General features: G+C 46.3%; 4 protein-coding genes across 6 annotated transcripts; 2 read left to right on the top strand and 2 right to left on the bottom strand.

The window, feature by feature from the left end:
- Nucleotides 1-77,714: 77,714 nt before the first annotated feature.
- Nucleotides 77,715-219,786, bottom strand: ADCK1 (aarF domain containing kinase 1). Of its 3 annotated transcripts, XM_073349309.2 has the most exons (11): nt 219,707-219,786; nt 210,958-211,094; nt 202,576-202,659; nt 159,830-160,033; nt 116,066-116,224; nt 112,075-112,233; nt 108,316-108,432; nt 95,169-95,318; nt 94,621-94,818; nt 89,224-89,417; nt 77,715-87,602 (listed from the first exon to the last, which is right to left on the bottom strand). In XM_073349309.2, exons 1-11 carry the CDS (start codon nt 219,762-219,764, stop codon nt 87,431-87,433), a joined length of 1,632 nt encoding a protein of 543 aa, XP_073205410.1. In that variant the 5' UTR covers nt 219,765-219,786; the 3' UTR covers nt 77,715-87,430. The 3 variants fall into 3 exon arrangements, with proteins under 3 accessions (XP_073205410.1, XP_073205414.1, XP_073205416.1); XM_073349313.2 differs by lacking the exon at nt 94,621-94,818; XM_073349315.2 differs by lacking the exon at nt 210,958-211,094 and having other exon boundaries at nt 219,707-219,710.
- A 13,974-nt stretch (nt 219,787-233,760) lies between these two features.
- Nucleotides 233,761-255,900, top strand: SNW1 (SNW domain containing 1). The gene is made up of 14 exons (XM_073349305.2): nt 233,761-233,865; nt 235,364-235,517; nt 237,609-237,770; nt 246,323-246,418; nt 246,511-246,617; nt 247,430-247,534; nt 247,626-247,695; nt 249,651-249,716; nt 250,965-251,081; nt 251,461-251,602; nt 252,784-252,880; nt 254,195-254,312; nt 255,373-255,536; nt 255,618-255,900. Exons 1-14 carry the CDS (start codon nt 233,852-233,854, stop codon nt 255,814-255,816), a joined length of 1,611 nt encoding a protein of 536 aa, XP_073205406.1. The 5' UTR covers nt 233,761-233,851; the 3' UTR covers nt 255,817-255,900.
- On the bottom strand, nt 248,592-262,217 carry SLIRP (SRA stem-loop interacting RNA binding protein). Its single transcript, XM_073349307.2, has 4 exons — nt 262,103-262,217; nt 261,604-261,662; nt 259,276-259,383; nt 248,592-256,512 (listed from the first exon to the last, which is right to left on the bottom strand). The coding sequence occupies exons 1-4, from the start codon at nt 262,176-262,178 to the stop codon at nt 256,438-256,440; spliced, it is 318 nt and encodes a 105-aa protein (XP_073205408.1). The 5' UTR covers nt 262,179-262,217; the 3' UTR covers nt 248,592-256,437.
- Nucleotides 262,218-262,277: 60 nt separating this feature from the next.
- ALKBH1 (alkB homolog 1, histone H2A dioxygenase) lies at nt 262,278-283,898 on the top strand. The gene is made up of 6 exons (XM_073349306.1): nt 262,278-262,442; nt 272,497-272,605; nt 275,114-275,276; nt 279,467-279,557; nt 281,536-281,729; nt 282,297-283,898. Exons 1-6 carry the CDS (start codon nt 262,299-262,301, stop codon nt 282,718-282,720), a joined length of 1,125 nt encoding a protein of 374 aa, XP_073205407.1. The 5' UTR covers nt 262,278-262,298; the 3' UTR covers nt 282,721-283,898.
- The last annotated feature ends 4,460 nt before the right edge of the window (nt 283,899-288,358 follow it).

The following is a 288,358-nucleotide window of genomic DNA, read 5'->3' as shown; positions in this document are numbered from 1 at the left end:
CATATAAAAAGTAGTAAATCTCTAGCTGTTATGGCTACAAAGCAAACCTTCAAAAGGTGAAGCAAATGCGACCAATACAGACACCTGCCTGAGTTTGCAGAGAACCTGAACACCTGTTCTGAGGGGTAAACTTCTCCACTTGTTTTAATGCACACTAAATAGAGCTGGTAAGGAACTGTTTGACAAAAAAAATTTCATCAAAAAATGCCAACTTTTTGCAGGAAAGGATCGATTTCAACAAATTTCTTGATTTGTAGGGTTTTTTTGCAAAATGTTGGAACTGTTGAAACATGACATTCTGACATTTCCTAAACAACAAAAAAAATCTGGTTTTCTAGATCAAAATGAATTTCCTGTTGACATTTTAAGCAAATTAGAGTAACAATTTCCTTAAAAATTTAAACCTGGTCAAAATGTAAATGAAAAAAGGTCTGAAAATTATTGAAAGAAAAATGTGATTGACCCAAATCAACTGTTTTCCACAGACTTTTGATTCATGAAAATGTTCAAGATTTCAACTTTTCATCTCAATTCAGGACAGGGAAAATTTTCATGAGACAGGACAACCATTTCCCACACCGCTCTTGTGCTCCTCCGGTGCCAGTGAAGTTGCTCTAAAGGTCAGCATGGTCAGATATTTCACCGCTTCTCAAAGCACGCAAGCAAGGAGAGGAAAAATGCTGGGAAGAACTACACCCGCATTTCCCACAGCGTGTGCGCAGTGGGGGAAGATGTGAAAGGCTAGACAGTGTGGGGTACAGCAGATAATTCAGTGAGACATATACTAACAACACACGATGGGACTTTGGGAGGGGTGGGCCATGTATTATTGGTTTCATTTCCCCGAAGGGACGGTTCATCCCTCGAACATTTCGTAAAGTCTGAAATAGTGCCACTGGAAATCCAATGCATGCTTGCGTTGCAGAGCAGTCCTGCACATGCAGATGGTCGGACAGGGATGTAAGAGGGGCACAGAACAGGAAGGATGCCAAAGATCATTGTGAGGAATTTGATTTGATTTAATGGACAGGAGTTCAGTAGCACATCATTAACACCACCAAAAATGCATGCACCATAGAGAGTCCTATTAGCACTGAGGACTAAAGTAAAAGATGCCCTCAGATGATAAAATTGGATTTCATAGAGCAAACTCAGCCATCCCCTGACAGCGGTCAGTTTCCATTTACTCCAGTGGCTGCTGTTACAGCACACACACAGGGCAGGGTGACGTGGGCTGGGTGGTGGGTAACAAAGATAGATTTGAATAGAACTGAAGAGAGTGGGGAAGTTGGGGAGGCCAGAGAGGAGACGGATGCAATTTGCCCTGGGTTTGGGCAATAGGGGAAATAAAAGGAAAACAGAGGCAGTATAGAAGGGTAACCAGAAACTATTTTCTAGGTAGCTTCTAAAGTTGACTGGCCCATGACGGTACTGCCAAGAACTCCCTTTCTGCATCAGCATCCAAGTTGTGCCTTCAAGCTGCGTGTTTATGAATATAGTTTGTTGCAACTTGTGCTCCTGATCTTTCCTTGTTGAACACGTGACCTCCCATACTTACCCCTCACCCTTTGTTTTATTGTCACCCCCCACTATGTTCAGTCTAATTTAGGGCATGGTCCTGCAGGGGCACCCCCCACTCCCACTGACTTTAGGGCACTTCATTATGGACTAGCAGCACTACCTGATATTCCACTCCTGGCTCTCCATGCAGCTTCCCCAAGGCCCCCCAGTCCTGACCTGCATCACCCCCTGCTATTCTAGTCCTGGGTTGCAACATAGCTCTGCTGATACCCTCAATCCTGACCTGCAGCACCCCACATATCAAATACATACTTTTCAGGGGCTCCTGATCAATGGTGCTGTGAATGATTCCTATACCCCACATACAGCTCACTGGCAGAGATGTAGTAAAGGGACATACTTGGAGGCATACTCAGTTACACACCTTGCCTTAACACCAGAACTTAGCTATACCTGTAAAGAACCTCATGGGGTCAAATGATTGGGAAAGGACTCACCAGTGAACAAATGTGCTATGCAAACATGGTGAAGATTCTTCCTGATTCCCAGCAGATATAAAACAAATGAATGAAACAAAACTTCCAGACACACTGATTGCATTTTCTGCTGCAATTTCTGATCGAATTTTCAGATGTCTGAGCATTCCATAGCCCAGTGTATGTCAGCCACACTTCACTGCTGGTTTTATGTTATTAGTATTGACAGCCACTCAATTTAAACGGAGGTTAGGATTGAAATCCTGTCTTGTCGCTTATCTCTGCCTTTTTATCTTGTTTGTTTCCTCTCATTACAGAGAAATCCTCCCTTTCATAAAGCCAGTCTGAAGACCTCAGCAAACATGCAAACAGGATGGTAAATGGATTAGCCAGGGAGGTACTCCAGGCTGAAGCCGCCTGAATAGACACTTATGGATCAATCAGCTTTGCCTTCCAAAGCTAATGGTATGAGTTTCTCTGTCTGATTCTTGCTCAGGTGATCTTGGGGCACTCTCAATAGTGTATCTGATAGAATTATATCCCCTTAGGAAATAGGGATGACAAAAGAGGGCCAGTACGTTGAAGGTGGGGAGAGAGCTAACTATATAGTAATACTATGCTCTTCTGCAGGATTTTAACACTTGGCAAAGGCTAGGGAATGGGTGTGTCATAACTGCTGTTTATTACACCAATTATGATCATGTCACTGTTACCTTGTCCTAACCCCTGTTTGTTGGTTTATCTCACCTGTTGTGTCTCATCATCTGTTTCTGCTGCAAGCTCTTTGGAGCGGGGATTGTCACTTTCTTATGTGTGTACTAGGCTTAGCCATCAGGGACCAGACCAGCCGCTGCTCTGCTCCCTGACTTACTTCTGGGCTAGGTCAACTTGGTGTGCAAGTAACAGAGTCCCCCTCAGTGCACCAGAGGTTGGTCCTAGAAGGAATCACCAGAATCGGACACCTCCTGGACTACGACTGGGAGGGACTGGGTGGATTCCCTTGTGCTTGGTCCGCACCTGGGGCTCTCCATCTCTTATATGCCCCAACGCATAATCCAGGAGGTGTCAGCAGCTTTACTGCCCTACTCTTGGGCCTTTATTGAGAGGGTTCTGCTTGCCACTACAGAAAGGATGTCAACAAATTGGAGGGAGTCTAGAGGAGGGCAACAAAAATTATTAGGGGGTTGGGGCACATGGCTTATGGGGAGAGCCTGAGGGAACTGGGTTTATTTAGTCTGCAGAAGAGAAGAATGAGGGGGGATTTGACAGCAGCCTTCAACTACCTGAAGGGGGATTCCAAAGAGGATGGAGCTCTAGGCTGTTCTCAGTGGTGGCAGATGACAGAACAAGAAGCAATGGTCTCAAGTTGCAATGGGGAAGGACTAGGTTGGATATTAGGAAAAACTATTTCACTAGGAGGGTGGTAAAGCACTGGAATAGGTTACCTAGGGAGGTGGTGGAATCTCCATCCTTAGAGGTTTTTAAGGCCCGGCTTGACAAAACCCTGGCTGGGATGATTTAGTTGAGGTTGGTCCTGCTTTGAGCAGGGGGTTGGACTAGATGATCTCCTGAGGTCTCTTCCAACCCTAATCTTCTATGATTCTATGAGGGTGCTCCCTGCCTGTCCCTCATCCCTGGCCCTTTGAACTTTCTCATTGGGCCCCTGCCCCGTGAGCCCCCACAGCTGCCCACTCTGCACACCCTGAGCCAGCTACATGACTTGCAGCTGGTTCATTTCTGAACGGCGCCCCAGGCACATCTGTACACGCAAGTGCCATGCAATGACAGCAGCAGAGCCATTTGCTAAAATAAAAGCACTTGAGATGTTAAAGCAACAGAGATGAGAGAGAGATTAGCAGTGGTGGCAAGATTTGTATATTTTAACTCCAAGGGGGTGGTATCTTGACCCACAGCTGGAGTCTCCTACTTCAAGCCTTCACAAGCCATGCAAGTGGGACCCAAGTGAGTGGCTGCTGTGGGAGCCATTAGGAAAGACAAGCAGCCTCTCTCTGTACTAGTGATGGGAATGGAAAGGAGGATTTTAGGGAGGTGAGGAAAGAGCAGCAGAGATCAGTGTCCATGGTTTGCTTAGCACCTGGCTGCTAGAAAACACAGATGCTCTTCCCAACTAACCACAAGCTTTCAGCCCAAGCAGGCAGGGGAAGATATCGCAGCTACAAAGGAGTGAACATTTGGCTGAGCTAGTTTCAAAGTCCTGCTATGAAAAGCTGATCACATAGTACCCCCGGAGCCAGATTCTGCTCTGTGATGACAGTGTAAATCTGAAAGAACCAAACTGATGTCCAGCTTTGGATTTATTTCAGGAAAACAACAGAGATCAGAGTCTGGCCCATAGTAATACTAAATATGATGTGAAGTTACCATTAGAGGGAGGGGACTTCGTCCTTCTGTCATCACCACTTTCACTGTCCTCCTCCATCCAAGGAGGGCTGGGTTAAGCCCACAGACCAGGGCCTACGCTCCTGCCAGTGGGAGGCACTGCAGAGTATTGCTAGGTGCTCCCCCTGCACTTAGCAATGTAAGTAACCTCTGCATCATACCCAGGCCTTGCCCACTGAGGGTATTTACTCCAATACACTGCATGGCAAAATAATTAACTAGGGCCAATTGAATTCCGCTTGGAATTATGCCCCATACCTGGTGTCACCATCCTCTACACCTGCACAAAGTGAGCATCAAACACACCAGGATCCAAATGATAGCATTTGACACTCCTTTTGCACTCCTCTTGTGCAGGTGTCAGTGACGACCCAGGGAAAAAGGCAGGTGAGAATCAGGACGGGGGGCAGTGACTGTTGATTTCAATGGCAGCTAGAGGATATCCCTTCCACAACTTCTTTTGGTGTTTTACTTTTAAAATCTCACCCTGACTCCTTCACACCCCCATCCCTTTCTTCATTCTTGAGATTCTCTCTCTTTCTCTCTCATATTGCTAAGGTAAGTTATTGCTGATGAAAGGAGCTGGGCTGGCAGCTCTGGAGAAAGAAGCCCCCTATTTAGCCCCCCAAAAAAGGTACAGCAATGGCAGAGGGGGAACAAGCTGCCCCCCACACTGCCTATTTTACTTAGCTTTAGGGGTGAGAGGCTGAGGCTCCATGATCTACCCACTCTTTGGCCTCCGCCGTGTCTCCTGCAAGGTGGCTAGTTACTGCCAATCATAAGAGGAGCACTGGTGACTTAGACTCTTGTCCGCTAGGAACTGCTCGGAGACCAACCACCACTTTTCACGCAGAAGCTACCAAACAACTGTCATGCGGTAGCTGCTTCTAGTCAGTACTGACCTGGCTGAGATCTGAACCACGCACCAAGAGCTGATAGGCTCAATATCACACAACAGCTCCCCAAGGTGGTGTCTCTCCCCACTTGCCACCATTTTTCAAACCAATATCCTCAGCCATGTGCAGCTGTTGTTCATTTGGCCTTGGAAATGGTTCTAAATGGAGATTACCATGTGCCTGAACCTCCCCGACACTAAAGCATGTGCCGTGCCGAAATGGTGCCAAAGCTTTCCACAAACCCAGAGCTACATCTTGTAGATATCCCAATGGCGGAAGCCTCCCCACACCTAGGACATGACAGGAAAATAGCCTGAGTCCAGAGCACTAAAATACAGCTACACCACGGTTTTGTCTTGAGTCGGCAAAGTGGTTAAGTTTAGCTCAAGCTTAGTCAGCCCATTAGCTAACCCATATCACTCTTCCGAGTCATGCAAGAGCGAGAGCTGAGAATGATGGAATGGGGGAGTCACCAGCTGGATGAAGGAACGTGAGCTCTGACCTACATGTTCACAGCCCACCCTTCCTGCCATCCTACACTACACAGTGACAGCAATGCCACTCCTGTGCCTGGGGCAACAGAAAGGACAAGTTCTTTCTTCTGTGATTACTTAAAAACGTTAGTGAGGGAGGACACATGCAGGAAGCTAAGTGGGACCTGGGTATGAAATTAATAAGTGATATTGCTTCCTTTCCTGGGGCATAGGGTAGATGCCGTGCAGGACTTGTTATCCCGTGTGGAGTGGCATGGCACCATTATCTGTAACCACAGTCTTGCTCCAGCACACAGAGGCTCTGTTTAGCTTTCCTGGCCCAGCTGTGAGCCAGAAGTGGGGTCAGTTGCCACAGGAAGCCTTTATCAGGCTGTCTGTCTTAGGGCTTTACACTGATGCTCATCACCACAGTATCTATGACTTTTCCACAGGCTCATTCGTGTGTGAGACATTTTCTGAGACACTCTTCCATTCCTTCCTCCTCGGGGGCATGGATCAGTGTTCTTGTCGCACACCCCATCAATACCCAGCCTGGGAAGCTAATGATCCAACCAGTGGACCAAATTTGGTGACGAATCCTGGTCACGTGCCCCCTGAGGCACATTGCACATAGGCAAAGAAGAAGATTCCTTCCTCCCTGTAATATTGTTCACAGGTGGGATCCAGGAGCCTCCTTGCTGCCACTACTCTCGACACACTGGCCCCTCAGAAATTCATAGCAACAGCAGTGATGGGGTTTTGGTTTTTGAAGTGGGGCACTTTAACATGTAAACCTAGAGGAGAATCTCCATTAGCCGTTAGTATAGGGTCTATGGCACACATTTGAGCAGTTTGGCTTCTGTCCAACACAGAGCAAACACACTCCCATGCTACAATCTTTAGCACTTAAACAGCACCATCCATCTGAGGGTCTCAGAAGTACACCTGGCCATTCCAGGAGAGAAAGGAATTTGCAGCAGCTCGTTTTACTCCTAATTGAAAAACCAGGAAGCCAGGCAGAATGTGCAAAGCTACAATGGGACTCTGAGGAGACGAAGCATCTCCCAGTCCCAGCGTTTATACCACTGAGAGTCACCACCACCGTGTGTACAAAGAATTTCACCTCCCCCAGCTCCTGGCAAGGTTCTGTCTGGGCCCAGCGGGAGAGAGAAATCACAGAATCCAGAGGTGCTGTTGTTTAAGTTGAAAGCAAAGCTGCTAGTGCTTGGCTGGGACACAGTGGACCAAATTCAGTGATAAATTCTGGTCCTGTGCCACCTCAGGCATGTTGCATATATGCTAAGAAGAAGCTGGAACATTTTCAATAACTAAATGTTGTGGTAAGAATGAATCTCCATTTTGTTAGTTGGGGTGGGAGCTAGTCTCCCTTTGCTGTCCCTGCCACACTCCTCAGCTGCCCACTAACTCTCAGAGACAAATATTGTAGCATTATCCTTCCAGCTGAATAGAACTACTACCATCCATACACCAGCCTTGATCCCCCCCAGCGCAGTGCTGAGCATGTTGCTTCTGAAGCCCCACTGTCCCCTGAAGCTGTCTGTAATAATAACTCTCAGTGGTTTTTAGAAGCAGCCCTTTGGGTAAGCGGACACTCCTGTTTTGACTGATCCATACACTTTCTATCTATTATATGTGTATATTGGTTTGCAGTAGGGAAAGCAATTATTGCTTTTAGCACACTTATGAGTTTAAATAAAAACAAATATATCTATATTGACTGTAGTTATTATGCTTGGTTTCATACAGCATAAGTGCTTCAAATAAAAATAGATTGGTTAGAGGGAATGTGCATCAGTTCCAATAATAACACAGACAGCTTCAAGAAGCCTATGAGTTTCATTTAACGTGCACTGGATTTACAAAGAAGGGGGAAGACACACTGGTTTAGAGGAGCTTTTAGTCTAAATGTTTCTGCCAGGTGAGGTTTACTGGATTTGTCAAACAGCCCTGAATGAGAGTCTCTGTGAAGAGGAGGAGAGAGGGGGAATCCATTAGGGAGGTCTATGGTGATATCACTGGAGGGAAAGTAATAAAAGGAAAATGTAAGAGGTCATAAAATACCTCCTAATTATTATGCATATTAGAGCATAGAATTATCTCCCTTAGGGAAGAGCTGGGAGCCCCAGTCTAGACACTTCATACTAGACTGGGTGAAGTCCAGCAGAACAGAGCAGGTTCTGGTGTCTCTGCTGGTGTAGCTCTAGGTGGCGATGTGAGCCCAGTGGTCTCTCTGTAGATAAACTGATGGGGTAAGGGAAAGGTACCCCCACCTCGAGATGTTGTGTTTGAGTTTCTATGGAGGGTGGCTAGGAAATGGTCTCATAGGAGTGTATGCTTCCATTCCAGGACTGGCTGCTGCTGAGGGTGGCAGCAGTACCATCCTGTGGCCCTGTCCCCAGGATCACAGATTGGAGGAAGGTGGCAGCAAAGCCGGGACTATGCCTAAGGAAGAAATGTGTAGATTTAAAGGGGCCTAGTTTAGCTTCACAAAGACTAATAACAAATCCTTAGGATGCATCTACAAAGCAAAAATAGCTGCGCAATCATGACTCTCAGAACCCAGGTCCATTGATTTGGACTCATGCAATGGGGCTAAAAATAGCAGTGTAGACATACAGATTCTGGCTGAAGCCTGGCTTCAAGATCCTCCCCACAAGTCTCAGAGCCTGGGCTTCAGACCAGGCCCCACCATCTACACTGCTATTTTTAGCCCTGTAATGCGAGCCTAAGTCAGTTGACCAGGGCTCTGAGATTCACTGCCATGGTGCATTGGGGTTGTGTTTTTTTGTTGTTGTTTTTTGCAGCATAGGTGTACCCTTAGATCCCTTAGTTGCTGGCCTTGCATAGCTAGGAACACCTCTGGCCATGAATCACCAGACCCATGGTGTGGATTTGCTGTAACTTTATATTGGATAGATGTGGGGGGAAGATTTGGGTGCAGGGTACCCCTTTTAGGGAACAGGAAGAAAAAGCCCCTATTTCAAGGTCTTCAGATTGCTCCACTCTCCCTTATGTTGCATTTCTGCTGCCATAAAAACCCAGGCAGCTGAAAGGAAGATTGTACTTGTCCATCTGAGCACATTGCTTTGACACTGAAATCCAGGAATACATGCTCACACCTTGTGGCCCTGAAGAGGGGTGTTTCCTGTGGCTAGAAGAGAGTTGTAAAGGGTACCCCTCTTCTGTCTCCACCATGGGATCCTGATGTTCAGGCTGGGGTCTGATCCCCCACCAAAGCCCTTGGAAGCTCCCTACGCATGGGTCATCAGGAGACCAGCTGTTCCCAGCAAGCAGCATTTACAGGAGACGTTTACGGGGACTTGTAGATTGAAGCACAGCAGGAGCGGCGAGAAAGCAATGGGAGGCCGTTCAATGGGGAATTTCTATTTGCAGTGTGTGAAGCATGGACATGGGGTTTTCCCTCACCTATCCATTCCCCACTGGGAAAAGTATTTAAATAGAGGACCCCAAACAGAAAAGCTGCATGACTTGCAGCCATACTGCCTTGAGCTATACTCTTCCTGGAAATCTCAAGCTAAGAGCAGTGGATTCGATCCAGGCATAGACTGAAACAGTAGGATATGCTGCTAGTGTCTCAGTAAGGAGTGTTATTCCCTCCGAGTCAGTATGGACTCCATCATGCTGCTGGCCATTTTGTGTCTCAGATAAGAAATTGTCTTGCACTCTACTGTTCAAACCTTCGGTTCTGATTAGAGCTGTCAATCACAGTTAACTCAAGCGATTAACTCAAAACTAAATAATCTGATTAAAAGTGTGACTAATCACAATTTTAATGGCACTGTTAAATAATAGAATACCAATTTATAAATATTTTTCTACATTTTCAAATATATTGATTTCCATTACAACTCAGAATAAAGTGCTCACTTTATTATTTTTTATTACAAATACTTGCACTGTAAAAAAGATAAGACATAGTATTTTTTAGTTCACCTCATACAAGTACCTTAGCGCAATCTCTTTGTGAAAATTCCACTTACAAATGTAGCTTTGTTTTTGTTACATAACTGCACTCAAAAACAAAGCAATGTAAAACTTTAGTCTACTCAGTCCTACTTCTTGTTCAGCCAATCGCTAAGACAAACAAGTTTGTTTACATTTACCGGAGATAATGCTGCCTGCTTCTTGTTTACAATATCACCTGAAAGTGAAAACAGGTGTTTGCATGACACTTTTGTAGCTGGTGTTGCAAGGTATTTATGTGCCAGATGTGCTAAACATCCGTATGCCCCTTCATGCTTCAGCCACTATTCCAGAGGACATGCTTCCATGCTGATGCTTTTTTTTTTTTTTTAAAACCGAGTGTTAAATTAATTTGTGACTGAACTCCATAGGGGAAAATTGTACGACTCCTGCTCCATGGTGTCACCCACATTCTGCCATATATTGTGTTATGACAGTCTTGAGTGACAACCAAGCACATGTCCAATTTAAGAACACTTTCACAGCAGATTTGACAAAATGCAAAGAAGGTACCAATGTGAGATTTCTAAAGATAGCTACAGCACTCCACCCAAGGTTTAAGAAGCTCTTCCAAAATCTGAGAGGGATGAGGTGTGGAGTATGCTTTCAGAAGTCTAAAGAGCAACACTCTGCTGCAAGAACTACAGAACCCAAACCACCAAAAAAGAAAAATCAGCCTTCTGTTGGTGGCATCTGACACAGATGATGAAAATAAATGTGCATCAGTCCGCACTACTTTGGATAATTATCAAGCAGAACTCATCATCAGCATGGAAGCATGTCCTCTGGAATGGTGGCTACCTGTTTGGCTATGTGAGTGATGCAGTTGTCAAAGCATTGAGGGGGTGCTGATAGTCTCCTCACCGGCCAGACTTCCCATCTATTGGGATATTCCATTTGATGGCAGATGCTACTATCAATGCAAAGCTTTCTGAAGATTGTAAAGAAGTTTTAAAACAAGTTTATGAGCTCTCCTATTGCATATGTAGGACAAAGAAGAAATGGAAATAAAGTGGAATACTCAAACAACCACTCTACATCCCTTGAGGCGTGCTCATTGTGACAAGGCAAGGGACAGAGGTAAAGTTATTTGGGGCAATCTTAACTCTGAATTTCTAGACTTTCCATTGTTGTTTTGTTTTTAACATAATTAATCTTCACTTAGAATTTCCTGGCTTTCCAGCATTTGGGTATTTTTATCTATCGCCTATCTATAATGTGTAGGGGGGAAAGCTGTGTAATCCGGAGGGAGTTCAATTTGAGTGACATATGCTGGAGGCTTCTGCTACTGGTACTCAAACATCCTTGAAATTTCTTAGCATTATAGCTGACAATTTCCTAACAAAGAGTTTTGCATCCAACACCAGGAAATTGTATATTAGCCCTCATCTTGACAGACAGAGGAATTGGTCACAGACATAAAAATTAGTAGTAGTTTAGGTATAAAGAGATTATCACCTGATCACATTTGTAATGTGCAAACTGAATAATGTACTTGGTGCTTTAAAGGGGACCAATTTTACAAAGTTGTGAACAGCTGAAAACATTTATGAACCAAATCAGCTGGGAGGAAAAATGTAAACAGAAAAATGTGAATGATAATAGGGAATTGTTAAAAAACCCTTTACTTGGTGCTCAAAGAGCCACAATCCCAAAAATCCAGGGGAAAGGCTGTATTGTCTTAAACTGATCTGGCTTAGAGGGAAATTGAGGGCAGCTACAGAAAACAAAACAAAACAGAAAAAGGGAAATTGATAATGAATCTAAATCAGAAGCTAGGGATTGTAGTATGTTAATAAAAGAAGCAAAGGGACGCCAGGAGAAATCTATGGCCAGCAGAGTTAAGGACAGTAGGAGGGTTGTGTTTTGTTTCGGTTTGTTTTTTTTTTATAAAAACAAAAAGAATCCTAACAATGGTATTGTTCCATTTCTAGGTGGAAATGGTAGATTCAATATAATGCAGAGAAGGCGAAAGAGTTCAATAAATATTCCTGTTGCTATTTTGGAAGACGTCAGCGGATATAGTCATATAGTATGATGACGACGACAACAACATTTAAATTAGCAGGTCCAGAGAACTTGCATCCAAGAGTGATAGATAGAGCTGGGCAAGGAGCTCACTGGACTGTGAATGCTGAATTTCAGTAAGACTTGGAACACTGGGAATGTTCCAGAAAACTGGAAGAAAACTAATGTTGTGCCAATATTTAAAAAGGGTAAATGGGATGTCCCAGCTAATTATAGGCCTTTCAATCTGACATCAATCCCAAGCCAGACCCCATTAATAAAGAATTAAGGTAGGGTAATATAGTTATGTCAACCAACAGGGGCTTGTAGAAAAAAAAAATAGATCCTATCAAACTAACTCAATTTTTATGAGATTACAATAGCGTTGATGTAATATATTTAGGGCTTGTCTAAATGAACGCTTAATTCACAGCGAGCTGAGGTATAAATCTACCCCACACAAGCCTGCTGCACACTGAGCAGTCACATGGACCCTGCTGCCATGCACTAGAAGTTTACTCCTGTTTCAAAGCAAGGTAGATCAAAGTGCACTATGGAACTTTTAGAGCACTGCAGTAGAGTCTACATGGACACTTAGTATGCAGTACACTAATGTAGGGCAGATTTACACTCCAGCTTGCCACAAACTAATTGTTAATTCAGACAAGACTTTAGACTTCTGTATGGCATTTAACTTGGTATCAGATGACATTTTGGGTAAACAAAACACCCCTCGAACAATACAAAATTAACATGTCAGAAATTAAGTGGATTAAAAACTGGCTAACTGATAATTCTCAAAATGGAATTGTAAATAGGGAATCGTCATGGAGTGGATGTGTTTCTAGTGGGATCCAACAAGAATCAGTTCTTAGCTCTACACTATTTAACATTTTTATCAATGACCTGGTAGAAAACAAAATAGTCACTGATAAAGCGTGAAGATCATGCAAATGTTGGGGGGAAATGGTAAATGTGGAATGAAGAGGACTGGTCACTGATACAGAGGGATATGGATCGATCGGTAAACTGGGCGCAAATAGGGTGGGTTTTATCACACTAAATGCATACATCCAGGACCAAAGAATGTAGGCCAAGCTTACAGGATGGGAGACTATCCTTGGAAGCTGTGACTCTAAAAGAGATGGGTGGGGGGACACGCGGGTCATGATAATCAACTGAACATGAGCTCCCAATGCAGTGCTATGGCCAAAAGTGCTAATGTGATCCTGGGATGCATAAACTAAGGAATCTCAAGCAGGATTAGAGACGTTATTTTGTACCTTTGGATTTGGCATTGATGCGACCACTGCTGGAATACTGGGTCCAGTTCTGGTGACCACAATTCAAGAAGTATGTTGATAAACTGGAGACTGTTCAGAGAAAAGCCACCCACATGATTAAAACATTAGAAAACATGTGTTCTCATGATTGGGCTCCTTGAGTCTATTTAGACTAACAAAGAGAAGGTTAAGGAGTGACTGGATTACAGTCTGCAAGTAGCTACATGGGGAACAAATATTTAACAATGGGCTCTTCAATCTAGCAGAGAAAAAGTACAATGGCTGGATGTTGAAGCTAGACAAATTCAGATGGGGAAGAAGGTGTAAATTTTTTAACATTGGAACAATTGAATCAAGGGTCATTCTCCACTACTAACAATTTTTAAATCAAGACTGGATGTTTAAAATAATTCTCATTTGACGTAGATCTTATTTGGGGGAAGTTCCATGGCCGGTGTTATACAGGAGGTCAGACTAGATGACCACAGTGGTCCCTTCTGGCCTTGGAATCTATTAGAGTATTGTAGTAATAAAGTTTTCAGCAGACTATATTAATATGTCTTTGCCCTAGACTTTACAAGGCTGTGTGCCTTGGAATATCCATAAAATGTGAATACACTTCAGCAGTTAACTAGTATTTACAGAAGAGCCAGATTTTATAAGTGGCAAATGTTCATTGTCTTAGCCAGGTGTTTGATCATGGGATTTCAGGGCAGAAATTGCCTCTGATAAGGAGACAGTGTTCTGTGTCATGATTAGAGCTCGATGAAGATTTTGTCAAAACATTTTTCTGTCATAAAATGGTTTATCTGACAAAGCCAACATTTGTGAAAACAGTGTCCATTTTTGTCCAAATAAAAAAATAAATCAGGTTTGGGGTTTTTCAAATTGCCAAAACAATTTTTTTTGAAGGAAAAAAAATCCACAACACCACCTTTCGTAGGGGAAAAAGGTCCTTTCCGGACCAGTGCCCCCCCATGATATTTGCACTGCAGACTGCGCACACTACGTGTGCTCTATATTTGTATCATACAATATAGATCCATTGTATGTTACAAATATAAAATGCAGGCATAGTGTATGTACGCTCATGTGTCCCTCTACTGGCTAGCCCTGTGACTAAAACAGCCTGCAACTTACAGCTAAGGAAGTTTACAGTTCAAGCAGCAGAGGCTTGTCCCAATTTGGATCCCTGATGAGGATCATGGTGTCTGTATGCATGCAGCCCTCCTCTATTACACAAACTTTCATCTCCCTTGACTTGATTAGGCAGAGCACTTCTATGCCTTTTCAGTAGGAGGCAGAGCTGCATTCTGGTCTGCTTTTCATCAAAGGGGGTTTGCTGTAAGTTGGTGATGGGCCCCAAGCGGTCACCACCAGATTTGGATCAGCATCTAAGCTACCCACAAACTGTTTGCGTCTGGGGTTGGGGCCAGACCCATTTCTACCGTGATGAAAGGCTATAGTGAAGGAGTCCTCAAAGGCCTAGTTAAATGTGTCTCTTGAGAAGTGAGCTACCCTACTGAAATAGGGTAGCCTTGTTCAGGGTCTCAAAGCAAAAGGTATTAGCCCTTTGGAGTCAAGCCCAGTGTCTGCCACCTGGCTTTCTACCACTACCCAACTCCACCCGACCCCAGGGGGATGGGTTCCAGGCCAGAAAGGCTGGAGCAAAATTGGCCTAGAGGAACCCACAGGCACGGCTGGAGGTCAGCTCCTTTGTCGCTGTAGTCACATCATTTGCATAGCGACCCACACTGCTTTGCTTCCACAGTATGATGTGTCAACACTGGTGCGTGTGCAAGTGTGTGCATACATCCCATTTTTATTTGCCACGCCAAGCCTTGGCTGGATTCCTGGTAGCTGACTGCCACAGCGTGGCCCAAAGAACGGCCTGAGCAGCTGTCACAGGCACTCTACGGTGACACCGTGTGGTGAATTAGTGAACGCAGAATGGAAGTGCAGGCGCTGTGTATCTCTTGGAGCAGATATTCTGCTCACGCATCGGAGGGTTTTCTTCTCAGCAGTGATGAAGCATCATGGACCAGTGGAGATGGGCAGCTGTACAGTGCAGAGAGGGGGAGTGGCCATTCTCTCTTTCTTTCCCCATGGCCAGCCAAAACATTGCTCCCTTCATTTGCCACCTTGCACTGCTCGCTGCTTCCCAGCCCAGCTCACAGGATCTGCTTCCCATTTGCACACAGAAAATGAGCAACTCCATAGCTGGCTCTCCATAGCACTCAGCACCACCATCTCAGTGTGCTCTTTAGGCCTGATACATGGAGTGACTGAGCGTGTGACTAAGTCATAAATTTGGCTGATAGCATGTCATGGAGCCAGGCACAGTGGGCAAGTGCTGAGCAAACTACAGATCCACACACCTCAATCAATGCCCCTCAGTCCTGAGCTGCAAGCCTTCCCGCCCCCCCCCCCCCCCACACACACACAGATAGCACTGAGGGTATGTTAATATTGAGTGAGTGCATTTACCTTGCATCATCTCATGGGTCTGGCTGCTTTTGGCACAAGCACAGCAGCTGAGACTTCTGGGAACCCTTCTTTCAGGTGGTCTCATCCATTAGCCTGATTGAAGATGCAAAGCACACTTCTAAGGTCTTTACCCCAGCAAGGGCTGTTAGTATCATTATCCCCATTTTACAGAGGGAGAAACTGAGACCAAAGTCAGAAGTGGATGCTAATTTCAGGGTGCCCGCTTTGAGACAGGTTGGGCTTGATTGACAGAGGTGCTGAATCCCAATCAAGCCAGCCAACTTCAGAGAGAGGGTAACAGGGGCACAACCTGAGTTTTCCTGAGGATGGGGCCAGAACTCTCCCTTCCCTATATCCCACCCCATACTCTCTCCCACATACTCTCCCTCTGCCTCCAGAGCTACACAATCCCTCTGAACCCAGCTCTATGTGCATTCCCCTCCTCCTGCCCCACACCCAGTTCTGAACTCTCCCCTCTGTACCCAGCCCCACGGTCTCCCCACCCCACACCCAGCCCTGAACTCTCACCAGAGAGGCAGTCAGGTGGAAGAGCACCACTCCCACCAGGAGTCAGGCAGTTCTGGGAGCCCCAGGTCCCACTCTCCTGCAACATCTCCACTTCCTGAGAAAGCACCACAAGCCTGGATCCAAATTCTCCCACCCTCCTGGGCACCAGAAGACTTGCCCAGTGCCCATGAGCATCCAAATGACTGCAAAGATGGAGACCCAAGCAGGCACATGCTCCGTGCAAATTTGGCTCAGCCACATTTCCATCATGACAGAGAGGTGTCCAGGCCAAATTTCCAACCCCAGTCAGGGGCTGTCAAGGTTCCTCCCCCACTCTGAACTCTAGGGTACAGATGTGGGGACCTGCATGAAAACCTCCTAAGCTTATCTTTACCAGCTTAGGTCAAAACTTCCCCAAGGTACAAAATATTCCACCCGTTGTCCTTGGACTGGCCGCTACCACCACCAAACTAATACTGGTTACTGGGGAAGAGCTGTTTGGACGCGTCCTTCCCCCCAAAATACTTCCCAAAACCTTGCACCCCACTTCCTGGACAAGGTTTGGTAAAAAGCCTCACCAATTTGCCTAAGTGACTACAGACCCAGACCCTTGGATCTTAAGAACAATGAACAATCCTCCCAACACTTGCACCCCCCCTTTCCTGGGAAATGTTGGATAAAAAGCCTCACCAATTTGCATAGGTGACCACAGACCCAAACCCTTGGATTTGAGAACAATGAAAAAGCATTCAGTTTTTTTACAAGAAGACTTTTAATAAAAAATAGAAGTAAATAGAAATAAAGAAATCCCCCCTGTAAAATCAGGATGGTAGATATCTTACAGGGTAATTAGATTCAAAAACATAGAGAACCCCTCTAGGCAAAACCTTAAGTTACAAAAAAGATACTTAGACAGAAATAGTTATTCTATTCAGCACAATTCTTTTCTCAGCCATTTAAAGAAATCATAATCTAACACATACCTAGCTAGATTAGCTTACTAAAAGTTCTAAGACTCCATTCCTGGTCTATCCCTGGTAAAGACCGGCATATAGACAGACCCAGACCCTTTGTTTCTCTCCCTCCTCCCAGCTTTTGAAAGTATCTTGTCTCCTCATTGGTCATTTTGGTCAGGTGCCAGCGAGGTTACCTTTAGCTTCTTAACCCTTTACAGGTGAGAGGAGCTTTCCCCTGGCCAGGAGGGATTTCAAAGGGGTTTACCCTTCCCTTTATATTTATGACAGGGGCCAAGGGAGGGCCTGGGCCTGCTCACTCCCTCACATACCCCTGGTGTGTAAACAATTGCACTCACCGTCAGAGCATTCCAGATCATCAGGGCATGGCATAACAGGGGACTGCAGCTCTAATGCTGTCCATTGATCACGTCTTCAGCCCCATGTTGGCCTGTCTCTGTCTGGACTTCCATGGCCCAGCCCTCCAGCCAGGTCACCTCTTAAGTTCAATCCCTTTCCAGGGTAAGAAAAGTCCAACTGTAAATCCAAGTAAATGTCCAAACCAAAAATTCTTCTACCCCTCTTGAGCTACATCAGAGGGCTCTGCTCTTTGCCCTTACTCCTGGACCCTACAGAGTTCTTCTGTACTGCTTCATCCTGGCAGGTTACCTCACTGCATCCCTTCCCCAGGGACTCCACCAGCTTCTCTCAGGAATATCCCTCCTTCTTTCAGGGTCCTGCACAGGAGCCTGACCTGCTCCCTGTGGTTCTCTCCAGCCTGACTTCACCCAGCCTTCCCCAAGGTGGGGTCTCCCATTATTTCTGTCTCCTAGGTCTGCTCTATGACTGAGTTCTTGTCCTTCTCTATGTAGTTCTCCCTGACCCTTCCACAGCTGAGATCACTAATTGTAATTGAGTCCTCATGGGGGGATGGAAGGGATCAGTGCTAGGTCATAGGCAAGAATGAGCCTCACTCTCTTAAAGGGCCAGCCAATCTATGACATGATGCGCTGCACCTGAGAGCTCACTAGTGCAGCATCCAAAGTTAGTGGACAATTTTGAAAACTTTAGTCTAAGGGCATGTATACATGCAGGGTAATGCGCCCGACAGGGCAGTGATTTCTAAAGCACACTGATGTGTTGCACTTTAATTGGTCCATGTAGATGCTGTTGGTGCAGGTTAAGTGTTCCCTAGGGCACTTTAACACAGGACTGTTTCAAGCAGCTCTACCTTAAAGCACAGGAGAGACCATTAGACATACATCCACAGGATCCACTTGGACCAATTAACATGCAACATGTTAGCGAGCTTTAGAAATCACACCCCCGTAGCGTGCATCCGTGGCACCTGCAGCCTTATGTACATTATGCTCAGATCAGACCATGGCTGCCCAGAGGAGGTGTGAGGGTCAGTTTGCCCCAGGCCCTGTTTGATCAGACCCCTAACTGCATGGCGCTGCAAACTGGAGCACCAGATTGCAACAGCATTCCCTGAAATTTGACCTGGCGGCCCCCCTGTTACAACCTGAGTGGTGCCACAAAAAAGTAAAGTGAGCGATGCAGCTGTGTGTATTGTACCATGTCAAACATTTCTGGGGGCACCCCAGTGCGCATTATCCCACCCTGTAAATAAGCCCTACATGACATTCCTGAGGACACAATGTGAGTCCCTGGCACAGCTGGGACTAGAACCCAGGAGTCCAGTGTCTGGTCCCCTACTCTAATCACTAGGCACACTCTCTCCCTCTCTCTGACTGGAGACCCAGGGATGTTTTTATTCCCCTTTGGTTCTCTGTCAGTGTAGTTCTGAGCAGATGGGTTTAAAGGACACTTGTCCATACTGCTTTGTATTTTTTAAATTATTCTTTCCTACGTTCCTCCTGTTACATTTTATCTCCAGCACGATCTAAAGCAACAGCTATTGAGCCTGCCTCTAAATCTGATCAAACTCGTGCTCTCCCTGTGGCGATAGGGGAAAATCTTTACTGCCAGTCTCTCTGCTGCCTTACCTCCTGACACAATATTATTTCATCGTAACCTGTCCAGTGAGCAGTTTGCCTCCTTGGCCACAGCACAGTCTCTGTACAAAGCCTGCTCTATTGATTCTGACACTGCGCTGGTGCGCACAGGGCGATTCCAGGAGATGAGGGATCGATGAGAGCATAATTGCTCCCTTGCGGCCAGAACCAGGGAAGGGATGGGGAAAGGGCATGGGCATACGAGCGCGGCTGAGGGAAGCGGATGCTGTTACTGGAGCTTCTCTCCGGCACACAGGGTGCCCTGCTGCAGGACAGGGTGAACACAAGAACTCCTAGGCTCAGCTGCCTTAGGCAGCGATCGTGGGTCATTCCAGCAGCATTGAGTCTGCACGGACTTTGGGACTAGCAAAAAACAGCCAAAAGGGAATGGGAACAGATAGGGGTTTGGTTCCAGGAAAGGAGTACTGAGGGCAGGGATGACTGGGGAGAACTAGACTGCAGAGCAAATATTCCTCCAAAGAGCTGGTGCAAACTAGTGCCTAAATCAGCACCGCTCAAATATTCTTCAGACAGACAACGGGCTGCAGGGACTACTTGCCAGTACTTGCCCTCAGGCTGCACCTAATGCCATACAATGGAGCCAGCTACAGGTGTTCACATCTTTAATATGGAGCCTGCAGTGACTACAGTTCCCAGAATACAATGCTTCAGGGCATGCTAGGACCAGCAGTCTCTGTAGTCTACACCTCTGTATTAATGATAAACATAGGTCTCTTCAGTCCCAATCAGGCCATCCAGCCCAACATCTCATCTCTGAAGACTGCCAATATTCTATGTTTTAGAGGAAGCTGTAAATCCCACATTGTGAACCATTATGTAACAAGCCACCCATGGAAAAATATCCCAAGCATGATTAGCTAATGTTCTATGCTTGTTAAAACTTCTCTATGGTAACTGCCAATATTATTCCTGACCATATAAATGGATAATCCTGTCTGGAATCCTATTAATCTCTACAACAAATCACAGATTGGTAACATATTCTTTCTATTCTCTTTAAACTTGTTTCACTCAATGCTGCCATTGTTCTCGTATTATGACTTTTGGTAAATAAGCAACCCTGATTTCCCTTCTTTCTCCCATCATTATTTTATATAATTCGATCGTGTCCCTCCCCACAAATCTAACAGTCCTTATCTTTTCCATCTCTCTTGATATGCAAGCCTTTCTGGGCTTCTTATCATTTCTATTGCCCTGAAAGACTGCAGGCTACATTGGCCACACTTGGACCTAAACAATTTTTTTCTGTAATGTTTTCATTCTCAGTGCTGCCTGTCGGATTAGAAATCAACTGTATCGTTTAACTTCAAATCTCAGTCACTAAACTTCTCAATTCATCCACACACAGGAATCGATTCCACATGTTCAGATCATATATGGCCTGTCTCTTGTAAGCATCTAACAACGATATAATGGACCCAGCCGCATCAGGCCTTGATGTTATTGGGTTACCCAAGTATTTTTCCCTTTTGTGAGTCCTCTGTGTTGGTTTTATCATATTACTGAGTTTTCTTTCAGAAGAGGGATTCAGCCCCTGCATGGGATTGAAAATGTTAAAGGGGCATTGTCCAGTGGTGTGAGACAAATTCTTGCTCTGACACTGACTCGCTGTGTGGTCTTGGGTAACTCAGTTCCCTGCTCTGTGCCTCAGTTTCTCCACCAGTAAAACAAATCTCATGATATACATATTACCATAGTTAATCATGTTGGGTAAAAAGGAAAGGTCCCTATTCCTTGCAATCTCAATTAAACTGAACGCAGTAGATTTGTCAGGAGGGTTCGGGGAGCAAGACGTCAATACGTACAAGGGAACAACTTCATCCCTGGTGTAACTGAAAGTACACAAGGAAGAACTCTGACTCAGGGACGAGAGAATAGCTGTTGGAGGAGGGTAGCTATTCCTTACACAGCAGATCTTTTGAGCTGATCAGTTCCACATGTTGGCTGGGTTTTATTTGTTCTCATTTAACTTCATATTTATTATTTGAATTTTCTCTCTTGGATTATCGCCCAAGTGATCATACCCACAAGAGATGCTTTATTATGTAAATCTCATTATCCCCATTTGACAGATGGGAAAACATGTGTAAAGAGCGAGAGAGGGAGAGTAACTTGCACAAGATCAGACAGTCAGTCTGTGGCAGAGCCAGGAGCAGAACCCAAGTCTCTAGGGTCCCAAGCATGCCCAGTTCACTGGACTGCACTGCTTCTCTACTTCTTCCAGGGAGGATTATTTGGATGAAGTTTGTACAGTGCTTTGAAGATGAAAAGCACAAAGTATTATTATCTCTTAGTAGCAGTATGGCGCCTAGCTCATAGTCTAGAATATCAGAAGCTCCAGGTAAGGCAGGATCTCAAAAATGCATAAACATGGCATTGCTTGGGCCATTAAAACATCTATTGATCCTTCCAAGAGTGGATGCATCCAAACACCTTGAACTACAGAAAAGTTCAGATCCAGGATAGGCTGGAGTTTCAGTGCAGAAGGAGCTCCTTCCCCAAGGCAGAGAAGAAGAGGCTCAACAGGCAGGTACAGGAATAAACAGAGAGAGTCTATAGCTTTCCATGCTAAGACTCCAGAACATTTTTACTACAGCAATGACTAAAGGAGAATTAATGCCTGACATGGTGCTCTTGTTGTGTCTGTGTTCGTGGGTGATGCTCCATCACTGACACAGCCTGTTTACACTTCCAGCTTTAGAGAGTCATATGGGGAGTAAATCCAAGTGATTTATTGTCTAAACACCTGGTGACAGCTGGGTGCTTTCCTGTGCTCACACAGGTAGGGCTGGAGCATTTAATCTCACCTCCAATCAATCACCAAGAGCCACAAATGCATACTCATGCCAGCAATGCCCTGGCAGGGGAGGTGGTGATAGTCCAGTGGGGTGCAGAGGGCGAGGGGCTGGGATAAATTGGAAAGTGATCGTTTCAGCGTGTTCACTTTGCAGCAGGGAATAATCTGAGCTACAAAGTTTGGATCCAAATACAAACTTCTCCAGAGCTAGTCGCAAAACAGAAACAGATCGAGATTCAGACTTTCCCTGACTGTGTGGGATTTGGAATTGAAGTTCTCACCTAAGACCACCTCTGCTTAGCAGCTTAACTCAATGGACTTTTGCCCCCACCTACCGGGACATTTCCAAGAGCGAGGATGCCTAGCTCAACATCTGCATGGAGTGCTGCTATCGTGGGCTAATTTTCAACCCTTGCTCCAGAGGTGGATGCTGCCTGCAGACCACCTGTGGGCTCAGGTGGAATCTTCCCTGGGACAATGTGGGAACCTGCTTGCTGGAGAAGTATGGACACCTTTGTACGTTAGGCCTACTGGACAAATACATTGTACATCGTCATCTTGTTGCATCACAATGTCAGAAATGACCCTTTGTCCCACTGATGATGCAGAGTCCTGACATCGCCACTAAATGTTTTGATGTGATGACATCCCAGCAGTCCTCACATATTTTCAAGCACTTCCATGTCCTGAAAGCTCAGCTTGCAGGATGCTGGCTGGCCTCCCTTCAAAACCAAGTGCTGACCGACGCCCCAATTGGTGGGCACCCAACCAGCTGTGTACCTGTGGTCACTGGCCTTTTCACTTCCTAGATACCTAGAAGCTAGGCAGCAGTGTACCAAAGTAAGAATTGTGAATGGCCTGTCAGTGCTGCCACTCACTCCACAGATCTCAGGGTCTCTCTGCCAATATCACTATGTAGGGGATGACTGGCTCAGAAAAGTCCCATGAACCTGCCAGACCTTCATCCATCGCTAGAGCCAATCCTCCTTGTAAGTGCTGCTTCTCACTTCCTGGTTCTGACAGTGACAGGAAATGGAGGAACCAAAATTCCATCACCATCTTTCAGAGTAGCAGCCGTGTTAGTCTGTATTCGCAAAAAGAAAAGGAGGACTTGTGGCACCTTAGAGACTAACCAATTTATCTGAGCATAAGCTTTCGTGAGCTACAGCTCACTTCATCGGATGCAGTCAGTGGAAAATACAGTGGGGAGATTTATATACGCAGAGAACATGAAACAATGGTGTTATCATACACACTGTAAGGAGAGTGATCAGGTAAGGCGAGCTAATACCAGCAGGAGAGCGAGGGGGTGGGCAGAGAAAACTTTTTGTAGTGATAATCAGTGGGCCATTTCCAGCAGTTGACAAGAACGTCTGAGGAACAATGGGGGGGGGGAGGGAAATAGTTTTATTTTGTGTAATGACCCATCCACTCCCAGTCTCTATTCAAGCCTAAGTTAATTGTATCCAGTTTGCAAATTAATTCCAGTTCAGCAGTCTCTCCTGGGAGTCTGTTTTTGAAGTCTTTTTGTTGTAATAATGCGACTTTTAGGTCTGTAATCGAGTGACCAAAGAGATTGAAGTGTTCTCCGACTGGTTTATGAATGTTATAATTCTTGACGTCTGATTTGTGTCCATTTATTCTTTTACGTAGAGATTGTCCAGTTTGACCAATGTACATGGCAGAGGGGCACTGCTGGCACATGATGGCATATATCACATTGGTAGATGTGCAGGTGAACGAGCCTCTGATAGTGTGGCTGATGTGAGTAGGCCCTGTGATGGTGTCCCCTGAATAGATATGTGGACACAGTTGGCAACGGGCTTTGTTGCAAGGATAGGTTCCTGGGTTAGTGGTTCTGTTGTGTGGTGTGTGGTTGCTGGTGAGTATTTGCTTCAGGTAGAGGGGCTATCTGTAAGCAAGGACTGGCCTGTTTCCCAAGATCTGTGAGAGTGATGGGTCGTCCTTCTGGATAAGTTGTAGATCCTTGATGATGCGTTGGAGAAGTTTTAGTTGGGGGCTGAAGGTGATGGCTAGTGGCGTTCTGTTATTTTCTTTGTTGGGCCTGTCCTGTAGTAGGGGACTTCTGGGTACTCTTCTGGCTCTGTCAATCTGTTTCTTCACTTCAGCAGATGGGTATTATAGTTGTAACAATGCTTGATAGAGATCTTGTAGGTGTTTGTCTCTGAGACAAAGGAGGTGCTGTCGTCATCACGAATAGGTTGGAATATGAACAAGAGGCTGCTCGGCAGCTCTCCAACACCACTTTCTACAAGCCATTACCCTCTGATCCCACTGAGGGTTACCAAAAGAAACTACAGCATTTGCTCAAGAAACTCCCTGAAAAAGCACAAGAACAAATCCGCACAGACACACCCCTGGAACCCCGACGTGGGGTATTCTATCTGCTACCCAAGATCCACAAACCTGGAAATCCTGGGCGCCCCATCATCTCAGACATTGGCACCCTGACAGCAGGATTGTCTGGCTATGTAGACTTCCTCCTCAGGCCCTATGCTCTCCTGCTGGTATTAGCTCATCTTAAGTGATCACTCTCCTTACAGTGTGTATGGTAACACCCATTGTTTCATGTTCTCTGTGTATATAAATCTCCGCACTGTATTTTCCACTGAATGTATCCGATGAAGTGAGCTGTAGCTCACGAAAGCTTATGCTCAAATAAATGTGTTAGTCTCTAAGGTGCCACAAGTCTTCCTTTTCTTATCACTATCTTTATGGTCCAAGCTGGAAGCACCATGAATCCTGCCAAAGAGAATCTGGTTTGGGGAAATTCCCAGTTTGAGGGAATATAGCAGCTTCCAGCCATTGCTTACAGTGTAGGCTGGGGCCTAGAGATGGATTGCATGTTGGTGGATACTCCCAGAGGCACTTGACCAAAGGCAAGCACACGACCTCCTGTGGCCCTTGCTATCCCATTACATGGGATGCAGCATGCTCTGCCACCTAGCTCCACTGTTGGGTGGAGAGAGGGATATGTCCCCGCCCTTGCTTTGCCCTTCCTACTTTGGGGAACCTGTCACTCTGTCTGCACTAGATCCCCACCCCCCACATATTGGGGGCAGAAGGACATGAATTGTGCCCAGCCCCTACACAAGAGGGCAAATGGCTTCTTCTCCCTATTCACCTCCCTCACTACACTGTGGGTTAGGCTGGCACGATCCAGCCCATGTGTGGAGATAGTTTGGATAAGCAGAGACACCTGACAAAGCAAAATGTTTTACAATTACATTTCCAACTTTTCCAAGCTTCAGGCAAGTCGGGAGAGGACAGGAATTGGGAGACAGTGTCACTTCATGTTCTGGGCGAAGGTCAGGTTTGTTATTATTTTATCCAAGCTCATTCACCCGTCCTGAATTCTTCCCAGAGTCACAGACAGTCTCGCTACACTGCAGTCACGAGGTGTGATTGCAGCGCGTGCAGATGTACCCGAGCTGGCTTTAATGTAGCATGCTCGGGTAGCAGAGCAGTGAAGTCACAGAAGGACAGGCTGCATCACAAGTTACACAAGCTGCCCCCCACTGCCCCATAATGACTAGAATGGCTACCCCATGCTGAAGCCTGAGCTGCCATGTCGTCACTGCTCCGATAACTAAATCAAAGCTAGCTCAGGTATGTCTACGTGAGTTGCAATCAAACCCCGCGATTGCAGTGTGGATGTGCCCCGAGTCACTCTTTCTGATGCTTAAAACATCAAGCCAAAGAATTCCCTCATCAAACCTCTGGGTTGTGAGAAAGCACAGGCAATGGAGTGCTCTGTGAAACTCACAGCATTTTCCATCATACGCTCACCTCCTGCCTCCAGGCTGAGCTCACAGCAAAGAGAAACTGCCATCATCTGTAACTGAGATGCACTATTGCGGACATCATGGAGGGGGAACAAAGGCAAAACGCAATGGTCGTCCACAGAGTCCCTTTTCTGAAGCTCCTGACAATACATAGCACTTATACGGTGCTTTCCATCCTTAGATCTCAAAGCAACTAACTTCGCTGCCAAGCTGAGCTTGGAAAGGACGTTTCCATGTACCTCAGTCCCAGAAAGATATTGACACATCAGAGGGACTTCAGAGAAAAGCAACATAAATGATGAAGAAAGTCTGGATCTGATTTACAAGATAAAATTAAAAGAGTTCAAGTTATATATACAGCATGGCTGGAGTGGGCACCTTAGAAACATACCTGATAGTAACTAATAGTGATTGATAGCAATTATTTAAATCATAATAAAAAGACAAGTGAGTGAGAGACATGGCAGTTGTCTAGAAGCCCTGGAAGGGAGTACACACCAAAGAGAGGGTTGTATAAGGGGGCATAACTGGGAGTAATGGGATGAACATAAAACAGTGAAAATCTAGGCTGGATATCAGAGTGCATATTACATGACTCACCATCCTAAAACAACCCCTCACAGAAAGACCCAGCATTGCACCCGCTCTGCCTCAGTTTCCCCACAACAATCTCCACCCTACTCCCACTGTAAAGGTGATTTGTCAGTGACTCGACCCTTCAGCAAAGTCATGAACAAAAGGGCAGCCTTCCCAGGGAACCCAAGTCTGAAAACAACACCCAAAGACAAGCAACTCTGGCCCCACTAGGCTCAGCTGGCAGTCCCCTTTCTTATAGCAATGGCCTGGCTCAAGTCCCAAAACATCAAAGCACAAAATCTTTGTCCCAGTCCCAAACTGTGCCCCTTCTCTCCTTCCCATGGAGTCTGTCTTCTCTCCTCTAATTCAGGCATTCCTCTGCCCACCCTCTGGGCTCAGCTTCCACCCTGCCTGGGCTCCTTACCATCTCCTCTCAGCCATTCCTGTGCTCTTTCACATCATTCCCTGCTCTTTCCCAAACAGCCAGTCCCAGGCATTCCTGCTTAAGAGTCTTTTACAGACCTCTGCCTGCCTTTTGCACTCATCTAGCTCCTCACAACCTTCCACTCTCCAGCCAGCTCACTACTGCGGGGCTTCCTTCCTCTTAAGTCCAAGTCCAGCACAGGTGCAGCAGGACAGGGCTAACGGAACAGAGCCAATTGTCCCGACGCCTTCTGGCCCTTAAAGGGGCAGGCCTCCCTGGTACAACTTCGTAACAGCAATCTATTAGGAATAGTAGAATTATCTCTTATGGCAGGGATTTGAACTGTAGGAGTAACTTCATTCACTAGCTGTAAGCAGCAAGCTGTTACAGTTCCTCGGGCCAGCTGATAGAGGGAGACAATCACCCACTAACCCAATGTATTACATGGGTATAAACGGGAGCACATGCGGCCCCTGTTAAAAGAGTGGGAGAGCTGCCACTGTATTCCAGACAAACTAGCTATACAGCCTTGTAGGGACTCAGCACTGAGTTCACACTCTTCATTACAGCACGTTAGAGAAATCCAAAAATAGATCTAGATTAATAGATTAGATGGGCAAACAGACTCCAGCTGCAGTGTCACCCTCCTGCTCCAAAGCCTCTTCCAGAATTAGCGGTAGCTTTGTTGCAATTCAGTCCTTCAAGCTTTTCTGAGACCTGGGGTGAGACTGCTGTGGTGGCTGTGAGAATGATTGCGTCCGTGGAGCAGGGAAGTGAGAATCCCTTCTCATGGCTTCCATCACTGTGAGGGGCACATTGTCAGATTGGGTCATGATTTGTTTCTGTGAAGCTGGGTGACCAGAACCACTTGCGTGTGCAATTTGTACACCGTGCACACTCAGGACTCACCCTACCACACCAACTTTAATTCAAGTACTATCAGCCTCAGTGCACACCTAAGGAACTGGAAATCAGACTACAATGCACAACCTTAAACTACCCTTCCCATGCTACATGATTTAATCATTTAATAACAATTATGGTCTGAAAATTACAGTTATACCGTATGGGAGCCAGGAAAAGAATGCAAAGCTGATTATGTACTCCAAATACCTTGGCTAGAGAGAAACACAGACAAGCATCTATTATAGATTGATATTAAGGGCTAGATCTTTAGCTGGTGTAAATGGGCAAAGTGCCATTGAAGTCAATGGAGCCACATTGATTTACGCCAGCTAATGATGGGGCCTTGTGACTTTAAAATAATCTGCTCAACGACAGTATCCATATTCCTTAACAAAACCATATACCAGTGCATGGAGGATGTACATTCAAAGAAGGTTGCATAACAATCTAACAAATTAACAGATTGGAGTTAAGGTTGTGTATTGCACTGTGATGGTCAGTTCTTTGATGTGTGCAGTGAGGATGATAGTATTGTTGATGTGAAAGTAAATGTGTTAGAGAGGGTACTGGTGTGTGGGTATGCTCGCAGATCGATATTGGATGTGAATGCTGCCTTAATTTATTATATCTTTGTTTTTGAGGGGTTGTGTTGTGGGGAAGTATACTCGAGCAGCCTTAATATAAGCTATCAGCATTTGTTGTGGGGGAATATACATGTCTGTATAAAATGGATCATGGCTCTGATTCTTAGGCAGGCTTCAACTCACTCTCCAATACTGCAAGTGCTGCCTTGCACCCATAATTAAATGCAGACACAGCATGCGTACAGCTATTTGTGCCCACAGCTACAGCCATTTACACACCCGTCTGCTTTGAGCATGCAATCAGGTAGCTATGTGCAATTGTGAGTACTGATAATTGTGGGTGCAGTTTTGCATTCACATCTAATTAGAAATGCAAAATTGTGCCCACATCGGAGGCTGTGTTTGAAAATTTAGGCCTAATGAGAAAAAATGTGGCCTATTTCATAACACTCTCAATAGCATGCAATACTTTCCCTTTTTGCCCAGTGCATCTCTGGGAGTGCAGGAGACTAGGTCTCCAGCCTCTGTAGATAATGGGGATGTAAGAGCCCTCCAACCTTGACCCCCTTCCTCTCCCCCCCGTTCCAAGCAGTGCTTTTGTCACACTCAGCTCGTGCATTGTGGTTTCCAGGCAAATTTCCACTTGGTGCTCAGAGAGCTGAAACCTTTAGATTAATCCCAGATCTGTCAGCCGCCATCATTTTCAAGCAGGGCTCCGAGCTCTAGGAGACTCAGTTACTTTCTCCAGCACTGAGCAGCCGTAAGCCTCTCGCTATCTCAGTGAGTGGACACCTCTATTCCTTTCCCACCCTTTCCCAAGATGACCCTGGATTTTTGGCTGTTCTGACTCCACCAGGATTCTCCTGGAACCGAGCTAGCATTCCTCTCCTCTCGCTCCATACATTTCAGCTTGGTCTTTGTGGCTAAGTAAGTCCAGCTATTAGCCAAATGCCTCCATCACCACCTTTTCACTCCCCCGCATGCTGCCACCATCCCCATACAACCCTCATACCTCATTCCTGCAACTGCAGCCCACCTATCTGATGTAGGTGCGAAAATCAGCCCTGGGCCCAATTACCCCAGCTGGGAACTGCTCAGATGTTTCCCTGGTATATGAACACGCCTGGCAGGCTGAACTTGAGGCCTTGTGTAAGGGACTGTTGCCCCCTTATTAACATACAGTGCGGGTGTTTTGGTGGGCTCGCTCCCAGTATTAAAAAGGGGGGTCTACGGGAAATCAGGACCCGGAGACCGATAGTCCCCAGGAACAATGGGGAGAGGCCAATGCTCCAGGTCAGCCTGAATGAGAGGGTGGGCAGGCTAATCAGGGAATCAGGAGGCCAGGGAGGTCCTGTCCTGAATTGGAATTGAGCTGGAATTGCCTGAGTCAGACAGAGTGGGGCCGAGCTAAAGAGAAAGCAGGGGTGCAAGCTGAGCTGGGGAGCAGAGCCGTGCCAGATCCAGAGAGAGCAGACCCTGTCCTGGCAGCAGAGCTGCAGACCCAAAGCCAGAGGCCAGCCCAGAGAGAGCAGACTTGCCCTGGGAGGAGAGCTGCAGCAACCAGAGCCAGAGGGGCCAGAAAAGCCCCCCAGGAAGCAGGTCAGTGCTGGGAGCAGAGTCACAGAAGCAGGCTGCAGAGCAGACCTGTCCTGGGAGCAGAGCAACAGCAACCAGAGGCAGAGGGGCCAAAGAAGCAGCCCAGGGAGCTGGAGGCAGAGCAGCAGTAGCACAGAGACAGAGTGGTGAAGCTGGGGCTGGAGCAGTCCGGAGCTGGGTGCGGTGAGCAGCTGGGGAGACCGAGGGGGACCCTGGGCAGCAGGCCCTGCACAGGGAGACGCCTCAGGCAAGGGGCTCTGCAGGCCAGGCTTGGATCGTAACCCCGACAGGGCGGGGGCGACACTGGGAAGAAGGGTCCTACCACTTAGAGCCTGAGAGCGTGTGGCCACCACCAGAGCAAGTGTCCAGCCCACAGCATCCCTGCAGCACAGCCAGGGCCTGAGAAGGCGGCCTGGGACTTACAAGGAACAGACTGTGAACTGCCCGGACGTTCCAAAGACACTGTTTGTGATGTTCCCTGCCACAGAGCAGGTTGATGTATTTCCTTTAACCTTTCCCATTTTTCCTTATTCTTTTTAAAATTAATTGTTGATTAAATAACTGGCATTTGCTTTAACTTGTATGTAATGGTCAGTGGGTCAGAGAGGTGCCCAATGCAGAGAGAGTACCCCCGAGTGGGGACACCCTAGCCCCTGTCCTAGGTGACCACAGCAAGGCTGGGGGTCAAGCCCCCCAGGAATCCTGGGCCCAGCCTTATTGGGGTTATGAGGACTCTGTCAGACAGGATAGTGGAAAGGGAGTCCTCAAGAGCAGGGAGGCCACTGGGTAAAGGAAGTGGGAGTGAGGACTCAGATTCTTTCGCTAGCCCACATCACCGGGGTAGTGCAGAAGCCAGGAAAGTTCCCCACAATAGCGGGACTATTCCCCCGCTTACACTTGCTCAAATGTGGCTTTGGTTAAACTGCACCTCAGTGACTATTTGTAGGGGACAGCAGCCCAAGAGACCCCACCACACACCAGTTATCTATCCCCTGGCACCAGAATGAGGCTGAATATGTCTCAGCCAGGGAATTCCCATCCCTCCCTACCGCTTTTCTCAGTATTTTTCAGGGGCTGGAGTCGAATCTGTTCTACGCACTGAAGGTTGCTATTTATGTGGGGCCACAGCTTTCTGCAGCTCCCCCATACATGCATGTTCCATGGGGATTTTGAGCACAGCTCTCTGCCAAGCCATATCTGCTGAGGACTCTGTGGAGCTATCCCAATGCCAGTCGGACCATTGTAGGCTGCAGATCTGACCCTCTGGCACAAGCAGAAAGGAAACAGGGCTTGGTTTACTTATCACTCATTAATCACCAGCTCCATGCTGTACAAAGCATAGGGCAAGACACAGTGGCTACTTAAATCACACTCATGACTTGGCACATGGGCCACTCCCTTGACCACAACTTGGTCTGAGTAACTGGTCTACTCCACATGATCCACAGTGGGGATGGTGCGGGAGGAGGATAAATTATCCTCCTTCATGCCAGGCCGCAGAATGGGAGTGGAACTACCCAGCAGGAAGCTGAAGCCCGCAGTACCCGCGGTGACTGGTTCTCTCCCCCTACACAGAGGGAATGGCTGTTGGAGCTACACAGTCATAGCTCCACCAGGCCCACACTCACTCCCCCAAAGAAACAAGCCTACGTGCTGGGTGCAGGTACAAGGACCTGGCATGCAGCACACTGAGTGTGGCACCCCGGCAGGGATCCCCTCTCCACCAGGGAACTTTTGCTGGGTCAGGGCCCTCCACGTCTGTGGCAGGCCTGGGTATAGATCCCATCTGTGTCAGTGGGATATTGCGTAGAGGGAAAATAATGCTGCTGAGAGCGCGTGGGATGGATAAGCAGAAATAAAGTAGAGCCACCTGCGGGAAGGTCTGTTGATCAGCCGAGAATCTTTAGGAGCGGAAAGCAAGCAGGGTAACATGCCCAAAGAGTCCCACACAGCCACTGCCTCGGAGCCCAGGCACTCTTCCAGAGCCCTTCCCTGTGCACATTTGTTCAGAGGACAGGAAAGGAAACCTGGATTAACCCCTTGTGCACAGGGGACAAGGTTGTGCCCCTGTGAACAGCTACAGATGAAATAGTGACTCCAGGGCGAGGGCACTGAGCGTCTGCGTTCAGTATCGACCAGCCCTTTGCATTCTCTCCAAGGAGTCTCCAGTATCCTCTCTCTTTCCCCGCATTTTCTGCCGCGTGCTTTTCACAGGCCAGTGTGTCAGATGTTCTAAGCAGGGCTAGAATAGGCGGGAGTGCGGCAGGTCAGGACGAAAGAAGCATTGGCTGATCTGGGCGAAGGGGGAGGAGAATGCAATAGCTGGGGGAAAGGGAGGGCAGGGCTGAGGTGCATTGGCACAAACCAGCTCATATTCTGCCCTGCTCTCAAAGATTCAGCCTCGTACTTTTGTGATCACCAGATATAAGTGCAGGACTTGAAAACAAAGAAAACCCACTGAAATAGAGTGTAGTTCTCTCAGTGGAGCCCCAGGTAAATGGCGTTGGGGTGTGTGTACGTACTGCAGCTGGGAGTGTCTGTCATTCTTAAGCCGTGTGTATTCACTGGGTGGGTGCTGGCGCTGTTTTCCTGCCCCACACACCCTGCTGTCATGAGGCTGCCCCTCATCTCAGAGCCACATCACAGCTGAATCGGCAGCACCCAGCTAGAACCTGCAGCCTGCCTTGATGTGAGAAGAGCTGCTCCTAAACTAGTGATCAGTAGAGGAAGAGATGAGGCATAGCCATTAATTAGGGAGCGCCACACAGGTCTGCAGGGGGAATGAGGCTGCAGGGAGGGATCTGACACACACATTTTCATCAAGAAACTAAAAAGAAGGGCCTGAGAACAGGAGCCAGAAACTCCCAGAGTCCTTAGCCGTAGCTGTGATACTCCCTTCCTCTGTCACCTCAGGCAAATCCCTGCCCCTCTCTATTCTAGTCTCGTGGGATAACCATGCCTCAGTTTCCCCATCTATAGCATAGGGCTAATGACACTACATTACTGCTGTTGTTGGGGAGGGGAAGGACAAGGAGCAAAGAGGAAGAATTAATTTTCTGTACGGTTGCAAAGTGCTAAGTGTATTGCGTTTTATGAAGCACCCGTGAAGGTGAATCACCACACAGCCTGCAGGGCACAGCGTGACAATGGGCCTCGTGCTCTGAGGCACAGCTGTGGCTGCAGCTCAGCGTCCAAGAACATCCACGCTCCACCAGCCCCAGCCCTTCCGTTCTGTACTCTACATGTTCCCCAGCCCCTCGGAGCTCCTGTTCCTCCCCTCGGAGCTCCTGTTCCTCCCCCCGGAGCGGCTCTGCTGCCAACGTGTGTATACGTGGTACACCCCTGCCTAGGAGCTGCCGGAGTCCCATTTTTCATGTCCCCCCTGCACAGCAACAGGAGAGCTCCTTGAGGTGCCACTTTTCTTTCTCAAACAATTATCCTTTCTATAAATACCTCCTCATCCTGCGTGTGGAAGGAGCACCCAACGCTGCAAAAAGAATTTAACCCTTCAGTGTGCAACCAATAAACCCCATTATCCCAGCTCCCTGACTGGCACTCCCTCCCGCTCACGCACCCTCCATCCCTTCCTAGAGGCAGCTGAATCAATGTTTGAGTTGTACAAACAGCCGCCTGACTGCAATTTGGAAGGGATTCAGGTGGGGATTACAGCGAGGCAGTGGATAAAAATCTATTACATGGCGGTATTTATTCTAGATCCCTGTGGCACTCAGCGTGAACTCCAGCCACATGCTCCAGCCTCATTCACAGGCAATGGGGGCATGGGACCAATTTGGGAGGGGGAGCTGGAGGGCGTGGCAGCAGGGTTTGAATCTAGTTCACATTTCCAAGGCAGAGACGTTAGTGAATTTGGAAGTGGTGAAGGTGCTGTTTTGACAGCTCTGAGACTGAGATCCAGTTTGTGGTCCTGATTATACTGGTGTCAATCCAGAGTAACTCCACTAACTTTGGTGGAGTTACTAACTTCCGTGGAGTCACTTTGGATTGATGCAGGTGTATTTGATATTGGAACCTAGACTTGGCTTTTTGGTTTACCACCGAACAGGTACAACCCAGGAAGCAGCAGTGGAAGCTCCCTTTCCCCACTATGGCTCCACTGTGGCCTGGAGGCCCCCTCCTCTGACAATGCAAGGGGAGGCTCAGTCACCAACACCCAGATGCTTGCTCTCTGTTCTGAGACTTCCTACCAGGGGACCAGTTTGCGCCAGCTGTGGTGATGGTGGCTTCTGAAGTGAGGTCACCTGTCTACTGGAATTGGACTGAGAACCACCAGCTCATTTCACACAGGAAGCACCAAGCAGCCATCAGGTAGGTTGTCATTACAGGCCCAGCCAGGCTGAAGGGGGTGGGAGCATTTTCCATCCTTCCTTGGGGATCTGGCTCAACTCCTGCCCCAGCCGCCTTTTACATTTATACACTGATGGTGAGAGCCATCCCATTTCCCTGGCACTAAGAAATCAGTTATGACTACACCAAACATTTGATTTGGAAGCAGAATCAGTAACCCAGAGCAAACAAACAGCCAACTTGGGGCTACTGAGAGCTAAATCGATCCTGGGACTTACTCCTTAACACCAGTGGTGGATTAATGCACATGCCCATGGGGCCCATGCCCAGGGGGCCTGGCCAATTTGGGAGACCCCGCTGGAGCGCTGGAACCTGTGTAGAAGTGGAGAAGCCACCGGTGCCAGAACTGTTGGTGTTGAGGCTGGGGGGTCCAAAAGCAGTCCCTGACACACGTCCCTGCCCCCTGCGGTGCGCCACGCAGGGCAGGTGGATAGTTCCAGGCTCCCCACAGCAGCCTGGGCTCCCTGGGCAGCTCTTACCACAGCCTGGCTTCAGCTTCTGGCCTGGCCAGGGGATGAGGCCTCAGGGAGGAGAGGAGCAGGGGGTGGGGCCCCATAGCAAATGGGGGCTAAGTCCACCTCAGCCCCACACCAGGAAGACACTAACATCGCTAGCTGGGGCTGCGCATCATGGCAGGGGAGCTGAGCACCTTATCAGCTTCCCCTCAGTGAAGCACAGCCCATGCCACCGCCGCTCCATGCCTGCCCGAGGTTACTACACTAGCGTCGTCAGGCATCCAGGCCTGGTCGAAAAGGGACCATGGCGGCAGCGGTGCTGACCAGAGACTGGACCATTAAAAGTCCGGTTGGTCCCAGGCATGCTGGGGCATGGGAGGGGGTTCAGGTTGTGGTCTCCAGGCGGCCAAGCTAAGACAGGGGGTTGGGGCATGGGAGGGGGTTCAGACTGTGGACGACGTTGATCTCGGGTGACTCCCAGGAAGCAGCAACGTGTGCCTCCACCTCCTAGGCAGAGGCGCAGCCAGGGAGGTTCCGTGCACTGCCACCATCCCGAGCACTGGCTCCACAGCTCCTATTGGCCAGGAACGTGGCCAGTGGCAGTTGTGGGAGCAGCACTTGTGGGCGAGGACAGTGCGCAGAGGCTCTCTGACCCCTTCTGCCTGTGAGCTGGAGGGACATGTCACCGCTTCCTGGAAGCTGCCTGAGGTCAGCGCTGCTTTGAGCCCATACCCCAAACCTCCTCCTGTGCCCCAACCCCCGCCTCAGCTCAGAACCCCCTCCTGCACCCAAACTCCCTCCTGGAGCCCACCCCCCATCCCACACCCCAACCTCCTGCCCCAGCCTGGAGCCCCCTCCTACACACCAAACCCCTCATCCCTGGCCCCACCCCAGAGCCTACACCCCCAGCCCGAGCCCTCACCCCCTCTTGCATCCATACCCCCTGCCCCAGCCCGGAGCTCCCTCCCACACCCCAACCCCCTAGCCAGCCGGAAGAAAACGCATGAATGAGTGAGGATGGGGGAGAGTGAGCGACAGAGGAAGGAAGGATGGAGTGAGTGGGGGCAGGGCCTCAGAGAAGGGGCAGGGCCGGGGTGGGGGCCTCAGAGCTGGGGGTGGGGCAAGGGTGTTCGGTTTTCTACAAAAAGGAAGTTGGCAACCCTATACTACACCCATGTTAAAAAGTGGTCAGGCAGGGTCCTCTCACTTTTAAAAGGGGGGGAGCCATGGCCCCCCTGATTCCCCTAGTTCCAGTGCCGCTGGGCCACTGGGGTGTGGGAGGCCGAAATGGTCTTTGTGCCAAAGCCCCCAATAAATCTTAATCCACCTCTGCTTAACATTGAACATACTAGAATGATTGGCTGGTGTGTGCATCGCTGTCCTCTACTGGAGGGAATCAGAGCTGCTCCACTAATGTTGCCAACCCTCCAGGATTGGCCTGGAGTCTCCTGGAATCAGCATTGCTCTCCTGGTGACTGTTGAAAGCAATCCGAGAGATTTTAATAGGAAATTTTAAGAAAATGATATTATGTCATTTTAGGGGACAAAATCTCCCGGAATTGCTTCAGTCAGAGTTGGCAACCATATACTCTACTATGAGGCATAGACCCTGCAAAGTTAACAGAGATTTTCCTCTAGCTCCAATGGTAGAGGCTTGTGTTTTTTGGAACAGGAAGACCTGAGTTCTATCCTAGCTGCTACCATGAATTCTAAATGGCCATGGTGTGTAGCTTCGTGACAGCTGTGTTGCAGTCGTTATTCAAGGAACCCCAGTCTGTACCTTTCAGTCAGTGCAGAGGGGGAGGGATTTGTGTCACATGAGGACACAAATAAACAAACCGTTTCTCTGGCTGTGAAAGCCACTGCTTCTTCTCTGGCCTGGCGGAGGGTGAGGCAGGAGAGAGCCCCACTTTGTAGCAAACTGTGTTTCCCTGGCTCACCTCACAGACAGAGGGGGCGTGGGGAGTGGCAGGGACATGCTGCGAGACATGGCTGACTTAACATGGTGTGACAGCCCTATCCACCAGTGAAAAGAGTCAGAGAAGCCTCTGCTTTGAGGAAAGGAGTGGGGGTGGGAGAAAATTTACCATCCATGGCCTCACCTTTTTCCTCCTCACAGGACCAGATTTTCATCTACCAAGAGTATGTCAGATGTTAAATGTCATGACATCACTGCTCTGAGTTACCCTTCTGAGGGGTGATAGCTCGGGGAGGGAAATCAGACCACAGCCGCAATGCCTTTCCATTGCCAGCAGGGCAGGTTTTGATGGCCAAGTGCTCTCAGGAAGTATGTGTTGAGGTAAATGATGCAGAGATGGCAGACAAACAAAAGGAGTAAAGAAGGGCTGGAAGGTTCTGACCAGGCCCAAACTTCACCAAAAATCTGGGATGATTGGCCTAAGTCCAGTGCCAAAACCTAGAGTAACCAAGTCCCCAAATGCTTAATGCCCTCACGGTGTGACTTAGCTAGATGAACCTGTGACTCAGCAGGACAGGAGGCGCAATCCCAAGAATGAAAATGGCCCCAAATGCACCTGGATTGGTAAAAGATGGTAGTGTTCCCTAGCCATGGGGTCCAGACGCCTGGGTTCTAGTCTTGGCTCTGCCTCTGTCTTTGAGCAATCACTTCCCCTCTCTAATAGAGGTAACTACTTGGAAGGACAGTATTGTAGTTAATGCACGGGCCTGGGAGACTGGGCTTCTGGGTCCTTTGCTTGGCTCTGCTGTGGGATCTTTGTGTCTTAGTTTCCACATCTATAAAACAAGAATAAGACCGATCTACATAGGGGGTTGAGAAGCTTAGTTAATGAAAAGTTTGTAAAGCACTTTGAGATCATCAGACAGAAGCACCCGGAGAAAGGCAAAGTATTGTTATTTTTCTATTACTATTACATTTCTTACCAAGACCCACAGAGCAATGATGAGCACTATTCTGAGAGGAAACGGGCACCACATCCTGCAAATGTACAGCACCTATTCTCTTCCCTTTCACCTTGGTGTCTGGTCCCAACTCTCCCCCTTTTCACCACAGTCCCTCATGCCCTGACTTTCACCCCATCCCCTGCCCCTGTGAGATTATGTTTTTTTAATGCAGAAGCAGGCAGAGGTCAGAGGTCAGGTTGTTGCTGGACCCTTAACTGAAAATTCCCTGACTTTGTAAGTTTTGCAGTTCTCTGCTGCAATGGTGCACTAAATTTAGTCCTAAACTGGGCTAGGGGATAAAGTCTCAGACTCCACTCTGCCTTGTGTGATGAGCTTGTGGCCACACAGATTTCAGGGTCCTTGGAGGAATGGAGATCAGGAATCTCCAATCAAACAGCCGCCCCCCCCCCACCCCTTTGGGCTACAGGAAAATCTTCATTAGCTGTAATTGTATTTGGTTTTATCTCTCTCCCCTCTAGAGGTCCCCACACTTATCTAAGCAAGTCAGATTCTATCTTGCAGAGGCAGGAGCTCTATGCATGCACACACGCAGATTATATTACAACTAATGAAGTTGCTTTGTTTGTTCTATTGCTTAAAGGAATAAGTTAATGGCTCAGTATGGCCTTTAGCAATATTTGGTTTTATCAAATATTTATTTTGCAAGATAAATCCAAACAACAGGTGTCCACCAACGTTAAGGTTCTGAGGGGAGGGGTGATGCCCCACGGCACTAAATGGGCACAGATCGAGGCCAGGTTCTTCTCCTCCGGGCAGCACCCAGTGTTCATTCAATCCAGGTCGATGGTTTCCACCTCTTTATTCCAAAACAGTTTACCACAATGTTCTGGTGGGACATTCGTCATACCTTTCAAATGCCTAAGGCCGGACTGTCCCCTGCCCTGAACCTTGTGTTGTCATCTACACCTGGGCACAGTGGCTGTAAAATGCCACCAGCTCAGAATTCTCCCCTCACTTGGCACAAGTGTAAACAATGACACAAGATGCAAGGCAGGGGAGACCCAGGCCTTGTGCAATGCACATGGATGGGAGAGAACAGGAATCCTGGGGTGCAGGGTGACATGTGACCCAAATGGCTGTGTCTTGCTCTGACCTCCTATTCTGACAAAGGACCTGCCCTTTAGCAGGTGACAGTCCCTTCACTCTGCTCTTCAGTTTCATGACATAGGGTTTGGTCCAGTGCATATGGTGCATTGCCTTTGTGAAAGAGATCAAGGTTTCTCGCAGGGCTATCCTCTGACACTGCTCCATGTGGCCCATTTGAGCTCTCCCCAAACTCCTCACCATTAGCACCCAGACACCATAGTCAGCAAGAGATTCCTGGGCTATGTTTTCCTCCCAGGAAGCAGCTCTGCCTATCTGAGCCCCCTTTAGTTTGATAGGTTGAAGAGGCTATTTTGGGGAGCTCATAGGATCCTCTCTTCTTCCCCTACCCTTCACTTCCACACCAGCCTCCCTACCTCCGGCCCTGGCTGAGAACAGCTGAACTTCCCCTCAGCTGCCTACCCATGAGGCCTGGGTTTTGTACCCTAGGGATGTGCCATGCCCTGAGGAGCTCAGTACTGAGACTGGGGTCATAGTCCCCTGTGACAGGGTCGTGCCAGATGGCTATAGGAGAGTAATAGAAGGCAGATATATTAGCCCCAGGCTAAGTAGGTCCCTTTTCCCTGAAAAGGTAACAGGGAAGGTTCTAGAACAATCAGGAACCTTCTGGAGACAATTAAGACAGGCTGATTAGAACACCTGCAGCCAATCAAGAAGCTGCTAGAATCAATTAAGGAAGGCTAATCTGGGCACCTGAGTTTTGAAAAGGAGCTCGCTTCAGCTTGTGGTGTGCGTGTGAGGAGCTGGGAGCAAGAGGCATTCGGAGCTGAGAGTGAGAATGTGGACTGTTGGAGGACTGAGGTGTACAAGCATTATCAGACACCAGGAGGAAGGTCCTATGGTGAGGATAAAGAAGGTGTTGGGAGGAGGCCACGGGGAAGTAGCCCAGGGAATTGTAGCTGTCGCACAGCTGTTCCAGGAGGCACTCTAGACAGCTGCATTCCACAGGGCCCTAGGCTGGAACCTGGAGTGGAGGGCGGGCCCGGGTTCCCCCCAAATCCTCCCAACTCTTGGTCAGACACAGGAGGAGTTGACCTGGACTGTGGGTTCAGAAAAACGGCCAAGCTGAGAGCTGCCGTGAAGCTCCAAGACGAGCTAATCCGCCAATAAACGCAAGACCCACCGAGGTAGAGCAGGAACTTTGTCACACCTCATATACAGCAACCTTGAAAAGTCTGTCCTTTCCTGCACAGTATCAGAGTGGATGCCACCCATGAAACAGAGGAGGGCCCACACCAGAGCCCTGGATTGCTGACACCACCAGCTGTGGAAAGTCCAGATCCAGGAAGAGCAGCAAGGCGAGGGAGCAATTGGATGGGAGGGGTGCAGGAGGCAGAAAAGATGATGGAGGTGCAATAAGCAGGCAGTAGGGGCCAAGAAGAGCAGATAGGCAATAAGGTCTTTGAGGCTGGGGCCATCTCTGTTATGTACACCTCTACCCCGATATAACGTGACCCAATATAACACGAATTCGGATAGAACGTGGTAAAGCAGTGCTCTGCGGGGCGGGGCTGTGCACTCCGGCAGATCAGCGCATCAGCGTGTCTGGCTCCGATACACTGCTCTGAGCGGTGTGTTAAGGGTGCTGGGCTGGGGCTGAGGGATTGGATAAGGGGTAGAGGGTCTCAGGGAGTGGTCAGGGGACAGGGAGCGGGGGGGGTTGGATGGTTCAGAGGTTCTGGGGGGGCAGGCGCTCAGGGGATGGGGAACAGGAGTCATTGGATAGGGTGTGGGAGTCCTGGGGAGCCTGTCAGGGGGCAGGGGTGTGGATAGGGGTCAGGGCAGTCAGGGGACAGGGAGCAGGGGGGTTGGGTAGGGGGTGGGGTCCTGGGGGTGCTTAGGGACAGGGGGGTCTCTGGAGGGGGTTGTCAGGGGACAAGGAGCAGGGGGGCTTAGATAGGGGGTGGAGTCTTGGGAGGCAGTCAGGGGGCCGTAAGTGACTATTAATAATGGAAATGCTCAAGGCCAAAGCAAGTTTGATATAACGCGGTTTCACCTATAACACAGTAAGATTTTTTGGCTCCTGAGGACCACGTTATATCAGAGTAGAGGTGTATTTGTGTGCTGCCCAGCACAGAGGGGTCACTGTTCCATGACTGGGGACCCTAGGCACTTCCATAATACAAATGTAATCCTTCTGCAGAGTAGCGTTGACAGCGACAAGGACCAGATTCAATATCTAGGGTTTCCCTTTAACAATACAAAACAGACCCAGCTCAAACCCCCACCCCGTAATCTGGAAACATTAAACACCACCCCTGGGTGCTTCTAAGAGGCAATACTCGCAAGTACTCAGTCTTTGTATAGCAAAAAAAAAAATCTTTTAATAAAAAGGGAAAAGGTACCAAGCATTAATTTGGGAAAACACCACAGCCACGATTCGAAAGCATATGATCATGAGCAACCACCCACCCCAGAGTACATTGGGCAGTGTCCTTTACCTCAGGTTTTCAGCTTGCAGTGTGAAAGTCCAACAAACAAATGTTCCTTTAACACACCACCACCCCTCTCCCTCCACTGCACCCCACTCACAGTTATTGTCCTTCGTCAGTGAAGACTCAGAGTGCAGAGGTGTATTCACGTGAGTTCACCTCCCACCTTACGTGGGTGGGAAGGCATCAAGCAATGCCTCAGCTATGGCAGCCACCTCTGTGAGAGGCTCTCAGTTGCTGCTCTTCACTCTGCCGTTGCTGCCCACTGGTCCTGCTGTTGGCCACTACCACTCTCTGCTGCTGCTAGATGCCATCCCGCTGCCACCACCCCCTCCTCTGATGTCACATCTGAAGTTCCACCACTTAATCTAGCTCTCAGCAGGTAGTGGGGGACCTCACTGCTTATGCCAGTTCTTTCAATGTGATTACAGCTCTAGTGGTCACTGAACAAACCAAGGACATTCAACTGAGTCTATTCAGTCCTATCCTTAAAACGGCAGAGAAGGATCAGTTAGTGCTTAGGACTCCTTAGGCTACTCCTGGGGGAATTCTGCACCACTGCGCATGGATAGAATTTATGTCCCCAGCAAATGTATTTGCTTCCCCACAGAAAAATGACTTTCTGACAGGGAAGCAAAGGGAAGCCACAAGAGGGGTCATGCGACCCTCCCCAGCAGTATGTTTCGGGTGCCCAGGGCAGCCAGCAGAGAGGTAAATCACTATGGGGCAAGGGGTGGGACTGGGGAAGACCCGGCTGGTGGCTCCTACTCCCTGCGCTGGGCTCAGCTGCTAGTCCTGGCAGGGCTTGGGAGGATGCAAGACTTCCTCTTCCCCTGCCCAGCATCCAGGGCTGGGTCACACCCACCCATAGATTTCTCCCCTGGCTGAGGGAAGCTCTACAAATTCCCCCCCTCCCCTGCCGCTTCCTGCACTCATCACTCTTCAGTTGCAAAGGGAGGGATCCCTGTACAGGGAGCTGCTCCCCCATCCATCCAACCCCTGTGCATCCAGACCCCCTCATACCCAGACCCACCACCGAGCCTCGCCGCACTCAGAACCCACCCCCAATGAGCCCCACTCCCATTGCACCTGGACCACCCCGATGAGCCACCTGCATCCGGATCCCCACCCAACCAAGCCCCAACCAGCTGCACGTGGATCCCCATCCCACTGAGCCCCACTCCCCCAGCATCTGGACACCTCACTTAGCCCCCCACACCCAGACCCCTCGTCCCAGCTCTATCTGCCCCCACCCGACCCCCCCGCCGAGCCCCAACCACCTTCACCTGGAGCCCCGCACAGAGTCCCATTACTGTTGCACACAGAACCCCCCCAACAAACCTCTATGCATCCAGATTCCAACACACCTGGATCCCCCACTGAGCCACACACACCCAGATTTCCCCACACAGAATCTTCTCAACCCACACCTGGATCCCCCCCGCACTAAGCCCCTCTACTGCCTTGCTGAGCCTTCCTGCCCACACCTAGTATACCTGGCATGGAGGGGAAGGGCCCTGGGGCATTTGTGAGGCAGGCCCAGTCCTTGCACTGAGTCAGGGTTGGGTGCAGCCTCACCACTGAGTCCATGTCATGCTGGGAGGTGGGGGAGGGGCTGCACAGTGATCTCCCCCCTCTGTGCAGAGCAGTGGCCTGTGCTCCCCAGTGCTATACTGCACCCTCCACATTTATTTGACAAATAAAATTTGCAGAATTTTAAAATGCTATGCACAGAATTTTTAGGCACAGAATGCCTGCAAGAATAATAGGCCAACACCCCCCAAAGATTCCCCACCCTTTCTCTCCTTCGCTGGGTGTTGGCATCCGTACTCCCTGATTAATGAGTTAGGTTCTGTTTTGGGTGACCCCCCTCAATCAGGACAGGCTAAGCACAGTTCTGCTGCTCTTTACTCGCGCAATAAGGATAACAACATTTCCTTACCCCTGCACTTGTAACCCAACACCTGCCAAAACAGATCACTTTGGCAAAACAGGTCCCTCTGCTAAATACCTAGGCAGAGTAGGTGTGTATATGCAAATACTGTCTGGTCCTGAAGCTGCTTCCTCCCAGCTCATCACTAGATGTCAGGGGAAAGCTCATTCAGACCTGGTTTACACAAATAATAATAATAATAATTAATAATAGGATGGGGGAGGTGCAAGAGTGGCAGGGTAGAGCAGGCAGGAAGAGCAGTGGGGAGATAAAACTCCCCTGGTTCTGTGGCCACCCCTGCTGTGCCTTTCTCTGGGCTGCTCATTAACTGAGGTGTAAGCAGCCATACAGAGAAGATCCTGATGAATGGAGCAGGCTGAGCAGTTTCAATTTGCGCTCAAGGCTGAGCATCTCTGTCAAGGTTCCTCCCCCACTCTGAACTCTAGGGTACAGATGTGGGGACCTGCATGAAAAACCTCCTAAGCTTATCTTTACCAGCTTAGGTCAAAACTTCCCCAAGGTACAAAATATTACACCCATTGTCCTTGGACTGGCCGCTACCACCACCAAACTAATACTGGTTACTGGGGAAGAGCTGTTTGGACGCATCCTTCCCCCCAAAATACTTCCCAAAACCTTGCACCCCACTTCCTGGACAAGGTTTGGTAAAAAGCCTCACCAATTTGCCTAGGTGACTACAGACCCAGACCCTTGGATCTTAAGAACAATGAACAATCCTCCCAACACTTGCACCCCCCACTTTCCTGGGAAATGTTGGATAAAAAGCCTCACCAATTTGCATAGGTGACCACATACCCAAACCCTTGGATCTGAGAACAATGAAAAAGCCTTCAGTTTTTTACAAGAAGACTTTTAATAAAAAATAGAAGTAAATAGAAATAAAGAAATCCCCCCTGTAAAATCAGGATGGTAGATATCTTACAGGGTAATTAGATTCAAAACATAGAGAACCCCTCTAGGCAAAACCTTAAGTTACAAAAAAGATACACAGACAGAAATAGTTATTCTATTCAGCACAATTCTTTTCTCAGCCATTTAAAGAAATCATAATCTAACACATACCTAGCTAGATTACTTACTAAAAGTTCTAAGACTCCATTCCTGTTCTGTCCCTGGCAAGAGCAGCATACAGACAGACAGACCCTTTGTTTCTCTCCCTCCTCCCAGCTTTTGAAAGTATCTTGTCTCCTCATTGGTCATTTTGGTCAGGTGCCAGCGAGGTTACCTTTAGCTTCTTAACCCTTTACAGGTGAGAGGAGCTTTCCCCTGGCCAGGAGGGATTTCAAATGGGTTTACCCTTCCCTTTATATTTATGACAATCTCTATCAGTACCAGCACTTTACAGGAGAGTAAAAACCTTCAGATTCCTCCCCACCCTTGGGCCTGGCTTTGCCCAGCATCTGATTGGTTCCTCCCAGCACCAGTCAGTGTAGGACTCAGGAGATTTAAAAGAGACTGAGGTGGCTTGTCCCATGGCAACTGATCCATCCCCAGCTGTCCTGATCACCAAGGAGAGGAATAGTCGCTGGGTGCAGCTAGCTTACCTGGTGTACAAGTTACCCAGCTCCAGCAGGAGAGGGCACGCTCTCATCTCTACCTGCATTCTGTGGTCAGGACCTGGAGCTGGGCTCTTTGCCAGGGGACCCCTTCTGCTCCCACAGAAGGATTGTCCCCCAAAAGCCTGCCTGAGAAATGACTGCTCTGGCAGCCAGGAGCCTTAGCTGTTTTGTCAGCCAGGGTGGAAAACGTTTTCACACAATCTCCCACCCCAGCAGCAAGGGGAGACGGACGGACAGGGGACTTAAATAAATAAATTTAGAATGGAAAGGAGTCCAGGAGAGCTGGCTGTATTTCAAGGAATCCCTGTTGAGGTTACAGGGACAAAACATCCCGATGAGTCGAAAGAATAGTAAATATGGCAGGCGACCAGCTTGGCTTAATGGTGAAATCCTAGCAGATCTTAAACATAAAAAAGAAGCTTACAAGAAGTGGAAGGTTGGACATATGACCAGGGAAGAGTATAAAAATATTGCTCGGGCATGTAGGAATGAAATCAGGAGGGCCAAATCGCACCTGGAGCTACAGCTAGCGAGAGATGTCAAAAGTAACAAGAAGGGTTTCTTCAGGTATGTTGGCAACAAGAAGAAAGCCAAGGAAAGTGTGGGCCCCTTAATGAATGAGGGAGGCAACCTAGTGACAGAGGATGTGGAAAAAGCTAATGTACTCAATGCTTTTTTTGCCTCTGTCTTCACGAACAAGGTCAGCTCCCAGACTGCTGCGCTGGGCATCACAACATGGGGCAGCCCTCTGTGGAGAAAGAGGTGGTTAGGGACTATTTAGAAAAGCTGGACGTGCACAAGTCCATGGGGCCGGAGGAGTTGCATCCGAGGGTGCTAAAGGAATTGGCGGCTGTGATTGCAGAGCCATTGGCCATTATCTTTGAAAACTCGTGGCGAACGGGGTAAGTCCCGGATGACTGGAAAAAGGCTAATGTAATGCCAATCTTTAAAAAAGGGAAGAAGGAGGATCCTGGGAACTACAGGCCAGTCAGCCTCACCTCAGTCCCCGGAAAAATCATGGAGCAGGTCCTCAAAGAATCAATCCTGAAGCACTTACATGAGAGGAAAGTGATCAGGAACAGTCAGCATGGATTCACCAAGGGAAGGTCATGCCTGACTAATCTAATCACCTTCTATGATGAGATCACTGGTTCTGTGGATGAAGGGAAAGCAGTGGATGTATAGTTTCTTGACTTTAGCAAAGATTTGACACGGTCTCCCACAGTATTCTTGTCAGCAAGTTAAAGAAGTATGGGCTGGATGAATGCACTATAAGGTGGGTAGAAAGTTGGCTAGATTGTCGGGCTCAACGGGTAGTGATCAATGGCTCCATGTCTAGTTGGCAGCCGGTGTCAAGTGGAGTGCCCCAGGGGTCGGTCCTGGGGCCGGTTTTGTTCAATATCTTCATAAATGATCTGGAGGATGGTGTGGATTGCACTCTCAACAAATTTGCGGATGATACTAAACTGGGAGGAGTGGTAGATACGCTGGAGGACAGGGATAGGATACAGAGGGATCTAGACAAATTGGAGGATTGGGCCAAAAGAAATCTGATGAGGTTCAATAAGGATAAGTGCAGAGTCCTGCACTTAGGACAGAAGAATCCAATGCACAGCTACAGACTAGGGACCAAATGGCTAGGCAGCAGTTCTGCGGAAAAGGACCTAGGGGTGACAGTGGACGAGAAGCTGGATATGAGTCAGCAGTGTGCCCTTGTTGCCAAGAAGGCCAATGGCATTTTGGGATGTATAAGTAGGGGCATAGCGAGCAGATCGAGGGACGTGATCGTCCCCCTCTATTCGACATTGGTGAGGCCTCATCTGGAGTACTGTGTCCAGTTTTGGGCCCCACACTACAAGAAGGATGTGGATAAATTGGAGAGAGTCCAGTGAAGGGCAACAAAAATGATTAGGGGTCTGGAACACATGACTTATGAGGAGAGGCTGAGGGAACTGGGATTGTATAGTCTGCAGAAGAGAAGAATGAGGGGGGATTTGATAGCTGCTTTCAACTACCTGAGAGGTGGTTCCAGAGAGGATGGTTCTAGACTATTCTCAGTGGTAGAAGAGGACAGGACAAGGAGTCATGGTCTCAAGTTGCAGTGGGGGAGGTTTAGGTTGGATATTAGGAAAAACTTTTTCACTAGGAGGGTGGTGAAACACTGGAATGCGTTACCTAGGGAGGTGGTAGAATCTCCTTCCTTAGAAGTTTTTAAGGTCAGGCTTGACAAAGCCCTGGCTGGGATGATTTAATTGGGGATTGGTGCTGCTTTGAGCAGGGGGTTGGACTAGATGACCTCCTGAGGTCTCTTCCAACCCTGATATTCTATGATTCTATGATTCTATGAAATAAAAACCCCAGTCAACCAATTGGAAAGGGAGCCAAAAAAAAAGGGTTGGGGGGGGAAGGGAGCAGTGCAGTGGGACAGTGCCCCCTGAAACTGGTGCCCAAGGCGACCAGCCTGCTCGCCCACCCCTAGAACCAGCCCTGCTGCTGGCAGCCCAGGGCTGGAGGCAGCTGTATGGGAGGGATATTCATTTCTTTCTGGCATGCCCAGCAGGAGAGCTGAGAGGGAGTGGTGTGGAACCAGCCTCCAACCACCTGCTGGATGAGAATAGGTAGAACATTAGCCAGAGAGCTTTGTAATTTTACTTTGAAAATTCTCCCCTATTGGCACCAGGTTTGAGAGCAGAGGGAGGAGGGAGAGGCTGGCTGCCCATGGGCTCTGACATGAAAGCATAGGACTCTCTGCTTCTCTCTGCAAAGGCTTCTCAGGAGAGGGAAGGAGTGACAGGAGAATGGAGAGAAGGAAAGAGGAACATGTGACTGTGGGAGGGAAGGAGAGAATTGTTATTAGTGCTGCTGCGTGTGTCTGTGTGTTGCACCTACGCTGTTCATGGAGGTCCGGTGTTAGTTGCACCAGCAGAGCATGCTGATTCAGCAGACCTCGATGTTAATCATAAGGACCACAGGCTCAGTTCAGTGGTGAAGGTTTATTGTCAACAAGGCACAGTATCAGTACCCCAGCTCAACCATTACACGTACACTAACCATGGGCAGCGGGTCGCATAGGCTGGGGAAGGCTTTGACACCCCAGGCTTTGACACCCCTCCCCCCGAAACAGCCAGGCGTGATCCAGTGTTTCTGGGAACAATTGTCTCAGTTGTGTCAGGACAATTCCACACCCCACAAACTCTGTGGCTTATAGAATATTTATGGGGCCTGCAATCACTTTCCAAGAGAACCTACAAAACCCTTGCTTGCATTGCAAGCAGACATTTTTGAATGCAATTTGATGCATCACCCCATTGTGTTGCAAACTTACGACATCCCTTATTATGTATGGCCCTACTCCAGAAGTGTTCTAGGCCTTTTACAGGCATCTAGTTAGTCAGATTCCACCCCTGAAAACCTTGCAGCCTGAGGTCCCAGTTCTGTAATCAAGTTTGCCTGGGCTGAAGAATCCATCTCTGGGGATTTGAATGCGCGATTGAGGCTTAAGGAGAAAAAGAACAGCCAAGGGACAGGAGCAGGGTTGCAGAAACAGAATGAAATGACTGAGGTGAAGGTCATCATGTGGTTTGTTGGGGCCACACTTATTGTATGTTTTTCTTTTTGTCCATCCCCTGTTTTCCACCCAACCCTCACCTACTCATAAATGTCATGATATTTATTTATGACAGTCCTATTGGGGGGACACAAAGAAATGGTAAAAACCCTCGATTTAAATAAAAGAGCCTTTTCGGACATCACTTCAGCACCGCCCAGTGTGATGCTGGAATATAGCTGTGAATTAATGAAATCGAACCACTTTTTCTACCAAAAACGTATATATTGCTGTTGAGTTGCTCCATTTCCTTCCCAAATGCGTGGGGCAGAGTTCTTGCAGATGGAATTTAATGTGAAATAAAAAGCCAAACCTGCTATATTTAGCAGCTTCTGCATTTTGTCGAATTTACTTACTAAAAATACCTAAACGCACTTATTGTAGTACAGAAGAGGGGAAAAATCAGCATTTCTGCCTTTTATCATCCTGGTGATGAGAGAGAAAATTGCAATTTGAGATTCCTTGACAGTTGCCTGCAATGTGTAAAGCTCTTAAACTTCTGTCTGCAGAAGAAAGCAGGGAACCCAGTCAACCAGGCTGGATTATATTAATGGGAGGAAGTCTGGTCTAGCATCTAACCCAGGAGATATGAACTCGGACTTCCTGGGTTCTATTCATGGCTCTACTGCTGACTAATAGTAGACAAGCCATTATGCCTGTCTCTGATTTTGTTTGTCCATTGTAAAATGAGAATAGTAGCACTTCCCTACTTCACAGAGAGAAGTTTAATTCACTGATGTGAAGTGCCATGAGACCAGGGTTTAAAATGCTGAGCTGTACCCATCCAGCTGCTCCCTCAGACACAGCCTGAGTCTGAAGTTTGAGCCAGTCCCTTGTGATCAGTGGCGATAAGTCTAAAGAAAAGCTGTGCATATAAGTCTTAGCTCCACACACCCCTCCACATGCCTCCTTCATGCTCTTTCCGCAAACAGTGAGAATTTTGCCACTTTCAAATGTGACAAACGTAAGTGACAGTTCCATTCCTCTATAACACTTCAATTCCTAGACAAAACACACACAGATTCATGGATTCCTAGACTAAAAGGGACCATTGTGAGCATCTAGTCTGACCACCCTATAGCACAGGCCACAGAACTTCCCCCCATATAATTCCAAGAGCATAACTTTTAGAAAAACATCCAATCTTGATTGCTGTCACCTGGGGAACACGAACTAGAGCTGTTGCCTTTCAGCTCCGAAAACAAAGGCCATTACCACTTAAGCTAAACAAGAAACTGCTTGCAGCACTTCTCTTACTCCTGTGGGCAGAGCCACTAGTGCTCAACAGTACATTACACAAGTGCTGTCCTGCAATCCCATCCCCACCCTTCCATTCTCACCCCAATCGCACCTGCTAGGAAAAATACGTGAATGCCAAACCTCGTTGGCCTGTGTAGGCTCAAGAGGGAAGAGAATAATAATTTCAAAAACAAAAATCTTGTCTCTGTGGGAGCCTCGTGAACACTCTTGTACTTTAAATCTAAAGCCTCTGTCTAATAAACTGTAAGCTCAAGCCTTAAAAGATAATAAAAAAACCAGGAGCCAATACCATTCTCAATGATTCAAAGCATTGGATCAATGGCAATTAACGTCCGTAACAGTTTTATTTTAAATCAATCCCCCTCTGGCTCTGTTTAGCAAGCAGAGGACGAGGGAACTCCCTGCACAAATAACTGGGATTGCCAAGCATTGGGTTGAGTGGGTGTGTGCAGGCAGAGAGCATGCTGGGAAAGTCTTACTCCACAGTGTTCTCAGCTGGGGGTTGCTGTGCTTCCAAAGTGCAAGACAGATTAGGTTGGGAGGGAGGCATGAATTTGAGACGTGTAAACTCCAAAGAGGGAGATGTACCCAAGGGGCGTAACTAGGAGAAATGGGAATGATATGTTGAATATGTAGAAACCCTTCCTATTGTTGAGATTAACATGGGGGCAGGGACACGCACTCACCCCAATGTGCCGCTGCCCAGACCTAGAGTGAGCCCCTTTAGGGTGCAAGGACAGTTCATGCTCCGCGGCCCATTCAGTCCACCAATAAGTGGGACAATTAGTGCCTATTCTGCAATTAGCCCGGCCCAGCTGCCAGCAGACAGGCTGTTAACTAGTTTGACAGTAAAAAGGCCTTCACGAGGAGCTGCCTGCTGGGCCCAATTTTCCCAGCTCTGTCCCGCGAGGGTGCTGATGCTCCAGAATTGTCTTCATATTCCTGAACAAAATCCCCACTGTCAGCACATGGCTGTCAACCCCTAGGACCATGATGTGGCTTCCCAGCCCCACCCCCAGGACAAGGGAGGAAAGGCAGTGCGGCTGCTCACTTCTCATGGGGCATTACAGCTGGGGTGGGATTGGGGAAGGGATTGTTTTAGGGTTGATTTAGCTTGGCTTTCCTCTGTCTTGCAGGAATCCAATCCTGCAAAGTGCTCAGCGCCCTCATCTCTTATTGGAGTCATTGGGAGTTGAAGGTGCTCACCACCTCACGGGTTCAGCTCCCCCATGAGGTGGGTGTGGAGAGTTATTTCTAGCTGGAGTTAGACACAAACAAAGCCCTCACAGCCAGGCTGCTGCCTAGCTCCTACTGCGTTTTGCTGCATGCTGTTTGGGAAGAGGTCATTCCTGATAGACCAGGCGATCCCTCCTTCGGAGCCCCCAGCCCAAGACCCATAGTCCTGGGAGCTGTTTCTCAGACTAGGCTCTTTCCTGAGAGAGGCTGCAACGTTGAGGGAGGCTCGTGGTGGCTAGACAAAGTCTACCTTTGTCTGTCGTGGCGTCCTGCGCCATCCCTTGCCCACAGCATCGTGCAGTGATGCACCCAACACTGGCTGTGCCCCTGCTGCTCAAGTTAATTACAGTAATTATACCTGAGCTTCTCCTCTCCAGCTCCTTTTTGTTGCCATTTGCCTGCCCGCTCATTTGCAAATCTAATCATTCAGTGGAGTGTTTTAAAAGAGAGGGGGGAGGGGAAGGCAGGGAAAATGGGAAGAACATGTCGTTTTTGCAGCAGCAACTCAGCAGAAATCCAGGAGCATTTGAATGGCACCAGGTATTTTATCGATCACTCCTGAGAGAGAATCATAGAATATCAGGGTTGGAAGGGACCTCATGAGGTCATCTAGTCCAACCCCCTGCTCAAAGCAGGACCAATCCCCAATTTTTGCCCCAGATAGATCCCTAAATGCCCCCCTCAAGGATTGAACTCACAACCCTGAGTTTAGCAGGCTAATGCTCAAACCACTGAGCTATCCCGAGCAGGTTTGACTCCCCACTCAGAGGGAAGGACCCCTGATCCACCCCAGCCAGCCAGGTCAGGCAGGAAGGGAAGAAAATGTATGATCTGGTCAACTTGGGCATTTGCCAAAGGACTCTGGTGCTGAATCCACACTAGAGCCCGCAAGATGGCCAGTTCTTCAGTGTGCAGGCCAAAGAGCTCGTGCATGAAATGCCCATAGTGCATGAGTCAGGGCAGTGCATGCCCACAGATACATACAGTGAGAAACCACATGCACTTCTCAGTATTTGGGCCTTTATGTTTTTTGTGTGGATTTTCTATTGCATTGACAACCCTGGAGACTGACAGGGTATGTCTACACTGCAATCAGGAAGTGTGACTGCAGCACGTGTGGACATACCCAAGCTAGCTTTGATGTACAGTAAAACCAGAGAGTTACAAAAAACAGAGTTACGAACTGACCAGTCAACCACACCTCACTTGGAATTAGGGTGACCAGATGTCCCAATTTTAAAGGGACAGTCCCAATTTTGAGGGCTTTTTCTTATATAGACACCTATTATACCCCACCCGCTGTCCCGATTTTTTACACTTGCTATCTGGTCACCCTATTTAGAATCAGACGTACACAATCAGGCAGCAGCAGAGACAAAAAAATAGAAAAGAAAGTAAACACAGTACAGTGGTGTGTTAAATGTAAACTACTAAACAATAATGGGAAAGCAGTATTTTTCTTCTGCATAGTAAAGTTTCAAAGCTGTATTAAGTCAATGTCCAGCTGTAAACTTTTGAAAGAACAGCCATAACATTTTGTTCAGAGTTACGAACAACCTCCCTTCCTGAGGTGTTCAGAACTCTGAGGTTCTACTGTAGCTAGATCAAAGCTAGCATGAACTGAAGCTTTGGCTTCATTTCTATTGTTACTCAAGCTAGCTTTGATCTAGCTAAATCAACGCTAGCTCACATATGTCTGTGTTTGCTTCAATCTCCCAGCTGTGAGGGGCCCTCATCTAGAGGTGAGAGAGCAGGTCAGTTTTTCTGTCTCACAAGGATGGATTTGAGTCAATCCTTTGGAGGGGGAGGGAGAGCCTAGAATAAAAAGGGGTAGATGAAATTTCATTAACTCTCTTCAGCCTTAGCCTTTCTGATGCCCCGACCTGAACAAGCCTTGCAAAGGTCCCAGGCCTTTGGAGTGATCTTCAGCTGTAGGAGAAGAGGGCACTGGCTCATCCTGAAATCTCTGGGGTCTTCCCCATGGTCATGGGTTCATCCTGCATCCCACAAGCCCGAATGAAGGACAGATGAAGAGCCCTCAGTTTATTTTGACCTGAAATGTTCCAGGGCAGCAAGTTGAAGCAGTGGGCTTTTGTTGTTACCTCAAGGTACATTTCAGGGCACAGAGAGCTGCAAATGGCAGAAATAAAGTGGTAACAGAATCCTGAGACCTAGAGAGAAGGAGACAGTGTGGCAAGAGATGGTGTCTGTGTGTGGGAAACAGCAGCACCTCCAGATCTGCAGTTATATAAAATCGGAACCTATCTATGATCCCCCGTTTCTGAAACCAGCTCATTTAAGTCGCTCATTTTTGCTGACCCATATAAAACCCATCCACTTGTGCCATGTGCAAGACAAGGGCATCAGCTAAGGGCTAAGCAGAATAATTTCACTCCTACGCTATCAGCCTCCCTGTGACAGATGTGAGTCCTGGGAAGTGTCAGGCGTTTAAAAAACTCTATTGAGATGTGCCAGACAGGCATGGACTTTGGGGACAATAAGTGTTAAGTGGGGGGGATCCCTAGGCAGTAGTTAATGCAAAATCCACAACTCAGCTTATGCACAAACCCAGCCTTTTGAAGCTACGTCCTGAGGAGAGGGTCACTGACTGGTGATTACCTGTTCCCAGAGACGGGAGACCACAGGCCAAGCTGTGTTAATAAACAGCTGAGCTGTCCAATCGGGGTTCTGGTTTCTGATCTAAAAACTGGAATGGACTTGTAACCCAGGGGGGCAAACCTGCTTATGGGCTTTGATAGACAGACACTTATAGAGCCCAGTGTTGGAGTTGGAGGCAGTGTCTGGTAAGCTTTTAGCAGTCGCATAGGTTCTGTTCTGTTTTCTCTGTAATGCTGTTACCCTAAGAATAAATGCCGTTTGCTTTGTGAAGGCTGGCTGGTAACTGCTGTACACTGTTATAGCCCCTGGAGAGAGGTTAACCCCAGGTGCTGGACCCCAGTCAGACATACTGGGGAAACCACAGTGAGGTGCAGAGGGACGGTAAGCCTAAAGGGAGGGAGGGAGTGTGGCGGGAGAGAGGCAGGTCCCTGCCCAATAGAGGTAACAGCTGGAAGCCAGAAACCTTAAGAGTGTCCCCTCAAGGAAGACTGGGAATGGGGTCAAAAGTGCAGTTAACCCTGAAACTGTGACACTCCCAAACCACTGGCTTTTTTCAAGGGCACTTGTACTGGAGAATGGTGCTGCATTACCCCTGAAGGTTGACACCCTCTTTCTGGCCTCAGAACTGGTGTCGTCCAAGCAAGCTCCCCACCAGGATGCCCTGGGTTATGAGGGTACAAGGTTTATTTTAGGCAAAGAATGAGTTATTGGTGCAAACCGAAGTGCAGGAATCAATACACTGACCACAAGGGGCCCTTCAGGGTAGGAGTAATTCCAAACTTCAATGGGTAATACTCAGCCCATCACAAGATACTCTCTACCAGCACTGCAAGCGGGCAACCCTAAAATAAGCCAGTGCAGACGGGATGGAATTGTAAGGGAGAGAGTGTTAGTTACACATTAGCAAGTGGGTATGGGCCTAGCTCTCCCCTGCCTTGTGCCTGCTGGAGGCATTCACACCCGTGCGGACTGGGTGTAAAGTTGGAGTAAGCGAGGGTACAAGTCTGTAAAGATAAGGAGATGTTAGTACCGTTATACAAGGCACTGGTGAGACCTCATCTGGAATATTGTGTGCAGTTCTGGTCTCCCATCTTTAAGAAAGATGAATTCGAACTGGAACAGGTACAGAGAAGGACTACTAGGATGATCCGAGGAATGGAAAACCTGTCTTATGAAAGGAGACTCAAAGAGCTTGGCTTGTTTAGCCTAACCAAAAGAAGGCTGAGGCGAGATATGATTGCTCTCTATAAATATATCAGAAGGATAAATACCACAGAGGGAGAAGAATTATTTAAGCTCAGTACCAATGTGGACACAAGAACAAATGGATATAACCTGGCCATCAGGAAGTGTAGACTTTAAATTAGACGAAGGTTTCTAACCACCAGAGGAGTGAAGTTCTGGAACAGCCTTCCAAGGGAATCAGTGAGGGCAAAAGACGTATCTGGCTTCAAGACTAAGCTTGATAAGTTTATGTAAGGGATGATATGATGGGATAGCCTAATTTTGGCAATTAATTGATCTTTGACTATTAGCAGTAGATATACCCAATGGCCTGTGATGGGATGTTAGATGGGGTGGGATCTGATTTACTACAGAGAATTCTTTCCTGGGTGTCTGGCTGGTGAGTCTTGCCCACCTGCTCAGAGTTTAGCTGATCCCCATATTTGGGGTCGGGAAGGAATTTTCCTCCAGGGCAGATTGGCAGAGGCCCTGGGGGTTTTTCACCTTCCTCTGCAGCATGGGGCACAGATCACTTGCTGGAGGATTCTCTGCACCTCAAAGTCTTTAAACCATGATTTGAGGACTTCAGTAGCTCAGACATAGATTTGTAATTTGTTACAGGAGTGGGTGGGTGAGAGTCTGGCCTGCATTGTGCAGGAGGTCAGACTAGACGATCATAATGGTCCCTTCAGACCTTAAAGTCTATGATTCTATGATTCTAAGTCTGATCTGGTAGCATTTTACACACAGCACAGGTTTGAATGACAACAAAAGGCGGGGAAGGATCAGGCCCTGTGAGCTTATGTGTGACATCCTTTGTGATTCCGGGTGCTACAGAGGGACACAGAAGATATTATCTGTAACTAATACTATTTGTATTGGGGTAGCACCGAGGCACCCCAGTCACAGACCAGGACCTCCTTGTGATAGGTGCTATAGAAACAGAATGAAAAGATGCTTTCAGGAGCAACGTTAGCAGCTCTGTTCATGAGGACAAAGAGTGAGTCTTCAGTGCCTAGTGACTGACATCTCCAGCGGTGTTGGGAGTAGTAGCCGTTGGGTACTGCAGACATGTATATCTAGCTGTCCTCCTAAGCGTTGATTAGGCTAGTAGTCTGGCATATGGCATACCAATATCTTAAAGAAAGCACGAATGGGTTCTCAAACCCAACCCCCCTTCCCTAGGCTTCAGAGCTGGAGCTCCAGCCCAAGCCACAACTTCAAAGCACTGTCTATACAGTTATTGCGAGAGAGCCCGCTCAAGCCCTGCTAACCCAAATCTGTCACCCCAGGCTGGGAGGCATGTTGCTGTGGGCTGTGTAGACACACCCATGGACCTACTGAGAATTCACGCAGGAGTGGGAAGCAGGAAAACAATGCCATGGGAAGTAGGCATTCCCCCAGCTACACCACAATCCCTCCTTTCTACAGACACAGCTACCAAGCCTCCTGTATAAGCTTCTTTCGGGGAGGGGAGAGAACTAGTTTACAATGGCCAGAGACAAAGCACTCTCCACTCTAGTGGCCTCCAGCAGAAATCCCCTGGGTTTTCTTCCTCATCCCTGGAGGCAGATGACAAGAGCCCAAGGGGGATCTTGAATTTAATTCTAATTGTCACTTTCTGGTTGTTTACAAACCCTTCTCGAATATCAGACATCTCCACACCCTGTTTATGCCTTTCCAATCTGGAAATCGTCATGTTAGGTTTTTGGTTGTTCCTTGCGGTTCTATAGGGCTTTGAAATTAACATCAAAAAATGCCATATTCACTTCTTTCTCAGTGAAGCAGCATCTCCAGCCCCAGCAGCACAGCTTGGGAACAGACATAGGTTAGTTAACAGAGGAACAAAAGCACAGCTGAGGGACAAAGATGATGTTTTTGGGTAGACCCTATATAAAGGTCTGGCTATTTTGCAGGTCCTATATGAATCAAAAGAATATTCTGCAAGAGACAGAGGGACAACAGGACACTGTGCTGCCTCCCCAGAATCAAGACACAAGGTGTCACTCTAAGATTGGTTAGGCTTCTGAAGTCGACAGGCAAGGATCCATTGGTGATGGCTCCTATAGGAACTAATGACATTGCAATGTGGGCTAGCTCACAGACCGTAGATAATTTCAGGGAACTTGAAAACATGCTGAAAAAAAGAATGTCCAAGCGATCTTCTCTGGGATACTTCCTGCCCACAAGTGAAAGAAGACAGAAGGCAGAAGATTCTGGAAGTGAACCGCTGGCTAGGTAAGTGGTGTCGGGTGGAAGGTTTTGATTTTATGGAACATTGGTCCACCTTCTGTGGGGAGAGGGGGCAGTATGGTTTGGATGGCTTCCATCTCAGTAGAAGGGGGACCACTCTCCTTGGGGCAGGCTGGCTAAGGTAGTCAGGAGAGGGTTAAACTAAAAGCAAAAGGGGAGGGTAAAAAGAAGGAAGACATGAGCACTGAGCATAAAATCATGGTGTTGGAAATAAAATTAATCAAGAAACCAAAGCACATGAAGAGAATAAATTCTAGAACTGCCTATAAAACAATGCTAGGAGTCTTGGTAACAAACAAGAGGAATTAGAATTGCTCATTTCTGAGCATAAATATGCTCTAGTTGGTATTACTGAAACCTGGTGGGATAATTTGCATGACTGGAATGTTAAAATCAATGGTTATAACCTATTTAGCAAGGATTGAGTGGGCAAAAAGGGGAGGGGGGTGGCATTTTATGTCAAAAATGGCATTACCTGTTTCCAAGTCACTGATAACTTGGAAGAAAATTATCTTGAATGTTTATGGATCAATGTCCTTCCAGATAAAGCACAAAATGAGGTATTAGTTAGCATGTGCCACAGACCACCAAAGCACACTAGGGAACAGGATGACCACCTCCTTAAGTACCTATCTATAATGTGTAGGGAAAAAATTGTGTGATCATAGGGATTTCAATTTGAGTGACATATGCTCCACGTCTCATGCTGCCAGTACTAAAACATCCTTGGAATTTCTAAACATTAGAGATGACAATTTCCTAACTCAAAAAGTCTTACAACCAACATGGTGAAATTCTTTATTTGTAAGAGGAATTGATCACAGAATTAAAAATAATGGTAACTTATGTGCAAACGACCATGACTTGATCACATTTGTAATGTGCAAGCACAATAAAGTCCAGACCAGTCTCAAAATGTAATCGTAAATGGGCAATCATCATCAAGTAAGTGTGTTCCCAGAAGGAGCTCGCAGGGCAAAGTTCTTGACCTTACGCTATTTAACTTTTTTATCAATCATCTGCAAGAAAGTGTAAAATCATCATCAATAAAGTTTGCAGATGACACAAAATTGGCAGAGTGGTAAATAATGAAGAGGACAGGTCACTGATTCACAGTGATCTGGATCATTTGGTAAATGGGCATAAGCAAACAATATTTTGCATTTTAATTTAGCTAAAAGTAAATGTATCTATTTAGGAACAAAGAATGCAGGCCATACTTACAGGATGGGGGACTCTGTCCTGGGAAGCAGCGACTCTGAAAATGATTTGGGGGTCATGGTGGACAATCAGCTGCATGTGAGTGCCCAATATGAGACTATGGCTAGAAGAGCGAATGCGATCCTGGGATGCATAAACAAGCGAATCTTGGGTAGGAGTAGAGAGATTATTTTACCTCGGTATTTGTGACTGTTGTGACTGCTGCTGGAATGTGTGTCCAGTTCCGGTGCCCACAATTCAGGAAGGATGTTGATAAACTGGAGACAGTTCAGAGAAGAGCCACAAGAATGATGAAAGGATTAGAAAACCTGCCTTACAGGGATAGACTCAAAGAACTCAATCTATTTAGATTAACCAAGAGAAGGTTAAGGGGGTGACTTGATTACAGGCTATAAGTACCTACATGGGAAACAAATATTTAGTAATGGGCTCTTCAGTCTAGCAGAGAAAGGAATAACAAGATCCAATGGCTGAAAGCTGAAGCTAGACAAATTCAGACTGGAAATAAGATGTACATTTTTGACAGTGAGGATAATTAACCATTGGAGCAATTTACTGAGGATCATGGTGGATTCTCCATCACTGGCAATTTTTAAATCAAGATTGAATGCTTTCTAAAATGCTATGACCTGGGGGAGTTATTTGGGGGGAATTCTATGGCCTGGGTTATATAGGAGGTCAGACTAGATGATCACAGTGATCCCTTCTGGGCTTGGAATCTATGAATCATAGAAGGGTTATTTAATTTCTTGATGACAAAGTGGGTGGTAAGTTTGGAAAAACGAGTTTATCCAGAGGCTGTTTTGCCACCAAGTGTCGGTCACTTCAGGGTCTGTCTCATCAAAGGCCTTTGCTTCCATCTTGATGGTGACCTTTGCAGCTGACATTGAAGGGAAGACGGCAATTGCCTCTGCAAGCAGATGCTTGTGCAGATCCACAGGAATCTCTGAGAGGTTACTGAGTGGATGACACAGAAGGATTAGCGAGGCCACAGGCTACCTCAGTGACAAATATAGCCTGCCATGGATCTCTTTGTTGAGCATTGCTTCTCTTGGTCAATATCAGCAGCTTATGGCAGGTCAGTACGGCCTGGTACTAATATCAGCACACATGTCCATTCTTGCTTATTGCAACATAGTTTGTGCTAAATAGTGGATTTGGATAATATTTTAAATCTGGCTGGGCCTTTTCTAGTGAGTGTTGTGCCTCATTCTGCCAAGACTCTAGGGAGAGGAAAAGGCTTTTGCGAGGAGAGAGGCAGTGGGGCTGGCGAGTCAGTAGGTGGCACTGTTCTGAGTCAGACTTAGGGTACGTCTACATGTCAAGCTGGGGGTGTAATTCCCAGCTCAAAGAGACATACCCACGCTAGCTCTTATCAAGTTAGTGCACTAAGAACTGAGTGTAGCAACAGCAGCCTGAAGGGCTAGTCACCCCAAGTATGTGCCTAGTGTCTTGGCGGGGGACGGGTATGTACTCAGGGAGACTACTCCCTCCTGCTGCTCACCCCACTATGCTACCCTCTATTTTTAGTGCATTGGCTCAGTCACAGCTAGTGTGGGTATGTCTCCTCCAGCTAGGAATTACACTCCCACTTGAAGTGTAGACGTACCCAGTCCTGGGCTAAAGGGAACTGTGCTGCAGGGAGTGGAGATGGCTCAGCAATTTCTCTCCAAGTCAATATGGCCCCCAAGAGAGAGCTGTGCTTCAGGGATTGTCATGGGTGACTCAGTAGTGGGGGGGTGCATTGGGTACAGTGCTACTAAAGGTGCTGAACAAGATTTAAGGGTGACTAGTGATTTTCATGTCTTAATGTTTGGATGTCCACCCTGAGACACCTTAAAGGGCACTAACTTTCAGGTAGTATTGGGCACCCGCTCTCTGAGAGTCAAAGCCTTTTAGGTGTCCTGAGCAGGGCACCCAAAATCAGAAGTCACTGTTACACTCTTGGCTGTTCTCTTGTGGGTAGATGTATGGTTGCAGCAGCTGCATCCAGCTCCATGGAGCTCACTGGCAACCTCCCTACCGTGCAGGAGAATCAGTTCCCACTGCTCAACTCCTGCCCCTTGGCAGGGCCCCTTCGCTGCTGCAGTCGCCTACTCACTGGTCCTCTGAGAGGTGCTGAAAGTCCTTTGCCTCCCAGCTCCTCCTGAATGGGACCTTTTCTCTAGTCCCCCTCCCATTCTGGGAAAAGACCAAGAACTCCAACTGCTGCTCCCTGTGTCTCCGTCCTAGGGTGACCAGATGTCCCAATTTTATAGGGACAGTCCCTATATTTAGGTCTTTTTCTTATATAGGCTCCTATTGCTCCCCCACCCCCGTCCTGATTTCTCGCATTTGTTGTCTGGTCACCCTACTCCTTCCCCTTCTCTTAAAGGAGCAGTGTTCTGCTCCTCACTTTGGCTGCCACTCCCTCAACCCCACCCCCATCGGTCTGTTGCCTGTCCCTGCCCCTTCCCTCCTGAAAGCAACTATCCGTTCCTAAGCCTATGGATTCCTCACTCCGCCTCAACTCCTGCTGCAACTTCTAGGCCGTGCTGCTCCCTGCTGCCCCCTACTCTCACCTTCCCTGGGTGCTTGACTATTCTCTAGTCCAGCCTCCCTTCTGCTCTGTGGTTTTTCCAACTCAGCTGGAGCAAATCAGAAGAAGAAACCTACAGCCAGAGAGCACTGTAGAACACAGACCACTTGAAAGGGTCCATGCCAAATTGGGTTATTATATTCTGCCATCTTCAGTTCCTGCCCAAAACTGATGTGGGGCTGTTTGACAGCTGCCACGCTCCACCCCAGCATTGTCTACTGCATCCCATTGCCAAGGCTGGATGAAGTGATCCATGCGTAGCCATGTGTCAAGTCTGTGAAAAGCTATGGAGTGAGAGGTGCAGCTCAATGTATCATTATTCCCATTGCTGGCTGGGGCAATGTGTTCCCCCCAATTAGCCCTTTAACTGGCTTTTTTTGAGAGGGGCTGCCTCAATATCCCACTGTGTAAACATTGCAGGGGCCTTAGCTGGGGAAGCTGAGAAATGCCAGTGATGCTGCAGAAGGCACCAAAGGACGCACTCTCCCTGACTTCAAATTGCCTGTTAGCAACACTCACTCCTTCTGGTAGTCTGCCTGCTCCGACCCACCCCTTGATTGTCCCCCTTCCCACCCCCCCCCTTGCCTATTGCTCACATATCGTAACAAACGAGCTACCAAAGGCTCCAGCAAATGCATTTGTTATCTCTAGCAGGAGGAAAAGCAGCCATGACCCAGAGCTGTGACCTCCTTACAGTCTGTAATGAGCTGACGGGAAAATATTTCTGCCTGATTAGAATCCTTAACAAGTTGCTGATTATTATGTGTGTGTGCTAGCCAGCCTCCCATTTTGTCCCATCTGTAATGGCAGGGCAGCTTTTAACATCCCTTGCATCTCCCTCTGCCCAGCTCAAGGGGCACAGGCTCCCTCCCCACACGTCTATCTCACCCCTGACAGCACCACAGAAGGGAAATGCCAAAGGCTAATCATCCCTTGCATTTCTTTGTTCAACTCTCCATTCTTTGCAAGAGGATTTGACTCCTCAGTGAGGTCACTACAGATCAACCAATGGGTTTATCTCTGGGTGTAGGTAGAAGTATCCTGGCGCATCCTACGCTACCAACCACATCCTGGGTAGCAGATGTGGGAACCTCATACATGGTACAGGCTGCTCTGAATATATTGAATAAGGAGATGTAAGAGTCTGTCTTAATTAGTCAGCTTGAAGGAGTTCTTGGCCTTTCAGAATTGCCTCGTTTGTCAGAAGGCATGAGGGCATCTAATAATCTAGCAAGTGAGAGCTGTGTTTTTGTGTAGGTCCTACCCAGGCAGTGGCTCTTATTTTTCTTTTTGATTTAATGGTGGATTTGTAATTAAACTCTGTAAACCAGGCATTAAGAACCTAGAGGATGTTCCCCACTGCATTCTATTCTAGTCAGTTTTTTGAAATCACTCTCAAGCAGTGGGTGCAGTGGTAAAGTTCTCAGTGTGGTAAGAGACAGCATATTTAGAAATAAAGCTCATAATCAGAAATGACGTGTGAAATGGGCTCATGAGTTTTAGTCCAGTTTCTAGTGGGCAGGAGTCCATATCACACACACCATCACTACAGCTGGAACAAATTATCCCTCATGCTGGCAGCCTCGGCAGACTGGACACAGACTGAATGGGACGCAGGAACAGAACGCTCCTTTCATCCCTAGAGGGAAATCCCTCCAGCCTAGGGTTGGGGCACAGAGTAGCCTGCGGAGACCTCGCCCTGCCATTGCCTGGGCTGTCCCTGTTCTGGGAGTAGTCAGAAATGGTCAGTGTCCAGTGCTGCTATGAGAGTATCTTTCACCAGCACAAAATTCATTGTAACAAGGAAGTGAGGGGGTAAGGGTCTGACTTTGGGGGGGGGTATCAGAATGGATGTTGGAACCTCAGAAGTTCCATCACTAGTTAGACAATCAACAACGCTGCATTGTGGTTGAAGGCAGCAAGGGAAGGTGGGGTACAGGTGGAGGAAGAGCATTCACTCAAAGAAAGGGGAGTTGACTTAGTGGACTCGGCATGGGACAAGAAGCTCAGAACTCCTGGTTATATTCCTCCATTTGCCATTAGCTTGCTGTGTGAACTTGTCACAGGTCAAGTAAACACTCTGTGCCTCAGTGTCCCTATCTGTGACGTAGGGATAATCACATTACTCCAAGTCACTGGAGGAAATCTGGAGATAATTGTTGGACTTACTTTGTCAGCTGTGAGTTACAAACCCACAGGAGTTACAAACCCACCAGTAGGTAGCATTGTAGGGAAGCCCAGGGTCTCCCTCCGCTCCAGGCCTGGACCCCGGAACTCTGTACAATGGATCAGTTGCCCACCTTAAGCGCCAAACCACCTCACTTCACGATTCCCAGGACAACTTCCCATCTATCTGCATGTGGGCCTCTCTCTTGGCCTTCTCTAGCCAACCCCCTCACAGCCTCCTTCCCAGATCCCTCTCCATAGCGATCCCTGCCAGCCCTGGCCACAACCCCGTCTCTGGAGAATTACCTCAGCCAGCTGCTGCACTCACCAGGATGTATTTCCCTCGTTGATGGTAGGAAGTGCTTTCTATCCAACTTCCCAACAGGCCTTCCTATATCCAGGAGGAAAACCAGCCACAAATGGGATCTAGAGCTTGAGAACCTCGAAAAGGGCCTGCTCACCCTGTAACAATAATTCAGTATTTGTAAAGCACTATATAAATATGAATAAGAGACTTTCGGTTACATTAGACAGGATTTTTTTTAAAAAAATCAGAAGAGATAAACACCTGTTTCAGGGCTTATGCCAAGCACTGATTAGATAGAGGGGTAGGAATAAATTTCCCTTAAATGCAAGTCCACTATTGAGTTTCTTGTGCCTTCTTCTGAAGCACTGGTGCTGGCCCCTGTTAGAGTGGGGATACTAACCTAGATGGGCTGCTGGTCTGATCCCCTCTGGAAGTTCCTACTTTCAAAAGAGTGTTTTGAAAATTATACTAAGGTTAACTTTGCTCCTTCCAACACCAGTGTCCTTCTCTGGCTCTGGTGTTGCCCCTTGCCTCTGTCTTAGCAGATCTTCAGGGCCCTACAGGCCAGCTTCCCAGTGGAGGAGAAATAGTGATGTGGCATCTGGATTTATTCGGCGTGTAACTTGTTTTATTTACACATATAAACCAGTCCCAGAACAGAGGTGGTCAAATAGCCTGCAGGGTAAACCCTTCTTTCAGGGATCTTCTCAGCCCAATGGCCAGCAATTCCTCCTCAAGAATTAACTCAGATACCAAGGCAAAGAACAAACTCTCCAGCTGCTCACAAAACTCCCTGTCCCACACTGACCACCTCTACACGGAGACTTGCATAACCCAGACTAACACCACACAGCATGTCTTCCCAAAACTGAGCATTTGCTCACATGCTGATGTAAGCAGAGTCAGGATGAGCTCTACCCTGACATCTGGTGGTGAATTGTGACAAGTTGTGGAAAAGAACTTCAGGGGCTGATCTTGTTTGCATAGGCACACCCACCCCGCCTAGCATGAGCCCACAGCAGCCCAAATGGCTGCTGTGGGATCACCAGTTTCTCTATTACTGGGACAGGAAGAATAAAGTGTTATTACCCTGATTATGTGAATCAAGGACAGTGGAATTGTTTTATGATGGAGGGACTCGCCATCAACTAAGTAGCACTTGCTAGACAAAGGACATGGGTTCCAAAACCCAGTAAATTGAGAGAGGTGGCTTGGGTCTGCTTTGGTGGCCTGAAACACCAATTGCATCTTCTTCACTGGAATATTAGAGATAATTTTGATTCTATTAGGAGTCTAGTTACGGACTACTGAGCTGAATTCACTTTAGACCAATGGTGTACTAGCACTGAGGTTCCCCTACTATAAGCTGAAATCACAAAAGAGTTAAAATCACTAAGAGCTATGAAATCACTGAGTGCTGTGTTAAGTAGTGGGGGGCCTGAAGATATATTGCAGAGTGGCTGGTGGAGCAGAGCAGAGCAGTTCATGGGACGGCTAGTGGGGTAGAGTGGCTCACGGGATGGCTGGTGGAGCGGAGCAGCTGGCGGAGTGGCTTGTAGGACGGCTGGTGGAGCGGAGCGACTTGCGGTGAAGGCTGCAGCTGAACCCCATGGAGAGGCGAGGCAGTTGGCCTTGGGCCACATAAGATGCCCCTTAACACCCCCCCCCCAATTTGGTGATTTTTGGGTTGCAGGACTCAAGAACCAAAGGGAAAGGACATGGCCCAATTTGCTGGGGTGGGTCTTTGCTCATGGTTTGGTTTATGAACCCTAGTTGTGGTCTTTTCTCAATTTGATGCTGATGTCGTTTACCTCTCGTTATTAAAGATCTTCTGCTACACCGAGACTCTGTGCTTGCAAGAGGGGAAGTATTGCCTCTCTGAGGTGCCCAGGGGTGTGTGTAAGATTGGGTGGGGGCTCAAGCTGGTTTTGCATTGCGTGGTTGAGAGGGAACTTCTATGTAGTGAACCCAGCCCTTGCTGCTATCAACTCGGCCTGGCAGAAGGGTTACACTAGGAAAAATAACTTGGGAGATTATTTGTCAGAGTGCTGCCTGCTGATGCCTGCCATGACAAGATAAAACAGACATTTTAACTGCCATTGTTGCTTCCCCAGTGGTTATTTATTTTGTATCTCAGGCACTGACACTTAGAAATTTCAATGCTTTTCATCCATAGATCTCAAAGCACTTGTATTACAAGGAGCTATGTGGAAGTGTCCCTCGGGTTAGTGGAAGCCTTAAATTAACATGTTAAGATTCAGTATAAGGTAGAGAACTAACAAGTTTCACTGGATATGGCTGACCAAGCTGAAGATGCATGCAGAATGATAAAACCCTCTGCCCCAGCGCGCAATGGGTCTGATGTAAAACCCAGGTTGAATTTTTTGGAGTAATGAAATGTGTCTACCCAAGAGTTGCTAGCCATCTCTATATATCATACTGTAGTCACTCAGCACGGCCTTTATAAGGCAGGCGAGAGCTCAAATTCTTTTTCAAAAGCAGAGTCCCCTCTACCACTTGAGCTAAAGGAAAATCTCTCTTAGCCAAACGGGGCATGTGACACATGATCAAATAGTTCTGATTCCATCCAGCAGAGGGCAGTAGTGATATATAGACACTAACTGCTACACTGAGCTCTGCACTTGTCCTGGTTCTGAACACAGTGCCCTCTATCTCCTGGCAGAGAGCTTGAAGTGGTCCCTTGGGATGGTGAGTTATGAGTTCCTTGCTGCTGGGATGGAGGGATCCCCTCCTGTCACTCACAGTGGGTCAAGGGTCCTTAACTTTTCTCTGTGTCTGTTTATTTTTGTTCCATTCCCCATCCCCTGTGCCTTCCCCTCCATATGGAGTGTTGTTTCTTAGACTCTTGCCTACTGTCTCCCGCCACAATGGCCGCCCTTGAACAGTGAGATTAACTCTGCCACCTCCTCCTAGTCTGTTCCTCTGAAGATTGTCTCCTCATTTTCTGAATGGATAATCTCATCAAGCAAAAGGCCCATCAACATGCAGGGGACTGACACAATCCTCTGGCACCCGTGCACTGGGAAGTCTCCCTGGCTCCTGCAGTTTGATTGGCCGAAGACACAGTGAGTGAGGGTGGATTTACTTATTTCCACTGTTAAATAGGGTTTTAAAACAACAATCAGACAAAAAAGCAAAAAAAAATCCCATCAGCAGATGGCTGGAAAAAAAGCCCTGCACGTGAACTGCATCATGCATGCTCATACTGTGGGCGGTATGTGAGCAGCAGTAATAGTTACCCCCTAGTGGCTGGGGCAGACAGCATTACTCTTGCTACTGGCTTGATAGTTTAACCGTGGCTAATAGAGCTTCTGCACTTGGACCCCAGGGAACATTCTCATCAAGTATGGGGCTGCTGCAGACTTGACCTGTCCCACAGTGTGTGATAGTTCTCGGCTGTGCCGGCGCTGGAAACCCAGTAATCTTATTTTCAGGAGTGACCTAAAACAGATGATGATCCCCTTCTATACCACAGACACAGCAGCACGTTAACCTTGAATCCCCAGCTGAGGCTAAGAACTAGTACATACCAGACAGGCCCTTATCCTGCCCAGCCACTCTGCTGCCCAATTCAAATGCCACTTTGTCCAGACTGCTGGTGGAAGGAACAGACTCCTCATCCCAACCTACCGTGGTAGGGGATTCATCCAGATCAGCTTCATAAAGTTAGGACAAGAAAGGAGAAAATATTGTCTAGTGGTGAAAGCACAGAACTAAGGAAGAGGGAGACTGAACTTAATTCCCAGCCTTGCTGTAAACACCGTCCTTGGGCAAGTCATTTGTCTGATCCGTGCCTCAGTTTCCCTATATGTACAATGGGGAGAATAATCTTTCCCAACTGCCAGGAATTGGTGAGGCTAAACTAATTTCCTGTTTGCTAAAGGCTTTCGGATCCTTGCACGGAAGGTGCTCGGGAATGGCAGAGCATCATGGAATTATGACATCACTACCCACTGAGCCTGAAGCAGAGTTGGATTGGCTGGCCACATGCAAAGGGGGAGAGGGGAGTCAGCCTGGGAGGGCTGTCCCCATGTGGGAAGAAGAGGGGATCTGGGCTGGGGGAGCAGCTAGAGGCAAGAAGGAGCGGGGCTGAGAAGGTCTATTGCAGATGGGATGAGAGGGAGAGAAACTGGGCTTTGTAAGCTGCCTGTGCATGGGGAGAGCAGACAGGCTGGATGAGGGCAGCCATGGGCTTGGGCTGGGCAGACCAGGCCAGTTGCACTCTGAGCAGGCAGCTGGGCCTTGCTCATTTAAACCATGGATGCTGCACAGGACATAGCCCTTGGAACGTCCAATCCTGTTTTTCTGCTACTTCTTTTTCCCTTGTAGCAGACTGCAGTTTGACACTGTGCACAGCATCAACAGGGAGAGCCACACAGGTGTGACCTTACCATAGCTAGTGACTTGCAGCTGATACTGCACTCACAGCCTTTGTGCAATCAATCTAAGTCCCTGTGCAAGTGGGGCCAAACCCCAACACAGGTAGGCGTACAAAGCCACATCAGCTATGTAAATAGAGCCACAGCTTCAAGCCCAAAGAGACCGCACCCTGTATGCTGCTTATGTCATTCCATATACAGCAACGAGGCCATGCCACTATACCACTCACGGCCCAATCAGCACACAGCTGCGGCCCATGTGACATCCTAAGGGCCATACAGACCGTATATATAGTGTGTGGATGCAGCCCACATAACACAGAGAGCTGCATAAGCAGCCCACCGTGGTAAATAGGTAGAGAACCTTCTAGGCACTGATAGACGAATGGGCCTGTACTCCAAGCAGATTATATTATACCTTCTATGCAAATGAGACCACGCATGCTAACATCCTGGCTCCTCCCTCTGGTTTGGCTGGCACTTGAGTCCCAGTCATCTCCTTTTAGAAGCTGTTAGCTCCTTCCACAATACAGAGTGGGGCTGAATCTTATTTGCATCCTACAGACTTTCTCTCCTCAGTGGGGGAAATCCTGCGTCCCTCCCTGGGAAAAACAAGGGCCGAAAGGAAGAACATTTCCCCTTCCATCAGCTCCACAGCAATGACAGACAGCATGCAGGAAACAGAAGGAGTGTTATGCCTTTGCCTTTATATTTTTAAACATGGCAGAGAGCGTTTTCCAGGACCCAGAGGCAAAGTTAAGGCCACGTCTGGCAATTCAGAGACTGTTGCCAATTAACTTAATGAAATAAAAGTCTCCTCTTCAGTTGTGCCCTATGCATGCAGAAGAGGAGCCTGATTGTTTTCCAGCCCCAGTTCTGGATGGTAATTTTTGCTGCATTCACTCAGAGACATCTGTCTGTTTTCATGCCTGTAGTGTAGGCTGGTGTTGAAGTTGCATCTGTTAAGGAGCCTCTGTGCTTTCTTTCCTGGGGGCTATTTCAGGGCGAAAATATCCATTAACTGCATACGCTGAAGCACCCACTTGACAAAAGCGTGAGCAAAGAACATAATGATGCATAAAGCTCAGCATATAACTCATGTGGAGAGGCTGTGCCCAGGGAGAGGGAGCAAGAACCCATCCAGAACAGGCTAGCTGCTGCTGCTGCTACTAATGCATGGCACATGCCTCCTCTGGCTCTGCTCCTGAGAAGGGAGTATTCTAGCGATCCATGACCACGTACCACGCAGTCACATATGCTGGGGTGCTGTCTGCCAGAGCATGGAGCTCATGATCGGGGGGGATAGCTCAGTGGTTTGAACATTGGCCTGCTAAACCCAGGGTTGTACGTTCAATACTTGAGGGGGCCATTTAGGGATCTGGGGCAAAAATTGGGGATTGGTCCTTTGAGCAGGTGGTTGGACTAGATGACCTCCTGAGGTCCCTTCCAACCCTGATAGTCTATGATCTTTGCTTCTGAGAACAAAGGACTCACTCAGCAGGGCTGACAGAGAAGCTCTTTCAGGAAAGGGAACGTATTAGCCATTTGATTGTGTCTCTGGCAAATGTGCATGGGTTTCTTTCCATGGACTTATGGAACACATGCCCTGAACTAGACTTCAAGGCCACTAACCTACTACTGTGATGCCTATGAAAAATTAGCCAGTTAACAAGAGGCCAACAGAGGGCAAACTGGGAGAGTTGATCATAATTAATAAGTATTTCTGAAGTCCAGTAGGAGGCAGTGGTGTCTATGCATGCAAGCCAGAGAAGGAACAGCTACATTCCCAGACCTGCTCAGGTGTGTGTCTTCAAAGGACAGCAACAGTGGCCATGACTATTCACATGCACATAAGTCAGCATGTCGCAGCCTGTACCTCACACAAAGAACTGTGTTACACTATAGACCGCAGCTATTTCAGCACAAAGCTCCATGTGGCTCCAGGATAGCACGTTGCGATCCTGGAGACTGAGCACCCCATGTGCTGATTAGGCCATGAAAGGGTGGGGAGGGGGAACACTAGAGTTTTCAGACAACAATCTGAGGTGGAGAGAAGTAGAGGTACGTTGGTCCAAGGAAGTCTGCTATGAAGCTGAAACAAGCCTTGAATCTGAGAAATTGAGGGCCGTTTCCAGGACACCATACATGGTGACAGCTCCTGGACCTGACATTTGGCATGCAGTGGGGCACATTCTCTGCAGTTAGCAGCATCAGAAACTGAAGGCACCTCTGAGAAGGACCTCGATATTCCCCATGCAAGCTGCATTCTTGATATGGCCATAGATAACACTTGTAGCCAGGAGAGGTTCTACCATTCCACACCTGAAGTTTCTCAGTTTCTTGTGCTTGGCCAGCCTTGGACGTGGCCAAGATTCTTTCTCTGCTGACAGACTGTGAGACTTGTTCCTGCTCTGGGTTTTGGCAAAGATCAGCCGAGTTGCCCAGCAGGGGCTCTGGGTGAGACACCAGTGCAGGAAGAGGCTCTGATTGGATTTTACTTGGCCCTGGAGGGAGAGTGAAACTCACCCAAATGCACAGGTTGGTCAGATGCATTGGAGGGTCAGAAGGGAAGTCAGTTCTTCCAGAAACCTGCCATCTCCTTGTGACAGGAGAGACCTTACAGGCTATGAATGTTTTTGGGGCACATGAAGTTGAGGGCCCAATAGTGCTGCCTACCATCAATTGTAGAGCAGACAGTAAAGTGAAAGCTCCCTGCACAGCTCTACTGATGCTCCTCATCTCTGACTTGAAACTCCCCCTGCTATTCCAGGTCTGAGCCCCCACACAGCTCTGCCAATACTCCTCAGCCGGGATCTGCAGCACTGCCAGCTTTTCCCATCCTGCGCCTGACAAAGCACAGCCTGCTATTCAGTTGAATTACATGATAATTTGGCAATATGGACAAATGTTCCCTGGGGGCTAGGCTGAGGGAACTAAATTCATTGCACATGTGATCTCAGTGGATTTGACTCCCACTCTCCAGAACTGAGCAGTGACTCTATTAACCCACTAGCCCCCATGGGCCCTTGCAGCAGTTCTGCTCCTGCTTTATAACAGAACAGGAATATCACTAAATACTCTACGGTGTATTTAGATATTTACCAAATGGCACGGGGTGGGGTGGGGGGGGAAGAGAACATGCCTACTGTGAAATATCACAGGCCTGGCTGTTCTCTCTTCGTCTCGAAAGAATGTACTGCACTCTTCCAGTATTGAGATTTGAATGGACCTCCTCTGCTATCACGGGCAGCCATTTCCCAGGTGCTCAGCATCTGTGAGGAGCTGGTCTCAATTTATAGATGCTAAATAAATATTAGCAAATTCCTAAATTCACTCTAAAGGGAAAGGGAGGGAGAGAGGTGCGGGGGAGGGGAGCAGGGCAGCGAATGACCGCTGGAAACAAAAATAAAATCCCTGAAAATTCAGAGCCAACAAGAATAAAAGGTGGGAGAAGCCCAGAAAAACAAGTGTGAAGTGGTGGAGAGAAGGGTCTGTATATTGATATTTGGAATAGGCTCTTTGAAATAGAAGATAATGACACCGAAAAATTTATTCTAAGCTTTACATAGGCATAAATGACCAAACTGCCTCCTGACTCCTGAATTACATTATCCAGAAAGAACTTAATAGCATGTTATTATCGCTTCTCCTCGCTGACAGGATTTCGGCACTGAAAAGACAAACAAGAAGTGCATTCATAATCACAATCGTATTCACCTCTGCAAAGTGCCGACCGCTGCTAATTTCAGGTAAGTGCTTCAGTGTGTGAGAGAGAGCCCAACAGTGCTAATTTAACTTGGCGGCTGGGTAATTGTCTTTGCAGTTCGCTGTCACTGTCTGAAGGGGACAGCTGGGATGGGGGCCAAATGATTGGTGGCACTGGGGGAAGTTTTGTGGAATAAGTTGGAAGTTCTCAGCTGCTGGCTGACCATTCACCTTGTCCAAATGGGGCCAGATCAGTGGGAGTGGATGGTGCTCATTAGTTGTCACCACAGGGCCTTTATACAGTTGTCCATATTTGCTCAACTGATGAGTGGCTAGCAGTCGACATTCTCTGCTGTCCCTCATGGGAGACCGCCACTCAAATCCTGGGCAGGTTGATTTACCATCTTTTCTTGATAAAATGCCCCAGAACCCTTAAATTACCAATTGTTCTCAGAACTTCTTGCCAAAGCTCCAGTCAGGTCTAGAGATGAAGCATTTGCCTCTGCTTTCCTATGACAGTTTATGGCAGTGGAAAGAGGGGAATGTGAGGATTGTCGGGAAATATCCTGGCCCACTTTTTCTGGGCTATTCCCCAAACTTCATCATGCTTTTCATTTTTTGTGAATGTTTCCAGCTGGCGAAGGGTGCCAGATACACAGTCCTGGGGGTGAGCAGACATTGGTCCTCTTTACACACACAGCAAGGACAGGCTGAGTAGCAGCAGTGCAAAATTCAAACACATGCTTGCACTATCCTGCACTAGTGCATGAATTTGGAAGTCAGAAGGCAGCTTGGTTATCTATGCCTTTGAATGACCAATGCTCCTTAGTCCTCCCTGGAAGAACCTTCCTCTAGATATGAGAGGGGAGTTCAGACTCCATAACCTACTCAATACTTGACCTTCCTGCTGAGACAGTCAGAGGGGGACCATTTCACACCAGTGCCACTGATGATTTTTCTGACATGGATGCTCATCCCTCTGGGACTTGGACTAAGATGAGGGTGGTCCTAATTTTGAGGGGACTGTAATGGGTTTCCACTCACCACAAGAGTGCCCCCTCCTGACTGGGTATGGCATAGCTTGTTTCTTCCCATATGGCACCCCCTGCCAATGGTCACTCCTTCGCTGTAGCAGTCACTCTTCTTGTAGTTCACAGTGCCCCCTCTTTGCGACTCATCCCTCCAGCTAGGTCAACATATGGTCTCCCCTTCTGGGGTATCAAAGTCTCACCAGACCAGCTGTCTGCATGGTGCCTCCAACAGTCCTGCACCACTTTCCAGTGATTAGTAGGGAAACCCAGGCCCTTCCTCTACACTGGGTTCCAGACCAGGGACCCTATAACCAGCAGCCACGGTCTGCACAGTCTCCCTCCTTGCTGCTGTTCCCCTGGGCTTCCTCAGACTTTCTTTATTCACATTTCATCTGGGATCGACGCTAGGGCTAGGGCTAGGGCTAGGGCTAGGGCTAGGGCTAGGGCTAGGGCTAGTTCTTCTTCTCTCCCCTCCGCTACTAGCAAGTGACTGCAGATCCTCCCCTTACAGCCCTCTGCTGCTATAAACTTCCTCTGTTTATATTCCTTACCCAGCTTCCCTCCCAGCTGGGCATCAGCAGCAGTTAGTAATTTATACAGCCCTGTGCCTACCTCCAGGTGCAACTATGAAGGTTAATTGGCCTCTTCTGGGCCACCTTAACCCCTTCAGGGGTGGGGTGGCCTGAACACTCCATCACAGGGACCAATAAAGCATTCCTCAAACTTATTTTGGCTTGACACAATGCCATTGCTATAGCACTGAGCAGTGAGTGATGAGACAACATGATGCAGGAGTTTGACCTGGGCTGTCGCTTCAGCAATTCATATGTCACTAAAAAAATATTTATTTTACCAATGTGACAGACCCATGCCAGTCTTCTTCACCTCCCAGGAAGCACCCCTACTTCTCCTTAGACTGCCCCCTAATGGCGGGATATCTGGGCAGCTGTATAAACCAGGGGTGGGAAAACTACGGCCCAAGGGCCAGATCCGGACTGCCAGCCAGTTTAATCTGACCCTCAAGCTCCCATTCGGGAGCAGGGTCTGGGGCTTGCCCAGCTCCAACACTCCAGATGGGGAGCAGGGTCGTGGGCTGTGCCACACAGCTCCCAGAAGCAGCAGCATAGCCCCCACTCCAGCTCCTACGCCATAGGGGCAGCCAGGGGCCTCCACTCTGTCCCCTGCCCCCACCCCAAGCACTGCCCCTGCAGCTCCCATCGGCCAGGAACCAAAGCCAATGGGAACTGCAGGGGTGGTGCCCACAGACGGGGCAGCATGCAGAGCCGCCGGGCCATGCCTCACATAGAAGCCGGAGAAGGGACATGCCACTGCTTCCAGCAGCCACTTGAGATAAGTGCCACTTGGAGCTTGCACCCCTGAGCCTCTCTCCATGCCCCAACCCCCAGCCGTGATCCCCTTCCTGCCCTCTGAACCCCTCAATCCCAGCCCAGAGCCCCCTCCTGCACCCCAATCCCATAATTCCCAGCCCCACCCGAGCCCGCACCCCGAGTCGGAGCCCTCAGCCCCCCAACACACACACACCCCACTCCCCCGCCCGGAGCCCCCTCCCACACCCTAAACTCCTCATTTCTGGTCCCACCCCAGAGCCCACACCCCCAACCAGAGCCCTCCCCCCTCCCGCACCGCAACCCCAATTTTTGTGAGCATTCATGGTCCACCATACAATTTCTATTCCCAGATGTGGCCCTCGGGCCAAAAAGTTTGCCCACCCCTGGTATAGACCATGGAGATTTCAACCATGGAGGCTGTTCTGTTAGAGAGGCAGAGAACCACGTTGGGGTCTCTATGTTCAGAGGCCTCTGCAGCTGCTATACAATTTATTTGTAAGGAACCATCTGGGACATATAACATGACTTAGTGTTGTGAGGTCCTTGGGTAGAAGACCAGCCTTGCTACAGTGCCTACATAATGAGGCTGAGTTAAAACCCGAGTGGCAGCCTTCACTCAGCATGCCAATGCTTGAGTGGGATTTATGTTTCCTGTTTAACAATATTTCATTTGGATGCTTGAGTTTCAGGGTCCGGAGCCTCTTTAACGTTTGAAGAGGGTAAATGCCAACAATAGTATTCAGCAACTGTGATCTTCCATCAGCTTTGCACACATATAATAATGAACTCTCACATCACCCAGGATATGTCACTATGGTAAAAAAATGATTATCCCCTTTTTACAGACAGTGAAGCTGAGGAAGAGAGGTTGAGGGACTCACCCAAGGCCACACTAATTGTTGGGGTAGGTCCAGGATTAGAATTTAGGAATTCCTGGCTCCGTGTCTGATGCCTAGTCGACTTCAACAGAAAAAGAGGAGTTGTGTGGGAGTGGGGGTGGATTTGCCAGGGGCAGGAATGAGAAGACACTGAACAAAACTGACTGTAAGCTGAATACCAGGAATATTATTCCTAACAGCGAGGCAGTGGAATAGTCTCCTCACGAAAGTGATGGAAATCTCTTTGCATGAATCATGTAAACTGGACTGGCCATAGGCCTGGAGAATGCACTGTGGGGAACAAAGCTACAAGGCAGAGGCTTGGAGTAGCTGACCTAAGAACATCTTGCCAGTCTTTATTTCGTATTATTCTATACTTATTAATGCTCATCAACTGAGAACATAATTGAAAAATAGTAAGTTAAGCAACATACCATTTCTTCAGAGTAAAATTCTACGACTGTAATACTGTCAACATCTTGTGCAAAGCTACCAGTGGCAAGATGCTTTCAATGGACTTTCCTCCACTCAAGGCTCAACTGAGACAGGCTACCACCCTATATGGCTGACTGCAGTGTATTTTAGATATGTGGAGACATCAAAATAAATCCCCAGCCCATGTTGCCTTCTTGCTGTCCTACTCAGGGTTCCATTCATTCTGATGAAGGATGATTATTTCCCTGTGGGTGGCTGCACTGGTGGGATCTTTCTGCTTCAGTACTGTTGATTTATCCAACACCCATAGGAGGCAGCAAAGTGAAAAAGTTTCCGGCACAGAATGGATGCGGAAAAGGCAGCTGCATATATGCTGTGACCGACTGCGTTGTAAAATATGCATCTTGTATTGCTAAACGCTGGTTATTTCTTTCAGCCTTATCAGTGTGATGGATAGTTTAGGCACATTGAAGGACAAGATAGTAATAACAATGGCCATGATTACTATTTTTCATATTTCCTTTAAGAGCAATATTATATTACTAGGCTCCCTGCGCGTCACTTTATTTATTAGCCGCCATTTAGCAATCTCTTCCATCTTCGTTTTATTAAAGTTAGAGGCGCTATTAAGGAGTCAGCTGACAGGAGGCTCGCGACTTCCTGGAGCCGAGTGCCTCGCAGCAGTTAGCTCTGCTGGGCAGCCACCCTCCAAATAAACCCATTTCTTTCTTTCTTTAGATTGATGTTGAGCTCAAAACTCCAGACACATAAGTAAGCAACATTTAAAATGTGTTTCCTAAATAAATCTGCCCTGCCACACTGGGCCTGATTCTCTTTTGCCACTTTACCTTCAGTGCCTGTCATGGTGGCAACCCTAGGACCCGCTAGTGGACACCAGTGGTGAGGGGAACTGTCAAGGCGAAGAAGGAGGCCTTCCAAGAAATGCTCGTGAAATGGACTCCTGATACAGCTGAGAGGTACCAGCTGGCAAAGAAGGCTGTGGCTGTCACTGAAGTGAAAACCTGGGCTTAGGAGGAGTTTGGAAAGACCATGGAGAATGACTACCGGACAGCCTCAAACCATTTGTCGCCTTAGGAGGGATCGGCGGGACATTGCCCAAGCTGTTCTCAGCAAGGGTGGTGAAACACTGACCTCGACTGAGGGGATTGTTGAGAGGTAGAAGAAGCACTTTGAAGAACTCCTCAACCCGATGGATACGCCCTCCCTTCAGGAGGCAGTACTGGAAACCTCCGGTGAGATCGGCTCTATTTCTGTTGTTGAGGTCCTTACGGTGGTAAAGTGCCTTTGCAGTGGTAACGCAGCAGGGGTGGATGTGATTCGTCCAGAGACGTTGAAATCACTGGACAATGTTGGGGTGTCGTGGTTAACGTGCCTCTTCAAAGTTGTGTAGAAGGTGGGTGCAGTACCTCTGGCCTGGCAAACCGCGGTGGGGGGGTTGTTCCAATCTTAATGTCTAACTACCTTTGAGGAGCTGGACCACCGCCTCTCTGTGCTTCAGTTTCCCCATTGGCAAATGGTGACAGTGACATTTTGCAGTGGGAAAGTAGTGAGATTTAATTAAATAATATTTGTGCTTGCTTTGAAAGGGCCAAGTATTGTTATTTTCACAGGAAGTTCATGAGATCCCTTTCCCCATGTATCTTCCTGGGTGTTTGAATTAAGGAGAGAGCGGGCTGAATGGTGCCCTGTAGGGGGCGCTGTTAAGAGTTGTCTATTTAAACGGAATGCCTTGTGTGGGATTCTACCTTGGAACTGCACCGCTTGCCTTGGTGAAGTGGAATCCGATGAGATAGGAGCACAGCTCGGAGGAGCCCAACACAAGTTGTGACAAACAGCCATGCAGAGTATGTTGCAAGCCTACTTGTACATCTGCATATGACCCATTTAGTCACCTCCCATTAAAGAGAACAGCTCAAGAGAGGAGCCCAGCACCAACAGCAGACACACTGCACACAAGTGGGTTATCATTATCCTATGCACACCTTAGCCTTCCGCACCCCAGACATATACACGTGCTAAAGAGGAGTGAGTTGGAAAACGGCAGTCTCCTTGACCTTGATTATACATGGCCTGGCAGATGAGCAGTGCATCCCAGCAGCACCAGGATTACCTCAGCCCTGGAAGATTTTCCTCTTTCAGAGGAGCTGGGAAGCCGAGTCAGACATGGTTATTCCTCTCCACTTCTCTAGCTTGTGTAACCAGGTGTCAAGGTTCCTCCCCCACTCTGAACTCTAGGGTACAGATGTGGGGACCTGCATGAAAAACCTCCTAAGCTTATCTTTACCAGCTTAGGTCAAAACTTCCCCAAGGTACAAAATATTACACCTTGGACAGGCCGCTACCACCACCAAACTAATACTGGTTACTGGGGAAGAGCTGTTTGGACGCGTCCTTCCCCCCAAAATACTTCCCAAAACCTTGCACCCCACTTCCTGGACAAGGTTTGGTAAAAAGCCTCACCAATTTGTCTAGGTGACTACAGACCCAGACCCTTGGATCTTAAGAACAATGAACAATCCTCCCAACACTTGCACCCCCCCTTTCCTGGGAAATGTTGGATAAAAAGCCTCACCAATTTGCACAGGTGACCACAAACCCAAACCCTTGGATCTGAGAACAATGAAAAAGCATTCAGTGTTTTACAAGAAGACTTTTAATAAAAAATAGAAGTAAATAGAAATAAAGAAATCCCCCCTGTAAAATCAGGATGGTAGATATCTTACAGGGTAATTAGATTCAAAAACATAGAGAACCCCTCTAGGCAAAACCTTAAGTTACAAAAAAGATACACAGACAGAAATAGTTATTCTATTCAGCACAATTCTTTTCTCAGCCATTTAAAGAAATCATAATCTAACACATACCTAGCTAGATTACTTACTAAAAGTTCTAAGACTCCATTCCTGTTCTGTCCCCGGCCAAGACGACTACAGACAGACACAGACCCTTTGTTTCTCTCCCTCCTCCCAGCTTTTGAAAGTATCTTGTCTCCTCATTGGTCATTTTGGTCAGGTGCCAGCGAGGTTACCTTTAGCTTCTTAACCCTTTACAGGTGAGAGGAGCTTTCCCCTGGCCAGGAGGGATTTCAAAGGGGTTTACCCTTCCCTTTATATTTATGACACCAGGTCACTCTGTAGTTGACAGCTCATCATTCTGGGTAGAGTGGCAGCTGCTGCTGACTGGTTAAAAAAATTGAAAGACCTACGACTACTCACACAGAAGGGGGGATGGGAGAGCAGCCACATGAAAGCTCCAGAAAAAAAAACAGCAAAGAGGCTTTGAAATTCCTGAGCAGCGAAGAGCCTCAGAAAATAACACGCAAAGGCACAACTATGTTCATAAGGCACATTAGCTACAAGGGCAACCCTTTTCATGGTCCCCCCAGCTGTCGTCTTGTCTGATACAAGATCTAGGTTTGCCTCTTTCACAGCCAGACAAAGAGCAGTCAGATAAATCCAGAAGCGGAAACGTTTTAACATGTGTAAATCAATTTAGTGGCATGCTGTTTGGTATTTACTCCTTGGAAGGGCTGTTCTTTTCCAGCGCTGCCCTCCCTCCCCGCCCCCGTGGCCCCTTGTTGGAAAATTAATATCAGCCAAAGCGTAGAGCCTGCAAGTCCTCGTGCTGCTTTTCAAATAGATTTCGCTTCATGTTTGGAATGTCAACAAAGTTATTATTGGTTCGGACAGTATAACACTGCAGCAAATCAGCCAAGGCTAATTCCCCTTGCCACGGACAGGGGCAGAATGGTAATTACCACCTTGAACAGCTAATGCAAAAGGATTAGGGATTAGATGGAGCAAAAAGCATTTGGCCCTTTCAGGTTTACTTCATCTAGCACAATGCAAGACAATTCATGTGGACTGGCTGCAGGACCCTGCATACAAAGGAGTGCAGAAGGCAAGCTGGCTTGTAAAGCATCATCATTGAATTGTTTCCCAGCGGTCACTGGGGAAGCTCAGGGTGTGGCAGCGAGATGACAGAGTCTTTCATCTCTAGGTTGTTGCTTTGAATCCAGACGAGGTCACTGCAGACTGATTTTATCATCTGCTCAATTACTTGTTTGAGGTAAGCGGTAGGTTCTTATAAGAATGGCCATACTGGGTCAGAGCAATGGCCCTCTAGCCCAGTAGCTTGTCTCTGACAGTAACCAGTGCCAGATGCTTCAGAGTGAATCAGCAAAACAAGATAATTTAAAGTGATCCATCCGCTGCCATCCAGTCCCAGCTTCTGGCATTTGGAGGCTTGGGGACATCCAGATCATGGGGTTGCATCCCTGGCCATCTTGGCCAATAGCCATTGATAGACCTAGCCTCCATGGACTTATCTAACTCTTTTTTTAACCAAGTTGTACTTTTGGCCTTCACAACATCCCATGGCAATGAGGTCCACAAGTTGACTGTGCATTGTATGAAGAAATACTTCCTTTTGTTTGTTTTAAACCTGCTGGTTATTAATTTTATTGGGTGACGCCCTGGTTCTTGTGTTATGTGAAGGGGTAAATAACACTTCCCTATTCACTTTTTCCACATCATTCACGATTATATAGACCTCTATCATATGCCCCCTTCGTCATCTCTTTTTCAAGCTGAACAATCCATCTTTTTAATCTTTCCTCATATGGAAGCGGTTCCATATCCCTAATCATTTTCATTGTCCTTCTCTGCACCTTTTCCTATTCTAGTATGTCTTTTATGAGCTTGGGTGACCAAAAGTGCATGCAATACTCAAAATGCAGGCGTACCATGAATTTATATAATGGCTTTATGATATTTTCTGTTTTATCTATCCCTTTCCTAATAGTTCCTAACATTCTGCTAGCTTTCTTGACTGTTGCTGTGCATTGTATGGATGTTTTCAAAGAACATGACTACAAGATCGCTTTCTTGAGTGGTAACAGCTAATTTAGACCCCCATCATTTTGTATGTACAATTGGAATTATGTTCTTCAATGTACATTACTTTGCATTTATCAACATTGAATTTCATCTGTCATTTTGTCACCCAGTCATCCACTATTGTGATATTCCTTTGTATCTTTTCGCAGTCTGCTTTGGACTTCACTATCTTGAGTAATTTTGTATCCCCTGCAAATTTTGCCACCTCACTGTTTACCCCCCTTTTGCAGATCATTTATAAATATGTTGCACAGCATGGGTCCCAGTACACATCCTTGGGGGACCCTGCTATTTACCTCTCTCCATTATGAAAACTGACCATTTATTTCTATCCTTTGTTTTCTATCTTTTAATCAGTTACTGATCCACTAGACCTTCCCTCTTATCCCATGGCCGCTTACCTTGCTTAAGAGCCTTTGGTGTGGGAACTTATCAAAGGCTTTTTGAAAGCCCAAGTACGCTATAGCCACTGAATCAACCTTGTCCACATGCTTGTCAACAGCCTCAAAGAATCCTAATAGATTGGCTAGGCAAAATTTCCCTTTACAAAAGATGTGTTGACTTTTCCCCAATGTGACATGTTCATCTGTGTGTCTGATAATTCTGTTCTTTTACTATATTTTCAACCAATTTGCCTGACACTGAAGTTAGGCCTACCAGCATGTAATTGCCACGATCGCCGCTGAAGCCTTTAAAAAAAAAAAAAAAAAAGTGTTACATTAGCCGTCTGGTTCAGAGGCAGATTTAAGCAGTAGTTTACACACCACAGTCAGTAGCTCTGCAACTTCATATCCGAGTTCCTTCAGAACTCTTGGGTGAATACCATCGGGCATTGGTGACTTATTACTGTTTAAATGATCACTTTGTTCCAAAACCCCCTCTATTGACACCTCAGTCTGGGACAGTTCCTCCAATTTGTCACCTAAAAGCAATATGCGAGGATCTCTCCCCTGTCCTCTGCAGAGAAGACAGATGCAAAGAATTCATTCAGCTTCTCTGCAACGGCCTTGTCTTTCTGGTGTGCTCCTTTAACACCTCGATCATTCAGTGGCCCCATTGCCTGGCAGGTTTCCTGCTTCTGATGTACTTTTAAAAAGTTCTGCTGTCAGTTTTTGTCTCCTAAGCTAGTTACTCTTCAAATTCTGTTTTTGGCCAGCCTAGTTATATTTTTACACTTGACTTGACAGAGGTTATGCTCCTTTCTGTTTTCCGCAGTAGGCTTTGACTTCCAATTTTGAAAGGATGCCTTTTTGTCACTAACCATCTCTTTTATTCTGTTGTTTAGTCATATTGGCATTTTTTTGGTCCTTGTTACTTTTTTTTTTTTATTATTTTGGGGGTATACATTTAGTTTGAGCCTCTATTATGGCTTTTTAAAATAGTCTCCATGCAGTTTCCAGGCATTTCACCCTTGTGACTGTTCCTTTTAATTTCTTAGGCCACGTGACAAGAGGCACCAATTAGCTCTTCTGTTAAACGTGTTAACAGAGAGACTAAAGGCATAGTGGAGGGAAAATGTGGAAGGAGCTTTCCCCATTGCTGCCTGAACTGTTCCTGTCCACCGCAGCACACTTCACCAGAGCCACTTCCATCACCCCACCCATGTTCACTCACACAGAGTATGACAGGGTAGTATGTCCCATAAGGATAGTGACACCTAGGGTTCAGCCCATGCTGGTCATGGGGTGCAGCCCTTTAAGATTTTGAAAGGTCTGATGTTTTCATACAGGGACCTTGGTGATACTGACAGAGAGGAAGTGGTCCTGGGATGGTTAGGGAAGAAATCCCATCACTGATTCTTTAAGGGCTCTGGGCCAGGAGACTTGGGCAGGGCAAGGCTCTTCTCTCACCCAGCCACGTAGAATGAGCTGTAAAGAGGGGGACCTCGTAGCAGGGGAGACACCAGTAGGCGAAGGCTGCCCGCTGAACTCACTGAGCTGGAGAATGAATTGGGGAAAAGGGGCCAGCTGAGGGAGAAGCTGGCTAAGGCCCTACAGCAGGCTAAATTACAACCCAGCTCCATGGAGGGGAGTAATAACTGCCTGAATTACACAGCTCCAGAAGGAGGGCTGGGCACCTACCTTAAGGAGAGAGCAGGTGACTGTTTCGCTGAAGTATTATCTGTTCCAGGATAGCTGAGGACTCCTGTTTTGAGAGGGTGACCATTTGAAGTACAGTCCCAGCTCCAGGAAGGGGACCAGGACAAGAAAGCTGCCTAGGACTCTTATGCGGCCCAAGATGGGGGTGAATGAGATGACTAACAAAGCGAGTTACGTATTACAGACAAGACACACATCAGACACCATGACGAGAGTACCTGTTTTGAACCGGATAAGTTGGAGTAAGGGACTGGAAGAACTGGGGGAGGGAGCGGGGGGTTTCTGGGTGCAATGCACCCACAGGGCTACAAGACGGTGTGCTGGAAGGCAGCACCCCATGACAAGGACCAAATCCCCTTCTGAACTGTACTGAAGCACTAATATCCAGCTCTGACAGAGACGTTGCAGTTTCTTTAAGACACTGGGCTGTCTGATGACGATCTGCAGGATAACGCCGGGCTTGGGATACAATTGCAAGCATTGCCTAGAGGATGCTGAAAGTACATTGCAGAGCTTTCAGAAAGGCAGCATGAGGGATTTTGCAGGACTCCTGGAGAAGCGCCTCTGTGCTCCTAAAGCAATAGTGCCCTGAGGCTAGGCCTGCGGGAGTCAGGGGAGGACCTGGCTCTTTGGGGTGGATCTGAGACCATCAGCACTGCTTTCCTGTTTACGAGATCTAAAGCCAGCCTGTTGCCCATACTCAGAGTCCTGTACTGGCTGCTGGGGGTGTAGCCAGCTCTGCCTGCTCAGATTACGGCCCCTCTGCCTGCTCTTACTTCCCATCACCACTTGATTAGGTCAGGATGCTGCAGGCTCTGGAGTCCCCATTAGACACAGATTTGCCCAGGAGAGTGACTCAGACTTGGTGCCCACTTTGTGGCTCAGAGGGCTGGGTACAGCTTGCAGTTGAGGCAGAACAGTGCTGCCACCGGCGTGGTATGTCCAGCAGGACAAAGTAATCCCCTCAGTACAGCGCATCCTCACCCCCACCCCCACCCCCAGTATACTCACACATTCATGTGCATCGCTGCTGTGCCATTTGCGTGTGTTGTGTCTTTGCCTTTGGACACGGAGACAATTAGCTGGGCTTCCCTCCATCGCCCCATGCAAACATTTACCAGGCCCAGAACTGGTCCTAGGGCTGGGCAGGTGTGATTGCACTTGGTGTCCCTAGTCAGTCCCCGGCTGGTGAGCTGACCCAGGGAAGGCCCCCTTTCATGTTTGCAGCAGCCCTACACAGTCCCTGCTAGCTGGCGGCAGCAAGGAGCTGGAGCAGAGTTGGGGGTGCCCTCCATCCAGGGAGCAAAGGGAGGAGGAGGTGGCTGCCCTGGTGGGAGCTCTGGTCTGAGCCCACCTGGCTCTCACTCTCCCTGGTGCAGCCTCACCATGGAGAATGAGGGGAGCCCAGTCAGTGTGGCTGAGCCTCTCTGCTTTGGCCCAGGTCTGAACCTCTCTCCCATTTACCTCCTGGAGCCCTGCAGCCCTGCCCACTGCCCCTTCCAGGGCTGGCAAAGGCACAGGTGCTGCAGCAGAAGAGCCCTCCCAAGAGACGGGAAGGGAGATGGCAATCATTGATTTGGGGGGGTGATGATGGGGGTGCACTGATATTGCGGGTTCAGCTTGATGTTGGGGGGTTGGTGCTACTCCGGGAGATGGATGGGACTGGGTGGTTCCATTGCTGGGGGTGGCCTGAGGTGGTGATGGTGCTGAGGAAGTTGTGCTACAGGGAGCAGTTGGTTAAAAACCTGGCTAAATTCTCTCTCCGTAAATGTTTTTCTTCCCTCCTGGATTCTCTGTGCTATTTCAGCTGGATATGGGATTCTGTTTCACTTCATGTCCTCTACTCTCAGGCTGTGTGGTGGAGTTGTTAAACAGCTGCCTCGCTCCATCCCAGAGGTGGCTGGATTTGGATGAAATGATTCCTGTCGCTACAGCATGCAGTTTGTAAAGGGCTTTGATAATCACTAGGATGGGAGGTCCTTTAAAATATAGGATGGCATTTAATATTATAAGAGGTGGGACAGACCCATCACAGTTGCGCTGCTCCAGTTTGGCTCCGGATCAAACTTCAGTGCCCCAGTAAGCACGCCCATAAAGTAGCATCAGACTCTGGAGTCCACTTCCAGGCGTAGTTAGTCCCTGTGGCACACAGGACCCTGGCTGGGTGCATACATTGCCTCTGGCCTTGGTTTGTGTTGTGCTGCCATAGAGCCAGCAGAGGGAGCTAGGGCAGAAATAAGGAACTAAGGATCAAAAAGAAATTTCGGTTCCCTTGAAATATAACCCAGGGAGGGAAACTGCATGGAGGCCTGTGAGCGGGCGAGGTGTTTTTTTTTTTGGGGGGGGGGGGGGGGCGGAGAATGAGAGATCATTCCAGACCACAGAAAGGGGAGGCAGAGCTGCCACCATCCAACAGCCACAAACCAAGACAACAAGGACGCCCCTTTGAAAGCCATTGTTTTTAGGTGTGAGAGCTTTAAGCAGAGACATAGACAGCAGAGGAACACCACAGGGCTGGCCCCTGAGCACTCAGTTCACACCCTCCTCTGGCAAAGCTCGCCTTCACTTTGAGGAGAAGGGCTGGATGAAAACCACACTGCTCAAGCCCTGCCCTACAACCCTTGCTAAAAATCAGCTACTCTCCCTGTTCAGTAGGGATGGGTGGCAATAGGCAAAGCTCTGTGAAATAGAACCTGCTCTTTACTCACCACAACCTGTCAGTAACAACACCTGAAAGGGCTGCTGGTTCTCTTTGGCCTGTACAGCAGGGGCTGCTTGGGATTGCCATTAGCAGCTGAGAGGATGGATGCTGGTGTGGTGAAGGCACAGGGTTGGGTATAAGTAGAGCATGGGGTGTGGTCCCATCTTCTGCTACAAACATCAGCTATGCCTTTGGGGAAGTTGCACCATCTCACAGAATCTGCTCACTGTCTGGAAAATGGGGGAATGAAGAGGACCTGCCCCTCACAGGTGGAGCCCAGACACTACTGTGATGGGTGTGTTTAGAATGGTTAGTGTGAAGGAGCTGCAGGAGCTGCGAGAACATGCCCTGTTCAATAGGTGACCATGAGCACAGGATTCACTGGACTTCACTGTGTGATTTTCAGTTCCTTACAAGGGAGTAAGACAGCTATTTCTTCATAACCCAGTTCCTCTAGCCAACAAACTGCAATCACATAAGTAATTGCATGGACCTCAGTGAGACTATTTGCGTGAGCAAGACTCTCTCATGTAAGGGCTGCAGGATCGATCGCCAGGGGCTTCCATAGCTCCTTGCTAACTCAGGCTCCCATCACTAAAATTATCACAGGTCAGTTTGCAGGAGAATTCAAGCAACAGTGAAACCCAGACCTTTCAGAGGTTTGGCCTGGATGCATCTCTGAACTGGGCTAGAATGCTGGGGAAAGGTTTGACAGGGCTTCTTGCTCTAACTGGTTCTCCTTACACACGTAGGGAGACCTCAGCTCCTTGTTCCTGCTCCTCCTGTCAGCTAAGACCCTAGGCAACCTGGTTACCAGCTGACAGGCTAATGAGAACAGGCAGGGGGGTTGGCCTGGATGTGAGGGACGGGTTGAGGTTTAGACTGCAGTTGGTAGGAAACACACACACTTCAGACACTGTGGCTAACACACTTCTTTGTAGTAACCAGCCAGATGCACATGCACACACCTGCTTCAACATATTCAGAGATACTTTCGCATCACGGACACATTCACGTGCACTCACAGGGTATGCTTCCGACCTGCACACATTCTCTCCCCCACTCAGTGACAGATTTCCACACGTCCTGTGTCACAGGTCGACACTCCCCAGCAGTCATACACGCATTCCCTCTCACGTGAACAAACATGCTCCGTGGTTTGGCTTTCAGAATCATGCCAACAAGGAAGCCAGTCTCTTTCACAAGCAGCCCCTCCCCAGGCCTCATTCTCCCGTGCTGACAAGCACCTCACTCAGTCAAACCTGTTGACAGGGCAAGCTGCTCAAACAGCCGCTTTGTGCCCAACAGGGGAGGCGCCCCTTGCAGAGATGGTCCATGCGGCAGCCTGAAAAGCCCCTCCCTTCCCCTGACCCCATGTGCAGTTTGTTTCCCAGCATCCCCTTCTCAGCCGTCCCTGGCAGTGTGGGGAGGACCCCACAAGTCTGACCACACTGAGCCTGTGTCCATCACTTCTGTTTGCAGGACGTTCCAGAGAGAGCGGGCATGTGGGAGGAGAACCTGGTGACACGTGGCAGAAGTGAGGCCTCTGCGCAAGGCATTCTAGGACTTGTGTCCTGGTTGTGGGCTCAGAGCGATGAGGCCCGTACTCCGAGAAGTGGCAGGTTTCCGTCTGAGCCAGGAGCTGCACAACGTCGCAAGCAGTTCTGAGCAGAGCCGCTCCACGCGTAACACTACGGCAGTGCTGGCTCTGGCAGCACGTTCCTGTGGCCGGGGGAGGGTGGTGAGGTAAGGGTGGTGAGTTACCCGGGCAGGCTCCATCACCCCCACAGGAACGCATGCCTGACTCAGCAGCAGCTGACCTTGAGCTGGACCACGTCCATCAGACGGGGGGAGGTGGTGGAGCGAACAGAGCAGCGGTTGATTGGGCTTGTAAGGGACTAACAGCACCAAGTGACAGGTTACGCTCAGGGAAGGGGAAACCTAAAAATGGGGCTGGGGTGAAAGGGGTGGGTAGCCACACACTTCTCCCCTTGCAGGACTCTAACATGACACCCTATTTATTTTCCTGTGCGACAGTACAGTACAATGCACATACATCACCAGCCACAAGATGTGAGTTCTCAGATGAGATTCCATGGCACCTGCTCCCTGAGGAGTTCAGAGGAGAGTTTGTAGCATTACCTCCATGTTACATGTGGGGAAACTGAGGCAAGGAAAGCACTTGCCCAAAATGACACAGTGACTCCATAGCAGAGCTGGGAATAGAATCCAGAAAAATCCTGGCTTCCAGACCCTTGCTCTCACCATTAGTTCCCATTCCCTCTCAGAGTTGGGAATAGTACCTAGGAGTCCTGGCTCACAGTCCCCTGCTCTAACCACTAGATCATTCTCCCCTTAGAGAAAATTCCTGTAGATGTCACAGGCATTAAACCAATAGGATTCGGTACAAACTACTGAAAACGCTATTGGATTCCATAAGGAATTATTTCCTCTCTAGGGGGTTTGAACTATCTTGGAGAATTCTAGGGCAGGGATGCATTTCTCTTAAATGCTATAGGATGGTTTAAAAGGGGAAGGGGCTAGAAAAAGTTCTCCTTTCCTATTCAAGTCTACAGGATGTTTCCATAATGGTACTTCCCAGAGCTGGGAACAGAGAGACTCCCAGGCCCCCTGCCCTGCCCACTATATCATACTCCCACCTCTCTCATTGCTAGAATAGAACCGAGGAGTCCTGACTCCCAGAGCCCCTGCTCTCCCATCCCTCTCTGCTATAGAGAAGCTTATGCTCTGACAGCCACGGCCAGCACCATGCGTTACAAGAAAAGAGTCTCAATAGCCTTTGTGGAGTACGGACAGGAATGGTCAGGAAGGCAAGTGTGCTGCGGAGAATGGAGGCGAGCAATAATTGCCCAGGCTTCTCCCACCAGTTCCTGTCAGTACGGAGAATGGTGCATCCGGCTCAGGAAAGCAATGACCCAGTTACCCAGCCGGGACCCCTTCAGCCGCAGGAAGAGTTCATATAAGTTGATCTGCCACAGGCTCAGAGCTTCTAAGAGAGAGATCTTGGCCTTTCTGTACAGGGAGTGAGACTTGCTCCTCTGATACCTGGGCAAGGGAGAGAAACAGCTGCATTAATCTCCCAGGACACAGCCCAGCAGCAGGATAGATCTTGGATCTTGAACACCAGGAGCACCTTCCCCTACCCCCTTCCCCCGCCCCTGGGTGCCAGTTGTCTGCGAGGATCCCAGCCTTTGAGTAGCCCTACCTCTGTGGGATCCCAATTGGCTGGTAGGTCAGGGTTTCCCGGGTTAAATGTTCCCCAGGAGAGGAACGGTCCCTCCCAGCAAAAATGGGAGAGAGGAGAAAGGCTGCACAAGTGCAAGGAGCTTGAGATCAGGAGTTACGAACTCCTGGGTTCTGTTTCCACAGCTGGTGCTGACTTGTCTTTGCCTTCCCTGTTCTATGCCTCCATCTACCCATCTTTAGTGGGGTGGTGGGGTGATAGCACCTTCCTTCCCCCATCCCAGGGACATTATTCCATTAGTCAAAGTGTTTGACATTGCAGGGGGCTATCCAAGTGCTAACTATCATTATCAATAATAATAGTTAATGATAAGCACTCACCACATGGTTTGTGTTTATGTAATCAGATCCCTGAACAACACAACATTCGACTGGTCCTTATAGAGAACCATCACTGCTAACACTGCTCCAGGACCTCTCGCCTAAGGCTCTCAACAGTGCTGGAAAACATGCACTCTCCTGACTCTTGTAAACACAGTACTGGGCCCCTCTCCAGTAACTCAAGTTAACAGAGCATCACGACACCCTTGTGAGGCAGACACGTAATTGTTATCCCTACTGTGCAGATGAGGAAACTGTGGCACAGAGAAATTAGATCATGTTATCTGGCTGGTGAATCTTGTCCATATGCTCAGGGTTCAGCTGATCGCCATATTTGGGGTCGGGAAGGAATTTCCAATCTGCCCTGGAGGAAAGAGGTCCTGGAGGTTTTTTGCCTTCCTCTGTAGCATGGGGCACGGGTCACTTGCTGGAGGATTCTCTGCTCCTTGAAGTCTTTAAACCATGATTTGAGGACTTCAATAGCTCAGACATAGGTGAGAGGTTTATCGCAGGAGTGGGTGGATGAGATTTTGTGGTCTGCATTGTGCAGGAGGTCAGACTAGATGATCATAATGGTCCCTTCTGACCTTAATATCTAATATCTAGATGACTGACTTACTCTTTGATTGGCAGCCAATGTCAGAATCAGGGATAGAACCCAGGAGCCGCACCCCCTAACCACAAGGCCATGCTGTGAGACAGGCAGCTGTGAAGTTTGGGTTCTTTTTCCATCAGCCATTTCCGGTGGGGACATTAATCAGATCTGGGAGGAATTATGATTCCACAATAAAAAATTTAGTACGAAATCCCCAATATTTCCAGCTTCCCCTGCTTTCCCCCCATTTCTATCTGGCTCCAAGTTCCTGCTGAGAGGTCCTTCCCTATGGAGACCCGGGTGAGGGGTAGGACAGGGGAGAAAGAAGATGAGATTGAGAAAGAAAAAAGGGGGTGGGGCCTTGACAGACATGCTAATGAGGGGAAGGTTCAGGTAAGACAGGGCTGTTTTAGAAGTTCCAGAGCCGCCATCTCTGCAGAATCTAACTAGGGGACAAGAGGCAGGAAGGGCCCAGTGGAAGCCAGAGCTCCTGTCTCAGAGACTCACGTGGAGACGGCTCTAATGCAGCAGCGAGACATATTGAGGAAGGAGCTGGCACTGGCCCGTGTGTGTAGGGCTGACTCAATCCCCCTTAGCAAATCATTGGTCTTTAGCAGCAGCAGCATCTGGCGGGGCACATTGTTGAGGAGCTGGTTGATCTGAGGTAGGTAAGCGGCAGCATTGGTCCGGATCTCCACATCCTGAGCACCGTCACAGCAGAGGGGAATGGGGAAGAAAGAGAGGAGAGAGATGTTAACAAAGCCATCGGAGTCTACTGCTGCTTCTGCAGGGCAGACTGGAAGAAGCGTCTGCTGAGAAGATTGCATCTGTATCCCAGCAGCTAACGGGCTCCAGCCTCCACCTGCTGCCTCTCTGCAGAGGCCTGTCTGCACAGGAGACTGGGGCAGAGCAAACAGAGCAGGTGGAGAGAGCCAACCTCACCCATGAGAGCCTGATTGAGTCTGTCTTGACCGACTTCGCAATTCGCTCCCATTTGCTGCCTTCAAGTGGCTTCCTGGCCTGCAGCTGGCTGCAGCTCCCGGGTCAGCCACAGCGGGTTGCTCAGTGACTCTGTGCCCCAGCAGCTGGGCAAGTTGCCTCTGCAGGGTTCTCAATGCTTTATTCCCCACCCTCACTCTCACCTGCATAGCAAGTCACATCGTGATACGGAGACTTCACCATACGGGGTTAAGAGCCTTTCAGAGTCAAAGGGACTTGCTACCATCAGAAGTGTCTCTCCTCTCGGACCCTAGGTCAGAAGCACCCAGGCCTGTATATAGCTCGTCATGGCCCCTGCTGCCTTCAACCCAAGCTTCACCACACCCGCCCCCAGCCGGAAACACTGCCTGCAGTGGGAGAGTGCTGCAGGCACCAAGCAGGACTTAACTGGGCGTTTAGGGAGGATTCCCCACACCAGCAAAACATATCAGATGGCCGCCCAGCCCAGGCACTTTACCTTTCTGCTCTAGCTAGTAGTTTGTGGTAGCTAAGCAATAGCTAAGCAATAACAGGGTACTGAATTGCGCTGGTCAGGAATTTTTCAGTGGACCTTTTTCTTTTTTTTCCCCACAGGAAAGGGCCAATTTCCACTAACTTGAGTCCAGAAGGGTTCTCACGTGTGGGAGGGACTCTCTGGGCAGAGAGAGAGACAACCCCACCCCAGGACAGCCACATGCCTAGGGCTTAGAGCACTCACCTTGGGGGCAGGAGAGCTGGGTTCCAGTCAGAAAGAGCAGGAACTGGAAGTTGGGTTTCCCACATCCCCAGTGAGGGCCCTAACCACTGGGCAATTGGCTGCTGTTCTCTGCGAGTGCCTTTTTCATGTAAGGGCTCTGTCTCAGTGCGGAACAGGAAGAAGTTTTGAATTCTTTTTGCAGTACAGGAAAACTGAGTCCTGTCCAGCTCTAGTACTGAACAGATTGTGCCCAACGCCTGGCATGTGAGAAGGGCTCCCAGTGTCCCTGACTCCAGCCCCAAACACCCTGCCCAAGAGGCAACTGTCCCTCATGTCGGTCTCCCTGACAACCATACGAGGAACATCCTGGGAAAGAGAAGCCTTGCGATGAATCCTGGTGTTGGCCTACAGCCAAACTCTTTGGGGGGGCTCTGAGCTACCAGAGATGGGCTCTCCCTCCAAAACCAAACCAACCCCGTAACAGGGATCAACCCCATCTCAATATTCCCTCCTTGGCAAAGCGGGGCCTGGACCGAGATAGCAGGGTGAGCCTAGAGGTGCACTAGCAGAGCTGCATGTGTGGGAGCCTAGGACTGGAGTTGCAGGAGGTGCTGCAGATCAGGAATGAGATGCATGGCTGAGCCGTTGTGGGGAAGCTTGTCCATTTCCTGCTTACACACTCCTGGCTCTTGCTAGAGCTGTCAGTCCTACTCAACAAGAATCCCAATGAACCTAGGGCAGTGTAACGGATCTTCACACACATGGGCTTTCCCTGCATCCTCCAGCAGCTGTGGCATGAACCAGAAAATCCAGAAAAAGGTCACTGGAGCATTTGAAGGGTTCAGAACCCAGCACGTCACACGCAGAATGCAGCAGAAATAGATTCTTACATAGAATCAGGGTTATCAGGGCCGTCCCTAGCTATTCTGGAGCCCTATGCAGTGCCCCCGCAAGGTGGGATGTGAGGCCCAAGGTCTCCACGGGGTGCTGGCTTGGGGGGCAGGGAGGAACCGAGCCCCAGCACTCACCAGTGGCACGGCAGGAGCTGGGTTGCTGCACTTCCCGCCACAGGTGAGTGCAGGCCCTGCCCTGCTGCAGTCCTCAGGGGAGTGGGGGCGGGGCTGGGGCAGGGGCCATGGGGAAGAGATGAGGCAGGGGCTGAAGCAGCACGCAGCTGCGCAGGGCACCCTACACAGCTGCATACTTTGCGTATGGGTAGGGACGGCCCTGAGGGTTATGGTTGGAGGGGGAAGGGACAGTTATAAAATAATTTCTCTTCCACAGTGGGTTTGACTGGGGCTGTACTTTTCCCCCATACTGGTTTTGAGACCCTTCTATCATGTACACAAGACTTGCAGAACCATAACAAGTCTCATAAGTCTGGTGCGTACCTCCACCAGGTCAGACCAGTTGTTCACTTCGTCCAGTACCCTATCTGCTGCTGCTTTCTTCAGACAATGATCCATCTCATCTAGTGTCCTGTCTCTGACAGTGACCAATGCCAATTACTTCAGAAGGCAGCTTAATAACTCTCAGTATACCTAAATGTTTAACATTATCCCTTATGGTGAAATTCCTTCCTGACTCCAGCTTATGCCCTGAAACATGAGGATCCTCATCAATTTATCCTAGTGGTTCTCAAACTTTTGTACTGGAGACCCCTTTCACACAGCAAGCCTCTGAGTGCGACCCCCCGCCCCTTATAAATTAAAAACACTTTTTATATATTTAACACCATTATAAATGTCATAGGCAATGCAGGGTTTGGGGTGGAGGCTGACAGCTCACGACCCCCCATGTAATAACCTCGCGCCCCCTGAGGGGTCCCGACCCCCAGTTTGAAAATCCCTGATTTATCCCAACTACCATCACTGCAGAGGATATTCCCTTTTATACAAAATATCTAATCCTTTTTTTGTTGTTGTTATCCGTAACATCTTTATCTCATTAATATCATGTGGCAAGTAGTTCCACAGGTTAACTATACTAAAAAAAAACCCCTTCCTTTTAGGCTAAATGTTACTGGGTAATCTGAAACATATTCAATAAGGGCATGTGCTTATGCCAGTTGACAATCTATAGGACTCAACAACTCATGAGACGGCAGTTCCAGAGAGAGCAGAAATTTAAAGATCAAAAAATTGTGTGTTTGAGATTATCACAGTTGTATTTTTACCCTTTGCTTCCACGAAAATCTGGGAATTTGAGCAAGGGCCTGGATATTCATTGAGTTTCCTAGCAACAAGTTAAAACGGCAAGTGGAATCTTGAACCTCGTAATGGGGTAATGTCAGCCCTTCAGAGCCTGGATAGAAACATGGGTGTTTTGGGGGATGGTGATGAGCAATTCCCATATTTGATTTGGGCACAGGTGCTGTCTTCATGGGTGCTCCAGGGCTGGAGCACCCACGGAAAAAAATTAGTGGGTGCTTAGCACTCACCAGCAGCCAGCTCCCCACTTTTCCCCCAGCGCCTCCCACCTGCCAGTGGCCCCGCCGATCAACTCCTCCCTCTCCCTGCCAGCACCTCCCACGCGCCACGATCAGATGTTCCGTGGTGTGCAAGAGGAGCTGGGGGAGGGGGGGACGGGGCATGCTTGGGGGAGGGGGTGGAACTGGACCAGAAGATGAGGGGTGGGAGCAGAGCAGGGTGGGAAGAGGCGGGACAGGGGTGGGGCCTTCGGGGAAGGGGTGGAGTGTGGTGGGGCCTGGGGCTGAACAGGGGTTGATCACCCCTGGGGAAAGGAAGAAGCTGGCGCTGTGGGCACGGGCACACATTTCACGGGATAAGTACTATTCATTCCCCCTTCCCCCAGCATGCTTACTACATTACCATTCCCCCTGGATGTGGATCCCACACAGATCACAATTAAATAAGTCTGGTACATCTCAGTCTAGTGCTAAATAAGGGTATTTGTCCCCATCACAAAACAACCACATTATGTCATCATAGCTGGTGTTTTCTGAAAAGGACAAAGTCTGGAATAGCAGATGGTACACAAGATAAGGCCTCCGGTGTGCCAGCAGATCTGGAGAAGCAGAGGGTGCTGCAAGACAGCATTTAAGAGCATCATCAGAGCTGTGTGTTACATGGTACCTACCTCCATAATGTCTGGTTCTCGCTGCTGCTATTAACCTCTCTGTTTCACCCCAAAACCGAAAGAAAGGAGCTGCCTTCCCTTTAAACGTAAACTCACCTCCTGGTGTCATAGGGGAGCAGTATGGTATTTGTGACCCACCAGAGCAAACCTTAACTCTGACCACAAAAATCAAGCACGAACCCACAAAGAGCGAGGAATTTCCACCACATAATTTCACAACAGCCAATTTTAACCCTTCTTTATGAATTCTTACCTGCATATTACATCTTCACAGACACCGCTTACCAAGCAATTCAAAGCCAGCTCATTCTGTCCTCTACCCCTGCCCTCCTGCCGAACTTTGCCACTACAATAACGAAAGCTTCTTACACCCAAATTAAAATAAGCCATGGGACACAACATGCTTCCCCCCACAAACACTGGCCCACCTATTACTGCCATACGCCTGCCTGATTTCTTCTACAAACAACATGGTTGCCAATTTGTTCATTAGTGTGATGAAGGTGGGTGCTGTGAGTTGTAGACAGATGTACATAAGTATAGAAGGACTCGTGACACGTGGACAGAAGGAAGAGGAAGAACTTAACTGGTGATTTTCCAGATTTTTCATGATTGGGTTGATGGGATTTGCACTTAAGCAACCTTGACTTACCTTCCGTACCAAACAACCTCTGTCATTTCCAAAGATTTTTGATAAGCATGCATCAGCGCTGACAGTCATTCACATGACTAGCAATTAACACTAATATATATTATGCTCCCGCGCCGAGCCCCGATGTCTCCTCTGCCCCATACCCAGCTTGGTGTGCTCCCTGCACAGCTGCACTCAGGAAAATTTTCAGAGAAGGGCTAATTTACAAAGGTTTCCTCTACCAGAGCTGGTAATTTATTTAATCAAGAAAATCTTATGGGAAATTTAACTGACCTGTGACGAGTGTGTGTGAGAGACTAGGGGACTAAATTCAGCCATTCAAGTGCATAGCAAAGGGATTCCAGGCCACCTTTAGTCCAGCTCTCCATGCAGCCTCTCAATAGGCCTGCTAGGGCAGCCATTAATATTAATGTCAATTAACTAGGTGGTTATAATGGAGAAAGACACCACAGGAACACAGAATGCAACCAGGACTTACCTCATTGGCTGTGACTGGAGACCGGTCAATGCCCCTGTTGACAGAGTCCCAGGACCTGGCGGTGAGCATGCATGCGAAGAGTGGATACAGGTCACCTGCCCCTAGCCGTCGGCTGTACTTCTGCACCCTCTTCATATCAGTCTTGATCAGGGACTGCCAGAGCCGGCAATAGTCCAAGCGGAACTTCTCTGTCAGGACCTGGGGCGGGAGGGCCATGTTCCCCAGTGGAAATCAATCAACAGCACCAGGGCACAGAGGGGAAAACCTATCCCAACTAGTGGGCGCCTTTAATCACCTCCATGTCTGATATTTCAAGCTTCCAGGCATAAAATCCCATTAAAGGGTGGTAGGAGCTATAGGAAAAATCCACAAGGAGGATCGGCACACCTGGGGTGCCTCTTTAATTCACCAGGGCAATGACTGGCTGGGTGACATAGGAGACTCTCAGCTCTATTCTGGCCTGAAGCACACAGGCATGAGTGACAGCTCCCCAAAGACAGTGCATAGCATCAGCCTGCTGGCTCCCAACACTCTCCACGCTCACATACCTGGTAGAGCCCATGGTCCAGCAGTATAATGTGGGCCTTGCCGGTTGCTGGGCACTTCCTCACAAGCACATTGCCCGGGTGCGGGTCACAGTGTATGAATCCGTTCACAAAGATCATTTCACTGTACAGCTTCCCCAGATTGCGAGAGATCTGAAAAGAGACAGTAGGCAGTCACGGCACGGGATGGGGCTGCCAGCTACTCTACGGTCTAACAACTACGGGGAGGGGAGAGTCTGCCTGCAGCATGTATGCCAGGGACTGATGACTACAGGGAGCAGTGAGGAGCCAGCTCCTGGCACATACCCTGGGGTCTGATGGCTTGGGGCATTCAGAAATATGGGGGTATCCATCCATGGGACAAACATGGAGGGGTTTGTGGGGACAAGTGTAAAGTGATTGTCTATGGCATAACTGGAAGGAATTGGCACAAAGGCTGGCTCCATCTGGGTAGAAACAGGGGCACCCATTAGTGGAGAGGAAAGACACAGGGGCAGATGAGGAGGTATATGTTGGAGCAGCCATGGTGGAAGGTGTCTGACTGGGGCATCTGTCAAGGCAGAACTGGGCATCAAGGGACAGACACAGGAGAGGAACATCTGTCTGGGGATGGATGGGGCAGTCTTGTCCCAGGGTGCACATCTGAGACAGACAGGGAGGCATCTTTCTCTCTGGGTGGGGTCTGCCTGGGAGAGACTATGGCTGGTTTCTATAAAGGGAGTGTCTCCCTCCCTACATTGCTCAGTCCTCCTCCCACCCCCTCCTCAGTCCAGTGCTAATCTGATTTATGATGTCTGGGAAGATGAAGCGACAGAAAGAGGCTGTTTAAATCATCCTGTCACGGCCATGTCCCCCCCATACTCTGGCCACCTTATCAGCGGGTGATTTTATCACAGTTAAAAGCCTCCTGGGAGTAAGTAAATAGCCCCTAAGCCCAGTGTCTCGCTGGGGCAGGAGCAGCGCCAGGCCCCCCAGTGCACTCGCGCAACCCCTCAGTAACACATACCCGAGCCCCAACCTCACAGCTGTCCCCCACCCCGAAAGTTCCAAAGAGCCCCCCGCAGGACACCAAACGGGCAATTAAAAGGCAATCACTATAAACGATTCCTACCGCTCCCCATGCTGAATACAGTGTAACCAGCATGCTAAACCCTTCACCGCAGGCAGCCCCCCTGGAAGGAGAAAGGGATCCCAAAAAAAAAAGGGGCAACAGGGATTCAAATGCCAAACACCTGTGCACAAATAAACATCACATAGTGCTTTTCAGGGATCACTTTGCCAGCCACTGAAATGCATCCGCCTCTGGGGTGGGATGAGGCAGCTGTTTGCCAGCCACAGAGCTACAGTGCGCAGTGTCGCATTAGGACAAGAAACGAAGATCCTCATATTTTGTTGACTCTGCAGGATGACTATGGAGGATCAGAATGCCACCCAAACTGGAATTTGGAATTAAGACCCCAATTTCTATGGAAAGTTCCTGAATGACTCCCACTGGTGAGGAATCAACAACATCTTCAGCAGCACAGCTCCCCTATCACCATGCTAACGAAGTGGGGCCAGTACTGACCCCTAACATCACATGGGGGCATTATTACCAGTATTGATTGAAGGGAGAGAGCACCACCTGAATCACCAACACAACCCACTGCAACAACTAGGTGATACTTAGAGTGATCCAAGCACTGACCCCGATCAAACCTGTTTAGTTTATGAAAGCTGGTGGGATCAAAGTACAACATGCTGTGGTGTGTTAAAAGAGCCAGCTAATAACTGCACAAAAATCAGGGAAAGGCAGCACAAAAGGTCCTTCTTAATCTGTTAATTCATTTAGATGATGGGACAGAACCTACGCTGGGTTCACAGACCAGTTGGAATGGATCCGGCTTCACCTCAGATTACAGCATCAGCTTTTCAATTCAGGACAGCTGGGTTCAAATTCTGTCTTGGGTCCAAAGTGAACTAAATTTCGCTGTCTCAGATTAAACTTTGTAGATTTTGGAGGCTTGGAATAGCCAGGGTTACTGCAAGTCAGGATTGATGGGCATCGGCAAAGCTGTGTGTGAGGGCCCAGAGCTGGAATAGTTGGGTAGCCCTTTAAGTCAGGGCCCAGATTCCCACCTAAGTGCTAGTACAATGCAGGGAGTGAGACAGAAAAAGGGTGTAAGTGAGAAGGACAGGAGCCCCAACCCAGTGACTGCTACCCACAAGTGAATTCCTATCCCAAACACCCATGTCCTATACCCTGCCTTCCTCTTCAAGTGCTGTGAGGACCTACAATGTGAGCAGACTAGGATTCCATCAGGAGATCCCCTGCCCGTCCTCCTGTCCCTCTACCTTCTCCCCTCAGTGCAGCCCTGAGCAGCCAATGTGGCACATCGGAGCCTTTCCCTGAGCCTGCTCTAGAGAAGCCTTTGCCCTCACAGAATGTCCAGCTGAAGTGTGAGACCAGCTGAGCTGGCAGCTGCATAGCACATCACCCCTCTTCCTGCCCTACACACTCAGGGAAGCAGGCACCTGGGACTCAGGCCACCCAGCTAGCTGCATGGAGGCCTTGCTGCAGCTAGACCCTAGAACTGGAATCTCCATGGGCTTTAGAGCAAGTGATAGGAGGGTGTATGTAATGTGTCTGTGTGGGTGCACATGTGTGTCACGGGGAGCATGCGCTGCATGTCCGTGTGTGTGTTGTTCAGTAAGCATACGCACGTGACTGTGAGTCTGTGCCTATTAATACAAACTCCTTCCAGTGAATGTGGCTGGAATTTCAAAGGGAATTTGCTGGTTTGGCCACAGTTGCCTCTTTTGTGCTCACTTTCCACCAACATCCCCATGACCAAGCTTTAGTGGCATGATCAATGGTTCACAGAAAGGGAGTCCCAGAGCGTCACAGTCTGTGCCGGGAGTGCTTGAATGCTCATCCACTTAGGGAACACAAATAACAGCATAGGATTTTACCTGACCAATCACCACAATGCAACCCATTTTGATTCTGGAATATTCACGATCAATTCACTGCATATAATTCTTTAAAAATAAAACAAAAAAACACCACTTGGAAAATCAATTGGAGGAAACTGCAATCTACCCCCTCAAGACACTCCAGTGCTGCCGGTCCTGGATAAGGTGTCCCACCCTTATCACTGCTGACCTTATCCCTCCCACACTGACCCAGCAGCAAGGTAAAAAACAGGGAATAAAATGAGATTCAACTTGGAAGAAGGCAGCTAACAGATATAGGAAAATAGCCCCTGAGAACCAGCTACTCACTGGGAGGGAGAAATCTGGCAAATTGCGAGGCTGAGAGAGCCCAACCATAGGGGTGATGGTCGACAACGAATTAGATAGCAGTTTGCAGTGATCTATGGAAGCACAGCCCAGGCATGGCATCATGGCACAGAGAGGTCACAGCATCCAGCACAGTGAGGCCCCAGTCAGCACCAGGGTCTTTAGATGTTGCTGTGATACAATAATACAATAATAAATAATAATAACGTGGGCATGCCTGGAATCCTGCCTTCACTTCTGGGCACCTTATTAACAGAAAGATGTAGACAAACTGGAAGGAGCTCAGAGAACAACACGGTAAATGATTAGGGGGGAGGAGGAATACACTTAGGAGGAAAGATTAACAGAGCTAACGATGTCTAGATTGGCTAAGGGATGAAAGGGAAGGGACACAAGAACAGTCTACAAACATCTGATGGGTGTGAACACTGAGGAGGGAAAAGAGCTACTGAGGCCAGGTCTACCATAGTGAGCTTACAGTGGCACAGCTGTACCGATGCAGCTGCGCTGCTGTAAGATCTCTCGTGTAGCCGCTCTATGCCGACGGGAGAGAGCTCTCCTGTTGACATACTTAAACCACCCCCAACGAGTGGCAGTAGCTATTGTAGTAAGATGAGGCCCTGAAACATAAACCCTTATATCAGAGACCTGGTATGAGGCCTAAGGCCTGAACTAAAGTAATGGTCAAGACTTTGCTAACATAAAGCACAGTTAAGCTGTGAGCCAGAGGCAAGGCAAGGCAGCTGGCAAGGAAAGGACTGATGCAGCAAATATCTGTATATATATATAAGTAAATAAATAAATAAGGTACTGGATGCTAGAGATACCAGAACACTCTGATACTTGCACATTCCACACACTTAACAAGGAACAAGCTGACCTACCCCAAAGACAGGGGCAAAAGGGTAAGATGAAGGATAGAGTTGTTTTGTTCAAACCAACATGTACAAGGTGAGAGGCGGCACCTTACTGTGTAGAGCAGTTGTACCTTGCTACGTAGCGGGGTTGCACCTCAGTACGTCAGGAGTGATGTGTAACTTGTTTGTACCTGTGTATAAGAATACATCCCTGGGGCGGTGTCTTTGTCCGGCCTAGGGAGCAGTGGAGTGTCCCGCCGCTGACTGAGCTGTGTCCATTGTCAGGTAGCACATATGTACTAGCAGAACTGTAGACATCTGATCCGGGGAGCTAGAGACTGTGTTTCATTTGACATTAAACCTGGCCGGGTGCCTTTGTACCTTATCAGAGTCTGTGGTCATTGGGGGTTCTCTCGGGGTCTGCTGTGTCAGCTATCTGCGCAGAGCCGGGGCAGCACACAGAGGAAACACACGCACGCAGCTGACTGTTATCAACACTGGATAGAGCAGAGCATCACACTGGTGGCGTCTGACAACACTGGTGACCCCGACCGCTGATCTGGTGAGTAAGCAAGCTGTAGGAATCACAATCTAACATGACAAAAAACCATGAGCTAGGGAACCCCCTTAACTCCTCCCTGCAAATCCCCACAGAGTTTAAAAAATAGAATGGAGAAGAAACATGTAATTTGTAAGGCTAGGGCAGAGACTGTAGCCTTAAAATGTAAAATATTGCAAACTATAACCATTGCTGTTAAATGGTTAAGACAACATGCCACAAAATTGGCGGGGCAAGTAACAGTAACAAAGAAAGAGTTAAAAGAATCAAAGGACGCTACAAAGCCCTGAACTCATTGCCTGTCACAGAAGAATCCCGGGGGTGCTGGCTGATAGGACAGTGTCCTTTCCTGTCTCTCCTGCATTTGTTCCTGTCTCTTTAGATCAGGAGCAGATACTAGCTGTTTGCCCTAATTCATCTGTAATATTTGCTAATTATTTTAAGAGATGGCGACACTAACTTCTATTGATCTCATTAAAAGTAAAGGTCGTTGTGCAGCTCATTTCTCAGGGCTCAATATTACCTCCTCAGGCCAAAAGAATAGCATCGATTCTGGAACCTTAATCGAAGGTTAATTGGATTTGTGAGTGTGTTGCTTTTTTTGGTCATTTAAAAAAAAAAAATCCTGCCATTGCAGAGACCCAGTTAAACTGGTGTGAAATTAGGAAAGGGCATTGGAGACGTAAAGCCCTGATCTGGAGCTGCTCAGCATCATGGCTCTGAAATGGTCCTCAGTGAGGGTTTGGGATGAGAGACCATACGTCTTGAGCTTTCCTCTCCAACACTGAGTAGTTAAAATCAAGATACAGCATCTTTGTGTAGTACAACCTTATCATTGCACACTGACACAGTGTCACGTTGAGATAACATTTGAGGAAGAAGGATGAAGTTAAGATGTAGATGTATTCAAGACTCCTGGGTTCTATTCCCAGCTCTGCCTCACTCTGTGCTTGTGAGAAAATCATTTCCCCTCTCGGTGCCTCAGTTTCCCCATCAGAATAATGGGGAGAATGATACTAATCACCTCCCTGAGCAGTTGCAAGATTAAACTCATCAGAATTTGCAAAGTGCTATGGAGCGGGGTAGGGAAGGGCATAGAGGTGTTATTTATTTATTGTATACATTTGTGCTTTAACTTTGTGACATCTGAAATGGAGTCAGGGCTCACTTTCCCCTAGCTTTATATGGAGTATAGTTCTTTGAATTTAATGTAAAGTGCATCTCCAAGACTCCTTGGGAACTGATTGATGTTGATGCTTGAGATTGACTTACAGTCTGAACAGCCCTCGTCTCTGTTTTAACCATTTGCTGGGTGTCTTTGTACTGCTCAGGAGCCTGTATTGCCAGTAGCAGCTCTCGCGCTCGCTCTCTCCCCTTTCTAGTGGCTGGCACTTTTTGCACTAAGATTTAGCAGGGGCAAATTAAAATGATTTTTAAGGAAACTGCTCCCCAAACTGAAGGGTGAGGTATAAGCAGCAAAAGCAGCTGACCGCTTCAGCATTCTTTTCTGTGCTCCCTTTCTGCAAACACTCCAGCATTATGAACACACATGCTCAAGAAATGAGAGGGTCCAGCTTTGGTATACACAACGGAGGACTCCACCTCTGTGCAGGGGGCTAGCCAAGTGCACCACGGAAATCCCACTTGCGTATAAGTGACACATAGGTCTTACATTGGTACTGGGTACAGTGAGGAATCCCACCTTAAGAGAACATTTCACATTGTGTATTTTTCAGCACTCAGAAGAGTGCCAGACACTTTACAAAACAAAGAGGAAGAACCGGTCCCACCCCTGAAGAGCTTACTATTTCAGATTATTCAATGTGTGGAGACAGCAAACAGCAAGAAAGAGATGCGGTGTCGAAGAACAAAGATTATAGCAACAGGTGCATGCAGTTACTCAGCTTAGGTTTCTTAGTGGTTTGCTTTTACTTTTGATGAATATAAAATATATCATTGACTGAATGTTATTTGTAACATTCACAATCTACAGGCAGGTGGCTAGCGACAGGAGGCACACGGTACCATTTGTGTTCCCCGACTGGATGGCTTGTGTAACTAATCGTCACAGCACAAACTACAAGTTGTGAATCTCTCAGTGGAATCTACAATTGGACAGTTGAGCTGTGCTAGTTAGTTACACCAGCTACAGCTCAACCCGTGAGCTGTATGTTCATTTACAACACCTGCAACTTGCACAATCTGCTGACCAAGAGCTCTCTGGGTAAGACAGGTAACAGAACCTCCATTGGGATAAACAGGAGAAGCCCAAACAGAAAGGTTCGGATAAGAAGGACTGCAAGTTTTATGGGGACAAGTCTCTTTAAGTGAGTCGATTAACATTTGAGTGCGTGCAGCGTGGGGGCACCTGCTCCATCAGGGAGGGGGTTCTTTAGAAGGACGTATTCTAAACAGCCTCATTCTTCTTTACTTTCCTGCAGCAAACATGCCATAAGTTCCTGGATCCCTGTTTGCTCTCCCCTGTCCTGGCCCACAAATGCTCTGATCTCCTGAAACAGAGACAGTCCATTTCCAAATAGATCCCGGTCTTATCCCCACACACCCTTCCTTGCCTCTTGATTACAGCAAGCTAATTTCTCTGAGACCCATGCTCCCCTCCCACCGTCAATATCCCAGCTGTGTTCTCCTCCTCAGCTGTGCTTGCACATGAATAGGTAACTGTTCCACAGGCAGATATTTCAGTGTTTGCACTTGTCTTTAGAAATCAAAGCCTTCTCTGATTAAATGCCATTACAGTCCAGCGCTTGGACAGCTCCAGAGAGATTAATGTGCTTTTGGGCAGCTTTAATGATAATCCCGCTACAGACAGCATTAAGTAAATGTCAGTAACCTGGTTTGAAGGGAGCTTTCACCTCAGGGATCCTTTCCATTTAGAGGAGAGAGGCTCAGCTTGCTCTTCAAGGCTGCGTTACTGCATGAGAGAAATCCTGCTTGCTAAGGTCTCCTCTCCTCCCCACCCAGTTAAAAACGCTATGGAAGAAGAGTGCCCGAGAGAAAAATTTTACCCGCAGCTCCATACTATTGTTTTGTTGATAATAAAAGAGTTAATTGTTTATTTAAAACTGCACGTGTGTAAGTGAGCAGCTAAGTGGTGTCTACAGGAATCGAGATGGCCTGCGTAAATACTCCGTCCAAGCACAGAGCTGCAGTAACTGCACCGACTGACCAGGCCAACAATAGCCCATGGGTTTTTGCACCCCACAGAGGCAGACCTTTTTTAAAACCAACCACGGGAAACATCACGACAATATCTTTGAGGCTGACACAAAGCCAGCATACTGGGAGGTTTCATCTCAACATGGCACCAACATGCTGAGATGTGGTAATGTGGCCTTCCCAACAGTGTAAATACGGATAGTTGGAATAAGAGCCAGCTCAAATTTCCAACAAGGCTCCAAATAAACCCCTCCCATCCTCCACGCCACCAAAAGCTTTTGTGAATTGGAAAATGTGCAGTTAGCTTAGTCTTTATATTATTCTGTTACATCCGGGCACCAAATTGCCCCAGGGAAAGGCAATGCTTGTGGAGATTCCAGTCTGATCAGGAGCAGGAAACCCTGAAAAGCTGACAAGAATGCCTGCCCCACTTCCCCACCCGGGCTTTCCCAGACAAATTTGCAACCCCAAGCTGTTAGGATAGGAGTCAGATAAGCAGCTGGATTTTAGGAGGCTCAACTTGCACTGACTCTCCAGGTTTCCAGAGCTGAGGTGGACCCACCACCCTAGAACTTGGAGAAGCTCACTTCCAAATGTGGATCCAAATGTTGCTCTGGGACCTATTTCTAATGGGCCAAAACCAAACCCCAGATCCAAACTCCTCAAGACTTGGGGAATGTTACAATCTGGATCAGAATGTTGTGGATCAGACTCATCTCTGCTTCTGACATTCTCCTATCATCAGGCTTTGTGCAAGGACTTTATCTCAGGGTGAAGAGAGCTGCATAAGACACATCTCCCCAAAGGAAGGGAGAAGGCACATCTGAATGGCTGACTAGGCCTTTTCTGGGAGCAGGCCAAAATCAAGCTAGTAGGTGGTCACATCTTTCTAAAGGCTATCCCTACTTATAGCATGACAATCTCCATCTCCAAAATATCAATGGAGCTCCTTGTTGATTTGCTCTTTTGCAGCAGGAGCTCTTCTATGCTGGCCGGACCCTAACAATACAAGATATGGGGGCTCCAGCAGCAAGCAGGGAGGGAGAGGGTTGACCCCAGTCTTTAAGAAAAGTCACCAAGTGGCTGGCTCAGGGGGTTGGGCATGAAATATAGACCCTTGTTCTTCTAGGTTACCAATTCCAGTGCAGCCTCAGGGCAGAAGCAAGGAGCAGGGTGGATCAGAGGGCTCAAGAGATAATGGGATATGGAGCTGTCCGCTCTCTCTCTCTCTCTCTTTGTCTATGGTGTTTTTAAAGTACCTTTCACTATGGATTTTAAGTGCCAGACCTCTAGGTTGCCAGTTCAAGTCAGGCATTGGCACTCTACGTTACCAGCCCCAGCAGTGAGGCCAAACACTGAACAGGTCATGGAACGTGAACTCCCCGCTCCTCCCTAGAAGGAGTTGCTTCAGAGCAGTGGAAGGCAGAGAGGCCTTCAGTCTTCAGGCTGTCAATTTGGCACCACTCACCAGCATCGAGTTCACTCTGAAAGGAGTTTCTCTCACAGAGCAGCTTGAGTGCTGAGGAACAGGCACCCACCACAGAGATCAGTCCAACAGGAAAGGCTGGATCTCAGGGCTAACCATGCTGAGATGTTTCCTAATTATGTTTCCATGACTAGAGCTGGCTGCTCCTGTCTGGAACAAATTGGTGGCCAAGCCTGATTATGTGATTGATCAAAGCAAGGCTGCGAAGTCCCCACTGGGTTAAGGTGAACGGAGGAGGGTGAAGGATCTGCTGGGGACCAGGCTCTTTTAGTCTCCCTTGCTTGCAAAGTCAATGAACCATCAGCGCCTTGTGAGTCACACTGGGACAGCTCTTCACAGACCAGACATTTCACAGCGCTAGTCACAGATGCATTTATCTTGGTAAACACAAGGCAACTTCCCTATAGCAAAGCCTACACAAGGAAGGCAATGTGTGTGCTGTGCACACTGCTGATGAGACACATCCCCAATGCTGTGGGGTTCGGATGCAGACCTCAACCAACCTGTGATGGGGCACGTACCCCACACAGGCCCAGAAGGGGTTACCGTGGGCATGAGAGGCCAATTAACATACCCGGCAGCACCTGCAAGAGAGAGGGACAGAGAAAGCTAGGCTGAACTGATCATGAAGACCAGCTGGGGAGGGGCTGGGTGGTGATTATAAAGCTGGGAAGTTTGTAATAGAAAGGGGCTGCCAGGAGAGAGTCTGCACTCACTCTTGGGGAAACAGAAGAAGTAAGAAGCCATCCAGGGAGGCAGCAAGGAGTAAACCTTGCTGTCAAACTACCGAGTTTCTGGGCAGGAACCAAGAGTAGACAGAATCCCCAAGACAGTAAGGACCACAGAGCCCAGAGACAGAGGGAAGACATGCTGTAAGGTCTTTGGACTATAGCTTGGCTGGACTCTGTTATCCTGGAAGGGGTGGACTAAAGCACTACCTGACTGGAGGGCCAAGCTGCAGGAAGAGAGACCACCACAGCGACGGCACAACCGTTGGCAGTGGGTGCCACTGGGGAGACAGCCGCTACACCATGCCTGGCCACAAGGAGGTGCACCTGCAGTGAGTGAACCCCGTGACACAGCCTAGGGATGCAAACGTGCATGGCAAGGCTAAGGGCCTGAACTGCAGCTCCCAGACGGGAGCCCTGCACTTGGGTGCAAGTGCTATTAGAGAGGTTCCACTGTCTCAGCCAGCTGCATGTGCCATGCAAAGAACGTGTGTGCAAGTGAGTGAGGGACTACGCTGTCAGCTGCCAGGGGGAGCTGGGTGAGGAAGCTCTCTGAATAAAAATGGGGGCCTGACCAGCCATTTTGCAAGGAAAATACAAAGTATTCTGCACTTGCCCTTGTCTTGTCCGACATGACAAGAAGCCTATGGCTGGGAAGGGCGTGCCTCCTCTCAAATTCAGCATCAATGTTTGCCTTGCTTTGTTCCTCACACTTTCCCAACTGAACTCCCCAGCAGACATATTTCAGAAAGCAGCTGCCTCCCTTTATTGGGAAAGGGACAGTTGCCTCTCATTGGCTCACCTCACTACAACATAAAGGAACAGGTGAAATGCAGATCAGCTGGGAAGGGTAGGAAGACACTAGTCCTGGTCCCCACCTGCCCAATGCTGCCCTGACAACTCTGTGTGCCTCGGTAGTCAGGGAGGTGTCTGATGCCTTCTGGGAACAGTTGAGGGGATACAGACAACTTCCTAGCCTAGAAGGGGCTAACACACACATAGTTCCCTTCCCCCAGCTGTTCTGTGGAACATCCTTAATTGACGGTGAGTGAACTCTGCCACGGATAAAAAGGGAGGGGAGGGACGAGGCGTCCAGACTTCAGACGAGCGGAGGGACAGATTAAGTACAATTGATTTTATGCTGTAGCTCTTTGATAGCTAGTCAACCAAGTGGTGCTTTGAGGCTCATCAATAGTGCACAGGGGAAAAGGCTGGCAGCACAGACTCAATCAACACTCACAGATTGGGAAGGGAGGGTTGACACATCATTCAATGGCTCAAAAACCTTCCCCCCGGCCTGTTCTCAGCCCTTTCAGGTGGTAATATCTTGCTTTCCTCCAGTCCCTTTCATGTCAAGGAACCCAAAATGCTTTATCAACTTCCATACATAGAAAACACTTCACCCTTCACTGAAATGCTGCCACCTCTGGGATGAAACATGGCAGCTGTTTAATAGTGTGTAGCAACATTATACAACTGTTTAGGACAGGAAGTGATGAGGAAAACTGTTCTCAGTTTCAACGACAGAGGGGACTAGATTTAGGGAAGGAGATTTAGGGAAGCAGAATATAATGACGCAATTGGAATCTGAGAAGCACACCAAGGTTAACACTGTGACTCTTGCAAACTCTTTAATAACCATGATCTGCTATGACCTCTGTTCTATGGCTCTTTCAAAAGATGCTATCCAAAGCCATGCAGAGACCCCTAAAACTTGTTAGGGACTGTCAAGGTTCCTTCCCCACTCTGAACTCTAGGGTACAGATGTGGGGACCTTCATGAAAATCTCCTAAGCTTACTTTTACCAGCTTAGGTTTAAACTTCCCCAAGGTACAAACTATTTTACCTTTTGCCCTTGGACTTTCGCTGCCACCACCAAATGTCTAACACCGGTTACTGGGAACAAGTCCGTTTGGAAACATCTTTCCCGCCAAAATCCTCCCAAATCTTACACCCCCTTTCCTGGGGAAGATTTGATAAAAATCCTCACCAATTTGCATAGGTGAACACAGACCCAAACCCTTGGATCTTAAGAACAATGAAAAAAACATTCAGTTTCTTAAAAGAAGAATTTTAATAGGAGTAAAAAGAATCACCTTTGTAAAATCAGGATGGTAAATACATCTATCTCAAAACATAGAGAATCCCTCTAGGCAAAACCTTAAGTTACAAAAAGACACAAAAACAGGAATATCCATTCCATTCAGCACAGCTTATTTTCTCAGCCATTTAAAAAAAACAGAATCTAACGCACATCTAGCTAGATTACTTACTAAGTTCTAACACGCCATTCCTGTTCTGTCCCCAGCGAAAGCATCACACAGAGAGAGAGAGAGGCTTTGTTTCTCCCTCCCCCCAGCTTTTGAAAGTATCTTGTCTCCTCATTGGTCATTTTGGTCAGGTGCCAGCGAGGTTATCCTAGCTTCTTAACCCTTTACAGGTGAAAGGGTTTTTCCTCTGGCCAGGAGGGATTTTAAAGGTGTTTACCCTTCCCTTTATATTTATGACAGGGACGTAAGCTAAATTCCAACAATGTTTCAACTTAAAGGCAAAAGTCCCACCAGCACCCCCACTTTAGAGAAGGTTAAAGTCCTGCCAAAATGCAGAAGAGAGAAGAGGAAGGATGCTGTGTTAGAAGGTGACTCTGTTTCCTAGGATAACATGAATTGCCATCATGGAACAAACCAACAGTCCGCCTATTATCTGAGCAAGGTACTCACCCAGTGTCCTGTCTCCTACAACGAACCACAGCACAGACTGCAGAGAAAGATGTGAACTCCCTTTAGTCAATCCATACTACTCTGCAATCCTACAGGGTAGATGGGTTGGGGGGAACCTTTCTGATCCCAGCAAGTGGTCATCTCTTATGCCCTGAAGCACAAGAATTGAGAGTTCTCTCTCAGATGTGCCACCGCAGATGCTGTTCTATTTATGTGCGTGTCATCCCTTTTTGGTTCTTCATGGACGATCAGCCTCAGCGATACCACGTCTAATAACATCACCATTTCCATCTCTATGCAACACCCTCAGCATCTGACCTCAGAGATGGGTGACAATTTACCTCATTGACGTCGATGCTGTTCCTCTCCATATAGGCCCTGTCATTCACCTGCCCACCTTCCACAAACTCCATGAGAAGGACGCGCCTGGTAGACAGCTCCCAGTAGATCCTAGGGACCTGGAATGGGACAATGGAACGTTCGGCCAAATCATGGGACAGCAACAGCAAGGGAATCATGCACCAGTGAGGAAAAGAGGAAGGAAGAAAGGAACTTTATAGTGGAGGTGAAAAGGGACCCATGTTCTCTCCCTACATGCAACAAGGGATGCCAACACATCCACCCACATGGGTGCTTTTCCTTGGTTACTTTAACTGCATTTAATGCTGATGAAAAGCACTGGAGACCACAGGCCTCTCCCCTCAGCACAGTGAGTGTGGGCAGAGACAACGCACCTAGACATAATACCAGGCACTTTAAAACCACAACGGTCTCAGCAACTCCATCTCCTGTCCACATATAAGGCCTGACTCTCCAAGGCACTGAGCACTTGCGACATCCACTGTTGTTCGTCGGTGTTGTTCGACGATCAGCCCTTCTAAGGGTCAGACATTTAACTATTACCTGTTGCATGCGTCTGAATCACACTGTCAGTTCCTCCAGGCAAGAACCCCAGTTCTTATTTGTTGTGCACAGTGCATACTTACACAGCTCTATAAATGATAAGTAATCATCATTAGTATCTCGACGGTGCCCTTTGGAACATCAATGGGCCCAGGCAGACAAGCGCCATGCACTTCAGGCTGTCAGCAATTGAAACGGGAGAAAAATTAAGCCTCACAAATAAGGGGTTTGTCACGGAAACCCTGGGAGACCCGTAGGCATCTCATTGCACATGTGACATTGTCACACAACCGCAAAAAACGCCACAGTGCTTTCTGCTCAAGCTGCAGTAAATCGGGCTGAGTGAAGTAACTGGCCCCAGTGTTACACGGAGACTCGGCATAACTGGAGTCCTAAACCAGCTTGGCTCCTTTTCCATAAGCACCAGCTTGCATCTCCTACCACGTTCTGTGCAGGCTGAGACTCCTGCTGTCGCCGAGCGAGCCAGATTGCCAATGCTCCCACTGGAAAGAGCTTCACCTCACGGCACCCTCCAGTAGCAGGGCTAAGTGGGAGCCACCTTAGCTGAATGGATACTCTACACTACGGAGTGGGCCCACTACCGTCCACAGCAAGGGTCCATGACCCTGAGGCAAGCCTGGGAGAGGGAAGCAGTGCTGCCCACCTAGTATGACTGAGGCCAGGGGAACCAGCCATGCCATTGTAGCTCATCACAACCCCTAAGCTGACTGCATTTGTTTTATAACTTCAGTTCTGAGGGGCAGTGGTTAGTGAAAGTGCCTCCAACCTCATCTGCTGCCCTCTAGAACTCCAGTTCTTGTTCTCCTCACAGGTCCATGAATACTCGTCACTCCTGACCTGCAGCCTTCCCTGCTATTCCAGTCCTATGCCCACCACACCTCAATCCTGTCCCCTAGCAGCCCCTGCTATTCTGTCCCGGGTCCCTTTCAGCCAGCTCTTCCAGGGCCCCTCAGTCCTGCTGTGCAATGCTCCCTACAGCCATCATGTGTTGGCTGCCTGGGATTTGAAGCCATATGTCCAACATGAAAGACAAGGGCACTTACACTCAGTCTCCCCTAGATCCATCCCATCTGGACTTTGATTATTTTGAAACTTGTCAGGAAGTTAAAAGCCCCACAGCCACTGGACACGGACTCCAAAATTAACAGGTTCCCAAGCTCCTGCAGTTACCTGCAGCACTAGCTCCTAAACACACTGATCCCAATGGCCTTAGAGGATTTCAATTCCAAGCTGACACTCATCCCCATCTTGAGATTTACAGTGGAGGGTTATAAGGGTTACTAAGCCCCATACAAGCATTTGGAGATGTGAGACAAACATTTTGGTGATTCTTGAATTACTCACAGATGTTTGGCTATAATGCCAGTGCATGGAAACAATTTATCTCTGGCTTTAAAAGCTCAACTGGGTTCACAGCAAAAATCCACTCCCTAGCTTAGTTGTGTGTTAAGGAAAATTAATGATACAGGAGCCCAAATCTCCTGTTGCCTACGTGTTGATGAACACATCTCAGAATCAGCAGGTCAGATGGGAGAATCCACTATTTAGCCATCTTGCCATCTGTTATTGTTACCTGTATAAATATCCTGACAGTTCTTTAAACCATGAGGACCTGATTGGCCATGTCCATGGGGATTTACTCCATAATATCCTACTTACACAGCGATGGACACAGCTCTCCAAGATGCATCACTTTTGATAAGCATCTCCTCAGCAGAATTGTTGGTCCTTGGTCTCCTGCCACCCCAATGTCCTACTGGGTTGTAACTGTGTCTAGGGAAAAGCAGTCACATGATGCCACTGAGCTCCAAAAGGATCGTCTCATGTCCACAGCCAGGATATGAGGAATGGCAGGACAGGCAGGAGGGACGAGGGAAGCAACACCCTGCAAAATCTGATGAAAACTCACATGGTCTTGGGCATCTGTCACTTCCACCAGGAAGTGAAAGGCAAAGGGAGAGAATTGTGCTGATGCATGCGTGCATATGTGCTTGTGTCATGTGAGTGCATTTGTTCGTACGTGTGTGTGTGTGTGCAAATGCATTTGCATGCCAGTGTCTGAGTGTGCATATGAAAAGGTGTGTTTGTATGCACATGTGGAAGCATGAGGATGGGCGTTGTGCATGCGCATTTCAGTGTGCGTATGTGGGGTGAATTTGTGCACACCCTGAACATTTCAGTGGGGAACCTGTGGGCGTACGCACATACACACATGGCTGTCTATATGGTGATGAGCATGAGAGGACTACGTAAGTGTGCATGTGGGCAGATAAGTGTGGTGGTTTTTGAGGAGACAGATGTGTGTGTTGCTGTAGCTGTGCATCAGTACATAGGGTGGACACAGTGTGTGCATAAGGGAGTTGTGTGTTTGGCTATGGATGTGCACACCTGGAGAGGGGTTCTGTACGTACACTGGGTGATGAGGGTGTCTGTGTGCAGTGGGGGTGGACTCAAGGGGAAGTGTCCTTCCTCCCACTGCAATATGCATGGGCTCTCTCGCTCAGCATACCTGTCCCAACCTGACTTCATTAGTTACAGCCCAGCTCTTCTGTTTGAACTCCATTTCTAGCCCTTGCTTCAGAGGAAACCCAGGAAAGATGCCATCAGATGGCCCAGCAGCTAATGGCAAATTCACAGCGCTCATGACGAGGCGAAGAATTGATGGAATCAATCTCCCTGGCCCAGGAGGTGACAATCTAACCCAGATGTGAGCAGGGCTGGCTGGCTCAGAGACGATGAGTCACAGGGTACAGGGACTTTCATCCCTAAATCCAAAGTTTGAACCAGCCCAGCGTGGTAGTGACAGAAAGCTGTTACCATCTGCCAGGTCTTCAGTGGCCTGCAGTACGAAAACGAGTTGGTGAGTCTCAACTCAGTTCCTAGCTGGTCTCAGCAGAGAAGCCCAGCACCGACTGGGCCATGGGAACTGAACTCCCCTCTCACTCCACCTCATTCCTCCAGGTCACGGATGAGGCACATTGATGGGCCTGATCGGGCCGTCAGTCTCCAGCACTGGTGATCCAGCACTATCACCAGCATTACATTCACTTCAAAACAGAAGATTGTTGCTATACATCATTGTCCTCCCGCAGTGAGCTGATGTGCCATCCCTGACTCCTGCCTGCGCATGCACATAAATTAGCACATACACGTGTGACATGCACGCGCTCTCCTACCTTCAGGAAATCAAAGTCCTTGAGCATGTGGGCCACCTTTTCAGCATTCCTCCCCTCATTGAGGAAATCCAACTCCAGGGGCAAATTCTTCTTAGCTTCATCCACCAGCCACATGAACTCAAAGTCTGGGAAGATCTGCTTCACGGTCAGCAAGAGAATCTGAAATCAAGAAAGTGACGGACCAGCTGCACCACTGCTCCCGAGCTGCTCAGCAGGCAGCATTACAGGACCCGGCAGCAATACACAGCTCCCAGCACCCAGAGCTGCACCTGGCTGCTTTCCTCTCCAGTCAGGAGCCCCTTGCTCTTAACTGAGGCTGAGTACAGCTCCCACCTTCAGTGCTCCGAACCTGGCAAGGGAGAGAACGAGTCACAGGAAGTGCCTGTCCCCTACCTACCCCTGTTGTCACAGGGCAAACCTGCTTTGTCCCACATTGCCTGAGGACCAAAAAACCAAACCGCTCCAAATACCTCTGGGGCTAATGCACTGTCATGGTGCAACAGGGCAATGCAATGGCCTTCTCCTGGAAGACAAGGTCTGGTCTGCTGCACCCGCACTAGCTGTGACCAACATGCCTGCTGAGCTGTTAAATGGTAGGAAAGCCACCCAAGGGAAGCAGTAGGAGCCCCACTGCATGGTGCGTTTAAAACTAGACAAGGCAAAGCCCTGGAGGATAGGCTGTATGGTGTGATCACTCTGGTCCCTGAAGGGGTCAGACTAAGTGACCCATAAGGTCTTTTTTGAATGTCTGATTCCTGTGATTTGATGAATCACTGTTCAGTTTCATTTAATGGCCTTCAGCTAATGTGAAATAGGAACATCTAAAATAAGGCCTGTCACCTTTACGTTACTCCTTACGCTGCTAAGCAAGAACTTCGCGGACACAGGAAAATGCCACTGGGCAGTTCAGAAATGAAGGCCAATTTTCTTTACAGATAGAAGGCTGCAGCCCTTGCAAAAACACTCCCTTCGAGGGTCAGAGCCCACCCTCAGCTGTCCTGGGGTTTTGACTTATTAACCTGTCAGACTGAAATTGGCAATGCTGCCTAAGGGATCTGGATACCCAGTTCCCATTAAAATGAATAGTTACTGGGCAGTCAGACTCCTTAGGCGACTTTGCAAATCTTAACTTAAATGTTTAATGGACATTTCTGTTTACACAAATACTTAATAAAGTACAAGACCAGAAAGAGGAAATCTAGGGGGGCAAGTGATGGACAGTCCTTCCTAGAGGAAATAGAGGATGGCCCAGCAAGATGGTTCTTCAAATACAAGAGACTGCATTTGGTGGCATAATCCTAGTTATAAAATGTTCTAGCAAAAAATTCCTGTGTTCAGTTAAGGGACACAGTCAGCATAAAACTCAAGTAAAGCTGTGTAAATTGCTGCAGCTCTACTGATTTCAGTAGCCAACTGACAGCAGCTGAGGATCTGGACCCATATCTTTAAAAAAAAAAAAATTCAGTTTGTTATTAAAGCCACCTGAGAGTCCTAAAATGAAAAGACTTTATAAAAAGTAATTCACTTTGCATGGTTTATACCATCTGTTTTGTTCTCCACTAAGCCAGGAAAATGAAAATAGACCCGTCTGTGTGTGAATCTAGACTGTTTCACTTCCTGGCTCAACACTGTGAGTTAGGGTTTCCTGCACTGCAGTGGGAATGTTTGCAACACACAGAAAAGCAGATACCATTGAAATGTAAAACAAAAATAAATTAATGAACCATTTCTGCTCCTGTTCAGCTGTGTGAAACCATTTATTCACACCCCCCTCCAACTTCTCTTATCTAAATGTCAGTCCTAAACTCAGTCTACGGTGTCCTTTTAAAAATGTAATCACTGGGTTTCAGATCTTATTGAATGATTTTCTCCCATTATGTCTGGGGGCATAAATTCTCTCAAAGTTATGTCACCCAAATGAAATGTAACCAGTGATCTCCGTGTACATCTGCACAAAAACTTTCCAGGGCTGCAGGATTACTGCACTAATGCTTGTGAGCCGAACATTTACACGCTGTTTTCTGCTTTTTAAAATAATGATTCAAGTCGATTTAATGACTTTAAAATTAACAAGGACATACTTAATAACAATTTGTCTGGCCCTTTTCAAGAGCTGTCTAGAATACAGTCCTGGAATAAGGTGGATGTAGGGAGAGTTGAGTGGGATCTCCCTCTGGATTTATCAGGTGCTGTCCTGATTTTTAAAGAGTCAGCAATGATGCTATGGAACCCGCAAATAAAGGCAGTGAAATTGTAAATTTTCCATCCAGCTTTTCTGATTCTCTCTCATCACTCTCTGTAGGAGACTGTATCAATCAGTATTTAAATGGTCCTAAATGCGACCTCCTATCTAGTTGCAAAGTATGTGTAATTCTTAAAGGGCCAGATCCTCAGATGATGTAAATCAGCATGAATCTAAACAGAGTCTGAAAAAACCCATGGCAAAGGCCAGGCACAGGCACACAACCCTACAATAACAGCAAGCCAACGTGTGCAGCTCAGCACTTACAAGAAACCTTTCAAAAACAAGACAATATATGCCGGGAGCATTCATGAGCAACTGTACAGTAACAAGCACTAGCATTCACAACAACCTAGCACTCACAAGTGACCCTACAGTAATGTGAGTGCATACGTAACAGACGCTTGCTGGCATCCCTACTGGGACAAACCAGAGTATGTGAACAGGAAGGAGAATAATACATTTCAGGAAGGAAATAGATTTTTTTAGTTTCAAGCTTTCCAAAACAGAGAAGAAAGAGTCGTAAATGTATTTATTTAAATGTCTCCTAATAGTCCAACTGGCAAAAAGAAATCCAATCCAGCACGTCACAGCTACACACTGGGGAATGTGCTGGTAACTGCCTATGTTAATGGAGAGAATGTGCCGCTGGGTATATCTACACAGCCCGCTGGCCCAGACTTCACAGCCCGAGCCGCAACTTCAAAGCACTGTCTACACAGCTATTTTTAGGGCCCTAGCGTGAGCCCCACTAATCCAAGTCTGTCCACCCAAGCTGGGAGGCTCACTCCCATGGGCTGTGTAGACCTACTTGAGGGTCTGGACCCTGGATCCTTCACACACAATTTCCTCTTGTCCCGATCTCACACTTTGTCATCTTTCTTGTTCTTCCTCCTGCCCTGACTCTACTCAGCCTCTTCCATGTGGTCCTGGACTTAAGCGAAGCATGCCATGGTCATCCTGGTAGCCTCTATGTAACTCACACGCAAAGTGCAGAAGAGATCTCGTCAGAGTGACTGATGCAATCAGAAATATCAGTCAAAGGGAATAATTTTTTCATTGTAACTCTTACAGCCCTGACTGCAAGGAAACCTGCAGGCTGAGCAGGTCTGACCATGCCAGGGGCACATTCCTCCTCCTCTTCGCTATTGCAACTCTCTGCTCCTCAGCCTGCCCAGGTCCTGCTCTCTGGACCCCTGAATGTGCAGGATGCCACTGCCCACTTTCTCACAAGCACAGGAGAACACAACCTCTTCATCCCCATGATCAGACAACTCTAGTTACTCCCCATGCATTTCAGAATCCAGTCAGAAAATGCCCTCTTTGGGCCAGATCCCAAAGTTAACTGGAGTTGGGCCAGTGTAAGGATTTCAGGACTTGGCCTCTTGTTTCTGAAACCTCCATGGACTTACTCAGGTCTTTCTCACAGACCTTTTCGCTCTCTTCTTTTTCCCCTCCCCCCAGCTCCCTTTCTCCCCATCTGCTCATCCAGCACTAGACTCCAATCCCTCCATCCACACAATCTCATCCCTGACAGTGCAGCCCTCACTGATTTTGTGTTTTATTTTTGTAAGGCTCTAACCATATAATTTATCTTTGTAGAGCGTTTTGGGATACAGGGCGCAGGTCATTATGCTCATACCCCAATAGAGATCAGTGGTATCTACCATCTGGGTGAATCTGGCCCATCAAGGGCCACCTAGAGTGAATTTGGCCCAGCATGTTTGCACGGAAGGTGCTCTGGCTTACCTCCATCAACAAAATGTCCTTGGCGCTTTGAGCCTGAACTTTCGGGTGCTGGACTTTCACTGCCACTGTCCTCCCATCCTGCAGCACCGCCTTGTGGACCTGGGCCAGGGATGCTGCTCCCAGGGGAGTGTCCTCAAAACTCACAAAGAGCTCTTTGATCTGCCAGGAGAAGAGGAAGAGAAGTGAGCACACTTGCAAGGATTAACAGAGCCAGTCCCACAGGGAAACCTCCTAGAGACTGAAACCCTACATCCACAGACCAGGTACAGCATGGGTCGTGGCTCTGCCGCTTATCCCTTCCATTCCACCCCTGTTCCTCATCCCTGACCTGATGGGGCCCCTCTAGAGCCTAGTCAGTACTTGACACCATTGTGGTGACTGCCAACAAGAAAGTGGGGGCTCCGACTGTGATGCTGCCAATTGTGAGCAGAACACCTGTGTCACTAGGCACTGGACAGAGACCCAGCAGTTCCTTCACACAAGATATTTAACAGCCAGCAGGTGGCAACGACTTTCAGTCACTGCTGATGCTAACCCCAAGCTGTTTGTGTGCAGAATGGGGTGATTACAGTGGGCACCGGGCAGGAGTTGCCTATGCTGGGTGAGGGGCCAAACTGTCTGTCCCTTTACACAGAATTCCATATTTTTATTTAACATTACACTACATGGCACATCATAAGATCCTGAATACCTTGGTGGCACTTACATTGTAGAAGGGATATCAGAAGACTATCATGTGCTTTGTTAACGCCAGCTATGTCACCATGCATTATTAATTTGTGGCTGGCGGCTAGCTTGGCTGTTGGGTTACTGAACTATTGTTTGCCCTTCCATAGATCTGGGTTTCAAATATTTTTAGGCCACAGGTAGCTCTCCAAGGGGCATTTTCTCAGTCCCAAAATTCAGATGATTGACAGTCTCAGGAAAGGCCCAGGACAGGATAGCAAGGCATGTGGTGGGGCAGACGAGATGTGTCTCAGCAGCACTATGCGTGAGAGGCCCAGCATTGGAATAGCCAGGTGGGTTGTGGGTCAGGAGTAAGCCTGATCAAGTCTGTGGGTATAGGGAACCCAGGTTTGGAGCAGTTCTGGGATGGTGTCTCAGTTCAGGACAGAGATGCATCAGCAGAGCTGGGTGGGGGGTGCTTGCCCAACCTCTTTTTCCACTGTGCTTGGCTCGCACTAATGTGAACAGTGGAGAAGCACATAATTTATGGGGAGTGAGGGGGGAAACTGAGTGCCCCTGCATTTTTATCCCCTGCTGTCATAAATATAAAGGGAAAGGTAAACCCCTTTAAAATCCCTCCTGGCCAGAGGAAAAATCCTCTCACCTGTAAAGGGTTAAGAAGCTAAAGGTAACCTCGCTGGCACCTGACCAAAATGACCAATGAGGAGACAAGATACTTTCAAAAGCTGGGAGGAGGGAGAAAAACAAAGGGTCTGTGTCTATCGGTATGCTGCTTTTGCCGGGGACAGAACAGGAATGGAGTCTTAGAACTTTTAGTAAGTAATCTAGTTAGGTATGTGTTAGATTACGGTTTCTTTAAATGGCTGAGAAAAGAGTTGTGCTGAATAGAATGACTATTCCTGTCTGTGTGTCTTTTTTGTAACTTAAGGTTTTGCCTAGAGGGATTCTCTATGTTTTGAATCTAATTACCCTGTAAGGTATCTACCATCCTGATTTTACAGAGGTGATTCCTTTACTTCTATTAAAAGTCTTCTTGTAAGAAAACTGAATGTTTTTTCATTGTTCTAAGATCCAAGGGTTTGGGTCTGTGGTCACCTATGCAAATTGGTGAGGATTTTTACTAAACCTTCCCCAGGAAGTGGGGTGCAAGGGTTGGGAGGATTTTGGGGGGAAAGATGTGTCCAAACTACGTTTCCCAATAAACCCAGATAAAAGTTTGGTGGTGGCAGTAGAAATCCCAGGGCAAAGGGTAAAATTCATTTGTACCTTGGGGAAGTTTTAACCTAAGCTGGTAAAAGTTAGGAGGTTTTCATGCAGGTCCCCACATCTGTACCCTAGAGTTCAGAGTGGCGAAGGAACCTTGACATGGTGGCAGAGTGGTGGGATTAACCTGAAATCCTTTTGAGATCAATTTGAGATTTTTTGAACCAGAAAAACAGATTTTAAAAAGGACATATTTTTTTTTCCTTTGGAGCTGCTGGAAAGGAGGTCCAACTGAAAGCAGCCAGTTTTTTCTCTGCTTTGGGGCCAGAGCAGAGAGAAAAGGGGATTATCTTCATGAATTGCAGGTTTTCTTTGCCTGGAGGCAGAGTAGTTAACCTCCTGCAGGGAAATTCACAGTCTTCGCAAACCAGAGGTTTTTTTTGTTTTTCCCTAAAAGTAAATAGGGGGGTGTTCTACCCATTTGCCTGGAGACAAAAGTGGCAGGGTTTGGGGTTTTTTTACGATTTTGGGGTTTTTTTTACAAGGAGCACAGGTTTGAAAAGGATTTTTTTTTCCTTTGGGCTGCTGGTAAGCAGGTTTCCAAGTAGTTGGAGGTTTTTTGCTTTGATTTGGGGCCAGAGCAGAGACAAAGGGAATTGTCTTTTTCTGTAGGCTGACAATCACTATCAGAGAATAGGTATCCTATTCCAGCACAGCAAAATTTTACAGCCAAGTTTTGTTTGTTTATTTCTAAACCTCGGGTGTAAAGTTAGTTAAAAACAGAGAGGTTAGGATGACAGAATCCACGGCTCAACAAAAGCTGGAATTAGCCAGATTTCAGGCTGAAGAAAAACAAATGGAACATGAAAGACAGATAGAACTCATGCGGCTGGAGAAGGAGGTACAGGAGGCTGCCCACAGGAGGGAAATGGAGGCAAGGAAGCATGTGTAGGAGAAGAAGGAAAAAGAGAGGAAGCATGTGGAGGAGAAGGAAAAAGAGAGGAAGCATGAACTGGAGATGGAGAAGGTAAAGGCTCAGCAGAATATACCAACAAACCCTAGCAATCCTTCTCCAGGTACCACTTCCCATCCCAGAAAGTTCCCCACCTACAAGGCAGGCGATGATACGATGAGGCAGGCGATGATACTTAGAAAACTTCGAAAGGGCCTGCCTTGGGTACAGCATCTCTACTGACCAACACATGGTAGAGCAGTGGACCCTTAGCTGAGGTGGCGGCTGAAATGCCTAAAGAACACATGAACAAGTATGAACTGTTTAAATACAAGGCAAGAGTCAGAATGGGAATAACACCCGAGCATTCTCGTCGGAAGTTCAGAGCCCTAAGGTGGAAACCAGACGTGTCATTTACCCGACATGCCTACCACATTATGAAACATTGGGATGCCTGGATATCAGGAGCAAGTGTTGAATTTCCAGTAAATTTGCCCTTCCTAATGCAAATAAAACAATTCTTAGAGGGTGTTCCTGAGGAAATAGAAAGATACATCCTAGATGGGAAGCCCAAAACTGTAATCGAAGCAGGAGAGATTGGAGCCAGATGGGTGGAGGTGGCCGAGAAGAAGAAAACTGGTCGCAGTTGGAGCGGAGACCAGAAGGGACAACCCCAGACCACACCCTATTACCAGGGGCCGCCCAAGGCCCCACCTACCTCCCAAAGAACCCTCCAGACACCTTATCATCCCACCACCCCGTTCTCCAGCAAACCACCTCGCCCCAGTGACCCGTCAGCTGGACGATGTTTTAAATGTAACGAGCCGGGGCATGTAAAGGCCAATTGCCCCAAGAACCCCAACAGATTACAGTTCATTGCACCGGAATCACACGAAAGATCCGCAGGCCCAGATACCTCCCAGATACCCTTGGAGCGGAGGGAAACTGTGAGTGTGGGCAGGAAGAAGGTCACCGCGTGGAGGGACACCAGAGCACAAGTGTCAGCTATCCATGCTTCCTTAGTGGATCCCAATTTAATCAACCCAGAGATCCAAGTGACGATTCGACCCTTCAAGTTCAACTCTTTCAATTTGCCTACAGCCAAGTTGCCTGTCCAATACCAGGGCTGGTCAGGAACGTGGACTTTTGCAGTCTATGATGATTATCCCATCCCCATGCTGTTGGAGGAAGACTTGGCCAATCATGTGAAGCTAGTCAAGAGGGTGGGAATGGTCAGCCGCAGCAAGGCTAAACAAGCCGTGAGGCCTAGCTCTGTTCCGGAAACTTCTATCAGGACCCGGTCAGAGGTGATGGACCCGGACGCCAGGCCAATGTCTGCAATAGCAGTAGTAGATCCAGTCCCAGAGACCCAGACGAAACCAGTCCCAGAACCGGAACCAGCGGAACAACCAGCACCAGACCCATTGCCAGCACTGAATCCAGTATTTGCAACCTCAACACCAGAGGGCCACACCGAACCTGAACCAGCAGCAGCCCATAACCCTACACAAGAGGCTCAGCCAGAGCCTGAACCCCAACATAGTGTCCCAGTGGAGAGCGTTTCACAGTCAACGAAAACAGCCCCATCCCCTACATCGCTTCCAGAGGGACCAAGCATAGGTCCACAATCCAATGAGGAACTGATGTCTCCAGCATCAAGGGAACAGTTCCAGACCGAACAGGAAGCAGATGAAAGCCTCCAGAGAGCTTGGACGGCGGCACGGAGCAACCCACCGCCTCTCAGCTCTTCTAATCGATCCAGGTTTGTTGTAGAAAGAGGACTTTTATACAAGGAAACTCTTTCTGGTGGACACCAGGAAGACTGGCATCCTCAGAGACAGTTGGTAGTTCCAACTAAACACCGGGCCAAGCTCTTGAGCTTAGCTCACGATCACCCTAGTGGCCATGCTGGGGTGAACAGGACCAAAGATCGTTTGGGGGGGGGTCATTCCACTGGGAGGGAATGGGCAAGGATGTTTCTACCTATGTCCGGTCTTGTGAAGTATGCCAAAGAGTGGGAAAACCCCAAGACCAGGTCAAAGCCCCTCTCCAGCCACTCCCCATCATTGAAGTTCCATTTCAGTGAGTAGCTGTGGATATTCTGGGTCCTTTTCCGAAAAAGACACCCAGAGGGAAGCAGTACATACTGACTTTTGTGGATTTTGCCACCCGGTGGCCGGAAGCAGTAGCTCTAAGCAACACCAGGGCTAAAAGTGTGTGCCAGGCACGAGCAGACATTTTTGCCAGGGTAGGTTGGCCCTCCGACATCCTCACAGATGCAGGGACTAATTTCCTGGCAGGAACTATGGAAAACCTCTGGGAAGCTCATGGGGTAAATCACTTGGTTGCCACTCCTTACCACCATCAAACAAATGGCATGGTGGAGTAGTTTAATGGAACTCTGGGGGCCATGATACGTAAATTCGTAAATGAGCACTCCAATGATTGGGACCTAGTGTTGCAGCAGTTGCTCTTTGCCTACAGAGCGGTACCACATCCCAGTTTAGGGTTTTCCCCATTTGAACTTGTATATGGCCGTGAGGTTAAGGGGCCATTATAGTTGGTGAAGCAGCAATGGGAGGAATTTACACCTTCTGCAGGAACTAACATTCTGGACTTTGTAACCAACCTACAAAACACCCTCCGAACCTCTTTAGCCCTTGCTAGAGAAAACTTACAGGATGCTCAAAAAGAGCAAAAAGCCTGGTATGATAAACATGCCAGAGAGCGTTCCTTCAAAGTAGGGGACCAGGTCATGGTCTTAAAGGCGCTCCAGGCCAATAAAATGGAAGCATCATGGGAAGGGCCATTCACGGTCCAGGAGCGCCTGGGAGCTGTTAATTATCTCATAGCATTCCCCACCTCCAACCGAAAGCCTAAGGGGTACCATATTAATTCTCTAAAGCCCTTTTATTCCAGAGAATTAAAGGTTTGTCAGTTTACAGCACAGGGAGGAGACGACGCTGAGTGGCCTGAAGGTGTCTACTACGAAGGGAAAAGTGCTGGTGGTGTGGAAGAGGTGAACCTCTCCATGACCCTTGGGCGTATGCAGCGACAGCAGATCAAGGAGCTGTGCACTAGCTACGCGCCAACGTTCTCAGCCACCCCAGGACTGACTGAACGGGCATACCACTCCATTGACACAGGTAATGCTCAGCCAATTAAAGTCCAACCTTACCGGTTGTCTCCTCAAGCTAAAACTGCTATAGACCGGGAGATCCAGGATATGTTACAGATGGGTGTAATCTGCCCCTCTGGAAGTGCATGGGCATCTCCAGTGGTTCTAGTTCCCAAACCAGATGGGGAGATACGTTTTTGCGTGGACTACTGTAAGCTAAATGCTGTAACTCGCCCAGACAACTATCCAATGCCACGCACAGATGAACTATTAGAGAAACTGGGATGAGCCCAGTTCATCTCTACCTTGGATTTAACCAAGGGGTACTGGCAGGTACCGCTAGATGAATCCGCCAAGGAAAGGTCAGCCTTCATCACACATCTCGGGCTGTATAAATTTAATATCCTCCCTTTCGGGCTGCGAAATGCACCCGCCACCTTCCAAAGACTTGTAGATGGTCTCCTAGCGGGATTAGGAGAATATGCAGTCGCCTACCTTGACGATGTGGCCATATTTTCGGATCCTGGGCAGAACACCTAGAACATCTACAAAAAGTCCTTGAGTGCATAAGGGAGGCAGGACTAACTGTTAAGGCTAAGAAGTGTCAAATAGGCCTAAACAGAGTGATTTACCTTGGACACCAGGTGGGTCAAGGAACTATCAGCCCCCTACAGGCCAAAGGCCTTTAACCACCTTAAAGCGACACTCATGTCTGACCCTGTACTAAGGGCCCCAGACTTTGACAAACCGTTCCTAGTAACCACAGATGTGTCCGAGCGTGGTGTGGGAGCAGTTTTAATGCAGAAAGGACCTGATCAAGAATTCCACCCTGTAGTGTTTCTCAGCAAAAAACTGTCTGAGAGGGAAAACAACTGGTCAGTCAGTGAAAAAGAATGTTACGCCATTGTCTATGCCCTGGAAAAGCTACGCCCATATGTTTGGGGACGGCGTTTCCACCTGCAAACCGACCATGATGTGCTACAGTGGCTTCATACTGCCATGGGAAATAACAAAAAACTTATTCGGTGGAGTTTAGCTCTCCAAGATTTTGATTTCGACATCCAACACATCTCAGGAGCTTCTAACAAAGTGGCTGATGCACTCTCCCGTGAAAGTTTCCCAGAATCAACTGGTTAAAATCGTCCTTGAGATGTGGAAAATATTGTTAGTCTTTATAGTACTTTATAGTATAGTATAGGACTTGGTACTATATTTAGAGATGCATGTGTCTTATTAACTCTGTATTTCCTAGAGCTCCAGGAAGAAATCCCAGCCAGCGTTTCACCCTAGCTGAGATTTGGGGGGCGTATCATAAATATAAAGGGAAGGGTAAACCCCTTTAAAATCCCTCCTGGCCAGAGGAAAAATCCTCTCACCTGTAAAGGGTTAAGAAGCTAAAGGTAACCTCGCTGGCACCTGACCAAAATGACCAATGAGGAGACAAGATACTTTCAAAAGCTGGGAGGAGGGAGAGAAACAAAGGGTCTGTGTCTGTCGGTATGCTGCTTTTGCCGGGGACAGAACAGGAATGGAGTCTTAGAACTTTTAGTAAGTAATCTAGTTAGGTATGTGTTAGATTACGATTTCTTTAAATGGCTGAGAAAAGAGCTGTGCTGAATAGAATGACTATTCCTGTCTGTGTGTCTTTTTTGCAACTTAAGGTTTTGCCTAGAGGGATTCTCTATGTTTTGAATCTAATTACCCTGTAAGGTATCTACCACCCTGATTTTACACAGGTGATTCCTTTACTTCTATTAAAAGTCTTCTTGTAAGAAAACTGAATGCTTTTCATTGTTGTAAGATCCAAGGGTTTGGGTCTGTGGTCACCTATGCAAATTGGTGAGGATTTTTACTAAACCTTCCCCAGGAAGTGGGGTGCAAGGGTTGGGAGGTGGCAGTGGAAATCCAAGGGGAAAGGTAAAATTCATTTGTACCTTGGGGAAGTTTTAACCTAAGCTGGTAAAAGTAAGCTTAGGAGGTTTTCATGCAGGTCCCCACATCTGTACCCTAGAGTTCAGAGTGGGGAAGGAACCTTGACACCTGCTTTTTAAAAGGTAATGAAAAATGGGAACTGCCGCAAGATGGCAATTAAATATGAATAAAGCCCTTCTAAACGGGCCTTCATGCAATGCGTTAAACAGAAATTCTTTATGCTGATGGAGAATGGGGGAAACCACTGTCCCAGGAGCAGCTTGTTCCCTGATGCAGCTGCTGAGAACAGCAACCTCCCTTCCACTCCCTGCGGCATCTTCCACTAAAACTACTGGTTTCAATTGTATTCAAAGGGAGCTTCAGCCGCCTCACTGGGAAGGCACCTTTTTTTAATGTATTTTATTCCTTTTGGTCCTGGCGGCAAAACCAATTAAGTAAAACAACTGCATTTAAAAATAAGTAGTTATGTATTTTTTAATTCCAGTGGGTCCACAATTCAAACTTATCAAAATTCCTCTCTCCAGATGAAAAAAATCAGGGTTCTTTCTTTCTTTTCCTTTCTTCCTTCCCAATAATTCACTGGATTTGGAGTTTCTGACTTCAGATTATTTTAGAAAACTAAGCCCTTGTGAGGGGGACTGGATGGCTCTGGGGAGCTCGGTGGTCCAGTATCATACTTCCAGCCACACCGGACAATATCACTGGTCCATCTATTATTGAAACAACATCGTCTAGTGGTTAAAACACAGGAGTGCGGGTCAAGTGGCCTGAATGTGGTGTTGAGGCACATTTGGGGGGACAGTATGTGGTATAAATTTGTATTGACCCTGCCCAGATGGTGCCTGCCCTGTGGTTTTAGAGGCCTTTAGTCCCCTGGGCTGTCAGCCCAGCCACTTTTGCCAGCATCGAATACACTCTGAAAATAAAAATACCAACATAGGCTCCTCCCAGCACTAATGGCTGGTGTGAGGCATATATCCCCTGCTGAGCCGGTGGTTTCCCACTAAATACGGTGCACAGACAGCTGCTCCCATGGAATCTCTCAGACAGAAGGGTCTCTTTTTATAAATAGCCTGAATTGCTATGACCACCCAGCACAGGGAGATCCAGGCTAGCCACAGTGGCCAGCTGAGCTTGTTCAGGCAGAAAACCACAGACATACACACACACATGCATGCGTGCACTCTCCATGCTAGGGCAGCACAGGGAAGAGCTCAGACGTAGCAAGAGAATTGATGGCCTCTCCAGGAGCTGCGGAGAGGGGAGATGTATTGGCAGCAGGGGCTTCACGTGAGCAGGTGTTAGGATGAGATAAAGTGGCAGCACAATTAGCTCTGGGCCACAGGCCCCCTGCTCAACAAACTTCCCTCATTCATCATGAAAACGTCCTTTCCCAGTCCAGTCCTTTCACAGAGGGCAGCCGCTCTTGTCTCTGCTGCAGGCCACTCAGCTGCTGTATGCCCCAGAAGGTCCCAGGCAAGTGGGAGAGTGTGTGACCAGGTGCTGGCATTTCCTCTGACATCTCCCTCCCACTGCAGCCAATGAGAGTCCATAGCGTTTGGCTGGCTCAGAGACAAAGCGAGTCATGCTCCCAGCACTGGCAGGTGGGGAAGAGGAGGCCAGTCCCTACTTCCTCTCTCCCTCCGGCACAGGGTCTCAGCCACTCCACAAAGGCAAAAGGCTGTGGCTGTAGCTGTGGAGGCAGCATGCTCAGTAATATCCTCAGGGGATGGCAGGAGGGAGCACCTATGTCATACCTAAAGGGTTCCCAGGTCTACCTCAGACACACCAGGTCTCATGAAGACAAGACAAACTGGCTGATGCCATTTGTGACCCTGGCAGCAGGTGTGGAAACTGTGTAGAACGAGGTGGGAAAACAGTTTCCAAGCAGGTTTAACCTGAGAAGGGGAACTTCAGGGCCACATCTTCAAACAAGTCAGGTGCCCAACTGCATGCATAGTTACTTGCAGCCAGACAGGTGACCAGGATACCTGCACGTGCCGGGGTCTCTAATTAGCCAGCTGCATGTGCAGCTCCCCATTCAGCACATGCTCTCCTGGCAACTGCACGTGCCATTGCACTTAACTAGCTTGAAAATGTGGCACGGAATGTTTAATCCTTAAAAACTAGGCTTGTTTAATTTTAAACATGCAAGATCTTTTCATGATTAGTATTCAAGCTGCAGGGAGTTGCTTTAAAGGCTCTTCCACTATTATCTAGGTACTGATTAATTACAATTAGTATAGCTATTTATTATTATTATTTGTATTGTGGTAATGTCTAGAGGTCCCAAATAAGACTGGAGCCCCATTGTACTAGGTGCTGTACAAACACGTAGAAAAAAACAGTCCTGGTCCCAAAGAACTTATAATCAAAATAGACAGACAAGAAGTATCATTATCCCCATTTTACAGATGTGGAATAGAGGCAGAGAGAGATTAAAGGGAATGTTTTCAAAAGTGTATCAGTGATTTACGAGCCTAAGTCCCCTTTCCAAAAGTGACCAAAGCACTTAGGCATCTAACTCTCATTGAAATGAAAACAATTTCAAAGCCTCAATTTCCCAGTGCAGAGGGCCTTTGAACCTCCTGCCCCCAAGGATTTCTATGCACTCTTCTCCCTCGCAGTTCATTAACTCAGCCTCACAACCCCTTTAGAAGTGGGGATTGGATATAAAGGATCACTTCACCAAACACTGGCCTAGGTCACAGCAGCTGCTTGGTAGGACCCGAAATAACGAATCCTGTCTTCACCTGAGAATGCAGAGGACACTGCATGAAACCACAGAGCTGGGACTTCGCCAGAGCACAAGCATGAGTAACTGAGTCATGCAACCAGGGCGACTGGAGCTTTATTGATCACTCATGGCTGGGATCAAAGGGTCGCTTTTGTTTTAAAAAAATGTGTAAATGCTTGAAAATAGGGGTTTGGAATGAAGGGGGAACTAGTGGGAGGCTCTGAGTGCCTAACATGGGACCTGGGGAACATTTCACTCCCTTGCCAGGCTTCAGGGAGCAGCAACGACTGAGAAGCAACAGCACATAGGGGCATGAGAGCTGTGCCATTTACTAACACTCTGCACGTTCCAGAGTCTCATGCCCTCACAGGAGCTCAAAACTTTAATAAAGGGGAAGTGAGGGTTCAGTGTTATTCCCATTTTACAGATCGCAAACCGACACGCACAGAGAAGTGACTCACGCAGAGCCCTACAGCGAGACAGCGGCAGGGCCAGGAATAAAACCCTGGAGTCTCTCAGACTTTAAAGGCCAGAAGGCACCATCATGATCATCTAGTCTGACCTCCTGCACATCGCAGGCCATGGAACCTCAACCACCCGCTCCTGTAATAGACCCATAACCTCTGGCTGAGTTACTGAAGTCCTCAAATCATGATTTAAAGACTTCAAGCTACAGAAATTCCACCATTTACACTACTTAGTTTAAAGCTGCAAGTAACCCATGCCCCATGCTGCAGAGGAAGGTGAAAACCCCCCACCGTCTCTGCCAATCTGACCCAGGGGAAAATTCCTCCCCAACCCCAAATATGGTGACCAGTTGGACCCTGAGCATTTCGGCAAGACCCAAACAGCCAGACACCTTGGAAAGAATTCTCTGTAGTAACTTAGAGCTCTTCCCATCTAGTTTCCCATCACCAGCAATTGGAGACATTTGCTACTGGCAGTCGCAGATCAGCTATGTGCCATTATAGGCAGTCGCATCATTATAGGCAGTCGCATCCACTTCTGTCATCTGGTACCACTGAGAACAGTCTAGATCTATCCTCTTTGGAACCCCCTTTCAGGTAGTTAAAAGCAGCTACCAAATCCCCCCTCATTCTTCTCTTCTGCAGACTAAATAATCCCAGTCCCCTCAGCCTCTCCTCATAAATCATGTGCTCCAGCCCCATAATCATTTTTTAAAAAAGAAAAGGAGTACTTGTGGCACCTCAGAGACTAACAAATTTAATCGTTTTGTTGCCCTCCGCTGGACTCTTTCCAATTTTTCCACATCCTTCTTGTAATGTGGGGCCCAAAACTGGACACAGTATTCCAGAGGAGGCCTCACCAATGCTGAATAGAAGGAAATGATCACGTCCCTCGATCTGCTGGCAATGCTCCTACTTACACAGCCCAAAATGCTGTTAGCCTTCTTGGCAACAAGGGCACACTGTTGACTCATACCCAGCTTCTCATCCACTGTAACCCCTAGGTCCTTTTCTGCAGAACTACTGCCTAGCTGCTCGGTCCCTAGTCTGTAGCAATGCATGGGATTCTTCCGTCCTAAGTGCAGGCCTCTGCACTTGTGTCCTTGTTGAACCTCATCAGATTTCTTTTGGCCCAATCCTCTAATTTGTCTAGGTCCCTCTGAATCCTATCCCTACCTTCCAGCATATCTACCACTCCTCCCAGTTTAGTGTCATCTGCAAACTTGCTGAGGGTGCAATCCACACCATCCTCCAGATCATTAATGAAGATATTGAACAAAACTGCCCCAGGACTGACCCTTGGGGTACTCCGCTTGATACCAGCTGCCAATTTAGGTTACTAGACATGGAGCCATTGATCACTACACATTGAGCCCGATGATCTCGCCAGCTTTCTATCCACCTTATAGTCCAAGATATGTCCCCAACTTATAGCAAAAATTCCTGTTGTAAGTCCCTAAGTGCATAACCTTACACTTTGCACTATTAAATGTCATCCCATTTCTATTACTCCAGTTTTCAAGGTCATCCAGATTTTCTTGTATGATATTCTGGTTCTCCTCCACATTGGAAGTACCTCCCAACTTTGTGACATCCACAAATTTTATTAGCGCACACCCACTTTTTGTGCCAAGATCATTAATGAAAATGTTAAATAAAATTGGTCCCAAGACCGATCCCTGAGGAACTCCATTCGTAACTTCCCTCCAGCCTGACAGCTCACATTTCAGTATGACCCATTGTAGTCTCTCCTTTAACCAGTTCTTTACCCACCTTTCAGTTCTCATATCAATCCCCATCTTCTCCAATTTAATTAATAATTTCCCATGTGGAACTATATCAAATGCCTTATTGGAATCCAGGTAGATTAGATCTACAGCATTTCCTTTGATTAAAAAAATCAGTTATCTGCTCAAAGAAGGAGATCAGGTTGGTCTAGCACGATCTACCTTTTGTACAACCATGTTGTAGTTTATCCCAATTACTATTTACCTCTATGTCCTTAACTACTTTCTCTTTCAAAATTTGTTCTAAGACCCTGCATACAATTGAGGTCAAACTAACAGGCCCGTAGTTTCCCAGATCACTTCCTTTTCTTAAAAATAGGTACTATATTACCAATTCTCCAGTCATAGTGTTGACGCCTGAGTTTACAGATTCATTAAAAATTCTTGCTCCTGACTCCTGGATATTGCAGCTCTTGATTCATGCATTTCTGAAAATTGTAACCTGTGAAATGGCCTGGAATTCAAGATGAGGCTGGCTGGGGAGCCTAGCATTCACTGGGAGCCTCGTGTCTCGGCACAGTCATCACAGATGATGATGCATGGGATGACCAGTGGCTGCTAGCTGTCTCATTTTGGTCCCAGACAATAGCATAGCCAAATGAGTCTGGGAAAGCTTGGGCAAAGTCATTCAAGAAGTGGGGGATCATGCAGTGAGGGGGATGAGACAACTAGCGATCATGCATTGACAATGATGAGACCATGGAGGATCATACAGTGAGAAAGTGATGGGGATTTAACCTTGTGTTTGTATGAAAGCTATCTCCTGTGGCTTGTTCCCCAGCACCAGCAGTTACCTTGACACCGTGGTTGTGCTGACACAGTGGCTGTGCTAATATTTCACTCCTGAAACAGAGAGCACTAACATTCCCACCTCAATCACAGCTCTGGGTGTGGCTATCTGGAAAGAGCAGGTGCCAAACACCACTGTGCATCCATAATTGGGGACAGGATCTAAGGCAGTTTACTAGCTGGTTGTACACCCAGCCCGGCCTTCATCCTCACTATAGCTGGGACCCGCACCCCTCTGGCCCCAGTCAGAATTCTGTTTTCACCAAAATCCACTGGAAAATCCTGATTTCCACTAAAATCAGGCATTTCTGGTTTTCCGATTTTCACCATAATCAATAGGGTTCTCATCAGGAGGTAAGGAAGGGGCCGGGGTGAGGGGGAGCTGGTCAGAGCTGGGTTCAGGGCCCACTAACTCTAACCCAACCCAAACCCTATACCCAAACCCTGAGATTACTGCCTCACTCCTGTATCCAGACTCTGCTCTCCTCCCACTGGCCTCTATGCAGTCACCACGTCAGCCCTGTATACTGAGGGACGAACTGGGGATTTTAGTGGAAATCAGGCTTTGCCAGTTTTCCAATTTCCACAAAAATCAACAGCATTCTGTCAATCGCTGTCAAGAACATTCCCTGAAATTTGGGGAAGGATTGGATGCAATTTTCACAAGTTATCGTGCTACATCCAGCCAGACAGAAATCAAACTGAATGTAGGGCTTCCCTTTGCTCAGCAGATCTAAGGTGGATTAAAAGCAGGACATAGTTCTTGTGCCTGCAGAGGAACATGGATTCTATAAGTGCTTTAGACACATGCTATTCATCTAAATACTAAGAGAGGTGAAGGTAAACACCAGGTATTAAATAAGGATATTGATATAATAGGCATCACAGAAACTTGGTGGAACAATGATAATCAATGGGACACAGTAATACCAGGGTACAAATATATAAGAATGATAGAGTTTTTTGTGCTGGTGGGGGAGAGACACTGGTATGTGAAAGAAAGCATAGCCAACTATAGTAAAAATCTTAAATGACTCAAACTATACCACAGAATTTCTATGGCTAGAAATTCCATGCTTGAATAATAAGGGTATAGCAGTAGGAATACACTGCTGACCACCTGACCAAGATGGTGAAATGCTCAGGGACAGTAGAGAGTTTACAAAAACAGAAAACGCAATGATCGGAGATTACACCTATCCCTATATTGACTAGGAACGTGTCACCTCAGGACAGGATGAAGAGATAAAATTTCTAGACACCATTAATGACTGCTTCTTGGAGCAGGTAGTCCTAGAATTCAAGGGGAGAGGAACCTAGCAGGACTGGGCACTCAACAGACCCAGAAACACTGTGGGGGATGAAAATGACATTCTACAGTTTTTTAGACCCAAAATATGGGAGTTTCTTTTTAAACAGAGATTTACAAACTGTAGAGAGCCAGATCCTGCTCATGCTAAGGCAAATTCCCACTGAAGTCAACAAGAGTTTTGCCTGAACAAAGATTGAGTGAGGTTTATTAATATTAATAGCCCTCCACAATTTTTAACATTTTTATTTGACAATAGGATTGTTGGTTGTTCCCATTTAAACTTTCCCTTTGAAATATCACAAGCCCAGACTCAATAGCACCAACCAGTGACTAAGAAACACAATGTGCAAATGATCAGGTAGTTCCCTATTTCAAGCAGAGCAAAATGCAAAAAAGAACATAGCTTCAAGAGTACACAAGTAAAATGGTTTTTAAAGGGCAGTTGAGGTCAGTGAGCTCATGTTGCAGGACCCCTCCAGGAGTAAAGGGAGTTCATAGCTTGGTCAGTTCTTGGTCTCTCAGATGAGACAGCCACTGAGGGACCCAATCAGTAACAAAAGTGAGAGACGATTTTGTGAAGTGGATGCCTGCTCACTTGGAAACAGACTGAGAGTGTTAGGGAGAAAGGGTCTCCCTCCCGTCTAGGGTTGGGAGGGTAGCCTTCCCTGGACTTCTGTATTAGCCAAACAAACACAGAGTCAGGACTCTTAGATAAAATGAGGCACTTTAATGCTAGCAAGTACAACAGCTGAAGGGCTCACCAATTCCTAGAAGAGCCACCAACTCATCTCATTCTGCGGACTGCGAGGGTCTGCTACCGTATTTCTAAAGCCTCTTGGAGACAGGCACTTTTGGAGTTTTCACTTCTGAGGCTAGCATCTTCTCTGAACTCAAAACCTGATGTTCCCTTGCTGGAGTAGGTCCAGGATATGTCAACACTCATTCTGTTCCTGTCACCTTTTCACCAATACTTGGCCATCTGTGGCATGGCACTATGGACTACTTGCTCCCCGCAAGTCTACAGGACCAAGGCTGATGGGGCAAGAACATGTCATGCCAGGGCAGAGACCCCCACTTCCCAGACTCCAAACCATTACCTTTATCTGTCATGTCTGCTCTCTTTCATCCCAGCTACTTGTGTTCCCCACCCAGAAACAAAATGTCTCAGTGTTACTTGAGGAGTTATTAAGACACCAAAAATTGAAAGATTAGATTTATCACAGCAGACAGTGGATTATGAAGAATAATTCATCAAATGTCAGAGCAAACAGACCACAATTTACAGAAGGCCTGGTTGAGTCAGTGAAATCTGACTATACTTCTCCCCCACTAATGAATACCAAGCCTAATTGATGGGACCCAAACTCAGCTGTCGACAGTGTGTATTTATTAACTCAATTTTTTTATAATATCTTATATATCTACTGTAGAGTGGCTTTCATCCCAACTGATCCTGAAGCACTTATATACACTTAATTCCCCTTGGATGTATTCATTATGACAGTCTTTAATGACATAATCACACAGAGTTTGTTCTCCAGGACTTCTGTCTCAGTAACTGCACTCAGTAACTCAGGATGACCAGTGAATGAGGCAGATTTCAAGAGGAGAAAGAATGATCTCTTGTGTTTAAGGCACTAGACTGGGATTCAAGAAAGAAGAATTCTAATCTTGATTCTACTGTAGACTTCCCATGTGACATTAGGCAAGTCTGTATCATAATTGCATACCCACAAGGAAGCGGAATTAAGATTGCCCAGGCAGCCATAAATATAACATTTCCTAAATGTTGAGTGGTTGACTTTGTATATACATAACATACAAAATACTATGCTAAAAGAGTATTAAGACTGCAAACATTCATACACATGCATGTAATTTCACCCAGTACTGAAATGCATCTACCTCTTGGGTGTAACATGGCAACTGTTTAATAACGCGCAGCAACATTACATAAAGGAAGTCAAGAAGGATAGTGTATCAGTTCAAATTACAGGGAGGCAGAATCTGTCCACTTTGCTGGGACCAACACCCCAACTCTTGCACAAGATGCAAAGAGAGCTTTAATTATATAAAGAGTCACAGCCTCCATTTTACAGTCTCGTCTGAAATATGGCACCTCCAGTACCACAGCATCCCTTAGCAACGTGCTGGAGGGTTGGGTAGTGACTCAAATAGAATAGCATTGAATCAGTAGCAGCATTTCCTGTAACACCTTAGTGCTCCAGAGAGTTCTCCTGGGCAAGGGACATGGACAACTTCATAGAATCATAGGACTGGAAGGGACCTCGAGAGGTCATCTAGTCCAGTCCCCTGCACTCATGGCAGGACTAAGTATTATTCATGGCAGGACTAAGTATTATTTGCACTTCAATTTGCACTAGTGAGAATCTGCTACTAAATACTTACCAGAACCAACCCTGCTTAGTGTACGTGATTTGAGGCAATCACAGCACAAGATGAAATGGCTGCTGGTGCATGGCTGACCCAGGATGGCTTCTTAGCTTCCTTATCACCACACTTGTTCACCACTCTAAAGATGTTCCTCCGCTACCTATGCTACAGCCATGTTCTGGATTTACCACCTTCTACTGTACATACATGTCCCAGTCCTATCTGCTTCTGGACACCCACAGGTGTAATTTCCACATCCTGTAAATCGCTCCCAGATCCTTCTCCTTAGCTAAGATGGGGAACATCCTGTTTTCTCTCACCATCTCAGGAAATACAGGTGAACGCCTTTTCCTTTTCCCAGCTCTTTCCACTGGACACAAACTGTTGCTCATCTAGATGGCTAGAAGTCTCATCTGTGTCCTCAGGCTCACATCTGTGCTACAGTGCCAATTCCCCATCCCTGACATATTACAAAAGGCATCACCACCTTCAACAGGTGGCATGACTTGTTCTTCACCTCTTCCTCAGTGTCACCTATTGAAGCCAAGGTTACCATGAAGATACAAGGTTTGATTCACCCAGAGAAGCTAGTGCAGACCCTGTCACAGGCTCCCAGGCAGCAAGATGTCCTCCCACTTGAGGATCACCATGGTGCTAGATGCTCATAACATTCCCATTCCATCGTGGGACCCATAACCAGCTGATGCATTCCCAGAAGTGGGTGGTGATAACCAGAAGAGGGTGTGACCAGGGCACCTAGGAAATGTCAATTCAGCATATCGGGGTAGCAGATCCAGCCACAAGATAAGGCCACCTCACAATGGAAACCCTGGGGAGTGCAACAGTGTAAATGCCATGCATCCTACTCTGGGGGGAATCCTTACCTGCCTGCCCAGGGTTTGAGCAATGTGGACCCCTCGCACCAATCAGTATGAACCAAGCCAATGGCTTCTTCTTTTCTCTCCTGTGACCCTGCTGTAGCTCTGCACCCCATTCCCTTGTACTTCTCTACACACTTGGTGCTCTGCACAGCTGAAGAAGACCGTCTCGAATTCCATCAACGATGCTTCCTGATCAGAAAGTCATTGTCACGAGAGAAGGAACAAACTGTACAAGGAGATGCCCTCTATTCCACCTCCTGGAGACCAACACAGGACTGTTCCCCTGGAGTCCATTGTCCAGGATTCTGTCTAGTCTCTGTTCAACTGCCCTTTCCTCTCCTGCACCCTTTTCTTCTGGTCTCACTCTGCCAGAGAGAGCCTGGTGGGAAAGCCTGTGTGCAGCAAGTCCCCCTGCCCCTTCTCAGTCTGCAGTTTGCTGAGCCATACGGCAATCAGCATCAGTTATTATCCTGAGTCAGTATTTTCTAATTTCTACAGACCAATGCTTTGGGGGAAAGTACCTTTTATTCCATTCCCGTTTACTGCTGCTTAACATCTGTGCTCAGGCAAACACATGGCACCTTCATTTATTTCCCTGATTAAAGTCAGATTTTTAAGACAAGACAACACTACCTGAGAAAATTACTAATCCTGGATTAAAAACCAATATCCACATGTGACATTTGCAAGGGCAAGAGGTGGGACAGCAATGAGAAGACAGCACCAGTGCATATTGCATATAGACCACCCCCTCACTCCCCAAGAGGCTGACCTGAGCCCCCGGCTGGGATGCCATTCAAACCAGACAATCCCACCCTACCCTGCATGCCTAGCTAGAATCTATCTAGGTTCTTATGCTGGTGCCCATTCCCTTGATATCAATGAAACTCAAGATTAAGAAAAATGATGTAGAACTGAGGTTAAAAAAATTTAGATACGTTTGTGGAGGATAGGCCCAAGGATGTTAGCCAAGATGGGCACGGCCACAACTCCATGCTCCAGATGTCCCTAAACCTCTGACTGCCAGAAGCTGGGACTGGACAACAGGGGATGGATCACTTGTTAATTGTCCTGATCTGTTCATTCCCTTTGAAGCATCTGTCAGTGGCCACTGTTGGAAGACAGGACACTGGGCTAGATGGACCATTGTTTTGACCCAGTATGGCCATTCTTATGACCTCTCTCTTTTTCTTCCCTGATGGGAAATGGCAGGTTGAGGGTTGTACTGTCCCTTTATATTACTGTTGTTAAAGAATAATAGAGCATGAGAGTGCTGGGGAGAGTAAATGCACTATGGCCATAAAGCCTGGGCAGAGAGGTGGGCTTTGCACGTAGCTCTAAGAGGTTAGTGATCATTCATCAGCAAGGAGTTCCATGATCTAGGCCGAGTTCCAATGAAGGTTCCGTCTCTCACAGTCATGAGCACTTCTCCCCGTGTTGGTCAACAGTTCCTCCGCTCCTATGGAAGGGAGCAGTCTTGGGAAGTCCCTAGGGTAGCAAGGACTAATTCCATGCTGGGGATGGAAATTAGGACAGCAATCTTAAACTGAACTGTGCTCAATGGGAAACCAATGCAGAGTGGCAAATTGGGCTGGTGAGATCCCAGCAACATGTGTTGCTGAGCAGGTGGGCTGCTGCATTCTGAATTAGCTGGCGCTTTCACAGAGCATGGAGTTTTATTCCTAGATTATATGAGAGTGTGGATTGCCATAGCCAGATCTAAGTCTGAGAGGACCAGGCGTCTTCTGGACACTGCAGATGGAAGTGGGTGTCCTTTGCCACTGTGGCTATTTGGGTGTCCAAGTGCAGTACAGAGTTGAAGACCTCTAAGTCTACAGACCAGTTTAGCTATCTTAAGGGCAGGTGCTTTCAATGGATGGGATCAGTTATGGAGGAGACTTCATTAAAACACATCCCTCTTCCCGCTAGCATCACCTTGATCTGGTCCAGCTTCAGCCAGCTGCTCTTCAACCAGGTGCTGATCTCCACAAGGCATCACAAAAGCTGGGCAGCAGTACAGTGAACCTTTGACATAAAGCAGATGTGCAGCTGGGCAGTGGGACATGAAAGGGTCCAGAAATTACTTTAAGTCCAGCACAACACATCCTGTAGCACAAAAATTTAAAGTAGGCGAGGGACAGGGAACAGTTGATCTGTGATGTTTCAGAACCAACCTCTGAACTAGACCCACAATTTTGTGCATGCAAAATCTCCACACTTGTGCTCACAAAGTCAGCTATATCAGTGCCCACTCTGCACATACAAATGGGGAGGCCTAGAGAGGAAATATGGTCATCAGTCCAGATCAAACCAGTACCACTTAAAACATTATAGATGGTTTTCTTCAATGCAAGCACCCCAAGTTCAGGATCAGATTCAGAACTCCAGCTGGGCTCTTTCTGCCTCATATGGAGGCACCAGTAAGAAAGATTGTGTTGCTGAAACTTAGCTGATTGTTTTGCTGATGATACATAAGCAGGAAAAGAATCCAAGTGACTCTTCCATAGCTGTGCTGGCTCTGCAGAGCTGGCAGAAGGGAAAACTTTGGGTCAATGGAGTCAGTGGATATATCCTACCTAATGCTGCAGCATAACAGACCAATGGTTCATCTGACCCGGTATCCCACAATCTACCACACTAGATCAGGCCAATGGTTTCATTACGGTAGTTCTCCTACTTCCTGCCATACCATATCACATCAACGATCCACCTAGTTCAGGATCTCACTTCTTGCCACAGCAGAACAGATTTTTGGTCCCACCTGCTTCTGCATTGGATCAAGCCAATGATCCATCCTGTAACCCATCTCCGACAACGGTCATTATTATATGCTCCTGAACAGTGCTAGTCCCCATTATAATCCTACAATAATTAAGAAATGGCTTGTGGGGGAGAAAAAAATTCCTTTCTGACCACAGCTGGTAGTCAGCATATGCCTTGAAGCCTGAAGATCAATACCCCTTATAAGGCATATTCAGCGCTATTTTGAGTTCTATAAGCTTTTTGCCCTGTACAACATTCACGCAGGTCTAAAAACAAAATAAAAAAGGAGCATCTTTATGCAACACCAGCAGGGGTGACCATATCCCCATCACACCCCTACCAAAGGGCCAGTGATTTGTGAAGTGCCCTGTTCCTTCTAACACTGCCCTCCCCAGCAGGCACAGACACTCTCTCACGCTCCCCAAACACACTTACCTTTTTTCTAATTTGCTCTTTTATCTTGAGCTGTCTCTCACTTGAATTGAACGATGCTCATTAAATCTGCTGCCTTCTCTTTCTTTTTGAAGAAATATTACCTTGCCTGCTTCTCCCTATCTCCACCTGTCAGGACAGAGCTGTGTCTGTCAATCTCAGAGATGGATCGGAATTGTGGCCCTTTGAGAGAGCACAACTTCCCCAACTTCAGCCAATTCTTTTAATTTTTAATTTGAAGGACTCTCCCTGCTTCTAAATGCAGATCCCCATCCTCGTGTCTCCGGGAGCAAGCTGGACAAGGATCGCACTCTCCCTCTGCTTCCTTCTGCCAACAGCCTCTTCCACCTCTAGCACAACCTGCATCTGCCCAGCTCTGCACTGGGATTGCCCTGTTCCAGAGCCCATGGGAGGGAGAAGACCGCACAGTCCACATGGAGATTCTACTGGTCTGGAGCTCCAGCAGGCTCCTTGCATCACCACAGCTCCCATGCCCCACGGCTGAAGGCACAAGCATACCAGGAATGTCCCTGCAGTCTATCAGAAAGAGAGGACCTCCTACGAACTAGCTTATAATCCCTCAGGGTCACGCAGGGGCAACTGAGGGGAGGCACCACCCTAAGCAACAGCAGAAGCCCTAGCTAGAAGCAGAAGGAGAGGAAGCCAGAAAGCCCAGCTGGCTCCTCCAGTGGCTCCCTCCAGGTGTGAGGATCAGAGCACTAGGAAGAGTCCTAGGCACCACTCAGACACTTCCCAGCTACAGAGTAATCTGACAAGCGCCCAGCCCAGCAATGTTCTAGACAAAGGCCAGGCTGATCAGGTCCCCAGGACCCACACAGGGAGTGAAAGACACACACACACACAGAGTGCGTGAGCAGTGAGGGAACAAGAGACGGAGACAGTCAAAGGGTCCCTGGTGGAAAATTAGGAGAGCTTGAGATTCTGCCTTGCTGATGGGGAATAAGGAGAAACCTTACGTTCCAGCAATGTAGGGGCCATGTCTGAGGAGCCTGAATAGCACTGGGCCTGTCACTGCCACCTTTTAGCAGGCCAGACTCAAATCTCTCCACAGTTGTGATGTAAAAAGCTGACAAAATGCAATATGAACTTGCCCCTCCCCTCAGTTCACCTCCGCTCTCCTCCCCTCCTTCACCCCTGTCACAGATACAGAGGTTTCTCCTCTGCTCTCCTCCTCTAACCCCTCCACTTGTCCCAGCAACCTCATCCCATCTCCTGACTTCCCTTGCACCCACTCTCATCCCCTTCTTTACTCTTCTCCTTAACCTCTCACACTTCTCTGGCTCTTTCCCCTCATGATTTCAACATGCTTTCGTCTCTTCCATCATAAAAACCTCCACCCTTTACCCCACTTGCCTCTCCAACTACTCCCCCATCTCTCTTTCATCTTCCAACTCACTGAGCCCACAGTTTACAATCACTATCTGGAGTTAATCTCCTCCAATTCCATTCTAGGCCCTCTCCAACCTGGCTTCTGCTCTTTGCACTCAACTGAAACTGCTCTTGCCATAGTCTCTAACGGCCTCTTCTTAGCCAAATCTCAGAACCAGTCCTCCATCCTCATCCTCCTGACCTGTCAGCCACCTTTGGCAATGTTGACCATGCTCCTCTTCTTAAAATGTTGTCCTCCCTTGACTTCCATGACTCTGTCCTTTCCTAGGGGTCCTCCTACCTCTCTAACTACTCCTTCAGTGCATCCTCTAGAGGATGCTCCTCATCCCCATTCCAAATTTCTATGATGGTTCCATTGGATTCTGTCCTTGGTCCCCTTCTCTTGTCCCTCTACACCTTACCTCTGGGTAATCTCATCCACACAAATACAAATTCAACTAACTTCTCTATGCTGTTGATTCATAGATCTACCTCTCTACTCCAAACTAGTCTCCTTCTGTCCAAAATCTCAGCCTGTCTCTCTGATATCTCCACATGGATGTCTAGCTGTCCACTCAAACTCAACATGACTCTCCTACTCTTCCCCACCAAGCCATCCCTCCTACCTCTTTTCTCGAACACTGTGGACAACACCTCTATCTTGACTCACTCAGGCCCGTAACCTGGATGTCATCACTGACTCAGACAGCTCTCTCAGTTCTCAAACCCAGGCTCGCCCTAAGTCTTGTAGATTCTTTCTGCATAACCTCTCTACGATAAGGCCTTTCCTACCCATCCACATAGCTAAAAGTCATCCATATCTCACATCTTGATTACTGCACCTCCTATTCTCTGGCCTTGACAAATGCAATCTTGCCTTGCTCATAGCCATTCAGAATGCTGCTGCTGCAAAGATAATTTCCTAGCCTGTCTCTTTTAAGTCATCCCTGCACGAGCTCCCTCTTCTCTATCACATCAATCATCAGTTACTTGTCTTCACTTTCAAAGCTATTGTAGCAAGGGGGTGGGGCCTCCCTCCCTGATGGGCAGGGAGACATCTGCGAGCATCTGCTGGCAGGCAGAGCCGTGACACCCGCGACCGCCCCACCGGAAGCAGAGGGGCAGAGCAGGACCCGGAAGTATAAAAGGCGGGCCCTCCAGCTCAGTTGGAGGAGTGCTGCCAGGGGAGCAGGACGTCTCCCATCTGCTGCTGGAGCTCGGACCCGACTGAGGCTGCTACAGTGCCAGAGACCCGGAGAGACTGTCAGAGCTGCCAGACATTGGAGATGCTGAGGAGCTGTTGGGGCTGCTACTAGCCGTTTACCCCAGCGAGACGAACATTGACCCCATGTAGGAAGACGCCCGTGCCGAATAGGTGTTGGCTGCATTACGGACTTCCAGCCAGTCAGCGTGTTGCGGCCAGATTCCTTGCTGATTCGGTGGCAGAACATTCCACCACTGTTATGGCCCTGGGCTGGGGTGCACTGAAGTCGGGTGGGCCTGTGTCCTGCTGCCACCCTGGCCCTGGGGGTCTGGCAGCCTCCCCACCATTAAGTCAAGAGGCCTGTGTTGATCTGTCATCCACCCAAGCTAGGATGCCAGATGGTTTTGCTGTCTGCCCCGCAAGAGAACTCACCCCTCTAGACGAGGGGTTCTAGCCACAACAACTGATTTTCTGCATATAAAATCCAGAATCACCTTTAGTGGGTAGTAAGCAGTGCAATTGCTCAGGGCCCCATGACACAGGGGGCATCACAAAGCTAAGTTGCTCAGGCTTCGACTTTAGCCCGGGGTGGTGGGACTTGGGGCGCCGGGTTGCAATCCTGCGCAGCGGGGCTTTGGCTTTCTGCCCTGGGTCCTACCAAGTCTAATACTGGTCATGCATGGCGGGCCCCCTGAAACCTGTTTGCAGCCCCTGAAAGGACCCCAGGTCTCTGGCTGAGAACCACTGCCCTAGGCTGCTATGTTGCTCTGCCCTGACCAAAGGCCAGAGCCCCTTAGCTGTTGGTGTCCCACCCTCCTTGAGGGCCTGGGCTCCCTAGACTCACTACTGCTCTGCCGACAGCAAGCAGGGCCATTAACTGTTTGCCGCCGCACCCAGAGTGAGGGCCCCAGGCCTATAGACTCACTTGGGCTCTGCCAGACTGCAGGCCAACAGAGCCCTTAATTGTTTGCCGCCCCGCCCTGACTGAGGACCCTGGGCGTATAGATATGCTGCTGCTCCTCTGCTGGACGGCAGGGCAGAGCCCTTAACTGCTTGCTGCCCCCCCACCCTCACTTGGTGGAGGGCCAGGACCTCCAGACTCAATTATTGCTCTGCCTGACTGCAGGCCACCGCCCTTGGCTGTTGGCTGCTCTGCCCTGTATGGGGCCTGGGGCTTACAGACTCAATTGCTGCCTGGCCTGGACTTCAGATTTAGGCCTAACAACAATTCCCCTCTGAACTGAGTCGGTCCAGAGGCATGGTAGCAAACGGGTGTGGCCACCCTCCCTGATGGATAGGGAGACATGGGGGACAGGTGCAACCCCCTTACAGCCATGCATGATGACCTTTCCCCACTCTACCCATCATCTCTCCTTCGCTAGAGATGTTGACTCAACTCCCATGATACTAGCCTCCATCATCCACTTGTTAAATTTTCAAACAAGCACCTTTGTGCTTTCTCCCGTGCTGTCCCTCATGCTTGGGAGGAGCTCCCTGTAAACATCCACAAGGGTACCTCATTATCCATCTTCAAGTCCCTCCTTAAAACTCTCCTTTGCTGTGATGCCTACAAAACACTTGACAATGGTTAAGTCTCTGGTGTGCTAAGACTACTGCATATCATACTGACCAATATTGTCCCATTCTTTCCTTGTACTCCCTCATCTGTGTGTCTGCATCCATCTCTGTGTGTCTGCATCCATCCCTAGTCTCTTGTTTTATACTTAGAGTGTAAGCTCCTTGGGGTGGAGGCCATTTTGTGTTCTGCCTGTACAGTGCCCAGCACAATGGGATCCTGGTCCATGAATAGGGCTCCTAGGTGCTACAATAATAATCACCCCCCCACCACAAACAGGGGGGCCCATTTCTGTTCAGCCACACGCAGTGGGCACCTGAGGATCTCACAGGTACCCACAATCCTTTGAGCCAATTACTATGGAACACCTTTTGATGTATCGCCACAAAAGATTCTGCTTGTGCACTGCAAAGAGATTGAAGAACCTTTGTGAGAAGGAAGTGACACAGACAGGGGGCTAGATGGGGCATTGAACAGGTAGGTGAGGACTAGAGGAAAAAGGGAGCCAGGAGCAATTGGGTACCTAACCCCATCTCCCCGTGGGCACTATGCCCCATCTTGCAGGTGATTCCACAAACTCTGGAAGCCAGGAAAGGCTGACAGACAGAGGGGTATGGGTTGACACAGAGTTAGTCTCAGGTAGGGAGACAAAGGCTCTGTATCTGTCTGTAGAGCTGCCCGAGAGTCCCGTCAGCAGTATGCTTCACCAGCATCAACAGATGCTGCCCTGTGAGAAAGAACCAGCTGCCAGTGCCTGAGGATATAGGTACCATAGGGAACAGAAATCACCTGAAATCCTCTGAAATTCTGCTTCAACTTCTAAAGATCGGGGGCTTTGGGAAGTATAAGAGGGGGTGGGGTAGTGTCTTGGAGTAGGTTTATGTGGCATGGGGCAGTAGTCATGGATATCTGCGGGTTGGAATGGATGTACCCATTTGGTGGGTAAGAAGGGGTGGGTGAAATGGTACTGTATGCATTTGGGTTGCACAGGAGAATTAGGGGAGTGTAATGGGCGTGTACAGATCAGGGGGTGCATCCGTGTGTGGAACACATAGATGAATGCTGAGTGAGGTTTATTGTGCTTGGGTGGGATGTACTGTCTAGCGGGACAGCACTAGATGAGTTTGGAAGCACACGGAGAGGAGCGGTGTGTGGGGTGGGATGTATTCGTGGCTGGCGGAATGGCGCTGTAGGTGTTTGGGAGTGCGGGGGGAGGAGCGGTGTGTGGGGTGGGATGTATTAATGGTTGATGGGATGGCAACATACGCATTTGGGAACACACAGGAAGGAGCAGTGTGAGCAGTGAGATTTATATATGTCTAGTAGGATGGTGCAGTAGATGTTTGATAGTTCACAGAGACTGAGACATAGAGACACCTTTTAGTGTCCAATATACAAGGGATTGTGTGAGAAAGATATTTCTTCAAGTGATCAGGAATGTTTACAGGCCTCTCATCAGAAAGCAATGAGTCAAAAACATGCCTGACCCCGGGTTAAAAAGTAGAGGAACAGTAGAGATGGCATCACACTATGCAGCAGCCTGCCACTGGATCGGGAATAGACATTTCTGACAGACAGAAACCCAAAACAGAGTGTGAAGCCCTATCCCAAACAGACTGCACCCACCTCTGTTCCTTCCTTACACTTTCACAATAATTATATAGATTGTCAGTGTAATAAAGTCTTCCTGAATTGAATTGCTTGGATTGTAGGAGTATGGGTGTGGAGGTTCGTGGTGTATATGGAGATGTACTGGGTTGTGTGGGTCATCTATGGCTGTGGAGTGCATGCGTGGGGATGTGGGTGTGATAGGGCTATTACCAAAGACCTGTGACTTCATAGCTAATTCAGATTTTCTAAGCTAGTTACCAAAGTTGAGTAGTTTTCAGAGTAGCAGCCGTATTAGTCTGTATTAGTAATGTAAAGTTGAGTAGGCATCGATAGGATCTTGAAACCTCTGTTTATGGATGTGCCAGAGCAAGCAATAGATGCACAGCTGCACAGTACGCGACACAACAGTTCAGAACAGAAGTGAAGAAGAATCAAATGGAATTGAGGGAGGAAAAATGGAATGTCTCACAATGGAATCTGGCCAAGACAGTTGGGTTAATAATCCTTGTGACCACTGTTCCCTTTAAGCTGTGCATGTGACAGATCCTAAACCCCGGGCACACGGCAAAACACTGTGCACACAAAAAATGAAATACTACATCAGAGCCAGGCTGAAATATCATTTATAGGCGACTTTTGACATTGTTCGCCCACCGTCTATCAACACAGCTAGATTCTACTAGCTGGCAAGGGGGGGGAAGGGAAAGGACAGCATGGATCGTACCCCTCCCCATCAGCATTTCAAACGTGGAACGTTGATCACGTCAGGATGGTAAGGACCCACACATCTCCTTGTAGTCTGTTCATTTGGCTGTGTACAAACTCAAGTACGGGTGAATAAATCAAAATGCCTGGCCATAGTTGCTAAGGAACTGCAAAGATTTCCCAGAAATGAACAAAGGTAAGTGTTGTTTTCGTGATTGAAATCTTTCAAAGGCATTGGACTTCATACATTTACTCGTGATGTTTTACCATTTTCCCGAGTTTTTTTGCCACAGATGCATGGACATGATTGGAGCTATGCACAAACTTCCGGTATCCTGATCTGAATGATCTCCTGATTGCCCTTTTGTCGAGTCACGCTGTTAAGTGCATTGAAATAGCAGCCATATAATAAAAGTATTAATTTTAAATAAACCAATCTGGTAAAAAATCAATCCCAAAATGTCACTGTGTAGACATCTAAAGCATAAAAGAACAGCGACTTCATTTAAATCTGGATGGCTGGATGAGATTATAGAGACGATTACACCGAAGTCACATAGTGTAATGCTTGTTAAACTTCGTTAAATATTCACATACGATGAGGACAACGGAGTGGTTTGTGTATATTGTCGAGATGCCAGAGCTTCGGGAGAATTTTCAACAGGAAAAATGTGGAACAACGTATGGAAGTTGGATTTGTTAAAGTGTCATCTGTCAAGTAAGTCTCATACAGATGGTGTAACAAGACTTGGAAACAAAAACCTTTCCTTACGGAGAAGATTACTTACCATGATTCTTGAAAGTCCAGCTGAAAAGCAGAGGAGGAAAATTAATCTTGAATGCAAGCGCTCAAACCCAGAAGAAATCAAGGTACTTATTGACAGTGTGTTGTTGGCTATTAAAATGAACAGCTAAATGCTTTCTGTTCAGGATATTAATGACCATATGGAAAAGTATGTGTGCATACCAGCGAGCTGGAGAAGTAAAAATTATGCTTTCGAATTTCCTGAAATTATCAACTGCATTGTCCAAAATGACCTCATGCATGAAATAGCATCGGCAATGTTTCATACTCTAGCTGTTGATGAAAGCACTGATATATCCATTAACAGATACTTCATACTCTACTTTAAATATAGATCCATAAATTCTGCAGACTATAAAATTTCGTTTGGTGGACTATTATGATTGCAAGAATGTGATGCTGTTTCAATAGTGTCTGCAATGAAAGAGTTTTATAAAAAACACCAACTTGATCTAATGAAAATGGTGATGTTCACATCTGATGGTGCCTCTGTGATGTTGGGCAAACTCAATGGCGTGGCGGCTCAGCTGAAATGTGATATTCCACACTTAGTCCAGCAACATTGTATTGCACACTGGGAAGACTTGGGGATTTCCGATGCATGGAAAGAGGTCAAGCTGATAAGAGACATCGCAACCTTAATGAGAACTGTCTACATGGTGTTCTGTCGGTCATCCACAAAAATGCAAATTGCAGGAAATAATGGATGCTTCTGAATGTGAGTCAGTGGCTTTCAGGCCACTCAATGAAGTGCGCTGGTTATCTAGGCACTTTGAGCAATTATTCGCAACTATAATCCTCTTCTGGAATATTTTGAGCAAGACAAAGATACTGATCAAGTTTCTAAATACTGGCACAAAAAGCTGAATACCATGGAATACCGAATAACATTAGAAATTTTGAATGATGTTTTGTTGGAGCTGGCTTCACTATTCACGCTGCTCCAAAAATGGGGCCTTACACCTCTTGAAGCATTTTACCTTGCCCAAGGTAAACTGAACAAGATCAGTAGACAGTACCTTGTAGATTCAGTCTTATGGAGTGACAAAGTTAAGGCTCTCTTAGATATGAGCTCTCAAGAAAATAATGAAATTTATACCAGTTCCATAATAACTTTCATAAACATCTTGTGTGCAAATTTGGAAGACAGGTTTCCAGAGGATGAAGTCCAGGAGTGGTCTGCTTTTGATTGTGCAGCAATAGTTAAGTGTGACTTCAATTTTGGAATTCATCAGGTCAAATCCCTATGTTCAAAATACAAAGACTTTCTTGCTGAAGAGATTGTTATAGTCAGTCAATGCAATGACTTCAAGTTTGCAGTAGCCGAAAGAATCAAAAGCCAATTGGTTTTAAGTTTCCTGGATATGGTGACATTTGCTCACCAGAACGAACAGTTTCTGGATCTTGCAAAGTTGATGGATATTGGAGGAACATTCCTAGCATCAAGTGCAGACTGTGAGCGTGGCGTTAGCTTAACTAACACTCTAAAAAACAAACTACGGAATCATTTACAAGTTGATCATTTGGACATGCTGATGTGTATTAAGAGTTACCAGCTGGACGGAGGACTGATAGATCGGGACAGAGTTTATATTGAATGGGCAAATTAAAAAGATCACAGGGAAAAACAGTAGGTTAGTTTAGCAGTCTTGGACATTTCAACCAATAAGGAAGTTACAATGCATCTGTAATTACATATCTTATTCTTGGCTGATAATCATTTATTGATATTTTTTAGGAAAATTTTAAATTTAACACACGCACTCTTGTTTTTCTTTTTTTACTTATGATGTCTCTATCTGAAAACCCATATAAATTGACATAATGGCATACTTATTAAATTGTCTTTATTATATGTTTATCAAAATCTTTTCGGACATGTGTATAGAATGAAAGGTGAAAGTGGACCCCAATGAGTAGAAGCCTATGGACTGATAATGATCATGATTAATATGTGCTTGATATATGCTCATGATTGCCTATAAAAAAGATCATAAAGCATAATGCTTAAAACTAACTTCTGCTTCATGAAGAATGGTTAAATTTCCTTTTTCTAAGTATTTAAAAATGACATTTATAAAATAACATGGTGTAAAACTATTATCACAAATTGCAAATTAAAACTTTTTAAATGTATAAGCATTTTACTCACTTGGGCGCATTTGCCGCATAGCACACAAATTTGAACTCTGCTTCAAAGATTTGCACAGAACAAATTTTTTGGGCACACAGCCTGTCAAAAATTAGAAGGAAAATTGCTTGTGACCTACTCATATGAAAAATGCTCTGAGATCTATAAAAATTACAGAAGGGAAAGCTCCCTCTACTGAATCACTCACCCCACTCCCTATAACATAGCCTCCCTTCGCACCACTCTGGGGAATGGGGTCAGTACTGTACTGGCTCCCTACTAAGCCAACAACACTACTCCCAGAAGCACAGTACCCTCTAGCAGCATGCTGTGGCTAATACTGACTCAGAAGAGAAAGTCCTCCGTTGAGTCAGCCACTCCACTCCCTGCAGCACCCTTTCAAGAACTGAGCTAACCTTCCCTTTGCTCCCCCTCTCCCATATCTTCCTCCTTTTTCTGTCTCTATTCCCTTCTCTCCCTCCACTGCTCTCTCGATTTCTCCTCCTTCCTTCCATTCTTTCCCTTCCCCCCTTCCTCCCTGTCTCCTGGTTGAGCTGCCAGGGGTCTGGTTCAGTGGCGAAACTCAGCTGATTTACTTGCCTTAAAGCAGTGTCTGCTTGCATGTAAATCACCCTCTGAGCCCGGCCTGTAAAATGGGCTTGTTCACTAAACTCTATGAATAGGAAAGTAGGCACAGCTGGCCTATTCATAATCAACATAAAAAATAGATTAGCACTTTACAGATTAAACATTATCGTTTCAACAGTTAACATAAATCAACTGCACTTATGGGCCCAGCACTGCTGCCACGGTGGCAGGGCGACATACTCTGCAAGGGAAGGGCTCCCGGCCTGGGGGTCCAGTAGGGAATAGTGCATTTCTCTTACCCCTCAGACATGGGTTTCCCCTTGCAAGGTGTGCTGCTGGAATCCATTTCAAGGAGGAAAGCTGAGCTAAGAAGAAGGAGGTGGGAGATTAATCTCTAGCTGTCTACCTACATTTCTATTGCACCCGGCACCATCGTATCTAAAGACCAATATCCAATCCTCCTATTCCCACCTGGCTGATACAGCTGAAAAATATTTGCTGGGGGGAGAAACCTGCAGGCCACTGGCTGCAATCCAACCTAGGTCAGTACTGACCAGTCATTACCATCGCGGGATGACATGAACAGAGATGGTTGTGTCTCTGTCCAGTTCTTAGCAGGACAGGTATCTGCATCTCAAAAACTGCTTCACAACTGAACAATGCACCCTTGCAAGGTGTCTCAGCAGAGCGGCCAAGCACTGTAAGCGACCCAGAGACTGAGCTCCCCTTGGAGCTCCCTCCTTGTCAAAGGCACTAGGGGCCAGATAGAGTGAAGGAAGCTTGTGCTGCTGCTCATGCTACCACTGTTCTTTAGTCAGGTAAGGGACATCAAGTCACCCAGGCTGTGAACCCAGCATCTTTCACCAGCACTACGCTCACACAGGAGATGTAAAGGAGAACCTTTGCTGACAGAATCAGCCCAAGCCAAATGTGCTCCCTCCCTCCTCGGCTGAGCTATTTGGAATCACGCATTAGTTAGCCTGTTCCCCTGAGGCAGTCACCTCATCCGAACGAGAGTCACCCCCCAGATTACAGACAATGGCAAAGGGCCTTTGATCCAGGATCCATCTACAGCAGGCCAGGCCTCTTTCAAACTCAGAAACCAAAAGATGGACAGCAGGAAACCAGGCCATGCCTCCCGCACACAGTGACAGGCTGGGCTTCCAGAGGCCGCTTGGAAGACACCAGCCATTCGGAGGCTTGGATATGGAGCTTCACGCTCTAGCAGGGACAAAGTCAAAGACACTTGGCAGCTCACAAGGGAAGGGGACTGAGGGAAGCACAACAGTTATCTACAGTGGGATTTACCCTTGTCAGTTCATCTCCATAAAAGGGCCCCAGGAATTTTAATCACTCTAGCCCTCTTATAATGGGAAGAGCATTTAATAGACATCGGCCAGTAAGTCGCATCCATTACTGTCTCTGAAAAGTGCAGCTTCTTTTCCTGCTCATGGCTGATATTTCCTCAAAAATTATTCACTACCTGAAATTGTCCAGTTCATTATTTGGAAAATTTTTTGCTAATTATTTTAACCTTAGAGGGGAGGATGGTGAACAGCCCTTGGCAAGAATTCACTATTCGAGCACAGCTGGCTGGTTGCGATTGGTAAAATAAATCATGTGGTATTGTGTCGGTTCCCTGATTGGAGGCACATGCACACGCTCCCTCTGTGAACAGCAGCATGTGTGAATTTATAATTCCACTTGCTCCAAATCCTCAGGTGTGACTCTGAAAAGTGTGTCTGGTGAACCTTCCTGCCGGAAAAACCAGATGACTCCAATGTTCACAAGACATGAATACAAAATCCACATAATTAGCTTAAAAACAGTACCGAATATTGATGGACAATGTTGAGCACTCTTCCTCCCTCTCTAATTCTGACCTACATCCAGGGGGTTGGAAGGCTTCAATCACTGTCTGGAAAGTGCTTTGAGATCTTTGGGTAGCTCCTTACAACTCTCAACCACAAAAGTTCATGTTCTCAGCTTTAGCTTTCATCTGAACATTGCACCCGGCCAACGGCTTCTATCATTCCTACCCAGAGCAGCTTGTGAGCAGTGAGGAGCAGCTGCTGGCAAGCTTGACGTACTTTATATGGTTCAGCATTCTCCCTTGGAACTAGGATCTGCCTCTCAGGATGGGCCATTCAGCAGCACTAATTAGACTACTGATTCACTTTATAAACTAACAAAAAAAACCTTGCTTTGGCTTCATAAGGAGACCCGGACATGCCAGGGTTGGAGCCCACGATTCCCTTATTTCATCTTAATGACACAAGCATCCTTCTGTGGTAAGTCCTATCAGAAGATGCACACACTCTGCAGATGGGTCAATGAATCCAACCGGGAGAGCTAGGTACACAGGTGGAGACTGCCATCTTGAAGGGAAGAATCCATGGGGGGCAAATGGGAGATCTTAGTATACAGGCAGGAGGAAATCAAGAGAACTGGGTCTAGCCAATCTCCAAGTTGGAGGACCACATGAGAATCCTTTCAGAGTGTGTCTGCCGCATGCCTGGAAACAGTACCCAGATCTCAGCATGGCAGTCTAGAGTGCTGTTGTCCCTGTCCTGATCACAAACTCAGTCCCTTTGTGTATTAAACAGATATCCAGGTTCCTGGACAGGTGAAATATACCCTTGTGAGCCTGATCGGATGAGAGTATCATGGTGCCACCACATGAGGAATGTTAGCCCCAGCTGAACACAGCTACTTCCTGTTAACATTGGGGACAGAAAGGATTATCCATGTGCTGAGGCAGGTTTTACAATTGCCCTGTTAAAGATCCAGGCTTAGCCATTCATCTACAGAACACGCCCTCTAATCAAAGCCTGATCTGTCATTCCAGAACCCCAAGGGACATGGATACCATGAGAAGAGATTTAGCATGACTGTAATGCACATCAGCAGACAAGATGTGGCACAATGATGACACGTCATCAAGATCTTGAGCAATCACAAGTTAAGGAGACCTCTTTGGAAAACCCATCCCCCACACCTGACACCTCATGAGGGGACGTAGCTGTCAAAATCCAACAAGATTATTATATGCTACAATGTGGACACCTAATAAAATTGTAAATTAGAGAAGGAAAGGCCGAGTGCATCCCCCAAGAAGCAAGGGCAGGATTATTCCCTATAGTATGTTCCCCAGGACTTTTTCTCATCTGATTCCAAATGTGCCAAGAGATGGGGCTTTCACCCTTGCCCTTGGGAGATAAGAAGGCCAAACTCAGAAAAGCAACTGACCGCTTAATCCATTACATCCCAAGCATTAAGCCATAGACAGGCAGGTGGAAGAAAACCAAAGAAGATTATCCCCCAGACAGTTCACCAAAGCCATCCTTAACTTGGGTGATGGGAATGGAGTCTCCAGCAAGTGACTGATGTTAGCTGCATGCAGTAAGATCCTCTTACAGTAGCCAAGAACCAAAAGAATGAGTCTCTCCAGGCCATGCAGCCAGAGCTTGTAATTAGGATGCTCTTGTTCCAAGGGTAACAATGACAACTGGGGTTGCATGGCATGAGCAGTGATTGTGGGGGTGTCAAGTACCATGTTGGAGGGAATGTCAGTAACAGTGGCTGCTACAAAGTGACAGAGAGGACATAAAGGGAAAAATGTGTGGGTCTAACAAGAGCCAAAGTCCTGGCAGGCAGCATGGCCGTCCTCATATGCTCAGTGCCCTGTGGCAAAACACATTCCATACCTCTGTGCCACCAGAGAGGTTACTCATCTCCGTGAGGGCCCAGCCATGGCTGCAGGTGGATTCTTTGAGGATTGCCAGCAACAGGCATCACTTTCCTGACAGGCGAGCAAACAGGCCGGTGAGAGCAGAGGTAGCAGCAACACCAGCACAACCAGTCTCCACTGCCTTTCAGTTGACTAATGCAAGCCCATTTGTTCTGGGTGACATTAATGCTTCTTGCCATCTATCTCAGACTCTTTAAATTACTGTTTTATGGCCAAAAATTTTTTCATAATTGATAAAAATCTTTTTATATGCCGGGTTATTGAAAAAAGTGAGCTTTTTTATTCCTCATTATAGTTTTCATATAAATGTGGTTTTTATCGATAGCTGCTTGGAAGGCAGGGGGGGTCGCTGGAATGGGCACAACCTCCCCTCTCGTTTCGCCATCATCCTCATCTTCATCACCTCCAGCCATCAGGGCAATAGCCCTGAGATCCCATCTTCAAGGCAGATGAGTGATGGAGTCAGACTGTCATCCACAATGAGGAGGAAGAGAAGACAAAATGCAAAGAGAACTCAGACTCATCAACCTTATTACAACTCCCAGTGCCAGTGAATAACGTGCACGGGGGGAACAGCAGCAGCTTTCTGGGTTCAACTCCAGCCCAGCATTTCCCTGCTGCGAGGGTCACCCAGTATTAAGATGATGTTGATAGAGGGCCAGCAGAGCACTCAAGTTCTGAAACAGAACTGAAAAGAAGCTGAGCTTTTGGCCTGGAGGTATTATGGTAGTTGTAGCACAGAACACACAGCACAATCCCCAGGATCACACAGCGATGCAGGGCATGCAACGATGCACCTCCTAGAATCGTGAGAGTGACCAGGTATTCCCTCAGGCCAAATGACAGTACTGCAGGGTATGAGACCCACTGCCACAGGACTGTGCAATAGCTGTGGCAAATCCCCTGGGATCACAGATGGGCCCCACTGCAGAATCAGCCATACTCCCCCAGGACTGTGCAACACTGCCAGACATGCAATGCACTCCTGGGGCCCACCACAGAATTTGCAGCAGCCTACTCTAGGGACCATGTGACCCAGCAGGGCATGTGGCTCCCTCTCTAAGGGTAGCATTACAGGGCCAGCTGCAGAATGTGGAGCATATACCCTCGGGGACAACATGACATTATATAGGACATGCACTGTAGTCCCATCAGGCCATCTGAAGGCTCAATTGCTCTCCCAGGGAGATGTACAGTGCTTCAGCAGCTCTGTAGCTCAGGAGAAAGAAAAACCCTTCCAAAGCTCGAGACTCTGCTGATGGGTTTCAGAGGGAAGAGAGCCCTTCCTCCTGTTTTTCTCAGCCACAGCAAAGGCTGCCATGATGTGCAGCACAGAATGTGGTTTGTGGGAAAGGAAGGAAAGAAGAGAAGAGCTGAATAGGAGTCCAGAAAATCTATGTAATTTCTTTTCTGCTCCAGACTGCATCAATTTGTGAGACGCACTCACCCATGAGGCTGTCTGACCCTTTCTGTAAACTGATTCTGCAAGAGTCATGCAAAGCCAGAGGAGACACAAAAACAAGGCCCTGATCATGTAGGGTTATTAGAGATCTCATGTCATCCCAGATCATGGGTACATGTGGACATTAAAGGTCACATGGCAAATGTCAGGGTGTTAGTCCCATTGTCCTGGCCCCATTCCAACTCTCCCTAGCCTCTGCCCCATCTCCCGGCAGCTTCAAATAGCTGTGTGATTCTTTGCCACTTCCTATCAAATGGCTCTGTGCAGTGTTCAACAGCAACTATGTTCCATCAGAGATATGGATGCATTTCAGTGCTGAGTGAATGATCCTGGTACATATGATCTGGAAAGCACCTTGGGGTCCTTAGGAGCAAAAGAAGCTATACGAATGTAGTTCCCTGTCCTCCCAGGTCACATCTCCGCCAGTAGGGAAGACAATCTATCTGGTGAAGAGTATTTCACTTCACATCACAGCCTCGGGGCCATGACAGGTACAAAAGCAAGGCATATGACAAGAGCAGGGCCCTTGCCCAGAGCATGGGGACCCCTGAACTAAAGCTGTCTCTACAAAGCAAGCCCACCTGAGCTACAGCACAAGATGTGCTTCTGTCATACCCACCCATTGACAAAGAGGGGGGCCTGGCACCCTTCCCCATGACCTGCTCTGCTCAGCACATGAGCTGGCTCATTTCACAGCAAAGCAGGCCATAGGCAGCAAGGAGAAACTGCAAGTAATTGTAGGTGAAAATGATGGGCTCCCTGACAGCACTCACACATCAGGTAGCGAGACAGCTGTGTTCCACCACCTACTCCCACAAGGTGGGACTGGGTGGAGGCCCCTTACAAAGCTGGGCCCTTAAGCTATCAAGCCGCCTATGGTTTGGGTCTGGCTTCACGAGAGAAAAGCCTTACTCCTCATGCACTTCCCCATCAGCTGAGATCGGACACAGCACCTGAGGTAATAGTCCCCAGGTTTGAGCATCAGAGGCGGGAGTGTTCTCAGGGAAGGGGGGGGGACGGACACACATACACCAGAGTTGTGTAAATCAACCCAGATGTGCGTGTGCACATGGAGCGGTGCAGAGGCTGAGGCGTGTCATTTTCACTGGGGTCCCATGTTCAGTGAAGACAGAGTGACCAGACATCTCAATATTGTCAGGAATCATCCCAATATTAGGGGCTTTGTCTTACATATGCAACTATATCATTCCCCCTTCCCCTCAAAAAAGTGTCCTGATTTTTCACATTTGCTCTCTGGTCACCCTAAGCAAAGAGCACTGATCAGAAATCACCTCAGCCCTGGCTGTCACATTCAACCCTGGCACCAATAAGAGTGTAAAATTCAATAGGAGCTTTACCTATTATTAGTATGGGGCTGGGGCTAGAGAAATGTATGATGAGACTTCAGTGGAGGAGGAAGTGCCAGAATCCCTCTTCACACACCCCAGTGCCTGACAAGGAGTTCCGCCCAAGTCCCTGCAAGGCCTTCAGCTGTCTCTTCTATAACAAGGCACTCTCCAGCAGGCCAGGGCTGGTCTGCCATCTACTGGGCATTAGGAGCAGAACTCTTTGAACAGCTGGGCAGGAGCAGGCCTGGTACCTCAGAGAGGCAGCCCCCTCAGTCTGCACTTGGGTGGATGGCAGGGCTTGGAAAGTCTCCAGCTTTGATTTCTAATAGGCCTGTTTGGTGGTTCTGTTTGGAGGATAAGTTAAACTCCATCCTGGCTCAGAAGCCATCTTTATTAGAGGTCCCCGGACAGGCTCCAGGAGCAGGGAATCAGAGGTCTGGGCTCACTGGAACCTACCAAAGGAGATTGAGAGGAGCTGACAGAAACTTCTGCAGGGATCAGGAAAGTCCAGAAAGACCTGGTTTGAAAACCAGGGGACATGATCTACATGAGGAAGCTGGGAGTAGAGAGGGCATTTGGGCACAATGACTCTCCACAAAGGGGAAAAAAATCTGGAATAAGTAAAGTGATCAGGGGAGGGGTCAGAGCTGTGAATATAAGTGAGCTGGACAAACGCCTAGATTTATGTCAGTCAGAGGAGGGGACTGAGGGGTCTGCGGGAAAGGCTGAAAGGTGAGACTCAAACAGATTAAAAAGGGCCTGTATGTGAGGATGGGCTGGAGAGTTGACCAGAACTGAGCTGTGTGAGCATTTCAATCTGGGCAGGATGGGGACCATTGTGGGGCTGGATGGGAGGGGACAAGCTCAGGCCTGTTGGGGTGTGCAGGAGGGCCAGATATGTGGTTGCACTGAGAGGTGCATTGGAACCAGAGGTAAGACAATGAGTCGGGACATGCTGTGTGGCTGGAAGGGAGAGATGTCAAGGAGTCTAAGCCACTTGGCAGTGCACTGGAAACCAGAGGATCAGTCCTGAAGTGTAGCCTATAGGTATACGTATTTGCTAGGAAAGGCATAGGTATAAGTTGAGGCAGTAATGCAACAAGCCTACAAGCCTCAAGGCCTGTAAAACTATAGATTAGCTAAACTAATCCAGGCATAAGGCCCCAAAAGCCTTAGCATAAGCAGCTAACCAGGAGTAACCGTCGATCATACAGGATAAAACGCTGTAATAAACAAGTATGACTAAACTGTTGACAGGTAACCCAAGATGTTAATTTATACCAGCTCTAGATATTTTAAGTTAGGAATATTAGCAGCTGTCCAACCACAAGAATGCCATGGTAACTAATTGACGTGTTTGTTAATGAGCTTGAGGTAAAAGGCCTAGTAAGCTATGGGGGTAGGGCATCCCAACATTAAAAGGGTGAGGAAATACAGATAAGGAAAAGGGTCAGAAATCGCTCCCGTACCGAACATGCATGAGGCACAGCGGGCGTCAGCATAACACAATATAAAAATTCTATCGCAGCCTGCGCGCCTCAGGAGATGCCAGGGTGACGACACAGTTGCTGCTGCTGAGGATGATGACTAACACTTCCGGTTTTTGTAAAAGAGTGTGAATATACTGATGCTCAGACACGGGGCGTTTTGGCCATCTTGTATTATCTATTTTGCTGGGTTAGAATGTTTGTGATTTTGCTAACCATGCTAATAAAAATAATTACTGACTTGTCTTGTTGGTGCATACCGGGGTTCTTGTAATAACTATGATATTTCTGGGTCTGGTCATGAGAACCCTGCCAAACCACAGAATGCTAACTGGGAATTACTATATAATCAACACATCAGGCAATAGAGAGTCATATTTGGGGGTGGGATGGACAGCATTGGAGCCAGACACATGGAGGAAAGGAGTTGTTGCACAGGCTGCTGAATTGGTCCCCATCCAGGAGGGAGACCAGGATACTATGGTGAAAGATGCTCTGGAAATACATAGATTAGAAAAACTAATGGACCCCCTCTGAGGATGACTGGGGAGAGCAATCTCAATGGTCCAGTCACTCTTTGGCCCATTAGTGCCAATGCCGAGGGAGGGTTATATGACAGAGGCACCTGCCCATTAAGATCTGCATGCAGACCCACCAACTCCTTTCTCCCACACCACTGAACAGCTATCAAAGGGAATGACCTGAGCTGAACCTAAACAGGTGCTCTATGCTCCAGGATCCCACACCCCCAACCAGACTGAACAAGTGTTCTAGAGAGGAAAGGCCTGTATCCCACTCCCCAGTTCCCGAGCCAGCCAGTTCCTCCTCCCTCCCCCCATTTCTGAAGTACATTGTTAATTTTTTTTTTTTTACGATCTAGTTTTAAAGTTTACTGATTTGGTACTACCGGAAAAGATTCACTTTTTAGAGCTCCTCATAAATCTTTCAACCTTTTGTCTGGTCTCAGGTTCCACTGAAAGTAGTTTGGCTACATTCCGAAAGTATATGTAAAGAGGGGTGGAGGAGAAGAAAACTTTGGGGATGGGGCACATGCCTTGTCAAGTTACATTAAAAGAACGGATAAAAATCAGAGTTCAATAAACTTTCCCTCCCTCTGACGCTGTCTAACAGTTCCCACCTGTGTTCCCTATAAGCTGCATGGTTGGGTGGCCACCCAGGAGAGATTCAAGTGCCGCGCAGTTGATTAGCAGAGCCACGCACATCCAGCAGGCAGTGTGTGTTCAGGTGCCCCTCCCCCAGGCTGCTTTGCAGCCACGTGGCTTCTGCAGCTGTTCCCAGGACCCTCCTTCTGGCTGTGCAGGGAAGGAGGGGAGGAAGGTCCCTCCCCCAGCCCCTGTACCCCATCTCCACAGAGCAAGGTAGAGGGGAGGGGACAGGGCTCAGGACTCACAGCAGCTCTGAGGTCTGAACAAGCCTTCGGGTGAGTGAGTGCCTTAAAGAGACACTGCATGGTCTCTCAGAGACTTCCCCAACAGCCAGCACACACAATCTCTGTCTGTCTGTCTCTCCCCCTCCTCCCTGCCCATGTACCCCAACTCCACAGAGTGGGGATGCATAGTTCAAGAGGAAGAGAGCTTTCAGCAAGTGCCTTGAAGAAACAGCAGACAGGCATCTCTAAGAAATTTCCCCAGCAGCCAGAACGCACACAGTCTGTGTGTGTGTGTGTCTCTCTCTCTCTCTGACACTGACACACACACACACACTCTCACACACACGGTCTCTGTGTCTCACTCTCACACACACACACAGTCTGTGTCACACACCTCCCAACACTGTTGTTGTTCTTGGCACTTCCTGCAATGCACATATATTCTCTATAATTTTATTCTTTCAAAGTGTTGTTATTTCAGTCTTTTGACTGGTCTATGCATTTCATAATTTTAATTTCTCTCTTACATTTAAATTTAATTCTTTGGGTAGTGAGTTCTCAAATGTCTAACTTGTCCTGGCTGGAGTAATTAACCCTACTGGTCACTTTTTAAGAAACTATTCTAGGTGGGGTCACGTTAAGGCCACCTAGAGAAGGTGCTGCTGCATATTCAAGTCAGTATTATTGGTTTTTTTCCCCCTCCCTACCACATCCCATTGCAAACTCCTGCTAATTTAGCTGCAGGTTTCCAGGCATCATGCTGTTGACTCTGGGTTCCTGACCCACCAAGGGAATATTTCAATATTCCATCTCTCACTCCCACCCTCTTACCCAAATCCCAATTTTCAATTCAACATTTTGTTTTTAAATTGTGGTGAGCATATTTCTACGCACGGACTAACTTCATCCGCGGTGTTATCCCACGACTTTCTACAGGCTCCAGCAAGGAGGCCTTCAGCAGATTAGGCTTCTCAAAGCCCTTTTTGTTTTTAACTACCTTGACTCAGTTGCCTATAACTAATGGACTCAAGCAACTACCTCTGACCTCCCTTACCAGTGCCTTTCTTTTTCTCCATTTTTCTTCCCTTATGTCTGTCTGATTCTTTCTTCTCTGTCTCTTTTAATACCCTTTTCTCTATTTCTTTAGCATTCCTATTTGCTTCCTCTGTCTCTTTAAAATTAAAGATCACCCCAACACTGCCCATGTGAGTGAAATGAATGCTAAGAGGAAAGGCTGCTGCTGAGAGGGGGATTCGAGCTGCCTCGCTGGGAATCAATGAGGCATGGAAAGCTCATCTAACTCCTGAAACGCTGAAAGAAACCAGGGCGGATCAGTGGCAGCTGAAAATGCATTTGAGAGAGAAGAAAAGGCCCTGTCACTGAGCGCCCCATTCAGCTACAGAGAGAAGCAGCACAGAGGCGGCTGCTTTTGTGTTTTAATACTGTCTAATCCCAGCCCAGCTTCCCTCTCCACCCACCACAGGGGAAGGCTGGCTGAACCTCTACTCTACAGAGCAGCTAGAGGATGGGTACTGCAGGAAGTGGTTACCCTGGCCTGTTTCTCTCCCTCCATCTATTTGCTGTGCTACAAATCCAGCTGGTACTAACCATGTGATGAAGCTGGGTGGGGGCTGGTCTCACACAGACAATATGAAGGCCGATCAGAAGCTGACATTAACTCTTTGCAGTTGAACTATGGGGAAATGCTCACTGTCATTCATGAATATCCAACCCCCTTATCCAATCCCTCATGTCATTGACGAATAGCCACCCCTACAACTTACACAGAGCCAGACCCACCCCAACCCCCTACATATCCGCCAGGAACACCTCCCTACAGACTCCCAGGTACACACACCTAGCCATACTACCCACACAGCCAGGCACACTCTCCCCAACACGTTCCCACACACGTAGCCATAACAAAGTACCTGACACGCACTCCTTGCTCCCACACTACCCAACTCTCCCCCAGCACTCTGACCCATTTACCCCCACATACATTCTCTACCATTACCAAGGCATAAAGCTGCCCCTTCTCCCCACATACACTCCCATCCCCACTGCTCTGCTCCACACCCACATTCCCTATGGCCTACTCCCTACATCCAAGGCACTCCTCAGCCTGGGGGTAGAGCTGTCACCATGAGGGAGGAGTTGAAAAGCCGCAGGATATCACAGTTACTTCACTCCCAGGCCCCAAGAGTTAATGGCACAGCTTCCTTTGCTACTCTGTTGCCTTAGTGTCAGCAGCAAAAGTGATTTATGCTGTTATTAAAGGAAATTATTTATTTTTTTCATCTGGGGTTAATTAGGGGCTTGTGAAAGTAAAGGGCTGTCAGTGCCAGCTAGACATGGTAGAGAACAGCCAGAGGCAGTGCTATCTGCCCACACACAGATCTGCCAATGCATCTTGCTTCTCAACTGCAACACCCCCGGTTCCAATCCTGGGGAACCCCATAGCTCTACTCATGGCCCTCAATCCTGACCTCCAACACCCCTGCTATTCTTGTCCTGGACCCTTGCACGTACAGTTCTGCTGATGTCCCTCATTCCTGCCTGGCAACCCTCTCCCCACTTCCCTGTAATTCTCACTAGACTTTGCCAGCCATACCCAGCAATGTGTGGGAAATACCAGACTTGCCCCAGAGCTAGGATAAGATGACTCCCACAGCAGTCTCTCTTCATCTAAGTCTTCCAAAGCACAAGGCCGGTGTCCTGAACTCCCTTGTCATGTTTCCATCTATGAAGGAAAATCACCAAGCAGCTCATTGCTCCTGTTTCCCTCTGGCCAGTGGCCCAGCGTTGCCATGCTGCAGCTGGCTGGCCTGGCAGGCCAGTGAGGGCTTCAGTGCCTCATACCTCTTTGCCCAGGTCCTCACGGATCACTTGTTCAATTTCCTGCATGCTGCTCTGTGGGGCCTGGCTGTGTAGTATCTTGAGGGTGCGAGTGTATTCCTCAGGCAGAAGGTAGTCGAGTGCCCCCAGATGCTGTCCCACTTTGATGAAGGTGCCTCTGTTGGCACAGCACAGGTCCCGGAGGCGTTCCGCAGAGCGCAGATGTACCTGCATAGAGATCAAAACATCAGCCAGCCCCTTTCTCCAACTCTTTGCTCCTTATTCCTCCCTCCATCTTTGCTCCCTCCCTCCCCCCTGCACACACTTACACACACACTTTTACTCCCCTAGGTTTCAAATGCAGCTGCCTTTTGTTTGTTTGTTTCCTTGGTGATGCACCTGCATCACCTATTGTCAGCTAAATTCTGGGAACAGGGTTTGCTGATGAACAGGAACTGACATAGAGCCAATGGGAGGCGTGCCACAGCGTAAGGCAAAAGTCAGGACCATTTCTCCCATTTAAAGCACACACGTGTGGCTCTGTTCTCAGTGTGAGTGCAGTGGAGTAAAGCGGGGGGAAGACAGATGCCATCCTGAGGGTGTCAGCACAGAAACTTCCTCAGAGGAAGACATTCTATTTAAAGACACAGCAAAACAAAAACACAAAGTATTTTCTGTCAATTTAGCGGGGTAAATGGTGCTGATGGGCAGCTCCTTGGCAACCGGATCTTATTTAGCAGCAGAATAGCTACAACCTGTTCAGTGGCAAAGCCAGCTTAGCGCTCGTGCTGTTCCACCAACCCACTGTGACCTTCCCCATGCACTGGGGTAGGGTGCTCTCCAGGGCCTGTTCGTCCTTGCCTCTCTGCTCAGACAGCCACCAGGGAACTATTCATGCCAATTACAGTGTGGTTTCAGTGAAGTGGACACTAGGAATTAGGAGACCTCTCAAATTCAAACTAGATGGCTACAACAACACCGCAAACAAGTGTAAAAGTCCACTGGCCAGGTCTTGATTTCAACCAATGACCTTGACTCTGTATCACAGAAGTGTACCAGTCACCTGACCCTTTAATAGCCATGATTTATTCTGCCTTACACTATTACTATGAAAGCTCCGTGTCTGGGGCACAGGCACACTCAACATTCAGGAAGGTAATAAACTGTGACTGACTTTATCCTGCTACATTATTAGAATTCCAGCAAATTTACAAGTAAAAAGACCCATGCAAATCTATGCTTTTCTGCTATCTGCATGAAAGTGGCTAATACCTCACAGCATCAGTCAGTCAAAATTCCAAACAGAAAAGCAATTCTGAAGTGAGCTCCCTTTTTCAGTGACATTGCCACAAACGTCAGCTCCTAGCAGTTCACACCCAGTTACTGAGATATTCACAATACCCGGAGAAATGACCAGCAAAAAAATAGCATTAGCGTAACTTTCAAAAGTTTAAAACAAAAAACAAAAACAAGCACTAAAAAGGTAGGAAATACAGAGCTCAGATTGCAAGCTCAGCCTTTACTCTGCTCACTAACCCACTGCTTATGTTTTAACATATAGGCTATGTCTGCATTTCAGCTGGGAAGTATAATTCCCAGCTTGTGTAGACTTACACATGCTAGCTGTGATCGAGCTCATGTGCTAAAAATAGCAGTGTGGCCACAGTGGCAAAGGCAGTAGTTCAGACTTGTACCTAGGATCTCAGACAGGATTGCACTCGGGCAGCTACCCCAAGCCACTGCCCTTACCACCAGAGCCACTCTGCTATTGTTAGCCCGCTAGCTAGATCAGAGCTAATATGTGTATATCTACCCGAGCTGGGAATTACACCTCCCAGCTGCAGTGCAGACATACCCTATATATTAAAACATAAGCAATGGAGTAATGGGCAGAGTTAAGGCTGAGCTTTCAACCTAAACTCTGCATTTCCTAACTTTTAAGTGCTTGGCTTGAATACTCTTCTTATAGCATTATGAATTATTGATCAATGAATACAACAATGTGGGATTTTACATCCAGTCTCACATCCAGTAAGCTGCAATACAGGACATTCAGTCCTCAGACTTGGCTCTCAGTCTTCAACAGTTTTCAAGTACATAAAAGCTTTTTACAAGGAAGAGGGAGAAAAATTGTTCTCTTTAATCTCTGAGGATAGGACAAGAAGTAATGGCCTTAAATTGCAGCAAGGGCAGTTTAGGTTGGACATTAGGAAAAACTTTCTAATTATCAGGATGGTTAAGTACTGGAAAAAATTGCCTAGGGAGGTTGCAGAGTCTCTGTCATTGGAGATTTTTAAGAGCAAGTTAGACAAACACCTATTAGGGATGGTCTAGATCAGCCATGGCCAATAGAAATTCGATGCTAGCCACACTTGTAGTTTTGAATTTTTCTTATTAGCTACATTATAAAAAAGCCACATGCATTAGCCACAATTCAATAGCCTATTAGCCACATGTGGCTAGTGGTGAACGTATTGGACACCACTGGTCTAGATAATCCTTAGACCTGCCATGAGTGCAAGGGACTGGACTAGAAGACCTCTCGAGGTCCCTTTCAGTCATACGATTCTATGATTCAAGGTGCTCCATGGCCCAGGCCCAGCATATGTAAAAGATCACATAAAGCTCCAGAATGAAGACCATTGCTCAACAACTCTGCTTCTCTGGCACAGTGAAATTCTTGACCATAAAGCTTGTCTGTGCTGGAGATGGAGTTTTCTCAGGGGCTGCTCAGAGGTTGTGGAACTACAGACCGTCACAAGCCTCACCATCTTCTGCTTCAAGTGCAAGACATATTTCTTTGACCAGCCTTCTCCTGTATAAACATAGAGCAGTGACTACTTTAAAAAAAACAACCCCCAAACCCTATATTGCACACACAATTCTCCTCTTGTAAGGCTGAGAGAGAATGAACCATACATGACAGAGATTAACCGGGTTGCTTAGCGCTACTGGAAAGCGCTCCGATGCTATAGTAATTATCATGGTATAAGAACCTGCGTAGAACAGAATAGTGGAACAGGGAGACCTCCCTGTGATACCAAGAGCCCCTCAATGCCAACTCCAGACAAGTCAAGCTTGAAAACTGAATCCAGTATCTCACTCGGGGAGTACAAATTTGGACCCTAAACTCCTTGGTATCCTGGCAGAGCACTAGGGTCCCTTTAGACAGAGCAGGGCACATCCTCCAGCCCCTTGCCAGCAGGTGAGGGGACTCTGAAACAAGAATGCCTGGAGGGGGCTCAAGAAGTTAAACATCCTTGGGGGAGGTTGAGGTAGAGGACATCAACCATTTAACACCCCAGGACAGATCAGTGCAGGCAGCATTTTGCAAAATGAGTTTCCACTCTCTGAAAATAACTAGCATGTGCTCACACAGAGACACTCTCAATGGGATGGACTGCTGTAAATGCTTTGTCCCTGAGCTCCAATCCCTCCACTGGCGTCCAGTCCACTTCCATACCAGTTCAACACCTGGTCCTGATCTTCCCAGCCCTCACGCAGCTACGTCAGTAATAGCATCTCTCCTTTGGGACAATGCACCTCACCAAGGCCAGAGAAAGCATGCAGGAGTCAGAGACAAATCTCTCTCAATCAAGGGGATTCAGCTGTGAAACGAGCTGCTAGAGAAGGTCAAACCAATCCAGAGTCTGACTCCTTTCAGGGCACCCTGCAAAACCCTCTTCTACGACAAAGCATTTCTCACTATAAACAACAATAACTTAACAGAAGGGGAATGGAGCAGAGCAGAAGACTCAGGAGGTACATGAGGGGTACTGTATGTAGACCTCATAGACCTATGAATCACATAGATACTATGGCGTTGGGCACTCCAGAAAACCCGAAATAGATCAGACGGGTAGACAGATGTGTCAACACACACACATAAGCTTACATGTGCGTGCACACACACACACACACACCTTTGCGAGTGTAACCCAACTACAAAAGTGCACACACCTGCCACAGCAAAAAAGTGCCCTGAGACTTACATACACAAAACGCTCAGGTTGCCGGGGCTGCAGTCACAGGTAAGAGTGTGCTACATTTTATTGGACTCCTTTGATTCTTTTGTTGTGGCAACTAGGTTCTTGACCTGGCTGTTCCCCTGCCTCTGCCTTGTGTGTATGTGTATGGGGAGAGACGAGGGAGACAGGCAGAGAAAGGGAGTGAGGAACAGAAGGAATGAAAGAGAAAGAAACAGCAAAAGAGGCAGAGACGGAGTAATAAGGATGAGAGAGACCAGGAGGGAGCCAGAGCAGCTGGACAGTTTGTCACAGTACAAGGAGTTCAGCCCATTATAGGAAAACAGCTTTTATGCAGCTTGGATAATTGTCCTCGACACACGGTCTCCAGCAGAGGAGAAAAAATCCAGCAGCCAGTGAAGGCAGTGGGAGGCAATTGCTGTCTACAGCTCCCCAGAGTTCGCCTATATTCTAGGGGAGAGGAAGGGCAGGCTGGGGGCAGCCGGTTTGAATTAAACCCGTCCAGCCCCACTTGTGTTCTAGGATCTCCAATGTGGGAAGAAGGTCAGGTCAGAGCCCTGTGAGCTCACAGAGACAAAATGGGAACCAGGAATATGCTGCCCCCACACGACTTGTAGCCCCTGCCAGGCAAGAGAGCCAAACCAAAGCTTCCTGCATGGCTTTCTGCAGAGCACTAAGCATCGGGAGGATGCAGGGACTGACACAAGACACTGGGCATCAAACCCAGTCTCCTGCATGGCACTGCAGAGCCTCATGTATCAGGCTGGCCTAGAAAGGGAGAGACTGGAGCTAGGGACTGAACCCCAGTCTCTTGTATAGCAGGGCAGGGCTCTAGTCTCTTCACCATCACTAAGCACTAGGCAGGCCAGGGGGGTGAGGGATTGGTGCTGGGAATAGAATCCAAGTCTTCTGTGTAGCAGGACAGGACACTAGCACCAGGCTGGCACAGGAAGCACGGGACTGAGGCTGGGAGTCATTTACTCACAGAAATGTCCACCCATCCTAGAGGCAAAAGAACGGGAGAATCAGTGAGGCACACCTGTTCCCATCTGATATTTTAGCCTCGAAGCCCCCTCTCTTGCCCCATTGCCCACACAGATCACCAAGGTTATTGGGCAACCCGAGACAAAAAACAGTAGGAAGAAAAAACTTGAGAGAAAATGCAGCCCAACCCAGATCCAAGGAATGTCTGCACATGTGTGCCCCTGCTGTGGAGGAGGTAAAGATAGCCCCCCTCTCCTCTGCCCCAGAGACAGCAAAGGCATGCCCTGCAGAATTTTGCCACCCCTTAGGAAACTCCAACTAACTCCAGCACACACCACCTTGCACTGTGAGAAGTTATCATCCTACTGCTCAGAGAAAGGCACCCACATCTGAGAGGGGCTCTCAAGACACCAGGAGCAGCAGCAGAAAATCAAAACAATACTCTCCTCCTTCCACAGATTTAGCCCTGTTATGCTGGAAGTACTGATGGAAGCACTATTGGCTCCCAGGGCCACCGTCTGGTTCTCTGGCCCTGCCTTTCCTGGGTGGTGAAAGAAAGTACAGTATATCTGGGACCCCCACTAACAGACAGACTGATGATGAGGGGAATCTACCATTAGCCATAAAACATATGGCAATAGTCCAATCAGTGCTAACGGGACCAGTTTGATGTAGAGACCTCACGAACCCACCATCCACTATCTAAACTTCCCTTTTCTTAGCGACCGAATGAAAAAGCTGGCAAAAAATGGTCTCCAGTATCCACTGTTAGCTGCCAGGATCCTGGATAGCTGCCAGTCAGGCTTCAAACCAGAGTATGGGACATAGAAGGCACTTGTTCCTCTGGTGGATGATCTCCTCCTGACTATAGACAAGGGAAGAGCACCACACACATCCTGCTAGACCCCTCTGCAGCATTCGATACCACTGATCACCAGACACTTCTGCTCCACCTCTAAGAAACTGCAAGATTTAAATAGAAATGCCCTGAAATGGCACAGGTAGTTCCTCCAAGACCCAACTTAGAGGGTTGTCATGGGCAACTGCCCCTCCAAAGCCCTCACCTGCAGAGTCCCCGTGGCTCAGTTCTCTCTCTTTCTAATATTAGTGAATATCTAACTGTAGCCTTTAGGACAGCTGGTGAGACATGGGCTGAAATGCCAGCAGAACAAAGACAACACTCAGCTCCACCCCTCCTTTACATCAAACACAAGCAGCAGCATCCACCAGCTCTCAGTGCCTGCCCAAACCAGCACCCAATTGAAGCCGACGAAAGCTGATCCTTGGTAAGAATGAGATGTTGTTGGCAGGAATAGGGAAACACTGCTAAGAATCTGCTTCCTCTACAACATCCCCACTAGCAAGGGCATTTTTGGACTCCTCAATGCTATTGTATGTTCAAATAACCAAAGTGGCATAAAATGCCCATGTATATCTGCCAGCAGCCAGAAGTTTATTTCTGATCCTATCAGACACAGACCTGGTCAACTTGACCCATGTGTTCAACACCTCAGGCCCACTCAGAAACACAGGTTGCCACAAACATTAAAATAACCTGGGGTTTCTGCACTGGCACCCAATTACACCCCTGCTCCTGCAACACAAAAGTTGGTGGGAGCTTTTCCATTGACTTCAGGCCCTAAATGCAGAGTCCAGTTCAAAGTCTCTGTCCAATACTCAGAGACATCCATGGGACTGGCCCTCACTACCTGAGAATTCTTCCGTCCCTCTGCAACCATCATCTCCTACAACAGCAACGTTGCACTAGAACAGTGATGCTTTCAACCAGTGGGGTAGGCTCGTGACTGCAGGAGACAGAACTTTCCCAGGAGCTGGGCCCAGACTATGGGACTCACTACCATAAGACATAAAAAGGAGTACCATCCTCACCATGTTCAGAACTGAATGCAGAGCTCCTCACCTTGGCCTGGCTTCCCATCAGTAAGCCAACGCACAACTTAGCTTGTGAGAGAAGGTGATTTGAGAGATAACCCTTTTAGAGCAACAGGTGGCTAAAGTCCTCCAGAGGGGTCACCAAACCCATCAGAAACAGGACATTGGTGCCAGTCCTGCCTCTGAACCTATGCTCAGTGCTCTGGGTGGGTTTGACAAAGCAGAAAGCATTCTGCTGGCTGTAAGGGAGGAGGTGGTTGTGATGTGCTCTGCAGAGGATAGAGCTGGCCTAATACAGAAGGGCTTCCCAGTTGGCTTGGCAGGAGGGAGAAGATTTGGGAAAGGGGCAGGTGGCTAGACAGGGGCGTGTGCAGTCATACAAAACATACTGTAGGCGGTTAGCAGGGAAATTATGCATTTCAAATGCTGAGAATCACCAAGATTAAACCGCATTTGGACAGTGCTTCAGCACAAATGTCTCCCCGCATGTGTGTGTGTTCTTCTCTCTCTGCACTCTCATCTCCGAGTCTCTCTTTTTCTCTCCCTCCCTCAGATTCAGCAGGATGAGTTTTCCGTGTGCCCCATAGTGCCCGCATCAGACACACATGGATTGGCCCCAATGCAGGGTAAAGTGAACTGACTTGGATTTTCAAAGTGATTTTGATATGGCCCTTCATAAAAGGCGGAAAGAAAAGAAATAACACCCAAGTGTTGAGTGGAAGCTCCTCATGGCTTAAGCACTAGACTCAGCAAGCAAAGAGAGAAGGTAACATTTTCAGAAGTATTTACATGACCCACTGAGTTTCAGGGAGACTTATGCTCTTAAATCACTTAAGCTCTTTTGAAAAAATTTACCCAGAGAGTCGTAGTGAACAGCAGCTCCTCAGATCACACAAAATCTAACAGTGAGATGTCTGAAATGGGATCAGTGCTAGTTAACTTTTAAAGGCAAGAAATTGAGTTAGAAAGAACCTAAAAGGTCACGTCAGAAAATTAAAATACTTCAACACAAACTTGATTTCATGGTGTTTCTGGCCAGGAGGGACCATTAGATTATCTAGGCAGAATCCCAGGTCTGCATTCCTCCAAACACAAAAGAAAGCAAGGGAAGACAATAAAAAGCAGCAGGGTTAAATGGCAAGTTTCAGGGACATTCCTCATATAAAACAAGGATCCTTTTAAAAGGGTAATCCAGCCCAAATAAAAACCATAGGAAGATGCATAAACCATAGCAGGTGCCTAAGCTATAGCTGGCAAAATGAGTGATGGAATTAGGAGAGCTAGGAGGGAATCTGAAGGAGCCAAATAGCCAAAGATAAATACAAGTCACCACAAATTCCTGATCCTGACTGGCACCTCTAGGCACTAGTATAGATATTAATGTTTAAATAACAGTATCAGAAACTGGAAGCCTGTGAGCAAATTGGTGGGTCCACTGGGCAACCAAAAGTGGAGGGAGGATGTTGGGGAGAGAACTACCCCAGAACGATTCTTTTCGGGTAATACAGATAAGGCACTTGCACACAGTGAGGTGCCAAAAGAGGAAGTTGATGGAACAACTGCAGCATTTCCATTGTGTAAGGCACCAAGAATTGTGACGGAATTTTAAAAGTGGATGAGCTGCTAACAATATACACCAGCTCTCATTAAAATCAGCTCTTTTACTCGACAACTGGAGGGTAACCTGTCTTTAAAAAAGGATCCAAGAGTGATCCTGGAACTTATAGCCCAGTTAACCTTACTTCTATACCAGGTAAATTAGTTAAAACAATAGTTATAGAGTGAGCTATATAAATCACCTAGCTGAATGTGATATGACTGAGACAAACAGGCATGGATTTGGGGAAGGAAAAAAATCATTCCTCTCTAATCTCCACATACTAGAATTCCCTGAGCCTGTTAACACAGGAATAAATAAAGAAGAAAGGGAAGATATCTATTTGAACTTTCAAATAGCCTTCAATGAAGTCCCTCACAAACAGCTATTATGAAAAGTAAGTTGTTACTAGTAAGAAACAAACAAACAAACAAAAAAGGTAATGGATCAGAAACTGGCTATTGCCTTGTCTGCGTTAATCTATTCCCCATCCCCTCAAAAATTCTCAGCTTTGCTATACCCCAATTCAACTCTACCAATGGTTACAAAGGTGGGATCTCTAGTTGCAACAAGGTTCCCGCAGCCATTGGTGTTTTTACCACTACCTCATTTTAAACCTGCTCTGAGCAGAGTCAGACAACGTGGCAATGTAAATGCTAGTGACCACAGGAGCCCTGTCTACACTAGCACTTCCACTGTTGCTGCCCCACTGAAGCTGAATCAGTGGTAGCAACACTGGAAGATTTGGAGAGGAGAAACTAGCGTAGACACAGCTAACTGTACGTCTATATTGCAAAAAAAGCGTTAGCACTAGCTAACCAGGGTTAAAATGGCAGTGAAGACACAGCAACTTGGCTCGTAACTCAGATTAACAACACGAGTTCAACACCAGACTGGCCTAAAGGCTTATACACAACCTGCTAACCCAAGTTGCTGTATATTCACTGCTATTTTAATCCAAAGTAGCGAATGCTAACACCTCTCCTTTTTCCAGTGTAGACATACCTAAGAGACAGAAAACAAAGCGTAGAAATAAAATGGTAAATGTACAGCATTGCCAAAGGTTAACAGTGGAGTACCTACCCCACTAAGTACACACTAATGCTGGTGTTCATTCTATTTGCCAATGAACTGGCAAAGGGATGAACAGTGTGGTGGCAACATTTCCGGCTGATACGACATTACTGGGGTTATTCAAGAACAGAAAAAACTGTCAGGAATTCCAGAAGTACCTAACAAAGCCAGGTGAATAAGCAACATGGTGACAGATGAAATTCAGTGTAGACAAGCCCAAGGTTATGCACATTGGAAGGAACAATTTGTACTACTCATACGCATTGATGGGTTCTAAATTAAAGTAACCACTAAAGACCTGTGTGCATCATTGTGGAGAGCTCAATGAAAATACCTGCTCAATGAGCAATGGCACTCAAAAAAGCAAACGAGCTGTTAGGTTGTATTAAAAAAGGGATAGAGAACAATACTAAAAATATCATAATGCCATTAGATAGATCCTCACCTTGACTAATGTTTTCCCTGCTGGTCATCCCATCTCAAAAAGGATAGAGCAGAAACAGAAAAAGGTCCAGAGAAGGGCAGCAAAAATTATTAAAGGCCTAAGAAAAACTTCTATACAAAAACAGTTTAGTTTAGAGAGGAGACGCAAAAGAGTGGACAGGAAGGAGTTATATAAAATAATGATTGGTATAGAGAAGGTACATCCATCGCTTCTATTTATCCTCTCATGATACAACCAACAAAGGGGCATTCCATCAAATAAAAAGGCAAAAAATTTAAAGCTTTTTTAAGAAAAAAAAACCAACCACAATACATACTTAAACTATAGAACTCCCTGCCACAGGCTACCAAGGCCAAGAGTTTAGCAAGATTAAGAAGACTTTATATATTTATTCAATCTGAAAATAATAATAATACCTAGGTCTTATATAGTGTTTTTCATCTGCAGATCTCAAAGCACTTTACAAAGGCAGTCCATATCATTAGCCCCATAGTCACAAGAACATCTGCACTTATGTTAGACAGAATAAAAATGAATAAATTTGCTTTAATCTTTATTTATCAGGGGATAAGCCAACTTCTAACTGAATGGGATCAAGAAAACTTCCCCCCTATTGGCACATTATTGCATAATTATCCACGAGGGGGCTTTACAGCTTTCTCTGAAACATCTGGTACTGGCCATGGTTGTTGACAGGACAGCAGACTAGGTTGTGGCCTTATCCACTCTGGCAGCTCCTGTGTTCCATTTCATGTGTTTCTAAATTATTTGGAAGAGGAGAATTAGGAGGAGGAGGAGGGAAAGTTTTATGGCTAAGACACTGAAGTGGGATTCAAGAGATCTCAGTTCTGTTCCTGCCTCTGCTACGGACTTACTGCGCGACCTTGGGTAAATGACTTATTGATCTCTCTAGGCCTCAGTTTGTGTGTGTATAAAATGGGGATAATGCTGCTTACCTACTTCACAGGGAGGTTGTGAAGCTTATTATTTTTTGTGAATGCTCTATAGTAATGGAGGCCACGAATTAGATACAGAACTTTGGCACCCAGTTGGTGAAGTCTGATGATAATGCCAAGAACCAGATCCCAGCAGCTAATATGCAGGGATGGACAGGAGGAGATAGCCTAGAAACCCCTCCCACCTTTGCGGGGGGCAGACAGACTCCCAGGGTCATGAGCTCTAGGTGTGGGTGAGTCAGTGACACTAGCAGCACTAGCCATTCCAGAGGTGGTGTGGAAGTGGTCTGGCCCTGGTCCCTTTCTCTTCCTCACCTCTTAGAGTCAGGAAGCTGGTGACGGGGCTACACAATGCATATGGGTGGTAAAGCCACAGAACAGTCCTGTGTAGTTTGGGTGAATACAAATTACAGAAGGTTGTGAGGAAGTTCAGGTGGATTCAAACACACTGGGAGATCAGGCAGTGCAGTGGCAGGTGGAATTCAGATCAGTAAAGTTGTTTGCTTAGGATACAGCTGCAGTTAGAGCAAATAAGGTGTTTGGGTGCATTAAAAACAAGGGATAGAAAACACAGAACGTATTACAATGACACAACACTGAGAACATTTGGTGCTCTGTGTCCAGTTAGGGCTGTATTAACTTAAAGAAGCCCTTAAAAAACAATGAGGAGTCCGGTGGCACCTTAAAGACTAACAGATTTATTTGGGCATAAGCTTTTGTGGGTAAAAAACCCACTTCTTGTGGATACAGACTAACGTGGCTACCCCTCTAATACTTAAAGAAGCCCTAGCAGAGATTAAAAAGATTCAGAGAATGGATGCTCACAAATCTGTTCAATTTATATACATGACAGGAGTCAATTAAACCAGACTGACCTGTGAATTTAGGGCAAATTAAAGGATCTATTTGCTTCAGACAGCACATAATCACCCTGTGGAATTTACTGCCAAACAGTTAAAAACTGGTGCCGGGGCTGGATCATTTTATCACCAATACAATACATAGCCCACATGCAGCTGAAACAAAGGCAAGCAATAATCTACTTTGAAAAGATTTTTCCCATGTAGGCCCAAAGTCAAGGGTGCACACAGACGCCCAAACTCACACACGTACAAATGCACGTCGACACTCAAGCTCACACGCACACAAACCGAGCCCTGAACTCACATGAACATGCAGACACTGGAACTGACACCTCTGGTACAGGCACTCAGCCTCACACCACGCTGACACCCAGATTCACACCACCCCTGAAACTCGCAAACCTGTAACAACCAACCGCACTGACTAGAGAGGGGCCTGACCTAACCCCCCCGTTCTGAATGACATTGGATTCCGGAGACATTTGTACTGGTCCTGGGAATCCTAACTTTGCGGCTCAGGCCCACCTCTCCAGCTAATCAAATCCTCTGCAGAACCAGGAGAGGTGGGGGGAAGTGGCACTTGATGGTAACTGCAGCAAAGCTCTCACATAACCACCAGCCACCTTGCTGGACTCCATCCCTTCCTTGCAGTTCGGTGCATGTACAGCTGGTACTGATTCCCTGGCTCATGCTCCATCTTCATTTTGCTCCAAGCTTGCTCATTTGCGCTCTGATAATCTCTCATTACCAATGACCTTGCTGTAATGAGTTTTCATCTGCCTCATATTAATTAGAAACATTTTCATTAGCCAGCTCAATTTTGGGTAAATAGCTAATACAAGCGGCTGCATTGCTATTAGTTATCAATTGGGCTGTTAAGAGGGAGGATCAAAGTGAGGGGAGAAGCTGTTTCCCCTTTAACCACCTATAAAATGCAACGGACTCTTCTGTTCAGGCCTCCTCGGAAAGGCTGGATACCAAAGCACAGTGAGGCAGTGGATTCCATATTTATTTTCTCCTGATAACGATTCCAGATCAAACTGGCTCTGTTTCCAAATCAAAGAAGAGCTTTTCAAATTCAAGCACCACAAATTGAATCTGGGATCTGAGAGTCAAGCTGGGTCCTTTCTGCATCACATCATCATCCCCAATAATGAGGATTCTGCAGCAGAAACTCATGGCCCAAATGAAACGAGTTTGATGCTACAAACAGACACAACTACTAGATAATTCACACATCCCCTGCGGGATCTGAGACTAGAACCAAGTTTGGTCATTTCCAGAAACTTAGGCCTCTACCACAAGAAGTAAAAGAAGAAGAACTTCTTTAAGCCAGCACTAGCAGAGGGTCCCTTATACGCTGCACGGCCCAGCTACTAGCAGGCTACATTAATCACTCACTCCTACACACATACCCAGTATATTACACAGCCCTGTGAGACATGAGCTTATGTTCAGTAGGTAGCTGAGGGCACTCAGCAGGATTGGCACATTAGCTGCCTAAGTAGCTGACAACACATACGGCAGAACAGTAACCAGCTCACTAGCCCACAGCCACATTGGTTCCTACTAGGCTGACAGGAGTAAAAATTCTGATCAATAGAGTCAGCAGATCTGACTCAGACACATACAGGGAAGCAATATGGGGAGGAAGAAGAATAGAAGATGCTAAACCTTCTGCCCACACAGACTCAAGCTTAAGGAAATCTTTAAATGAATGTTCATTCAACGTATAGGAAGCCACAAGGTGAATCACAGAATATCAGGGTTGGAAGGGACCTCAGGAGTTCAACTAGTCCAACCCCCTGCTCAAAGCAGGACCAATCCCCAACTAAATCATCCCAGACAGGGCTTTGTCAAGCCTGACCTTAAAAACCTCTAAGGAAAGAGGTTCCACCATGTCCCTAGGTAACCCATTCCAGTGCTTCACCACCCTCTAGTGAAAAAGTTTTTCCTAATATCCAACCTAAATCTCCCCCACTGCAACTTGAGACCATTACTCCTTGTTCGGTCATCTGCTACCACTGAGAACAGTCTAGATCCAGTCTAGTCTGGAACCCCCTTTCAGGTAGATGAAAGCAGCTATCAAATCCCTCCTCATTCTTCTCTTCTGCTGACTAATTAATCCCAGTCCCCTCAGCCTCTCCTCATAAGTCATGTGCTCCAGCCCCCTAATCATTTTTGTTGCCCTCCACTGGACTCTTTCCAATTTTTTCACATCCTTCTTGTAGTGTGGGGCCCAAAACTGGACACAGTACTCCAGAGGAGGCCTCACCAATGTCCAATAGAGGGGAATGATCACAACCCTCGATCTGCTGGCAATGCTCCTACTTATACAGCCCAAAATGCCGTTAGCCTTCTTGGCAACAAGGGCACACTGTTGACTCATATCCAGCTTCTCGTCCACTGTAACCCCTAGGTCCTTTTCTGCAGAACTGCTGCCTCGCTGCTCGGTCCCTAGTCTGTAGCAGTGCATCTCTTATCAACTGAAACTGCAGCACAGCAAACAATCAAAGGCTGATGACCTCTCCTCCAAGTGTGGAGAGACCCCCTGGCTGCTATAGTCTATCAGTCTGTGGAGGAGACTTCCAAGGGAAGCAGTGCAAGCCCCATCATTTGGGATACTTAGCAATAAAAATACTTAGCACTTCTATAGCACGTTTCATCTGTAGATCTCAAAGCACTGTACAAAGGGGGGTCCTTTCTCCTATTTTACTGAGAGGGAAACTAGAGTACAGAGGAGGGAAGGGACTTGCACAAGGTCACACATGGTGAGTTAATGGCAGAACTGGGACTAGAACTCAAATCCTCTATTCCCTAGTCTGGTGCTTTATCTTCTAAATCCCCACCGTCTCACTCTCACCTCACTCGGCTCAACAAAAGACCAGGAATTGTACAATAAAGGACCATCCTGCACCAGCCAGAATCATCTCATAGGAGATTTCTGTTTCTAACTTTTATGATTCTATGGTTAAAATGACCCTTGTTTTATATTCCACCACACGATTTATTGTCAATAATATAGCTTGACCCACCACAGCCTACATTAATTGAAGAAACTATAGATTTGGTTAAAGAGAGAAAAATTTACAAAACAGCATTGTGTTATTAAAATGTAAAGCTTCTCTTGCAGCCTGGGGAACCCACACCCAACAGCCATGAGTCTAGGAACCTAGAAGGGAACTTGAGGAGGAAAACAAAGTGAAACTGACCACGACAGCTTCCATGCCCCAAGCGGAGACAGATGCAAAAAGTAAAAGCAAATGAGATTTTTTTACATTTCATTTAGTTTTTGTAACTCAAGGGCTTATTTTAACACCGGGAAATAAACTGCCAAATTCTGCTCTCCTGTCAGTGTAACTCATCAAAGTCGTTGGGAACAGAGTGATAGGAGAGCCCAGTTCTGCAAGCTGTTGGGTGCCTTCATCTCCCAGGAAATGGAACACCTTGCCCAACAGGCCTCAAGTGAGGGCAGAATTTGGCTCATCATCATCATCACTTCTTCCAGCTTCTTTTTCAGTTAGAAGGAAGAGGACAGTACAGGCACACAGGTGAAAGGACCAATCTGTTCCAATAACTGTCTTTTAAAGGCACAGACACCAAGTTACTGCCTTTGCTCCCTAAAGCTGATTTCAGCCTCAAGGGGAGTCCTCTCAGAAAGAATGAGGGAGCAGGACATTTGACCACTTCAGTTCCTATGATTGTGCGCTGGGGTCCTGTGCATAAATGATTCAATTCTGCAAGCCAAGATATGAATATTGGCTAATGATCCAATCCTGCAAGGTGCTGAGCGCCCCCACCTACCACTGAAGATACATCAGAATCTCACAGGATTCTACAAGGGCCATATCCATGTGCATGGATAGCAATGGGATTTCCACATTAGGATGAGCTCAAACTAGACCAGCAGATGACAGTGCCAGGCCTATTGGTACAAGCATATGCACGTCTAGAGGCCTGGTGTAGCACAGCCATTTGCGACACCGGTGTGCTTCCAATTGTGCCTCTAGTGCCCTTTAGTCATAGTGGGACTGGGGTGCCTGGAGATCTGTTTCATGATTCACTGTGGAGTATCCCTATAAGAAGTAACACAACAGCATGACTGTAGAGGACACAGGGGCATTCACGGAAGCTGCAATGAAATCAGACACGTGTTTCGATCCATTGATCTCAGCGCCTGCGGCTCCTGTTCCAAGGCAGGTGAAATGAAAATGAATTTGACACAGCATCTCTCAAAATCTTCCGAGCAAAATTAATTCAACTTGGCTTGGATAAGAGCAGGAGGATGGGAATGGAAACAGGCAGAAAGACTGTAAACAAAGGGGCACAGGAAACAGCCTTGTATTGAGCGGAGGTCAGATATCTGGAGGGGTGCCCCAGAGATCAGTGTTATCATTATCATTTGCCATCTTTAATGATAATATGGGAGAAAGGGGCTAATCAAAAAGTTAATTAAATTCACAGATGCTCCTAAATTGGGAGGTGCTGCCAGTGCCTGCAGAAATAACAGTGGGACCTGGAAAGGTCAGAAAACAACAAGATAACGTGGAACTAAAAAACTGGACACATGTAGCAAATGGATCTGAGGGGAAATTGCCCCAAACATAGATATTTAAGGGTGGGGAGACATGGGGAAAGCAGAGCTAGTGTTCGGTCATTACTGGGGGGAGCAGATTAGACATGAGGTACAGTGGAAGACAGCTGCCAAACCAGCCTTTAGTTTGTGGCTGCATACATGGAGGCATCACGTCATGGGGTAGAAAGGCATTAGGGACACACTTTCTACTGGAAAGAGCCCCTCAGGACCAGGGAGATGTACACAAGCTGGAGAGAACTGAGACAACAAAAAGAATGAAGGAGCTGGAGTGACAGACAGGACAAAGAGTAAAAGCACGAGCAGGCAGATCAGAAGCCGGGGGTGTACTGTCTGAGCCAGGATGGATTAAAAACTGAGGAAGGGCTTCTGGATTTACACTAAATATATGACACCTGACCCATCTGAAGATTAGAGGGGGACTTAACAGCCTCTAGATGCCTGAAAAGTCTAGACACCAAGGAGTGAGAGGGATTGTATAGGCTGGTACAGAGATCTAGGAAGGAGGGGAGGGGTGAAATTAAAGTACAGGAAACTTTAGGTTAAATATTAAGAAAATCTTCTCAATACTGAAGATTCCTGTCCCTGGGAGCAACGTGAAGGAGGGTGAGAGTGGAATCCAAGATGTGGGGTATGGAGTTTCTTCACCAAGAAGGAAGGTTTCACTCTGAGAAGAAGCCTACAACAGCTGGAGGTCCTCATGTAACTGAGAGCTAGAAGATTCCAGATAGGCAGATGGGTCAGAGTTCAGAGGGCTCACAGAACAAGTGGAAGAAGATGCAAATCCAGGCATCGCATGCACAGAAGGGAAGACCCAGGCTGAAGCTAGTAATGAGACAGCAACAGAATATAAAATAAGACTTTCCATAGGGAAGAGAGCCAACAGCTCACAAGCCACCAATGATCTGGAGACAGATATTTCTTTACTCAATACTTTCATAGAATCGAAGAACTTAAGAGATGGAAAAATTCCTATCAAATCCCATCTAGTCCAGCTCCCAAAGACCAAGGTAGGATTGCTCCCTCCAATCTATTCTTCAAGGCTTTGGATGAATAACATCACGCAAGTGATGAGGTTTCCACCACTTGCCTTAGGAGACAATTCCACAGCCTGATCAATCCACACTGAGATATTCCGCTTGCATTTCCCCTTTCTCACTTTCATCCCATTGTTCCTAGCTACCATCCTACATAATTCTTCTTTCCTTGGTGTATACATCCTTTAAAGTTGTATCAAAGTGACCTCACCCGGAGGTCTGTTATCTTCACACATTAAGTTAGGTTATGAGTTAATTTAGGCTCAATCTCCAAAATCCTCACTCTGACAATATTCCCACTGAAGTCAATGGGAGAAAGGACTGAGTAAAAGCTGAATAAAGAGCTCAAGATTAAGCCCTTTGACTGTAAGCTCTTCAGGGAAGAATCATTGTATTCATGCTAAGCACCATGCACATTTATGGCGATGTGTAAATAAATCATCATGTTCCCCACTTAATCACTGCTCAGCTGAGTTACACACAGTTTTTTTAATCCTCCTTGTAAATCAGTCCCTCCAGCATTCTGATCAATTGGTTGCTCTTCTCTGAAATCCCTCCAATTTGTCAGTATTTTTAAGTATCTTTTGATGGCATTGAATATGCTAATAAAGAAAGTGGTTGGAATGGGATGGATTACAGTTGACAACTGGCTTCTTCTGGGCCTCTGTAGGACTGCAATGCTGCCACCTTGGAAGTTAAAGGACTCAGAACATTTCTTTGCTGATATGCAACTTTGTTCCTGATCAACATGAGCTCAGCTGATATGATGAAAGTATGAGCACCTCTTTACAGATGCTCAAAACTGTATCCATAGTCACACCCAGATGCCCAGACTGGCAACTCTATGAAAACTATGCTCAAATGGACTGAGCTAAACCTGCTGTAAGCAGGTGGACAGATATTTAGTAGCAACCACTGTGTCTATTTAGCATTTACCACACTTAATTTGATTTCATGGTATTTTCTATTCTCAAAATCAAGGCAACCTCACTAGTGCAGCAAATGTTGAGCACTTGCAATGATGTCTGACGCTGCCCTCCGACAGCACCTGTAACTGACTGTAGGTAACATCTTCAAGAGTCCCTAATGACTTAGAACCTTATGTCCCATTTTCAGAAGTGACTTGGACACTTAGGAGCCCAGGTCCCATTGACTTTCCCCCTGATCCAGCTAGCCAGTAATCTAGATTGAGTCCTTCCTTTGTCTACATCGAACATGCATGCTGCTGAGGTGGGAGAGAACACAGTGGAGCTTTATACAATGCTTTTCATACTCCAGATGTCCCAAATCGCTTATCCTCTACACTCTTTTCTTTTTGAGAGAGAGAGAGAGAGAGGTATTGTGGGGGATGCTTAATTTCCACTTGGACAACCATACCCCAGAGATTCAGAGAAAAGACTAGTAAGTTTAACATCTCCTCTGCAGGATGGCACCTTCCCTAGCATTGCAAAGCAGTCAGCATCTGGGTTGGGTACAGGCTCTGGCGTGGGAGACAAACCCATGACTTTCTAGTGTGTAGGAAAAAATCTTACTACACAGGCAGCCATACTAACATGGGGCAGTAAGAATACACCAACTGTGAGCATTACAGTCTTGCTCCTGTTATCAATGAAGTCAATGGAAGTTTTGCCTTTAACTGGGAGGATCCCCAACCCACCACTGCACTAGGATTAGGTGAAAACCTTTCACCAAACACTTCTCCAGTGTCCTATTTCTCTGCAGCCTTAAAAACACCAAGGAAAAGGGTGGCAGGCACTGCTGAAATATACATGCTCAAGGACGCTACAGCTTGATGCACCAGTGTGAAGTCAGGACCTTTTTCCCAACATCCTCTAGAGGAGGGGACAACAATGCATATTTGCTTGTGAGAAGGGGAGGATCTAAAGGTTCTTGTGATGTGATGGGAGCAAGATCTGGACCAAAGGTGGCCAGTGCTCTGTACCCATTAGCATGTAAGCATGGTGATCAGGAAAACTGCCTACTCAGGTGCTGCTGCTGGAGGGAAGGAACTGTCACATCAATTTCACCTGCACAGAAGAATCCAGGCTGACATCATCACCTTTCTTACCTTCCCATCAGTCTAATCCCACCCTACCAGCTGTCTGTCATAAGAACGGCCATACTAGGTCAGACCAATGGTCCATCTAGCCCAGTATTCTGTCTTCCGACAGTGGCCAGTGCCAGGTGCTTCAGAGGGAGTGAACAGAAAAGGGCAATTTATCAAGTGATCCATTCCCTGTCATCCAGTTCCAACTTCTAGCAGTCAGAGGTTTAGGGACACCCAGAGCACAGGGTTGCGTCCCTGATTGTCTCAGCTAGCAGCCACTAATAGACCTAGCCTCTAGGAATTTATCTCATTCTGTCTTGAATCTACTTGTACTTCTGGCCTCCACAACAATGCCAGCAACAAGGTCCACAGGTTAACTGTGCCTTGTGTGAAGTATTTCCTTATGTTTGTTTTAAACCTGCTGCCTGTTTATTTCATTGGGCAATTCCTGTTACGTGAAGGGGTAAATAACATTTCTTTATTAACTTTCTCCACACCCGTCATGATTTTATAGGCCTCAACCATATCCCCCCTCAGTCATCTCTTTTCCAAACTGAACAGTCCCAATCTTTTTAATCTCTGCTCACACGGAAGATGTTCCATAGCCTTAATCATTTTTGTTGCCCTTCTCTGCACCTTTTCCAATTCCAGTGGATCTTTTTTTGAGTTGGGGAGACCAGAACATCACAAGTATTCACACAGTATTCATGGGCGTACCATGGATTTATATAGTGGCATTAAGATATTTTCTGTTTTAGTATCTATCCCTTTCCTAATGGTTCCTAACATTCTGTTCGCTTTTTGAATTGCTGCTGCACATCAAGCAGATGTTTTCAGAGAACTATTCATGATGACTCCAACATCTCTTTCTTGAGTGGTAATGGCTAATTTAGACCCCATCATTTTGTATGTATAGTTGGGATTATGTATTCCAATGTACATTACTTTGCATTTATCAACACTGAATTTCATCTGTCATTTTCTTACCCAGTTTTGTAAGATTTCTTTGTAACTCTTCACAGTCTGCTTTGGACTTAGCTATCCTGAGTCAATTTCGTATCATCTGTAACCTTTGTCACCGCACTGTTTATCCCCCTTTTCCAGATCATTTATGAATAAGCTGAAGAGCATAAGTCCCAGTACAGATCCTTGGGGAATCCCACTATTTACCTCTCCCCACTGTGAAAACAACAATTCATTCGTACCGTTTGTTTCCGATCTTTTATCCAGTTACTAAGTTATAGGAGAACCTTCCCTCATGACTGACCTCAAATAAATCAGTCAATGTCAGACAATTAGGCCTTCAAAGGCAGCGCTCTCTTTTTTGTAACATCCCCTCTCCCAGCAAGTAACTCCATCAGTGAGGCTAATGCAGCAAACAGGCTCCAACAGCTCCAGCCGCCCAGTCATGCCGATGGCATTCAGCACACCTGCCACTGCCTCAGCAGCTGAAAGCCAGAAGGCCAACCTAAGGCTTCCAGAGTGGTCATGCTGGAGCTCTCAATGTCCCAATGAAATGCTCATTTACCAAACTGGAGGGGGGAACAAATTCCTTTCCCCTATTATTGTCTCCTCCTTAGGGGAAGCTCTGAGCTTTCGGAAATGTTTCAGAAATAGCATCCTGTTCCCCATCTTCTGCTTTCAATACATTCGTTACCAGGGTGCCCAGATACTACAGACATGAGTATGTTAGAAATGCCACAGTCAGATTACATTAGATTAAGTAGGGGGCCAGGAGAGACAACAATGGGATCAGACTGCCATTTTACAAAATTGTAGCTATAGTTATAGCATTGTGTCTTAGTGGTAAGTGGCACTGGTGCCAGTGGCAGTAAGAAAGTTGTGACCACTAAGGTACAATCCTACTTTTAAAAGCAACTATGTTTAAAAAAAAAAAAAAAAAAAGGCTCCTTCTTCCACAGCAGAGCTGTTCCTTGCCCAGCATCAGAGTTGCTGACATCAATGACAAAAGTAAGTAAGTTTCCCCAGCTTCTTGCTTCTGCTAGCTCTGCAGAGCCAGCCCAGCAAAGGGAAAGGAAGCTGGAGTCTATTAGCCCTGCAGAAGCCGCACAGCTATGGGAGATGGAGCGATCTCTATTCTTAGACCCATAGAGATGAGACAGTTCCTGGAGAGTTAGCTGATATCTATTCTGACTCACACATCATCTGCAGAATCATTACATTGCAATTACAAGATCAGATTCCGCCCTCAGTTGCACCCTTGCATTCCCACTGAAGACATGAAGGTTGCACAGGTGTAAATGAAAGCAGAATCTGGAGACAGCAGAGTTACCCAGTGTCACTAAGGGCAGCATTTGCCACACACAATCTTTATCAGTGATGGTGATGCAGAAGCCAGAGAGAACCCAGCATGATTTCAGATCTCAAGTTGAGTCCATGAGATAGCAGCTACCTATAAATCATTTTACTTCTAAGAACATTTGACCTGGATGATTGAAGTAGCATCCTGGGCAGAGGTAGGGGGAGTGCTCCATGTTTAACAGTCACTGTGCACAGTAGACCACGTTGCTTCCACTGTGGTGCTGATGTGTTTTCACCTCCCCCACCCAGCACCACATAGAAACGATCCCCACAGCTATACTGTGATCCCACTGTCCTATCACTGCTGTGACCACAATGAAACAGATCAAGCCTACTTTCGCAGCGCTTTGACTTGGATCAGCTGAACCATGAAGGGGATAGAATTTATATTCTCCCTGTATATCTTTATGGATTAACCATTTTCCCCTTTCAATTGCCAAGTGTTGACTTTTCTCACCCACACCATGTTCGAGGTGAGTGAACCTCCAAGATCTAGGCCTGCTGCATTTGTAAATGCCAAACACACTATAGGAGCCTCAAATTCACTAGCCATTAAAGCTATCATATGTCTTGTCCAATTCTGACCTCAAGAAGATTTGGTGTCTCTATACATGGCAGACCCATCGTCATTACTTGTTCTGTTTCTGAGGCAGAGGGCTGTCTCCTGAAAAAACACCAATGTTTGGGGAACTGTGCAAGCTCACACGATTAGTAAGGGGATATAAAGCCTTCACCTTTAGATCGCCAATCAAGCCCTGGACAAAATGGGCCAAAAGTTGTTGCTATCTAATGGCTGCTCAGTAGCCTAGGAAATGATCTGGTGGGTTTCGACCTAATCTATAGTGGCGAGATGCCTCCATCGCAAAAACACCACCATAATTGACCTTCTGGGGCATCTCAGAGCAAAGGCCAGGACTGAAGACCACAGAGATGGAACTTTCTTCTCACTACCAGAGATGACTATCACTAGAGAGGGAAGAGCGGAGGCATCTTGATGGGGCAAGTTAGGAGATGCTTGCCCTACTTCTTCCCATGTTGTAATTGTTTATCCACTGAACAGAGGTTTTCAAAGCTGCAATCCAGCAACATTCACCACAGTTTACTACAACATCCATTAATCCAGAGATTTTCATCAGAGTCTCACGTGGAGCAAAAGTCAAGACTCATCATACCATCATCAAGAGTGACAGAGAAAGGCCTGGCAGGTCTCTTGGACAAGAACCGGTACTTCGAAACATCAGAGAAGAGAGAATATCACCAATAGATTCTGGAGTATAGAGATCAGCCATGAGACAATCAACAAACTGGACCAGAGACAACCAAACTCTACACTGGTCAAGACATTAAAAAAAGCCTGAGTTTTGCAGAGCCTTGAGAGTATAAGCACATGGTGATACTGTTCAAGATGTAACCAACCATCATAAACACACACAGGCCAGGAGGCAACCATCTCCAACTGCTGGAAAGATAATCCTAACAACTATCACAAAGACACTCCAAAGAGACAGCTCAACACAATAAGCCCTCGTTGGCAAAACGTAACCACTGTGAACTTCCACAAAGAAGAAATCTTCATTCCACAAAGAATCTCAGAGAATTTGCACTAAACAAGAGAAGTACCATGAAGCAGAATAGATGAAGAGAAGTCTGTCAGGAGTTAGTAGTCTCGAGGTAACGCTATACTGTACCACATAGGAGACACTAGTTGAAGTCTCAGATTCATCCTCTTGTCCTATACATTGACTGGTACAACATGCATGAATTCCATAGAGAAACCACTAAGATGGATGAAGTCACAGTGACAACATTGTCCACTATAGTGAGGGAGAATGGAAAAGGAGTAAACATTGGACTCTCCTTGGGTTTTATCATTGGCAAACATTGCAGCCTCCCTGCTCTGGTCAAAGTGCACTGCATGAAAGGCTGCACCATAATTAGCACAGAGGGCTTGATTCTGCCCATGGCAGGTGCACAGTGTTGCATGTATAAGCACAAGGAGATGCAGATCTTGCATCAAGGAGAGCTCTGCTACTGCCAAGTTACTCCTACCTGGTAGCTGGAGTGAGGCTAGAGACAAGGGTGCAGAGCTAAGAACCTCATCAGTTTGATGAGGATCGTACTTAAGATTACATCTTCTCCTTAAATACCTACAGTATGCCCATTCTCCGCTTTGTTACACTATGCTCAAGTATATGTATGCATATGCAGATGACTTGACATTTATTAGCACTAGGCAGGAAGGACCACATGCACACACACTAATGAGGTGCACGTCTAACTAACTGGTCCTTTGAAAGCACAATGACTCAATTCTTGTGCACAATCACGGTAACAGTGTGCACAAGTTAGGTGAGCAGTTAAACGCAAGCACATTCATGAGTAGAGCAGATATCTCAAAGACACATTCTTTCAAACTTTTATTAAACACAACAGCGACATGGAGACAGAATCACATATTATTATGTGTGTGTGTGTATATATTACATACACTCAGAGAGAAATCACTTCCACAAGAGGAATGCAGTCACCTCTGGGGTAGTATGCAACAGCTGCTTAGCAGAACACACTAACAATAGTTTGGCCCAGCAAGTGAAAAATTGTATCCAGTTTTGAAACTTCAGGAGGAATGTAAGGAGACAGCATATAATTAGCCCAAATTAAAAATCTGACCAAGACACAAGATCCAACACACCTAATTAATCTTACATGGAACCTGTACGGTCATAAAGTAGTCAGGACTGCACTTTACATCTCATGCAAAGAAACAGCAACTCCAGAAGCACAGCACTCCCTTACACCACTCTGGGGCCTACGGTCAGTAATGACTCAGAAAACACTGAACCATCTCTATGGCTTACTGCAGACCCTGGGATTTCTTTGGGCACTGACCACCCATATGACATGACCAGACCTGAGCCTGCTTAGCATACAAGATCTGAGAAGAACACAGCACAAAAAAGAAAAAGAAAAAAAAATCCAAACAAAGAACTAATCAGTAAAAACAACCCTGGAAACCCATTATATTTGCTGTCCTTATTTTTGTAAATCCCCATCTGCAACAACATTTTGTTGGCTCATACAGACAACACATGCTATTAACGGCTATCTGGGAGCTGTTAGATTTTAGTATCCAGTTGCCCAAAAGAAGAAGGAAAGGAAAGAAATCTCCTCCACAGACCTATTAATCTGCCATAACGAGAGTCTTCATAATTAATTTGTCCCTAACAGGTGCTTTGTAATGGTAGAGAGAGAATATATCAGGAATAGCAATTACCTCTGGTGTCAAAATGATGAGGAAAATAAATGTTCAATCATCAACAAAATACCAGCGCCTTCCCCACCCCTCCCGATGGTGGGTGACAGCACTGCACATTGGAATTACAGTGCAGTTAATTACTCGGCATGTTGTGACTGAGAATTCATTTTCTAACTTCAGATGAAATTTGTTGAGCAATGCGGGTGAGGAAAGGGTGGTGGTGGGCACCTGTCATAAGGGTGGCGGTTGTGCGGGGAGTGGCCAAGTCTGTGCACTGGTTCTTCTTTAATTATCTGCACATATGTCCCACAATTATAAGCAGTCAACAGTGTATTTATATATTTAAGGAACTTTCTTTCATTAACTGCACATATGTCTGTCCCACAATTATATTTTTTTAAAGTAAATGAAAAAGTCTCACCACAAAAGGAGCGTGTGCTGTGGTTTTTTTAAATAATTTTCTGCAAAAAAGCACTTGCTTGCATTAGACTTAAATAATAATAATAGGAAATATAATGGGCTTCCAGGGTGGTTTAAAAAAAAATCAGTTTTTTGAGCCATGGCTTCATCAGATTTCACCATGCTAAGCAAGCTGAAGTCTGACATTTCTCAGATGAGAGACCCTCAGGAGAACCCAGGATGCTGCAGAGAGTGGTGCTGGTGATCCAGTAGGTGGCACTCTTCCCTTAGGGTTAGTACGGATACAGGCAATGCTCGGAATTCTGCTCAAGAAAAGGAGCTTTGATCTGTCAGCTTGGACACGTGTGCTGTGAGCGTAATAACCTGTAGCCTGGGAGACTCACACTCGGTGAGGGAGAGGAGGAGGGCAGCTCCAGATGAACAGGTGCCGAATTTTCCTTTCACCTCAGGAAACACGGGCTCTGATCCCAAGTGAAAATAAAGAATTTGGTGGGTCGTAGCCTAGTTCCTAATGACCGCATTAGGAAAAACCACTATACAATTGGCCATCTGCGCTGGGAATACTGTACCTGCAAGGTGTGCTGCAGGTCCAGACTCAGGTGCAGAGTTGAGGGACAAGGCTGGAATAGGATGGGGGTCCACAGGGCATGTCAGGATTGAGGGACATTAGCAGAGCTTGGGTCAGGGCTAAAATGGAAGGGGTGCAGGTCAGAATTCAGAGGCAGCAGCACTGAAATAGGATGGGGAGATGTATCAGCACGGCTGGGAAGCAGGCTGGGCTGGAATTGGAGGAGTGCAGGTCAATTGAGGGGCACCAACAGAGCTGCGTGCAGGAAGCTTGCACAGTGTTTGGCTCTAGCCAGCGTTGGCAGCTTCTTACTTTCCTACACACCAAACTGAAAAACAAAAAAAACAAAAAACCACCTCCCCGCTCCTCCTGGTCCAGACTAGTCCCCACCCAGAGACGTCACTAAAGAACAAAGAAAGCCATGGATGAATCTGATTGACACTGACCTCAGACAGTACATCTACACAGCAATTCATCAATTACAGCTGACTCAGGCTGTAAAACGGCTGCGTAGACATTCGAACTCGGGCTGGAGCCCGAGCTATGGGAACCTGTGAGGCAGGAGGGTCCCAGAGCCCAGGCTTCCACCCAAGCCCGGACATCTATACAGCAATTTTACAGCCCTGAAGCCCGAGCCCAAGTCAGCTGACCCAGACCAGCTGCGGCCGTGCCATGGGTCTTTTATTTTGGTGTAGACATACCAAGAGGCAGGCTGCTGGTTTTGCTCTGGGGAACAGGAGGAGTGTTCAGCCAGGAAGCCCCTGGAATTTGTCAGGCTGCAGAAACCTCTCCTCTCTGAGCACGTAGGCTGTTATAGCACTGCAAAGAGGGGCACGGGGCTCACTGTGATGAGGGGTCCTCTATGGAGGAGACAGTTATAGCTGACACCAGCCCTGCAGTGTGTGAGGAGACAGCTCAGACCCCTTTCTCAGTTCCCCCAGTTCCAAAGCCAGGTTTCATTAGTGTTGTCCCTTGGTCAGGGATCACTGCTTCCTGCACTGACAGCAAATAACTCTCGAAGCAGACTTTGCCAAGCCGAAGCCAACGCCAATGCAAGAACCAGGAGTGAGGAGGCTGCACTGAACATGGGGAGGAGAAGGGAGACAGAGGAATAAGGAGGGTGATGGGCAGTGGGCATGCAAGTCACCTCTTGTTGGGCTGTGGAAATCCCTATTACCTTGCAGCGGGCACAGTGGACATATCCCAGCAGTGAAAGCACAGCTTCCAAAAATCTCCTCTCAGAGCAACCCACAATCACAAACCAGTTTGCAAAGCCCAGTGCAACCCTACAATAAACATCCAGCCTGCAGAGCACAGAGCTCAATGATAATAACAGTGGGTACATGCAGGCAAACCTACAATAGAAGCTGTGTGTGGAGCCCAGCACCCGACAATAAACAAACCAGCCTGTGGGGCTTGATGCCCTTGAGCATACAACAAACCAGCACGTACAGCTATTCCTGTGCAACCCCACAACAATAAATCAATTTTCAAATTCAAGCCCCGGGGCCAGTAATTATAAAGAAAAGTTACTTTACCATTATTTTTTAAGATATCTTTGTCAGTGACCCCTTTCAATGCACTTTGAAATTCAGCAAAGCTGGCAAGACAGTAAATAGATCTGAGGTAAGGGGGATAACTCAGGAAGCTCTCTGGGTGTGCAAGTCGATCATTAAAATGCGGCTATGACCAGCGCAGAGCCTCTGTAGAGATGACCCTTGTTGCTGTGTTTCTCTGCTCCCCGGGGGTCACTTCCAAGTCACATCAGCTCAGCGTACTGACAAAAACAAGTTGTTTCTGGTGTCAGCCCTGTCTGGGCGATACAGCTGTGGAGGAGGGAGCCGGTGCAGCAGGCAGAGCAGCTTCCATCAGCAGAATTTGCAGCCACAGAGACAGGGCTGTCAAAGGGCTGCAGCAACATGGGCCCAAAGACAGGTTTTCCCAGGGTTCCAAGGAAGCTGGCTGCCATCTTGGATTCACTCCTACTGGGAAAGGGTCGCCCCATGGCTGGTTTGGCAGCTGGGATTCTGATTGTAAATGGCTATTTCAACAGGAACATACAGACCCACATATTAACACACACTAGAGCCCACAGACACATGTACAAAGGCACACAAACATTTGTCCGGATGCTCACATGCACACATTTACTTACACCAAAACCCTTCTAGACTGGTCACCCAAACAATTCCCTTATTCATTAAAAGGGGCCACCACAGCTGGTCGTGAACTCTCCATTTTGTTTTGTCCCTGAACTAAGTCAGCAGCTGCTGTAGCTCAGAGCAGCACAGACTCCTTCATCCCAGCCCCTGGACTCTCACTCTGCCTGGTGCAGACAAAATCCCTCCCCACCCGTGGTGCTCAATGGATGGAAACGAAGGAGACTTCCCTCAGGACAGGCCTTTCACTCCAGTGTGCAAACAACGTGGCTCCCACATTAGCCCCCAGCGCCTGCCTAGGACCCACTAAGACACCTTCAACATACATGCCAACCTAGAGAAGTGTCTGTAAGTCACTGCCCATTACAGCTATTCCCTGGGCACTGACATAACAGGCTAAATGAAGACACTGGTTTGACAGGTAAGATAATTGTGTGTTACCCTCCAGCACATTCCTTTATCATACGCACTTTGGGGAGAATCTGATAAGGTCACTGGTTTAGCATAGCAAGTCTACAGCATTTATCCCTGATATCCGATGCTAGCCTGGCCCCTGGTACTCAGAATATCCCAACATCCAATGCCAGCCTTGTCTCCAGCATTTATACATCCCCATTATCCAGGGGACATCATCTCAGTGCCAAATCCTGAGCACAGAGCGGTTTGACTTCTTGTGCAACGTCAGTCCCACAGAGGTCTGGCCTTCCTTCAATCACGCATTATATTCAAAGGTAGCACTGCATGTTTGTAAGCCTCGTCCCCAGGATAGACAAAACCACCTCAGCACACCATGCTCTCAAACTCTCCATGGACACACAAAGGGGTACACACCCTGACCTTTCCTTGCACCACCCAAGGGCTGTCCTAGAGATTCCTGGATTTGCAGGATTGAGCCAGATCTGGAAACTTCACTGCATGGTGCCTGCCACGTCACCATCAACCACAGTCATGCTGGCTGACACCACAGCCCTCAGTAGATTATGTGCATTTGATGATAATCATTATCAAAAGCCTCTGACATCCAGCATAACGTACATCTCCTCCTTGTTTTTCTGGCCACTCCCACCTTCTTAGTGGCACTTGGGTAGTCAGTGCTTTTTCCTGGGAGCCCAATGTGCGCACAAACAACTTAACTGAACCTTTCCAATGTGCACAACCTGTCTCTTATCTACAGTGATTTTAATCTGGCATCAGGTTGATCAATTCCTTCATTGTCTTTAAGTCTTCACAGGCCTCCCTAGTCTTGACTAAGGTAAATCATTTTGTCACTTTGCCTCCTTTTCCAGATGGTTAATAAATATATTGAACAGTGGCACAAATTGAAAAGGAAAATCGGAAGGAATTAGGGTTGTTGGTTCCCCTTTAACTCTTTCAAAGATGCTCACCTCTGGAGGAGATGCTGGGGGTAGGTAGAAGGGATATCTCACCTCGTGGCTGAGAAGGCTCACCCACCCTTGTGAATAAGTCACACAACCATAGGAGATTTTTTGCATCCTCCGCTGATTCAGGACATCCAGTGACCAGCAGGGCTTTCCTTCATCCCCAGCTGACAAGAAGACTGACTTTTGCTTTGCAGCTCAAGGTGCTGGAAGTAGCCTACGGAGTCTTTTACGGTTTGGGTCCTGCACAGCCAAGAGACCCGCCTCTCTCTTTGTGCTTCAGGTCAGCTGGAACATTCAAGGCGACAGTCTCTCAGTTTCAATGTCAGGAGCACGTGGGTGCTCTCAATTCAGGACCCTTGAATCTGTAAGTTGTTTCCCCTATCACTCTGACAAATCTCAACCTTGCTGACCATCAGGTCACGTTCCAAGGCCTATCTGTTTTCCCAAGCTTTTCCTTGGGTGGTGGAGTGTTGGAAGTGGGGTCTGTAGATATTAGTGGGGAGTTATTATTGCAAGCTGACATTGGTAGCTTTTGGAGCATACACTGAGTTCAGGGCAGGTACATTTTTATGAACTCAAGATAAAACAAAAAACAAATAAATACAGCCTTGAGAAGCATGACTTACCCTTACCAGCACTGATTTGCCCCAGCTATCTTTATGATTCTCTTAGCTATTGTTCCCAGCCTGAAATCATGGAATCATAGAATATCAAGGTTGGAAGGGACCTCAGGAGGTCATCTAGTCCAACCCCCTGCTCAAAGCAGGACCAATCCCCAGTTTTTGCCCCAGATCCCTAAAACTCTTGGGTTTACAATTCTCAAGCCAACTTTGGTTTCTAGTTTTAAGATGGTGTAAATGGGCCCTCACCTCCTGAGCACCTCTGAGCAACGGCATGCAGTACCAGAGTCCTTTTCTCCCCCCTAGTGCTCCTGCAGGTTGCCAACTGTCTTTGGTGGGTCTTCAGTGGCTTGGCCCTCAGGCCAAGCCACAGAGGTCAAGTGAACCCCTTCCAGGGTTCTAAAGAGTCCAATAGACAAACAGTCCCTTTGCCCTTGGTAGGGTCTTCAGCCTCAGCTCTGGGCCCTTTAAATTCAGCCCTTTGTTTGGGCTCCGAAATAAGCTCTGCCCCCTTTTCCAGTTTATGCCACTTTTCCTGTGGTGGTAGGGGAACCCAAACCCACTCACGACTCCAGGTTCCAATCCAGGGACCCAATCAACAGCAGCCACGTGCTACTCACCTCAATCCTTTACTGACAACTCACTGGGCCTCTTCCTGCTGGGCCCATTTGTCTCCATCCCCTCCACTGGCCAACATCCTCAGGCCCTTCTCCCTTTGCAATATCAGTGTAAGTTCAGCTAGCCATAAACTCTGGCTACCTGCCAGGCTCCTTTGGCCCGAGAGCACCACCCTCTGCTCCGAGCCAGGAACTGACTTGCTAAGGCCAGGCAACTCTTGTTGATTGACTGTTGCTAATGCCTTTAGCCCTTGGAGGACCAGGTCTCTGTTTTCCAAAATGGCTGCTCTGGAAAGTCCACTCTAGGTTTGCTTGGAGGACCCATATTTGCTGCTCTTTTCCTCAGAGCAGGATGTCATAGGACAGTGAGGGCCCCACCAGGGACTGCAAAGGCCGAATACACCCACAGATGGATACACCACTGGCCACCCTCTGGGTCTTTTGTTTTAATAGCTGATTTTAAATAAGCCACACGCTGCCAGGAGTTCAGCCATTTGGGCCCTCAGTTCCTTCAGACAGATGCCATCTGTTCCTGGGGCCTGATCCAAAGCCCACTGATGTCAGTGGAACAGGCCCATAGTCACGGACTGTAATTTAATTTCTCAGGTAGTTGCATCATCTGTCTTGTTTTTGATGCCCCTATCTTGGACAGTCACTCCTTGAATAAACCAGAAAATATATTTGCACCCTCCTACTCTGGGGTGAAAACCAAGGTAAAGAAATGAAGCTCAACAGCGGTCTTTTTCAGGGCAGGAACAATCTCCCAAAGTATGTACATCACTTAGTACAATGGGATCCTTATCTCAGATGGGGTCTCTAGGTGCTGTCAAAATACAAAAACAACAATAGTAATAAACACCTTTTTCTTCACTCTGATTGCTCCCTTTACATGCAGGAGTTACAAAAGGATCCATGGATTCACGCACAGGCTTTCTGCAGCTTGTCCTTCAAGAATGTCTTAGTGCTTCCATTCCTACATTTGGCTAGATGTTCCTCAAATTTCCTCTGGCTATTATTTACCTTTAAGAAGCTGTAAGGAAACAAAGCTACCAACAGTCTGTGATCCAACAGTGAAGGAACAGCCCCACCTGGAGGCGAGAAGCAAGAACGCGTGTGAGACACAGCCCCATGAGGGTATGGGGAAAAAGAAAGAGAAAATCACAAACGAGCCTGCAGATAATCAACAAATCAGACAGTTTCAGATGGCTGAATGATCCAGTGTGTGAGTGACATGTTCACAACCTGCTCCTAGATTCCTACTGCTGGAATGATGTCCAATGACCAGTTCAGACATGAGGGTGCAGGACTAGGAAGCCAGGTGCAGACTAAATGAGGTGCTATTTACTGCCTCTCACCTTCCTCCTCTCCTCCCAGGAAGTGTCAATGGAACAGACCTTTTCTCTGAACAAAACACCTTGAAGTGCATAAGAATGTTCAGCTAAGCCCACAACCTGACTGGATTGATATCTCTAGCACTTAAGAGTTCAAGACCAAAGTAACAATCACATAATGGGTAAGTCCATTGATGAGACTGAAAGGGGGGAGGAGTATCTTATTATAGGATTTATTTTAGCATCTGTTACATTTTCAGTGTAAAGTTCTAATATTTCCCACGTTGGCAGGTGGTTCACTAGACTGTAGCACTCACACCCACACAGAGTCCTCAAACCACCAGCTGGCCATTCTACATTGGAGCTGGCCATGCGACAGCACTCACTGATGATGAAGAGAAGACATAATGGGGATGGGATATAATGCTTTTTGCCCTCTCTGTCACTGCTTCCAAGCCAGTTCACCATCCAAAGGCAGTTTGGTCTCACGGAAAATTAATTTGAGGTTCGCAGATCAGTTCACCACAAACAGGTTTTTTCTGTAATGTTCTCACATGACCACACCAACTCCCTCCTCAGCAGCTGACATGGGCCACGGAGACTCAACTCAACTCACCTCACACCGTAGAGAGGGTACCTTCAGCTAATAGAGGAGATACACTGGCAGGGGATATCTGTGGAAGGATCATATGCTCATGAAGCTGCAAGGGGATGGTGCATCATGGATTCCTTAACAGAGCTGTTCTGGAGCAGCACCATGGAGAGCTCCTTGGAACGTCCCTTAGCAGGTGCAGGTAAAGCTTCAGTCTTTAAACTTCCAACTGTTACAGAATCACGAAAACTTATCATAGACATGGGCTCCTTCTCCAGCCTGAACCATCTGCAAGTCTTAAGCCATCTTTACACACATTTCCCTCTTCCTTCCAGAGACAGGAGGCTCCGGAAATCTGGCCACTACACCAAATTGCCAATGTCCTCTTTATAAATGCCTCCCTCATTCAAGAGGCAAACACTACAGATTCCAGAAATAGCCTCCCAGGAGCAAGAGCTCTGTATTTCATATAGTGACAGCAGAAGGTGGAAGCTTCCAACTAATTGCCCAGGTCCAATAACCAGCAGCTTGACTGAGGACAACATCCCAATTCTGCTCTCAAAGGTAATTAACCTCCCCAAATGATTTTTCCCTGACAAAGCAATTCTGAAGCCAACACAGTTAATTCATGGACAGATTCTAAATATGTCCAGAGACTTCCTAAGTGCAGATCCCGTCCCTCCTCATCTTCCACTGCCCCCCCCATTAACATATGACGACATCCATGTCCTCAGCACCCACATTTTACTAAACTCATGGATCATGGGATATTTGTCCTATTCAAGCCTGTCGACTGTGATGGGTTCCCGCTGGGGTGCCACCTGGAACTGGAGTACCACTGAGCTCTCTGACCCACCAGCCCGGGCTTCCTCTCACACTAAGAACATAAGAATGGCCATGCTGGGTCAGACCAAAGGTCCATCCAGCCCAGCATCCTGTCCACCGACAGTGGCCAATGCCAGGTGCCCCAGAGGGAGTGAACCTAACAGGTAATGATCTAGTGATCTCTCTCCTGCCATCCATCTCCACCTCTGACAAACAGAGGCTAGACACACCATTCCTTACCCATCCTGGCTAATAGCCATTAATGGACTTAACCTCCATGAATGTATCCAGTTCTCTTTTAAACCCTGTTATAGTCCTAGCCTTCACAACCTCCTCAGGCAAGGAGTTCCACAGGTTGACTGTGCCCTGAGTGAAGAAGAACTTCCTTTTATTTGTTTTAAACCTGCTGCCCATTAATTTCATTTGGTGGCCCCTAGTTCTTATATTATGGGAACAAGTAAATAACTTTTCCTTATTCACTTTCTCCACACTACTCATGATTTTATATACCTCTATCATATCCCCCCTTAGTCTCCTCTTTTCCAAGCTGAAAAGTCCTAGCTTCTTTAATCTCTCCTCATACGGGACCCGTTCCAAACCCCTCATTTTAGTTGCCCTTTTCTGAACCTTTTCTAATGCCAGTATATCTTTTTTGAGACAAGGGGACCACATCTGTATGCAGTATTCAAGATATGGGCATACCATGGATTTATATAAGGGCAATAAGATATTCTCCATCTTATTCTCTCTCCCTTTTTTAATGATTCCTAACATCCCGTTTGCTTTTTTGACTGCCACTGCACACTGCGTGGATGTCTTCAGAGAACTATCCACAACGATCCAAGATCTTTCCCGATTAGTTGTAGCTAAATTAGCTCCCATCATATTGTATGTATGGTTGGGGTTATTTTTTCCAATGTGCATTACTTTACATTTATCCACACTAAATTTCATTTGTCATTTTGTTGCCCAATCACTTAGTTTTGTGAGATCTTTTTGAATTTCTTCACAGCCTGCTTTGGTCTTAACTATCTTGAGCAGTTTAGTATCATCTGCAAACTTTGCCACCTCACTGTTTACCCCTTTCTCCAGATCATTTATGAATAAGTTGAATAGGATTTGTCCTAGGACTGACCTTTGGGAAACACCACTAGTTATCCCTCTCCATTCTGAAAATTTACCATTTATTCCTACCCTTTGTTCCCCATCTTTTAACCAGTTCTCAATCCATGAAAGGATCTTCCCTCTTATCCCATGACAACTTAATTTACGTAAGAGCCTTTGGTGAGGGACCTTGTCAAAGGCTTTCTAGAAATCTAAGTACACTATGTCCACTGGATCCCCCTTGTCCACATGTTTGTTGACCCCCCTCAAAGAACTCTAATAGATTAGTAACACCTGATCTCCCTTTACAGAAACTATGTTGACTTTTGCGCAACAATTTATGTTCGTCTATGTGTCTGACAATTTTATTCTTTACTATTGTTTCAACTAATTTGCCCGGTACTGACGTTAGACTTACCAGTCTGTAATTGCCAGGATCTCCTCTAGAGCCTTTCTTAAATATTGGCGTTACATTAACTATCTTCCAGTCATTGGGTTCAGTAGCTGATTTAAAGGACAGGTTACAAACCATAGTTAATTGTTCCACAATTTCACATTTGAGTTCTTTCAGAACTCTTGGGTGAATGCCATCTGATCCTGGTGACATGTTACTGTTCAGTTTCTCAGTTAATTCCAAAACCTCCTCTAGTGACACTTCAATCTGTGACAGTTCCTCAGATTTGTCACCTACAAAAGATGACTCAGGTTTGGGAATCTCCCTAACATCCTCAGCCGTGAAGACCGAAGCAAAGAATTCATTTAGTTTCTCTGCGATGACTTTATAGTCTTTAAATGCTCCTTTTGTATCTCGATCGCCCAGGGGCCCCATTGGTTGTTTAGCAGGCTTCCTGCTTCTGATGTACTTAAACATTTTGTTATTACCTTTTGAGTTTTTGGCTAGCTGTTCTTCAAACTCCTTTTTGGCTTTTCTTATTACACTTTTACATTTAATTTGGCAGTGTTTATGCTCCTTTCTATTTACCTCATTAGGATTTGACTTCCACTTTTTAAAAGATGCCTTTTTATCTCTCACTGCTTCTTTTACATGGTTGTTAAGCCACGGTGGCTCTTTTTTAGTTCTTTTACTGTGGTTTTTAATTTGGGGTATACATTTAAGTTGAGCCTCTATTATGGTGTCTGTCAAGGTTCCTTCCCCACTCTGAACTCTAGGGTACAGATATGGGGACCTGCATGAAAACCTCCTAATCTTACTTCTACCAGCTTAGGTTGAAACTTCCCCAAGGTACAAACTATTTTACCTTTTGCCCTTGGACTTTCGCTGCCACCACCAAACGTTTAACCAGTTACTGGGAAAGAGTTGTTTGGGAAAGTCTTTTCCCCCAAAATCCTCACCAAAACCTTGCAGCCCCCTTCCTGGGGAAGGCTAGATAAAAATCCTCACCAATTTGCATAGGTGACCACAGACCCAAACCCTTGGATCTTAAGAACAATGAAAAAAGCATTCCATTTCTTACAAGAAGAATTTTAATATAAGAAAAGGTAAAAAGAATCACCTCTGTAAAATCAGGATGGTAAATACCTTACAGGGTAATTAGGTTCAAAACATAGAGAATCCCTCTAGGCAAAACCTTAAGTTACAAAAAGACACAAAGACAGGAATATCCATTCCATTCAGCACAGCTTATTTTCTCAGCCATTTAAAGAAATCATAATCTAACACATATCTAGCTAGATTACTTACTAAGTTCTAACACGCCATTCCTGTTCTGTCCCTGGCAAAAGCATCACACAGACAGAGAGAGAGGCTTTGTTTCTCCCTCCCCCCAGCTTTTGAAAGTATCTTATCTCCTCATTGGTCATTTTGGTCAGGTGCCAGCGAGGTTATCCTAGCTTCTTAACCCTTTACAGGTGAAAGGATTTTTCCTCTGGCCAGGAGGGATTTTAAAGGTGTTTACCTTCCCTTTATATTTATGACAGTGTCTTTGAAAAGTGTCCATGCAGCTTGCAGGGATTTCACTCTACTCACTGTACCTTTTAATTTCTGTTTAACTAACCTCCTCATTTTTGCATAGTTCCCCTCTCTGAAATTAAATGCCACAGTGTTGGGCTGTTGAGGTGTTCTTCCCACCACAGGAATGTTAAATGTTATTATATTATGGTCACTATTTTCAAGCAGTCCTGTTATGGTTACCTCTTGGACCAGATCCTATGCTCCACTCAGGACTAGATCGAGAGTTGCCCCTCCCCTTGTGGGTTCCTGTACCAGCTGCTCCAAGAAGCAGTCATTTAAAATATCGAGAAATTTTGTCTCTGCATTTTGTCCTGAAGTGACATGTACCCAGTCAATATGGGGATAATTGAAATCCCCCACTATTATTGAGTTCTTTATTTTGATAGCCTCTCTAATCTCCCTTAGCATTTCATCGTCACTATCACTGTCCTGGTCAAGTGGTTGATAAATAGATCCCTACTGTTATATTCTTATTAGAGCATGGAATTACTATCCATGGAGATTCTATGGAACATGTGGATTCATTTAAGATTTTTATTTCATTTGATTCTACATTTTCTTTCACATATAGTGCCACTCCCTCCGCCTCCCACCCCCACCCGGCATGACCTGTTCTCTCCTTCCGATGTATTTTCCAACATAATCACACCCCAGAATGACTGTGTCCCATTGATTGTCCTCACTCCAGCAGGTTTCTGTGATGCCTATTATATCAACATCCTCCTTTAACACAAGGCACTCTTGTGAACAAGCACTTTAAAAACTTGTCGCTATTTGTCTGCCTTTTTCTGTTGTGTCAGCACTGTGCTGCTGTGACAAGCTGCAAAGCCCTCCAAGCTTGCACTTTCACCAGCATTCACACAGGTAGGGACACACCCAGCTGCAATTACATGCAGGTTCTCCAACCACTAGCCTCCCAGCCTGGGACCCAGAGCACTACTGTCCTGCCTGGTCAAATCTGGCCTGTATATGGGTTTAATACCCAGTCCACCTCTCCCTCAATGTGAAGAGGACATGCACACTTGTGATAACCAAGCTGAGATATTCCCCAGACACCTTAGTCAAACGCACATGTTTAATAAAACATAAAATAAGTTTATTAACTACAAAAAGATAGATTTTAAGTGATTATAGGTGATAGCAAACAGATCTAAAGCAAATTACCTAGAAAATAAACTAACAACACAAACTGATCTTAACATACTAGATAGGTAAGATATGAATTAGCAAATTCTCACCCTGAGTGATAAGCAGGCTGGCAGATTCTTAAGGCACAAGCTGCCTTTGCTTTGCAGCTGGGGTTTCCCAGGTTTTCATACATAGGCTAGAAATCCCTTTAGCCTGGGATCATTACTTCCCCCTGTTCAGTCTTTGTTCCTCAGGTGTTTCCAGGTGTGTTGTTGTAGGGAGAGTGAGGTACCATCATGATGTCATTTCCCCCTTTTATATCTTCTTCCCACTTGCTGGAAAGCTCTTTTGCTGTGACCTGGGTCAAATAGTTCCCATTGTGTAGTGCTATCTCTGAGAGGTTTCTACTGTACACAGTTCCTAGGGTAATCCTTGTGCTTGTGTGCATTTCCTCAATAAGCCATTAACATTGTTTTGCCTTTTTACTGTTGTACCTGAAAGGCTTCTTGTGGGTGTTTTCAACCTCACAATATGTTTCAGTAACACATACACAGCCAAACTTCATAACTTCACATACGACAATAGTACATACATGCCAATGAGATATTAATATCTAGCAGCTCAAGACTTTTAGAATGATATCTCACAAGGCACACTTTGTACAAAACATATCCTAATTACATGACAGTGGTGAATAAGGAGGTGCCAGGGTGTCACATCGGCCATGCAGCATTTCTGTACCAATGGGCAAGATGGCACACATCTAATTGCTACTACCACCACGCTTTGATGCCAGCCCTGAAACAAACTTTGTGTTTTGTGACACCTTCAGATCTGAAGGGGGGGATCTGCAGAAAGACAACAACATCCATTTATGAAGTATCAACAGTGGCACCCAGATACTATTGTGATGAGCTTGTTCGAAATGCCCCAAGGTAGGTAAAAGAGAGATTAGAGAGACAGCGACATTACGGAGAGGCTGTGTTTTCCCAGAAGGAGAGGGAACGTGAAGAAATATCACAATCCAGAGAAGGAAGAAAGACATCAGGTAAGAATTCACCAACCTGACAAAGGTGGCTGAACCAACATCCCTCATCTCCCTTGTGATCTGAATTACACGAGAGGATGAGCAGAAGACAATGCCCACTTTAGCATGTGTCCCACCAACAACAAGTTAAGCGAACCAGCAGGAATGATCAGGACCATATCATAAACGTGTGAAAGTACTGATCTCCCGGGGTGCTCCTGACACTAGACACACACATATACATTTTACTGAGCACCCAGTGTCTCCAGAGCTAAACATGGCCACAGATGACCGCAACATCACTGGATCAGTACTTACTGGCATTAGCAGCAACTGAAGGGAAGTGCCAGGAGTGCCATGAGATTCCTCCCTGCAGACTGAAGATTAGGGTTACCCTGCTTGCCAAGCCACCAAGGTTGATTGGAAGGGTTGCTCTGGCAGGTGTGAAACTTACATGGCTCATGCCAGTTTCACTCCTGATACTGACAGCTATAAGTATTGGCAGAAGGAGTGGCAAGGACAGGGCTCTCATCTCACTTGGTTGCTGGGAAAGGGCATGGGGTACTAGCAGAGAAGTAGCTCCCCACACCTCTTGGCTGGAGCAAGGGAGAGGCAAAGAGAAGTGAGAGCATCAAGATGAGGTTAACAGATCTCAGAGAGACATGGCTACATCCCAGTTCACACTGTTGTCTCACAGAAAGTAGTAAATACTCCCCCAATTTGCAGATCATCAAGAGGTGCTGAGAACTGCCTAGCTGAGAACATTAGCATCAAAAGTGGCCCATGAGGGACAGAAAAAGAGAGTGAGATTGAAGAGGTTTCCTTGGAGCTAAGTGGGAACCTGGCTATGAGTCCCCAGGGAACCTGTTTCTTTCTTAATCTGCTTTGTATTTAATTGTTTCCTAATTACTATGTACCTGTTTGGCCCCAACAGGCTCAGGAACTAGTGCTGCCACTGAGGTTTCCTATCTCTCGACTGAAACAGTGGGTTATTCAGAGTCTCCTGTTTAGCTGCTGAACAGAAATTATTATTACAGAACGAGCATCGTGTTCTTTATATTCCAGCAGCACCCACAATGTTCTGCGTACTGTCTACACTCACAGGCAGACACAGTCCCTGCCCCATGGAGTTGGCAGGCTAAGTGAGTGAGCAGCATACAAAGGGCAGAAGACATGGGAGGAAACAGCCAGTCAGAATATATATACAATATTTTAAAATAAATACCAGCTATCCCCAAGTCATTCTCTATTGGGCCATTGTCAGTCGGCTAGTTTCTTGTAGCTTTGTTAACTGATGTGGGCCTTGACGAGGGATGTGAGAGAGAAGGTGGTAACGGCCGTTTGGATCGGTCCAGGCCTGGACGATGAAACAAAAAATAGTCGTGGGAGCAGCACATAAACAGGGGGTTGAGGCTGGCATCACTGCCGGAGTAAAGGGTGGGGGTGGGGAGGCTGACAAGATAGGAGATGTCAGTGCCAGATTGAGAGCCCTGAAGACTGATGGCCTCTGTTTATCTACAGAACAGATGCAGCATGGGCAACCCCCGGGGCTGGTGTCCCTCACAAACACTTACTGCCACCTGCCAGTGCACCATGCCCCTGGAGGGACTCACCCTCAGGCTGAGAAGGCAATGCAGTCTCTCTTGGCCACTACTGATGGCCAACAAGAGGCCAATTAGTGCCAGGTCTGATGGTGGATTTTCTGATGACTCATCCATGAGGCACCAGACTGAGACCCAACAAACACAGTCCACAGAGACCACTGAATAGCTGTCAGGTAGTAAAGGCTTTCAGTTACTACTCATCTGGGGCTGGATTGGGACCAGTGCACTATAAACAAAGGACTCTGTATGCCGTTCCCCAGTCGCACTGCAGGGTCATTGTCTTCTGCATATCTGACACTTTGCTAGCTCAGCCATCCCAAGTCTGGTGCTAGAAGGCCACGTTCCTAGTTATTGTCAGCTAAAATGCTCCTCCCCATTATACTCCCCCAACAGCAAGACAAGCCAGGATACTACGCTCACTGAAGGAGTTTCAGCTGCTCATGCTATGCCTGAATTTGCTTCACAGCCTCCATATCCCTGGCTTTCCCCTCTCAGCAGCCCAAGACTTGAAGAAAATGCAGGCCATGGCACTAAGCCCTCTTGCATTGCATTGACTCATCCTGCCAAGGCACAAGTGCTGACACAGCGAGTCTTGGCTGCCAAGTGGGGAGAGTACAGCACAGCTCCAATGAACAGGACCCTTTTCTGCTGCCCAGAGCACATATCGGCAAACCATCAGATGCAGCATGACAGAGGTTAATGAGGCCATGGAGACACATGGCAAAAGGTTGGAGTTTTGCAAGGGCTGCTGGGAACAGCTGTCAAACTACAAGCAGTCTGTAGCACCGGCAACTCCACCACCTCAGCTTCTCTCCGAGCAGCTACAATGCAGCCCTTCTGCAGACCCAAGTTTCAAAGGTACAGTCTTTTTAAAACACTTCTAGTGCTGGGGAAGGTGCCAGATTGACAAGCCTGGGATCTGGAGGCTTCTGAGCCAACAGCTACAACTTAGGCAGCGGCAGAGCAAGCTTTCTCCCATCACACTGCTCACAGGCCTGATCAACTCTAGGAGAGTTCAGTCTCCCACTCAGTCCTTGGCCACTACGCTAAAGTTGCCAACACAGGTGTCAGTTGATTATGAGGGCAGGTCGTGTGCTGTGCACGCCTGTCCACTAGGAACTGAACTGAGAACCCACCACCTCTATTTGCATAGACTAATGGACAGCTGCCAGAAAGTCGTGATTTTCACTCACTACCAACCAGTGCTGGATTGGACCCAGCATCCAAGAGTGCAAGCCATAGTCCTCAGGGCTACTGGAGAGTTATGGAGATGGCAGAGACATGGGCAAACACAGAGAGAAAGCTCCAGACTCCCAAATTTGTCAATCTGGCATCTACTACCAGTTCCTTAAAGTGCATCAGTGACACTCATCTGTGATCAGAAGAGCTACAATAAACATTATTTCTTTAGTTGAAGGAGAAGGTGAGAGCAACCACAGGTTGCTCTGCAAGACACTCTTAAGCACTTTGCATTAGTTAAACCAAAATATATGTTACTAAATACTAAGAGGAGTTGTGTGGGGCATTGGTGGTGGTAGTAAGGGGATGGATGGCCCAATCCACTAGCTCTTCACCTCAGGACACAGGAGTCTAACTCCTACATGTGTTAGGTGAAAAATTAAATAGGCTTGGTAGTCCTACTGCAAAATTACTGCCTAATTTGGCATAGATCAGCACAATCCATATTCTCTACTCTGAAGAGTCCCCAGCTCTAGTTCGGCAGAGGGGCTGCAGGGCAGGGACAGGACTGAAACACAAGGATCTGTGGGTCAGGATTGAAGGGCACTGGCAGTGCAGGTGGGGAGGGCCCAGAACTGAGAAACAAGAGATCTGCTGGACAAGTTTGAGAGGCCTTTGCGGAGAGGTTGTATTTTATATCTTCATTCCTGTCACTACAGATGCTATTTTTATTCATATTAATTAGTTACATCAGAACACAGTGACAGAAAGCCTGGCAGCGAAGAGTCCCTTAGATTGCCCAATTACTTCTCAGTTTCTTCAGGGATGCTCTGCAGCCCTGACTGATCCCAGAGGATTCACCACTCGTCCACCATATCTGCCCCATGTTAATTCACTCAAACCTTGTGTTACAGCCCGCACCTACTAACTGGCCAAGCAGGACAGAGACAAGACTCTCTTGCTGTTGCTAAGCAACACAAGGCCACCTGTCTTCCCACTCCCCCAGCAGCTCAGTGCACTACATCAGTAGCGCTCCACTTCAGTCTAAGCAGCAAGGAGCCTGAAGTGGGAATCATCCCAGTGGCTGACTGACTAAGCCAGTAGCTCGGTGGATTGCATTGCCTTTGGTAGAACTCTCTTTGCTTGCCAAGCCTCTGGGGACAGAGCCCTGTGCTGTGGTCACCTTACCTGTGATTTGAGGTAGGCATACTCCTGTGATCCATATGGGACACTCCGAAGAGAAGTGAGGTAGTCATAGGTGATAACAGCTGTCTGAAAACCAAGCCAGAAACAGTATGAAGACTCTGCAATAATCTCTGATCAAGCAACAAACTTTTATTAAAGGGACTCTTTCTATTTAGCTTTAGGCCCTAAATTTAAGTTTAGTTTAAAATAAAAGGGTCACAAGGAACAAAAAGTAATACAAATAAAAACATTCATGTCAATGAAAATCAGTGGTTTACACTTATGGAAAAATTCCCTGCAGGGCAGGAAACTCAGTAACATGGAACTATTAAAAACAAGTAATACTCTGTACTTCTAGAGCACCTTCTATTCCAGGCCATCAAAGCACTTTCCAGGCATTAATGAATTAAACATCCCAGCCCCCCTGGGAGATAGGTCAGGAAAATGTCCAAGTGGGGAAAATCGAAGGACAGAGCAGGGAAGTGACTTGGCCAGTGTCACTCAGTGAGTCAATTGCAGAGCCGGGAACAGAACTGAAAGAAGCCTGGATACCCAATCATGTGTCTTAGCCACAAGCCAGGCCCCACAATGTACATGACAAGCAGGATGTGAAACTAACCAGAAACAGCCTGAGGCTTGCATGTGAACGGGAGTCTTTCCCTTTTCCTCCTACCCAATCCCTGAAGGCAAATCCAAGATAGGTAATGTCAGAACAGCTGCCATGGTGTCAATTGTGATGTCTAAGCCATTACTGAAGGGATGGGTACAGGAGAGGTCAGACTACCACCCATCCGTACCACAGCTACTCCTGTGGTTTGGTAACTGATTAGCATTACAGTCACCTTCATTGGTTACAAATAGCACAATTCAGTTTGTATCCACGTAGCAGCTTTTCAGCTGTTGTACTCACACCTACTACACTACCTGGCTGTATTCATACCAGTGAGTGCTGGGAAAACCTGGGCAGCTAGCCCTTCCTCCTGGCCTCAGCCGGGGAGAGAGTGGCCAAAAGATATGCAAGCAGAGCAGCGGAAGGGGCAATGCTTTCTGGGATGTCCAATGCACAGAGAGAACCAGTCAACCTGGTTACAAAGATATAATATGGGGATCCAACTACATGCAAAAGAACAATGCTATGACCTGGTTAAGGAAGACAACCATGTAGCGAAGCTACCAGCAAGGGTGAAACACTCTTAGCTACCCTAGTTATTAACCCTGTTAACAATGTGACTGGGTGGACACAAACCATGTTTGGAGTTGACCAGGCAACTGGTCATAAACTAGGTTAAAAGTTGTAATGTAGACAAGGTAACCCTTTTCAAGTGCCTAAGTGACCGATGGGCCTAAATCCTATTTCCACAAGAGACTCAGGCACTGAGGAGTGTAAGTTTCATTAAAATTAATGAGGAGTTAGGCTCTGAAGATCCTAGATCACGTTTGGAAATGGGACGTAGATGCTTTTGAAAATGTTATCCTAGGCCTAAAGTTCCTCTCTCTCTCCACAGTCAGGAAGGGCAGGAATGGAGTTGGAAATATTCAGAGCATTTTCTCTAAGTTCTAGCAGCATTGGGCATGGAACACTTGTTGTTATGAACCACTTAATAGCAGATTCTCTGTAATGGAAGTCTTTTAATCAGGATTTGAGGATTTCAGTTACTCAGCCAGAGGTTGTGGGTCTATTACAGGAGTCGGTGCATGAGGTTCTGTGGCCTGCGATGTGCAGATCAGACTAGATGATCACAACAGTCCCTTCTGTTCTTAAAGTCTACGAGTCTAATTGTAGCACGTGCAATAAGAATTCCCATCTGGATTTCAATCTCCACTACCACCTCGGGGCTCAGTCCCTTTGTAATGACAAGGGCCATCTGCAACAAACAGATCTGGGGGGAGGGATAGCTCAGTGCGGGGGAGAGATAGCTCAGTGGTTTGAGCATTGGCCTGCTAAACCCAGGGTTGTGAGTTCAATCCTTGAGGGGGCCATCTGGGACAAAAATTGGGGATTGGTCCTGCTTTGAGCAGGGGGTTGGACTAGATGACCTTCTGAGGTCCCTTCCAACCCTGATATTCTATGATTTCCAAAATCTCAAAACTTACGGGCATTTGATTCTGTGGTGGGATGAATGCCCAGCACCACTATAAACCTTGATGGGCCCCCTTACACAAAGTACAGCTAATATGTTCACAAGCCCAGCTCTCTGGAGACAAAGGAGACAATGTCATTTCTGCATTAAAAAGAGAATCACTAGACATGAGCAATGGACAAACTGTGGAAGTCTCAGACAAGCCTCAACCCAAAGCTCTGTGCTCTGGGGTGAGGTTGGGAATCAGATACAAACAGGGTTTTGCGCCTCCCTTTTTGAATGGAGGTTTCTGATATTTCCTGGTTTTGAAGTTGGAAACCTGTTAGGAGAAGCCTTTTCTTGTGATTTTTCAGCCCTTCCTGTCTCTGCTGAAGCCAGGAGCTGCAGAGGTACGTGAAGAAGTATTTGGAGAAAGACTTTACCAAGCATTTTCCAACATCAAAAAATAGCTTTGGAACAGGGGGACCTTTGGATCAGCTTTGGGTGAAGGTTTGGGCTGGTTCTTATGTTGTCTCTTGTCCATGAAGGTAATTATCACTTCCAACTTGAAAAGAACCAGCTACAGTATGCCCTGCATTACAGAGGAAGAGGGAATTTAATTAAGCAGTTACTAATTACATCGTAATCTTGAACAACAAATTAGTATTATGATGATTCTGATAGGCAACTCTGACATTGCTAAATCCCCAAAAGTGTCTCAGATGCACTTCAGCTAAGGCATAGGATGTTAACTTGATGCTTTCTGAAAAGGCAGATTCAGTGTTAGACCCTGGAAGAAGCAGAGGGCAAACAAAGCAGCTTTGTCAGATTTCTAATGCTATCCAGAATGCAGAGGTTTTCTTTGACTTGCTGCTATCCAGGCCTCGAAGAGCACCTCACTTTCATCAAAGATTAGTTCTTTGCACTCTGTGCTCCAGAGGAACTGATCTTCATAAGATATAAGAACACCTATGAGATCATCCAGTCCCTCTTGATGGCAATGCAGGATTAGTGCCCAATAGTGCATTTTCCAGCCTTTAGTCGAGTCTAGTTTTAAAATTCTCAGAGGATGGAGCTTCCACTTTGAGTTATCCAGTTGCTGGCTTCCCACTCCCCTCAAGTTATCAGCTGATCTCCCCATCTCCTGGGAGGAGGTCCCCACTCAATGTCCCTGCCTTTCAGTGTTTTCTCTCTGCTGGTCCCTCAAAGACTGACCAGACATGAGCAAAACCCGATTCCCCAAACCTGAGCTCAGGCAAGAGTTTTCCCCCAAGCCACATAAGCAAGGAAGTTTAACAAGGACAGATGAATAAGCATGGATAAATTGAGAACTGATGCAAACCTTCTAGCAAAACTCAAACTCGCCAGAGGTCTGAGGATATAGTGGCAGGTCAGATTTGTTGTCTTCCCTCTCCACGTTTTTTTTTCATGTTTACAACTGTTGCTGCTGAATTTGGCCTGCACACGTCCCTGGAGACAGTGCCCCTAGCTGCAGCCTGGCTTTGCCCCAAGAGGTTGAGTTAAGCATCCACACTTTTGGGTACTTCTCTGAATATAAGTTTTGAACATTTTGAAGTTCACCTACCATGATTGAAGCCCTCCCTCCCCCCCAGAAAATCACAAACAATTATGGGAGCTTACCGACTAAGTAGGGGTCTGCCCAGGCTGGATTAAAGGACAGGCATTATAGGCCCACATCAAGGTCCCGAGCTCCCAGAGTCACATGTTTGCAATAGAATCTAAGCCCTCATTTTAAAGAAGTCTCCATCCCTTATAGTTAGGGAGAAACACTTGAAAATTAAGGAGTTAACACCCTCTGACCCTCATAAAGAGCAGATCCCTAGGGCTGGGAAGGCAGAGTCATTAGTGCAGCAGCATAGCAGAAATTCACACTGGAGCAACCTGACCATACAGGGCCTTGTGTATGTTAGAAGAAATAAACCATTTTAAAAAGAATTCTACACATTTTTTAAAAAAAATAGAGTATTCCAGTACTTACAGGGGCTAGAGACCACCAGCAGATTTTATTGTGGGATATTCTGTTTGCGGCTGCTGCTGTAAAACCCTGTAATATGTGGAGGCAACATGGTCTAGTAGTGGATTGAGCCTGGGAGCAATGAACTGCTGACTTCTAACAGCTCTGCCACCGACACCCTCTGTGGCCATGGGCAAGTCACTGCACCTCTCTATACCTCAGTTTCCCCTGGGGTGTATGGGTGATCAGTGGTTTTTGTACAGTGAACATAAGAACGGCCATATGGGGTCAGACCAATGGTCCATCTAGCCCAGTATCTGGTTGTGACGTTGCACTCCATATGTTTTTATGAAAATATGCTAATAAGTGTGACTATCATGCAACTGGAATATGCTTCATGCAAAAGGTCTCTTGTAAGGTATCATTACAAAGCTTAGAATCTACTGAGTGTGGTCATCCTATTTGTATGAATGTATCATTCTTGTATCTGAAACTAGGAATATAAAATATAACTCTGAGGTCTTACTGTAGTTATGCAAAGTGCGAGCCATTAATGATGGTTTAAAATCTTGATGGCTCCCATCAACAAAGACAATTGACTGTAGAAGGCTCGGTTTACTTGCAAGCCTTCCTGTGAGTCAGGCCTGGAAGAACGAAGGCTTCGGGTCTCAGAGACCACGTGACCATGTCACCTGGTACTGGAATCGATCTTAAACCTGGTGCTTTTCTATTTAGAAGGAGGGGTGGGGACCCAAAGAGACAAAAGATTCCCGCCTTGTGCCAAAGATGTATAAGGGGGTGGAACAGAACAAAGGGGGCTGCAATCATGAGAAATCCCCTAGCTACCACCTGAGCTGGAACAAGGACTGTACCAGGGAAGGGATTGGGCCCAGACTAGAAAGGAGTCTAGTCTGTGAAAGAAGCTTATTGGAACATCTCTGAGCGTGAGATTTACTTGCATTTAGTTTCTTACTGTAGTAGGCTTAGACTTGCGTGCTTTTGTTTTAATTTGCTTGGTAATTTACTTAGTTCTATCTGTTATTACTCGGAACCACTTAAATCCTACTTTTTATACTTAATAAAATTAATTCCTGGGGGAGCAAACAGCTGTGCATATCCCTTTATCAGTGTTATAGAGGGCGAACAATTTATGAGTTTACCCTGCATAAGCTTTATACAGAGTAAAACGGATTTATTTGTGGTTTGGACCCCATTGAGAACTGGGTATCTGGGTGCTAGAGATAGGAGGACTTCTTAAGCTGTATTCAGTTAAGTCTGCAGCTTCTGGGGGACATGGTTCAGACCTGAGTCTGTATTTGCAGCAGGGTAGCGTGTCTGGCTCAACAAGGCAGGGTACTGGAGTCCCAAGCTGGCAGGGAAAATGGGCTCAGAGGTAGTCTCAGACCATCAGGTGACAGTCCCAAGGGGGTCTCTGTGACCGAACCCGTCACACCGGTATTTCCACAGTGGTCAATGACAGGTGCTTTGAAGTGAATGAACAAAACAGGCAATCATTGAGTGATCCACTCCCAGCTTCCGGCAATCAGAGGCTACAGACACCAAGCACATGGGGTTGCATCCCTGAGCATCTTAGCTAATAGCCATTGATATACCTAGCCTTCATTAACTAATTCTTTTTTTTAACCCAGTTATACTTTTGACCTTCACAACATCCCCTGGCAACAAGCTCCATAAGTTAACTGTGCGTTGTGTGAAGAAGTACTTCCTTTTGTTTGTTTTAAATCTGCTGCCTATTAATTTCCATTGAGTGACCCCTAGTTCTTGTGTTATGTGAAGGAGTAACAACACTTCCACATTCACTTTCTCCGCACCATTCATGATTTTATGGACCTCTGTCATATCCCCCCTTAGCCATCTCTTTTCCAAGCTGAATAGTCCCAGTCTTTTTAATCTCTCTTTACAAAGAAGCTGTTCCGTACCCTTAATCATTTTTGTTAACCTTCTCTGTACCTTTTCCATTTCTAATATACCTTTTTTGAGATGAGGTGTCCGGAACTGCACACACTATTCAAGGTGTGGGCATACCATAGATTTATATAGTGTCATTATGATATTTTCTGTCTTATTATCTATCCTTTTCCTAATGGTTCCTAACATCCTGTTATTTTTTTGACTACCGCTGCACACTGAGCAGATGTTTTCAGAGAATGACTCCAAGATCACTTTCTTGAATGGTAACAGCTAATTTAGACTCCATCATTTTGTATGTGTAACTGGGATTATATTTTCTAATGCACATTACTCTGCATTTATCAACATTGAATTTCATCTGCCATTTTCTTGCCCAGTCATCTAATTTTGTGAGATCCCAGCTCTTCACAGTCTGCTTTGGACTTAACTATCATGAGTCATTTTGTATCATCTGCAAATTTGGCCACCTCACTTTTTTCCAGGTCATTTATGAATAAGTTGAACAGCACTGGTGCCAGTACATATCCCTGGGAGACACCACATTTACCTCTCTACAATCTGAAAACTGACCATTATATTCCTACCCTTGGTTTCCTGTCTTTTAACCAATTACTGATCCATGAGAGGACCTCCCCTCTTATCCCATGACTGCTTACTTTGCTTAAGAGCCTTTGGTGACGGACCTTGTCAAAGGCTTTCTAAAGTCCAAGTGCACTGTATCCACAGGATCACCCTTGTCCATATACAGTATTGTTGACCCCCTCAAATAATTCTAATAGATTGGTGAGGCATGATTTATCTTTATAAAAGCCATGTTGACTCTTCCCTAACAAATCATGTTCATCTATATGTCTGCTAACTATAGTAAAGAACAGAATTTCAACCAATTTGCCTGATACTGAAGTTAGGCTTATCGGCCTGTAATTGCCAGATCACCTCTGGAGTCTTTTTTAAAAATCAGCATCACATTAGCTATTCTCCAGTCATCTGGTACAGAAGCTGATTTAAGTGATAGGTTACATACCACCTTTAGTAGTTCTGCAATTTCATACTGGAGTTCCTTTAGAACTCTTGGGTGAATACCATCTGGGCCTGGTTACTTATCACTATTTAACTTATCAGTTTGTTCCAAAACCTCCTCTACTGACTCCTTAGTCTGGGACACTGAAATGATAAAGTGCTAAGTACCATACTTTGCATTATTTTTAATAAGGTGGTGGGAGTTGATGTTTCTGCCATACACTTCCAAAACAAACATCTTCTTAGGTCCCAGACATTCCTCACATCACTTTCTGCTCTGGCCTACACATCTTTCCAGCCTGCATGTATACACGGTAATGGATTCTGAGATCAGCTACAGAACCTACTTCTTGCAGTCCTGCTCTCAGGAGGCACTCCTTGTAATTCTCACTAATGAAGCGTTTTTAAAAAGTGCAGACGATGCAGGCTGACAGCTGCTTAGCACCAGGGGCTTGTAAGTGATGGAATTCCTGGCCTGAAGCGACAAACGTATGGCACAACAGAGGTGCAGGGCAGACTGATCTCCTACACAGTTACTGATCTTCCTTGTTTCTGGCTGCTAATGGATTCTCCAGAGAGGGCTCTCATGGAGAGGGTCACAACCTGTCTGGCTGTCAGCTGCCATGCTCATGTTTTTGGATGCTGCGATCAACATCTGTGGTGAAATGAAGGTAACACGCATCCAGGACTAGTGGGGCTCTTCGGCATTTATTTTAGAAACAGTGTGTGTGCTGCCCCCACATGCGTCTCCTGCCTTACCTCTCCCATTTTACCCTTTCCCTGACAATAATCCCCCACAAAACACATTCAGACACCTTCCCCTCCCCAAATTCCTCCCACTAAGGACCCCTAGAGACAAAGATTACAGGCAGGGTCCCAACACAGTATTCATTCAGCAACATGGTCCTTTCAATGAGCTGTTATTGCAGGGGAAAGAGGAGCCACCATCAAGGATGTGGTAAGCAGCTTCAAAGCAAAATGACTGGAAAAAGCAGTGGGGTGATGCAAAGGACTGAGTTCTGGATAAGAAGTGGATGAAGGGGATGTGGGGTAAAGAGCCATAGCAAAGTGGGTGTAGGCCCCACAGGGCTGTCCAGATTGAGTCCTCAATAAGGTATGTGTTCACTCATTGTCACAGCGTCTCTCTTCCTCTTCACTGTAAATTACCGGCTAGCCCTTCTACGTGTTTAACCTCTTTTCCCCACACAAATAATAAAACAGAGAAAAACCCAAATTCCTGGAGCTCAGAGCCAACTATGCTCTTGAAATATATCAATACAGTAAACTAAGCACCAGGACTGAGCTCCTGTGAACTACATTTCCCTCTTGAGGATCCTTCTAACCCAGCCAGTAAATCTCTCACCCTACCCTCACACAACCTGCCAGGGTGCAACTTACTGTGGCAATGGCTCTGCCCACCCGAACAGCTCCAAAATCATTGGGATCCAGGTACTTGCTGCTGTACAGGTAGAAACCAGAGCTGGCTGCTGCCAGAGAGACAAGTTTCAAGGCCCTTCTGGCCATCCTGGCGACCACTGCAGAGACACAAAACAGGAACCTTCACCACTTGAGCGGAAGAAGGGAGTACATGAGGAACAATTCAGGCCAACCTTGGCCAAAAATTCAAAGTCATCCAAATGCTTCCTTCCAGAACTCATTTTTCAGGTTGATCAGCTGTCAAGTGAGCATATGAAGGCCTGTTAGGGCAGAGGACCCTATTAGTGCAGGCCTCATGGTTTCTATCTCTGGCTATGAGAGGAGAGTGTGGTCTAGTGCTTAAAGCAGGGGCCCTGGGAAACAAGTCTTCCAAGTTTTCGTAATCCCTGCTCTGCCACTGACTGGAGAGCTGCCTGGCCATGCCTCTGTGTGGGAGCTGGGGAGGGGACATGCTGCTACTTCTGGGAGCTGCTTGAGGTAAGCACCATCCAGAGCCTGCACTCCTGAGCCTCTCCCTGCGCCCCAACCTCCTGTCCCAGCCCTGATCCCCCTCCCACCCTCCGAACCCCTTGGTCCCACCCTGGAGCACCCTCCTACACCCCAAACTCCTCATCCCCAGCCACACACCCCAGCCACACCCCCAGTCGGAGCCCTCACCCCCCCCGCCACCCCAGCCCGGAGCCCCCTCTTGCACCCTGAACTCCTCATTTCTGGCCCCAACCAGAACCCTCACCCCTTCCAGTACCCAACCCAATTTTGTGAGCATTCATGGCCCGCCACACAATTTCTATTCCCAGATGTGGCCCTCGGGCAAAAAAGTTTGCCCATGCCTGGTATAGATCATAATAAGACCACAAGCCCAGGGAGAGAAGGATATTTTCAGGAGTTTAGGGAAGGAAGGAGAGTCCTAATCAAGGGGGACGAGTGTGAAAGGGGCTTGCTTGGTCCTGGGAAGGAAACCAGGTGATTTGGGGAGATCCAAAATGGGGAGTGAATAAAATGAAGGTGGATGATTGGACTTAGGTGAAATAAGATGGAGAGTGGGGATACCTGATGCTGGTGAGGGTAACCCTGAGAGTTGTAGGTTGATGAGGGTCTGAGAAGAAAGTTTGTGGGGTAGGGAGGTGATGAGAAGGAGCTGAGCGGTTCAAAAGATGGTTTGCAGACTTGATGTATGAAGAGAGGGAAATTGTGACATGTTGGAGGTGCTTGGAGGAGTAGGACTGACTTGGAGGGGGCCTAGCAGGTACAGGGGTGCTGGAATCATGGTTCTGCACCCAAAATGAATAGCACTTGTAGTCTTATACCTATACCAACCCCCCGCCTCAGTGCTACAATACTTACAAAGTGGGATCTGAGTTACTACAGAGAATTCTTTCCTGGGTATCTGACTGGTGAATCTTTCCCTATGCTCAGGGTTCAGCTGATCGCCATATTTGGGGTCAGGAAGGAATTTTCCTCCAGGGCAGATTGGAAGAGGCCCTGGAGGTTTTTCTCCTTCCTCTATAGCATGAAGCACAGATCACTCGCTGGAGGATTCTCTTCTCCTTGGAGTCTTTAAACCATGATTTGAGGACTTCAATAGCTCAGACATAGGTGAGAGGTTTATTGCAGGAGTGGGTGGGCAAGATTCTGTGGCCTGCATTGTGCAGGAGGTCAGACTAGATGATCATAATGGTCCCTTCTGACCTTAATGTCTATGAATCTATACTTCTCTGTGCCTTAGTTTCATAGTGATCAGTAGGCAGGTGCACAAGGAGCTCCGTTCTAAGCTTGTTATTATACTGCAATAGTTGTCTACTACCTAGAGGCCACAAATAAAAGATCAGGACTCCACTGTGCTAGATACTGTACATACATAAAACGAAAAGATGGTCCCTAGCCCTAAAGGGTTTACAATCTAAGTATAAAACAAGAGACAACAGGAGCATAAAACAAACAGCAGGAGCACAAGGCAACAGTGAGTCAGTTATGATTAGTGTAATAAGCAGTAGTCACAGCACACCAGCTGCCTAACCATTATCATGAGTTTTGTAGGTTTTAGTAGGTTTTAAAAGGGGATTTAAAAGAGGACAGTTACAGATTTTTACAGGGAGCTCCTCCCATCGTGGGAAACACAAAGGTGCCTGTTGAAAAATGTTCCAAATGGACAGGCAAGGCTGTCATTATTGATTGAGTGGAGGGGTGAGGGGCAATGTCTCAATAGATGATAGGGTAGAGATATTCCATGAAGTGCCTTAAAAGTAAAAACAAGTAGTTTCTGCTTGACGCAGTGGAAAAGGGGAGCCAGTAGAAGGAGGCAAAGAAGGGGGTGACCTAGCCAAAGTGACAAGCCAAGAAGATACCTGCCTTCTCATCATCATAGGGGAAGAGGCAAAAAATGAATAATCATTTATGATCCTGCCTGAGGCAGTATGGTCCAATAGTTAGAATATGAGACTGGTAATCATGAGACCAGCGTTCTAGTCCGGGTTTTGCCTTTAGCTCAACGTATGATCTTGAGCAAACCTCTTAACTTCTCACTCTCGGTTTCCCTATCAAGTGGGGAAAACAATAATATACCTGTTTCCCTTCTTTAAAGGGCTGTATTAACTACTTATGTTTGTAAAGTGCTTTGAACATGAATTTTATAAGTTCTATTATTATTAATTGAGGCATTTTAGGGTTCGGCAGTTTTGTTTTAATGTTAGGCTCTAACTAGATTTCCCCCCTCCCCAAAGGATTTCATGATGTGTCAAAAGCTCTTTAACATTCTCTCTTACCTCTAACATTGTCCTTCCCTGCTTTATTAAATGACACTTTTGATTATTCAAACCTGGAAAGTGTTTACAAATCCACTGTACTTTTTTCCCCTCATTCCATTGATGCAGTTTTTCCTTTTATATTTCATTTATCTTTGGCAATGGAATTAGGAGGGTCAGTTTCATTTTCCGTTTCTAATCAATTTCACTCCAGTTAAGAAAGCCTAAGGCTTCTGGTTTAGATACCCAGCAATTAAAGGAAAAAAATTATCCACATTTCTTTTTTACTTCTATCACAGATCACTACAATCACTTGTGAGTACGCTCTCCCTAATGGCAGGCCTTGGGGCTCTACTTCACTCCAAGGGGAGTCCTATGACTCTACCACTCTTAGACTAGATCCCAGACTTCAGCATCCCTGTTCCACAGAGGGGCTCCTTCAGAACAGTCAGTTTGGTCTGGTTCCCACAGGAATCGGGAACTTGGAAACTTTGGCCTGGATCCAAAAAGCAATCTAGGAGTCGCAATGTTGAACATCACAGAGCCTAACTTTCAGGTACCTAGAAAAAAGTCACAGAACAACACTGCAACCCACAAAGCCCGAGTTAGGCACGCAGGCTTCCTATATAATGAATGGGGAGAGTTAGGTGCCTTAGAATGAAGTTCATAAAAGCAAGCATGCTAGGCGGGGAGCCATCTAAACTAGCCAATGGGAGATGCTGACAACAGGTGTGTGTGCTAAGCCCTGTCCCTCTCACACCATTAGGAACCTATCTCTGTGATCCATGATCCTGGAGACAGGTGGCTTAGACACCTAAATTGTTTCTTGAGGGAGGAGTTAGGCACCTTCCTTGCTCCACACAAAACAGCCAGAGGAGGTGGCAGGGGAAGAGAGAGAGAGACAGAGGGGGAAAATCAATCTTGGGTCTCCCACATCCCAGCTGAGTGCTTGGTAAATTGTTCCATCGGTTAATTACTCTCACTGTTAAAGATTTATGCCAAACTGTTAAAGATTTATCTCCAAACTGAAATTTTCCTAGCTTCAACTTCCAGCCATTGGATCATGGGACACTTTTCTCCGCTCATTATTAAATATTTCTTCCCCACGCAGGAACTTACAGACTGTAATCAAGTTATCCCCTTAACCTTCTCTTTGTTCCACTAAACAGACTGAGCTCTTTGAGTCAATCACTCTAAGGCATGTTTTCTAATCCCTTCATCATTCTGGTGGTTCATCCCTGAACCATCTCCAATTTATCAACATCCTTCATAAATTGTGCACACCAGAACTGGACACAGTATTCCAGCAGCGGCCACACCAACACTACATACAGGGGTAAAACAATCTCTCCACTTGTACTCCAGCTTCCCCTGTCTATGCATCCAAGGATTGCATCAGCCCTTTTGGCCACAGCATAGCGCTAGGACCTCATGTTCAGCTGATTATCCACCACCACTCCTAAATCTTTTTCAGAGTCACTGCTTCTCAGGATAGAGTCCCCTATCCTGTAAGTATGGCCTACATTCTTTCTTCCTACGAGTGTGTGTGTATATATACACACACACACACACACACTTAGCTATATTAAAATGCATATTGTTTGTTTGCATTCAGCTTACCAAGCAATCCAAATCACTCTGTATTAGTGACTTGTCCTCACCAAACACCTGTATACAACTGTGGTCTCCAGGCACAAACAATGGAGCACACCATATCTAAAAAGAAAAGGAGTACTTGTGGCACCTTAGAGACTAACCAATTTATTTGAGCATAAGCTTTCGTGAGCTACATGATGAAGTGAGCTGTAGCTCACGAAAGCTCATGCTCAAATAAATTGGTTAGTCTCTAAGGTGCCACAAGTACTCCTTTTCTTTTTGCGAATACAGACTAACACGGCTGTTACTCTGAAACCCACCATATCTAAGTGTCCCCTTCGTCCTTTCACAGGGGCCTGAAGGACATTCACCAGGACAATGTGATGGCTATCAAATCTAGATATAAATTTGTAGTTGTTGCTACCTACCCAAGCCATACAAAAAAAGACGACCACCTGTCCTCTTCATTATTTACCATTCTCTCAATTTTTGCGTCATCTGCAACCTTTACCAGTGATGATTTTATGCTTTCTTCCAGGTAAAAATGTTAAATAGCACAACGCCAAGACCAAATCTCTGCAGGACCACCCACTCAATGATGGTTCCCCATTTACAATTACATTTTGAGACATATCAGCTAGCCAGTTTTTAATCCATTTAATGTGTGTCATGTCAATTTTACATTGTTCTAGTTTTTTAATCAAAATGCTGCATGGTACCATATCAAACACCTTTCGGAAGTCTTAGTGTTGATGTAATATACTATTATCTTTATCAATCAAATTTATAACACCCTCATAAAAAAAAATCAAGTTAGTTTAACAGGATCTATATTCCATAAATGCATGTTGCTTGACATTCACTATACTATCCTCCTTTAATTCTTTATTAATCGAGTTCCATAGCAGCCAATCCATTATCTTGCCCAGGACCTTCATCAAGGGCCAGATTTTGCATGGGACCAGATCATGCCTCCTAGATCAAGCCCCGCACAGGAGTTAGGCATTCATCCGCCTATCTTCCCCCAGTTTGTGGATCATTCTGGGGCTTAGGCAGGAGATACGCATCAGGCTGCCTAGAGGGAGGCAGCAATGTACATGCTCAGAGGCAGAAACTTAGGTGCCTAGGAAACTTTCACCCTGAAAACTTAGGTACCAACACCTACAGCATTTCACAGGAGTTTCATGGATTGCAGTGGAGCCTAAACTGGGATTTAAACACCTAAATGTGGGGTTTAGGTGCCTAAATCCCTTTGTATATTGGGGGTCTTTGTAACTAGCAAGGAACAGTTCATCCTTTCAATACAAGGCATTATCGGTGAACAGAAATGCGTTAAAACAATAAAGGTCTACACGGCATGAATCTTACTTAACCTTTATTCCTTCTTTGCAAGTTTTAGGTAACTGCCACCCAACCTAATACCCTAGCAGACAGCCCCTCACATTCTCTTAGCATCTCCTTGTCAAAGCCTATCCCCCCTTCCTCTCTACAAAGGTGTCTTTAAGGGTTTAGCGTCCCTTTGATCCTAGGTTCAGGCCAGGGAAAAATAAACTTGCAAGCCTGGTTGGAGCCAAGCAGGTGGGCATTTCCCAATTAATGACTCCCCCAGGGTTCCCTTAAGGACCGTTGGTATTCTCTCTAGAAGCATCTCATCTCTGACATTATTTCATCACTTGTTTGCTTCTCCCCAACAATCTCCTTTGATTTAACTCATTGCAATCAAGCAGAATAATATCAAACAGGTAAACTGAGCCACATATACTTTTCATAGAAATATTACAGACATGCCCCAGGCTCTCCACAATCTCCAAAATATTTTATGGAATAGTTTGAATTAATAACATTTCTAGTCCTATTTTTTGATAAATTTGAGGCCTAAACTACTTGGTAGTGTCTCCTTTTAACAAAGAAAAAAACATGTGTGTCTCTTTTGTTTGTTTTCTTCCCTTCTTTATTATTAAGAACATTTGTCTGAAAACAGGATATAGGTCCATCCGTTCCCACATCTTATTCCCACCTGAAGCCACATTCTGCAGTTTGTGACATCACAGCTATTTCCACTAATTGGAACATCACAAGCAGAGGCTGACAACTTTAGGTGGGAAATAATCAGCAGGAGCAGCTGAGCTCTTAAGCAAGAAAGATCCTGTTTTCATGCTAATATCTCTTAGTAATAAAAAGGGGGGGGGGCAAAAATAACTCCAATATAAGAGATAGAAATAGACTTGGCAGAACCAATTGTATCTCAAGGTTTTCCGTAAGGTGTCAGTGAGTCTTTACCATGTAAATGAGCTATTGCGAAATCCCTAGGGGTATCTTAAAGACACTGTCAGCTGTGAAATATGCCTCTCAACCTAACTGCCTTTCATTATTAAGATCTTTGCTAATGAATCACCTGCTGCTCTTCCTCTATAGACAAACTGGCTTGTTTGACTTTCACTTGCCTTAGTCCATGATGCAGCTTAAGTACCATGTGTGTCACTTACAACCAAACTGACCTGAGCTCCCACATTCAATCATTTGACTTGTGTAACTATAGATCCTGCATTGTATGTGTGGAACAACTATGAGCCTGCCTGCAATAATTAATTAAATAAATAAATGATAATAAAATATTTAGCATCTTCACATTTTGTTTTGTGTTTGTTTTCTTTTCATTGACTTTCATACTAGTGAAAGTTGCTGGATTGACTTGGAGTCTCCAATTAGTCAGCACACAGATACTGCACAGGCAGCAAAGGCATGTTTATTCACCAAAGTGTCTGAGCCTTGCCCCGGAGAGACATCCCTTCTACACATGAAGGAGGAATTAAGTCTCTGACCTCTGCAATCCTTGGTCTCTCATCTGAGATAGACAGCAAAGAAAACCAATGATGCCTGTATAACTTTTCATATAGGCCATTAAACAACCACCAGATAACGACGATCGTCAGTCACTACGGACCTCAACAAGATGCAGACTGGGGACCCTAGCGCTATTCACACCATTTCAATGTTTGCAATAATATGAGCGAAAGGACTAAATGTTAAACTTATATATGATTTAAGCTATTTATTTGTGACTGGACTTTCAAGAGGTCCTGAGCACCTGCAGCTGCCTAAAGCCAATGGGCCTTGAGGTGCCGAACACTTCTGAAAATCAGGCCATTGATTTTTCTCAACTCAATTAAACTTTGTGGGAGGGTGCAGCTTTCAGATAAGGCAACATGCAGAGGATAGAAATTAAAACCAGAGGATGGCACTTCATGAGGAACCCTAGATCTTCAGCCACAATCACAGATGCAGCAGTTACCCTCATGGCAGTGAAAAGAAAGCGTCCAGAGTATTCTAAACTTCTCTGGTGCCCTACATTACCGGCGAAGGAGAACTCAGGCAACGCGGCAGTAATTACAATGGTAAGCACTGTGCTGTGAGGTAACCCCCACTACCAGTCTGCTTCAGGGGTCAGAGTCTCTGTGCCAACTGCGCTCCTCGTCTTACTTTTAGCAGGAGGGCCGAAGACGAGATTTTACCAGCGAGTAACACTGTGGGTGTCCCAGTGAACACGAGACAGAAACACTGAATGCATCCGATGAAGTGAGCTGTAGCTCACGAAAGCTCATGCTCAAATAAATTGGTTAGTCCCTAAATTGCCACTAGTCCTCCTTTTCTTTTTGCGAATACAGACGAACACGGCCGCTACTCAGAAACAATGAGGAGTCCTTGTGGCACCTTAGAGACTAACACATTTATTTGGGCATAAGCTTTCGTGGGCTAGAACCCGCTTCATCAGATGCAGGGAGTGAAAAATACAATAAGCAGTACATAGAGTACAGCAGAGGAAGACAGAGGCTCTGAGACCGACCCCACGCTGAGGGCGCCCCCTTCCAAACGAGCGCCAGGGAGGAGGCGCTACCGGAGCCGACCAGGCGGGGCCTGGGGGAGAGCAGGGGCTGGTAGCTGCGGGGACGCAGCGTGCTTGGGCTGCGGGCGGCGAGAAGAGGAGGGCGGCACAGGGGGCGCTGCTTAGGGAAGCTGGCCGCGCCGAGAAGGACACGCGGCGCGGGGCGGCTGCGAGTGGAGGCCAGAAGCGGAGACGACCGGGAGAACGAGGCTGGGGTAGGGGTGGAGGCTGTCCGGCGGCAGGGCCAGGGGCACGGAGAAGCGGGGATTGGCGGCAGGGCCGGACCCGCGCCGCCCGGCGAGCGCGCGGTCGCGGGGGGGTGTTCGCCCCAGCCCGCCACCTCCGAACCGGCCGGCTCCCGATTAGTTACACAACGTTCTAAATTCCACGCGGCGCAGCCCCTCCCCCCGTGACAGTGGGGGCCTCCCTCCTCTCTCTCCAGGGACCACCCTCCCCGCAGCAGGTCGAGGGGGCCGCTCCATGTACTTACCGGCTTCCCGGCACCTCGATGCTTTTACCTGGAGAAAACGGAGACTTCCTCCCTGCATATGGTACGGCCTCGCCCCCGCACGGCATGCTGGACCTTGTAGTCCTATGCTGGTCCCAACCCCGTAGGCCCCAGGATGGGGAGGGCCCTCGAGAACTACAGGCGTTTGGCCCTAGGCGAGTTCACTGAAGAGATTAGGAGGGGGGTGTTTTGTCACGTGGGCACTGCTGGTGAGTGAGGCCGGCTCCACCACCACCTGCTCGTCAGCCTGGATTCTGTATGGACCAGATCCTGAATGTGTTCTGGAGCAATAAACTATGAGCAGTAAAGGTTCTTTGGCAGGAGCAAGATAATCCATCTTCTGCAATTGCTGCCAGTTTATCTCAAACAAAGCAATAAAACTGCTGTCCAATCAGTCTTTCCCAATCAAGAGTAACAGCCCTGTTAGTCTGTCTTTGCAAAAAGAAAAGGAGTACTTGTGGCACCTTAGAGACTAACCAATTTATTTGAGCGTAAGCTTTCGTGAGCTACAGCTCACTGATGAAGTGAGCTGTAGCTCACGAAAGCGTATGCTCAAATAAATTGGTTAGTCTCTAAGGTGCCACAAGTACTCCTTTTCTTTTTCCCAATCAAGTGTCCAATGAAATACAGGTACCTGGAGTTGGAGTTTTGTTGCCTTAAACAAGATCATGAACTTTCTGATGATTTGTTAGATTTATCAAATCATTAAAAGCCCTGAAACAAGTAAACAGCATGAAAATATAATGGAAGCTACTGGAGTAACCAGGGGACAGGGATCTTGGAAATACCACAGATGGATGGGAATGATCCTCAGTCTCAGTGCTAGTATCTATCTGAAATGTATATGTGCATCATTTACTCCTTGGGGAATTCTGCGCCAAAAAAATAAAAATTCTGTGCACAATATTTTAAAATTCTGCATATTTTATCTGTCAAAATAGCACAATATAATCATGTCAATTGCAATTATTTTGGTAATTTATTTTAAAATGCCAGTCAGCAAGTAATGTCTGTAACAATACACACACACAAAAGATTCAGGAAATGTTTGTGGTGGGACTGTTTTTGTTTTGTTTAAATGGATTCCTTACTAGGCATATTAATACAGAACTATGAGTAATTCATTTAAACTACAATACAGAAACATATTTCCCCATCCCCTCAGAAGCAGTCCAAAGCCTTAGGGGAGTCAAGGGTAACGGAGGAGCTGAGGGAGAGGGAAGGAGCCTGTGAGTGAACCTAGAGGGTTGTTAAGTGTGGGTGGGAGAAGTATGGAACAAGGTTGTGGCGGGGATTGTTAGGGAGTTGGGGAGCCTGCCTCATGCAGACCCTGGCTGACACCTAGCTTCTCCCATTTAGTCAGGCACATCTACCCCTGTCCCCACGCGGCCCTGCAGCTCCACTCCCATTCAGCCCCAGCTCAATGGTGTCACCCCACTAGCACCTGAGACCGTGCCCAAGTCTGTGCTACCCACTAGCCCTTCTGAACCCTACTCTATGACCCCCCAGCAGCCCTGTGTGCCCCGCTCTCTCCATCCCATGCCTCCTCACCTGGCCCCACTGTGAGGAGCGCAGTCTCTTCCCCCTCCCTCTCTGCCAGCTGGCTGCCTTCTCTTCTGATGCCACAGCAACCCCTCGTGGACGAAAGGTGTAATTGTAGTGCCTCTCCACCAGAGCCTATATTCTGCAGACAGAAAAAATATGTTGGGGACATGAATTCTGCCAAGAGAAAACTGTGCGCATCAGTAACAATAAAACTGTTAACAACAAGGGAAAGATTTTCAGGAGTGATGGGAAAAGCTTTCTCTGCAGCTGGCCTTCAGCTAGCAATTTCCTTATTGTGAGAAATAAGAATGATGACAAATCTTACCATATTGAAGAGTAAATGTAAAACTAAGCTCTTCACCAAAGCCTTCCCAGAATGATGATGATGATGATAAACAGAAAAACAAAAAAGCCTAAATACATGCTTGGGAACAGAGGACCAAAGAAGAGAATGTTAAAATCTTGATGAGTTAGCATAATTACTGTGAGGCATTCAGATTCTATGGTATAAATACCTTGTTAGATAACCACCCACTGAAACATTTAATAGATATCATTCTCTGATAAAATATTTTTTCATTGGAAAACAGTGACAATCAATTCCATTTTCCAACCAGCATCCCTGTAATGAAGATAAGATGGACTTCAATAGCAGCTGTGTAATCCGTAGTGGGAAATAAAAGAATTCAAGATAAAATTGAGGAGACAGAATTTAGAACTGATCCTACCAAAAACAAAGGGGGTGGGGGTGACAAATCAATGATAGCTAAGCAAGGATGTAAAAAAGCAGAATGAGACAAAAGAGAATAATACAGTCCACATCTCTCAGAGATATTGTTTCAGGCTGTGTGCAGATTCAGGCAAACATCACTACATTGGCTGCACTCTGTTCATATTTTCAAGGTTTCTTTTGCAGCTAAAAGAAGTAGAAACTTTTTCTTACGTGAAATCTTGGATTCTGAAGTACAAAGTCTCAGCCTCCCAAAAAACCACACTGAAGCAAACTAGCCCAATTCAACTCCTGTACCAAAGTAAGATTCCTGCTGGCCATCTTCTTTCCTAGATATATTATTCTCAAGATGAATGTCATTTTCTCTAAGCTTCTGTGAGCAACTGTCAAGCAGGTGACCCAGAAAACCTTCCTCTTGGGATCCCTGGTGGACAACAGACAATATATTGTTAATTTTCCTTAATGTTCAAAATATGATCAAAACTATATCTTGGACTTCTGCTACACTCAGTCCCAATCTCTTTCTCACTGTCCATGTCTGACTCGCCTACCCTCCACACACACATACATACACTCTCAAATAAAGACAAGAGTGCAGTGAGGATTAATGGTGGAACATTGCCCGCTGAGAAATTAAACATCACAGTCGGGAATGGCAAAGTTAAGGTTGATTGCTCTGGTTGGTGTAAGTACAGAGGGCAGTTTCTGAGCTGAAAGGGGAGTGAGTGAAGCATCCCAGCATATTGTGAGCCTCTCCATTATACTTATAACAATGTTGACAAAGGTGAGCCCCACAAGTGGTGTTAATATGGGACACAGAGCAAACAATGAGAAGAGAGATTTGGATCATGTAGGTAACTGTGAAAATAGGAGGGAAATTAGTGCAGACCAAATGTAAAATAATTAGTCAGGGTCACAGTAGGAGACAATCTAGCCAATACGAGCTAAAGGTCTGCTCCTGCTGCTTTTAGAGTCACTGAGAGTTTTGCAAGAGTCACACTGGTTTTAGTACAAGCAAGATCATGACCTCAACTGAGCTCATTCCGGATCATTGATCAGGAACAGATTTTGGGAGTGACAACTGGAAAATCATTGATGCTATCAGCCTAGTGCTCAGCTAGAAGGCAACTCCCTACCCTCAGTCACCCTCCAGTCACAACTCCCTGCTGCTAAACAAGATGCTAAACAGTAGCAGCCCTGACTACCAATCTTTAGCTCTAATCATTAGATCAGTAGCCTTGGCACTGTTCCCATCAAAAGGGGTTGCGCATGTCAGCATCTGATTTCTATTGGTCTTCCCTGCAGAAACTAGGTGATATTGCTTCAAAATAATCCTATTCTTACAGCACTCAGTTAAACAGCCTGAAGCTGGGGTTGTGGGGGAGAAAGAACAAGACTTTTGTAGCATAATGTCATGTGCCCAAGTGCGCTAGGCAATTATGTAACCAAAGCTAAACCATTCTATATTTAGAATAAGCACCTAGTTAGAGTGGTCAGAGCTCTTTTGTGTGAGCCTACGCTGGGGTACACAAGAAAGAGCTTGGCACAGAATAAAGATGCTATCTTTGATTCCATTTTCCTTTCAACTAGTGAATAAAATAAATCTCAGAGTATCCCAAATGGCCAAGAAATAGGAAAAAACATTTCCTTTGATTTTTGGTAAATATGCATCCCTTATGTGAATAAAGCAACAAGTCTGAGACATTGAAACACACCCACAGTGCTCACAGCCTTGCTGCCCCAGAGCCATCGTGGGAAGAGTTCAGTCAGATTGTTTGAAGAGAAGATGGTAGGGCATTTTGGCCTTCCCTGCAATGAATCAGCCTCATCCACTTTTCTCTCTCTCTCATAAATTCCTTTTGATTAAAGAGATATCTAAAGAAATCTGAAAAGTCTCTCTGGTACCAGCCCTCTCTGGAGTACAGGGAGAGGAGAGATCAAAAGGAACTCACAGAACACGTGATCCTGTGACCTTGGGGTCCTAGTGGAATAGTCTGAGCCCTAACCAGAGAGCATTCTGGGGTAGATGATGGCTTTGCAAATAGCGCAGTGGGAAGGATTGGATGATCCAGTCGGCCCTTCCTAATGTCTGTGATCTGTCATGATCTGCTGTGGGTGGCTAGTGAGGTAAATATTGAGCCAGATCCTCTGCTGGTATAAATGTTTGTAGCTCTGTTGAAGTCAGTGGAGCTATGCCAATTGACACCAGCTAACAATCTGGCCCCTCGAACCCAGGGTTACTAGAAACCTGTTTCAGAAATATTTTCAGTCTCTATTAATTCAGGTCACCAGATGAAATTATATTACAACATCTATAATATTATAGCATTGCATGGCTGTAGGACTGATGAATGGGCACACCAAGATGGGTAACACGGAACAACACCATCTGGATATTGTTCCGTATTACAGGTTAACATGCCTTCAGAGGGCTTTCACTGGGTCAAACTCATGCAAATTGTGGGGCAAAGACACAAAAGGAGACATTAGGTTCATCAGGTCCAACTTTAAATAAAGGACTCAAATGTGTCATCTTTACACAGCTAATGGAAAGCACATAGCTGTCTGTGTAATGGCAGCCATCCCATCTCCACTGGGATCTTGTCACTACTAGGGCTAGACTACATCAGTACTGGAGGGGGTACCTCCAAAGAAAACCTACCTGCTGCATTTGGTAATTCAGTCGGAGCTGATCTTCCCATTGAGTTAGTAGTGACCCAATACCTGAGTGTGGCCTTAGAGCTGCTGTGTTCCTTGAGTTGCTATGTTTTCAATGAGATGTAAAACCAATCTTGTGGTCTTTGAATAGCCTCTGGCACTTTTCATAACAGTCAAAGAGTTTGACCCTGTGTCCTGGATAAATTCCAGCTTGGGTAATTATGTTCCACCTCCATAAATTCCTGACAGTTTCAATTGGTTACGGGATTCTCCTTCACTTCCTGTTCGAGGCTGTTCCATGCTGTTGCTAAGCCATCGTGTTTCACTTTTGAGGAGGCTTCATATCAGCAGTGGACGAAATACTACCAGCATCTACTTTGCAAACCACTCTGGAGTCCTGGAAGGCACTATAGAAATGCATGAGATTATTATTGTTTTCCTGAATTATTTCACTTTCCTCCAAAGTGTAACAAATTACAGAAATTAAACCAGCATCCCTTTCAATGATCCCAGATAATACACATGCAGCTCAAAGAATTAGAGACTTTGACAAAAGCACTAATGGGCCCTGTGACCCTATTTTTCCCCAGATGTAATTATTTCTTTTGAATGCTGCCTGTAACCTTTGGAAAAATGTAAAGCACAAGGGTTGCCAATGTGGCTGAACCTTTCTGCCTGAGATAAGACTTTTCTTTTTAATTTTTCTGTTTGGCAGTTTATCCATGAAATAATTTATCCGCTGACCTGAGAATTGTAATTTATTTTGATCATTTTTATGCTACTTAGCAGAGCTACTGCTAAGAATACAGATATCTGATATCAGCAATAACTTATTACATTGCATTATGTGGTAATCTTCATTTGTTACAAGATATTTAATGAAACACTCACATTCTGCATTTGCCAGATGTGAAGAGTACTGAAGTACAGACCAAGGGTATCTGTAATTTAACAGCTCTGATCTACCCCAAAGGACTCCATACAACTATTTTGTGAGTCAGAAAGTTGTCTACCAAGGAATAGGTGTATAGCAATCCTGTTCTGGTGTCTGTACCACAGAAACCACCAGAATAATTGGTACTGATTGTCCTTTTTTGGCAGCCATGACAAAGCAGCCAGGGACAGTCTACAGAAATCGAACAGCCTAGAGAGGGTCACTTTGGGGTATAGGTGAAGCTTGTGGTGCTGCTATTCCATTATGTAAAAAAAATCAGGTCATGGGCAAGGTGACACTGTGGATTCCACCTTTTATCTAGATGGAGGTAGGTTTACATATGTTTCAATTTGCAAGGGAAAACTTATAACTCATGTCTGACTAAAGCATACCTTCCAGCACAGCATCCAGTCTGATTTGAAAACATCACGAGATGCGGAAACTACTACTTCTGTTTGTGGTCTGTTCCAATGATTAGCCACCCTCACAGTTAAAATCGTGTGCCTAATTTCTAATTTGAATTTGTCTGTCTTCAGCTTCCAGCTGTTAGTTAATATTATGCATTTAACTGGTAGATTAAAGAGCCCTTTAGAACCTGCTATTTTCTCCCGTTGAAGGTTACTTATATACTGTAGTAAAGTCACCTCTCAATCTTCCTTCTGGTAAACTGAACAGATTGAGCTCTTTAAGTCCCTCACTGTGAGGTGTTTTTTCCAGCCCTCAAATGATTTTTTGGCTCTTTTTTGCACCCTCTTCAATTTTTTAATATCCTTTTAAAAATGTGGTCACCAGAACAATACACAGTATTTCAGGATCGGTCTCACCAATGCCATATACAGAGGTAAAATCACCCCCTTCCTACTCACTGTTCCCGCTTATACATCCAAGAACCACATTATTCCTTTTTACCACACCTTTGGACGGGAGCTCATGTTGAGCTGCTTGTCCGCTATGACACCCTACATTATTTTCAGAGTTGCTGCTTTCCCCCATTCTGTAGGTATAGCCTGTATTCCTTGTTCCTAGATATATAACTTTGCATCTGGCTGTAGTAAAGTCTCTTTTGTTTAAATGGGTCCAGTTTACCATGTGAGCTAGATCATTCTGTATCACTGCCCTGTCCTCCTCAGTATTTACCACTCTAACAATCTTTCTGTCATCTAAAAATTTTATCAGCAGTGATTTTACATTTACTTCCAGATAATTGATTAAAATGTTGAATTGCATCAGGCATAGAACTGATCCCTGCGGGACCCCAGTAAAAATACCCACATTTGATGAAGGCTGCTCTTTAACAACTGCTATCTGAAATCTTTCAGTTAGTCAGTTCTTAATCCATCTCATGTTTACTTTATTGATATTGTGCTGATTTTAAAAATCAGAATGTCATGGGGAGCTCAGGACCGAAATAACAGCAAAGGCAGCAGGTCTGGCTTGAACTATGTAGTAGGACTTGGTGTGGGGAGAAGCCCCAATTAAGTGATTAATCACACTGTTAAACAATAGAATACCAATAGAAATGTATTAAATATTTTGGATGTTTTTCTACATTTTCAAATATATTGATTTCTATTACAACACAGAATATAAAGTGTACTGTGCTCACTTTAAATTATTATTTTTATTACAAATATTTGCACTGTAAAATAGTAAAAAGAAATAGTATTTCTCAATTCACCTCAGACAAGTACTGTAGTGCAATCTCTTTATTGTGAAAGTGTAATTTACAAATGTAGATTTTTTTTGTTACATAACTTAACTCAAAAACAAAACAATGTAAAACTTTACAGCCTACAAATCCACTCAGTCCTACTTCTTGTTCAGCCAATCGCTAAGAAAAACAAGTTTGTTTACATTTACGGGCCATACTTCTGCCTGCTTCTTATTTACAATGTCACCTGAAAGTGAGAACAGGTGTTTGCATGGTACTTTTGTAGCCAGCACGGCAAGGTATTTAAGTGCCAGATATACTAAACATTCATATGCCCCTTCATGCTTCAGCCACCATTCCAGAGGACATGCTTCCATGCTGATAATCTCAGTGGTAGCAGATGACAGAACAAGGAGCAATGGTCTTAAGTTGCAGTGGGGGAGGTCTAGGTTGGATATTAGGAAAAACTATTTCACTAGGAGAGTGGTGAAGCACTGGAATGGGTTACCTAGGGAGGTGGTGAAATCTCCATCCTTAGATGTTTTTAAGGCCTGGCTTGACAAAGCCCTGGCTGGGATGATTTAGATGGGGATTGGTTCTGCTTTGAGCAGGGGGTTGGACTAGATGATCTCTCTTCCAACCCTAATCTTCTATGATTCTATGATACTCGTTAAAAAAATAATGTGTTAATTAAATTTGTGACTGAACTCCTTGGGGGAGAATTGTATGTCCTCCTGTTCTGTTTTACCTTCATTACACCACATATTTCATGTTATAGCAGTCTCGGATGATGACCCAGCACATGTTTGTTTTAAGAACACTTTCACAGCAGATTTGAAAAAATGCAAAGAAGGTACCAATGTGAGATTTCTAAAAACAGAACAGCGCTCGACCCAGGATTTAAGAAACTGAAGTGCCGTCCAAACTCTGAGAGTGATGAGGTGTGGAGCATGCTTTCAGGAGTCTTAAAAGAGCAACACTCTGATGCAGAAACTACAGAACCCGAACCATCAAAAAAGAAAATCAACCTTCTGCTGGTGGCATCTGACTCCAATGATGAAAATGAACATGCGTCAGTCCACTCTGCTTGGATCATTTTCGAACAGAACCCATCATCAGCATGGATGCATGTCCTCTGGAATGGTGGTTGAAGCATGAAGGGATATGTGAATCTTTAGCACATCTGGCACATAAATATCTTGCAACACAGGCTACAACAGTGCCATATAAACGCCTGTTCTCACTTTCAGGTGACATTGTAAACAAGAAATGGGCAGCAGCATCTCCCACAAATTGTAACCAAACTTGTTTGTGTGAGTGATTGGCTGAAGCATGGACTTGTAGGCTCTAAAGTTTACATTGTTTTATTTTTGAATGCAGTTATTTTTTGTACATAATTCTACATTTGTAAGTTCAACTTTCATGATAAAGAGTTTGGACTACAGTACTTGTATTGGGTGAATTGAAAAACACTATTTCTTTTGTTTTTTACAGTGCAAATATTTGTAATAAAATATAAAGTGAGCACTGTACACTTTGTATTCTGTGTTGTAACTGAAATCAATATATTTGAAAATGTAGAAAAACATCCAAAAATATTTAAATAATTGGTATTCTATTATTAACAGCACAATTAATCGTGATTAATTTTTTTAATCACTTGACAGCCTGAATAGAAATATGGTATAAACAAGACTGGGTAATTGGTAAGGGGTGCCTATGATTTAATTACATTCTATGATTGATAAGAGGTACTTATTATTGCAGAAGTTTTCTGTAATGGGTGAAATAAGGATCTATTGAAAGATGTTTTTAACTCAGTAAAAACTGCCAGTTGCCACAGCTGTCAATCATAATGACCGAATTAGAATTCCTTTTAGCTTATCAATCATGTAACCTAAAGATTCCAAGAAATTCCATAAGTAATTAGGAAAAACTAAAATGTCAAATCAGACCACATAGTGAAATTAATCATGGGAAAACAATTTTCCCTCCAAAAAGGAGTTTCCTTTGTCTCACCCCCTATAAAAGGAAAAGGGTTGGAAAGTTAGGCCGGGAATGAACACTTTCAGCATTCCACCAGGTACTAAGGAAGGGACCAAACTGCCTTCTCTTCACTACCTACAAGAGGTGATAAAGTATGCTTTCTTTCTGTATAGTGCTCTGCTAATCTCTGATTGTTAGTCTTTCATTAAATAATTCCATTTGAGCCTGTTATTTGAGAATCTTGTATCGTTATTGACTTCAAGCATGCAACACCAGTGTAAATAACCATTTAGTTTCACAAACACTAAATTAGCCAAACTCACACCTCACAATTAAACTGCAACGAGATGCAAGTTCGGGGAGAAAGCAAAAAAGGATTCAAATGAACTGGGTCGCTGCTTATACCCAGAAAGCTATAATAAACACCTACTAACAAAAGTGGGTTATTGTCTGCAAAGAGGAAAGATTGATCAGGGCTTCTCTAAACTTGAAATGCTACTGCACCTTTGTAGTGTGTCAATGTAGACACTACCTACACTGACAGGAGTGTTTCTCCTGTTGGCAGAGGATGGTAATTCACCTCCCCGAAAGTTGGTAGTTAGGTCAACAGAAAAATTCTTCCATTGACCTAACACTGTCTACACTGAGGGTTAGGTTGGCTTAACTATGTCACTCGGGGTGTTGACCTAATTTTTTAGTGTAGCCCAGGCCTTAGCTGCAAAAGGAATAAGCAGGGAGAGCAAGGAAACCAGTGGAGCATGTATTCAAGTTGAGGCAGATTGCTCAGGTACAATTTTACACAACAATTTTTAGCAACAGCTTTCATAAAAACTGTATCTCAAAGCACTTGACAAAGTTGCATAATCTACCTACCATACATCATTAAATAATATATCAAAGCAGAGGGAGAGAATGAGATCCAGAAGCAAGGGAGAAAAAGTAGTTTTTTCAGCTGAGTTGTGTAAGAGGGTTTGGAGAGGCAGAGAGACACAAGAAGCTGCCTGTTTCAAATGGCGGGAGCTACAGAGGAGAAGGTTCTTGAACCTGCAGTGGCAATATTATATGAACGGACAAAGATATGCTTGTTGCTAGAGGACTAAAGGAAGCAGGGAGGGGAGAAGAGACAGATGAGGACTGAGAAGATGATTTCCTGTTAACTCTTGATAAACTATATGTGTAAAAGTTTTGTGTTTTTGGCTGAAGTGCCCGTGATGGAGAAGGAGAGAAGAATACCTGTCATATACATGGTTTCAGAGTAACAGCCGTTAGTCTGTATTCGCAAAAAGAAAAGGAGTACTTGTGGCACCTTAGAGACTAACCAATTTATTTGAGCGTAAGCTTTCGTGAGCTACAGCTCACTTCATCAGATGCATGCAGTAGAAAATACAGTGGGGAGATTTTATATAACACCCATTGTTTCATGTTCTCTGTGTATACAAAATCTCCCCGCTGTATTTTCCGCTGAATGCATCCGACGAAGTGTGCCAGAAAATCCATGGCAAGAAAACACACACCTGAAGGTGAGACCCTCTACCCACTCTCTTTACAATGTGTATGATAATCAAGGTGGGCCATTTCCAGCACAAATCCAGGTTTTCTCCCCCCCCCACTTTTTTTTTTTCCCCAAAAACCATACACACAAACTCACTCTCCTGCTGGTAATAGCTTATCCAAAGTGACCACTCTCCTTACAATGTGTATGAAAATCAAGGTGGGCCATTTCCAGCACAAATCCAGGTTTTCTCACACACACACACACACACCCCGCCCACACACACAAACTCACACTCCTGCTGGTAATAGCTCATCCAAACTGACCACTCTCCTTACAATGTGTAAGGAGAGTGGTCAGTTTGGATGAGCTATTACCAGCAGGAGAGTGAGTTTGTGGCGGAGGGTGAGAAAACCTGGATTTGTGCTGGAAATGGCCCAACTTGATTATCATACACATTGTAAGGAGAGTGGTCACTTTAGATAAGCTATTACCAGCAGGAGAGTGGGGTGGGAAGAGGTGTTGTTTCATGGTCTCTGTGTATATGATGTCTTCTGCAGTTTCCACGGTGTGCATCCGATGGAGTGAGCTGCGGCTCGCGAGGACTTGTGCTCAGATGGATTGGTTGGTCTCTGGGGTGCCGCGGGTACTCCTTTTCTTTTTGCGAGTGCAGACTGGCACGGCTGTTACTCTGAAACCTTTAAATAGAGACTGTTCTGCAGCTGCTCGGCATGTTAGACCTCATCCTGCTGGAGATGGATTAGTGGGCAGGTGTGTGTTTTCTTGCCATGGATTTTCTGGCACACAGATACAGAGTGTTGTATCTGTGACCCTCTCCCCTCTCTTCCCCCAACCCCCTGCTCACGTCTGTGGCTGCCAAGCCCCTCGAGGCCAGAATTGTCTCTGTGTCTGTGCAGCGCTTGGCACCAGGGGGCCCCGTTCCCCACTGGGACCTTCGGCCTCTTCAGCAACAGTAATAATGACAAGTTTCAGAGTGGCAGCCGTGTTGGTCTGTGTCCGCGGAAGGAGGGGGAGGGCTTGTGGCACCTTGGAGACTAGCGAATTTGTTGGAGCGTGGGCTTTCGTGGGCTGCGGCTCACTTCGTCGGATGCATTCAGCGGAAAATACAGCGGGGAGATTTTGTATACACAGAGAACATGAAACAATGGGTGTTGTATAAAATCTCCCCACTGTATTTTCTACTGCATGCATCCGATGAAGTGAGCTGTAGCTCACGAAAGCTTATGCTCAAATAAATTGGTTAGTCTCTAAGGTGCCACAAGTACTCCTTTTCTTTTTGTCATATACATGTATCTGGTGAATTGTAATTCTGCTAAGAGAGCTCGAGCCTGAGGCAAAGGTCCCACTGAAGCCAACAGAATTTTGCCAGAGTAGGGACTTCAGGACTGCCCTTCCTTCCCCTCACCCCACAAATGCACCATCCAGTGAAAGTTTAGAAGCTAAATTTGGGTTGCAGTTCTCTTATCTGTTTTCCTAATCCATTTGTCTATCTATTCAGAAGCTGCAAACCACTTGTCACAGGAGCATTGGGAAGAACCCTATGTTTGTTAATTTCTGATAATTTCTATCCCTTTCCCCTACTCTGTATTTGTTTTGTCTGCTATATTGTAAACTCTTCAGGGCAGGACTGCCTACTACTCTGTGTTTGTACAATTCTCTGTTGATCTCTAAACACTAGCATAATAGCAATTAATACATTCAATTTCTTATTTTTATTTTATATAAGGTCAGAGTCTGCTACCCCTACTCACATTACATAATGCCCCAGTCCATGATGAGTTCCAGTTAGTCCAGTCCACATTTCACAGGCTAGCAGAACTCACTGGAGAATTTTTTTCCCAATATCATTTTCTTTGGCTTCTTTTTTTCTTTAATTTAAAAAACCTACTTTGGTGGTATTTGAACACATGCCCACCACACAAATTCAGCCCAGTAGCTCACACTTAATGTAATATATGAGTTACTTTCTTTAAATCTAGTTAAGGACATTTTACCTGTGAGAGTTTCATAATAATGCTTATAATATTTACCACTTTATAGCACTTTTCATCATCATCTTAATCAAGCTACCTACCTATTTCTAATGCAACCTATGGTTCCTAGGTACTATATACCAGAATTAGTAGAAGTTTGATTGCAGTCACACTTGTATTATATTTTTCTGTCTCTCCCTAGAACAATTTATCCCGCTGATAGATAATTAGAGGGTTAACTTGCTGGGCTCAGCAGCCATCTTTGTGGAAGGCATGTCTGAGAAAAGATGCAAATATTTTATTGAGCTCCCTTCCTTCAGAATTGCCACCTTAAGCAATTTTCCTGGGATTATCCAGATTTTATTGGATTTGTGACATTCTCCTGGCAGCAGCGGTTTGGAAATGCCAGAAATATCCAAGGGTGGGTCCGGGAACTGTTGTTTTTCTTCATCATACTGACTCTTTTTGATGTTGTAATGGTTAGCTGCAATTTAACAATATTGCATCATGACACCAGTGGTGTGTCATCAGAGTACAACACAATGCACCACATCCTGACTCAAGATCACCATGTGGTGACTGAGTATGGACATGCAGCTTCACCCCCAGGCATGGAAGAAAAGTCTGGTGTTTGTCCAGTAGGGTCAGACATCCCAAGTTAAAACCCCACAACTGTGCTAGGTAAGTGTGTTTGCACAGGGTCTGCAAGCATGAAAAGGCAGCAATTCCCATCGCAGCTTCAGCAGCTATGAGCATCAGCATAAAAGGGGAGAGGTCAGTTCCCTAATCACTGACCAGACTCCTTTCGAACAGACACCTCCCCGCCCCGCAAGGCAAGATGGCCTGGAGAAGAGGGAGACTACAACTCCCACCGTCGTTCAACATGCGCGTGTGCATTAGAAACATGTATTGCGTCATCTAGTCTAGAGGCAGGCTTGTGAGGAAGACTATAACTCCCATGAGACATTTCGGTCATACGCCTGCGTAGTGTAGCATGTGACCTTCCCGCTGAGAAAAGATGAGAGAGAGACTACAACTCCCAGATACTTTTGATGTCCGCGCTTGCGCACTTGCGATCTCCCTTCGTGCGGCTGCTGGCCAGGGCCCCTGAGGCCCGATCCGAGCGAGAAGAGGAAGATGGCGCTCACCAGGTTGGTGGGGCTGGTCTCCGCTTGGGGTCGGATTCCTTCCGCCCTGCTCACGGTCCAGTGCCCTTACACGCCCGCAGGGTCCGGGTCCTGGAGGGCCCTCTCCCGGGTGCGAGGTGGCTCCCGTCCCCGCCGAGGGACAAACTGCGCTGGCGGCGCGTAGGCCGCACCGAGCCGGGGCCTTTCCCGAACGCCGAGCCGCGGGCCCTGCCGCCACGGGGACAGGGCCGGAGAGACGGGTCGGGGCGTGGGGACCGGACACCGCCCACCGGCCTGCCTCCCGGTTCGGCCCTCGGCTGAGCGCTGGGGCTGGGCCAGGGTCGGAGGCGCTGCGGGAGGCAGCGTGCACCCCGGGGGGGGGGGAGGTCGCCGGCCACCCTTCGGGGCTGTACAACTGGGGGCCCGTACAGGGAGTCGGGGACGGGAACGTTTCTCCAGGGTGTGCAGCGAGCTCTCTGGAGCTGAAAGGGTTAATTTCCCCTCCTCACCCCCCCCCCGTGTGGGAACAGCGGATCCCTCGAGTGCGATGCCTTCTTCAGGGGGGTACACAGCCACTCTTGCGTGGAGACCGGGGCACAGGGAGTCTGGGGTCTGATGCAGCGGCGTCCGGGACATCCCTGTGCACTGGGGTTGCATATAACGCTCGGGATATGAGCTGGGATGATAGATCCCATCGTGTGCACAGCTCCATCTAGGTCCTAAGGCAGTCTACTCAGAGAAGTTGAAAGATCAGTGTCATTTCTCTGTCTCGCTTAAGGCATATCTCTTTTTGTGTTTACTCTGACATATAAACCTTTTGGCAGCCAGACGTTTCCTTAAGGACATGTAAAGACGGGCAGCGTGGTACTTAGATGGGGGTGCAGGATGAGCTGAAATGTGGGAAGATAAAAGTTCGGAGTTTTAGCTGAGTCCTTTGTTCTTAGCCAATGGGAACAAGAGGTGCTCTGGAGAAAGTGTCCACATCCCTGGAGAAAGGAAACGTCTTGTATAGCTTGGGTACTTTGTCCAGATCTTAGTGAGAATGAGGTATATCGTGTCTATTTGTGGCCATTTACATAAGGGAGTCATTAAGAATTGGAGGATCTTTTCTTATTCACTTCGACAGAATGGTCGAAAACATACTTACATGGAAAGATCTGTGTTATGTTCTGTAAGATTTCTACTACTCTGTTGCTAAAGAAAAGGCAGACATGGCTCCTGCCCTGCTTTGGTTCAAACAGGGGTTGGAAATATGTATTAATTAATTATGTCAAGTCTAGAGAGGTGGAGAAAGAGTGCCACCTTCAATATTTCAACTCTGTAGTAGCTGTGGCCCAGTTGAAAAGTCCTGCACTCAACTGTTAAATGTTATAAATTATTTCAGATCCAACACAGATCAGTGGCAAAGATTAACAGTCCCTTGGAATACTCTCACAACAGAGTCAAATATTGCATTTGATCTCAGTTGTGTTGAGTGGGTGAGGCTGTCAAAGTTAACATCGTTCTCTTTTTGTTTGTGCAGTTTTTTACCAGCCCCAACTCAGCTGTCTCAGGACCAGCTAGAATTAGAAGAAAGGGCAAGATCTCAGAGGTCAAGACAGACTGCACTGGTGTCATCACGCAGGGAACCTCCCCCATACGGTTATCGGAAAGGATGGATACCACGAATGCTAGAAGTAAATATTTGAATTCATGCTCTGGTGATAGCTCTCATTTTCTTTTATATATATTTTTTATTTTAAAAAGGGTAGATTAAATCTGAGCACTTGAATATAGCACAGAAAATTGTGTAGCACCCCACCATATGAGAAATTGACTGGTTATGTCCACCAATCCCAGTGGAAATATTCTGGGTTTGTTTTTGTTTTACAGTATTACTACTTACCACAGAAACTTTCTAGCTATATTGTACATTACTTTCCCTGTGGATAATATTGTAAAGTGAAAGCAAGCAGCCCTTGAGATCATGGCCTTCTGAACACATGCCTATTTTCATTTTCCTGATTTGTTAAACACACAGTTCAGATTAAAGTTCTCCATGCATGATTACAGTTAGACAGCTAAAAAGAGTTGCATTGGAGAACAAACTCATGGTTACAATGTTTTCATAAGTAACAGATTATCTTACTCTCCTGTAAAGCATTGGCATTTGTCAAACATTCAGTGTTAAATATATAACTGCCAAAAACAACCTGAGATAATGATGCATGTTCTTTGTCTTGACCCTGAACTTGGTTAATCTCATTTCAACTGCAAATGCTGACAAGTTGGGAGTGTGAACAGGGGTTTTTGAGAAATTGCACCAAGACACTTTGTATTTTGACCCAGAAATTCCTTTCAGTGATTTAAAATGACATTTGGCATGAGGTCTGAGACTTGGTGTGGTTAGTCCTAAGCCAGTGTTAACAACAACAACACTTCTGGGACAAGGGACCAGTGACTCTACTGAAGTGTTAATACCTTGCAAAACATCAGGACTAGAAAAGGATATCTTATACAGCAATTGCCGCTTTCCACAAATATACAACATTCTTTTTTAGTTTTAATGTCTGATGAGATATCAGATCTTAAAATTTCCACATTTTCATTCATTCTTCTGCATTTTAATTAGCAAAATTAATATTTTAGTAGTCACTGCCTCAAACTGCTAAAGCTAGAAATCAGTACGTAATGTTTTTTTAAAATTGGGGGTCATGGCTTTCAAATAGCATCCAGCCTCACTTCCAAACACCAGCTGTACATGAATTGATAAGTATGTGGGAAGGACTGTTACAAGTATCTGTCCAGTTGATAGATCAGTACAAATGTCTTTAACAGCAGTAAACTGTTCCAAGCATGATCTTGGTCCAGAGAATAAAAACGAAGTTTAAAAATCAGTCTCTAACATACCAAGAGTACTATGAAAAGGAATCTCATTTGGGTTTACTGACCAGTGACTATCTTTTGGTCTGGTTAGGGTATGAAGATTATTTAATTCTGTAACTGGGGTCTTGGAATGTGACACTTGAAAGAACCTTGGTAAATCATCTCAGATTGTTCTTAGAATGCATGGAGCACTAATCCTAGATGTAGCTCAACTGTTATAGATTCAGAATGGCCTGGTTTGAGAGGCCTATCTCCTTCAGCTCATTAAATACTGAGTGAAAGGGCAGGTAAGCACTCTTGAAGCACAGGGGCCTGGAATTCCTACCAAAGTGCCAGTGTGTTGGAGTCTAGCATACCTACCATTTTGAATGTGTGAGCTACAGGTTTTGTGAAAAGAATGTTTCATCATTAAAGCAACAAAATTAGCTGCTAGTCCACTGCTAATTGTGCTGTGGAAAGTGACAAATACCAAATATAGCTTAGCAGCATAAAACTGTCACTCTTGTAACATTAGTAGTTTGCAGTTGCTTTATTGTAATAGTAAAATACTTAAAGTTCAACCGCCTTGATTCATGTATGAATCTAATTCTGTGATTATTATCGGCATTGCAGTAGTGCCTGACATATTCCAGTCTGGGATAGGAGCCCTTGTTTGGTGCAGCAAATAATTCTGGACATTGCCCGAAGGAAAATGAATGCATCTCTCTTCTATTTTAAGAATTCTGAATTCTGCTGCCCACTGAAAGAATATACTGTGGTACAGTCTGTGGGAACAAGGCCATTGTGCTGGAACCAAAGCACTCCCTGCTCCCATTCCTTGCTGAAAAATACTGGCAAATCTCGTGCTTTGTTTCATGCCACATGTTTCATTTATTGCTCACTTCTCTTTCCTTTCTGTGCAGGATTTTGGAGATGGAGGTGCTTTCCCAGAAATCCATGTGGCCCAGTACCCTTTGGATATGGGCCGAAAGAAGAAAATGTCCAATGCTTTGGCCGTTCAAGTGGATGCAGAAGGAAAAATAAAATACGACGCTATCGCTCGACAGGGACAGTCAAAGGACAAGGTAATACATTCTTACAATAGGAGTGCATGTGTTTGGCAGCCTTAAACAAATTGGGTTAAACATGTTTGTTCTAACCAACTGTCACCATTTTGACATTAGAAATCTAGATGGTCGCTTTTAAGCATTGACATGTGTCAAGGTTCCTCCCTCACTCTGAACTCTAGGGTACAGATGTGGGGATCTGCATGAAAAACCTCCTAAGCTTATCTTTACCAGCTTAGGTCAAAACTTCCCCAAGGTACAAAATATTCCACCCGTTGTCCTTGGACTGGCCACTACCACCACCAAACTAATACTGGTTACTGGGGAAGAGCTGTTTGGACGCGTCCTTCCCCCCAAAATACTTCCCAAAACCTTGCACCCCACTTCCTGGACAAGGTTTGGTTAAAAAGCCTCACCAATTTGCCTAGGTGACTACAGACCCAGACCCTTGGATCTTAAGAACAATGAACAATCCTTCCAACACTTGCACTCCCCCTTTGCTGGGAAATGTTGGATAAAAAGCCTCACCAATTTGCATAGGTGACCACCGACCCAAACCCTTGGATCTGAGAACAATGAAAAAGCATTCAGTTTTCTTACAAGAAGACTTTTAATAAAAATAGAAGTAAATAGAAATAAAGAAATCCCCCCTGTAAAATCAGGATGGTAGGTATCTTACAGGGTAATTAGATTCAAAACATAGAGAACCCCTCTAGGCAAAACCTTAAGTTACAAAAAAGATACACAGACAGAAATAGTTATACTATTCAGCACAATTCTTTTCTCAGCCATTTAAAGAAATCATAATCTAACACATACCTAGCTAGATTACTTACTAAAAGTTCTAAGACTCCATTCCTGGTCTATCCCGGGTGAAGACCAGCATATAGACAGACACACAGACCCTTTGTTTCTCTCCCTCCTCCCAGCTTTCGAAAGTATCTTGTCTCCTCATTGGTCATTTTGGTCAGGTGCCAGCGAGGTTACCTTTAGCTTCTTAACCCTTTACAGGTGAGAGGAGCTTTCCCCTGGCCAGGAGGGATTTCAAAGGGGTTTACCCTTCCCTTTATATTTATGACAACATGTTTTGTTAAAAGTTTAGGAGGTGAGGTAATATCAGTCAGCTGTGAGTGGCACGATTGGGAGGATATGGTGGCCCAGAGCTACTTGAGTCTTTCTATTTTGTAACTGTGATAATAACTTTGTGATCTTACAGAGGTTAGATAATGTGGGTGAAAGTGCCTACTCAAATGTTGTCTATTGATGGCTAGTATTCTACTGGAGTTTGGTGGCCATCATGGGGCGTTCTAAAGAACATGCGGGTCGGCTTGTCAGAGGCAGCCTTCAGTCAGACTTCTGTAATTCAGGATCAAATTAGGGGTTTTCTTTCTGGCTATGAAAGGCAGGCAGTAAAATAGCACAAACACAACTTCCAGAAAAATGGACCCTTGTGCTTTTATTGTAACTGTCATGCTATCTGGAATGACTTGTGACCATGAGTACCTACCTCAGGCCAGATTGTCAAAAATAGGACAGACACCCCAAACTGGTGGAATGTTCTGTAATTAGATTTCACCAGCCCAGTAACAAATGTGAACTCCTGCAACACTATATAGTCTTTCTGTGAGTCACAGACAGTCTCCTCAGGCTCTCCAGTCTATTTTGCTACCCAGGCAAGCTGGAGTTAGTGATAAATGGTCACTTACATCAAAATCACAAAATATTCAGGTTGAGACCAGTCACTTACCCCAGATCAGTTTGTATTCTATATCTCTCACCAACGACAATGCCTGTAGCCAATTCTGTAATAAACTAACTAAAGGTTTATTAACTTGGAAAAAGAAGTAAGAGTTATTTACAGGTTAAAGCAAGCAAGCATATAACACAAATGAGTTGCAATCTAAATCCTAAGAGTGACAGAGTTGTAGTGATCTTTCAATTCAAAATATCTTTCAAGGAAAACCCAGGGATAACCCTAGTGGATCTCTTGCTTCATTTTGGAGTCTCTGGCCCTGTGAGAGTTCAAACCGCAAAGAGATGATCATTTTTCCTTGTGAGGCATTTTTATATATTCTTCCCTTAGAAATCAAGCTGATAGCCAGAGTTCCCACAGAAGTCCCTTCGTCATGAGGGGAGGGGGGAAGAGGAGGAGGAATGCACTTAACAGAGTCTTTGATCCTTGATATTATACAATAGCTCATTTGCCTTTAATGAACAGGATTTAACATCTTGTTAGAGACCATCAACACGTACAACAAATGTATTGCACAAGTCTTTTTCCTGGTTTGTTGAGTTACATAGAGGTTTACAATGCAAATGCTTGGTATCACTTTATAACATGGGGTATAGCTGCTTGAGAACAATACATGCAGCATGCTTCAAGCATTTTATAAAATACTAAACACAACTTAACATCTAATATTTATTTTGCTAATGCACAAGTAACCAAGAGTGGTTTCCAGCTATGCATTTGTAAATGTTCAGTGAGGCTTGGGGCCTTGGCATGAATTGGCATCTGGTAATCCAGTGTCACAGTAACATTGACTTTTTTTTTTACTAGTCTTCATGTTTTAACCCTTTTGCATTGGAGTTTTATTTTGTTATTGCAACTTCCATTGCATTGCAATATGGGGTTGGCAGTGTTGCTGACTTAAAATTGCCATACTGTAAGACTCTCTGGGCCCAGACCTGCTCCCACTGAAGTCAGTGACAAAACTACCATTGACTTCAATGGGGGACAGATTTGGCTCCTGTATCTGTAGTAGTGATTCCTAAAAGGAAATGGCTAAATTGGGTATTGTGGTATCCCAATTGACATTTAGAAGACCATTTATGCAAACTCCCAAGCTCATTGTCAGGAGCCCATATTTCAGAGAGGGTGGATTGGATCATAGACTACATCAAAACTTTTATTTTCCTTAAACAGGTGTGGGAATAGGAGAATTAGTGAGGTTTGACTAGACCAGATGTTTGACCATTTCCTTGCCATGGTAACTATTACTCATTCCTCTCTAGAGTAACCTAAAGGAAATCTGAAAAGAAAGAACTGAACACAGGGGGCTTTTTAATTTAGAATCCTTGAGATGTTGATCTGGATAATTGTTCAGGAACTCAAGATTCTTCCTGGATTGATGGAGCTTTTTATGAAAATTTGAGCACTAGGAGGAGCACTTACTTTTTACAGGGATGAGTGCTGTTCAAAACCCCAAGGTAGATGGGAAAGAGGTGTAGCTTTCTAAAAGTATCAAGTGCCCAATAAATGTGACAGTGACTCAGTCTTTCAGGGGTGAAAATTTCCTTAATCAGAACACTAGGAAGGTTAAAAATCATTAACTTTTTAAAAACTCAAATTAGATTTTTTTGATTTTTTTTTTACTCTTACACTTATCTGAAGTTTATTATGCAACTCAAAGTATGATGCCTCAGACAAACTGTTACAATCATTTAAATTGAAAACCCAATCAATTATGTATGTTGAATAAATGCCATGTATTGTGTATCTTCATGACATCACCCTACTACAGCATATTTGAAACATGGGCTAAAATCAGTTTTGCTCTGAACTCTCATGTGGACTGAAAGTAATTCGAAGGAATAAAAGTACATCATGGCAATGGCAGTATGCTGAGTTGTGAACAAGACTTCCACTGGGATGCCACAAGAATTGGAATGTAGCTACTAATAGGGCTAGAGATTTATAATACAACAGTGTGTAGCATGGCTAAGCAGTGACTAGTGGGGGCAAGGGGAAAATACTAAACACTTTAAATCTTCAAAGATTTGTGCCAGCTTTAACTTTATCCACATAGCCTCCAACGAGGAAGGTAAGTGTTCTTCCTAGCTAAAAAGTGAGTATATGGAGCTAGAGATTGGGTAAGTAACTTGCCTGAGGCTAGGCAGTGTGTTAGTGGCCGAGCCAGGATTAGAATGCAGAAATTCCTGGATCCCAGTCCTGTGCTCTGAATCCTGGACCATGCTGACTCCACCTACAGATATTTGAATGTAAACACTTAGGGAAGAGAGGAATTATTTATGGTGGTATAGTGGAACATAACTAGGACTAAGAGGTGAAATAAAGAAAAGGAAAACTTAGATTCTGTCTCAGGAAAATGAACATCATGGAATAGTCTACTATGGAAGTGACAAGCCTCATTGCTAGATGTTTTAAAGGAGATGAGAGAGCATTAGCAAGTATGGTATGTGGAATGATTCTTCATTGGCCTGCTGTGAATTGGGTGACCTCAAGTGGATTTTACAGATCTAACTTTTGTGATTATACACTGTGAATGAGATTGACTATAGAATCTTTAATAGCCTGGACTATACATATAATTCAGATATTCTTCAGATCTCAGTACCTATGGCTGAAGAAGAACAGATATTTATAAATTGGCCCACCAGGTGTTCTGGATCTAACTGGGATCGCTTCATGAGCTCCTTATTGTCTGGGCTAGGAACATAGGTTATTTTGCTTTCTCTACAGCCTATGAATTGTCTCAAATTTGAATTAAATAGTTGGCCTTTCTGTAAAGAAGACTGCTGCCGCCAAACAGGTTTATCACTACAACCCTTGTATCTAGGTGGCTTACCAGCAACTTCCATCACTTCCGCTATTTGCCTCTTATGTTTCCTTTCCATATAAAAAATACCGAGTATAAGGAACTTTCATGGAAAAAAACTGGGCTTGTGGGTACTTGAAGATCTGATACATCACCTCTGCTTCTTGAGGATGGCAGAAGCAGCCTGATAAATCGATACTAGCCAGGCATCTACAGATAAATCCAGACCTGACTTTGTGGATCCTAAACCAGATATCCATAATAGCACACCTGGCTCCTGTATTGCCAGAGCTTATTCCAATACCAACTCTGCCCGTGTGGTTTGTGATGGAATTCAGATGGCACACAGCATAAATTAATGCTTCTTGGAACATCACTGATTTACGTGTCTTGTTGAGGCTAATGTTATGCTTCCATATTAGGAGAACTTGCATTATAGGGCAGCTGTCCCCAAAGTCCACCCTTACAATGGCAGAATTAGCCTCTTTCTAGTAGAGTGGCTCTGCGTGGAGGAGCTGGTGATAGTATGTGGAGTTGGAGGTGATACTACTTAGCTGCCTTTCACTGACATTGCTTCTCAAAGGCTATTTTTATAGAACTTGCATGCTTCTCTTCTGCGTGCCTTGTAGCAAGGGAGCAAATGAGATGGCTCTGTCTATCCGTCACAACATATAACCACACCGCTATTGCTAAGGAGGGGGGGAGGGATAGCTCAGTGGTTTGAGCATTAGCCTGCTAAACCCAGGGTTGTGAGTTCAATCCTTGAGGGGGCCATTTAGGGATCTGGGGTAAAAACTGCGGATTGGTCCTGCTTTGAGCAGGGGGTTGGACTACATGACCTCCTGAGGTCTCTTCCAACCCTGATATTCTATGATTCTAAGTTAGCCCAGTGCTTGACAAAAATCAGCTCATAGATGAAGAACAGTTAGTTGAAGTTCTACCTCAAAAAAGAAGGTCATGCTGATATAGAGAAGAAAGCATTTTGAGAAGTTTGCAACCATGCTGCAGTCTCCCTTAGCGGACCTGAACTGGTCAAATTCTGAAGCTCGAGAGTGTTCCTGCATACCTCTCTGATGCTAAATTCCCACACCGCAGCATCTGTGAGTAACTCCTCTGCTTTCTTCAGCTGGCTAGGAGACTGTCTTGGCAGATGATGACATAGCCTGGATTTTATTTCCTGATTAATGCCCAAGTAGATTGCACTATTGTAGCTCAAACTGTCAGACCTCAAGAAACTACCACTAGTATAAAATGCAGTGATGCGTCTCCTCAACATTGGCGACTATGAGCATAGCAAGCCCATCTTCTACTTACTAAACTGGCTCCCTAGAATATTGCATCACATTCAAGGTCTTGGTCTTTTTCTTTACGACACTTAACGATCAGGGCCTAGGATACTTAAAACTCCAAGACAAGGACCGCATTTGGCAACTGCACTCCTCGGACCCAGGGGAACTGTCTACTGCAAGGATAAAGTTAGTCTGCAGGAGATGGAGCTTTCTTGAGGGCTGGGCCAACACTGGAACAAACTCCCATATGATGTAAGAACAACTGCAAACCTCACCATCTTCCATTTGAAGTAGAAGACGCTCTTCTTAATTCTTGCTTTCACTAATGGAAACACATAACACAACATACATTTAAAATAAAGCCACGTATAGTTGTCTCCTGAGGGAGTGGGGGTGGGGGTGGAGGAGAGAGAGAACCACTTGTCAGCAATGCTAGTCATGTTGATAAAAGAACTCAGATATCGCAGTGATGGCTATGGTGTGAAAACATGAATAGAATAGAATAGACCTAATAATTTGTGAAATAGTTCATTACTCATATCAGAGTAGTATCCACCTCTTTTGATAGAGCTTTTCTTGAGAAGTAGGGTGAATCCTGGGTCTTTGTGGAGTGACCTGAATACCAATTTGGATAAATAGATGGTGCCTTCTCCAGTTGAGGTACAGGGAAGATTTTTGAAGTTAGTCACTTATGTCACAGAACAAAATGGAAAAATCTGTTTTGTAGTGTTGGGGTTACCACATTCCATCCTGTAGATGGCTGCATTTCAGTGGCAGGCAAGTGATCCTTACTTTACATATGTAGTTGGTAAAGCTCTGTATAGAGCCACTTTGAATATACAGAATCAAACATATTGTTGAAAAAATATTTAAACAGTTGCAATGTGACAAGTTTCAGGCAAGAAAGTTCTCCATATAAGCCTGGTCTTATGGGATTCTAAGGGCATGGCTACACTCGAAACTTCAAAGCGCTGTCGTGGGAACGCTCCCGCGACAGGGCTTTGAAGTGCGAGTGTGGTTGGGCATGAGTGCTGGGAGAGAGCTCTCCCAGTGCTCCTGGTAATCCACCTCTATGAGGGGATTAGCTCAGAGCCTGTCTACACTAGCGCTTTAAAGCGCTCAGACTTGCTCCGTTCCGGGGGGGTGATTTTTCACACCCTGAGCCAGCAAGTTAGAGTGCTATAAAATGTAAGTGTAGACAAGCCCTAAGCATGTGTGATCAGATTCTACTGCTAGGTGAAGTGTTTTCAGATATAGGAAGAGCAGAGAGCAGTCTCTTCCAATAGCACCATAGCACATAAACATTTAGTCTCTGCCTGTTAAGACTGCCCCAACCTGCAGAAGGAATCTTTCAGTGGGACCAATAAGTTGATTTCTGACTGATCACTCCACATTGGAGTAATTTCAAAATGGAAATGCTAAAACCCAATAGCAGTGAATCTCTTACTTGACTTTCCTTCATCCTCATAATCAAAAAAGTGGTCCAATTAAAATTTATAAGATACTTGTACTTTTTTTTGTTTTTGAAGGAGGTGGGAATATTGTTTATCGCCACTAATGTCAGACTGATCTCCCCGTTGCATCCACTTTGCTGTCACTTTGCACACAAGTACAATGTCTGTTTAGTGAGTAATGAGTTGTGGATTTAGTTCACAAAGCTCATTTGTGCTCCAATCACCTGACAGAGGTATATTGTAATTTTGAGATAACTCCTGTAGCCTTCTCTTGTCTCTGAGAATATTCTGAGCTCCTTCGATGTGCTTGGTTCTTCATGCAGTGAGGCTCTTGGGTTTTATGGTTAATTACCAAAGAGGAATACTGTTCTTCAGATGTCCTTCACTTGGCTTTGTGAGATGCTGGAATAGTATTGCTCATTTAAGGGATTATTAATTTTGGAGATGTGGATAAGTAGCACACACGAGCCATTTACTGCTTATTTAGCACTGAGGCTACAGGTCAGTTTTATAGTTAGGCATACGCTATTAGGAGCAGTTTATTCCATCTTTCTACTTGCAAGAATAGCTATTGAGAGATTTTAACCCTTTGAGCCAGGATTTTCTGATATTTCTTATTGAGGCAGATGTAAAATCCTAATTCTAGGTGCAATGTTTTTTTGTTTGTTTTTTTTTCCCTGTATGAACCTTTCAGTAACACTCCTTCCCTATATTATTCTTACTGGGGCTTAAGATTTAATAATTGTGTGTGGGAGGACTGAATTATTCATGCTGGGAAAAACATGAAATCTGTCAAATATTTAACAATTTCAAGGAGGTAGGGAAGATGATGGTGTAAGGTATAAAAGCAGGATAGCCGTTTGAGTTAAGTTTCCCTTCTTCGTGAAAATTTATGTATAAATCAGGGTTTTCTAGCTTTGCTGAGGGATCCGAAAAAAAAGGAAACTGATGGTCAGAGCATGGGACTGGGAGCCATGAATTCATTAATTCTAATCCCAGCTCTAATGGCAGTTTGCTATGTGACTTAGGGCAAGTCACTTCTTTGCCTCAAGTTTTTCCATCTGTAAAATGGGGGTGATACTACTTCCCTATTTTATTTGTTTTTTGAGAAATCCTGATTACTATGGTGCACCTGGAAGCTGAATGATTGCTATATAAATGCTAAATACTATCAAAGGATAATCTATCTTCTGAAATATCTCCTTGAGGAATGGTGCATTTCTATCTATTCCTGTTTCACAGCACTGATCAATTATAATGTGTTTCAGGTAATTTACAGCAAATATACAGATCTGGTACCTAAAGAGGTTATGAATGTGGATGACCCCGACCTGCAAAGACCTGATGAGGAAGCAGTGAAAGAGGTACTGTATGCATTGATGCATATAGCTATTAGAGCTGCATTCTATTTTTTGCATCTTTGTTATGGCACTCAACATTATTTTCCTGATTACAGCTAACTGAAAAAACAAGAGCAGCCCTGGAGAAATCGGTCTCCCAGAAAGTTGCAGCAGCCATGCCAGTCCGAGCAGCCGACAAACTAGCTCCAGCTCAGTACATCCGGTATGGACTGAGTTAGAGTATATAACCCTTTTGTGTAGAATTGATTAGTGAGAGCATGCCTTGATTTTTAGGAGGAGGCTCCTCTTTTTTTTAAGCTTACTCCTTTGCAGGAGGCTGCAGTATGAAACTAATTCAAGAAATGTAGACTTCGTTATTAATGACGAGTTATTTTGAACCATGTTAATTGTCTTCACACCAGAAGTTAAAACATTTTAAGAGGTTATTGCTTTTTAATGGAATGTAATATTAGTCGCATTACAGAGGGCACAGTGTGCTAGGGAAACTGACCATGATGTGTGTGTTTCCATTCAAAATAAGGTCTTTATAACCAGGCTCTCTCTTTACATAGTGTGACCAACTCTAAAGCAATTCTGAACTAGAAGAATAGTCTTTATTTAGAAGGAATCTCAGCTGCAGCCACAAGAAACTTCCAAACCAGGGTTTGGGTCACTTCAGAGCATACTTCTGCAAGTATATTAAGGACTTTTTTGGGTCATAGCCAGTGAGTAGTCCAACAATGTCTATGAGCATGTACTATGGCATCTGACTAGATAAGACTCTTCTCATCCTTCTAGTTTGTAACTTAAATGTTACACTCTGTCCTGTTGCAGAAACAGGACACTATACCACTATAGCCTGAAAAGGGGCAGTTCAAATGCTAAATGAATATCTAGTTACATCTGTGCATTCTGGTGTTGAAGAGCATTTTAAAAAATTGGTGTGAACAAAACTGAAATGCAGAGCAGTTAAATGAGGAAGGATGAGGCTGGCAGTGTATAGAGAACTGAATGTATCTCAACTGCTTTCTTCAGATACACACCATCTCAGCAGGGTGTGGCCTTCAACTCTGGAGCAAAACAGAGGGTTATTCGAATGGTGGAGATGCAGAAGGACCCCATGGAACCTCCAAGATTCAAGTGAGTACCTGGAATTTTTCATAGCAAGTAGAGGATTTTGATAAGCACATTTCCTGACTGCCTACTGATCACATTATCCTTTATCCTTCAGGATTAACAAGAAAATTCCTCGTGGGCCACCTTCTCCTCCTGCTCCTGTAATGCACTCCCCCAGCAGAAAGGTATTGAATGTAGCTGCTATTTTCTGGTCTGGCTTCTAGCATGTGTTCTCAAACCCCACTCTGTTGATATCTAACTGCTACCTTTGGTGCTTTTTCTCCTTTCCTCTGCCTTAAGGTGTGTTGCTAGGTGAGTAATTTAGTGTGAAATGTAAAATTCTGTGTCTGGGCAGTGTTGAAGGTGTATTTTCCTATATACCTTCACAGAGGTTGATTTAAATTCCCCACTTGTTTTACAAAGGCTCACATTGCTGTGACTCTCTGCAGCTTGGAGGGTTGGGTGAGGCTCTAGATTTAGCATATCCATACTCCTCTTTGACCAGCCTGTGTTTGTTTCTTGCAGTGTGTAGGAATAACAGGGCATTATTTTAAGTAATTAAAATAAATATGGGCTCAGGAATGATTAATGATATTACCTTTTTCATATGCAGGTTACTTAATCTACGCTGAAGTTTTGAGAAATAAACCAGTTCAATTCATCTCTTATAAATTTATTAAAAGATTAAGCAAGCAGTAACAAATAAGTTCAAATGAAATGTCACCAGCTAACTTATAGTTTATATAAAGGTATAATACAATGGTCAAATTGAGGGTACAAGTTAATGGTTCAATTTATCTGGCTAGTCAATTACTACATTTAGTAATTTAATTATGAGCAAGTTATGGAAAACAGTCGTCTTAAATTTTTACAGGAAGGTTAAGGGGAGACATTCCTTATCATAGAATATCACGGTTGGAAGGGACCTCAGGAGGTTATATAGTCCAACCCCCTGCTCAAAGCAGGACCAATCCCCAGTTTTTGCCCCAGATCCCTAAATGGCCCCCTCAAGGATTGAACTCACAACCCTGGCTTTAGCAGGCCAATGCACAAACCACTAAGCTATTCTCCCCCCCCCCCCCCCCCCAAAAAAATAAATAAAAAATCTTGACTCAGCCCTCCAGCCAGGTCACCCGGAGTTCCCCCTTTGCAAGGTATCATGCATTTTGACTTGAACAGTTTAATTCAGTGTCTGCTAAGAGGCAAAGGCTATTGCCTGTCTCGGTTTTAGGGAAATATAGCTCTTAAAATAATTTCCCATAGCATCCTTTTTGGCTTTTTCTCCCATTAACCATCACTGTTTGAAAATTTTTCTGAAGCTTGGTTTGTTTAATATATTCCCCTCCCCACTTTAACACAATGCCTGCATCTTTCTGGCAGTCTGGCACAGGCACAGAATGATTTATAAAATCCCAGACTTATAAGAGCTTTAGAACAATACTGGTTTAACCCAGATATCTTTTACTGTTTCAGTAACTCACTTAGAGGTTTAGCGTCCACTTTGCAGAACAGTTTGTAATTCATAAAGAGAGACACGCATACATCCACACGCAAACTAGTGAGCATTGGAACGATTTGAGCATCCTCAAATTGCTTTAGAGAAGGATTTTCACACCTTCCAAAAACCTTTAGCTCACATGATTTGGTCTTAGTTTGGATCTAAACTGATATTAACTGGTGTCTTTGACGATGATGACATGTAATTTGAGCACATTCGCATGTGAGGAAGAGGGTTGGTCTCTTCTCTCTTAGTTGTAGCATGGTTGGCTCAACTGGTGTAGTCTTTTACCACCCTTCCTTTAGATGGCCAGTCCAGAGAGGAAGAGAGCAGGATACAACTTTGGGTGTTGTGTTGATGGTTGCCATCTTTTGTAGGGCTCAGTGACTTCTCTGTTCCTTCCCAAGGGACACTCTTGTCCAATCATGGATTCCAGGATGTTGGCTATAGCTCATCATGGAACAGTGACTTGGCATCTTGCTATTTGTTTACAAAGGACCTTTGCTTTCTGAATTGTCCCAATACTTCCCTAGCTGTCTTTTTGAGAGAGAAGTGGAGAATTTTCCTTACTGGTATAAATCTAAAAAAAGTCTTTTCTCTTATCCCCCCAACCCCCATCCCTTGTCCATTCTCTCAATTCAGATGACTGTGAAAGAGCAACAAGAGTGGAAAATTCCTCCATGCATTTCAAACTGGAAAAATGCAAAGGTAATTAAGTTGTCATAAACTCAGCCTTTAATATTGCATCCTGCTGGGAGACTTCTGTGAATGATCTGGAGCCTGAATAATACTGACTTTAAACCTCTAGAGCTCTGTAAACTGGCTGCTTTCAGAATGGAGAACAGTTGTAGAGTTCGGTTTTTCTCTTTCCTATTTATTAGGAGTGTCAAGATGACAGGAGCACAGAGTTGATGGGGAATGTATTACTTCATAGAAGAGATTATATGTGTTGAGAGAAGAAATGGTATTTAATAAAATCCCCATAATATTGCAGTATGGAATTTGAAACCAAACCTCTGGGTTCTCTGTGAAAGTCAATTAAACTGATAAAAGGGGAAACTGGCATCAGAGGACAGAGTGTATTTCTTTACACTCACTCAGACTCTCCAGATAGTTCTCAATTATGCCTTCCAAAACTAGTGAATTTTCCATCTCCAATTTGACTAAATTATTCCCCGGCAGGGGATGTATGTGTTGTACCACTCAGCAGGAACTATAGAGGGTCCCACTACTTCTGTCAGGAGATCAGTGTTTGCAGGAGATACTAATAAAATTTCAGTGACAATTCTGACCATTCTCTCAAAGTTGCTGCTGTGCAGAAATTCCAAATGAAGGAGGCAGGAAAAGCAACATGCCGTGATACTTTTTCCTACCCAAATGCAACTGTTTAACTGTGCTTGACAGTGATTTAGAGGCTCCAGTTTTAGGTTAAAACTGCTTAAACCCCAGTTAAGCAAAAATTTCATAGAAGCCTGTCTTAAATATCTCCCAAAATACCTGCAATATTCATAGACTTGCATTTTTGAGGTGGAGGCAGACCCTATCTATCTCCCAGCCTCACTGGGAGCCTTGTCTCCTGGGGACACAGAGTCCTGGTGACTAATGTTTTATATGTATTAAAAACAATTCCGAGAAATCAGCTTTTAAACACAGATTTTAAAACTGGCTACCACCAGAAACAGTGTGTCCCAAGTTTTTAACACAAAGTCAAGAGCTGAAATGTATCAATTGCGGATGATCACTCTCATCCCAGTAAAGATGCTAGTTGAAAAAATAGATGATCCTTGTGGAAAAAAGGAGACTGGAGACGAGGCTTGTATTCTCCAGCATAATTGTGCAAATGCATGAAATGCAAGTCCACTGAAGCATATTAACAACGGGTAAAGATTTTGATTTCCTTGTTCAGTATTCCACGTTTCTTTCTGGTGATGAAGTGTCTGTCTGTTTTCACTCGAGGGTTACACCATTCCATTAGACAAGCGTCTGGCTGCAGATGGCAGAGGACTGCAGACTGTTCATATTAATGAAAACTTTGCCAAGCTGGCTGAGGCTCTCTACATTGCTGACAGAAAGGTCAGGCTGTTGTTTAATCTCAGTGTTGTTATGGTTGGTTTAATTATTTTCTTCTGTGTATTTTTATTTCCTTGGGAAAAATCAACTGAGTGAAGTTGTAGCTTTCTACTCCATCTTCCTCTTGGGCTGACATGAGACATATAAGTTGTATCATCAAGATATTTGAATCAACAGGTCAGCATGGACTGGTCTCCAGGGAGCTTGTGGCTCTTTTGTTAGTCTTAGATGCTAGGCTATATGGCTACCTGGTTTTGTTTCATGTTTACAATCTGATTCGTATTGGAAAAAAAGGCTGTTTAGTGGGCAGCTTCGTAGCTGTTGCTCTCATTGCATCCCGTGTCCCACCAGTGTATTAACAAGTGTTTTTAATCTCATGCAGGCTCGTGAGGCTGTGGAGATGCGTGCCCAGGTGGAGAGAAAGATGGCACAGAAAGAAAAGGAAAAGCATGAGGAAAAGCTCAGAGAAATGGCCCAGAAAGCCCGAGAGAGGCGAGCTGGGATCAAAACCCATGCTGAGAAAGGTACATCCCTCCTCTCCTTCCCCGCAAGAAATCTTGTCAGAATATTAAAGTTGCTTTCATGTTAGTTCGAACCCTTTAAACTAGTTGAAAGAATGAGAGCCTATGTTAACTAAACCCAAACTGTAATTGCTAAGCACACTAAATGTTTCTCGTGTCTTGAGTGACCTTGAGTCAACTCAGCTAGTTAGTGGGAGTGCAGTTTGATTTTGAGCCCCAAGCTCCCATGTCAGTGAATGTTGCAGAGAAGGTTCTTCAGAAAGGTAGAGATGCACTCTGACCACAACAAGGAGCAGCTTTTATGGGTTTGTAGAGGGAACCCTTGACTTAAAGGAGGGGATGGGGCAGTGAGAGATTGGGGCGGTGGAAAAAACAAACTAATTCACTTCTATTGTCAAGAGTGTGCCAAGATTTCCATTCTGAGTCTTTTCACAGGACTATAACTGAGTTACATATTTATGCCAACCCAGGACAAGACAGTAAATCATAAATGAGCTTTTTTAAGTCTTAGAGGATGTCAGACAGGTTTTTGGGTTTTTTTGCAGTCCTGTAACTGGGCTTATTTTAAACAAAACTCTGCAGGCTTTAGTTCACACTGCACACTAGACCTTTTAGTTACTAAACTGAATCCCAAGTACTGGAACAGCTGTATGCTCTAGATTGAAATGTTATGTCAAAGATCCAGGTACCAGCTACAAAGAGCAGACATACTGTCTGGTGATAAATCCACTCAGTTGTTGGATACTCTTCCCTACAGCTGGAAGTGCATGCATAACAGGATTTGTTCTTTGATTCTAAAACCTAATTTTAGTAACACTTCAAAGCATAACTCTTCTGTAGCACATTGGGGACCCTTTAACTTCCATGGGATTTGCCAAGTGTTAATCCCCAGGCATTGCAGAGAGAAAAGAATCCCTGAAAGCCAAGAAAACGTGGTTCAGACAGACTGCATCCTCTATCTTATCAAGCCCAGGTGTTAGAGAAATGTTTTCAGTGTCATTAGAAAGGGATCTTTTTAAATCTGCTTTTTCACTTTCTGTTAAACATCTGATTTAAAAAGTTGTAGAGCCCTTCATTTTCTGTAACTCAACACTGACTTCAGTTACTTCAGTGATCACTGGTTTAACTCTATCAAATAACAAGTAGCTGTCTTGTTATCAACAATCTTAAATGTGTCTGTACAGAGGATGGAGAAGCTAGAGAGAGGGACGAAATCAGACATGACCGGCGCAAAGAGAGACAGCATGACAGGAATCTTTCCAGAGCAGCCCCTGACAAAAGGTGAGTCACGAAGAGCAGCTTATCTAATTGCTGTATTCATGCAACTCCCTTCCTAGGCAGTGGAAATAACAGTAAAGAAGTTTCTACCCATGAGACAAGTTTGGGTGACCTGTATTTGTGTGAGGTCTTCACTGGGATTCTTCCCTCACTTTGTTACAGGATTTTAAAAGCTTTATCAGTATTGCCAGTAGTGTGTGTAAGTTCCTGGAGTAGATGTTTAGATAACACAAGTTAAGTCCCACAAAATGTCTGCAAAGCTTGTAATTTCATAGAAACTCAGTTCCTTAAGATCAACGTGCACATCCTGGAAACTAACACTAAAAACCCGCATTTGGCCCGTACCAGCTGATTTGGGCTCAGGGGCTATTTAATTGCAGTGTTGACATCTAGTCTTGAGCTGGTGCCCGGGCTCTAGGACCCTGAGATGTGGGAGGATCCAAGTGCTCAGGCTGCAGCCCTGGGAGCCTGAGTCAGCTGGGATGGACCAGCTGTGGGCTTTCAGTTGTAGTGTAGACATACTTGTGAGTAGTGAAAGATTTGTAGTAGTTAGTATGGCACTTAACCTCTGGAATCTAGTTTTCTTGATCAGAAGCTATTTAACTCAGAGAGCTCTCAAACTTATGTATATACCCTGACCCAGAACCATTTTTCTGAAGGCATTTATAAATTCTGCATGCATGCTGAGGAATTTAGTTGTGAAGCAAAGTTTTAGTGATATAGAGCCTGGGAATCATGTAAAGTGTCAGTTGGGATGAAATTCTGACCCAAGGTCAATTGGAAACTTGCTGTTGACTTCAGTAGGGCCAGAATTTCACTCCTGGTATGTGGTTCCAGTTAACTGAACCATTTTGCTTGAATTTAATAAGTTTAAACTCTCTTCAGGCTAAGCCTGTGTGTTTGCCCAGACCAACTTTTAAACTCTCAAAGACTTCACAGAGCTTGCACTTTGAAATTTTTGTAGTGATTAGCTCTGAAATTAACCACCCAAGATTGTCTTCTATATCTGTTTTCAATCAGAACCAGTACAGAGGTTTCTAAACCCCAACCAGTTTGATGTGATGTTAAACAGTGGAAAAGCAAACTCAAAGGCCTTCCCCCAACTAAAACATGACTTCCCCAAAATGTCTCCTGTGCCAAGAGACCACAAGTTAATCTTCAGCCTAAAAAGGGAAGTTTTGGGGTTAAAATCCAGCTTCTGATGGACACTGTCTTAGTCATTGCTCCAGCAGCAGGTCATGGTTTGTAATCTTAACTTTAATAATTTTGATTATCTTCCAAATGAACAGTGTTAAATTTGTTACATTTTTAACTCAGGTCAAAGCTGCAGAGAAATGAGAACAGAGATATCAGCGAAGTTATTGCCCTGGGTGTTCCCAACCCTCGTACATCCAATGAGGTCCAGTATGACCAGAGGCTTTTCAACCAGAGCAAGGTAAAGAAATGAGACCCCTTCACACGCGTGTTTGATTTCTAAAAGGTGAATGCTGGGCCAACTCATCCCTTTGTAGGGACAGTCCAGTGTAGATAATTAGTGACCCCTTTCTGCTGGATGTACAGAGGAAAGCTCTGAAGGCAGACAGAGACATGTTGCAAGACAGAGCAGGAGCCACTTCAGCCAGCTGTTCTGATTCCCTTTCATTTAGTGCTGAGATATTAAAGTGATTGGATACTCTCTAAATACTTAAATGGATGATGGCCCTCTGTCAGGGGAATGAAGGAACTTCATTTTCACTGAATGCATAAAGAAATAAGGGAAATGTGCTACTGAGACAAGGAGGCATATGGTAAAGACAGATTCAGAACAGGAAGTTGATAGTAACTTGAAATTGGCAGACTGCAACTCCATGTTTTACTGCTCATATTGAAAATACTTCTCAAATGATTGTTACTTGCAGTGAGTTTTATTTAACCGCGTCCCAACTGGACTTTGAAATCAACACTATCAGTGAAGTCTAGTTAATTGAAAGAATTCCATGTGCCCCTTTGTCCTCCTGCCAAGTGACTTTACAATCATTTTTTCTATTCTCACTTCTTGTGAAAGACCCATAGGAAGAAGAAAAATTGACTCTGTAGGAAAAGGAACATGCAAAAAGCTGAAAAAGCAGGCTTTTCCTCTTTACTTCAGTTCTAGGACTCCCTGGGTATTTTATTTTTTTAAGCTTGCTATTACTTTTATTACAACATTAAAAGCATTTTCACTTGCTTTAGTCCCAGTTTAAAACTGGTGTGGTATGTTAAACAGCTTCTCTGCAGGGCAGGTTGAAATAATCCCTGTATATTAAAATGCAGGTGCTCTTTCCTGTTTCTTGAGGATAGAAATGTCCTTTGCACAACAGATGTTCGTAGCACTGAGAGTTCATGATCACTAGACATTATATATTGTACCTCCCTGTAATTCATCAGCTTAATGTTTCCTCACTGAGCTTTTGACAACTCACGTGTCCTACTTGGATTAGTACCTCATGCATTATCCATTCTCTTCTCCTTTTCAGGGTATGGATAGTGGCTTTGCTGGAGGAGAGGATGAAATTTACAATGTCTACGACCAGCCTTGGAGAAGCGGTAAAGACATGGCCCAGAACATCTACAGACCTAGTAAAAATGTGGACAAAGACATGTATGGTGATGACTTAGAGGCTCGAATAAAGACTAACAGGTAAGAAAACAGGAGAAACTCAATCTCTTCCTATGCCATTTAGAACAATCTGGACTGAACATCATCTTTCTTCTGCTGCAGGTTTGTTCCTGATAAGGAATTTTCTGGCTCAGACCGAAGACAGAGGGGCAGAGAGGGACCCGTTCAGTTTGAGGAAGATCCCTTTGGTCTGGACAAGTTCTTGGAGGAAGCCAAACAGCACGGTGGTTCTAAGAGGCCCTCGGATAGTAGCCGCCCTAAAGAACATGAGCATGAGGGCAAGAAAAGGAGGAAGGAGTGAATGGACAGGCCTAATTCAGTACCAAGAATGGACTATAAACTGGGACTCCATGCTCATAACATTTTTAATCTATCAGCAGGAGTGTACAGTGGATGGTCATATATGAAGCAATTTAGCAGTTCTGTGCAGTGTAAACAGATGTGCATAATGGTTCTTCTAAGTTCTAGCCAGGACAACCACCCATGGAGAACAGGGGAGGGGGAAGATTGTTTTGGACCATTCGGGGCATATTATCTTTATGCAGGGCTTTAGCTATGCTATTCCCCTGTGCCCTATCAGCACTCACAAGAACTCTGTCCCAACATCTCAGGGTAAGATACCCTTGCCTGGAGCTTTAGTTTTTTGTTTTTAAACTAGCAAGGCTTTTACTTAATATGATAGTTCTCCTTGTGTATATAGCTAACCCCCTGCTTATGCTGTAATAAATGGAATTTGGGGGAGCTTGTAGGATAGAGTTCTTACGATTTACTGATCCCCTCTCAGCTCAAATATAAACAATACAGCCGCAGCAGAGGGAAACAGCTGGATTCTGTTTTAAAGTCAAAGACACTCACACTGCCCTCAGTAATGTTTATTTTAGACTTTCTTTACATGTTAGTGAAATAAAGTCTCCTGCTGCTGCTAACTCATGTCAGCTACTCCTTCATTTGCATATTGACTTCGAATACTTCTGGGTTTCTGCCGTCGAACCTGGAGCTGAAATAATGAAAGCAGCTATTTAAACCAAAATTGAAACTTCTGTTCAACTTCAACAGGAGACAACTGACTTAATATCCTCCATCCACACTGATCTCCCCACACTGATCTCACTCTGGGACAGATGCTCTCAAAAGGTATTTTTTTATTCCACCACACTTGTACTTTCAGGAGCCATAAGTATAGATACTAGACTCCCAACAAGAAAGTTAAAAATAGCTGCTGCCCTGCAGGAGAAAAATCTTAATAGCTTCCCCAGAACTACACATAAAACTAGTGGAAAGTAACTGTCTAGGATTAAATGGGATAAATTGCTTCTACAGGGAGGAAAAAGCTTGACATCTCTTCATAACTAGCTTTTACATGAGACAACTCAGCATTTCCGACAGATTAACCTTTTGAACTACTTAGCAATATCAGTGAAGGGAAAAGCAAACTCCCTTTTACCAAGTTTATTATCCTGTTGTCTAGAGTCGTCTTGTTCTGCAAAGATTTGAACCCAGTAAATCCCTGACGTCCTCTCCCCACAACTACGTGTAATTACTCCTCCAAGTCTACATTCTTCTGCCACTTCCCTTTATCCTTAATTTTTTGCAATATTCTAAAAATCATGTTTGTCAACTAAAATTGTCACTAAAGGGAAACCAACTTGAAATTCAGTGAGTTAAAACGAGGTAGTACAGGTTAATGTTTTTAACTCTGTTACTGAAACCAACTGTGGGAAACAATGAAAATACTGTCAAATGCATATTTAATTTATAAGAACTCCTATCTTTTAATCAGTTGTAAAAACAGGTAAAAAGTTCAGACTAAAATAATTTGCATTGACTGGTTCCTTAGATCTAGGCTGCTTATTGTTCTAGCCTCTAGATATTTTATTAGTTCTATTATTTTAGTAAGGGTAGTTATTACAGGTGAAAGCAGTCAGGATCAGCTGAAGCTTGGTGGGGGGTTTTAGACTTTCCAAGCTATGCATTTAAGATCTCATCTTTAAACACAACACCTCTCATTGGGATTTTTTAAAAAATAAATTACCCAACCATCCATGGTCATATTAGGGAAAGAGTCCAGACAATACTGACAGAAGGTCCATTTCTGTAATGAAATGAGTCCCCATGAAAGGATGGAGTAGTTTGGGGCAATTACTGACTGAAGGGGCCAGTGTCTTGTTAGTCCTGTGACTGAGGCCACTAGAGGAGACAGCAAGTGGTTGGGCTCTACTGCCATCACTTTTCTGACACTTTGCTCTCAAGTTGTTGCATCAAACCTGGACAACTCAGTTGTCTGACTCTAGCATTTATCCACACAAGTTTTGGGGCACTGAGCCAATACATTCAATGTGGACATAAGAGGTGATATACTGAATTGCACAAGAAATGAACAATTCAGGTAAGGGAGTATGTCTACCCTTTGATACAAAACCTAAGGTTTCTTCTGAATCCTCATGTGGTGCTGGATTTCCAGCTAGCCTTAGTGGCCCAAACCACCACCTTCTAGCCCTTCTGTACTTGGCCAGAAAATCCTTGATTGATGTGGAGTGTCATCTAGATCTTTGACCTTCAGTATGAATGCATGCAATATACTTTACATGAGACTACTTCAGTTATGTCTACACTGCAATTAAACACCTGCAGCTGGCCTATGCCAACTGACCTGGGGTCTGGCTACACAGCTGTTTAACTGCAAACGCTTGTACCGGAGCTTGGGTTCTAGGACCCTGCCAGGGAAAACTATCCCAGAGCCTGAACTCCAATCCAAACATCTACACAGCTGTTAAACAGTTATGTAGCCCAACCCCTGCATGCCCAAAGTCAGCTGGCATAGGGCAGCTGCAGGTGTTTAATTACAGTGTGTAATAGCTTGGAAATGCAGAATGCAGCTGCCTTTTTAGTTGTGGTTATATGAATGACACCTGTGCTCTACAGCCTACACTGACTCCCATGTTATCTCCACTGCAATTTAAGGTGTTGGTTGTAAGTTTAAATTCCTTTACAGTTCAGCTCTTGCATATATTCACTTCTGTTCCTATTTACCTCATTACTTGACTCCAAGTGATATGTTCATACAGACCAAAGGTCCCCAAACTGAGGAACATTAGACAGAGACAGGGCTCCCAGCCGAATGCCTGACCCCAGCCCAGCCCTGTTCCCAGCCCAGGCCTGAGGCTGGAGTGAAGCCAGGAGCAGAGCCACGCCTGGCCACAGGCCCAGCTGCCAGCTCCCACTGCAGCCTGGCTGTAGCTCAACTCCTCCCAGATCCACCCCCACCTATGGCCCCAGTCTCCGCCCCTCTTCCCCCACCTCCACTGAGGTGCAGCCCGGTTCCCAACCAGGCACAGACAGAGTAAGGGGGCCGCAACCCTCAAAAGTCTGGGGCCACTGATATAGACTGTCCTTAAGTTTATATAGCTGTGGGTTGAATTCAAGGCTGTCTTGGACAGCCCTCTACTCTTGTATTTGTTTTCTTCCTTTTAGTCCAATATGAGGGAAATTTGACTTTCAAGAGACACTGCAGAGTCTACTTAGTCACACTATCTGGAAAAGAGGTTTGGGATAACTTCAGAGAAAGTTCTCAATTATAGGTTGGGGAGTGTTACAGCTGTCAATTTTACATTACTTCTATTGTAGTGTTCAGATGGTTCATCCAACTTGTGTTGGGAGAGGCACACAGAATGCTCCTCAGCACCCCTGGCCTACTCAAAAGGAGGTAAAAGAGTTCAGTTTCTTTTATAAAATAAAGCGTTCATTTAAAACAAGCTGTTACCTTGACTCCTTCTAGGATGTGGGATTCCTTCTGTAATGCATTGTGAAGGCCTTCTTCTGAAGAGAATCCAACCCAGCAAAAGCCTTTATGAAATCCTGTTTCTTTATCCTAGCCACCAAATACAAAATAAAATGTAGCTCAATAGACTGACAAAGTACTACACTGACATTGTTACAGCACCCTCTTACAAAGTTTTTCATGATAAAGATCCTTAGTTCACTAGAGAAAATTAAATACTTTCTTTCAGGAGCCCATCATACCCTTTCCAGAACACTTGAGCCCAACTGCCTTGTGAACTTGAATTTAACTGGACGCTGCTCCCCTCCCCTCCCACAGCTTGAGTCCGCAGCCAACATTGTCTTTTTAACATCAGTTTGAAAGGCTGGATAGCACAGTATGGTTATTTGTTCAAGACTGAAGGCATTACCTATTGTCTACCACAAGTGGCAGCATTTAAATGGGGGTTGATCTAAATCACAAGCCTGAGCCTTGGAAAATGAGGGAACAAGATTATAGCAGTAGTCTAAGATACTAGAAAAGCTGATTGCAATAGTAAGACAAGCAAGATGCATAGGAAAAAAAATCCATGACTTCCTAAATTCCTTTTAATGGGCTTTCCACTTTTAAGAATGCATTGCTATCCACGAAGAGGAAAGCTAGCTACAATAGCCAAATCTGCTAAAGTACCTCAGGCCTGAGCTACAGCTAGTTCTGCCACTGATTTCAATCATGACCAGCAGCACTACTTCCAACTTATGCTGAATCAGCCTTGTCACAGTGTGACATTTGTAGTGTCCCGTAAAGAGTGGTGATAAAGACATCAATTTTATTTTCAGAAATAAGATGATTCCCTGCATTCCCAAATAATTTCACCCACATCCCAAGTGGTCTCCACTTCTTATTGAATCTAGTCTTAGGTAAAATGATCAGTTCACAACTAGAAATTTAGGGGGATTGCTTGTTTTGTTTTCCAGCTGTAGCTTACTAACATTGGGGTTATCAGTGAGGGGAAAAGATACTTTTATCATGTCAAAATATTCATTTTTGAACAACTGGACTGGAAATCAGTGTCCTACCAGTTAAGACAGCTTTAGAGAAATATTTTAAACTCCTGGAGAATTAGAGGAATGGCAAAGATGCATCTGCTATATCTTCAGAATGGAATTTATTCACCACCATTTGGTCAGAATATTTTGACATAAGACAATTGACAGAAGTGAGGAAGCAGAAGCATTGTTTATATGAACTACCATGCACCATGAACTACCAAGTTGCAGTGGGGGAGGTTTAGATTGGATATTAGGAAAAACTTTTTCACTAAGAGGGTGGTGAAACACTGGAATGCATTACCTAGGGAGGTGGTAGAATCTCCTTCCTTAGAGGTTTTTAAGGTCAGGTTTGACAAAGCCCTGGCTGGGATGATTTAACTGGGAATTGGTCCTGCTTCGAGCAGGGGGTTGGACTAGATGACCTTCTGGGATCCCTTCCAACCCTGATATTCTATGATTCTATGATCAGCCAGCTGCCATTTTTCCTAAAAATGGGTGTCTTCCCATATTTCTGAAGCATCCACAACCATCTTCCCAGTTAAAGTGGAATAAAGGACTTTCTTTTTTTTTTTACAGCCACCCCATTTGGCTCCTTCATTGCCTACCAAGGGGCTATTGTGAAGCAGCAAAAAATCACTTTTCAGCTTATTTAACACAAAAAGTCAAATACCGTATGTCCAGTTAAGCAACACCAACTAAGGCACCTAATAACTTTGCATTTGTATAACATCTTGCAACATAGGAGTTCAATGAATATAGGACATTATAATGCCCACTTTGCAGATGGGTAGTAAGGCTCCAAAAGGTTATGTGGCCAAGCTCACTAAGTACTTCAGTAGGCACACATAATAGTAACCAAAAGTCCAGACTCCCACTTCTAACATTCTGAAGTGTTGTCCAAATATTAGCTATAACTGTTTATAACAATCTGAAAGCAGGAACCACCAAAAGGTATATGAGTTATTTAGGGTGGCCCAAGGAAATATAATGAGATGGAATTAAGGAAAATTTGATCAGAATACAAGAAAAGGCTTCTTAACAGTGATATCAACAAAGCCATGGAAAAAAATCTCAAGAGGAATAGTGGAAGTTTCACTGGGGACTAAACTAACTAAGCATTTGTTCATAGGGAACAACCCCAAGTTAGTGGGGAAAGTTGGACAATATGAACTAATAGGTACTTTCCAGCTCCTGTTGATTATATGATAAATAACATGAATAGCAGTGTTAATTTGCTTTGGATAAAGGGGCAATTAGCTAAAGAAAGGCAGATACTCACAAATGGCAACATGCATTTTCTTACAGTCCCAAACTGAGCAAAATAGTTTCTGAGTTCCCCTGTGGGAGAAAAACGTACAGTCACAACGAAGTCCACGACATCCAACAACCCCGATAAGATTTTTTTGTAAACAATGGGCCTGTGCCTAAGGCCCTACCGTGAGACGTGCCCATCCCTCCTTCACACACACGCCCCTCAAGGGCAGCGCAAGCTGCCCCGCGATACACGTCCCGCTCTACCCACGAGCTTGGCCTCTCTGCTGGAGCAGACAATGGCGGGGCGGGGGAGCTCTGCAATGAAGCCGTCCGCCCCGCTGGAGTCCCGGACAGGAGCCAGCTGCTGCCGGGCGGGGACTGGCTCCTGCTCCCCTCTGCGGGGCGGACAGGGGGCTCCGCGGCCCGATCGGGCCCGCTCCTCACACCGCCCGGTGACTGGAGACCTGGACCCGTCCGGGGAGCTCGGCACGGGGGAGGGGGGGCGCCCCACTACCCGGACTCACTCGTGGCCAGAGTCCAGGGGACTTGGGATACGAAGAGCTCGAACACTCGCCGGGGATAAGCGCGCGTCGCCGCCATCTTGGAAGGAGAAGAGCGAATTCTGACCTCTGACCTCTTCCCGCTCAGCCAATCAGATGCGAGCCGTCCGTCGGCTTGTGCTCCCGCGGGCGTGGGGTGTGAGAGGTTGTCAGTGCCAAGATGGCGGTGGCCGCGGCTGCGGCCCTGGCGCGGGAGGGTAGGGAAGACGCCTTCCGCCGGCTCTTCCGTTTCTACCGGCGGCGGGATCTGCGGGGCGGGCCCGACTTGCGGGCTGTAATTGATTTCTCCGCCCCGGGGGACCAGGTAACTGCGGGGAGTTGGGGGGGATCCCGGCGTCCGCTCCCGGGCGCCGGCCGCCGCTCTCGCCCTCAAGTCCCCCGTTCATCAGACCGACTGGCGCCGCAAGCCTCCTACGCGGGCACTAAGTGCCCTGGGAGGAACAGGAGCGTCAACTCGGCCCTGGGCTATTCACTGCGCTGCCCACCCCCAGCTTTAAGGAAATCGTCAGTTTGGTTCCCCTCAAATCATGAGATGGGCTCAAAACCGTGAGGTGCTAAAAACGCTGGGGCTTTGTCTTGGTTTCCTGGTTTGTGAGCCTTCATCGCTTTGTCAGGCTTTTCCCTGCTGCACGCACGCGAGCTAGAAACGTGTGTGCTCGAGGAAGGTGGAAATTCTCGTGTGAGGGCCTGACTCCAGGAGCTGGGGAAAGCGTAGGGTGCCATGTGACTTGCACTACATTCTGAGAATTGGCATCTCTAGAGGTTGCATGAAAACCTTTTAGAAGAGCCCATCAGATTTGTTTACAGCGTACTCCGAAGGGCTAAACTTTCCTCCTTTCCTTTTTATGTGTATGTTAATATTTCTATTCGCCTTGCTGGAAATACTTGTCTTGACTATTTACAGTACAAACAATGGTACTGTTAAAGCGGCTGCCCCAATGCAAACAAGCCAACACTGGCTCCTCAGGTTCATACAATCTTTTACCAACAGTAGTTGATCACAGTATCTGTGACTAGCATTTTTCCCATCTGCAACAGCAGATTTATGGATGTGTGTTCTTCACATGGGAGTTGTTTTCAGTGTGGTGGGCTGGAACCTCATGGAAAACTTTGAAATGCACCCAGCTAGAAATCCTTTTCCATTACCTATTAATCTCTCTGCATTTCTAAAGCACCATACTAGGTATACATAATCTCTTAATATGATCATATTCCTCTTGGGTTTTTTTTAATTGTGTATTATTAAGACTATTTGAGAAAGGAAGCTGTTTCCTTAAGAGCCAATCTATCTGCTGCTTATTTCCTCCCTAAATCCAGCATCTTCTATCTGTGGTAGCACAATTAGCTGATGTAGAGAAACACGTTAAGAATAGAGGATGACAACTTCAGGGGAGTAATAAACAGAAGAGGCAAATAAGCACTCTCTCTAAAATAACATAGTCCTTTTCAACTATGTAAGAGAAACATGCTGCATATGACCCAGGATCAACAATTTTTGTCTACAAACCTGGACAAGTTTAGTGGTCCTCCCATAACATTGTGAAGAGCACATCCTGATCGTAGGAAGAGCTAGTAATGACCTCCAGATTTAGGTTGCCTAACGCTTTCTACTATAAAAGATTTTTGCAACCCTTTTTTTAGAAGCTCTAACACCTCTATCTCTAACACCTGCTTTGGAGGATAGAGTTAAAATTCAAAATGATCTGCACAAACTGGAGAAGTGATCTGAAGTAAATAGGATGGAATTCAAGAAGGACAAATGCAAAGTACACTGCTTAGGAAGGAACCATCAGTTTCACACATACAAAATGGGAAATGACTGCCTAAGAAGGAGTACTGTGGAAAGGGATCTGGGGGTCATAGTGGATCACAAGCTAAATATGAGTCGACAGTGTAACGTTGTTGCAAAAAAGGCAAACATTCTGGGATGTATTAGCAGGAGTATTGTAAGCAAGACACAAGAAGTAATTCTTCCGCTCTACTCCATGCTGATTAGGCCACAACTGGGGTACTGTGTCCAGTTATGGGCGCCACATTTCAGGAAAGATGTGGACAAATTGGAGAGAGTCCAGAGAAGAGCAACAAAAATGATTAAAGGTCTAGAAAACAAGAGCTATGAGGGAAGATTGAAAAAATTGGGTTTGTTCAGTCTGGAGAAGAGAAGACTGAGAGGGGACATGGTAACAGTTTTCAAGTATATAGAAGGTAGTTATACAGAGGAGGGAGAAAAATTGTTCTTAACTTCTGAGACTAGGACAAACAGCAATGGGCTTAAATTGCAGAAAGGGTAGTTTAGGTTGGACATTAGGAAAAACTTCCAAATGGTCAGAGTGGTTAAGACTGGAATAAATTGCCTAGGGAGTTTGTGGAATCTCCATCATTGAGGATTTTTAACAGCAGGTTGGACAAACGCCTGTCAGGGGTGGTTTAGATTAGTGGTTCTCAAACTTTTGTACTGGTGACCCCAACTGGTGACCCCTTTCAGATAGCAAGCCTCTGAGTGCAACCCCACCCTCACTTGTAAATTAAAAACACTTTTAAATATATTTAACCCCATTATAAATGCAGGAGGGAAAGCAGGGTTTGAGGTGGACACTGACAGCTCGTGACCCCCCCCCCCCCATGTAATAACCTTGCGATCCCCTGAGGGGTCCTGACCCCCAGTTTGAGAACCCCTGGTCTAGATAATACTTAGTCCTGCCTTGAGTGCGGGGGACTGAACTAAATGACCTCTCAAGGTCTCTTCCAGTTCTATGATTGTTGTCATCCAGGAATAGTTAATAGGCAGACCATGGGCCAAATCCAGACTGCCAGCCACTTTTGAACGGACCCTGAAAGCTATTTTTTTATTATCATCATTTGTTTTTTTTATTACTTTCTCTGGAGTCTGGACCTTGACTATACCTTGACCAAGAAATTTGGACCTTGACAAAAAATAATTAACTACCCCTGCTGTAGTCCTTTGAAATTCAGCAGGAATGAAACCCTCAGGCTACAGAAGTGACTTTTCTTTTCTCCATGGAATACTGTTGAAGTTTCAGATATAAACTGTTAAAAAAACACTATTTAATCACTGTGACTTTCACTGCACAGGAGAATGTTGGCAGAATGCCAAAACAGCTGAACATGAATATTTTTAAGGCCAGGCTCACACATTGGCTAAAGCAACAGCATACATTTTTCTGGGAACAGGAGCTGCTGGAGTAGCTTTCAGGGGTCAAAAAGCCCGGCCTCACGCTCTACCTCCCACAATGCCCCTCCTGAGAGGAGACACATTACCCCAGCAACTTATCCCCTTTCTGGTGGCGGTTCTGCTTCCCCCAACTTCCTGGGTGGGAAGGAGAAGGAAGTCCCACAATGACACCCCCTGACTGTTCTTCAGACCTACCACAAAGCCCCAGCTATCCCTGCCTTGCTTTGTGGACATAACATGGGGAACAAAATCTATCTGTCTCTGCAGGGACCAAGAGAGAAAGCCAGATTGGGCTGTCAGACCCAGCATGTGGCACCAGCAGCCCATCTACCCTTCTTGGATAGCAGTCTTCTGCTGCCAACTAATGTAATTAGTTCTGTTTAAGTCAGGGGTTCTCAAACGGTGTCAGCACTCCTCAGGGGGTCACGAGGTTATTACATCGGGGTCGTGAGCTATCAGCCTCCACCCCACACCCTGTTTTGCCTCCAGCATTTATAATGGTGTTAAATATACAAAAAAAGTGTTTTTTTAGTTTATAAGGGGAATCGCACTCAGAGGCTTGCTATGTGAAAGGGGTCACCAGTACAAAAGTTTGAGAACCACTGGTTTAAGTGTTAGAAGTATGTGTTGAAGCTTCAAGGTTCAAGCTCTACTAATGAGTCGTGATGTGGGGATTGTTGCAGTTTTACTTATTTTATATTTTATCTTTTTCCTAAAACAAACAAACAAAAAAAAACCTAGAAAATTACACTTTAAAAAGACTACATAAAAAATGTTATTTAGGTTGCATAGTCAAGCAATTTAAGTTAGAAAATGCCAGATTTAAAATTGTCTGGGCCATCCATCATACCAGGAGAAGGAAGCTCGATGCGGAGGGGGAGGTTACTCCACAACTGCAGGGCCTATTTCTGTTCCTCATCCAGTCATGTCTCTAGGCACAGTTCCTCTGGACAGTGTCCACTGACTTCGTAGACGCCTTTGTGAAGCAGTGGGCTCTGTTGGAAGTTCCCCTCAGGATCCCTGCTTCTTTACCTCTGACCTGACCCTTGCTCCTGTTTTTTTCATTTGTTATGCCCTATAATCAAGTGATGCTCAAATCCAGTGGTTCCTCCCTATTCATTGAGGGGGAGGGCCTTTAGTTTTGGGCAGGCCTACAGCCACCAATCCCCAGTACTTCAGATATTGCACTCCTTCCAATTCCTGCAATAAATGAGGTTGGGGCACTGCAGACAACAGCCTCTTCTACTTGCACTACCCTGATTCACCCCTAGAAGAGGTCTGTACTGTGCACTGAATGAGGCGGGGTCCTGTGGAAAAAATAGTGTGAGATTAGGTAATTAAAGACAGTTTTGTAATGCATTTACACCAAAGGACCAAATTAAGGTTGCACAGGCAACCTTCATTCTGGCATCTCCTAACTTTTGAGAGCTTGCTTATGCAACCTTAATAATACTCTTAATATGGTTTGTGTTTGTGTGTAATGTCTATATAGAAGTCCTTTCAAAGTGTTTCTATACCTAGTAGGCTGTAAGACAAATGGTCATAAAATCACATAATTTTTATTGCTCTCTTCCCCCAACATAATTTCCAATATGAAGTTCTAAGATTGCATGACCTGCTAGTTAGAGATTAATAAGAACATAAGGATGGCCATACTGGGTCAGACCAAAGGTCCATCAAGCCCAGTATCCTGTCATCTGACAGTGGCCAATGGCAGGTGCCCCAAAGGGAATGAACGGACAGGTTATCATCAAGTGATCCATGCCGTGTCACCCAGTCCCATCTTCTGGCAAACAGAGGCTAGGGACACCATTCCTGCCCATCCTGGCTAATAGCCATTGATGAACCTATCTAGCTCCCTTTTGAACCCTAATACTTCATACCATTTGAAAACTCTGATTCCAGTCTGTCACGTACTATAAAACATTGTGGTTTCTAGCTCTAGTAGTTCTTGTAGCGTGGCCATTACATCTTAATTACTGTATTATTGTATGGACAAAACCAAGCTATTAGTTAGAATGATGTGATTTTTTTTTAAGGTCCATTATCTTACAAGCTGCCGTCTGTAGAAACAAATGTGTCCAAAAGCACTGCTAGACCAAGGCAGCCCTGGTGGTTTTAATGTGTGATATCTCAAAATCCATCAGGGCTAGAAACAAATGCACTATGCCTTTAAAAGAAACTGAGATTCCACATACATCATATGCTCATAAGCCTGGGATTTTTCAAAATAGCAGACTTTAAAAACATAAGTGGTTTTCAGCCTAGCAGTTCTTTTTAGGCAATGGTCCAGTGCTTTCTCCTGAGGGCATTCTGCACCAAAAAATTAAAAATTCTGCGCACAATATTTTAAAATTCTGCAAATTTTATTTGTCAAATAAATGTGGAGGCTCCAGCATGGCATTGGGGAGCACAGCTACTGGCTGCACGGTGGTGGGAGATCACTGTGCAGCTCCCCACCCCGGGGCATGGACTCAGTAGTGAGGCTGCACCCAACCCTGACACAGCGCAAGGACCGAGCCTGCCCCAGAAACACCCCAGTGCCTTGTTCCTCCATGTCAGGTGCACCAGGTGTAGGCAGGCAGGATCCAAGTGTGGAGGGATTTAGTGTGTGGGGGATCTAGGTGTGGGTTGAGAGAGTTCTCTGTGGGGCAGTCTGGGTGCAGGTGGCTCGGGGGGCATCTGGATGCATAGGAGCTTTTGGGGGGCTTCTGGGTGCATCGGTAACGAGACCCTGCAGGGGGACCAGGTGAAGGGGCTCAGGTGTAGGGAGGAGATGGTTGGGGCTCAGTGTCGGGGGGGATAGAGCTTGGCAAGGGAGTCTGGGTGTCGGGGGCTCGGTGGGGTTCCAAATGCTGGGGGAGTGGAGCCCAGTGGCGTGGGGATCTGGGTTCAGGTGACTCGTCGGGGTATTCCAGATGTGTGAGGGGTGAGGCTCGGCAGGAGGGTCTGGGTATGAGGGGTTCTGGATGCATGGGTTTTGGGTGGATGGGGGAGCAGCTCCCTGTATAGGGATCCCTCCCACTGCAGCTGAGGACTGATGGGTGCAGGAAGTGAGGTGGAGGGGAGAGTTTGCAGAGCTTCCTGCAGCCTTGGGAGAAATCTGGGGGTGGGTCTGACCCAGCCCCAGATGCTGTGCAGGGGAGGAGGAAGTCCTGTCTTCCCCAGCCCAGCCAGGACTAGCAGCTGAGCCCAGCACAGGGAGGAGACACCAGCCGGGTGCTCCCCAGTCTTGCTTCCTGCCCCAGAGTGATTTACCTCTCTGCTGGCTGCCCTGGGCACCCAAAACATACTGCTGGGGAGGGTTCCATGACTGCTCTTGTGGCTTCCCTTTGCTTTCCTGTCAGAAAGTCATTTTTCTGTGGGGAAGCAAAGAAATCTGCGGGGGACATGAATTCTGCACATGCGCAGTGGCTCAGAATTCCCTCAGGAGTAAAAGAGATTTGGGTTCTTGCTCTAATCCCTTTTCTCAGGTTTCATTTCCGCCCCCATACTCCATCCCTACCGTATTCTCTTTCCTATTTCTCTCTTTGCCTGCTATCTAACAGCGAATCTTGCTTAGCTGCCAAGACAACTCTATGCCTTGCAGCAGCGCCGTGAGCCTATGACCAGAACAGCATCTAAAAGCAATGCCTTCAACAACCCACTCCTGATACAAGTTTGACAGATCTTGATTGGGTGATAAGATCATGTGCTGAGCCTGTGTTTTTCCTGCAGTGAGGCTGTAAGTCACACCACCGACAGAATCTGCATTTTCTGTTTGTGGTATTCTTTTCCCTTTCCTCCCCTCAAAAATGACAGATAATACCATCTAAAACAGTGGTTTTCAAACTGCAGGTTGCGACCCAGTACTGGGTCACAGAATGTAAGGCACTGGATCACAGTGGCTCTGGTCAGCACCGCTGACCGGGCCATTAAAAGTCCCGTTGGCGATGCTGCCTGGGTAAGGCAGGCTAATCCCTACCTGTTCTGACACCGTGCTGCATCCTGGAAGCAGCCAGCAGCAGGTCCGGCTCCTAGGCAGGGGGCCACAGGGCTGCCCAAAGTGGGAACCAGCCACTGGGAGATGGGGGATGGGGGGGCAGTGTCTGCAGGTGAGAGCCACATGGAGCTGCTTGCGTGCCTCCGCCTAGGAGCCAGGCCTGCTGCTGGCTGCTTCCAGGGTGCAGCGCGGTCCACAGTGCCAGGACAGGAAGGAAGCATGTCTTAGCACCCCCGCTGACCGGGAGCTGCCCAAGATAAGCCCACGCCCCAATCCCCTATCCCACCACTGAGCACCCCCCAAATCTGGAGCCCTGTCCTGTACCCCAAACCCTCATCCCCAGCCCCACCCCTAGCCCTCACCCCTGCACTCCAACCCTCTACCCCAGCCCTGAGCCCGTCCCACACCCCAAACCCTTCATCCCCAGCTCCGTTGGGTCATGGGCATCAACAATTTTCTTAAACTGGGTCGCCAGAAAAAAAAGTTTGAAAACCACTGATCTAAAAGACTATTGTTAAAAGGGGGTTTTCCCTATAGAAAATGATACAACTAAAAGAACTAAGGGATATTATTAACGTGAAAACCTTACATTTCTTCTGCTTTGGCTGGTTTTCATTTTTCTGTGTCATTAATTTTAAAAGATTTGTAATGATGGTTGTTGCAACAGGAGTAAGCTACTGATAACTTGACACAGAACCCTGGAACACACTTAACTGTTTAATGTTGAACAATGAACAAGGGTTTCATTAACATCTTCTCCTTTTGTGGGGCGGCACGCGCTGAGACTCCCACTTATCAACACAATATGTGTTCTCCAGGACTTCAGTGTTCCCTCTAATTTTTTACCTCCATATGCGGAATGAATTTGTTATGTGCACCAATATGGAGGTTTGGAGTGTGGGAGCGGGCTCAGGGCTGAGGCAGAGGGTTGGGGTGTGGGCTCTGGGGTGAGGCTGGGGATGAGGGATCGGGGGTGAATGAGGGAGCTCAGGGCTGGGGCAGAGAGTTGGGGCACAGGGATGAGGGGTTTGGGGTGCAGGCTGCCCCGGGGCTGCGGCAGGGAGAGAGAACTCCCCCCAGCCCTCTCTTGCAGCAGCAGTTCGGGGCTGGGGGAGAGGCACCTCTCTCCGGAAGCTCTCGGGGGGGATGGTGTGGGGGGTTGTGCACCTCTCCCCGCTGCGGCAGGTCCACGCTGGGGCTGGTGAGGAGGGGCGCCTCTTCCTGCCGCAGCCCTGAGCCCCTCTGCGAGGCTTAATAGGCAGAAGCACAGCTTAGAGGGAACTTTGCTGCTGTCCCTTTGGGAAATTTTAAGCACTTCTAAGTACTGAAAGCATCAGCGGTGTCTGATCCATTTCTGTGTCTCTGTTCTGTCCCTACCACCATCGCAGGTTATTTGATATTTGGCAATGGATGTATTTTTTTTTTCCCCCATGGGCTAAAAATGTGTTGGATCTTCTCTTCAGTGAGGAGTGAGTGTAAGGCCAGACAGACTGGGCCAGATATTATACCTTTTGTTCTCCAATAAACTTCTTCAAGCAGCTGAGTTCTCTGATGATGTGAAATGTCTCCAAGCTGTCTTGCTCTGAGGTTTATTTATCTAATTCAATGCATGTAGATCTTTGGGCACAGGAGCAATTTCTATTATTCTGAAGAAAGGGCTGCAGCTGGTGTATTAGCAGCTTTTAGAGGCAGGAGCTGGGAAGTTTGTGGTGACATCCCTGGCTGAGGAAAGAACCTTCTCAGGCACATTCCACGGACAGGAGTCTCTGAGCTAATGACTGTTCATGGTTTGCAGTAATAAAGTTCCTTTTTATTGAGAGATGAGCAAACCAGTAAAAATGGTTAGGTTCAGGAAACTCCTAAATACCAAGGATTTAGTGTCCCCTGACACATTTCACTCAGATCTAGCTGTTTTCTATAGAATTTAAGATGTCACTAAAACAAAATGTTTACCTATCTGTAGGTATTTGTCTTTTGATTCAGAAGACTGTAAACTGAGGCCCTGTAAGCTTTGAGTGTGCAGTGAGACTGAAGCTCTGCCTAGGCATTTATACCGCATTCCTTGTGGAGTCTGAGTTGTTGAACTAAGGCTATGTCTACGCTACCGCTGTAAGTCGACCTAAGCTACACAACTCCAGCTCCATGAATAACGTAGTTGGAGTCGATGTAGCTTAGGTCGACTTACTGCAGGGTCCACACTACACTGGGTCAATGGGAGACATTCTCCTGTCGACTTACCTTGCTCTTCTCATTCAGGGTAGAGTACGTGGGTTGACTGGAGAGCGATCTGCAGTCGATTTGGCAGGTCTTCACTAGACCCACTAAATCAACCCCAGTGCATCGATCCGCAGAACGTTGATGGGGTGCTGGGGTAGTGTAGACCTAGGCTGAGAGAGAACATGATCAGTGAAACAATCCAAATTAGGTGCAAAGAATAACACTTAACCCTGTATCTGCTGATTCTGATACAAGAAAAAGAGAAATGTGTGGTCTGAGCACAGGATAGGGAACAATTCTACTACCGGTTCTAGCTCTGACTCACTGTGTAGCTTTGGCCAAGACATTTCATATATCTTAGTTTCCCTTTCTGATAATACTTGCCTACCTCCAAAGGGATTGTGATGAGTGACAAATGTTTGGAAAGTGCTCCGAAGGTGGAAAGTGCTCTGAAGGTGGGAAGTGTTATATAAGTGCTACGCATTACTATCGAGTGCATCTTGATGAATGTGTCACCACCAGCATGAGGTTGCAACCTGTGAATAGGTGAATACAGTAGCATTCTTTCTGGCCACATGTAATTTTTCCCTGCTGCCCCTACTTCTTTAAGAATGAGGGGTTTCCTTTCTGACCTATGATGTATGATAGAGGCTCTAGCTTCTGTTTGATTTGTCATATACTCATGCTAGTTTAACAATTTGATTGTGCTCCTGCAAGTTCACTAAGGGAATAGTTCTCTGGGAGCATTCCTATCACTAGAGTCCCTGAGACACTAATACACTACAGCATAGCCCCACATAGTGCAGTAGAACTCCTTCCTGACTTACATACATAGCAGGAAAGACTCCCATGCTCCTATTTTAACTTAGTTGAATATAAATCAGATAAACTCCATCTGTCTATATTTGAAGGGGTGTCAAATCTTTGCCCTGTTCACTTGCCTGACTTTTGCTTCTCTCCTGCCAGGTGGTCAGCTCTGACCTAAGCATTTCTTCAGTCAGGGATCAAGATGCTTACAGAGCAGGATTGCGGCCAGTTAGCCAGTGGAAAGCCTATGGCCTGGATGGCTACCCAGGTAAGTGCATCTGACTTCAAGACAAAACATGGCCTTGCCACCTCTGATTTAGTTGTCTCCCTCTCTTGTTCTCCCCACACTGTACTCTGTGGCCTTACTGCCCTGGCTGAAGAATTGATATAGGTCTGTCTGTGTATGATAGAAGTTGTAGCCCAAGTGCAGGAGGAAGAGGAACTGATTTAGAGCTTTGAAGTTTGGTATGCATGAAGAGGGAAACAGAAGAATAAACTGAGTTTTTTGAGCTGTACCAACTCCACCTTCCATCTTGAGACTGGAAATCCGTTGACGTACCCTGTGACGATAATCTTGCATTTCCATAGTACCTTCCATCTCAAATTTCAAATGCTACAGGAATAATTTCACCCATCACTGAAATGCAGTCACCTCTGGGATGAAATGTCACTAATGTTCAACCATGCACAGCAACAGTGCAGAACAGCTGAGCAGAGTAAGAGAAAGGGAATCCCATCTCCAGTTGAAGCTGTCAGTGGAATTTCAGGAGACAGACTTTTCCAGGAGTTAAATGGAGACTAAGAGACTGCAGATCCCAGTAACTAAAGGCTTCTTCTCGTACTTCTGTTGGGTGTATGTCACCTGTGACATACATTCAAAGTGGCTTATAGAGCATAACTACAGTTACTGTTCTTGAAAACTAGAATTCCAGGCTTACTGATTTCTCTGCTCTGGAGCTAGCCCACCATTTTTGAAACTGAGATTGCCCCAGGAACCAAATGACAAATGAACTAAATGAACAGGAGGGTCAAAGCTGTAAAATCAGGGAACCAAAAGGGGACACCGAACAGGGACCTTCCCCCCCCCCCGCCCTTCCCCCCAACAGCGACTACTGTTCTTCAAAGGTGTCTAAGGGGTTAGTGTACACTTCCCATAGGAATTCTGCTCAGGGCTGCGATTTAACAAGGGACTGGAAATAGGCCTCACAGTTGCAGAGCATGCTCCTCCACCCTTCCTCCCCCATATGTAGCTTCCTTCTCCTAGTTTGATGGTGGCCATCTTAGCCAGCACCATACGGATGTTGATGAGGAGGTCTTGTGACTTTGTAGAGCTATGGATGGGGTGTGAGGAGATGTGGGAAAAAGTGCAGCCAGAACCTCAGTAAGAGGTTTTGGAGGAGCCAGAAGAGGGGCTGCAACTTGACACAGTCTATGTAGATGTGCACCAGGCTCTCACTTCAGAAGGGACAGGCGTTGGCAGATTCCTTGAACTGCACCAAATACATGCGTAGGTTCATGGCTCCATGGAGATACCACCAACTAATGCCGTCAGCAGGCCATGAAACTAGAGTGAAATACAGACTGGCCCTTCAGGTTCCTTGCCCTCTGCAGGTGGCAACTGGTCCTGCTCATTCTCTAGCCATGCCTGTCACAGGTAGACTAGTCTCTGACTCCCCTGAAAGGACCAGCCCCCATGACATGTGGATTCTATTCCAAGTTTTGCTGTGTGACCTAGGATAATCCCCATCTAATGAAGTGTAATTCATGTATGTTGTAGAGCGCTTTGAGAACACCTGGTATAAATCTATCAAAGGGCAAAGCAGTATTATTATTATTCTGTTCCATACAGACGCCAGCAGAATAAAATTAATACTTCTGGTGAGGGAATGTCTTGTAACCAAAGCTGTCAGAAGGCAGCCCCATGATCTGGAGGGTGTGGGGGATTGAGTGGAATGAGAAATAGTATACTAATAACTTGAGAGCACTTTTTCTAAGATAGTTAATTTACTGTTGAAAGGCCTATAAGATGTGCTGGTAGGAGGTTTTTTCTGTGCCTTTACTACCTCTTTCATAAAGCTTCAATGTAAGTTTGTATCCCACTGAGACTTTCAGCCTTGCTGCTTGTCTTCATCTGTTTCTGATTTTGTCTCTGTTTAACCTTATATGTCGTTAGAGTTCAAAAGAACCCAGCTGAACAAATCCTGTAAACTTCTTTTGCTTTCTTTACCATATTGATAGTCCTGGAGAGATTCTAGATCCACATGACAGATATAACGTGGACTGGTGGCAGGGAAAGCGTCCCCTGTGCACCTTGCACCCACCAGTTTGCCTCAACCCTGACATGGCAAGGACCCCTTCTCTGGTTTCAGGGCTGAATTATTAGGGAACATTCCAAGAACTAAATCTTATTCAGCCCAGAGAAAAGGAGGCTGTGAGGAATATTTACCTGCCCACTCCAGCCACCTGTAATTAGTGGTTAGACTGGAACACTGTTTCTTCTCCTGTCATTGCTTTTTCCTCACACCAAAGCTCCACTGTCTCCACTGCCAGCAGCCTTAGTGCCTACAGTCCTTTACTTTGGGCAGAATAAACCCACTGGCTATGGGATTAGTTTGTCTCTTTTTGGTACTTTGGTAACAGACTTCATCCACCCATGCATAGAGTCAGTGCTGGAGCACATAAGAGAGTTTCTCAGTGTCCCTCCAACGCTAAGGGTTTAGAAAAATGGATGGACACCTAACTGTATTCTTTTTTTTCTTTTCTACTGTATGGACAGGGTTTATTTTCATCTCAAACCCCTTTCTTCCGGGCTGCCAGCGGCACTGGGTGAAGCAGTGTCTCAAGTTGTACCCCCAAAAACCCAATGTGCGCAATCTGGACATGCACATGGCTGCTGAGGAGACCGTTGATCTGTGGGGGCAGAGCCAGGAGCACCTGAGGTGAGTCCTGACTGTCCGAATAATCTCAGATTACCAAATAAAACCAGAAGGATTTGGCACCTAGCTAGTGGAATTTTCCCCCACGTCAGACTGGCAGAGACCCTGGGGTTTTTTCGCCTTCCTCTGCAGCATGGGGCCTGGGTCATTTGCAGGTTTAAACTAGAGTAAATAGTGGATTCTCTGTAACGTGAAGTCTTAATTGTGATTTGAGGACTTCAGTAACTCAGCCAGAGGTTAGAAGTCCATTACAGGAGTGGGTGGGCAAGGTTCTGTGGCCTGCAATGTGCAGGAGGTCAGATTAGATGATCATGATTGTTCCTTCTGGCCTTGAAGTCTGAGTCTGGTATATTTGCAGGGGATGGAACTGGCAGAATATTGCACAAGAAGAAGGGTTTCACATGGTGGTATGGACTTGAACATCTTAAATTCAAGTTAGGTCTTTGCACTGCTTGGTGTGCACCTCTGCTAAGCCTCCTTCTTCCTGCCCAGGGAACAGGACCCTCCAGTTGCTATGAATCCATTAGACGGTGACAAGCGTGTAAGTAGGATAACCGTTGCCTCTCTCCATTCTCATGCTAGAGATCAGGGGCTGTACCACAGTGAGCCCAGGCAGCAGGGATTGTGAGGTCCCTCTAAGCCTTAGATTGGAGCCAGTGCTCTAGAGGCGAAAAGCCTCTTTCCAAACTCTCTGAGCCTGCCAGGCAACCCGCCTCACACTTCCAACCTGGCAGTGAGTGTCCTGTAGGTGAAAGGCTCCACAGCCCATTCCTAGAACCGCTTGAGCCAGCCAGTCTTGTGTCTCACCTTCTAATCTTGTTTTGATTCCAAAGGTTCCATAACCAGGAGACAGTTCCTGTAACCAGTTTCCTTTTGTGTTCCTCCTTGCCTGCAAACCTGTCCATTCCCTCTCCCTTCCAGAAGATGCGCTTAACATTTTATCAAGAGAGCAAAAATGCCCTGCTGTATTGAAGAGGTGGAGAGCCACTGTAGCCCCATTATGAAAGCAAAATGCTTTCCCCCTCATTCCTTCAAAACTGCCTTGAGAAATTGCTTCTCTTTTCTCCTGGGGTTCAGTAGGAGGAAGGTACTGCAGTCTAGAAATGTTGTATTGTAATGCAGTTCCCCTTTTACCCTGAGAGGTGAGCCCTCTTAAGGCACATTTGCAGAGTGCTGTAATGGAAACTTGTCTTGCTGCTACCCGTGCTGTGCTGATCCAAGGGTAAGTGAAGTATTCCTGGCTTTTTGTTTCTGAAGTCTTGGCTTTTACATTTCTGCTTTCAATATAGTATGAAAGTTGCTTGTCAAAATCTGGTCAATAGTGCCCCCAACCCACCAGGTGAGAGAACTGGGGTGCCACTGTGACGTGGCAGGACTTTACTAGGAGCATCCTCTGCATGCACAGAGAGCAATCAGGACCGGAGGTTAATTTTCAGCTGATGCTGATTCAGCTGAAAGCAGTGCTGCAAGAGTGTGATGCCTGAGAGAAATGTTAGCACTTTTAGTAAGCACTCACTTGAGAGAACGAGCAAGCAAACTGATGCGTGGGCACTTTCACTAGGGGAGAGCGAGTGACCCAGCCAGCTCATCTGTCTTCTTGAGGCAAGGGCTTTTGGGGGTGCAGAGAGAGTTGCTGGATTAAGGAAGGACCCACCTTTAAGGTTGGGCACACTTTTAAGATAGCTGTGGATGCAGGAACTCCATGCTCTAGAGAAATCTTGGCGTTCCCACTCCCTGAAGGCCCCTGTCAAGCACTCATCACTGGCAAAGGGGAAGTTGGGTGTCCTCCTAAATATTGGGAACTGCTCGCAGTTCCAGAGGGCTTAGTGCATTCCTCCGCCATCTTTCTGAGGGAGTTCAAGTTATAGTGGCAGTTACCACCAGGGGATTGAGGAGGAAGCTGATGCCAGCAGGAAGACTTGGGCTTTGGAGCATAATACATTATATAAGAGTACATAAACCAAAAACCTTGAAACTCCATTGCCTCCCCAGAAGAACCATCAGAAGCCTTTTAGCACATGCAACAGTCAGGCTTTTAAAATATGAGTGAATTTAGTGCTATTGAAAGAGAAGAATTAGAGCCCTACTTATTCCAAGCAGGTTCTGTTCATGCATCCTTGCATATCTTTGCCAGTGCATCTCATTCCTGACCCACAGCCCTCTCCTTTTCCAGTTCTGAGCTCCTCCCTCTCCCAGAGCTGTGCTTTGATGCATCTCATGCATGCTCTGTAGTTCTCCCTGCTATTAATTAACTGGGCACCCCGCATAGTTCTGCTAATGCATTTCAGTTTTAACCTGTCGGCTCCCTGCTATTTCAGTTTTGTTCCCCTTCCACACACGCAGCTCTGCTCTACTGATACCTCTCAGTACCTGCAGCACCCCTGGCTATTCCAGTCCTAGTAATTTATCATTTCCAAGAGTATGAAATATCACCTTCCTCTCCACAGCAACCACTTGTGAAATTACACATAAAGTATTAAGGCCTCAGGGCAAATAAGCTGTTGAACATGTAAGAAGTGAAGATCGTGGTGTCACAGAAACACCCCTAGCGTTGTAAGAAAAAACAGGTGAAGGAAAACATTGAAAACGGAGGTTCTAGTAGAATTGTTTTTTAATTGCACATGTTAAGTTCTCCTTGAAGTGCACGGGAGTCGTAGCTTCTCCCTTGAAGTGCAGTGCCATGTGCCTCTAGGCTCCACTGGTTACTCAGTCCAGCAGATATTTGAAAGTTACTGTATTGCTGCATTACAGTAACTGCAGTTCCCAGTATTGTACCTTGAAGAAGGAAACTGGAATGGGAGCTGTGGAAGTTGGCCTTTAAAGACCTGTCCAAGGTTCAGGCTAGAAGCTGTGCTCCTATCTGCAGATCGGTCGTTTAGAGGGCAGAAAAAGTGGAAAGGCAACAGCCAAACATTGAAGTTTGGGTCAGACTTGGCAAAGGCAGCAGAAACAGCATGCTTCTTGTTTGCTAAGAGAGAAGGTGTATAATTGGGTTAACAAGCTTATAACTGAAAGCCAACCTTCCTGGCGCTATTATTTATCAAAATGCTTGGATACAGATCCTCTTTCACAGCAGAGCAAACAGTAATAAAATAAAGAAAGAGGAGCTGCAGATGCTGGGATAAATGACTGGGAGGTGTTTCATCTGCATGCAGCCCCCTCCATATTTGCCACTGACATGCTGTTATGTGACTTCTTACAGCTCTGCCCTCTTGTGAATCCCTACAGGCATCCCACCATCTCCTAGCGCAAGAGAACATTCCAAGAGGCTATTCCCCTCCCTATCCCTCCATCCTTTCTCAGCCGTGGAAGAATACTACTCTGCTAGCTCAGGCCAGTGGCTCTATCTGCATTAGGGCTGTCACTTCAGCAGACAGTTGTGTCACAAGATGGTGACATTTCCATTCGCAGACTGTCTTCCTTAGAAATACTTGGGGAACTCTCTTTTTGTCCTGCATGCCAGTCTGGATGATTGTCAGCAGTATTCTAGAATCATAGATATTACAAGATGGAGCAGACTTGTTAGTTCATCCAGCATATATCTCACAGCCAATGCAGCATTACTCCTTCCATGACGTCTTCTGGTCACAGTCTGTCATCAACTCTTCTTGTAAATGCACCAAGCAACAGAGAATCTATCCCTTCTCTTTGGTGACTGTTACACAGCTGACCCATCTAACTCACTGTCCTCTAGTTCAGCCTAAATATTCTCTTTCTGAATTTCATCCCTTTTTTCAAGTTATACCCCATGTGTTGCCCTACATAATTCTTCCTCCTCTTTTTTTGTTTACACCCTTCAGATGTCCATAGGCTGAGATGTTCCCTCCCCACATTAGCTGTAGTTTAGCCAAGCTGTACTTATTTAGTTTTTCCATACCTTTTTAAAGCTACTCCTTCAGTCCATTGATCACCTCTGTTGATCCCATGATAACTCCAGTAGCTCCTATATCGAAAGTGAAGTGGTGGCAGTTTGTTCCAGGCCCCTACATTTTGTACAAATGTCATAAACTGAACTTTCACAGCAACTGCGCCAAGGAAAAGATTTGGGCACTGTAAGTGAAAGATCCACTGTGAGGTGTTTAATATGCTGTTTTATGGATGAATGTCTCCCATTTCTACATGCAGCAATGTCAGAGAATGTCAAGGAAGGAAATAAATTTCCTTTCTATTGTCTCTTTAATTTTGTCTTTTAGGAGCAAAGGTTCCAGCAAACGGGAGCCCAGAAGTTTACTGGAGAAGCTACGCTGGGTGACTGTAGGTTACCATTATAACTGGGATACCAAGGTATTTGAGGGGAATCACTCTTTTGTCTCTCCTTTTTCCTGCATGCTCTGAATGGAGGGTGCAGTTCTATCAGAAAGGGAGGGGAGAAGGACATCCCAGAATGCAATGGCAGTGAAATCTGTATGTTCCCACAAGGCTCTTTCTCAAGGAGGGCCTTGAGCCAGAGCTTGACTGCATGGGAGTTTAAATCCTATGCTTGTGTTGGGGATTTAATGGCAGATGTGTGAAGCCATGTGTCATTTCCTTTGGGAGGTAGTGCAGTGGGGCACATCTGGCCTGCAGGCCTGATCCTCTGTTCAGAGTATCTCTTCCTCACTGAAAGGAGGTGGCCTTTGAAACAGTGTAACTTGGTAATTGGACATATCTCCTCATCTTGGGTATGTGAAGGTGGAAACTACTTCTGAGGGCAGGTCTACACTACAGTTTAAGTCGATATAACTTAGATCACTTAGGGGTGTGAAAAAGCCACCCCTGAGCGACGCAAGTTAGTGACCTAGGCAGTGTCCACACCAGCGCTATGTCGGTGCGGGAAGACGCTCTCCCACCGACATAGCTTCCGCCTCCTGCAGAGGTGAAGTAATTGTCCCAATGGGAGAGCTCTCTCCTGTTGACATAGAGCATCTTCACACTGTGCCGATATAGCGCTTCTAGTGTAGACTAGCTGTAAAAAGACCTTTCCTCTTGGTAAGGCGTAGAGGTGATTGTTGCTGGGGTGGCTGTGAACTTCAAGCCTGAAGCAATAGCAAAGCCTCGCCAGCCAGCAGGAATCATGCGGTTATTGAAGATCTCGGAGACAAAAATGGCCTTTCTAATCAGACTCTCAATCTGAGGGAGGCTGGGAGAGGAATGCAGAGCAAGAGCACAGTCTATCAGCGCGCTGCAGACACACTTAGCCAAATTACCTGCAGCCTTATCTGTACAGAGTGAGCCTATTACTGAACAGCCTTAATGAAAGTGCCTCTGCTCCCTCCTGGTCTCCCCTGTCGGAGATAGTCAGTGAGGAACGGAAAAGTGGAAATGGTGGGGTTGCAGTTCTCTGTTTTATATTTTTTGTTCAAAGAGGAGGCAGAGCTAGTTGGCTCTGGGCTTTGGTGATGGGATACTCAGAGCCTTTCACCTCTAGGTTCCCAACCTGAGGTAATGACTAAATAGGTCTTCTCTGACCGCTGCTCAGTAGTCATAGAATCATAGAATATCAGGGTTGGAAGGGACCCCAGAAGGTCATCTAGTCCAACCCCCTGCTCAAAGCAGGACCAATTCCCAGTTAAATCATCCCAGCCAGGGCTTTGTCAAGCCTGACCTTAAAAACCTCTAAGGAAGGAGATTCTACCACCTCCCTAGGTAACACATTCCAGTGTTTCACCACCCTCTTAGTGAAAAAGTTTTTCCTAATATCCAATCTAAACCTCCCCCACTGCAACTTGAGACCATTACTCCTCGTTCTGTCATCTGCTACCATTGAGAACAGTCTAGAGCCATCCTCTTTCAGGTAGTTGAAAGCAGCTATCAAATCCCCCCTCATTCTTCTCTTCTGCAGGCTAAACAATCCCAGCTCCCTCAGCCTCTCCTCATAACTCAAGTCCATGTAAAATGTTGAGTGTCTCAGTGCAGTTCCTAGTGGCCTCAGGTCTACCACCTAAATCACCATATCACATGGCACTAATTAGCATGTATGTCTTGTGGCGGTCTCAGCACAGACCCAGAGTTGAATGGGCTACTGCGCCTGAATTTATTTCATCCCTCCAAGGGTGTTCATCCAGAGCAGGGTGTGAGGGACGTTTGCCTTGCTGCTTCCCGTGTGTGACCATTCTGGAGTAATATAAGATGTCACTCTCCAGCTGTCAACCCGGCGCTAGCATGCAATAAACTGTAAAACAAGCCCCCGAGTTCTCACTAAATGTTTTTTAAAATTGATTTTACTGCTTTTGGGTTCTGTTTTTCCTGAGCATTTCTTTTCTCTATGTCCTCCCTTTTCCAGAAGTACTCAGCAGATCACTACACTCCTTTCCCCTCAGACCTTGCTTTTTTGTCAGAGCAAGTGGCTGCTGCATGTGGCTTCCAGGGCTTCCAAGCTGAGGCAGGGATCCTGAACTACTATCATTTTGATTCTTCGCTGGGAATTCACGTGGATGAGTCTGAGCTGGACCATTCTCAGCCTCTCTTATCATTCAGGTGAGCTGGGGGAAGGGCTTGTGTATTGTGGAGGGGCAGCACATCCATTTATCTTCTGCTGAATGCATGTTTTTGTAAACTGACTTAAGGTTACGGGAGACCCATGAAACTTAGTGCCAAATTGTCTGTTTGTAACCTTTCACCTCCAGAGGCTTGAAGAGCAGGGATGCTGTAGGTCAGGAGTGAGGTGCATAAGCAGAGCAGTGCATGAAAAGGGCACAGGCTTTGAATTACAGTGGATGCTGCTCCTCAGGATTGTGGGGCACATCAGCAGAGTTGGAGACCCAAGACTGGAATAGCTGAATGGCAGGCGAGTGCTGAAGGGCAGGAATGAAATCCATCAGCAGAGCTCCTGCCCAGCTTAAACCAGTGCACAGTTAGTCTGTTTTATGTGCACTAAACTTAAAGTTGTAACAGAGGGTCCATCTGGCATATAAAGAGGAATTTAGCTGATTAAAATCCTCCTGTTTCTGCACATAATTATTATTTCACTAACTGAGCTTTCCCTTCTGTGTGTATTTTCTCTCTCTCCTTTTGCCCCCACCCGCAACCTCTCATGCTTCGCAGTTTTGGACAATCCTCCATATTTTTACTGGGGGGCCTGAAGCGTGATGAAGCCCCGACAGCCATGTTCATGCACAGTGGGGACATCATGGTAATGTCCGGCTTCAGCCGCCTGCTGTACCATGCTGTCCCACGGGTCCTCCCAAACCCTGAGGGGACAGCTTTGCCCTTGTGCCTAGAGCAGGCATTCCCCTCAGACTTTCCTGACCGCTCAGTCATTGAGCACTGCTCTGAAGAGGACTGGCAGATCTGTACCAAGTATTTGCAGACTTCCCGCATTAACATGACCATCAGACAGGTGCTGCCTGTGGGTCAGAGCTTTCCAGATGAGTCCAGGAGAGACAAAGAATGGGATGCAACCTCTGAAAGCTGTTACCACCAGGAGGATAGTGAAGTCAAGCGGCACAAACTCGATACAGACAGCTGAGATCTGGAGACCACTCTTGGGCCTTTGGCTTGGACTGGGCCAGTAACCTCCCAGGTGGGGCAGATGCTTCAGGTGACCATATGGAGTTCCATCCAATTGTGGAGGGAATAAGGGACTCCAGCAGAATAGTTGTGATCTTTAGCGCTAAAATGGTGGTGGTGGGGAAAGGGGAGGGTCTGTGAAGCGGAGGAAGGATGCTCATGTAGCCAAAGTACAGGGGTGGGGACTCGCTTCTGTTTCCAGCTTTGTCATGAAATTGCGATGTGACGTTGGGCAAATAACTTCCTCTCTGTACCTTAGTTTCCCTATCTGTAAAATACCCCCATCACAGGGATTTCGAGGCTCAATACATTAAAGCTTGCTAAAGCTCTTTGAGATTCTTGGATAGAAGGTGCTAGCAAAGGGAAGGGTGTGATTGCTCTTATGTTAAAGTATTTGATTTACAAAGCCCAGTTGAAGTGCACTGCTGATCATGCACAAGTTTGAATGGCAACACGTGTCTGAATGAGCATCTGCTTACTGTGCTTTTAATATGAGGCCACATCTGCAGCTCATACTGACTCAGCTCTCAGAAACCAGAGGCTACCCTAAACATGCTCTGCAGAAGGCTTGCTGTATTAGCTGGAGTCCTGCCCTCTGACTCTCTGTTTACACCCCACAACCTGCAGCAGAGACTCATCTCATGAGTAGAACTGGGCTCTTTTAAATACCTCAGAGTTTAGAGCACAATAATTAGGGCCAGGCTTCCCTGGAATACCTACTGATTTCTGTTCAGGCCTCCTCCCCATGTCCCTGTGACTGAGCCCTAGACCCTATTCTGTCAGAATCGATCCCTCTAGTTGTCTGCAGAATGTGGTCTCTGCAGTCCCTGCTTGGCTCCTTTAAGGAGCAGCATGAGGAGAATGGCTTACAAGCAGGAACAATGAAGTTGTAAATTAAGTACCAAAAAAAGAGATTAATCAGTGACTATCGCTATTGCCAAAAGGTAATTGTATTTAAACAAAATAAGGAAAACACTGGCTTCTGTGCCCATCTTCTTTAGGACTCAGACCTTCCTATCTGCTTTTTAATGCAATTTTAATTGTTTGAGGGCAACGCTCTATCCCAGGGGTATTTTGTCATGCTTTCCCCATGAATACACTTACTCTGTTTTTAAATTAAAGATTTCTATCTCTCTTGGAGAGTTTTTTTTTTTTCTTTTCTTCCGTATAGTTACTTTTCTGTATTGTTAATGCTGATGCATCCCTCTTGCTGTTTCCTTCAGGGTTCTCTTGGATGTGCTAACCGTGCCATCCACCAGCCATGTAAAAGGAACCCTGCATAGGGCTTCAGGGCCACTTGGATTATATGCTTGGTTTTTTGTTGGGCTGCGTGAGAGAGGTGCTACCTTCAATGCCTCTTGGCTAAGTTCAACTCCAGCATGGATTTGGTATCTCTTCCTGTTGTGGAACGACGTCTGATGTATTTATTAATTACAGAACAAACTCTTCAGACCAGGGACTGTCTTTCTTTGTGTGTGGACAGTGCCTTGCACAATACCAATACATAATATTGGTGGGCTCCTGCAAATGGATGGATAAGGGGATTAGATGGAGCTTTTCTATCTCTTACCTTTGTGGTGCTGCACCAAAAATGCTCCCCAAAAGTCTTAGTCCTTATGGACTTAACATTTTCCTCATACGTAAGTCTTGGGGGAGCAGAGGCTGTCATGAATAAATGCCCTAGTGTGGCTGCATGAAAACTAAAGGTCTGGCATTTGAATAAGCCCCAGAAAATATTAGAGAGCACATTAGCAGCATCTAAAGGGCAAAATTCTTGCTCTGTTTTGTAAAGGGCTAAGTTAGAGTTCATTGAGGGCTGAGAATTCATAATGAATTCACTACTTGCTTTGATCTGCATTAATCCAGATCTTTGCTTCAGTCTTGAGCATTCCAGTCATAATATGCCCATTAGCAACTGGAAAAGTGTCTAAAATCAGCTCTGTCCAAGTTTAGAAGGTGAGTGTTACCACTGATCTTTTTACGGACTACGCCCAGGTCGATAGGCTCAAGATGCAGATGATAACCCTTGTCTCCTCTGGGTGGAAGGGGAGACATTCTATTTTTAAACATTCCCAGCATAGGTGTAAATCCAAGAAGTCTGCAAGGAGAGCAGCAAAAGTCCATCTGCTCAGCAAACATTGAAAACTAGATAGGACAAATCCCTAATGCAGGGGACTCAAACACGCGGGCCGCCTGCGGTGTTATTTTCTGCGGCCTGCCAGCTCCCCGCGGCCTCCCCAGCATTTACCTAGAGCGGCTCCGGCCAGGCACGCACTGGGGACAGGACAGGCTCCCTGCCCACCCTGCCCCAGCACCGCTCCGGGAAGCCACTGGGACCTGGGGGAGGGGGCATACAGGGGTCTGTGTGTTGACCTGGCTGCTCCTCCAGGTACCTCCCCTGAAGCTCCCATTGGCCAGGAACGCCCATTGGCTGCAGTTCCCTGTTCCCAGCCATTGGGCACTTCAGGGAAGGTACCTGGAGGAGCTGCCAGGGCAACACACAGACCTCTGTGCCCCTGCTTCGCATCCCCTGCCAGGTCCTGGCCGCTTCCTGAAGCGGCGCGGGGGCAGAGCAGGCAGGAAGGGAGTCTGCCCTGCCCCCGGTGTGCGCTGGGCTGGACCCAGCCCCCCGAACCCATCCTGCACTCCAACCCCCTGCCCTGAGCCCCTTGCTGCACCCCATACCCCTTCTGCACTCCACCCCCTGCCCTGAGCCCCCTGCCGTACCCCATACCTCTCCTGCACTCCAACCCCCTGCCAATCCTGCACACCTGCCGCACCCCATACCTCTCCTGCACTCCAACCCCCTGCCAATCCTGCACACCTCCTGCACCCCAACCACCTGCCCTGAGCCACCTGCTGCACCCTGACCCTCTGTCCCACCCTGCACCCCTGCCCTGAACCCCCAATGCACCCTGCACCCCTTCTGCACCCCCTGGGGGTAGGGAGAGGGTGGAGTTGGAGTGGGGATTTCAGGGAAGGGGTTTGAATGTGGGCAGGGAAGGGGTGGGGAAAAGGCAGGGCAGGGATGGGGCATCATGGAAGGGGTGGAGTGGGGGTGGGGCTGGGATAGTGAGGGGAGGGTCAGTGGTGCGGCCCTCGGGCCAATGTACTATGGCCCTCATGGTCATTTGAGTTTGAGAGCCCTGGTTTAGAGAGAACCAAATCAGAAGGGGACATGATAGGAGTCCTGAAAATAATGAATGGGCCAGAGAAGGTAAACCAGATGTTTGTATTTTTGCTTTCTCATAATACGTAAACAATGAGACATTCAGTAAAAGGCAATAAATTTAAAGCCCATGACAGAAAATGATTTTAACATAATGGCAATTTAATCTGTGAAACTCACTGCCCCATGATATTCTTGATGCTGAATTCAGCAGGATTCAAAATATGATCAGAAACTTATACAGATAATGAGAACAGCAACAGTTACATTAGATAATGTCAAACATTATTAGAAGGGCTACAAACCTTTCTGTTTCAGGGTACAAACCAACCACTAACTAATAGGGATTAAGTGAAATTTTCCTTTGGGCAGGTACCTTCATATATTCATGGTATTTTCTTGCACCTTCCTCTGATAGATCTGGTACTGGCTATTGTCAGAGACAGGACACTTGACTAGAGAGACCATTGGTCTGATCTGGTGTGGTAGGTCCTAGGATTTTCCTAGGCAGAAATTTTTTGAAAGAACCCTTCTGTTCCCCTATATACAGTATACCATAATAATACCAAACACAGAATCTCCCTTGCACCTTTAATGCAGACTTGGCCTGGGCCTCCCAGCAGCAAGTCTACTCAGAGCTGCATTGCTCCTGGGGTCCCAGTGGGGGAAGAGGAACTTCTGGAGCATCATGGGTTAGTTTAGTATAAGCAAGCTCTCTCCCGCGTCCTCTTTCCTACTATTTTAAAGGTACATCCTGCCCCAAGAGGATTTGAATGTGTGCACATCACTCTGAACAAGTTAATCGGCTAAATTCTTATCTCCCTGAGAAAAAGCATTCGCAGGTTTGGCAGGAAGCCGGATTTGAGATTCTCACTGAAATCCAGGGCCTGTGCACAGAGAGACATTGGAAATAGCAGCTGCTGCCTCCACTGCTTGCGAGGAGAAGGAGAATGTTTAATGTTTGCAGTAGCTTTTCCTTTCTTCCAAATAAAGAGGCATTGCCTTGTCTCTGAGCAAGTCACAGCAAATGCAGACGTTCCCAATCTCTTTTTGCTTCTCAAAGCCGATTCACTATCATTGACTGGCCCAACGTATCCCCTTAGCCGGACTCCAACCTTTTCTTTTGTTGCTGATGTTAAATATCCTCCCATCTGTGAAATGAGTTTGGCTTCAGTCTTGTTTCCGCTGAGTAAGTATTCACATGCTCAACTCCATCAGCTTCATTGGCACCTGTGTTGAATGGGCTGTGGAGACTGAGCTCTCCCCTCAGCCCTCAAGCTGATTCCTAGAGATCAGGACTGAGCACTGCTGATGGGATAGCACAGGGAAGTTCTCACACCTGCTGCCCATGAGATACATGTTCCTATGTAATAGGTCATAAGGCTTGTCTGAGATGTCTTTCAGGCAGGGAATCTCAAAGTACATCACAAAAGTGGCTTAGTATCATTATCCCCTTGCTACCGATAGGAAAAATGAGACACAGGTGAAGTGAAGCATAAAGAACCATTGTCCAAAACTTTAAATTGAACTCAGATCTCCTGACTCCCAGTCATGTGCTCTAACCAGTAGACACGCTGCTTCTCTACAGAGACTTCATTCACAAGTACTGTCAAGTCAGCACCTTATACGAGCATTTAAATTTATCTAAAAGAACCTATAACTCCTTCCCAAACTGCATTTAGTATAGAAGGCTGGAGGGTTGTGCCCTGAACAGAAAATCAATAAAGGCCTTGGCTTTCCAGAGCTGATCATCACACCAATCATTTCTGTCCATTTTCTGTTCTAGTGGCTAAGATAAACTTTTTTTTTCTCCTTAATGGAAAGCCCCATTGATTAAGGTGGGGAAAAATGGGGAGTGCAATTTTGCTGTGGCAAATTAGAACTATAATGAGGCAGAGATGAGCTGAAGGGGGAGAATCAGAGATGGCTATTGATTTTTAAATGGTGGAGGATCTGCAGCAGAGCGCAGACCTTAGAAGGAAGACTCATCTTTCATGTCGTGCTGCTTCTTTACAGATAATCAGTCCTGGGGAAGGGGTTGTTTGGTGGTGGTATTTACGGGTTTACTTTTGAGAGGAAGATTTAAGCTTGGATAAACTCATCAGAGTTCATGCATTTGGGCAGATCTCAAAGATACGGAACTAGGAATCATGGGCTGCACCTGTATAAATCTTGGGCTGAATATCAGGAAACACTAATGGTGACATTGGTGAGAATGGATCAGACTGTGGAAAAGTTCCACCAAAGAAAGGGGTGGAAGCCCCATTGCTCAAAGCCCAGCAGAATAGACAAGAGGGAATAACCCTTCATTGCCATAGGAATGGATTATTTTAGTGCTAATCAGTCTTTTCATCTCCAGTTTCTGTGCTCTGGGACCTATCATTTCTATGATTGAAAATTCTAATCAGGCTCTGACGACCCTGCTCCT

Source organism: Lepidochelys kempii, chromosome 6 (assembly GCF_965140285.1).
Source record: "Lepidochelys kempii isolate rLepKem1 chromosome 6, rLepKem1.hap1, whole genome shotgun sequence".
Lineage (NCBI taxonomy): Eukaryota > Metazoa > Chordata > Testudines > Cheloniidae > Lepidochelys > Lepidochelys kempii.
This window is presented reverse-complemented; position numbering and strand designations above follow the sequence as displayed.

Excerpts from the sequence above, each read along its gene's own strand:
- ADCK1 (XM_073349309.2), bottom strand. The coding sequence starts at position 219,764 with ATGCAGGGAGGAAGTCTCCGTTTTCTCCAGGTAAAAGCATCGAGGTGC. Across the intron at positions 116,225-159,829 it reads GTGAGGACCTGGGCAAAGAG|ATCAAAGAGCTCTTTGTGAG; the intron begins GTATGAGGCACT and ends TTCTCCTGGCAG. Across the intron at positions 112,234-116,065 it reads AGGACATTTTGTTGATGGAG|ATTCTCTTGCTGACCGTGAA; the intron begins GTAAGCCAGAGC and ends TCTTGATTTCAG.
- SNW1 (XM_073349305.2), top strand. Across the intron at positions 252,881-254,194 it reads AGAGCAGCCCCTGACAAAAG|GTCAAAGCTGCAGAGAAATG; the intron begins GTGAGTCACGAA and ends TTTTTAACTCAG. Across the intron at positions 254,313-255,372 it reads GGCTTTTCAACCAGAGCAAG|GGTATGGATAGTGGCTTTGC; the intron begins GTAAAGAAATGA and ends TCTCCTTTTCAG.
- SLIRP (XM_073349307.2), bottom strand. The coding sequence starts at position 262,178 with ATGGCGGCGACGCGCGCTTATCCCCGGCGAGTGTTCGAGCTCTTCGTA. Across the intron at positions 261,663-262,102 it reads CCCCTGGACTCTGGCCACGA|GGGAACTCAGAAACTATTTT; the intron begins GTGAGTCCGGGT and ends TTTCTCCCACAG. Across the intron at positions 259,384-261,603 it reads GAAAATGCATGTTGCCATTT|GATAAAGAAACAGGATTTCA; the intron begins GTGAGTATCTGC and ends TTTGGTGGCTAG.
- ALKBH1 (XM_073349306.1), top strand. The coding sequence starts at position 262,299 with ATGGCGGTGGCCGCGGCTGCGGCCCTGGCGCGGGAGGGTAGGGAAGAC. Across the intron at positions 279,558-281,535 it reads ATTATAACTGGGATACCAAG|AAGTACTCAGCAGATCACTA; the intron begins GTATTTGAGGGG and ends TCCCTTTTCCAG. Across the intron at positions 281,730-282,296 it reads CAGCCTCTCTTATCATTCAG|TTTTGGACAATCCTCCATAT; the intron begins GTGAGCTGGGGG and ends CATGCTTCGCAG.